The sequence below is a fragment of the Manis pentadactyla genome, chromosome 14 (assembly GCF_030020395.1).
Source record: "Manis pentadactyla isolate mManPen7 chromosome 14, mManPen7.hap1, whole genome shotgun sequence".
NCBI lineage: Eukaryota > Metazoa > Chordata > Mammalia > Pholidota > Manidae > Manis > Manis pentadactyla.
The window spans coordinates 89,150,230-89,359,528 of NC_080032.1; the positions used below are offsets into that span (position 1 = coordinate 89,150,230).

A 209,299-nucleotide genomic window follows, 5' to 3' on the forward strand; every position below is an offset into this window, starting at 1 on the left:
GCTTCAAGACAAGAAGCAAAGTGATGTTATAAAAATTCTACCTAAAGTCAACTTTCAATGCTGGTGTAAGGTCGTCAGAACCCTCCTGCAAGGATATTATTTTATGGGAAACTCCACTTTCACTAAAGGGAGCTGTAAGTAGATTCTCCCCAGGTAAAGAGAGAATGAAGAAGAAAAATTCTGAAAGATTTTGGTGTGTCAGTCCCTGAAACTGTGATTTAATTTTTCTATAATTATGAAAAAAATCAAGCATTAAATGTAAAGAATAACAAATCATCACCCAGGTACCCACCACTCAAATTTATTAAATGTTGGCATTTTGGTCACAATGTTAAAAAATCTTTTTTAAAAGACATGTCAGGTACCTGAGATTGTTGAAGCCCATAGTATATCCACATCCATTTCTCAGTTTATTTTCTTTCCTTCCCAGACATCACCACTGTAAGTCCGGCAGGAGGTATGGGGGGAAATATGTTCCCAGCCTGGGGCAAATAGCCTTTGAAGGTGAAATCAGTTAAAGGGAGCAATAAAGTGAGAGAAACCTGTTTATTGCTTACAAGTAGTCATCCACTTCTGCTCACCGGTGTCTCTCACAACCCAGCTGCAAAAAGACCCCACCCAACCTCTCTGGTCCAGGTGCACGCTAACCCTCCATCCCCTTTGTAATCACCTACTGATACGGGGATGGACTAAGGCCAGGTGAGAGATTCTGGAAATACTGCAGTTTTACCCACATCACTATCTTATATTTATAGCTTATTATATCCATAAATATTTTATACTTTCATCACAAATGATATATTCATTAGCCATATTTTGTATCTTTCATCTGTTTTAAAAATTCTATTCTGTATATATAATTCTTGTATATTTAAAAAATTTATATACAACATATAATTTTGATTTGTATGTTTTTTTAATGTTCCATATTATTTTATATCCATTTTCTCCTGCTGATGAACATTTAGGTTGTTTCCAGGTTTTCCCAATGTTTTCTGACTATTATAGTTAGATCTTGGTGCTTTCAAGTTGAACGTAAACAATTTCACAGAACATCAACATCAAACAAGGCTATTCTGTGACTGAAGGATCAGGACAAAAACCAGTACTACACGATCATGTCTGAATGTAGACAAAGACACCAACAGTGTTCAGAAACAAAAGTGACCGAACGTCCCTCTGGCTAATACAAGTGATGGCTTCTTCCTTACCAATCACAGTTTTAGATTCATTCTAGACTTTTCTCCACCTATGAAGATTTAACAAAATACTCGATCACATAATTGTCCCACATCTGGACAACACCCAGTTCTGAGCAAAGCCACACTTTATAAACTGCCCCCAAACCACCTCTCACAAAACCAAATCCATAGCAAGGTCCTTCCAAGCCCTCTCACCACAATGCCTCACGAAGACGCACAAAGTGAGTCTTCCTCTTGAACAAGTGACAACGTACTTAGGTTTGTTCCTGGTGGCCTGTGGCTGGAGGGCATGGACACTGGCGAGGCTGAACATCTTTGCACATGTGTGTCGGTCAGAATAGCCATCAGAGGAGCGAGTTGATTTTGTCTCCAAGGTAATCCGAGGACAAGGCCCTCATGGCCTCCGTTCAGTTCGTTTTTTTCTGAATTGCCTGTTCATGCCCTTTGACCAGTTTTCTATTGCACTGTCTTCATTTTGTTATATATTTATAGTTCTTCATATTTTCTCAATATAACACCTTTACAGATGGTACTGCAATTTTGTCTTTTTATATAATCATCTTCATTGATTTTTTTTTTATGGTTTGTGATCTTTGTGGCCTAAGAAATTTCTTCCCTATATGAAGGTCATAAATATATCTTTTCTTTTTTTCTATTTCTAATATTGAAGTTTTGACTTTTTTACACTTTGGCCACTTACCTCCTAGAATTTATTTTGTGTTAAGAGGTATCAATATGATTCCACTTTTTTTCTAGTCTGGATATCAAACTATTGTGATGTTATATTGGGCAGTCTTTCCTCGGGATTCTATAATTGTCTTCTCAATTTACTTTTTGTTGTTTTGTTTCCTGAATTGCTTGCTTGTGCCCTTTGACGTTTCTAAAATCCAGTGACTTCCAATGTCTTATATGTTTATAGTTCTTTATATTTTCTAGCTATAAAACCTTTATAGATTGTACTGGAAATTTATATTTTTATATAGTCATCTTTATTGACTTTTTATGGTCTGGGATCTTTGTGATTCTTTCCTCAGAAAGAAGAGTTGCAAGTTTGTTTTTATCGCTCTGTTTTGGTCTCATTCCATCTTACTCCATCAAACAGAAATACTTAAATTTTTATAGAGGTGAAGATTTTCTTGTTTTTTTATTTCATATTCTTCAAAGCTTTCCACCAGTATTTGCAACACCTTCTTCCTTTATTTTATAACAATGACTTTAACAGTAAATGCTGATACAATGGGTACTACAGGCCAGGGTCTGATCCATACACATGTTAAGTATATTAGCTCATCTAATCCTCAAGTATTCTGTGGGGGGTGTGCTCTTACTATAGCTGTTTAAAGATGAGGAGACTAAGGCGCAGAGAGTTTAAGCCCAAAGTCACTCAGCTAGCGGGCGGTTAAAACAGGATATGGGCCCAGGAGAGCCTTGGTTCAGGGTCTGTGCATTTGGGGAAGGAGAGAATTTAGTCTGTGTTTATAGCTTATTATATATAGACATTGCTGACTCTGTATTTTGAAATGTGTCCTAATCTTACTCTTGTAGAGATAATTGATTCATTTCATAAGCAGGGTAATTCAGGGGTAGGTCCCACTTCATTCCTGGAAACTGGCACTGGCCTCTCCAAGCCTGCAGAGTTATGTTTTGAAATCCTCCCTCTTTCAGGATCTGTGTATTAAAAAGGATCTTACGTTACACATGCACAGATACCATCACCTTCTCTTCTCAGAACTACCTGCTTCTTCCAGAGTCAGTGGCCCCGCACTGCCACTGAGCTTCCTTCTGCATTGTACGGACTGGGGCTGGTGGGGAGATCAGGAGAGGAACCGACCACCCCTGACCCCACCAGCCAGTCAGCTTGCCCTCTCCTAGCAGAGCTTTTAATCTCCTTTAGAAGGTGCTTGGTGAGCCTGCCCTGATGGCCTCTGCGTGCCGGAGAGTCAGGGATGGAGCTGGGAGCTTTGGTTTGTACTTAATAATGTCCTGTTTTTAAGCACGCAGTCCCTGAATCCACTGATGGCCTTCTCTTTCTTCACATAACTGCCCCGAACAGCAATTCCAAACTGGCTTGTCTGTATTTTTCCTTTTTTGTTTGTGCAAGTAAGATTTGAAAAATGCATTGGATTTTGAAACTCCTGCTGCGCTAGCCACGATTTCCCATAAAAAGGGGAATATTTATTTGTGTATATGAAGTCCAGGACAGCAGTACTGGGTCAGACGTGAGACAGATGTATGTGTGCACAGCTGTTTGTGTTTAAGGACAGAATACAGACATAAATAAGGTTACATATCCTTGGTTTGATGCTAGAATATTTTCATACACCATATTCAAAGGAATATCTGTCATAACTGAAAACAAGGGGAGATTTATCAGAAACAGAGCACAGCCCTCGTCCCCAGAGCCAGGATAAACAAAACCAATATGGGCCTAGCGAGCTATGGTCTTGTAAAATAAACTTCATTGTGCAAAAGAAAACCACCTTATTTATTCATAAAAACATGGTCAGATATTTCCCCAAAGTACGACACTGTCTTCAATGAACTGAAGAAACAGAAGTAGAATTTCCTGACTTGCCTGTCACTGTCAGAATTGCTATTACGGGTGAATTCGTAACACGAGAGAAGCCTGCCGTCACTCTTTGCCATTAAGCCTCTTTCCCTGGCTAAGACACACTAGTGGCCTTTTTCTTTTCTATGAAAAACAGTCTATATTGAAACGAAACTGCCACTTCTATATTTTAACGTCCAAATGATTTCCAGAAAGACGTCTTTCTCTGCATGATACAAAAAGCACAGAATAAAAAAATGACAGAGCTGAAACCCAAGGTCACAGAAAGTCCTTGTCTTCAAAGTTGTTTTCTGGCTATGATGGCCCAGAAGTTTGAGAAGTGCTTCAGGAAAAAGGCTAACAGGGAATTTTATTAATTCCCTTATTTCCTTATTTTCATTTTAACTCTTTAGTCTAATTCAGTTAAGAAAGATCATTCACATTCTGTGCTGGCTAGATAAAATAATTTACTTGTAAAGCAAGATTCACTCAAGTGAATTTTTCTAATGGATGGTATAAATAATACTCATTTTCACACTGTATCTGCCAAGATTTTCACATCTTAAATTCTCCTTTCCCTCTCCCAGGTATTCCCTGCAAGAAATCCCTTAAAAGGTCAGAGCTGGCCTTCAACATAAATACACACTTTGTTTAGAAAGTACTCTTGTTTTGATGAAAATCCTAAAACCACTCCTTTAAAGGGTTTGTTTAAAAGACTGCAAGACAGAGATATCCATAAGGCTGAAATGCTGCACTTTATTTACATAAGTTGAGACTTTGAAGAAATGTTTTGTTTTGTTTTCTTGTCAACCCAATAAATCATATTGAGAATCATGGGTGACTTATAAGGTTTAAGACCCACAGAAGACAACTTAGTCTGTCCTTTTAACCTCTACTCTGGTAACTCAGCCATTATTAGTTTATCACAGAGTTGTTACTGTATAATCAAAGTATTCCACACTCTGTCTAAAAGCAGATACAGTTTTTTGTTATAAGATGTTATAGGTCTTCAAATAATTGTAAAATCTCTTGGGTACATAATGTAGCACTTTAACATAATTTTTAGGATTATACTTTTATGTCATTTATGTGCAGAGAAATGTAACAGGAACACAATGGAAAGAGAACAAAATTATGGAGCACTGAAAAGTACTTTTTAGACTCATAAAAGAACTAATACATGAAGCCATGTTGGAAAGAAGTTTATACTGTAAAATATTTGTATTGCCATGAATTTGGATTGCCATGAAGCTTCATAATTTGGAGGGGCAATAAGTACACTAAAGAGTTCCAAGCGGAGGCTTTTAAAATTGAATTGTATTTTGTATAAACTTCTTCAGAGTGTCTGTTCATTTTCTGATTCAATTGCTTCATTCTCAATCTATTTTTACTCAGAGGACTGTGTCGAGATTAAAGCCTGGAGGCTGCCAGCAGAGAAAGAAAACTTGCAAATTGACAAGATAAAACCCTGTTGCAAGTTACAGGAAACATGGTGCAATATATGGGGGCACGGAGGTTTTTCCTGACACCTCTGCTTAGTGTCATGCCCACCAGCTTAACACCTTCAGAGGCTGACAATCGCTTGTTCTCTTCTCTGTCCCGACCCCACCGCTTTGGTCTGAGCTCCACGTATCTTGTCACCTTTTCACACTACACACTTGGGCAATGTCATCTGTGCAGAAGAAAGAGCTGGTCCTCCCCCGGGAAAGGCAAGCACTGTGTCTGCTGGTGTCACCAGCCCTGAGGGTTGCTGGTGGGGCCCCTGGAACCAGGCAGTCCCAGCCTCCCCTCGGTGTCGCCGGAGCACCATCACCAGACCCTGCTTCCACAATAGGTGATGCAGGTAGATTCTCTTCTTTGGTCCCCAACCCCCCCTAGGGCCCCACCCTGACACGCAAGCACACACACACATGCCATTCCCTCTAAGATGCCTCAGTCACCATGTGGAGGGTCTGATGAGGGACAGACGTCTCCCACCAGTCCTGAGCAGCCTCTCTGAAGCCCACCCAGTGCAGCACTGGCCTCTGAACTCCTGCCGAGGGCTGACTTCCCTGCCATCGTCCCTCGGGGCTTGTTTATGCACTTTCTGGCCAATGAGATGGGAGTGTGGCTGGAGAGAGGGACCAAGAACTGTGCCTGCCCCATTTTAACGGCCATATTCTAAGCACACAAAACATATAGATAACGATAGAATGAACATCTGTGCGTGATCACCCCCAGCCTTATTAAATCTCAATATTTTGCCATATTTGCTTCAGATCTCTCTTGCTTTTTTAAACATAAAATAGAATAGATATGGTTAAGCTTGTCATGCTGCCTGCAGTGAGCCCATTCTTCCTTCCGCCCGGGGTGTATATAAAGCCCAACACTGACCCACATTTGGTGGGCACTGTTCCCTTGCGTGGCTTTGTTCCTTACTGTGCCTGAGCATGTCCGTGAGCATCGCATGGACGTACTGTACATGAGCCCCTCCGTAAACACTGCCTAGTATGTATGGACTTAATTGTCTTGCACACATATATTGGTATCATATTTTACATTTAATTCTGCAACACTTTTTCTTTCAACATTATATGGCTGTGATTTATAGATGTTGATTTTGAGTTATCTCTATGCTTGTACTCAGAAGTACATCAGTAATCTAGAACCTAAAATGTGATCTTTAAAGTGTTTATGATTCTGAAGGAATGAATTTGCTGCAAATAAATCTTCCCTAAAGTATTGCATAGAACTACAAAAGCACTTCAAAAAAGTAGGTCTTGTGGTAAAACTGCCAAATTAAACTTCGTGTTTGCCCGTTTTGCCAGTAGACAGCAATCACTTTGTAGGGAATTTCCTCAAAAAGAGAACAAATGTTGAAATGTGACACTGCACGGCATATTCATTCCTTAAGTATAAGATACCAAGATTCTGGATAATTGCCAATACTAACTGGAGTAGTTTAGAAAGAAGAGTTTTCTTCAACAAAATGATTTTTTTCAAGCAAACAGGAAAAAAAGTTAAAAACTATGTGTGCACATTTATACAATGAATAAAAGAAAATACATCGGCAATTTTAATTATTGAAATGCTGTCTCACACAGAATAATATAATGAACTTACTTCAATTTGTGTAAAAGATTACATCTAATATTATTGTCTAAAAAATTAAGAGCAAACTGTTCAGATTTCCTCTATCAGTTGTAAAATTTACAACCACAAGAGGGAGCCTTGAGTGGAAAACCTGGGGACCCACATGATTGGTTCCTGAATGAGTGACACGATGATAGCAGAGAACCAGACAAGAAGGAAGTGACGGACAGAAGAGAGAATCCTGAATCAGCTCTGTTACACCTTCTGTTAAAGCACCGTCTAAAGACTTATTATACATTGTCAATTTTCAACCCATGACAATATTTGTTTACTAGGCTTAGAAGCTCCCTTTGACTTGGAATATATTGTTAACAATGTAGTAACAATTAAAAGCTACATCTTATTGAGCTTTTAACACAGGCTGTCCTATACACAGTGTTCAGAGGGACACACAGTGGACTATACATAGAAAAGGTACATTGTAAAATCAAATTTTCTTGATAACCCAGTAAGGTAAGTTTTTCTGGGATTTTTTTGTTTAGTTCCTTTTTTATTTATTTGTTTGTTTTTTGTTGTAACTGCTGTCTTATCTTACAGTTTGGAAAACTGAAATTTAGAGACATGAAGAAAATAGGTCACCAAGCCAGTAAGTGGCAGACCCAAGTCCAGACCTCTCTGCTTCTGAGGAAGGCTGCCAAACTGAACAGACACAGGTGTAGGACAACGAGGTGTGTTGAGTGTCAGGGAAGCAACAAGTAATTCTTTACTACAAGCAGGTCCCATGCAATATTTGGGACAGGCATGTACTACTTGGTGCTTGACATTCCTGTTTAGCCGGGTGTCCTGCACTCGGACGGATGCCCCACCGGAGAGCTGATCTGGTCTGAACTCTGTGATTCTGACTCCCACGAGCTAGAAGGGCTGCTCTGGATGAAGAAGGGGCTCCGTGGTCAGCTGGAACCGCCCCGCCATCCCTCAGCATCACCCAGTTAATTCATTGGTTCTCAGATGTTAGTGGGTGTCAAAAACCTGAGGTGCCTATTGTAAACACACATTCCCCACCAGAGTCTTTGGCTCGGCCTGGACGTGTACATGTTAACAAGCACTCCAGATGTTTCTGATGTAGGCAGTTCTGGGCCTGTTCTCTGAGAAACAGTGAAAGAGCTGGTCTCCTCAAGATGAGTGTAATGAATTGGAATATGTGCTAGAAAAAGTAAAATTTTAGGAGCAATGTGGGCTGCCCTAGGAAGTCTGACTAAAATTATTAGAAATGCAGTCTGGAAAAATATAAGCTGAAGAAAGAGCCCACCGAACCTCATGCGTCATGACGCTCAGAAGCTAATAATCCTTTTCTAAATTGGGTAACCAAGGAAACTCAACGCACATTCCATAGTCTACTTCTGTTCTTCTGGACACTGGCCCTGGGACTCAAGGCTGGTATCCTGAAAACGACACACACATCAAATGTTAATATTCCCTTCCCGCATGGCTGAGTTACTCATTTCCAGGCGAAGCCTATTCTGACCATTCAGGGTGAAATAGTTCAATCATTCTGATCTCCCAGATTTTGAGTTACCTGCTGATCTTTAGAACCTTAATGCAGATTAAGAAATAAAAATGAGCACGAATTTAAGTAAATCCATGCAACTAACTGTTTTCCTAAATGCTCTTAAGGAGCTCAAATTCCAAGAAATCTTAAAACGATATCCTTAAATTACTTTAGGATTTAATCTCTGTACCTTCTTTCGAATGTAGCCCTGGGGGTGTTTTAGTATCCACATTCTTAACTATTACAATCCACTTCCTTACTTTAAATGTACACAGTATTCAAAAAATCTTTTTGTCATTTCAGTAATTTCATAACAATGACGGCCAGAACTGGGAGAGTGGTGCTAAGCATGGGTAAGAGATAACAAACACTAAAGACATTTTGATGGCAGAATTGGTAGAATTTGTAATTTATTAAATATGTATAGTGAATAGTTTTTCTGTACTATTGTCATTATGATCATGTTATTAATAATTCTGCCTTGTTAAGTAGTATGACATGCATGTCCTTGGTATCTATTGGACTGTGAAGAATTCATTTTCTTTTTATTTCATTTAATTAGATGAGGGCTGGTGATGGCTATTGTTTAAAAATGTTCCCTCCTGCCAATAAACCTACTGCTCTGATTTGCTATTTTAACCCTCCTAAGAACTGAATGCTACCAGTAGATCATAGTTAACCAAGACTTTTAAATGAATAATCTTAATTGCAATATGATCCAAATGATGTCCTCAGGTCATATATGCTGAAAGACAATGTCACAGAGGTCAGGGCTTGCAGTAAATCTCAGAGGCATGGCTCAAGTAAATAGTCACAGTGACGCTCCAAGGAGATTATTAGGCATGAATTATTTCCCAACCACATTAGACTCTGAAACCCTTTCTTCCTCAGGATCCTATCATTGACCTGATGTCCCATCAAATACACATGCACACATATATCCAGAACTACTTTGATGTTAACAAGGTCTGGATTACCGGTGGCAGGGTGGTTCCTTACTCCTCTTACGGAACTTACAGCAGGAGCACGGTGTAGCCAACCATTCCTCCACATAGACATTTTGTTATATGTCATCTAAATACCCAAGTCACTGGGAAATGGGATTGTGCCATTCAACCCCTGCTAGGAATTATATATTCCCACCAGTAGATAGCATGCGTAATCCCACCTTCCTAAAGAACTCTGAGTCCTTTGCCTTTACCTGTGAATTTTTTGATGGGCTTATCAATCTCTTCAAATATGCCTGTGAGAATTTTGTATAGAATTGCATTGACTCAACAGATTGGTGTAGGGAAGGTTGCTGGGTCAATGAAATCGAACCTTCCAATTCATGACGATGGACTCGCAGTCTGTGAGGCTGTCCTATTCGTCTAGCTCATCTCTGCTGCATAAAGTATTTTTTTCAGGTCTACCATTTCCATTCAGTTCCTTTTATGGTTTCTGTTTTTGCTGAATTTCCATTTCTTCATTGAGAGTTTCCTCCATGGAAAACAAGTTTGTCTTTCCTGGTTTCTCTCTTCTTTTCTTCTTTGATTTTATTGAAGATAGTTATAATATCACTTTAAAATCCTTGTCTGATGTTTCCAACATGTAGTCCCTCTTCAGTTTAGACTGGATGAAATTTCTCTTGAGAATGTGTTTCTTTTGGTTTTTCATGTTTTAGGTCATTGGATTGTATCCTGGACATCAGGAATTTTAAGTTGTTAAGGTTCTGGATTCTGTTACTGTTCTCTGCTGAGTGATGTTTCTTCCGTTTCAGCAAGCTGTCTTCTCTACTGGGCTCAGACTTCAAACTCCCCTGGGTTCTTCGAGTGGCCTCTCCAGTCTCAGATCAAGCCTTTTGTCTTCGGCTGGACTGCTCTGAGCCTGCTGCATGCATGCACGGTTCAGGGTCAGTGAAGAATGTGAGCAGAGAGAATTCAGGGATCCCCTTTCTGACTCTTAGCCCTGTGAGGTCAACCCGCTGTCTTCAGTGGATCAGGTCTTGCAGGTACAGGCCTCTAACTCACCTGGCCAGAGGTCTGGGCCTGTCCTCATGAACTCCCACCCTTCCTGTGTGTATCTCCCAGGCTGCAATAGTCCAGGATAAGGGTGCAGAGAAGCGAATTTACTTAAAGAGAGCTCCTGATGTTCCCCCTCCCAAGGAAGCACGGACTCCCCACCAGGGCTTCTAGTCACTGCCCAGAACCTTCAGGTAATTGTTTTATGTGTTACTTCCAGGTTTTATAGTTACTTTCTGCAGATTTTTTTTTTCCTGGTAGGATCTTAGTGCATCATTCCAAGAAATAGAACTCTGTTGCCTAAAAAACTGGTCATCCAAACTACAAAGATACTCAATCTATAAAGTCAGCTTGGGTTTGTTTAAACCCCACCCACGCCACTAGCGACAGAACCACTGGTGAGTCCGACAGAACCAGGCACACTCAGCCATTCAGTGTTGGCCATTCTTAAACATCCATAAGCCAAGACTTTTTTGTCCAAGAATAATGCCACATTCTTCCCTTCATCCGTGTGGCCATGAACCTATAACTTTAAATGGTGAAGTTGAAAGTAAGAAACCCCCCGTCATTGCTTTCAAAAACAACAAGTAGGAGAGAAACTGGACAGTTTTGACAGTAGTGAGATTTAGGAAGTTCCACCAGATCTGTTTTCTCAGTTACCTTTGACCCCTGCCCCTGTTTTAGGTACACAGCCTGCTCTTTTAAATTTTCTCTTGAGACTAATTGTAATCTCTCTTTCTATTTGGTGGATTCACCAAATTACTCATTGCAAATTTATTTTCTAAACTTTCACTTTTTCCCAAGTGTGTTCTTTCTCTGCTACATCTATTTCCCAAGCTTACTACTCTTAAGTGCACCACCCGCCACACCTGTAACCTACACCCCTGATGTAACTTTTTGTTATTGAGTGTTTATATCCTCCTTTTATTCTCGAATCTCAACACGTTTATGGCAGAGAGAGCTTTAAAAAGCGCCTAAATTTCTCTCCTTCCTTGACTTCATCCATTTTCTCCCAACAACTGACTTAGAGATGTCCTTGAAGGAGTGTAAATATTTGCTTAGGATTTTATCCTAACACCCCACTCAGTGACACACCAGTGCTGATAAACAGCAGGGACATGTCACAGGGAATTCTCTACATTCTACAACTTAATGACTAAAGGGAAGCTTTATTTAATTAAGCTTTTATATGTATCTTATTTCCGCTCATAAACAACACTGAATTTCTCAGGGCCCTTATTTGCATTTCCATTTGCTTTACATTAATGATGTTTTAAAATCTTGGCTAGACCTTATCAGAAAAGTCATTCTCCCTTGAGTACGAGTAATAAATAATGTCTGCCTCTTAGACATACTCAGATTTCCCAGCAGATTCAGAAAAAGAGGTCACTGCCAGAGCCATCATCCAGGAGTCTCCAAAATCCTCCACCTACCCAGAGAGGTCAGGTGATACAAATAGGCTGTCAATAATCATTCTTGAATGGTTTTTCCTCTAGGCTAATTCACAGTTCTCTGTGGGTACAAATCAGCTCTGCAGTTCTTATCCTGTGCAGACCCCGTCGCCGCGCATCATCAGTGTCAGCCCAGCTGCGGGGGTTCTGTCACTGCCCTCATTCTGCTGAGGCTCGGGCACCGTGCAACGTCACACCCTACGTTCGGCAAAACTGGGGCCTGGGCCCTGCTGTTCGGCTTCCAAGTCTGTGCCAGGCACCGCTTTGCTATCTCAGTATATGTCGCTTACATCCCAATAGAGAGGAGTACTCAAGAAAGACCTCAAATCCAACAATAAACACAACAGAGATGTCAGGACAACATAAGGTACTCAAAAACATCTTAGGATATATAGCCAAATATAAATAAATGGTAATGAAGTGAGTGGGAATGCATAATGTGAAACTGCCATTGTGTATATCAACATGTCTGAATATCAATAATTTCAAATGGTTCAATCAAATATTCTATCAGGATACTTGAAATAGACGATCTAAGGGAAAATTTAACAGTAGGTTGGAATTTGAAACATTAGCTGTGTATCCAGGAATTACTGAGATGTGGCCGAGTGAGACGGCCAAGCAAAATGTTCTTAGATCCAGTCAGTGAGGAGCTTGGGGAGCAAGACGGTGCAGGTCTTTTCCTAGCAGGAGATACACAGCTGGGAGTGAGCCGCTCAGGGTGGTGGGCAGTAGGTCAGTTTCTTAGTTTTGTAATGAGTGGAGAAATAATGTGTTTGATTATAAGCATCAAAAAAGAAAGGGTGTTTCTGGGACACTGACCTTCAAGGCAGGCAGTAGCTAGAGTCTCCAGAACAGGCAGGTCAGGGAGGGTGGCGGTGTTGAGGACCCCCCTTTACAAGCCCCTCTGAGAAAGGCGATGAGGAATGTCTCACACCTGGCCGGGGGCTCGCTCTCTGTGGGTGGTACCGACAGCGGTACATAATCTAAATATGTGAGCGTCTTTCATGAGCTGCCTCTGGTGGAACACAACCTAAAAATAGCGCGACCTAAAGAAATTGCCCTATTTTGAACTCTAGGCAAAGCTGTAAACATTGCTGACATTTCTTTTGTCAATTTGATTGTACTTCCTAGCATTCTTTCTTAATTGGTTTCGACTAGACTGGGTCATACTGATGACTGCAGAATTCTTAACAATTACATCTACAATTGTCCAAAAGTCCTTAAGAAACTAGAGCATGCTACTCAAACTGCTTGAGATAAAAGCTTAAAAATGACTTTAATGCTCACAACATGAATGGTAAGAAGAGAGTTTTAAGTAAAATCTGAAGAGCTGTATCTGCCTCTAATGTCTACTTCCTTTTCCTTACCTGGGGAGAAGGTGCTGAGCTTCCATACCTCCCCCGCCTCTGTATGTGGGGCCCCCTCGTAGAGGATTTCCTTCGTACTTTTCACACAGAATCAGCATTCTTAATGGAAGCCACACACTTAGACTCAACTCTAGGGTTATTGAGACGGAAACGGAGAATTCAAAACTGAGGAAAACACTAATTTGCACACATTGTTTGATAGGTCTGTTTTAGCTTAGTATAATACCAAATTGAGCGGAAAGAGGGGAAATGTATTAATACATTCTTATATTAGAGCAAAAGTAAAAAAGGAAAGTTCCTTGAACTGGAAGTGGCCACGTGACCTGTGACCTTCTGGGAAGAAAGAGGCTAATTTGGATCATCCGTGAGGATGCTTGAACAAGACAAAATATGAAGTATGCAGGACAGCCATGCTCGCTGACGGGAGTGACCAGCCCCATTCCCACCAACACTGCTGGAGGCTCGGAGAAGTCATTCTATTAACAAAGATTCTACACTTCGATAGGTTCTGTTGATAAATTACACCCTCCGCCCTGTACTCTGGCTGTGATGTGAGACCTGTTCAGGAAACAAAGGACCACAGAAGGAAACAAAAGGGAAAAGAAGGTGGAAAGAGAAGAGAAGACAAGGCCTGCAGAGTCAATGCAGATGGAATCTGGGATCAAACTGCAGCCTGAGTCGGCTGAGGGCTCTGGGTTTGGGGAAATTGATTGTTGTTTTACACAGTATCTCAGTAAACATTCTGGAACGTGCTGGAATTGTTTACATCAACCACTCGTTTCTGGTGAAGAGCCCAGCAGATGTGAGGGAGACCACGACCTGCAGTCCCCCTTGAGAACCACAAAAGGAGCTTCTGACGCCCGGGGGTCCTCAGTCCTGGTGCTGGTGCCCGTCGCATCCGTACCTTTGCCATTCGAGATACCGCATCGTCTCCTGTTGGCATCTCTCCGTCACTGACAACGCTGTAACCAACATGATCAGCTTTAACTGCTAGTAGAATGGGGAGCAAAATTAACTTCTGAATCAGCAAGTGAAAAATTTTTTAAGTAGCAACATCAAGTATTTGGCAGTATAAAGAGGGCAGAAATAAAATCAAACATATTATTTGAAAAGCTAAAAGTGATGGAGATTAATTCCCCTACTAAGAGACAGAAAATGGAAGATAAGGTTTTAAAAAATGACTTTTTCTTTTACATGAAATGCACTGAAAACTAATAATAAGGGAATGGGCAAAAAAATTATCTGGCAAATATAAACAAAAGAGGCGGAAATGACAATATTAATAACAGATGAGGTGGAATTTAAGACTAAAGTTATGAAATAGGATAGTGAAATCATGTACTAATGGAAGTTATAACCCATATATACCAAAAAGCAGATAAATATTCAAAGCAATGATATCAGGAATATATGTAGAACTTGATAGAAAGGAACTTAGAGGGCCAGATTTAACACAATGCTTTCAGGATCAGACATATTTAGTGAAAAAAAAAAAAAAGAAAGCAGGAGCATAATTTTTTAAAAACCTACCCATTCAATCAATTTAGTGTGTGTGTGTGTGTGTGTGTGTGTGTGTGTGTGTGTGTGTGTGTGTGTGTGTGTGGAGCCAGCATGGGAGTGAAGGAAAAAGAATGTTAGGCAACTGATAGTTTTAAATGTTACTGGTATCAGCTCACTGCAGGAAGGTTTTGGTGGTACTGATAATCCTTACCTATATAGCTATCTGATGCCTTCAAAAGTGGGAATTTTCCCCCAAAAAAGTGTAGCCTCTATAGTTGGTATAGTGGGAGCCCTGGTTTGCCGCGGCCTCCTAGTCTTGCTCACAGAGGAGGCTGAGGAGGCTGCCGTTAGCTGTTGGTCCTGCCCTTCTCCTTCCCCTTCATCCATTCAGCTGCCAACTCCCATCCGTTGTGCTTCTGCAGGGTAGCTTGGATCTTGTCTGTCCTGTGATTCCCCCGCCCACCTCCGTAGTTTGGCTACTCCAGGAAGATTGAAATGACGCTAGTCTCTCTCCTGCTCGTCCCACCAGATGCCTCTCCAGACTAGCCATTGTTGAGCACGATGTTGATTTCTGGCCAGAATTTTTCCATGGCGTTTCACCACAGCTTAATGTCAATTTTTTGTCCCAAGATAGCTCTTGTTGTCTGGTTCCTATTGCTGATGTGTGCCATTAACATACTACAAGCACCCTCTCCTCAAGGAGTTATAGTTCATCCCTGTCCCCTAAACAGCTGCTTATAAGCAATCATCCCCGGGATTCAGGGCACTGCTGGGATGCTGCCTCCTCCATGCAGTCTTCATTTGTGCTCCAACAAGTCCTCCTGATTTTTCCTGCTCCTCCAAATCTTCCTCTTCCAGAGTTTTAACTTGTCTTCTGATGCTTACTAAACTCTGTCCTACTTTATACTGATTTGTAGATCTCTGCTACTAAAATGCAAAATTTCAAAGTCACGGACTCATTTGTACTACCTGATAAAACATTTATTAACAACATTTTGCACCACTAAGAATAATACACTTTTGTAAGTGAACAAAAGAGTTGCATAAATCATCAAAAATAAGCTGATGTCTGGTTGTATGGAGAGATTACCTAACATGGGAAGCTATTCTCCCCCTTTTCTGCTTTGTCTTTCACCGTATTTCCCATATTGGGGGTGGGAGGCACTCAGATCACCTGTGATGAACGCAGGGCACAGGGCAAACCCATTTCTCCTTTACCTCCATCACCTTCAGGCCACCGTGTAGAGAGAGAGAATTTGGAGCAGGTACAACATATTGCTCTAAACAGGTGATACGTTTGCCCTAATGTACCAGTCAACCTCAAAGTTTAAAAACTCGGTATTTGTCCAAAAAGTGCTTTCAGCACCTCAGAAAAGTAATATAATCCATATACAAAGTATCATTTTGTACCTCCAGCTTTTCAGTTTATGAGGCCGGGCTTGTTACTCACATAGCTGGGAGTTTTACATTTCTACAAATACTTCCCAGAGACAGACATACCCTAAATAAAGCTGGTCAAAGTGAAGATCCTGTTTTAAACTAAAAATATATAAACAATGGAACTGGGTAAATGATCTGTTAAACCCCATTTGGAACAAAAGAACATCAATCAGAAACTTTATAAATGAAGCAGAGAAACATTTATCTGTGCGACTCCTTTCTTTACCGCCTGCAGAGTATCAACTGTCATGTCCTATAAAACACTGTGAGGCACGAATCCCCAACGAGCCCTCACCGCTGCTCAGCCTCGGCCTATGTGGCCATGGGGCTCGAGAAAGTGAGCGCTGGGGCCTCAAGCCTGAAATGACTGATGACATAGGCGAAGGAGATGACGAAAGGAGGGCTCCTTCCTATCCCTGCACGATCTGATGTAAACTCTCTTGGTTGCATCTATGTAAGACAAAATAAAACTGCTTGCTCCAGTAAGCCTGGTTTAAAAATGTACTAATAGATAATAGATGCTGTGCAGCCTATATTTAATGATGTACATCATGTAAGCACAACAATATTCAGTAGTTTGCACAATTTTCAACCAAGAACTCTGTCTCTGAACTCCAGGATGAAAAAGCAGCAGAGGTCAAAGGCATGGGCTCCGAAACCAGACAGTCTAGGTTCAGATCATCAGCTCAACATTTTAGCTATGTAGCCTTAAGCAAGTTAAGGAAAATCAAGGTACCTACATGTCACTTACTGAGCCAGCTGTTGGTCACTGAGTGTACACAGCTGTCAAACCCCATTTAACTGAACACTTAAGGTTTGTGGATTTTATTTTGTATGAATTATATCTCAATAAAAACAAAAACATTGTTTAAAGCTGCTAATTAAATGCTGATTTTTTTAGGTAAAAATCAAAATAGTTATTATATATGTATGTAGTATGGGTTAAACAAAATAATGCATATAAAATGCCCACAAATTATAACTATTAGGATATGAATAAGTGATCAAAATTTTGCAAGGTGAATATTACTTTTTTTGTTTTAAACTAATGATGAAATGGATTCTCAGAGATACGTGCTAACTTGCCAAGATTTGAAGTTGAGCTTTAAATCCTGGTTTGTGGACTGTCAAAGTTTTCTCCACTCTAAGAGAAAATTACAGTGTGGGTTTTTTAAAGGAAGTTTAGCTGGATTGAATGAATAGTTGACTGTCAATCCTGTTCTGTTCTTGTAGTTTAACCACAGGAAAAGAGCTCAAAGGATTCAAATGTTTCTGTTAAAGATATCCCATTCACAGAAAATTCAAATTTGAAAGTTTACAATTGAAAATCTTATAATTGGATACACTGAGGAGGGATAGTAATATTAGGGAAGGTGGTTACTACATTCTGGCTTTCTGTTAGCTGCTAAGGGAACAGTCCATTGTTTCAAATATGTTAGAGCTGGTATTTATCAGACTGACAGCCTAATGGATGATAGAACAAAACAGATAAAGAGACCGTGTACGTCTCCTTCGGGCATGTTAAGAAACATGCATAAACATGGAATTGACTATAAACATATTGGTTATACGGTTTGAAGAAAAGGAAAAGCACCATGAACTCTATGGTTTGTCTACATGAACCTATTTCCAAATGATACTTTGTAGGTTATGAAATATTCACCTAAGGTTATCATTCCTGTATAAAATATTTCTATAAAAAATCAAAGTTGATTTTCGTTTCACATTTTAACTCATCATCTTTTGCTATATGATGAGTATGATCTTGAGAATTACGTGATTTGAAATAATAAATTGTCAGTTGTGATTCTATATATTATAAACTCATTCATATTTTATGATTCGTTCTGATTTTTGAGATTCTAACATTTTCAAGCAAGCATGTAAAAGGTTTGACTATTTTCAATTAGAAATCTCATTTAAAATACATAGCAACATTTTCGTATAAAGAAATGTTTCTTTTATTCATTCATTAAAACAGGACTAGCGTCACATTCAGAAAGAAAGCACCTGCCTAACTGTCACTGGTGTACTCAGGTATTCCCTGCAGAACTTCCAATTTGACAAAGGGAAATAGAATTTATGCTGCAGTGACTTCACAGAAATCAATATCCAGGGCCATCATGTAATCCAAGAGCAATGGGAATGAAGCAAGAGAGATATTTCTGAAAAGGCAACTTATTCTGAACAGAGGAGGCTCAAACTTGAAAATGCCTGTTTGGTATAGTAGGGAGATGGTAGATTTGACAGGCGGCAATTCAGTAGAGGAACTAAAATAAGCAGAGACACAAAACACCAGAGCAAAGACTCAAAAGTAGGAAAATAAGGCAAGAAGGTTAATAACTGGTCTAACCACACAGTTCAGGTAGTCGATAAATGGGAGATAAGTACTGGAGAGGATGGTTGGAAGCAGACCGTGAAGGTCTGAGAATGCTAAAATAGAGGGTTTGCACTTTTATTAGCTTGTGAAATCCTGATTTACCTTTGTTCTAAGCAGTGGTTCTCAAAGTGTGGTCTAGGGAACCCTAGTGGCTTCCTGGAGACTCTCAGACTGCCCGAGGTCTACAGTGTTTGCATGATTAGACCAAGACAGCCATGGCCACTTTCACCATCTCACATGCGTAGACTGGAGTTTTCTGTGATGTGCGACATCACAAAGATTGAATGCAGAAGAAAATACAAGAATCCATGTGTCTACTCTTGAGCCAGATACTAAAGAAATTTATAAAAACATAAAGACTGACAGAACCTAAGAATGCACTAACAGTTACCAAAGGGAAAGGGACTGGGGGTGGTGGGTGGGAAGGGAGGGAGCAGGGGAATAAGGGGCATTACGATTAGCACACATAACGTGGGGTGCGGTGCCTGGGGAAGGCAGTAGAGCACAGAGAGGACAAGTAGTGACTCTATGGCATCGTACTACGCTGATGGACAGTGACTGTAATGGGGTGTGTGGTGGGGACTTGGTAAGGGGGGGAATCTAGTAACCACAATGTTGCTCATGTGATTGTATATTAATGATACCATAATAAAAAAAAAGAAAAAAAGCATAAAGACTGACACTTTTCTCAATAGCCATGTATTTGTTTTGGAGAATATAGTTATTTTCCATAAAAATACATTATTTATATTAACATGTTATGGTTTGTTATATTTATTTGACAATAAGTTAATGTTTTTTAAAGTTCTCAGTTTTTATTTCTAGTACTATATATATGTATAAGTGTGTAAATATATATATTTACATATTATATATAATTTATATGCAATATATATATACACATATAAACACAGACATATATATGTATATACACACACACACGCATATAGATCAGAACATATAACCCGCCTAAACAAAAGCTCTTCGGAGTCTTCACTAATTTTTAAGAGCTGAAAGAAATCCTGAAACCAGGTCCAGAACCATTTGCTCTAATATCCTCCTCGCTATACAGACTCACCCGTGACCTCTAGTGGATACATCCAGCAATTTCATAAACTTAGGAAATCTGACTGAGTTGCCAAAATAAAAGAACACCATTTCAATCCTTCCTGAGACTTGGTTCGAGCCCTTCTATCAGAGGCACCAAACCCGGTCCCAGCGACAATGCCCAGGGCCAGGGTCTCCCAAGATATGCCCAGACTGCTTGCTTCAGAGCCCCCTGTAAGGCAGCTTCTGGGGAGATTCTCGCACCTCCCCGGACCGTCCAGTCACCTCTCGTGGTACATGCCACCTGCGTGCTGTCCAGGCCCACGTCGCTGTTAACCATCTCTACCATTTAGAAACTTGTCTTCCTATATTTATGGTGTGCATAGGCATTTACAAAGAGGCATGGAAAGCAGTGGTTAAAACCCCCACGGGGTCAGACGTCCCCACTCAGCTGGAATTCCAGTTACCACTGACCCAGGTGCTTCTCCACTAGAGGTACCCTGTTGTCCTGCCAAACTTGAGAACCTTGAAGTTTATGGGGCTCGTCCAGGGACAAAGAATTACCTATGGTCCCCACGGAGACCTTAATTCATGAGATAGCGCACTGCCCTCAAGGGACAAGAAAGGGTGGTTCAAACCTGAGCTTCTAAGACTTTAATGTTAAAAGGAATCACAGAGACTGCAGAGCCCAGAATATGTACAAACTGTCAAATTGTGTGAACCATTTCCACCAGGTAGCTCTGCACCCCACTTCCATTTTCCCTTCCTGCCCTTCCTAGAGGGTTAGAGTCCTGGGAAGCATTCTTTGTAAGAACAATTTATAAAAGACACAACAGCATCCTACTGACCATGGCTCAGAGTGCCAGGGGGCACCAACTCACCTTGCATGTGAGCGTGGTTTGGATCGTTAATTCTTTACTGCGCCAATCAGAACTTTTAATCTCATTTTTTGCTGTTTTGGAATGACAATAAAACTTCTGTGTTTAAAGTAATTGTTAAGCAATGAAGCAAAACTGAAGGAACAAAACAGCAGCAGACTCACAGACTCCAAGAAGGGACTAGTGGTTACCAAAGGGGATGGGTGAGGGAGGGTGGGTGGGGAGGGAGAGAGAAGGGAATGGAGGGGCATTATGATTGGCGCACATGGTGTGTGGGGGATCACGGGGAAGGCAGTTGTAGCACAGAGAAGGGAAATAGGGACTCTGTGGCATCTCACTACACTGATGGACAGTGACTGCAAAGGGGTATGGGGGGGACTCGATAATATGGGTGATGTAGTAATCACATTGTTTTTTCATGTGAAACCTTCATAAGCGTGTGTATCAATAATACCTTAATAAAAATAGATAAATAAATAAAGCGTTAAGCCATTTTATTGAGGTGTGACTAAAGTTGTGCATATTCAATGTATACACAACTTGATGAGTTAGGAGACAAGAACATATCCATGAACCCATCACTACAATCTATGCCATAAATAAACCCATCACATCCAAAGGTTTCCTTCTGCCCTATTATTATTTTTAATAAGAAAAGTTAACACAAGATCTGCCCTCTTAGCTAATTAAGTATGCAATACAATAGTGTTAACCATAGGCTCTATGCTGTACAGTAGATCTCTAGGACTTACTCGGCTTGTGTAACTGAAACTTTGTTCCCTCTGAGTACAACCACGCCTGCTTCCCCTCCCTCCAGCCCCTGGCAGTCACCATTCTACTCTCTGCTTCCATGAGTGTGACTATTTTAGATTCCTTATGTCAACAGTGGCATCATGTAATATTTGTCCTTCTGTGTCCAACTTTTTTCACTTAGCATAATGTCTTCCAGATTCATTCATGATGTCACAAATGACACCCTTCTTTTTCAAGACTGAATGATATTCCACCATATGTATATACCACATTTTCTTTACCCAATCATCTGTCCATGCACATTTAGGGTGCTTCCACATCTATGCTCTTATGAATAATACTGCAGTGAACCAGATGGCCTCACTGGTGAATTTTACCAAACACTTAAAATAGACTAAATACCAATCCTTCTTAAACTCTTCCAAAAAATAAGAGGGTACATTTTCAAACTCATTGTATGGGGCCAGTATTAGCCTGACATCAAAGCCAGAGAAAGATACTGCAAGAAAGGAAAAGCACAGGTTAGTATCCCTGGTGAACATGGGTAGGAAAATCCTCATGAAAAAATAAACAAATAAAATTCAATAGCACATGAAAAAAGATCATTACCAAGCAGGGTTTATCCATGGGATGAAAGAATAGTTCAATATATATCGATCATTCACTGTGATATAATGACATTAGCAGAGTTCAGGATAACAATCACTTGATCATCTCAACAAGTGCAGCGAAAGCATTGACAAAATTCAACACTCTTGGGATAAAACCTCTTAACAGATTAAGTATAGAAGGAACTTATGCCAACATAATACACTCTATATATGACAAGCCAACAGCTAACATCATACTTAATGGTAAAACACTGAAAACTTTTCTTCAAAGATTTGGAACAAAGCAAGGATGCCCACTCTTGTCACTTCCTTTCAACATGGTACTAGAAGTGCTGCCCAGAGCAAGTAGGCAAGAAAAAGAAATAGAAGGCATCCAAGTTGGAGAGAGAGAAGAAAAATTATCTCTGTTTGCAGATGATCTTATATGTAGAAAACCCTAAAAAGAACGCTAAGAACTAATAAGTGAATTTTAAGGAAAGTTTAAGAATACAAAATCCAACATACAAAAATCAGTTCCTTTTCTATACACTAACTGTATGAAAAGGAAATTAAATAAACTGCTTTTGAACAATGGAATATTATGACTTTCAGCAGAATAGCATACCAGTCACATGGAAAAGCATACAATTCTTCTCTCCAGATGGCATAGCCTTGCTCCAGAACCTCAGGACTTTGCACTGCAAATCTTCCACTGAGTCTTGTCACAAATTCCACACATTTTTTTTCTGTCATTGATACCTCTAACATCATAGGGTCTGTCAGATCACATGGGCCCTGGGATGCTTGCATCACAGCCCTTTCCTTATCTAGGCCCCATTCAGAGCTCTCAGATGGTCATAGAACCTAATAAGGGCCAAAGTAGTATTCTTCCTCATGGAATATGCCAAAAATGTGAACACAGACTTAAGGGACCTGTGGGACACCATCAGGTGGGCCAACATATGGGCTGTGGAAGTTCCAGAAGACAAAGAGAAAGAAAAGGGGGAAAAGAAATCATTTGAAGAAATAATGGCCAGAAACTTCTCCAGTTTGATGAAAGACATGAACAAAAACATACAAGAAGCTCAACCACCTCCCAGTAAAGTGAACTAAAAAAGACTCACACTGACATACATTCTGATCAAATGGTCAAAACCAAATATAAGGAGAGAATATTGAAAGCAGCAAAGGGAAGCAATTCATCATATACAAGGGATCCTTGATAAAATGATGAGCAAATTTCCCATCAGAAACTTTGGAGGCCAGAAGGCAGTGGTCTGATATACTCAAAGTGCTAAGAGAGAAAAAAACAAACAAACCTGTCAGCCAAAAATCTTATATCTGGAAAAACTATCCTTCTAAAGTGAGGAAGATTAAAACATTCCTAGATAAAAGAAAGCTGAGGGAGCTTGCTGCCACAGACCTGCCCTACTATGAGGAGCCCTGAAAGTTGAAATGAAAGGGCAATAGCTAGTAACTCAAAGCTATAAGAAAAAAAAGTTTCAGTAAAGGTAAATAAATGATATACTACATTACAATAAAGCTAGTATCATTGCTTATAGCTCCATTTTTGTTTTCTACATGATTTAAGAGAAGAATGCATTATAAAAATCAATTATTAGCTTTTGTTTTAGGACACATAATGTATCAGGATGTCCTTTGGTGACATTAAGAACTGAATGGAGTGAGAAGAAACTGTAAAAGAACAAATTGGTGTCTGTTATTGAAGTTAAACTGGTATAAATTCAAATTAGAGTATTATAACTTCAGAATGTTAAATGTAATCCCCATGGTAACCACAAAGAAAATAGTTACAGAATATCACAAAAGGAAATGAAAATGGAATTAAAATATTTCACTACAAAAATATCAACTAAACACAAAAGACAACAGTAATGTAGAAAATGAGGGACAAAAAAGCTATAAGGCATATAGAAAACAAAGAGCAAATAACAGAAGCAAGAACTTATCAGTAATTACTCTCGATGTAAATGTATTAAACTCTCCAATCAAAAGAGATTGGAAGAATAGATAAAAAGTATGATATGTTGAACGCCAACTACATGCTGTCCACAAGAGAGTCATTTTAGCTCCAGAGGCAAAATAGGTTGAAAGTGAAAAGATAGAAAAAGATATTTTATGCAAATAGTAACCAAAGGAGAGAAGGAGAGTCTAACTAATATTAAATAAAATAGACTTTAAAACCAAAAATGGTATAAAAGAAGGATATATGAGTTTCAACAGAGCAAGAAGATACAATAATTAGAAACAGTTATGTACCTAATAATAGATCACCAATATATAGGAAACATAAATTAACAGAATTAAAGGAAGAGATAGAGATCTCTATAATAGTTGGGGATTTTGATACTCTACTCTCAATAATGGATAGAACAACAAACAGAAGATAAGTAAGGAAATAGAAAACTTCAGACAATAAAGCAACCAGATCTAACAGACAGCATAGAACACTCTATCCACAATAGAATACATATTTTTCTCTAGTTCATCTGGGACATTTTCTGGCAAGGACAATGTGTTAGGCAACAAATTAAGTCTTAATAGGTTTTAAAAGACAGTTGTCATATAGAGTATGTTCTCTCACCACAAAAAGATGAAGTTTGATATCAGTAACAGAAGTAAAACTGGAAAATACACAGATTTGTGGAAATTGAACAACACATTCTTAAGCAACCAATAGATCAAAAAAGAAATCACAAGAGAAATTAGAAAATATTTAGAGGTAAATGAAAATGAAACTACAATACACCAAAACTTACAGGACAGTGAAAATATATTTATTGCTATAAGCATTAACATTAAAAAAGAAGAAAGATCTCAAATTAACAACTTAACTTTACAACTTAAAGCACTAGGAAAAAAAAACTAAAACCAAAGCTAGCTAGAAAGGAAATAATAAAGATGAGGGGAGATGAATAAATAGATAATAGAAAAAAGGGAGAAAAATCAATAAAACCAAAGTTGATTCTTTGAAAATACCAACAGAATGGAAAACCTTTATCTAGATTGACTAAGAAAAAGAAAGAGAAGACTCAAATTACTAAAATCCGAATGAAAATGGAGACACCACTACCAATTCTACAGAAATAAGCAGGGTTATAGGAGAGTGCTGTGAACAACTGCATGCCAACAAATTGGATGAAATGGACAAATTCCTAGGAACACAAAACCCATCAAGACTGAGTCACAGTGCAGAATATGTAATTAGACCAAAACTAGTAGGGAGACTGTATCAGTCATCAAAACATCCCGAAAAAGAAAGACCCTGGACCTGACGGCTTCCCTTGTGAACTCCACCATGCATTTAAATAACTAACCCAAATCCTTCCCAAACTTTTCCCAAAAATGAGGAGAGAACACTTCCTGGCTTCTAGCTCCTCATTCTTTGAGGCCAGCGTTGCTTGGATACCAAAGCCAGACAACGACACGACAAGAAAACTACAGATCAATACAGTCTACACCGTGGAGGAAAATATTTGAAATCATATGTCTAATAAGGAGCTAATATCCAGGTTATACAGAGAACTCCTAAAACTCAACAAAAAGTAGTTTAATTTAAAAATGTGCAAAGGACTTGAATAGACATGTATCCAAAGAAGAAATACAAATGGCCTGTATGCACATGCAAAAATGCTCAAAACTGCAAATCATTAGGGAGATGCAAATCAAAACCACAGGGAGTTACCACCTGACAGCCATTAGTATGGCTATTATAAAATAAGTGAAAAATAACAACAAATAACATTTATGTGAAGACCCTGGATCCCTACTGCATGGTGAGTGGGGTTGTAGAATGGTGCTCCCACTATGGAGCCAGTGTAGTGGTTCCTCTGTTCCTCTGGTAGAAAAACTAAACACAAAACTACCATGTGACCTGCAATTCTGCTTCTGAGTACACTCAAAAGAAACGGAAGCAGGGTTCAAAGAGATGTTCGTACTCCCATGTCCATAACTGCATTATTCACAATAGCTAGTGTCCACTGACAGACAGATAAGCAAAACGTGGCATGTACCTAAAATGGAATACTTCTAATCTTAAAAGGGGAAGGATTCTCTGACGTATACCACAACATGTGAACCTTGAATAGGGAGTTACTATTTAATGGGCGCAGTGACTCAGTTTTGCAAGATGGAAAGAATTCTGGAGAATGGACGGTAGTAATGACTGCACAAAATAGAAATACGAATACCACTAAACCACGTATTTAAAAATGGTTAAGGTGGTAAATATTCTGTAAGCAGGGCCCCAGAACATGCCTTCCACTTGCTGCCATACTTTCAAATTTTCTGTAATTAAGATGAGAAAATGTAGCTGATTTGGGGACGCCAAAGACTTCCTACTATCCCAAACATATTCACAAACAATAGCTCATTTCATATCATGATTTTTATGTTAGGAGGGTAAGCAGGGCGACCTTTCTTCTGCCCACTTTACAGTTTACCACATTGAGACTGCAGCTTGGTTGCGAGGCCCCACGGCAAGGAGAGGACGCGAGGCCAGACCCCCAGGTCTCCCTGACACGGACACGGGGTGCGAAACTGGGGGACAGACCCATCCTTGCTTTGTTTCTGTAGAGCAAAAGTGGAAGAACACAGGGGTGATGTGCTCCCTCCCAGAGCGGTGTTTTTACTCATAGTAAATACTAAATAGCTCTATTTATGTAACAAATAGTAACTGCCAATGAATGCGGCAGACACAAATTACACACATAAAGTTTTAGAGCTGAAAAGCACCGTAGAAGTCATTTATTTCAAGTCCCTTATCTCACAGCTGAGGAAACAACCCTAAAGATTAATGTTACACTGTTTGTTAATATCCGAGCCTGATCTAGAAATTGGGGGTGCCCCCACGACTTTGCTCCTATTCCCAGTTGCTCTGTTCATAGCATAAAGATTCTCCAAAAAATAAATGCGTTAAAAACAACATCTTTTCTGTTCCTGAAACTAAGGAGTATCTTATATTGCTGAGAATGTCCTCGGACTGAAGAGGTGACAAGAGCACGTATGTTTTTGCACGACGGAGGCGCAGACATGACTGATACGGGCACAGACACCGGTGTGAACTCAGCGATGGGTTGCCTATTGCTTTGAAAGCCGCGGCTGCTCGACCCCTTCAGAAAATTGCAGAGGGATGTTAGTGTGACATTTTTTCTTTATCTTACTGAGGAATAGTTAAGAGTGGCCAGTAGATGCCACTGTTGTCAGTTATAAATAAATTTCTGTGTTTCAAATAAACGAGATGAGTCATGACAGAAAAAAAAGGGGTAAGTAAAGCATAACAAAATTAATCACGTTATCTTTTAAAAAATAACTGACAGAAATCATGCAAAACTGGGTCTTATTATTTATCTTTAAACAAAACAATCAGACACTTGTCAACTGAAAGACATGAACTAAATTATTAAGAAAAAAATAAACAAGGGAAACAGTCTTCTATGTTTGAAAATAATGGGTATGTTTAAAAATTAGACATTATAAGTAATAAACAACACTGACTGATGCCTATATGTAATAACAAAGATAAACCCTACCCTATGAGAGTGACATGAAGGAAGAGCAAAATAAAAAATCAAGTCTGTCCCTTTTTTGTTATTTTTGTGGCATCATAAAACAATTTTGTACTTATCAAAGCTGTATTCAATTGTGAATGCATGGTTACTGAAATATGTATTATCCTGTTACTACCTTTTATATCCATCAACATTTGTAGGTGTTATTAATTCTTTTAAAAATAATTTAAAACATGTAAACTAAAGCAGCTCTCCATAACTTACTGAGAAAAGATACGCACGGTGGCTACGGGTGACTTCTAGGCTGGCCTCTCCAGTTCCACGGCCTGACTGAGCTCCCCGGGGCACCTGTATCTCTGGACACATTCTCTGGGTGCCTCTTCATCTTTCTGTTTTAAACATCAACCCCACCAGATATCTGCAAATTACAGTCCATATAGATTTTTTCATATATGTTCATGTGAAATTCAATTCCAAAGTACTTTTATTCATAATAAAATACAAAACCTATACTATATAGTCAACATGCTGATAGTTGCTGTGAGGTACTCACAATACAATAAACATAGTTTCTGTCCGTAAGTGAAGAATACGGTAGAATGAAAAAGTCTTGTGTCTAGACAGCTTTGCACCATTGTGCAGAGTTCCTGCCATTCCCCAAGATGATGGGGTGGAATGGTGATGCTTCGTAGGGGTGCTGGTTAGATAAGAATGTTCAGTGTCTCTCGATATCTGGCACAGAACAGGAGCTAAACAAGTGCTAGTTTTTATTCAAAAGTCTTGGAGAGCAGGTAGGATGAGTGGCCAAGACCTTAATCACATACAGTGTAGAAAATAATCAGTGGCATGGGAAAGGGACAGAGTACATGAGAACTTCAAAATAAAATATCCCAGACAGAATGGCCCGGGAGTTATTTACGGAGGTCACATTGAGCTAATATTTGAGAGAAATTCAAGCATTTAAGGTATAGAATACTGAGAGATAATTTTATTTAAGGTAGAGAAAGAGTGCGCTATGCAAGGAGGAGAATGATTTGGGCTTGGCACTCACCCCCATCATCATTCTGATCACCAGCATACCCGAAATAAATTGTGTTTCAAAGCTGTTTAGAAATTAAGTGATGAAATTTCTTCATTCATAACCTTATCATGGTTATGGAAGATAATATCTTTTTTCTTAACAAATACATACTAAATTATAACAGATTAAAAGGTCATAAGATAGTCAACCTACTCAAATAATTACTAAAAATAAATAATATGGGTATATGCTTGCCTCTGTGTGTGTGTGTGTGTGTGTGTGTGTGTGAGTGTGTATGTACATATAAAGAGAAATGATATAGCAATTATGGTAAAATGTTAAAAATTAGTGATTCTGGCTAAAGCTCCCATATGGTAGCTATTTGTACTATTCCTGCAATTTCTTGTAAGTTTTAAATTATGTCAGCATTTTTAGATGAAGTTTAAAAATATGAAGGTGAATTAAGGACATTCAGATAAATGAAAGTGGAGTTTGCACCAGCAGGCTCACACTCTAAGAAACCACAGTATCTCCTCTGGCTTTCAAATCACAGAGAGATGGGTACGCTTTCTGGCTGAAGAGAAGGAACCCCGGACAGAAAAAGGAGAGGGGACGACAATCTGGGGGGATAGTCCTGGAGAATTCAGAGTGGGAGCAAATCGAGGGCAGAGGTTGGGGGAGTAGCAGGGAAATCTTTTCTCCTTGAAAAGTAGGAAAAATAGATAAAATAAATGTAGAGAGCACTTGTCTTCACTGATAAGCATGGAAGATCATGTGCTACATATTAATATTGCAACTACTTTATGATGCAAAGCATGCTTTTCGATAAGTGATTCTCAAATGCATTAAGGCACATTCACATAAAACTGCCTCACTCCCTTTTATGTTTGTCTCTTTTCTGTTTTTTTTTCCAGGAGTTGGGGGGTGGGGTGAGAGAATGAGAAAATAGGGGGAGAGGAAGGGCAACGTGAATAGAAAATGAACAGTAACTCTCAGAAAAAGAAACCTAGTGGCAAAAAATAAATGAAAGCCTCCCCCCAATCGAGTCATCAGATAAACATAGACTCAAATAGTGCAACGCCGTGCTGTACCCCAGCAGAAAAACAAAATCACGTGCTATTCAGGATGTGGATGCACTAATATTTACACATTGCCAGCAGCCACGGACTTGCTCTCACTGGTCTGGAGAGCACGCTGGCAGTCTGGAGGGAAGCTGAGGATGGATGCGTGGAACACGGTTCACAAGGATCTGCTCCCCCGCCCCCCCCGTGGGGGCGATTGGAGGGCTCCCGGGCCCGCGTGTCGGGCCATCCCGCCCTGAAGAGTGTATTTCCCTATCCCACTGATCAGGATTTAGTCATGTGATCTGATTTGGCCAATTGCATATGAGCAGACTTGGGTACCCCTTGCACGAGCAGAAGCTTTTAAAAGCGTTCCAAGTTTTTGCCAACCTCTTGCTTATATTCTCTCTGCCACGCGATGGGTACACACCCGGAGGTGCTGTTTCTATCCCAACTGCAACAACGTCAGAACTGTCTTAGAATTTCTGAAGAGACTTTCGAGTTACAGACTTTTTGAGGGAAGAGTTCTTTTTTTTACATGTAAGGACAAGGAAAACAGATCGCTAATGTATCACACAAATATGTTTATTATTTAATGTTTGTAAAGTATAAGATTCTAATTATGAAAGAAAACATTTCTAGCAACTGCTACACATTTTGGATTAATGTTTGTAATTGACTTAAGGCACATAGTGCAAAATACTTTGTTTCTGATACAGAGATCCCTAAATGCCCCTCTAAACACATTGGCACAAAATTGCTGTAGTCCACTGTATGGTACAATACAACCCTAATAAATGTTTGGGGGGGGGGGGAAACTCTGTGGGTCGAACTAGTACACTATTATTTACTGGCAAAAATCTATTAGTAGGATAAGTTTTTTGGTTTACAGAGTAGGTTACCATAAAAATACACTGTTTTGTCTATGATTCTTTTAAAAATTGTATTATATAACACAAAATTAAATTATTCACCTAAAAAAATCTCTTAATACCTGAGAATTTTCCCATGAATACTTCATTTTTATGTTATCTTTTATGTCTTGGCTTTGAGAAACCTCAGATATAAAATAACGAGCATCTCTAATGAAAATTTTGCATATGTAAACATAATTTTATGTTTACCAAAACAAGATCTTCAGAACATCAGAACTTCTCACTTCTATATTTGATTAATAAAATACAGTACATAACTTTGAGAAAATAGGTTTTTTAAGAATATATATATATATATGAGTTACAAAGACATAATAGAATATAAACATTATAAAAACAATGTATTGCTCTTATAAGTGCATCAAATTAGAGGTAGGTGTTTTAAGTCAAATTCTACTATATCATATCTTCTGTATTATACCCACAGAATTTCAAATTTAGCCCAAGCATATATTTCAATTAAAAATTGTACCACATTTTAGGATGACTTTTTTTTATTTGAAGCACCATAATCCATAATTAAAAATTCAAGGAAATATAAGACAAGGCATCTAAGCCGTATCAGTAGCAAGTATAGTGTCTATGTGCTTTTTTGATGTGATTATCAATTCACTATTTACCTGCCAGACACATTAATGTTTATAGTGGTTTTAAGTAAGCTCATTTTGCTAAGTTTTACTTGCTTCATTTTAAGAAATAGATAAACATTTCATGGTCCAATAGGGCACCGAGTAGAGATCTGCATGTGTTCACAGGTGTAGTATAATTGTGGTCCAGTCCAAGCTGTTAACGGCAACATTATCTTAGTGTAATTCATCAAAGGTCCCTACGTACCCTGTAAAGTCATACATCTGTTAAGTTTATTTCAAAGGCGTTGATAAAAGTGAGTGGTGATTTGACTTCGTGATGAGCACCATGGGAAAAAGTCACAGGCATTTTGCACATGAAAATGTCTGGAAAGGGCCATGAAATGAGCACCAGGTGTTTGAAGGTTGCAGAGAACATCTCCTCTTTGGGACACACTTCCCACCTCTGCATGTTCAAATGACTTGGATTGGAAGGCCAGTAGTCATGTGGGGAACGCACTTCCCACAGAACCCTCCACATCTGCCGTGGACTTTGGTTCCATCCTGAAAACAGGAAAAGGCAGAAATATGGGAGAATCTGATACACGCTGGTAGCTTTGCACAAGGCAGAAAAAGCAAATGCTTTGAATCATGTGGCTGAATCATTAGCCTAGGTTTCCTGTAACAATTACATTTGAGGTCAAAGATCACTCCACTTCAGGATTAGCTGAAATGGGTGGCCACAGGACTTAGATAGCCTGAGGTTCAATTACTACTTGAATGATTATAATCTACACTTTGATTTAGAAAATTCAGCTCAACACAAATACTCATCATCAAGGTATCTATTGGCTTCAGTGAGATTGTTAAAACCTCTCCTGAATTGCTATCCAATATTTACATGATTTTATATAAGGTCTCAGAGATGAAATGAAAGACACACAAACTTGATCTTAACTGTATACAAGTCATATTCTACCCCATGAATCTCAAACATCTCATGGAAGCATTAGAATCAGAGCCTGAAGAAAAGCATAGAAGGTGATAAAATGGGGGAAGGGCGGGGAGGGGGTGGAATGGACCAAAAGCAATAATTAGAAAAGGATGAACAAAGGAGATTCCTTTTGTTAGAAAAGCAGAGCCGTTCACTGAGGAATGGCTGGGCAGAGGCGGTGGAAGGGCGGTCAGGCCCGGACAGAAGCCCTCTCTGGATCGCTTTACATCTTTAGGTTGCCAAGTCCAAAGACTGTGAAGACATTTTGATGGGATGAAGCAAAAATAGTTTGAACTCCTGTAGTTCCTGGAGAAGATAAGGTGTCTTTTTTGTGTGTGGTTGTTTGTTTTGGTTTGGTTTTTAATCTAAGGAGGGGAGCAGAGAGAGAGAGAAACTGGATTCCTGGAACATTGTGGGGTGAAAAATGTTTTGAAATCAGGGACTTTTGAAATTGTCTTCTCTTTCAAAAGCTTTTTTTAACTCTCAAGAATCTGAGTAAACATAGAAAAAGGGAATGGCAGCAGAAATTTCAATTTATATACATTCTTATTCCCAAATAGATTAAGTGAAAAACTTAATCTTGCTTAAATTTACTGGCAAATAAAAGCGTTTGCATTTCCGTAAGTATATTTGGCTTTTACAAGCTAGTTTTACACCAGTTATCAGATTCCAGGATATATTTTCATGTGCAAAATATGGGCTGAGGTAGAAATGCTCGGTTTTATTTTTTTAATCATTACACAAAGAATTATTTTTTAGAATAAAACTTAAGTACAACCAAAAGCAATAACTGTGCTAAATATTCATATCTACTGGTGACTTAGCCAGAGTCCATTCTTTACATTTTACCAAAAGATGTATTTCACTGAGCTCTCTGCATATATACCTGCTCAGATATACTTTCAGTAATTACTGTATTCCCATTCTTCTACCAAAAGGGATTAGACCAAATATGCCAAATAGGTATTTTAAAACGGCTCTTTGTTTTAAAAGTCTACTGCTTCCCTATATTACAGAAATAATAAAAAATTAAATTCTTTTAATTATTAATTAAAATACAGTTTCACAGTCTTCAGAAATAGAATAATTAAAAGCTGATGGGTATCAAAATACTGCATTTCATTTACAAATAATATTCATATAAATAGGAGTGTTACAGAGGTCACTTTCATTGCAAGAAGGAAAAAAGACATGAGAAGAGGCAGCGCCGCTGCTGGCGCCGACACACATGCAGTTAGGCGAGAGCACGTGCACGGGCCCCGGTTCACTGGAGTCACGCTGGGATGGGACTGCCAGTACCAGGGGCCGCCTCATGAAGGGCGTGTGCTGGGCCACGGGAGGCAGCAAGCTTACAAGCCTCTACTTCAGAAATACACATGCTACAGTAAAGCCAAGCGACTATGTCATCTAGACAAAGGTAGACAGGGAAATAGGCAAACAGCCATAAAAAATAGTCCTAATCCTTGAAGAAGCTAGTAAAGGTTTCTGTGAAATGACAATGGCTCTAACACCACCCTCATCACTAAATCAAAGCATGAGGTAAATAAACTGAAAATTTACCCCTCATTTTGAAATATTAAAACCTACAAACCTTTCCTAATGAACATATTGCTGAAAGTACAGCCCCTTTGGGAAGAACCTGCATTTCCAGTCATTAGCCCCAAACCTGGGCAGGTCAAATCTGGCATCGATAGTTCACATTCAGGTATCTCCATGAATTTGCATGAATATAAAACCTACCTATGCACATTAATAAAATGAGTCCAATTGCACAATTTCATAAATTAACATTATACCCCATTATATGTGACACACCTCATTATACGCCCCAACGCACTAGTCATTAACTTCATATAATGTGCATCTCAGGTGGAGGACCCTTGAAGCTAGTTCCCAGCAGAGAACTGTTTCCGCCAGGCTTTGGGCCCAGCAGGACTTACCTGTGATCTGCGTATGACGGCAGAGGCGTGACTCCCCTGCGCCAGCCACTTTGCTCTGCCGGATATCTTCATCCCAGTCCCAGCCAGATTAATGCTGAACTGCCCCTGGGTTGTAAACAAAAGCAAAATAAAAACAGACGCGATTCATAAAATATTTAAGAACGCTCTTGGCTAGAAACACCTGAATTTGAATTATATAAGAAATTGATCCAACTGCTTTTCAAAGGTCTTCCTTTATAAAATGAAAAAATAGTGAACCTTACTCTAAAGAAAATGAACCAGCTAAAGGTTTTACAAATTGATTACAAATAAGTCTTCTAATTAAAAGAGACATCTGAATTAATGTCACGTCATGTTATTTGTGCAAAAGCAATCATCGGACTCTAAGGCATGACAACTGGAGCTGATATTCCTGTAGCGGCAGGCAGTTCCCGATGGGAGCGCTCACTGGGACTAATGCCCGACGACTGTAACATTTCCCATTTCAGTTGTTGACCCCTTGTTGCTAACTTCCTGGATAAGTTACACCTGTGCAATGTATCTTCTAGAATCTTCTGTTACTGTACCCTTCCCTTGTGTAGTAAGAATATTGCTTCATAACCCACCACACACACCCACTGAACACACTATTATTGTTCCAAATATTACATCTTTTTAAAGACCCAGACATCATGTGCGTATATCATGCCCTATGATTTACACACATGGTGTGTGTGCCACTTAGTGGCTTTATGATCTAATTCTTTTTAAGACACAAGAACTGTTTTCATGCCAGAATATTTCAGACTATTTTTGTTAAAAATGAAACTTTAAATATCTGCTAGTTGAGAAAATGTGTGACTGAAATGGGAAAAATTTGTGCCGCATTTATATGATCTTACAGAACATAATAAGCATTTGAAAGGACAAGTACTTATTGCTAATTAAGCTACTGACAATGTTCGATATCTGCATAGACTCAGAGCAATGTTAAGGCATTCTGAGATCACATCACAATAAGCCCTAGGCTAAGACTTGAGCATGAATCTTGAGCAAGCCTGATAAAACTTTAGGGGGTTATAACATGTGAAGGAAAATATTATCTTACCATGAAAGCAGAGGCTAAATAGACTTCAAATATATTTATGATATGAAATTTTATATCAGTTATATATCAACTTAGTTTGTTAGATTTCTTAACAATCGTATATATTTCTTATTTAAAATCAAAATGGAGATTTAAATATATTTATGATTCAATGGTAATATAGGGAGAATTTTCCCCATTCCAGAAATAATTTCCTTTAGATAAATTCCAAAGCAAGTTTCTTATTCTATACCTCATTTGGTTTTGAAATTTGGAATATGGCCTGGATGTTTGCCACATTGCTGTATTCCCAGAGCCAGAGGAGGGCTAGGAACTCAGTATGTCTGGAGGGATGAATTAAGTGTAGCCTTGAACTTTAGCACTTTGAAGGTACGTAAATACACAGCTGAGCCCTTCATGCTCTGTGATAATGAATGACACCAACACGAAACAGTATTTTACATTGGCAAGTACTTGAATGAAAAGAACTAATTCTAAGGATACACTCTACTGTTTAATACTTTGTCAAATCTGCTGCACTAGATATTTGCATCCCACATTAATTCATAATAGGCTTCTCACCAAATACAACTCCTTAAAACTGGAAATGTATTCTCTGATGTCAGTTTCCCAGGGCCAGCCACTTCCTAAGAGGCCCTCCTGAGCCATACAATGTTTTCACAACATAAGATTCTACTCTTCTGTTCTTTACCTCCCTGTTCAAGGTTGCTTGGAAACCATACAAATGTGTATACACTGGAAATGAAAGGAAAAATCTGACTGCTACTCTGTGACTTAGGTGGCCTAACACACTCAGCTGGGTCTAGAAATATCTATTGCTCCATTTCTCCAGACTAATTTTCAGGAGCTTTACTTAGGCCCTTAGTCCTCATTAAAAAGCAGTATAATACAATCTGAAAGAAATAGTGAAACAATTCCTCTGAAATTTGGGGTGATATGATAGAGGTAAAAATACATTTGACTCATTCAAAGTTAACTGAGTAGTAGATGTTGTGTCAAGTGTCTGTGGGAGAACAGAGACGGGTCTCGCTCTGAACCCAGCAAGTGAAGAACAGACTGGTGGCTGTGGGGCGGGGCAGGGGATGGGGCGGGTGAGGGTGGTCAGGAGATGCAGACCTCCAGTTAGAGGTAATTGCGGGATGCGATTTGCCGTTTGTGGACTACAGCTAACAATACTGTGTTGTATATTTGAATGTTGCTAAGAAAGTAGATCTTAGAAGTTCAGATCACAGAAATAAAGGTTCTTGCAACTATGTGAAGTGATGAGTGTTAAAACTGCAGTGACAGTTCTGCAATGCATACGAGTAGCAGACTACCATGGCGTACGCTTAGGAGTATTATGTGGTACACCTAATACAATGTTAAATGACAATTATATTTCAATAAAACTGGGGAAAAATAAATACATCTTGTAAGTGAAATAGCGTATATACATAAATAAATGTAAGGCAGTGTAGACAATTACACGTGCCATGAAAACAGAACTGGCAACTCCTATGGGACTTCAGAAGTAGTGAATTATTGAATAAATAATTACATCAATTTCAATACTTCATCTAAGATTAAAATTTAAGCCTCCTCGAACCTAACCTTTAACTTGAAAAATTGCTTAAACATAGCTGCTGAAAGACGTTTTTTAAAGTAGCGTGAAGTTTACCTCCTCTTCTCCTCTCTTGACATTTTTTATAAAAGGCAACCATAAGCAGTAAAATTGTAACAGCAGAATCACACATAGAAGGTTAGGTGATTCAAAAGACCGGGGAATTCAACTAATTGAAATGGCTGCCCTTGAGCCATTGACTCCATCAAAAAAACAGGTAGTTATGGATAAAAAGTCTTGCTCTATGAAAGACCCTTAAGAGAAAGAAGAAAGTAAAGAAAGAAAAGGTTCAGACCAGGAGAAAATATTTATAAATGTCATCTCCAACAAAGACTTGCAGCCAGAATATATAAAGAAGTCTCAAAACTAAATAATAAGGAAATAAGCAACCCCATTTTTAAAATGTACCAAAGACTTGAACATATATGTCACCAGAGAGAATATACAGATAATATAGAATTGTTAAACAGTTTGGCAGTTTCTTAAAAACTTGAACATACCAGATGGCCCTACAATCCCACTGCTGGGTATTTATCCTAGAGAAATAAAAATATCTGTGCACAGAAAAGCCTGTGCATATCAGTTCTACTCATAATATCCAAACACTGTAAACAACCCCCGTTCTCCCAGTGGATGCATGGCCAAGTGTAGGACAACTGTCCACCCTCTGTACGGTGGCATGATTCTCAGCAGTAAAAAGGAACACACGCCTGCAACCACACAGACGGATCTCAAGGTGAAGGGAGCCAATGTCTAAAGGTTATATATTGTACGATTCTATTTATATGACATTTGTATGACATTCCAGAAAAGGCAGAGCTCTAGCTACAGTAACAAACAGATCGGCATTTTCCAGGAGTTAGAAGGGAGGGAGGCATGGACTCCAGGAGGCAGCGAGAGGGGGGCTGTTCTGCATTCTGGTTGTGGGATGGTAACATGAATCGATACCTCCGTTAAAACTGCTCACCAAAAAAGGCAACTTTACTAGATAACATTAAAAATTAAAGGTGAATGGGCATAAAACCTATTTAAAGAAAAAAATTTTCCAATTGGCTTGCAAACAAAACCCAACTACATGGTATATGTAGGAGACACACTGAAAAAAGAAAGGATTCATAAAGGCTAAAATTAAAAGGATGCACGGAAAATACACCAAGCAAATGAACATAAAGAGCAGGGGTAGCAATGCCGATAAGGGACAAAGTAGAATTCAGGTCTCATCAGGGAAACATGACCAAGAAGTGCCAAAACTTGTAGTCCACAATGAAGACACCCATGAATATTATGCATCAAAGAACAATAAATTTTATGGAGCAAAAACTGCAGGGGTTGTAAGGAGACATAGATATAAATGCCTTAATAATAGGAAATTCTTATTACCAGTTTTAGTAACAAGACAGATCAAGAGGGCAAAAATAAGGAGAGGATCTAAACAATATAATCCAAAGGGTATATTTTAAGATTGTATGTCAAACTCTACACCCTAATAATCAAGAATACATCTTCAAAATATTTAACAACCGGCTCTGAATACTCAAAATGGATGCTGGCCATGATCCACTGGTCCTGGCTGAATGTGGTGATTTCTCTTGTTTTTATGTAATCAATATTAATTACAAACAGTTAAAGAGATACACACTGGGGGGTTTCCCCCCTAATTTTTTTGTGGCTCTGTGAAAAGTACCAAACATTTTACTTTAGTTCACTTTTGATGTATGTCTTCTAAAGCCACATCGCACTCCTTAACTTCAACATACATTGCAACGTGGCAAAGTTTATTTTCCCTAAAGAGTGCCATATGTGTCCATTCTCTTTTTAGCATTCATGTCCCAGGGTGTCCTGTCATATGCAAACACAGAGGATGTGGTTTTGATGAATCCCAAACAGAATAAGCTCTTTCTGCGACATCAAACATCTGGAGAGTGTTTATGCAAATGTTGTGTAACTTAACACAGAATCTGGTTTATATATTTGACAGAACATTTCTAAGAATACTGGGAAGTTTGTATTTTTGGTCATGGTAACTTCAGACAGCTCAAGAAGGACTGATTATAAATGGTAGAGCTCCTTCTGATAGCATATTCCTAGGTCCACTCATATCTAAGTTTGGAAATAGAGCTTTGCATTCCAGAGACGCCTGGAGACCCGTATGAGGGAGGCATCTCACCTTGATGGGCAGATAGGAACATTTGATTACTGCACTGGTTCTGCCTGTGACTGTCAAGGACCTTGGGCAGGCTGTTGACATGGTCTGTCTCTCCAAGTAAACTGGGATTACCCCCACTTACAACTACACAGCTTCCTCAAGACACTGTAGGGAGAACACAGGGTTACATTGAAACTGGAGAAAAGGAGTTAGGAAGTAATGGAAATAGCTGTCTTACCATTTAAAAATCTGACTGTGCTAACAGCTCTTAGTCACATCCCATGTTCATTGAGAAATACTCTATTTATAATAATTTGCTTTCTGTTAAGATATTTCCTACAAGGCAAGTTCACTAATGAGATAAAAGGAGTTTTGATTCTACTTGGCAGTCATATAACTTACATGCACATTAGTCTCCTGTCAATCCTGTTGATGTCTCACTAACCAGACCTTACTCAGCACGTAATGAAAATTCAACATGTAATGACAAGGACCAGATTCCCAGAACTTGGTGACATTTTCAAAGTAATGGCATCTGTGAGACCTTGTAGCTGATTCCTCACATCTCTCTATGGCATTCTCAATTTACTTCTCTTTAATCACATCAAGTATAGGACTAGAAGCAGAGATCACAAGGAGGATGGATTGCTGGACAAAGCTGACCAGCCTTGACATGGGTTAGCCATTGAAGAACGGATAATCTCCATTTAAGAGGGCCAAATGGAAGTGTTATAAAAAAATTCCACATGTGAGGGATTGTTGAGAGTGATGAAAGCTTTAGAGTACACATCCTCGACTTCAGAACAGATGGCTGAGGAGATGAAGTAAGACTTTAGAAGGGGGTGTTCCTCAGGGGAAGAACCGCCCTGGAAAGGGTGCTGCATAGAAAATGTGGGTCCAAAGTCACCATCTGGGAAGCAGACCAACCACTGGGCGATCAATACAAGTGAAAGAGGGAAGGAGAAGGATGGGCGGGAATAGAGAGATGGGCTAAGAGCTAAGTGTGATTTCACTAGAGTTAGAACCAGCTAGAAACTCAACGGAGGGTCAGGGGAAGAAATAATCAGAGAGAGAGCCCAGCTAAAGCCACTGCCATTCCAAAGGGAGCAGGGGGACTGTGTCATGCCCCGGGCGACCCCTCGGAGCAGCAACATCAGACTGCACCCTGCAGGGGAAACAGATGGCACTGGAACAGTCCAGCCAGGAAGCTAAACAAATAAGTAAGCAGGCAAACAACAAGTCCTAGAGGGGAGGGGAGACTTAGGATCCATAGTTGCTAAAATATATTACCTAAAATGCCCAATTTTCAACAAAAAATCATGAGATGTGCAAAGAAACTGAAAAGGATGACTCATATACAAAGGAAAAAGGCAACAGAAACTACCTTTGAGAGGTATTGGATGTCAGACTGAGCAGATAAAGACTTCAAAGCAACTACTGTAAATATGCTTAAAGAACTAAAAAAAAAGGTATATTAAAAAGTAAAGAATGATAATAATGTCTAATCAAAAAGAGAATATGAATAAAGAGGTACAAATTATAGTTTACAGAGAGCCAAAGAATAATTCTGGAGTTGAAAAGCACAATAACCAAAATAAAAAATTCAATAGAGGGTCTCAAACAGTAGCCTGGAGCCGGCAGAAGAAAGAATCAGCAAATGTGAAAAGATACCAGTAGTAATGATGCAATCTGAAGAAAAGAGTAAAAAATGAATAAAAAATGAACAGAGCCTCATAGAAAGAAGGGACACCATTAAATAAACCAATGTTTGCATAATGGGAATACCAGAGAGGAGAAAAAACACAGCCGAGAATATATTTGAATAAATAATGGCTAGAAACTTCCCAAATTTGGTTAAATGCATTAATATATACATCCCAGAAGCTCAATCAACTCCAAGTTGGGTAGACGTGAAGAGATCCAAACATATCATAGCAAAGATGGTGAAAGTTAAAGATGAAGAGAAAATCTGAAAGCACCAGAGAAAATGAGCACATACACAGGAGCCCCGATGAGATGAACAGCCGACTTCTGTTGCTGATCGAGGGGCCAGAAGATGCTGGGATGACATCCTTAAAAGCACTAAAAGCAAAACGGTAAATCAAGGATTTTATAACAAGCAAATCAATCTTTCAAGAATGAGAACAAAATAGACATTCCCAGATAAACAAAATAGAGAGGATTTGTTACTGGTAGACGTGTCTTACAAGACATATTACAGGCAGTTCTTCAGGGTGAAATCAAGGGATACCAGACATTAATATATAACAACACAAAATAACCAAAAATTACTGATAAAAGTAGGTGTGTAGGTATTTTTAAAAGACACTATAATTGCATATATCTTCTCCTTTCTTCTCTTAATTGATTTAAAAAACAATTGTATAAACCAGTAAGTGTATAATTATATTATTGACCATATCATACAGAAATGTAATATATTTGATAATAATGGTACAATTGGAGCAGGCAGAAGCAAAGCTGTTTTGGAGTAAAAAAATGACACCAGCTGATAACTCCAATCCACAGGAAGGAATGGAGAGAACCAGAAATGCTAAAGAAAAATGTTCCTATAAAAAACTCTATGAATATGTAATTTCTCTCATCTTTCACATTCTCTAAAAGACATAAAAGTATATAAAGTAATATTATAAATGTAAGTTCTGATAAATTAAGATGTTGCAAGCCCTAGAGCAATCATTAAGAAAGCAACTCAAAAATATACTGAAAATGTTATTAAGGAAATTAAAATGTTACAACAGAAAACACTCACTGAATAAAGAAAAGCTGTAAAGGAGGATCACAGAAACAACAACAAGTGACATACAGAGAACAAAAAGTAAAATGGCAACTATAAATCCAGACATAATAATAATATTGAACAATCTGATCAAAGAGACAGAAGAGCCACAGATATAATCAGATTCAAAATAAACTGGATGAAAACACATATAGCATGTACTATAAGCAAGCCAAGTGGCCATCCTCATATCACATAAATTAAAGTTCAAAGCAAAAAAAAAGTTACTGTATTAAAGAACTTTTTATGATAATAAAATGGTCAATATACCAGGAAATTATGATAATTATAAACATATAATCATGTACAACCAAACCCCAAAGCAAATGGATCAAATACAAAATAAATGAACTGAAGGGAGAAATACACAATTCAAGATCTTCCTTTACCTTATAATGTGTATCCATTCATCCCCATAGACTGAACGGAAAGATTAAAAGTGATCAAGCATCATGGAAATAGAAGTAGGATGTGAACAACTTAAAATTCTTATTAACATCCTTCAAACAAATCTAAAATTGGCAAGGATTTGCCTTTGAAATAAAGTTCCCTCCAAAGTTTATTCCTTTGAAATAAAGTTCATGTGGAAGTTTGTGTTTTCTATTTACTTATGTTTCTTGCAATACTCCGCTGAAGCAAAAGAAGGGAGAGAAACAGTGTCCGTTGCTGTTTTTCACAGCGAGGGAGAAATGGGCCATCAGAGCCGACGTACCTGCGGGCACCTGGCCGCACTGTAGCAATCCCCAGCTGTGGCGAACGGAACGGCTCTCCCAGATAGCGTCTGGGCAAACAGAAGGTCGGTAGCTAGAAAATGACAAGTGAAAGTCTTTAGCATTGACGCTTTGTATGTTTTCCACTATTCACTGCAAAACAGTCTTCATATTACAGTCTTAAATATCTTTATGTACTTAATTCAAAACCTTTTAGCAGAAAGCCTGCACAATCATAGCGCATAACATAGATCAGGCTCTTGATAGATATTTTTTCTTTAATACAAAATGTTCCTCATAGATTGTCCTAAAAATTGGCAAGGTGCAAAAACTAAATATATGCTTTAGGATATATTATATCATACTGAATATCTAAAATAAAGTGGGGTCAGGAGCAAAATTATGGAAGAAAAAAACATTATTAAAAGGTAAATAAATCACGCCAAAGCAATGCATGAGCTTATAGACAGCACAGACATTATTACTTCACTGAGGAATTCAAACACACCCAGCTACAAGTGTGCTATTTTCTTTGAGTTCTTTTATTTTCACATTATATTATTATTTTACGCTTTCCAATCATACTTGTGCTAATGTTGTTAGCAAAATTCCCTGACTGGCAGTAATGCTGTAGGTTCTATATAAAGTATCACAAGGGAGTCACTGGATCAAAACCAGCTTAGAAAGAGTCCTGAAGGTCAGCTCATCACCCAACTGTGTGTGTGTCTCCTCCCAACTCCATGGACAGTGAATTCTCATTGGTAGCCTAAAGGTGGCCACGGTAGGAATACAGACACCATGGAAACTGGCAAACACTATGAATCAGGCTTTTTTTCCCTGGTTGTTAAATATTTATCCACAAACCACTGCTTACATGTGACACTTATGGGTCAGGCTGGGGCAGAGCAGATACAGTTCAAACTATCCTTTGCTACTGTAGCCCCGTCATCACCAGGACAGCCCACAGATGGCTAACTGAACATGTCCCCCGCTCCATGCGTCAGCTTTTCCTCCAAACTTACTCCCCCTGCTACAGTTTTCATCTCACTGAACTGTATCCTCAATCCACTGGTTACCTTAGAAATCATGCCAAATATTCCACATCCCTAATCCCCACATTCCTTCAGAAAACCCTATGGAACGAACCTCTTTAAAAGCTCTACTCTGAACCGTGCTCCTAATTAAGGTCTTACCACTTTCCGTCTGCATTATCCCATCAGCTTGCCAGTGACCTTCTGGGTGTGACGTGTTCTTCCTCTAGCCCCCAGGCTTCTGCTTTCACCCCAGTGGTTGCCATGATTCATAAAGAAGAATTCAGTTGCACAGTTTAGTGCACACTGGTCATGATCTACCCCCTGGGAGCTGCTCTAACAGGCGGCCGCCCCCGACCCGGCATTCGGTTCATGCTTAGACAACACCGGACTGCTTCTGAGTCCCGGATGGAACCAGGGAGCTTCACCTTCCCATGTTTTCGTTTATGCACTTCCCGCTTCCTAAAACTTCTTTTCCCCAGTTTGGTTAATTCAGATTTGTCTTCAAGATCATGAGGAAAGTTGAAGACTTTTTATTCAATTAATATTTATTTACAACCTATTATGTTCTGGGAACTATTTTAAGTACTGTGAGAATACAACAGTGGATGAAACAGAGACTGGTGGAACCTGGTTATTGCCACACAACTGCGGAGAATGAAAAGATAAACCAGGGAGCTGAAAATATACACATTTACCATTGCATCCTCCCCTCCAATGCCTGGCAAAATGTTAAGTCTGCTAAGGAAGAACAGCTTCATAATCAGCAGGTAAGTTATAGGGTGCCCACTGTGTACTAGCAATGCTAATTACCTGGCATGGCATAATTAAATAATAAACAGTATTTATAGAGTGCTTACTAAATAAAAGGCATTTGCGTAGTATATGCTAAGTATTATGCCTTAATCCTCACCAAAAAAGGGGGAGGGCCGAGAAGGAAAGAAAGAAAAGAAAAAAACTTGAGGGATGAGAGAACTTATGCCTAATGAGTTATGTCCAAGGTCATGTCACTGGTAAGGGATGCGAAGAATTTACGCCCAGTCTTAACTCCAGAGTTTATGACTGTGGCCATTATACTCCCCACTACAGTAATTGTGGGTGTTCAGTGAATGGTGGCCATTATTACTAACAATAACAGTTTACCATCACATGACTGTGACTTAGAGATCATGTATCCATGCATTCATGGACTTAACAATAGTTTTTAGTTTCTTTTTTCTGGTTTATACACTGTGCTAGGCACTGGTAATTCAATGGGATTTAGAGGTTCTGCTTCTGAAATGAGCTTTGCCTTTTCGTGTAGGTGTGTAACTTTCAGGATAGCAGGCTGCATTAGGCTAGTGTATACTAAGTTCCATAAATGTGTTTTGACTTTACTATAAATTACTTCCTAAAAAGGCAGCAGGCCCATAATCTGGGATCTATGGGTGGGACTTTATCTCCCTACAGTGCCACTTAATAACTATGAATTGGAACAAGTCATTTAACTTCAGCAAGTATATCTAATTTCATGTCTGGCAACAATTCAGCCTTAATTAATACAGGGTTGCTAAAAAGATCCAATGGGAAAATATTTGACAAATTGTAATCCGAAACTAAGGTTAATTATTACTTTAAACCCTGCAGAAAGCTTGTACAACATTGAGGATATTCACTTCCTTATCCTTCTATCTTGGAATATATTCTCAGTGTCCTGAACAATACATTTTTGTTAGGGGTTCCCATGGTCAATGTCATTGCAGAGGGAAGTATATAGCTAAAAACTTGTAAAAACAAATTTAAGTAGTTCTTGCACAAAGCTCGTTCCTTTTCTATACCCTGGGTACCACATCTCCAGCATATTATTAGATTTTCCAGAGCAAACAGAGGATTTTCTGCACTTACTTTTAATTTGCATGGAAGTGAGATCAATTCTTATTTTGCTAAAAACAGTGTGTCCGCCAGCCAGGTAGTCATTTTTACACTCACAGTCTTGCCTCCTAGTTCCATTAAAGGGGCATTCATATGGATTGTGTAGTCTGTAACAACACAAGAGTAAGGTTGGTATGAGATACAGTTATTATCCCATCATTGTAGCTAGATGGTGAACTTTGAAAGTGGGAAGGTAAAAGATACACTCTTCAATATTACAGTGTCAGCAAGTTAAATGAGAAAGAAGTGAAAATCACTCAAGGCTAAGACATAAAATTCTCAACAGGAATTTTGACAATGGCTTATGAAAAACGAATTAGTGGTATATCTGCTAGCTTTTGCTACTGGAATTATTTTTATTTCTATGAAAATACGACAGTCTTAAACACCTCACTTTTCTGTTGTCCCACTGCTTACCCACGGTATATCCGTAGCCATTCCCTCCGTGAGCGCATGTTAATACTCAAGTCTGCATTACTGAGTGGGCGTGGACAGCATCTGGCCTAGGTCCTGACGTGCCCTGCTGCTCCTGAGTTACTTATTCCATTTGCAAGCTATTCAAGCATCACTCTGAACTCTGGAGCTCCTACTTCTCCTGAAGGACCATATAAAAGTGACCAGATAAGCCCCAACCCAGCTCATACCTAAAACCATACACTTCAGAGAAGTTGTCCTCTTCACCTTTGACCAGTGATAGGTATTCCTTGGGGTTCTCCAGCTGCATGCCAGCACAGTGGATCTAAAGGGGAAATGCAAACATCTAGACTAGCTTTTACCACAGTCAACGGTCAATGCGACAATCAAATAGGGGCTGTTCCCGCAATACCTTTATTATCCGACCCTTAATGTTAACGTAATAGTCGCCATCCTTGGTGATGTTGTTTTTCACTTGGATTTCTCTGCAGCTGCTGAGTGTTTTACCTTCAAGGTCAAGTGAACACAACTTATCAACAACGGGCAAATTACAGACACAGCATGAATTCAATGACTCAGTCACACAAACACTGTTATACTCTGAAAAACTGGACACTTCATTCTGCAAAGCAGGTGACTGCTACCAATATTTATTTTCAAATTGTAATTAAAACCTCTTAGGGACACTTACGCACTAGGTAGGTTTTTGAAGTTGAATACTTACAATCACTGACATAACATTTTTTTTGAGCATCTGGTTTTAAACGCCTCAAACATAAGTCGCTGGACCAGCCATTTTCAGCCACGCACTCTACTCTTCTTTCCATGACCCCAGTTCCACAAGTCACTGAGCACTGCAGGCAGAGTAAAATTGGAAGGCAAAGTGTACAATGGTGAAGGAGGCCAGTAAATCCAGATCTCCTGCTCTCGGACCCGGTCCCTTTGGAACAAACTGAGGCTCAATAGTGGCAGAACAACTGCAGATAAAAGCATCCTGGTCAGGCACAGGTGGAAGGGATCCGTAGGCATGAGCGTGAACCAATTATTTCTCAGTCACTGGCTTATTTGCATTTTTTTGTATAGTTATAGCAACAGTATATTGTAAATACTTTATGAACATCAATTAATTATGGTTATTAAGACTACTTTTGTCTCATTGTTATATACTAACTGTGCAAAACACTATTTGCTTTCTAGCGATTAAATTGGAAGTGGAATGTAGGGCAAATAACTTTCATTAGTTATGTTAGATTGACTTACTTCTTCACTTAACCAATAAATATTTCTTAAGAATCCACTCAAAATGCAAACCACTGTGCAAAGCTCTCTGAGGAATAGAAATAAGTATTAGTTGTGGTCCCTGCTGACGTGCAGATTATAGCAAGCCTAAAAAAAGAGAGAGGATATTTCTACAAATAACTGATAAAGTGGTTTTTAGACAAGAGGGTTACAGGACAACTCTTGAGATCTAGCTGGACAGCTACCTTGTACCTACAAAGTCTCATTCAAAAGTTCTTAAACTCATAATTAGATACTGACCTTGCTCCATTTCCCAACTTTCCAAGTGGCCATATGCAAACAGCTTCTGAAGTTGCACTTGTAAACCTGAGGAGAAGGCGGCACAGGGCATTCTCGATAGTCTACAGGCCAAAGCTCACGGAGCTTGTATTTCTCAGTCGACTGGATCCCGATGCAGTATGTAATCCTTTGTCGGTAACTGAAACCACAGTTACCCGCGCACTGAAAAACACAGTCACAAGGGGAGGAGAGGTGCTGTTGCGCATCACCAGGACCTGCTATTTGCCAAGTGCCTCGTCTGTAGGGTGCTATGTCACCCTCACAAGAACCCTAGTCATTAGCCTCATTTACAGATGGGTAAACAAAGGTTCAGAGGCACTAGGTAAGTTCCCCAGAGTTGTGCCAATAGGTGGAAAGGATCCACGTTCCGACCAGGTTGTCTGTAGTGCCTCTTCTTTTTTCCTGTTATGCTATGAAGAACAGCCTAACTGAATGAAACTGTATCTTCCAACAGGCACAGCTTTGACAAAATGGAACATAGTAGGGCTTCTTATCTAAAATAAAGGATATTTATGAGCCTTAACTTACCAGTAACTGTATGTAAGGCAGCACACATTTATCTTAATACATATAAGGTGATGTGTAATACCATTTGACTAAAATAGGTAAGCGATTCTGACACACACTAAAGGTCCAGGCCAGAAGTGGGCAAACAGATTTCTGCTTCCAGCAAAAATGGAGCAATGAAGAATAAGTTATCTTCTATCCAGAAGCAATAAAAACACTTGAACATACAGAGGATCAAAGCCTAATTTGGCTACCCAGAAAACGAATTAAGATACGATATGAAGAAGAACTTCCAACATCAACATTCTCTGGAAGAGTCATTCCAGAAGATGATCATCAAAAAACTTCAACAAAGATCCTGGCACTGTTGCAGTTGTAGCTGCATTCATCCCACTGGTTCCTGGACTTGCCATGGGAATGAAGAAGGAGATATCTAAGCTGGCCTGTGCATACAGTAAAACAACAAATTTGACTGAATCTATATTGTCGGAACTCAACCAAGAATTAGGAGAAGCGCAAGTTGCAGTGCTCCAAAATCGTGGGACTATAGATCTATAGTAGAATATAGATATCTACTGTTAAAAGAACATATGGGATGTGAACAGTCCCCAGGAATGGGTTGTTTTAATTTGTCTGATTTCTCTCAAACTATTCAAATTCAGTTAAACAATATCCATCATATTATTGATAAGTTTACACAAATGCCCAGGGCACCTAACTGGTTTTCTTGGTTTCTCTGGATATGGCTGGTAATTGTAGGTCTGCTTTTGTTATGTATTTGTATTCCTATTATGTTAATGTGTGTATGCAATTTAATTAGTAGTTTGTTAAAACCTATACATGCTCATGTTACTCTACAAGAAGATATGTCAAAGAAATAATCAATCTTCCTATGTTTTCTTCCGTCTGCTACTTCTATAGCTTTTCTTCTTCCTTCCTAATTACAACCCTTTAGTAGAATTCATGCCTAATTCATGAAAATTACCGAATATCATAATTCTTCCAAGTGGTAAAGATACCTCAAGACAAATGCTGGGCATAGAAGCTACAGGCCATAAATCTGCAAAGAAGTAAAAAGCTAACCTTTTCAAAGAATATTGCTTCTCTCTCACTTATCAACTTTACATTTCCCTGTATGGCCCCGGAAGATGGCTGGTTAGCCAGAGATGGGTAAGATTCCTCAAGGGAGGAACAACCTAAGACAGGCACAGTCGCAGGGGGGCCATCAGGTGAGAAATTGGGGATCAACAGAGGTGAGGCTTAGAACCTCATTCCCCCTGTTTTGAGAGAAATCTTCTGCATCTGTGGATGTTTTGTTGCCCTTGTCTAGCTTGGATTAATACTTAGTCTATAGGCACACACCTGATCATCTACATTTGCTCTCTTACAGCACTAACTTATGTTTTCTACCTTTATCTTGCATCTACCTACCACTTCAGCATTTTATTTAAAAAAATAAATAAATAAGGGAGAAATGTGGGATTCACATATAAATCAAGTATAAAAATCAAATGAACAATCATATCTGACCTGATTGTTTATAGTTCATGATGCGTGATCAAAACGAAAGTCTCTGTGATGACTGCCCTTGTACTGTTCACCATGTAAGAGCTTATTCACTATGTAAGACCTTGTTCACCATGTAAGAACTTGTTCGTTATGCTTCAGAAGATTGGAGACTGTTGAGAATTAGGCTTGGGGTTGATTAATGATTGTGCATTGAGTCCCCTATACAGAATTTTATTGTTGTTAACAACCATTTGATCAATAAATATGAGAGATGCCCTCTCAAAAAAAAAAACAAACAAAATACATCAAAAAATGGCTTTCAAGACCCTGGACATCAGGCAATAAAAGATAGTGATCCCTGGAAGAGGGTAACAAACAGAGTGGCCCTACAGCGGCTCCAGCCCACTGCCTGGAGGGAGCCGCCAGGTCTTGGAAAGGGGAGGGAACCCCAAGGGGATGGCAGGGTTCCGACCAGCGCTCATACACGGGCGGTGACGCCACCTGTGGCCAAGGAATGAGCCCATCAAAAGACTTAGGAACACTATCTGGTACTCGCATGGGACCCAAGTGCCTGCTGGCTGAAATCCGACTTCTCAAGATGAAGATCACACTGTCTGAGATAAAAAGAAAAAAAAAGAACTGGATGGGGATTAATGGCAGATTTCACAGAAGGAAAGACCAATGGCTTAAAGACATCCATAGGGTGGGGTATTGTGCAACAAAAGCAATAAACTATTGATACATACTGCAACCTGACGCTCAAAACACTTCTGAGACATTAGACAAAAAAATGGTACATGCTCTGATTCCATTTATATAAAAGTCTAGAAAATGAAACTGATACAGTGACGGATCACTAATACCAAAAGCAGATCAGGTCATCAGTGGGTCAGGGGAGAAGGGGAGGGAGGGATAGTGAAGCACCACAAGGGAAGTTTCGGGGCGAAGGAGACACTCCTTACTGTGGCTGCGGTGGTAGGTTTGTGGGCGCGCACACACTGCAGCCCTGCCAGGCTGTGCCCCTCCTGTAGGTGCGGTTTACCGCCTGCCAGCTCTGCCTCGGTGAAGCTGTTTCCAGGAGGCGGGCCGCTGCCCCTGGTGGGGGCGTCAGCGCCGGCACCAGGGGGCCCCTGGGAGCTGCGCTGCGGTGTGACACAGCCCTCTGCTGTTCCTGCCTGCCCCGGCCCTCAGGGCTTCGCTCCTGACACTGGGCGCATGCCAGTCTCTGCCCCTACATTCAAAGTCCCCCCGGGATCAACTGCACCAGATTTCAGACTCAGCTCTTTTTCCCAAGAACAAAAAGTATTAACGTCCTGTCTTAGCCTTACCTGTGACGAGTCCCCTGTGACCACAAGGTACCTGCAGGGGCGGCTCCTGCACGTTTTGACGGAAGGAGGTCTGGTTGAAGGATCGCAGAAGCTGTCATTCACGTGACTGTTTCGTGCATCGATGCACGTGACTTGCCGATGGGTCTCCTTCTTCTTACATGAGGCTGAACACTGGAAGCGCAATGACCAAATGGATGACATGTTCTTGCACGCGGCACGCTTAAGGGGTACTGTTGAGTACTCACCTGCAGCCACTCTCCTGCCACCCACTGGTACTGTGTGCAGTCCTGACGCCAGCACTGCCTCTGGGAATGGGGCCGGGCGGCCCCACCGCACATTTCTTCAGCCACCCGACCCGTGCCTCTCAGTCTACAGTACACGTCCCTGTGCTGAACCCCAGAGCCGCAGGTCACAGGGCACTGCAAAGAAGCCCAGATGACGAGAACTGTTAGCCAGCAAATACAGTTTCTGCAGAAATAGCAAAATAGTGCTGTGACATATTTTCCTATGTTTCTTAAACATAGCCTGATATTATATCATGTGTTAGATACAAAATACTTGCAATGAATATTTTTAAGATTGTCTGATGTGAAGCATCTATACAAATAAACAAGTTTTCTTTATTTTGCAATACCTATTCATGCCTTGTGGAGACTGTTCAAGCCTTACAGATAGGCTGTATGACACGTCCTACCAAACAGGCCATCCCGATTGATAACCTCTCTTCTGACTTAAACTTAGTATCTATAAAACTTACCACACAATGGAACTATTCTATTATGCTGCTTTTAAACATAATTTAAACCCTTGTTTTTAAACATAATTTAAGATATGCATTATGCATAATGTCTCTCAAAGAAATAGTGATTTCCAAGATCGTGTTGTGCTCATTTTTATAACTTCAGTATCTATTGTACTGCTTGGGGACCCAAACATTCGCTAGCTTGTTGCTTCATGATTATGTTTCAATGGACAAGTGTTTGGGGAATCTGGTTGTGTAAACTGTAAACTTAGACAACTTTGTCTGACCCTCTCCAGGTCTCACTCTTCTCATCCGTACAAAGATTTTGCGTTATTTGTAGAATTTCACAGAAGGACAGAAGGCTTCCCATACGCTTGTTCCTGACAGGAGCCCTGGGGAGGAGGCCCCAGGGCTGAGGCCCTGAGCCGCTGACCTGTGGTGACCTCTGTGGTCACAGTTTGCCAAATGAGTCTTTCCATTTAGGTATAATGTAAAACAGTAATACAATGAAATTATTTATAGGTTATATATCATATTATATTAAGGCAATGTTACAGTTTATGCAGTCAGAACTCAGTGGGACCAGTGATATCTTGTAACTACCTCTGAAATTACCCTTCTGATGAACAGATTTTTCTATGCAGTGCAGGAACCATCTGCAATTGTTAACTTCATGTGGGTACTTTTTAGGGAATAAATCAAAATCCAGCAACTTCACAAATGGCCACTTGTTCCTGGCAGAGCTGTGGGGACCAAGTGGGTGTAAGAAGCTAATTTCTATGACAAGGAAAACAAATTCAAACCCGAGAAAGCAGATCATACAAAAGCATCTGGGCCTTTTACAGCCTTTGAATATTCGTGTCTGTGACCCCTGAAGTGCGTTCCCTTAGTGAACCTCAGATAGTCCGGACTGATGGGAGCCACGCCCATCTGTTAGTGCCGATGACTGACTTGCCACCGTGGGGCTGGGGGTCAAGGCTCAGACCCTCCCAAAGGGCGACCACCGTGGCTTCAGCAGCTGCACGCGGGCCACAGGAGTGCTGGTGGCCAAAAACAAAGTCTCTGCCCCCTCCCCTCCCATCCCATCCCGAGGCTCCTGCCCGATACAGAATTAGGAGTTCGCCATATGCTGGGTTCAGCCCCTTAACAGCATTTCACCCTCTCCCTACCATTATTCTGCCACATCTTGGCCCAGATAAAGTAAGCCAAACCCCTGCTTTGGGCAAAACCACAATATGACAAACATATGTTAAAAGATAGCAACTCTTTTTTGCAACTAAATCATAGTATTCAAGAACTACTTACCAGCTACTAAGCTAGGTACTTAGTGAATGAGAGACATCCATGCCACTGAGATTCGGTGGCCTGACATGGATCAGGTCTTTGACCCTCATCCTGAAGACAAGGATAAGTCACGGACATCAAGAGACACAATAATGTCTGAGTTCTTCTTGAGTTCAACACGAATGCAAGTAAATAATGGCCGAAATATTCACGGAGCGGCTCTTTCACACCTAAGAACTGGTGATGAACTAGACAGGGTGGTTGCAGTGAGACTCCAGAGTAACTGTTGCAGGGACGGGAGGGCCCTCGCTGAGCGGCCGCCTACGGGCCCCGGGAGGAGGGGGCAGGGCGGCCCAGGGTCTCTCCATCAAACAGCTCAGGAGGCAGGGGTGGCCGTCATTAAATAAAGCAGTTACCGGGAGGTTTTTTTAATCTGCTAAAGCATGAAAAATAATTTTATTCACTTTACCTAATTTCAGTGTAGAAACAAATGCCCAAGGACGTTTCCTTGCGTTTAAAAACACACATATGTGTTTGTCCCCAGCTTATTTAGCCCGCAGTTCTCAGCACCTTGGCACCTGACAGGGTCTGCCTCTTCTACAGGAGAAGCCGAGATGCTCGCTCAGTTTGGGAGATTTCTACAACGCTGTGCGGACACAGGGTCACTGAGGCTGGTGCGGCGCCCCAAGGAGCTGACCTCACAGAGTGAAGACGAGTGAGGAGCCCAGGGGAAGGGAGTCCCACGTCTGCTCGCTCCTGCCTGAACCCGTTTTCCTGACAGCTCCAACAGCAGACAGACACAAAGATGCTCCACCCGCGTTTTCCCTTTGCCGGCCTAGGCCTCCTAAGGAATGGTGAGGACCTGAGGTCCCGCTGGGAGGCAGCCCCTGCGCCGGAAGCCCAGCCCCCTGCAGTCCGGCCTCAGGCCGCGGCTCCATGGGCGTTTCTGGCTGCACCCATGCTTCCGCCTCTTCGGTTTTTGCTAAGCTGCTCTCTTTGGCAGCTGCATTCAAGCGCATGCCTCTCCCCATGGAGATTTGAGCTCACCTCCCTGATTATGTCAGAACAGGTGTGTATCACGGTTCTTTTATAAACTGAGTTCTCAGCCTCGATCACACCTGCGCATCAGCTTCAATTCTTGCCGAGTCTTCCCAAGTATGTCCACTGTAGCCTTGGACTCAACTGGGCCACCTCGTTCTGATGCCCAGCCTCTAACCAGTCTCCAGTACCTAATCCCCCTGCAGCTCACGAGGCCCACTTCCAAGACGTCAACTTAGCCCAGAGCCAAGGCCTTCGGGTACACAAGGCAGTTACTAAGCACATTGCCATCTACGTCTGACTGCCAGGCTCCCTGGGGCGATGCGTGACCATCAGCAGGCCCCCCAGGATTCAGTAAGAGAACTTCTTGTCAAGTTTACAGCCACAAAAAACCAACTGAGTAATTTATTTAACTACAGATTTAGCAAGTGTGTTAACACTGTACAACATTAATTCAGAGCATAGTGCAAAAAAATATACCATCGAATAAAACATTTTAGTGGAGTAAAAAACTTTCAAGGTTATTGAAAGTATACTGAATTACAGTTTTATTTTCAAATGCAAAAATACATACATACATACATATATATATATATACATATATATATATATATATAATTGTAAAATAAATGACATACCTCCTTCCACCTATTGGCTTTCCATGAAGGGCATCTGGCAGATCTGCAAGCTTTGTGAGTTCGAGGTTTCCGTAGATGACTGCAGTATTTTTCTTCTAATTTCCCTTGGAATTGATCAATGCAAAGCACCTCACGGTATTTTAATCCTTTACCACAAGAAGCTGAGCACTAGAAAATAAATATAAATGCACTTGATTCACTACATTAGACATTTTAAATTTATCTACAAAAAGTATAAAAATGAAGCAATCAAAATATCATTGCTTTGATAATATCATCAAGAAATACTTTAATATTTCTAATCAGAGAGAATTTTAAATTTGCCCATCTGTCCTGGACCATCAACCAGTGCTCACATTATAAGGCACCCATTTATTCTATAAAAAGTATTGATCATCTACAATATACGAAGCTTTCTTCTGGCCCATAAATGCTTTAGATCTTTGAAGGTTAAGGATTCCCTGGAACCAACTGCTATTGTCACACAGAGTCCAATACAACTTGCTTTTTTGTATGATTGCCACCAATTCTATTTTTAACCCCATGTTTTTTCCACACTGTAGCGAATACTTTGGACATTTAAAAAAAATGCAGTGGCCCCTCAGTGCAGGAAACTGTGGTTAAGAAAGCAGAAATTTTACTTTTCAAAGTGCAATTCAGTTAAGGTTTGTTTTTTACATCAATCTGGAAAATATACCTCTCTGCCATCAACCTTCCCATAAATTTGGTGAAAAAACAGAACAATTGAAACCTCTGTAAAGAAGTAGGTAAAACAACGATTTGATGTCATTTTTCAGCTGTTGTCCTGTAATGAGTGAGACCAGTACGAGGTAGTGGAAAGAGTTCTGGCATTGAATACTAGCTCGGCCACTTACCAGCTGGGTGACATTAAGCACATTTCATCACCTGTCCAAACCTCAGTCCCTTCATTTATAAAATGGGGACAATAACACCAGTATTAAAGGTTTATTGCGAAGACTAATATGAGATAAAGAATATGAAATGTCCAATCCAGTCCTATTATACATGCTGCAGCCTCAGCAGATATTACCTTCCTCTTTTATCATTTTCTATTTTTGTCACATGTTTTATCTACCTGGCCTTCTGGAGGTCAGGGATCTTTTAGATCACCCACGTCACCCAAAAGTGGCAGATACAATAAATTCAGTTAGTTTGTTGATGTTGATCCTTGGTATAAGTAATTCTTATTTGTATTTATTAAAATATTTTAAATTCCTTGAAATATATTTATTGGTTAATAAACTCAAAAGTCCTCTAGTAAAGATGGACATGAAGTGAAAAATCAAAGGACTACAAAATAAACTATGCTTTGGTTACACTTTTAAAGAATTCTCTTTCCCGAGATCTGAAGAGGAATATGTACATTTTTTTATCACGTCTAATGAATTGCATGTGGACACTTATATAAAAGAGAACATTTTATGCAAAGAATTACATTTTAGTTGGAATGAGGCGGTCATCGAATAACTAGTGAAATGCTACCTTCCTCTCAAACTGCAATACATACTGAGTTGTAGATGCCACAAAATTGCCCATTAACATGGCAATTCTTTTGTCTGGCACACCAGCAATCTTTTTTTTCTGTTTCATAATGCTGATAACATCCTATTTCCTTGAGGTTTCATTAACATCCTATAATTCATTTCCAGCATTCTTGTCAGAAGAATTTTTCCTAAAAAAACACCTCTATCATCCTTAGTGGTAAATTTTTCCTGAGATTTTTCCATGACTACTATGGAACAGTAGACATAGGGGGCAACCACATTGGAAATGGCAACATTACATACAAGTAACCTGAATTGCCTATCCCCAGAAATTAGGCCAACACAAATGCCTATTTAAGGAGAACAGGGCATTAGAACCAAATGCAGAATCTGTAAACCTGAGAAATGCAGAAGGACCTCCAGTGCTGCACACACTAGGCTCTGTCAGGTCCACGCTGGGGAGTTGGGGTTGATGAGTCGGCTCCAATATGATTGACTTTGGAACAAGTCTGTCTATTCTTGTTTCTAAAGCAAGTATGTATATAATTACAGAATAAAGGTTACTTCTAATATTTGAGATATGGGTGTTGCTTGTGTACATTTAAGGATACTACAAAAGAATGCCTGGACAATTTGCGACACATTTATTTATTAAATTCTAGAAACTTAAATTGCTAAACAAAATAAAATAAAGCAATGAAGCTTATTTAGTTCCAGTTCTAGGAAAAGGAAAACCCTGGGAGGAAGGGTTGTGGGGGTTTTTAAGGCTTTCATAAATGTCACGTGATCTGGCTCTCGGTCCTCTCTGACAGAGGTGGGAAACACACTGACACAGGGACATTAGTATGTCCCCTCCTTAGCAGTAAAATGGCCTGGAAACAACTATCACACTATAGCTTAGTCACACATAAACTGCCTTTTACAGACTTCACAAGCTGGCAACCATAGGTAGTTTCTTTAACCTCACTGAATCTTCATTTTTCTTAGGTAAAATAGTGGTAAAAGAATACCTGTTTCATATAATGTCCAGGTAAAGGTAAGGAGAGGGGAATTTTTTTAAAAGAGAGAAACGGCTAAACTCAGAACTCTCAAGACTCTAATAATGCTCTAACAAATGCAAAAAATATTAAAATCAATGAAGAACAAAAAGAATCCTGCAGAACGTAACAGTGATTATATGAAGGACACACTTGAAAATGTCTCCTGTGATACAAAAGAAAATGGGAAGATGACATAGAAAACGCTGTTTCCTGGAAAACGCTCTGCTCCTCCCCGTCTCAGGACCTTTGAATATGTCATTTCCTCCTACCCCAGCACCTTCCTCCACCTCATCCCTCCGTTTTTCAATGCTGAATTTTAAATCCCATTTCCTCTACGAAACCTCCTTCCCTGATATAGGATATATAATGTCCAACCCAGAGTAGATAACATGTGGCTTTTGCAGACCTTTTATGCACCTCAACATACGTGTAATGTCTGTTTTCCCTGCCAGACTATTAATTCTACTGAGAATAGACATATTGTCATGAAGAACAGAAAGAACCAGAATCAATCATTCCTAATTGGATGTGTTAGGAAACAGTCTATATTTCTTCTGAAAAGAGGAAATCATTTCAATGTACCCTGAAGAACAGGATCTTACATTAGTTTACTGACAAGTGTTCTTCTAAAATTGTAGCTATTCCCCAGGTGGTATATAAGCTGATGTTAGATGGTAAATTTTAAACTTAATGGTTATTTTACATATTAAAGATTACCCTCAATTTTAGCTATAAATAGTCCTAAGCTAGTTATTAGAAAAAAAAAAGTTTTTTGAAATTTGGTTTATAGAATAGCAAGTGAAGTCAGTTAACAGAAAGACTTAATCATCCAGGGTCTACTTTTAGTTTAGTTTGACTAGAAAAGTAACTTTAGTAGACTAGAAATTTGTCTAGAAACATCTATTTCACTTACCACTGAATTGTGTCATTTATGGATGAAGGTATATATTTTTGTTTCTGTGTTCCTCATGTAAACTTCAGCTAAGCTTCTCTAAATATTACAATATTCAAAACTGAGTATTAAAAAATTAATGCTAGAAACAATATTAAAAACAGACTCTAATGTCAATTGTAAGTTCTACATTAAATATTTTAATGAATATCAAGATAAAGAACCAATTAATGAGAAAAGGAATTTTAAAGAAAAGCCTAGCAATTCATATAGATTCTTGGTTTTTAACCTAAAATTTCCTAAATTAATTCTGTAAATAGCTTAAATAATTTCCAGTTCTCTGAGTAGACTTTCAGTCAGTAAATGTGGTGACGATGCCATTGTTTAAAACAAGAAGAGGTAATTAGGTTATTCAAAGTCAATTAATCAGAACTAGAAGCATTATAACATAAAAGTACTGTTCCGTTAATATTCGTCTTCAACAGTGATATGGAAAATATTTAAAATTAAACAAATATTTTAAAGCTTTACAATACTATTATAAATATTTTATTCAACATTATGCTTTTTCACAAACCATTTCAAGGATGGTCCAAACTTATGGCAGTTACTTTTTCAGCTATCCTAAATAGTCTAAATATAAACAAAATAGTCAAAATTTTTCTCCCTCTTCCACTTAATTTTAGATTTCCAATGTTGTTGTTAAACAAAAATGGACTCACAAGAAAAAATATAACTGAATAAAAGTAAGTGAGGTACTATTAAGCAGTTTTATTATGCTTTTGAAAATTTTTGAAATTTTCTGATTTTTTCTTGAAACACAATCCTTAATAGGTCATCAATCAGATGTTTCAATGGCCTTTTTTACAGAAGGGGAGGAAGCAATCCTAAAACTTATATGGAACCACAGAATAGCCACAGAATTCCTGAGAAAGAAGAACAAAGCAGGAGGCACCACACTTCCAGGTTTCAAGCTATACTGCATAGCTACAGTCATCAAAACAGTGTGGTACTGGCATAAAGACAGACCCACAGACCAATGGATCAGAATTGAAAGCCCAGAAATAAAGCCACGCATATATATATGTATGTATGTATATATATTTATTTATTATTATTATATGTGTTGTTATTAGTAGTATATATATACATGGTCCACTAATATTGGACAAGGGAGCCAAGAATACTCAGTGGAGAAAAGTCAGTATCTTCAATAAATAATGGGATAGTATTGGATATTACTCACAAAAATTAACTCAAAATGGATTAAATATTTAAATGTAACAATCACAACCATGAAACTCCTAGAAGAAAATATAGGAACAAAGTTTCTTGACATGAGTCTTGGTAATCACTTTTTGGATATAATACTTAGAGCACAAGCAACAAAATAAAAAATAAGTTGAAACTACAAATTAAAAGCTTCTGCACAGGAAAAGAAACCATCAACTAAGGGAAAAGGCAGCCTACAGAATGGAGAAAATATTTATAAACCATAGATCTAATAAGAGGTTAACATTAAAATATATGAAAAGCTCATACAACTTAATCACAAAATAATAATGATCCAATTTTAAAATGGGTAATAGACCTGAATACACGTTTTTCTAAAGGAGATATTTAAAAGGCCAACAGGTGCATGAAAAGACGCTCAATATCACTAGTCATTAAGGAAATGAAATCAAAACCACAATGAGATGTCACCTCACACCTGTCAGAATGGCCACTATCCAAAAGACACAAAATAACTAGTGTTGGCGAGGATGTGGAGGAAAGGGAACCCCGTGCACTGCTGCTGGGAATGTTAACTGGTTCAGCTACTACCGAAAACAGTGAGGAGGACCCTCAAAAAATTAAAACTAAAACTATCATATCATCTAGCAATTCCAATTCTGGAACTATATCCAAAGGAAATAAACATACTAACTCAAAAAGATATCTGCACCCCCCCCAACACATTCATAGCAGCACCATTTACAATAGCCCAGACATGGCAGAACCTAGTGTCCATGGATGGGTGAATGGATAAAGAAGCTATGTTACCTATACACACAATGGCGTATTATTCAGCCATAAAAAAATAGAAAATCCTATCATTTGTGACAACACGGATGGGCCTTAAAGGCATTATGCTAGGACCTTAAAGGCTATGCAGACAAAGACAAATACAGCATGATCTCATGGACATGCGGAATCCAGAAAAAACAAACAGAAAAGACCCAAACTCATGGAAAAAGAGATCAGATTTGCAGCTACAAAGGTGGGGGGTAGATAGGGATTTGGAGAAAGCTAATAAAAAAGTACCATCCCAGTTGTAAGATAAATCAGTCCTACGGCTGTTATGTACACCACGGCAGCTGCAGGTAACACTGCTGTGTGATATACAAGAAAGTTGTTAAGAGTAAATTAGAATAGATCTCATCAAAAGGAAAATAACTTTTTTTGCCTTCTCTTCTTATTATATCTCTATGAGGTGATGGATGCTAACTAAATTGGTAGTGGTAACCATTTCACAATATATGTAAGTCAAACCATTACGCTGCATGCCTTAAACTTATACAGTGATGTATGTCAATTATATCTCAGGAAAACTGGGGGAAAACCCAATCAGATAGAGAAATGAATTTTTACTTTACTTCTCGATATCATATGATCTCTGTTTCCTAATCAGAGTCCACAGTAATCTGTTGAAAAAGTAAAAGGTCACAACCACACGGCTGAGTGTCAGATCTATCCAACTGCTCACTGTATGGTAGGTATCAGTTACTATCTTGAATCAAGGGAAACCTATTGCCAAATGACAATTGATTCACCCAGTGCTTTTGTTTTAGGAGAGTTAAACTCAGAACTGCGGTCATTACATGTTATAAATCTAACTCAGAACTGCAATCATTACATGTTATAAATCTAAATTCAAACACACCTTCTAATTACAAACCAGAAATCTTTCCATCAAAACAAGTCCAACTGAACAAGAAACATCAATTTACAAGGTACAGAATGGAGTGGTTCTGATTTAAACACAAACATATCATAATAGCCAAAACAACCAGGTATTGGAGCGTCTCTCTGGGAATCATTTGAGAGGATTAGTTGTGTCTTCCTTAGTCTTAAGCGGCAATTCCAAAGGTATCAATGAATTTCTTGGTATAGGAACACACGTATTCTCTGTTTTTGATCTTTTTCAAAATTGAACTGTTTTATGCTTCTGTAGCAAAGTTAAATTAAAATAATTTTAATGGAAAATTTTAATCAGAGATATTTTGCAAGAGAATTTTTTAAAAAGGTTTTTTGGTGATGATGTTAAATGTCTTACAACACTAACATGAAACAAAAGATTTGTCTATGAAATGACATAGGATATAGGGGAATGATAGAGTTTCAGGTCAAAACAGAGCAGAAATGAGATATTCTGTAGAATAAAGCACTAATTTGTATGTGTCCATGTGTATATGAGTTTTGTTTTCTTTTGTAAGAAGCCTTTATTCTCTGAATAAAGAGATTATATCTAAACCCTGGGAACTGCATGGCTTTTGAAATCTTCAGGAAGCCAATCATACCTATATATTTATGAGAAAAGCCCCATTATAGTAAAATCTCAGGTGTGAGCTTAATACAACTACTTTGTAATTAAAGGTATTCCCCACAAATAGTGGGACATTATTTTAAATTGAGCTCTTCGATTGTTAGAGAAGTAAAACATTACAGTAGTCAGAGTAGTTAAATAGCCAGAGTATAGCAGAGAAGGGTACCCCTCTGTTTAAACAAAAACAAAAAAACATAGGAAAATATGCATATTAAGAGTAGAGTGTCAAGTCTGTAAACAGTGCAGCTTCTGTTCCTTTAATTCAATGCATATGTGCTCTATGGAGTAAGACACTAAATCTACCAAGGGACGCCATTCATAGCATTTCCTGAAAGATTATACTTCAGAGTTTTAAAAGATTACTGGAGCTTGAAATTTTCCTTTTTAACCTATTACAGACTCCTTTGACTATTCAGGCTTAATAAACCAAGACAGCATTTAGTTTAAAAACACTTACTACTAAAATATTTCATGCTATCACATCGCATTTGCCTATATTTAAAATTTGCAACTTCAGACATTTAAAAATTTTTGGTCAGATTCATTTGCAAAAGTGTTTAAGTCCTAAATTAAAGGACAAAGAAATAAATGCTCAATAACAAACATTTTGAGTCAACTTTCATTACATTCATATCACTGTAAAAATAACATTTTAATTTCTATTTCATGTTCTAAAATTTTATTTTTGAGTATATATATGTATATGTCCACACGTGTAATGGATTTATAGCTCTAAGCTAATAGATATATTATCTTTAGGAAAATTTACTACAACATGAATTTGGGAAAAGTTTTGTGATTATTTTCACTTTCAGGTATAAAACCTGAAGCAAAGTTACAATAACTCAGGCAAGTACTTTCTATAGAAGCTTTCACTTCTGTACATTACTTTCCTCACATAAAATATTAGAAAATCAAAATGAAAAATCACCGGTTTAAGTGACAACTAAATTACTCATTATTGACTAGTTTTCTTCAATAAAAAGATTTGATGAGTAATCATTACAAACCTGCAAATATTAGTTATTAAACTCAGGTTTATCATGCTTTAAACAACAATAAGTGCAATTCTAATTCCAAATTTACGCATTATGTTGCAAAAATTATTATTATTTTTTTTCAGGAAAAACTGCTGTTAGTTTAAACCTTGTAATCTATTCTTTTAGCTTTCAAACAGCACAGTTTGGGCACACTGCCAAGGGGTGATGAACAGTTCAGATTCCTCTATAAAACCTGCTTATTAGCACATGGGACTCATCTGGAGTTCCTGTTTGGGGTTTTTATTGACTCATTGCATAACACAAACCTTGACAACTGGATAGTAACAGGAAAAAACATTTTTATTATCAATATGAGAATATAAATCTTATTTTAATAATTCTTAGGTGCCCATTATTGTGAATTTACCTTTTCTTGATGTCTTTATACAAATCACAACAACTGGGATGTTGCTTTTTAAGACTATGTGGCACATTTCACGATGAAAACCCCACTCCTGTCTCACCCCTGGGACCCTACATCCAGAATCACAAGCATCTGCCTTCCTGGATGGAACAAAGCAGGAAACTCTTCAGCGTGGGGAGCCCATAAGGAGGTAAAGAGATAAAATAAATAAATAACTAAAACATACTTTTAAAAATGTATATTGAATTTCAAGGCATTACTTACTATGGCAACATTGACAAAATTCTTAAAATCAAGTGCCAACAGAATGATAGGATTTATCATTTCAGGTTCCTACAGACATTTTTGTGCGAGCTGTAGGCGTTGACAGAAACGAAGCCAAGAAGCTTGCTTTCAAGGAGGGTTATAAAGGTCTGAAAAAGAAATATGCATGGAGAACTAAGTAGACAGCGTTTGGGAAAATAAAAAATGGGCTCTACGAACGCTTTGATAAGGGAAAAGTTAGAGTTGAAATTAAAAGAATGCCATTGAACCTATTTAAGTCTGCCGTGGGCAGCAAAAGTTGTGTGGCAAGATTGTTTTAAGGATTCATTTTTCAGCGAATTAAAGCTAATTTAAAAATTATCTTTATCAGATAAAAATCATTTATGTTAAAATTTAAGATAGGGTTTCATAGTTTTGACTACTGGGGAGTAAAGAATAAAAACACATATGATTTGGAATCAGAGACCTACGAGTCTCAGTTGTGGGCAGCTGAGCAGCCCTGGGTGGGATGCCTGCTGGAACCTCTGGTCCTGTTTCCGCACCGTCAGGTGACAGCAGCAACGCCTATGCCTCAGGGCGCTTGTGAGTTTAAAGGACACGATGTGCGAATGAACCTAAAATGGTGCCTGACCCAATATTCTAAATGCATATTAAGCCTCATTCCACTTTCTTGTTCTTCCTTGCCCAAGTCCTAAGGAAATGTAGTGAAAATACAGTCTATGCCATGGGATTCTCTATTACACACCTGGATGAAACATGGAACTGTTCAGGGCTCACAGAATTTATTCAATGGTGAGACATCGAGGGTAACTGTCCCAATGGAATTCTAGTAAGACCCTCTCTTGTTCTCCCTGAGAAAACTCCATTTACCCAGATGCCGAGAAACACATCACACACAATTCAAGTTATTTTCACAGTGGAAGTAAGGAAGAGAAACTGAAATAGGAGGCGAATAGACATCAGGTTTAAAAAATTAAGTTTTTCAGCTAAACATGGTAGAATGACATGTACTGTGACTTCTCATTTGTTTCCAACCCACAATAGATTTTCCATAACTTTGGAAGATGCATGGAGGGGGAAGGAACGGAGAAGAACGCCGTGAGGCAAGACCACGTGCCCTGCAGAACCCGAGAGGCTCTGTGTCTCAGTACAAATGGGGCTGCTGCTCCCCCACCCTTGTTAGCTGGGTGAGGGGCTTATTCTCCAGGGAAATCAGCTGTGGGGGCTCCAGAGTTGGGGGGTTCGGGGGAGGAAGGGAATTCTACCCACTGAACTCTTCACCCTTAATCTCTGCCCATGTTACCCTCATTCACAGGCAGGGTATTACAGGGTCCTTCTCTGAAAAGGGGCTCCCAAGACAAGACCTTACAGAGATTGTAATCAATATTGTCGATTAACATTGACTTGCAGGGAAAATCATCATTTGTTAAACTCTGTCCAAATGCAGAATTTCCAATCAATTCTCTAGTGCCTTACTCCCAAGTAAGAATGAGCTGCAAAGAACCATCAACTTCTGAAGAAAACCTTCAATAGGCAAACCAGAAAACCACTCCCACCCTCACCCTAAAGAAAGGGTCCAAAAAATAGACAATCAAGGGAGTATCCACCTACCAAAAACTATAATTAATTTGAGTAGATGTTGTATGGATAAAACAAAAATGGAATACTATGACCCCAAGACAACCACAATGTAAGAAAAAGGGTCTGATTCAACTAAAAACATAGGAACTAAAATAATTCAAGGAAGGGTTTAGATTTGATAGTTTCCCATTGAATAGAACCAAACAACAGAAATGGAAACTAGAATAAAAACAGGAGTTAATGTCAATCCGAGAATCCCTGCATTCAGCTAGAAAGTGTCTAAGAAATAACAACGAAAATAGTTGCATAGAAATAATCAAAATATAATACAACTGATCTTTTCAGATCTACTTCATGAAAGGGCCTACAGAATGCCCAGCAAACTGGATTTTAAACACATGCACATAAACACACACACACACACATGGTCATTTCACCATGAAATATCAGAATCGCAGAGATAAAGAGAAAATACCCAAAGCTTCGGTGGCCCAAGGCATGGAGACAGGGACACGTACAAATATCAGGAGTCAGAATCGCCAGCCCCTTCAGAGATAGTTCGGAATGCCAGAGGATAAGGCAGTGCCTGAAAAATTCTGAGGAAAATCTTCAAACTCGAATCCTATAACCAGCCAAATTATTAATGAAATACGAGGACTGACTAAAGATATTTTCAGATTTGTACAAATAGAAAGATGTACTTCCATTTTTCTTTTTTTAAGGAAGATACAGGGCAAAGTATTTCAGTCTGAGATAATAAACAAAGAGAAATACATGATGCAAAAAAAGTCATCAAAATATCCCAGATGAGTAAGAAGACCTCACAGGATGGGAGAGTGATACGTCAGGGCTAAGTTCATGTGGTCCAGGTCGGGGATGAGGACGGGAGGGGGCCTCCAGGAGGGGGCTAGGCCAGAGGAACGTCTGAGCATTCAGAAAAAACATTCATTGAGACTCTACATACCTGTTCAAGCACTTGAAAGAAAATAATGTGAGTAAAACATTAAAAAATTTGCAGATTTTAAAACGAAGCAACTATTAACTCCAGGAAAATCAAAAAGTTGTACAAGGGAGGAACAGTGCTTCCCAGAAGAGTACTTGGCCTCATCCTGATGTACGGGAGCACCAGCTACTGACTTAATTGGAATTCCTTGGGAAGATAACATTGGTGAATTACTGGTCTGGATAAGAGAAAAATTCTCAACCTCTATAAAAGGAAGTCAATAGTTTTTTTAATGCTTCAAGAAATAGCAGCATAAGCCTGTTATTTGGAAATATGGACACAAATATCAGAAGACCTAGATAAAAGGCTTTAGAGATTACTTCTGGAGTAGAAGAGACTAAGAAAAGACTATTCTTTTTCTTTATCAGCATTTTAGCACCGTTTGTTTTCTAACTAAGTACATGTGCTACATCGATAAGACTATACTCAAAACTATAACCAACGAGATTTGGGTTCATTAATGGAGATCGGTGCCAAGCTGGAGGGCTATGTCTAGAGGTATGTTCTGGAGCTCTGGACCCACCCTTGTGGAGGACACTATTAATTCCTCTATGAAGACAGGGAGAGCATTCTTCCCAATTTACATGTGACCTAAGTTTTGGAGGATTTATTAAAAATTCAGATATGAGAATTAAAATTATGAATTCAGGCTATTAGGGAAAAAATAAAAGTTCTACACTTTGGCTTAAAAATATTTTCTACTGCTAAGGATAAATATGATTATAACAGTGTCATACACTGTACATACAGGTTTACAATGACATAAGATCAGCATAAGAAAACTGGGTGACTACAAAAACTGAAATTTGATGCAATATTGAATTATACTGAATGCAATGCTCATAAGGCTGCAATACTCTTTACAGCTTTATTCTTCCCTGGATCACATTTTGAAAGGGTGATAACAAAGGACACTGGGATAATTAAAGAGTTGAAAAAAATATATTTAACAAGGAAAACAGAAAACAGCTGTCTTCAATTTGTCCTGTGGAGGAATAATATGACATATTCTTACTTCAGGGTACAGAATAAGAATTACAGGTGAATATTTCACATATACCAGTTTCAGCTCAAAATGAACACCAACCACATAATTTTCCTAAAAAGAAGTGGGCTATATTTTGTGGTGGAATGGTTTCCAACTTTAGAAAGTTTCACTAGATATAGAAACTATGTATAATTCAGTTGAGAAATGTGGAAATATTTATGCTCTGTATAGAAGGAGAAGGAAATTGGAAGTCTCTCCCAACTTTAAAGATACCAAAAAAAGGAGAAAACAGTACTTATAAAATATTTCAAGAATCACAATAATTTAATTCATTAGATATATGTTCGTGGGTTTATAAAAAAAAAGTATTGTTTACTGAAATGAGAAAATGTCAATTTCTGCATACCGAAATTATGGGACATCCTCTGGTAGAGGGAGAATATAATACCCTTTAGTTCTCAAGAATCATCAAATAAACCTCATTGTTTTATATTGCCTCTTTTACAATGACGTTAGGAATCTGAATGAAATTCTGAAGTTGTTTCCAGGTTTTTAGATTTAATTTCCTGATAAAATAGGCTTCTGAAAAAAGAATATGCTTTTTATTATAACCACAAGCTAAAATCTTTCCAACTAATTTCTTTTATAAAGATCTTGTTTTCCTCACCATTAAAAAGTGCTTCATAAAATAGGAATGTATCTCCAAAGCTCTCCTCAATTTAGACCACCTTAAATGGAAATCTATATTAGATATTTATGATATCTAAATAAATGGAATACCTTATTAATGGAAATTTGGATTTGAGGATGTTCTTCATACATAAATTATGTATCAACAAAAAGTTACACTTTCTGCAAAAATACGTCCAACATATTAAAGGTACTGAAATAAAGAATTGGGAGAATCCTAAAAGGGAGAAACCACATCTACAAATGTTTACTAAATAAGCATGTGAATAAATGCTACATGGCAAAAATACAGGAGCAAATACAACAGACCTATTATATACCCAATCTGCTGTGTCTGAATGAGGAGCTGTTGCATAACCTTTAGTTCTACAAAAATAACACAAAGGAAAGCTTTGTGTATATATCTTTCTTCAAGATTTTTGTTCTTGTTCTGATTTGATGGGGAAGCCTGTGAATCTGAAGAGATGAGAAAGGCCTCCTGGTTTCATCTATAACTGAGATCTTGCCAATCTTAGCAGAGAAATGCTGAGACATATAAGCTACTCTTTTTGGGCCTTTTCCCTGACATTGAAGAGCTGTCCGGGAGTGAGGGAGGAGCCACACCTATCTTCCCTCTTCTAGAGGTAAGGATTCCCCTAACGCTCACAAGTAAACAGTAACGAAGTTTCCTGCAAATGGAAGGATGCACACTCTCTCTGGTGGCAGAAGAGGGACTACTTTGCATACTTTAATTCTCATACTACACCTTTAATGACATCCCAAACAGAATGATTACTCACTAATCACACAAAATGCTTTCTGGTTCTACCTATTGCATACTATATTTAGGTTTATGATGGGTAAAATCTGGAAATTTTTCCTAAATATATATTTATAACCTGAACAAAAAACTGCAGGCCAGAAAGAAAATGACTCTATTTGTGGGCAAGCTCTCTTTTGACGATGTTAAGGACTGCACCAAAGTTCTCTTCCCCAGAAATCTCATTGCTACAGTATGTTTTTATGTTGTTATTTATATTTTGGAACTAGTTTGGTTGAGTGTAGTTCTCGCTGTTAATAAATATTCCATTAAAAGAAATGTCTGTGTCAAAAATAAGTCAATAGTCATCTCTTCAAATGTATTTTTGCTTTGCTAGCTACAATATGTAATATCTCTTATCTCCTTATCTATTCACATTTTTTCCTCCACACCTAGTGCTATGTAAATACCACTAACACACAGTAACTGCTATGTAAGTATCTACTGAATGAATAAACTTGATAGCAGTAGGATAGCAGTCCTTCTAAGGACTGTAAATTTAAAATCTGATAATATCAAGAGTTGACAAGGATGAAGAACAATTGAAATTCTCATACCACCTCCTTAAGAAAACTATGATAGTATTTACTAATGCATAGATTCAGCTCTTATCTACATATCCAACAAGTCTGCATACATGTTCACCAAAAACATGTGAGAAGTGCTCGTAACATTATTTGTAAGTCCAAAATGAAAAACATCCCAAATGCCCATCAACTGGAGAATATTCATATAAATCATATTTTCATTCAGACAAGTCATACTATTGTATATTTATATAACTTATCAACTAGATTTCAATGAGAAACTACAATTACATGCAACAGGAATAAATCTCACAAACATTATATTGTGACTCTCACTAAGGATCTAAGATCCATTTATATAAAGTTCAAAGGCAGGTGGACTTACCTATGATATTTGGTGTCAGAATGGGGGTTACCTTTTGGGGGAATAGTAACTCCAAGGGAACACATGGGCGGGTTTCTGGGCTACTGATGATTGTGGCTTAGGTCTAGCTATACAGGTATGTTCACTTTGGAAAATTCATTAAACTGTACCTTTATGACTTGAAATTTTGCTGGGTGTCACATTTCCATAAAAGTTTAAAGAAAAAAAAATTCCTACCCAAACTGATTTCTTTCTTATACAGGAGTACAACTTGCTTCAGTAGATCTTGTTCAGATTGTTCAGTGTGTTATTAGCTTTGTCTACTATATTTGGATTTTTAGCTCTTTTAAGGAGAAACAGCACTTAGCATTGGGTAAGTGATAAGCAAAATGCAAAATATATTGTATATAACAGGCCCCATGCCAACCATTTACCTATCGCTCTACCCTAAAAAAGTGTCCTCTTAGATAGGCACTATTTTTATTCTAAGAAAAAAAAATCTTAGAAATTCTAAGTGACTTCCCAAAGGTCAAATAATAACAGACTTGCTCCGACCTAGGCATTCACGGCAGCTCTTGACCGGGAGACCTATGATGGACTTCACATTTAAGACCTCAGCAGGCGTAGCAATGGTCTCTCTTCAAACTCTTGGTAAAGTTTACATTTCTCTAGATTATATTCTTTTCCACGAGACTAATACAAAACCAGGTTATGCACCATAACCTGGGCCCCTCAATCTCCAGCGCGTGGCCCTAGTGCCCTCAAGTTAACTTCTTGCTCATTGCCCAAATTTTGTTCTCCTCAAACCCAAAATTATCAAAATCATCCATCATGACATTTCTCAACTTTACTCTCTTGACAATAAAGTTCTTGACAAGATGTTTTCTTGTCCTTTTCCCCCTATATCCAAATGCCCTTTCACATTTTGACCTAATAGTCCCAATCTTTCCTGTGCTGGCTTCTGCTCCACAATAACTTGAGGGCTTTAACCTGTAAATATGTGGTAACTGAATTAACGATTCCTAAATCATCACCCTAAACTTTAAGAGCCCCTTAGACTGGAAATGGCAACTCTGTCATGTGCTCAACGTGCTTATATTTTATGAGATTTAGCCATTCATCTTCCTCAAAGATAGTTCTGACCCCAACTCCAAGAAACTCAATGGTTTTTATATACTTACAAAATTTTCAAATTTTTATTTCTTAAGTATGACTCCTATTGGTCTTCCTAGATATGGCCCCAACTCCTATTTCCAACCTTAGGCCCACTTCTCACAAACCAGTGTGTATTAGTCAGACCAAACTACCTTTTTCTGGCCTGTTTTTGCTCAGGAGGGTCTCCTACTGGCACCTCCTTTTCTACTCAAATCCTACCTATCCATGAAAGCTGACGTCTTCTCCTCCATAAATCGTTATGTTTCCCCAATTGGATGCCTGTTTACTGACTTTTCATGGCATTTGTTTCTGTTGGTTTTTTTTTTTAGTTATTTGTGTGTATATTTAGTTTCCCCTGGACCGTGAGCTGAAGACAGTACGTCATTCTTACCTATAGTTTTCTACAATTCTTAGCCCAGTGTCTTACACAGATGGGCTCTTGATAATGTTGAAAAGGTGGGTGGGTGGACTTTTTAGCAACCAGCATCCACCATTCCCTTCATACTTACTTCTAAAGTCTTAAGTTTCCCTGGGTCACAACTGCAAAATATAAAAAGCCAGGAAGATTGAAAATAGTTCCGATCTGTCTTGGAGGATCACTTTAGAGCTCAGTTAACAACTGGTAGAAAAGAATGTATGTAATCTATTGTTTATGTAGTCTAATAAGAATATCACACATTAAAATAGTATAAGATTTAGGTAAATTGAGTTTAAGTATGGTTTTGAGTACAATCAGGAAGCAGATGACGTCTATGAAAACAGATTACATAATTCCAATCCTGACGCTAACTGATGAGGTTTCAGATATGTCACTGAACCTTCATGTCACATAGGAATCTAAGAGTATCTAAGTCACAGTCTCCCAAATATATACCTCAGAGGCAGCAAGGTGATTCAATGAAGTATCAAAAAAGTGTGACTACTATTCATATTTGTTCTTATCTGAAATAAGCTTTACTGTATGGATTTGTGTCACCCTGACATACAACATGAAATACATGAGGTTTTCTGACGGAGGGAGATCATCATGCCCTCCGCACCCGCACCCGCACCCTTAGGAAGGAAGGTGGACCGTGTGCACAGACTCACGACACTCTGAGTGACATGGCACAGCGCCGCTCGCCTGTTAGTTTTAAGCCCACAGCGTCTTGCTGGTATGGTTCAAACCACCGAAAGACAAATTCATAATTTGTCAGTTACAAAAAGAGGCTTATTCAAAATATGCTGACGTTTTTCTACGCCAACAGTGTGATGCCTGCTACTTGGGAACAGACCCACGACTTCCCGCCCCCAGGAGAGGGGGCAGAGTGGACGGGAGGCAGCTGCTTCTGCAAACTCCTCCTAAGGAGACAACATTCCGAGACGTTTGAGGCTCTTTCGGGGGTTACGCCATTTTGTTACCATAAACGATGTGCCAACTGTATAAACTCTTACATTTACATTTGAAGCAAAATTTTATAGTCTATTTAAATGGCTCCCAAATCTTTCAAAGTTTCATTGTTTTAGTGCTACTCGTTGAAATATGAAAATATAACTCTGTTAGTACTTTTCAAGAACTCAGTGACACCATGGAAAATGGAAATTATCAGGCAAATTTCAATAATTTTTTTCAGTAACTGGTATATTGGATTTAAAATCAATTACTAGTATATAACAGGAACATCCAGAGATAAATTCTCCTCTTACGGGGAGGTAATCCTGTGAGGTAATTTTTTCAGCTATGGAAGCTACTGAAATCACAAGTTGGAATAAACCAGATTTCTGAATGGCTATCACAGCGCTGAACCAAGGTTTTCAAACAAACTGATGAAACATACTTTGCCACTTCTTAAAAATTTGATGACTCTAAAAATAGTTCAGTGAGAAAAGCTATTTTTAAGATAAAAATTAGATTTATTAAATATCCTTTCAAATTCATGTTTGTATATATATATGTTGCATAAATCATATTTATATTCTAGTTTGCAATGTATAAAAATGTAATAAAAATACATAAGGGTAAATACTCAAAACATTTTACTAAGAAATGTACATACGGTAAAGAGTTAGAAATCACTTGCCTAGAAAAGTCTCTCTTTAAAATATTGTTTGATTCTGTTGTGATTAAATTGGAACTAAAATTTTCTCAAACTACTGAAAGATGACACAAAATTGTAACAAATCAAAGAGGGTATCTAAATGCACTGATATTAAAAATGCCTTTTAATCTTACACAGCACATAGATATTCGACACTGAGAGTATCTTTTTAATATAAAAATCTGCTTCCAGAGATTTTTTAACATTCTGATGCATTATGCCTGGGAAAAATAAGAGAATTACCATGGGAACAGGGCCATTTTAATACAGATATATAAAGAAAAATATGGCATTTTTCACCATTTCATGTTTTTTGTGTGTTAAACTCGACATCCTAACTTCACTTACTACTGACACACCCACAGATCTCATCCTTAGATTATCTACTTAAATTCTTCCTAGGTCATACACCTCAAGTGAGCAGGACTCCTCTGTAGCTCCAGAACCGCCTCCAGAGCGCCCTGTCTGGGGCAAACATGACCTGATCATGTCCTTCCTTTCGGGGAGGCACTAAACTGACACAAAGAAGAAAGGTGCTGTGATCATGCAAAAACTAAACTATTCCCCCAGTGCAGTGACTCAGGACACCATGCATCTCTCACCAGGTAATAATGGAAAATATCTTACCAGTTCAGGCTTTCTAGAAGGATCTACAAATAGAATTATTGTGTTGTCAAGCACAATCCTCATAACAGTTCTCAGGTAATTATATCCAGTAAGCCCCAGTATTATGAGTCTTCAATATCATAAATCACAGTTATTGAAAAGAGGTAGGAATCCATTCAGCATTCTGACTGTTTAGTACATTTATCACTAAAATGCACACTCCTTGTATACAGGGATTGTATCTGATTTCTAGTGACTAGTACAAAGCCCAACACATACAGGGGATGCTCCTCATTTGTGGGAGGGCCTATGAATGTACTGTAGAAAGATAGAGTAATAAATAAAGGGAAACATTTCAACTAATAAATGTCTCTGTGACATATTTGGAATCAATTTTCAGCTTATTTTTATACTTATTGCTAGCTTTTCCAGATTTAAGAACACAACTAATTACAAGAAGTGGTTTCACCGAACACGCCACTTGACAAGGAAGTAACTGTTTCGTGAAACCCCTCCCCACGCGGTACCGCGTCGCGGCTGTGGTTGGCCTTGGGAGCCACCGAGGCAGAGACGAGTTTCTTCCTGAGCGAGTCACACTTGAGTGGGAGCTACGGGGGAGGGGCAGCCCACCCCTGCTCAGCCCTCGGTGAGTCACACAAGGTGTCCGGCTGACGACCTGCACACCGGCTGGGTGTGCGCTGCTACCACGTGCTCGTTTCTGAACGTGCTTCTGTTCACCGCATTGCACTGGATATTAGAGATTTAATACAGTCCGCATAGATATGATTTTCCCCACAATGCCCCAGAAGGGTGTTCTTCTAAAAAGAAACATTTTGGGGGAAAGTACTAGAATCAAGAGGGTTTAAATGTCAAGCTTTCATTCCAAAAAAGTTTCATTTTTGAAGAAAAAACAGTCCTTAATGGGAAAAATATTCTCTTTACGTCTGTTGGGTCATTAGCCCCAGAACACAATGGAATACACATTATTTTCTTACCAAATACAATTTCATTCTATCTAGGAAATAAAAGCATTCTAGGAAAAGGAATTAACTTAAATGAGATTTACAGGGGAAATACAGGAAAATTAATATAAAATTATTTAAAGAGCATTTGCTAGAAGAGTTTATATTACATGTGACGTGCCCTACTATATGTGAAAGAAGAGAAAAATAAAACCTTCACTCACCTTTTAAAGACTATCCTGGTCTTGAGCACTTCTATTTTTAAGTTACTAAATAAGTTTTCTTACATTGTACATTTTTATTGTTTATAACATATAAAAAATAGAACCATTTCTAATATTTAAAAATAAATAATACAGCTTAGATTTTTAAAAACTAAAGTTAGTTTTTAACAGAATTATCTGAAATATTAGCAGTCGCATATACATATACCTAGTAAAATTATGAAAACATACACTCAACAATTGTTTAATAAGAGAAATTAACAGTTTGCTGTTTAAGAAAAAAATACCAAAAGAAAAGAGGCATTCATTACAATTCAGGATCTGTTCAGTGAGTTAACTTTATGTATTGATACAAGGAGTAAAAATACAACATACATAAGAATTATGCAAAGCCACAACACGGTGTTAACAAAGGTTAAAAACAATCATTCCACAATGACTAGTCACAAAAATACAGTCATTAAATTAACAAACATAGGTTAAGATTTATTTATGCCTGTCTCTTAGTCATGCTTATAAATATTACAACAAAAGATTTCCCACCAGGAGAAAATTTAATGTATATTCCAACTTTCTTCCTAGTTATATTTTAACGACTTAGCATACTTTAATTTTGCTTTAAAGTGTTTGAAATTTCATGTCATTCACATATGTATATGTATACATTTATACACACATTCTTAAATCTCTAACCTAGTGAATAAGATCTGCTGATATTAAAATTACCCATGAGAGATTAACCTGACCTGTTAATAAGAGGTATTATGAAGTTTGGATAATATGCAGCAGCACAAAGAAGTAAAAGGTTGTATCTGGTTTTAACAAAAAAACTTCAGCCCCCTTGAGCTCTTTTAATGTAAAAGGCTAATTTAAGGAATAAAATTCTTCATATAATGAAAGACCCAGACATTCTAACTATATGTATATATATGTATATATACTTTATACCTATAAGAAGTAAATAACATTTGTAAAAATTCTGGTATAAACATTTATTGTGATTTTTTAAAATTTCATCTTTGTCAAAAAATGTTATAATTAGTGCAAAGACTGAACTGATTAACTTCTTTTGAAATAGATATGCGTAAACAATGAAGAATTGTGTACTTGTCTTATTTTGTAATTAATGGTTATTGTTTTCTTAATCATTTGTTTTTCTGAGGTTGAAAAAGTCACTATGCACAGGACTTTGATGAGCACTCAGTTATTTCACTTGTGGCATCATTTATATATAAAAAAAGGGCAGCAAATACGAACTGAAATATAGTATTAGACACTTTCCAGAAACATAATATGTGAGTTTGTGCACTTTAAATTTACACATTATATGCCAATTATATCTCAAAGCACGGGGGGAAAATGTGTGTCATACTGAATATGTATGAAAGGTTGATAAGTCTTAAAATGTTTTAAAATATTAAACAAAGGTTCAAAAACATCCCACTGACCCCAAATGAATATGTAATTCTAATATTCTATAACTTTAAGTACATTTTATGTTAAATTTTTAAAGCATTATAATGTTTACTATCTAGAAGAGGACTTCGCAAACTTTTTCCCAAAAGGGCCAAATATTTCAGGTTTGGGGACCATACAGTCTTTTTTGTAACTAATCAACTCTGCTTTGTGGGGCAAAAGCTGCCACAGATCATACATAACAAGTGTGCATGACTGGGTCCAGTACAACTAATTTACAGAAACAGGCAACGAACCAGATGGATCCATCAGCCATAGGAAACTGACCCCAGAGATAAAAAATCTGACTCAAAAACAATTTAAGGTACTTCAATACCCGCCTAGCACAAAGCAGGAGACACGGTAAATCCTTAACGCTTTGTGAATTAATGAGGTAATGAATGAGAAGGGAAACAAGTATCATCGTGATTCACGATCTCTGACTGCTGGTCGGGAGCCCGCCTTCCCACCTGAGGCAGAATTCCAGGGCTGCAGTCCATGCCTTCTTAAGAACTAGCTTACAGACCAAATCAGTAAAATGAAGGAAAATGTAATATAGTAAAGAGAAAGTGAATTTCCAATCTAAGACGGCTCACAAAAAAATGGTTACCTTGTGGTGAATTCCTACGTATTTCCAATCTCTCCAACTAGACTGTAAACTCTACAGGCCAAGAAATGTCGGGTGTTAGTGTCTAGGATACAGCAGATGGGCAGTGAGCATTTTAAGTAAATGTGAGAATGCTTTCTACGGCAAAGTGTTTTTTATTAGTTCCCACAAAGTGATGGTTCTCTGATACAGCAATTTAACTCTAAGATCCTCCTATATAGCTTATATGTTGTTGTTTTCCGTCAGCCACACTGACTATAAAGATGCATTTCAGCCTGAACTAGAACTTGACCTGCTCTTCAAATGGCCTGAGTTAAAACTTGGGTTTAGATCTCATTGTAAAGCTTTCACTTGAGTAAAGAAAAGCAAGTGTCGGCATCAGGGTTGGTCATAAAATTGAGTTATAATTATTTTACAAGTAAAGAATGGCTTAACTTCATAAATTTAAATATAAATAGATAATAGACTCAAATCAGTTTTCAACTGAAAATACACTTTGTTGTTCACAATTTAAAATATCAAAAGTGACCAAAATGCTGATTTCAATATATTTATATATTAATTATTCTTCAAAGCCTGGATATTTGAAAAATAGTAGAGAAAATAAATCATTCACGAACAATATTTATGAATTTTGTCTATGGCTCCAAAAAAATAAACAAAAAAATTAAAGCATCCCAAATACAGTAACTCCACACAGTGGAAGAAATGAATATTCACATAAATTACTATGTAAATCATATTTTCCAAGATTATGGAACAAAATGTAAACAATTCACTTTAAGTAAATTTCTCTATCTTTTAATATTTTCACATTTCAAACAAAATGCTAAGTCTAACAATGACGAAAGCAAAGTGTGAAGGAATGTAATTTGTTTCTGGATCAGTTATTGGACATTGACAGACAAAAGCCACACACAGTTACACACTCAAAACACAGCCTTGACTTGCCATTGTTACAAGCACATTTTAACATTATATACAAATACAAAAATAGAACATTTATGATTAATTAAAGGGCACACTAAAGATGTACCGGAGAAAAATATTTCCATTAGAAAAGTGATATGGTTCAAAATTCACTTATAAAAAATAAATATATATATAAAGCTATTATATATATATTACAGTACTTGAAATTGAATGGATTCTTATTCCAAACAATTGAATTTAACAAACACAAGCCAAGATGGCCAGTAGTCTGCTTTAAAAAAAAAAAAAATCAGAAAATATAGTGTGTGCATTACAATTTATAAAGAGAAGAAATTAAAGTAAAAGGGACATAGTAACAGAAAGGATAAACAAATAGAATAAAATTATACTATCGTACCGATTTCCACGGTCCCCGATGCCATAACACGTCATCAGGGCAAGCGTGCCCATGACACTGAGCCACACTAGGTGGCTTGTTTAACATTTCACAGTTTTGCTCTTGTGACATCTGGCCATTGGGAAACTGACATATTACGGATCTTGCTTTTAGTCCTCCTCCACATGTTTTTGTACACTAAAAATAAGAAAATCCAAAACTATGTGGCTTTAAAGAGAATATTATATATCCTTCAACGTTTACTATGTAATTAGTAATATTAGAGTTTTCAAGTTTATCCATTTTTTATAATTCTCAACATTTCTTTCTGGGTAAAAAAGTTTTGGTTCCATAATTTTTTTAAAAATAGACAAAATCTTGAAAATACCATATTTCAGTAGGATACCAAGGGTCTGTAAGACAGACAGGTTAAGCCAGGAACAAACTGATTAACTTGAGCAGTAAGTTCTGTTTAGTTGATGTTTGGGTATCCATCAATAATCACTACGTAGCCATGAAAGCTAATGAGGCAGATCTACATGGGCGAGCATGGAAAGATGTTGAGTATACACTACAGGGAGACAGCAGGCGGCAAAGCAGCACATCTGAGAAGGACCTATTTCCGGAGCCCACGTAAAGCCAAAGTCTGGGAGGAAATGCACCAGACGTTATAAGTTCTTATCTCTTAATAATTTTCATTGAATTTTTACAATGAGCATGTCTAAACTCAGGAAAAAAAAATGTTACTTTCATTTTGGAAAACAGTAAAGGTAAATTTTTTTAATTTACTTGGTATTTATTAGCACCTGGCCAGAAGTATATTTTTAAACAATGATTTTCAAATTCCTTGAGGAGAAAATCTGCACTAAAAAATCATTAAGCAAAAATATTTGACTAAATTGTTTCATTCATCCAAAGCCAATATACATCTTTCTTATTCTTTCTCATCCATAACACAGGTAGGATTAGTATTTATTATAACCATTTTAAAAACCATCTTCATATCCCATAACTAGAAGAAATACCAGGATGTGAAGGTGTGCACCTGACAACTGTTTAAAAGACTGGCCAGATGAATGGCTCAGTAACAGGATATAAACATGGCCCACATGAATCACTCTAATTCTCTAAGCAATTAAAACAATAACATACTAATTGTAGAAAAGAATTAGTAGTTTGCAGACATATTGGCTAGCATATTATATTGTCAAAAAATCTGGAGTACAGACTTCCTATCATGAATGAGTGACTTCATAACACGACAATATATATTTTTTAATGGTTTTACTCATTCAAAAAAATTCTTTCTGTATAGCCTGGTGAGGAGAGATTACCCAACAGTTAACAGAATGGGGTGCTGAGCTCTGGGTCTTCAGCGATGTCCGAACCCCACAAACTGAGAAAAGGCTGACTTACTTCTCCCCAGCTCCCGGAGCGCCACCGAGCACAAGGTCCTGCGTCGCAGCGCCTGGACTCCGGGGGCCTGGAGGCGGCGCGGCAGTGCCGGGCGCTCTGCCCGTCCTCGTCCCGGCACCGCACGGCTCTGCGCTGGAGCCCCGCGCCGCAGCTGCGCGAGCACTGCCGGGGAAACGCGGAGACACGCAGGCTGAGCACCGGACACGGCGCGGCCAGACAGACACCGGGACCTGGACTCGAGTTCACGCCCCCCACTTCAGAGCCCCCCTCACTGGAGTCACAATTTGAACTGGGAAAAATCTGCCAAGCGAATGAACCTCTAAGCTTCCTCAGAGCTTCCTGATGAAAAGGTGAGGCTTTAAAGCGCTGCCATAGCGAATTCCCCCCCCTCCTAGGTGTTCAGAAGGAATGAAAGCTTTAAGGTCTCACTAGGGAGGAACGAAGATCAAAAGGTAGTGCTGTTCCTTTCACACTTTTATTTGGGATCATTCAGCTCATGTAAAACATGAGCCGCAGGGGCGCCGTCTGTGTCCGGCGTGATTTCACCTGTTTACTGCATTGCTACCACTCCTGGGTTTGATTTTTTCCATAAACATTTGCAGTCTGACCTCTTCAAAGATTGTTTCTATTATCATGGACTCTGACGGACTGTTTTAAAGTACATTCCTCTGTAATCATGACATCACATTAGGCTATAATTCAATAAAAACTCTGGGGATTTGTAATCTGCATCAAAAACTGCTTAGTCCTTTTCAGATTTAATCTACTGATCTTCAGATAAACTTAGCATTAAAAGCATGTGACGTCATTACATACTTATCTGTTAAAAGGCTCTAGTAACAAAATTATAGAAATAATATAACTCAATAAAGATGGCTTACTGAGCCCCATGGTCCTGTTCTCCACTGGTCTCCTCTGATTGATGGATGGACCTCCTGATTTTGATTATCTTCTGGTTTGTGGGTTAATGGAAAATTCCTGCCTGGAAAATGGCTTGGCTGTTCAGAGGAACTCGGAAAGTGACTGTATGTGGGCGGGCAGGCTGCCAGGTTGCATTCTTGTTCTATCAAAGGGCGAACTTCAGGATCACAGTAATGCTCATTAATTGGATGATGGTATTTGATGCATAAAACCTGTCGTGTTGTTTTTCCGTGGCCACAGGAAGCTGAACACTGATCACAAATTTAGCCAACATTTATAATGTGATAAACTACATTCCCACAGTACATATCAAATATTACATTTAAAATTTTCATTTAGTTTTTTCTTATAAAAATACCTACAGGTGACCAAGTCCCAGTTTGCCACTCTCCACAAGGGCTGAAACAGGCAGCTATTTCAGCAGGTCGGGCTGAATGGGCACAACACGACTCATCTGCTATTTCATCATGAGCATCACGACAGCTTACATAACGGGCTTGAGTTCCTCTTCCACAGGACACAGAGCACTTCAAAAAGAATCATACATACCAGGGGGTATCATAGTAACTCTTTCACTTCAACATAGCTGTTGTTCAAATTTCTAAAACATGAAGATTCTTGAAAAAAATTATAAATGACATCACCTAGCATCACTTCTGAGTCAAAGACAGGGCACAGAACATCCCAATCAGCTTAGATAATAAATTTCACAAATCAGGTATTTGTGATATAATGAGAACACTCAACTTCTTGGAATACTGGTAATTTTCCAAAATTAAATAAATGGAAAACATATAAAAGAACCTTAAGATATCATTTCAAGTTACCTTAAAAGACCAGTAGATATGATCCTATAAAATATTCAGAGAATATAAAGCTTGAACATATACCTTCTGTGTAAGATTAAAGCAAAGTATATGCTCCAAAATATGAAAGATTTCCATTTAGAAAAATATGAAAATGTCGGTAGTTTTAAAAAGGGTAATAAGAAACCTAATAACACTTCTGTTTCTCATAACAATCAGTGACATAAATATTATCATCCCCATTTTGTAGATTAGAAAATAGACCGAAAAACTTAAACTTCTTGCCCAGAGCTCTCTAAAGGCAGAGTAGGATTTAGCTATCACCTAAACCTAAATCCTATGCTCCTTCCGCACCATCAAAATACTGGAGAATAAGTGTGTAACATTAATTTGACAAATCTGTAGCAACCATTTTATTGATGTCTGAAAGCCTCCATAATAGAAACACTGCACCTCTTACAGGAATTCACTTACTGGGGTCCAAGAACCATGTCGCCACTGAGCCATCTCTCCCGTGGGAACAGCTGGTAATGAAGTGGCCTCGATTTCAGGGATAACTGGGCATGGTGTGACTATGCAGTCCTGTTCAAAAGAAAAATGGATCTCATAAAGCATCTGTAATTAATTAATCCACATTAAATCCTATACTTCATTTCTTCTTCTACCTAATTCAAGAGCAGTTGCATAATAAACTACAAATTGATCATGTAAAGATATTTATTTTTCAAAAGTACAAAGTACTATCGATGGCTACAAGTGAATAGTATGAATCTGAACCCCAAAGTTTGGATCATTCTGTCTGATGGTTGAAAATGAAGAAGACACAGTCCTTCAAAAATCCCAAGAACTGACACATTCTGAATGAACACAGTACAGTACGCTTTAGACATTCATAATATTCACAACAGACGTCCTTCTGCCACAGTTCAAAGGATGGAAATATCTAAGTCAAATGAGTGATTTGATGGCAGATAAAGAGTAAAAAAAATTCATTAATAAACCTATTAAGCCAACAACACCAACAATAAATTCAAGCATGCACATATTTTTAAGGCATTTATGTTTAAAAGGAAAAAACACATATGGAAATAGCTTTAACACATCAGTAATCCTCCTTATATCATGAACCTTTTTGCTCACAATCCCATGAAGAAAACCCCTTTACCTGCCCATCAGGTGGGCGATTACTGCTGGGGCACACGCTGTCATCTAGCTCTGTGCTAAGTAGCTCAGTGACACATTTGACAGCACGCGTCTGGTACCCATGTCCACATGTAGCTGAGCACTGAAAAAATACAAGCAGATATCAAATGCATTACTCAAAAATTACATAAACTTAATTTTCTTAATGAATATGGTTAATATACTTTCAGTAGATTTTATTAGTCCTTTACACCAGAATCCACGTAAAATTAGCACATTTAATCTATATGCATATTTATTCACATTTACTGAAGTTAAATGGATTATTATTGTAGCCTTTGAAAGTTATTATGTGAAAACACCGACAGTGGGGTCATATTTTAGAGGCAGAATCAATACAGTTTAGGGAAATTAATACTTTTCCAAATATACCTGGTCTGTGTATGTCATTTAATACTAAGTAAATTTCAGAGATGCAGACAAGCATACAATGAAGTTGAAGGGAAGATGAGAAAAGGTTTCCCATCAAATGTGGCAGCTCCACAGGACGACAGGCTGCTCACCTGCATCCAGACTGACCTCTACTCATCCTATAGATGCCTGGCTGCCTGTTAGGCAAAACTTCTGAGCAATGAGCACTCTAAACACATGGAAGATAATTTAGACACAGAAGATGAAAAAAACTTATTATTTAAACAAACTTGATGAAAGCATACAATTACAGCATTTTGGTTAGCAAAAGTGAATTCAAATGCAAAGCTGAAATATTTACCAGAGCAAAACTAACAGTACTGACAAATATACATTTCAGGGGTATTTTTCCAAGGAACCAACTCAGATTTATCTGCATCCATTACAAGAGTGAATATTCCACAACTTCTGTGCTACTCTCTAACAACGGAGTAAGTCAGAAGAACCCTTATCATATACTCACGGAACCCCACGCTCCTACTTGCCAGGACGCACATGTATGAAGCTCGCATGACTTCAGAGATTCGGGTTTGGTGCTCGGGTTGCAGAAGCCATCGCTCAAGGGGCCTTCGTGCAGCTGACACCACACCTGCCGCTGCGCTGTTCCTTTCCCACAGGTAACGAGACACTGTAAGAATACAACTGATGATTACTTCTAGTATCAGTCACCACAAATTCCTAACAAAATGACACAATGATCAGCTTGCATATTGAAATGCAGTTTGAAAGGCCATTCCAGGACATTTCCCTTCACTCCCAGAGACATTCACTGGGTAAAACCAGTCACCCCAAACTTACTGCCCGACTCCCAGGGCAACACCCATTTGTCCTAGAAACAAAGACACAAACTAACCGTGACATTCGTATGTACCTCAGGCGCCTGTGGACACTGAGGCTTTCTGATGAAAATGTTCATAGATTAAACACAAGTTAAAGTGATTGCTGGCCAGACTATAAACTAAACTGTCAGTAGTTTAAGAATCAACCAGGTATTAATTTTTTTATTGCCTTGGTAATAAAGTTATTTATAAGATGACAAAATAAATTTAAGTATTTTCGATATACAAAAATCTTTAGAGGGCAATGCTTTCCTAAGCATTGCGTAACAGTTCTAAGCCTCACGTGTTTAATGTTACCTCACTCCACTCACTCGTAGCCCAAATGGGACAGGAAAACTCATTGCAAATCTCTCTCATCACCCGGGGGAGTTCTTGGCATTCGCGGTCAGCAAGACGGTGGCCCAAGCCATTTACACAGTAAGATTCTCGAGACCGTTCCCCTCCTCCACAACTCCTGGAACACTGATGAAAAAACAAAAACAGCACATACAGTGGTTACAAATGGGGAAAAAGAATTAAAACTTCAACAAACACATATCTTAGGGTAACATAAATAATTAGGGAAAAAAAAGGGGGGCATCCTTCCGCCACCCTTTTTATTATACCTGGGACCATTCTGAGTAATGCCACCTTGCTGTCACACAGCCACCACGACAGGGTTCCCGGGTGGGAGGTTTGAGCTGGTCGCTGCAGTGGCGGTCACCTACTGGAACTGTCTGTCCCTTGTGAACGGAGTACCTCATGCAGTGGACATCCAAGGACCTGTGTCCTTGGCCACAGCGGGACGAACATTCACTCCTGCTGACGACATGCCACCTAGAGAAAAGGACGCTGCCACGTTAGGAGGTATGCCAATTAGAACAATTTAAAAATGGATCCAGAGAAACTCATGCACATAATTCCATGCTTAAAATTCTGTTAGAGTTGATGGACAAGTCACCTGAGAATATCTGATATGTTACTGAATTAGAAATGAAAAGTTCTTAGACATCATGGGGCCCAAACTTTCACTTTATAGATAATAAAATAAGGACCAAAGATTCAGATTGGTGTGTTCAAATGGTATAAACACTTGAGTTTGGCTAAAAACCTTACTTTTTTTCCAAATGAAATCTAACGTGCTCTCCCAATATATAAAAACAGAGCTGCTCTGATTGATGACTTCACTCTGCTACTCAGTGGACATATGTGCAAAGGAGCCCCAGGTTTCTTCAAAAAAATCCTTGAAAACAGCTGACTTAGATCAAGAGCATGATTACATAGTGGCAGATTTAAGACTATAATAATAAATTTAACTTGCGATCAGGCGGTGTGTCTCCCTGTGCAATACCTGCACAGCATCTTATGATCAGGGAACACCTGGGAATCTGACTACATCAATAGAGACAAAGCCTTTAAAAGTCGGTAAATTAGGGTTTCATAAAGCATATTATATTTTCTCATTAGTTTGCTAATCAATTTTTAACCATGTTTTCACGGGACACATTTTTTCCCACAAAATCTGCTAGTTCTAGCCAGATTATCCCATAGCCTAGCGACCTATGCAGACAGCATGAGGGCGCAGCTCACGCCCATCTCCGGCAGCACCTCAAGGACGTCGCTGCGCTTCGCTCCTGTGCAGTGCCCTCCACGCAGCTCCTACAAGCAGGTCTGCCACCAGCTTTCACTGCGTGGCTCCCAACACCACAAACAGAGACAAATTCTCATCCTTGCCAAAAAGGGGCGCTAGCCATCCCTGAATGTTAACTGTCACCTGCTAGATGGGGTTACTGTTTTTAGCTTTGTCCTAAGATGAATCACAAAAACAACCAATGACAAGAGGTTTAGTAGTACAAGGATCATGTCTCCTAATGCTTAATGCACAGAATACTGACAACATAGAGAAATTAATCTATTGATTCTCTAATCCTCAAACTTTAAGTTTATTGGTTCATGAGTTCAATGGGGATTACAAATGCTACACAATTTGTTTCAGATCTTTAAACTATGGGTTTTCAGATCACAGTTTACTTTTCATTTTACAGACAAATCTGTTTCCATTTCCTACATAAAATATCAAGGGCTGAATACTGCTATTCAGCAAATAATATGAATAAAAGTTCAAACAAACTGCCGAGTCCCACAATTAATCAGTAAACCTAAAATGTTATAATGGCAGGACAAAGCACAGACTTGCCACACTTCCGCTGTGTGCCAGGAGCTACACTTCGACGCCACACACCTTATCACACCTACTGATTTCAGTCCTGCCGCTTTGTACAGAGTTCACATCATACGTTCTTTGTCTCTCACCCTAGTTCACAGTCCGTGTTGCATCTTTCAGTCACAAGCAGTGGGAGTGGTAAGTGGTCACATCTTTGATCGGACACTAGCATATGATCACTCCTACGTACGCAGGTAATTCTCCTTCTATGAAGACCTTAGCCAAAGTTAAATGAAAAAAATGAAAAGTAAAAATACAAGGAGAACTTACGTAAGTAGATGTTCCATAATTCTTTAATTCTGCTAATGGCCTCGAGGACTCAGCCCAAATAGCAAAAAGAACCCCATAGGCTAGCACAGGCCTGTCACCTAGCCAGGAAAGCCTTCCTGCAGGGAGCCAGCTGGACCCTGACGACTGAGGAGCCCATTCAGCAGAGACCCAAGGAAGCGGGGACAGGTGCAGAGGGGAAAAGAACTCCGTATTCACCGGCTGGAGCGGCTGCTGGCACAGAACGGAGTGGCAGGGTGGCACTGATGCTATAAGGTGTGCCATCTCTTTGTTCCCACTGTTCGGTCCCCTTTCAGGAGGACTGCATGGCTCTGGGGCTACCATCTACCATTTCCTGCCTTTCCTGCAGTCTGTTCACTGTGACCCCGTGTGTGAGGAGTGAGCTCCCTGCCAGGACGTGAGGCTTGGGCCAGCCGACTGTAAGGGGGTGTGGCCAACCCCAGTTCTAAGCAGAAGCCCTAAAACCCACCACATGCCTCTGCCAGCAACCTCTCCCCGTTCCCTCTGCCTCTACAACAGCCTTTCCCAGAGGTGGCGGATCTTCCAGCCCAGAATCATGAATGAAAATGGCACAGATGGACATTAAAAAGATCAGTGGTTTCCACAGATCTGAGGGTGGATAAGTGGAGGGCAGTGAAAGTATTCTTTATAATTCTGTAACAGTGGATACATGTCATTATACATTTGTTAAAACCCACAGAATGAACAACACATTAGGGAACCCTAAATTATGGACTTTAGTTAACAATAACAATAATGCATCTGTTGTAACAAGTGTGCAATACAAGGTGTTAATAATAGGGGATCTGGGGTGGGCCAAAAGAAGACTTTGGACATTTTATGTATCTTCTCTTCAATTTTTCCATAAACCTAAGACTGCTCTAAAAATAAAGTCATGAAGTCTTTTAAAAAATGACATGGACACAGATACCAAGCTGAACAGGAGTCATACCCAATTAGCAGCTAAGACATCATGTCAGTAAGAAATAAACCTCTGCTGTTCCAAGCCTTGAGACCTGGTGGCCGAGACATAACCACAGCAAAGCGAACCAAGACGTGGCCCTAATGGGCTGAACAGGCTGATCTCCCCACTTTCTGCAGTGAGGAGACAGCAAAGAGTTTAAGCAGTGCATGATCGGACTTCTATTTTATCAAAGTTCAGCTGTGTACTTCCCGTTAGATAAACATGAACATACACATTTATCTGTGTTCCTCCTTCAATACCATCTGAAGCAACCATAAGGAATTTTGAAATGGCAAAAGCCTGAAAGAATTTGGAAAAGAAGCACATTAGCAAAAAAGGAGATTTTCAATATGCTAAGCAGATGGAAATAACTATTTAACAGAGATGAGGCTGTTAACTATGAAAAACAAAGACCGTAGAAAGAAAAGTAGGAAGAGAAAAAAAGAGGGACCCTTTGCATGTCTGTGCTAATGTGTCTGTGGAAGGCTAAGGGATTCACAGAGCGCCGGACTGAAAAATCCCCCAAATTATACCAGCACACACAAACTTCCACCTGTCACTCGACATCAGTGTACCTTGACACATTTTGGTACAATCTTGCCATGGCCCATAAGGATCCCACGTGAACAGGTCGCTCCCCTCTTCCATAGGGATGTTGAAGGAATAACGCACATCAGGGTTGTATAAATTACCCACACACAGTACCTCAATAAAAATACAGAGGAGCATTCAGTCGGTTAATAAAAGACATCTTCTTAAAAGACCTCATCTTATATTTAAATGCAAAAAACTCAGCCATCAGTTTACAAATATGATTAAAACCCGATCTTACTAACGACACTTACCTGCAAGACAAGTTCTTCCTCCAGCCGATCAGTACTGTTAATTCTTTCAATTGAGTTGTTTGAACCACTGTATTCAAAAATAGCTCCTTGTATGTTGATTTCTTTTTTTGACATACTGACCACAAAATTCCCATTCAAAAGGAAATTCCCTCGAGTGTCAGATAATGCTGTAAAACAATAGGACTCATGAAAGAGGAAAAACAGTCAGCAGTACAGCAAATATATTTTAACTTTTAAAATTGATCCTTTTTTGAAATTAAAGAAGTGTAAATTACTATTAAGGAAATAAACTTTATTTTACTGTAATGTGGTAGCTAACCCATAGGTAAGGAGCTTGAGCCCTTCAGCCAAAGACATTAATATAAACTCAACCTGTACTTTGCTACCTAAGTTGGTCACCTTCCAGAGCACGCAGCTCCAGGAGGAACACACGGGAAGAGGGCGAGGAGGCAGACCAGCTGCATGAACCCCGGCCCTGACAGCAAGGAAGGGGAGACCAGCAGACGGCTGCAACGTCCCATTCACGCTTCTCCTGGACAGAAGTGCAGGGAGCTTCAGACTCTAGGGCCAGTGTCCGAAAGGGCCAAACAAGACTACCCTGTTCTGCACGCAAGTGCCAGTCTGTTCCTCGAGAGGCGCTCTCTCACCGTTAGTGATCATGTGATGAGCTTCTCCCAACACCCTGCTCCCCTCTCCGTTCACACTCCCTCTTGGTCCTCCCTTCCCACTGATGTGCGTTAATAAAAGCCTGCCCAATAGGGGTGTTTTTTTACTTTATATACTATGTATTTACATATACTTAAAATAATACACTATACAATTCTAAGTTGTTACTTTTTTAGATGCAGAAACTGAACAGTGTCCACAAGAATATGATAGTGAAAAGAACCAAATTTACTGTTTTGGCTTCCGGACTGACGATTGTAACTGTCTTTACATATTCTACTGAATTCAGTGAAAAACCAATGGAATTCTACATAAAGTGGAAATTCCTCTAAGTAAGAATCTGGGTGTCATCAAAAGTTGATAGGCCTATTTAAGGGATTATTGGTTACTGAAGGATTATTGGTTACATTAAAACTAAGGGAAATAAATAAAACTTAACTGAAAAAGTCATACACATTTCACTACTTTTTGTTACCAAAGTAAATTTCACAAATATAAGTGTTTACAAATCCCTTCTAATGACTTCACATTTATTTTGTACACTTCAACTTAGATTTTGGTATTTCCATTAGTAAATCTCTTGCAAGTATACTGATATTTTATTAGTGAACACCTCTAATTTTTAAACTGGGGCAGAACCTGTCATCCATTCCTAGGAAAATAACAAATATCTATGTTTGGCACCTATGACATACTAAATTATTTATCTACAATATTATAGCATATATCTCTATATATGCACTTAGATAAGATTCTTGGTAAAAAGAAAAAGAATTGCAGCTAAATGTAAAAGGAAAATAAATCAAAATATCTATTTGATTGTCTTTGGAAAACAAGCGATGTTTTTTGCATTTTTTTAGAGGTGAAACTGGCATACCATACAATCCCTCATTTTAAATGAGTAATTCCATGGCATTTCATACAGTCACAATGTTCTGAAGCCACCACCTCTATCTGGTTCTAAAACTTTTTTGTCACCTCAAAAGGAAAACCTGTACCCATTAAGCAGCTGTTCCTTTGCATTTGCCTTGATGAGACCAAGTGATTCCTGAGACAAGCAGCTCATCACAGACTCAGGTCCCCTTCATAAGCGCTGATTATGGGCCAACCTTTCACACCACATTAGCTTCACTGAAGCAGGTACTTTCTCAGTATCAGCTCTACACAACCACCCATTCCGGCTTGCAGACCTACAGATACACCATTATTAAGGTATTTCTCAGAAGGGAGAGGTTTCTAACGCTTTCTCTTCATCTTTGGGCCTAAGTGAAGTTTGTTAAAGCCAAAAGGTAGTTTTCTAAAAATTAATAGAAAATGAAGCTTATGCTTTAGAAATAACTAATATACCATGACTATATTCATTAACATTGAAAAATATAAAATCATAGTTCTGTCTTGCTTTAACAAAAGTTTTTTTTAAATGAAATAATTACACTATCTAGTAAAATACATGAGAAACATTTTTTATAAGAAACATTTTTTAAGTATTTAACTGCAAAGAGGTCTACAACTAATTTTAGATAAAAAGATAGTAGATTGTATCATAAATACACATAAAACTTTAACTGGATATAGCCTTTAGTTATCCAAAATACTATGGGAATGAAGTCGACACTTCCAGATTGAGTTCAGTATTTTTTTTACCTAGAACACAGTGTGTGGCTCAAGAAGAAAGCATGTACAGGGAGTCAGGCAACTTGAGCTCAGTATGAACTGAAATTGTGTGTTTGTTCAAGGGGCTCTTCTTGCCTTGCAAGAATTTACATCAACCCCAGACCTCCAGAACTTGTGCACAAACCATATACGGGCTGTTGTTCACTAGAAATGTTTACCAAGGTAATTGTCATCTTCTGGTTTTCCAGAATAGCTGTGTTGAACAATATCAACGCTTGTCGCTCCAGTGGGGATCTTTACGACAACATTGTAACCTGCAATACAATGTTATGCACGTTAAGTTTCACAAAAAGCAAAGGGCCCAGAGGCTATCACTGCTGAATGATCAAAAAATTTGAATAGCACAGTCAGACTTAATTTCATTTTACATTTGAGAAATGATATGGTGCTTATTCTTTTTGAATCAAAGCCTTATGCAAATTACTCAGTTTGAGAAAAAATGGTTGTTGTCTAGGAATATACAGTTTGGGTTTCTTGAAGACATTTCTTAATTTTTCTTACTTCTAAAATTCTGCAAATAAAATGAGAATGAAGCTAGTATTTTAGTTCCTGTGGTATTTAATAAGCATACTTATTTTTAAATTTGACTAATACTTGTATGCTTTACATGTACACTTTACACTTTCTAATGGGGAAAAATACAGGATTCTAAATGCTATTCACAAATCCAGATTTCAAAATAGTTGGATATTGCTATATATGTACACAAGAATCTCACCAAAATAATGAAAGTTAACGAGAAACATTTTTCTTAAGTTTTAGTCTCAAGGGTAAACAAAACTCCTTTACAGCTACCCCCAAAATTTCACATTATTTTTTAAAGTCTACCAGCAATCTGTCACGAGAAGAGTAAAACAATTAAGAGAAACAAAAACAATTTCAATTTTATGAGACCAGATTCAGAAACACTGGCTCTTCTCGGAAGATGAGGAAATACTATCTCAAACACACAATAAAAAGAAAAATAGTTTTCCCTACACTAAAAGTACTCATGTTGCACAGTCGTGCAAATCTCCTAGGCTCCCAATCAGTACTTTCTCTAGCAATATTATCCTAAGTCTTTCCTTTTCCTCATTAGGATTTTGTCCTTCTCTTTGATGTATAAGCAAAAGGAGTTATAACTTTTCCTGTATGCTAACTGTGATACATATATAAAGAAATTAAGTTTTCAAAGAAATTAAGTTTACAGACTTGATATGAGACTACCGTGCGTGTTTTCAGAGCAGCCTTACTTATGACTCTTGAAGGCACTGCATTTTAAATATAAGGTGATAAGTGGTCTGATTCTGTTTACACTATATGCATATTGGCTATAAGTAATAAGTCTACAGAATAATTTTAATTCATGTTTTCACTATAAAATATTCCCCTTACCCTCAGTATTTATGTCTGTGCTACTTTTTTTTCCAAGAAAGCATCACAAAAGTGACGAGGTAAAGGTTACCAGGGGGCAGAAATGCAACAAATGTTATTTGGACCATGCAAATGCGTTTAACATCTTTTTCCATTTGTGAACTGATTAATACGATTTGGGCAAAGGTAGATATTTTTTCCTAATTTGGTACATGTGGTTTTATATAGAAAAAAATGTTTCAGGGAATACAGACCAGGCTTCAACGAATGTGTTGGCCGAGAAAGGGAACCAAGTGTGTGTGGTCAGACGATGAACCACAACAACTGAGCTTCATGAGCATCAGCAGAGTATGAATGTACTATACTTTTCATAAGGACAAAAACATAAACTTTGTGGTTTAAATTATAAAGCTTTAATTGAAACAACTCTTACTAAATGATGTTTGAGCCCATGTGAATATACTTTAAAGCTAAACAACAAAACTGTATAAAGCACATTTTTATTTTGCAAGGCAAGTTTTCAATTCAAGGGCAACTTTTATTACCATAAAAAGAAAACAGGTTTCCCAGAAATTTTTAGAATATAAAAAATCTGATATATTCTCATAATTTTGAAGAAAAATGAAGTCATGGTCAAAAGGGATCATATGTATAATCCAGATACTTCCTGGAAAATCAAATATAATGATAATTCCCAAGCAACATTTAAGTTAATGGTTTCATTCTTCACTTTCTACCATTTTCAATATACCATTGTTAAGAAACCTAACAGGTCAGGTCATATTAAAAAAAAATGAGTCAGATGATGAAAAGTAATGGAAAGCAAGTTCCCTGGAAACTTGTAGATATAGACATTTCAGTTTTCAGGAACAGAAGTAAAAATACCTCATTAATTGACAGACTATTGTCAAATAGCATTGGATTTATTCTAATAAATGCAGTTAATTTTTAAGTCAGATTTGTCTTAAGCAAATAAAATCATTAGTTCAAATATACACCTGGAATATGATTTAATTTTTCATATTTAGAAAATTTTTCTTTAACAATCATCACGAACTAAGGGTACAGAGCAGATAAAACAGTAACCATTACTATGATACCTTCATCAGAGCAAATAAAAGGGAAATCTGGAAACAAACACACCTACCATAGCGAGCACTGGTGAAGACCCCTGCCATTGTCCTGCAGGAGGAGCTGTCCCCGCCACACACTCCACACTTGTCTCTCCTGGCCTTGGAGTTCAACACATGATCACAGCCGGCTTGCTTCAGATTAAATCATTACAACAATGTTACACAAGTACTGATTTATAGGCACGGTGCTTTACAAAGTTCTTTTCACAAATACTCTTCCAATTAACAGGAGGCTCAATACAACAGGATTTTTTCAGAATATCTACTGATCTTGTTGTCCATCAGTGTTTTCATACACCTGTTACCACGGTTGCAAAAATAGTGTTTTTCAAAAGGTCACCCACCTAAGTCCTGCAGCAATGGGATGGCATTTAAAATAGCAGAGTCCCAGATTTCCCAAATTAAAACCCTTGGAAGTACAACCTAGGAATATGCATTGTAACAAATACTGACAGATTCCTATTTCCATTATCAGTTGAAAGCCACTCTTTAAAGACATGTAATTCAAAGACACAAAAAGTATGATTATATAACTAATGTTAAAATAATTCCAATAAGATGTTTTTCATTATTTTTTTAAATTTTTCTATTGAAGTAGAGTTGATATACAATATTACATTGGTTTCAAGTATACAACACAGTGGATCAATAGTTACATTCATTATTAAATCCTCACCCCGACTAGAGCAGTTACTGTCCGTCAAGCTAGGAAGATGTTTCAGAACCACTGGCTGTATTCTCCATGCTGCACTTCTAACCCCATGGCCTTTTATTATGATTGAGAATTTTTGTGTCCTTTTATTCCCCCTCACCCACCCATCCCAAACCCACCCCCATGGTAACCACCAGACAGTTTTGAGTCTACTGCTATTTTGTTCATTTTGATTTGTTTTGTTTTTAGATTCCACATGTAAGTGAAATCATATGGTATTTGTCTTTCTCCACCTGTTTTATTTCACTGAGCTTAATATACTCCAGGTCCATCCATGGTGTTGCAAACGTCAGGATTGCTTTCTTTTTTATGTCTAAATAATATTCCATTGTGCATATGTACCACATCTTCTTTATCCACTCATCTACTGATGGACACTTTGGTTGCTTCCACATCTTGGCTATTGTAAATAATGGGGCAATAAACATAAGGGTGCATTATGTCTTTTTGAATGAGAGATTTTGTTTTCCTCGGGTAAATTCGTAGAAGTGGAATTACTGGGTTGTATGGTATTTCCATTGTTAGTTCGACATTAGAATGCTGGGAACAAACTGAGAAAATTTGAAAGAAACAACTTATTTCTTCAAAATTAATAACCAGCATTCTTTGTGTTGTTTATGAAAAGGAATGAATGATTAAATTAAGACTAAAGTGAATGCCTTGTTCAGGGGGCTTTAAAGCACGTGCGCTGCCCGTCTCCAGGAGATGCTGTTCTCTGCACACACCCCGGAAACTCAGGTTTGGGAGCCTCCTTCAGGCGCAGGACAATTTCATCACCCTCAGATTCTTTCATACACAAGGTAAGTATTTAGAAAGTGAAAATTTTTTCAGCCAGACATTTTTCTGAAAGTAATATCCATCTCTGTGTTTAGATAATTATAATATTTTTTGCACTGTATATGACTTTCTGCTTAATTTAGATAAACCAAGCTTTTCAGGCCACTGAATGCCCTCTTTCTACTATTTAAGATATTTCCAACATGTAAATTATTTTAAGTTTCTTTGAACATCTCAGTAGCCCTTTAGTGTCAGGCATTTTATTACCAAGGTAACTGGTAATAGATGTTTGGTTATAGAGAGAATTGGTTCTATTACATTCTACCAAAGGAATGAGTTTACAAGATTACTTTTATATTATTTAGACAGTGTTCACTACTCTAGTTCTCAAACTCACCATTTGTTTTTAAGACCACCATCTGCAATGTGTGCTGGAATTCAAGGTTCACCTGCTCCCCCTAGAATTCTGCTGAATGGCTCACCTAACTCCAGCCTCCTCCTAACCCAATGTATTCTGAAGATTCTAACATGCAAATCAAATCACATCTCTGGCTCAACTCCAAATACTTCCAAGGATCTCCAAGGATTTCAGAAAAAAGTGCACCTTAACAACCATCAGCTAGTCCCTGCCTCTGACGCTGGTCCCTTATTTCCTCATTGCTCTAAAACCTGTTTATCTTCAATAATTAGCTAAAGCCTCATATATTCCATGAGCACTCTCTAAATCTATCTACCTCCCCATAAAACAAGACACCCTTTCTCAGTACCTCCATGCCGCCCTGCAGATGACCCTGTCCTGGTTGTTCACGTGCCCCATCTTCTCCCCGGACCTGTGACCACATCAGAGTCGAGGGCTCCGCCCCGTTGTTCCACCATGAATAGCATCCGACATCCAACAGGTACTTGGTCAATGCTTGTTGACTGTACCCGAGAAGTAAGGGGCGGGGATGAAACGAGGGAGGGGGCATCATCGCTTCTAACATGGAAGGAGAAAACGACCCACAGGAGGTCCCATTTTAACTAGCAAATGGTGAGTTTGAGAACTAGAGTAGTGAACACTGTCTAAAGAATATAAAAGTGATCTTATAAACTCATTCCTTTGGTAGAATGTAATAGAACCAATTCTCTCTATAACCAAACACCTATTACCGGTTACCTTGGTAATGAAATGCCTTGACCCCTGTGCCCTAGAATTTCTATCTTCTCCGGGAAGCCGACCTGATGCGCATCCTGGTTTGGGCACCACAGGCAAAATGAAACCAGCAGGCTCATGTCGGGGCCTCGGGGGCCAGTCGCGGTGGCAGACCTGCCTAGTCACAGGCCCCCCGACCAGTCCTCCCGACGGCGTGGCGTCACCCAGGAGAACACCAAAGGCTGGCGCACCGGAATTCACAAGGACGCATTCTGCAGCAAGGGAAGTGGTATCTGGTCACAGACACAGCAGCAGAACATTATTCTGAAAGCCACTGTTGGGTAAGTTCACGTACCCGGCACAGGCCTTGAACGCAGACGTCGTTAGTCTCAGCCCCACAAGGGGTGCCGTCGGCAACCCTGTCCTTCAGCTGGTAGAAGTCAGCGGTTCCCGCAGCCCGGCAGTACAGCTTACAGCGATCTTTCATGGCAACTGGGAACAAAGTTAAATCGTGCTGTGCAATTATACATCTGCACGTTCCTACGCCTCAAGAAACTCTCACATCAGAAAGATACAGTTACTTACTCCCACTGTACTTGGGAAGCCACCGCACGTTGGGGGAAAGACCATCGATGTTGAAATGTCTGCCATCGAAACCAGAGCACTGCTGCCCCCGGAAGTCCTGCCCGCCTCCTGGGCAGGGACCCGTGTTACACGAGCGGAACTTCACCCTGCGGCCCACGCAGAACCTTCCTCCATTCCGGGGCCTGTCAAAGTCATTGCATTTTAAAGCACTTCAGTACATTATTTCTGCCATTTACTTCTAAAACTCTTCCATTCTTTTCCAGAATCTGGGAAACCACTTAGTCTCACCAATAAATTTTGTTTTTAACAGAAGTATGTAATATGATTTATAAGCAATTTTATGGCTAATAAACTGCAAAAATATCCACCTTAGGGTGGACACTGTGGCCTGGAGGGCAGAAATGATCTTATTCATGACTTAACTAACAAGGAACTATGGATGGGAATTTGGTTTAAAACTTCAAAACAGGTTTTTTTCATACTTTCTGGAGAAAAAGAGAGCCACAGATGATAATAAAGGAAGATAATACCATGTTAAATAAAAAATAAATATATATTTCTATCTTTGTCACAAATATACTAATCACCCATTTCAAAGAGTTTCATGGTATTACCTATATCCATTCATCCCTTTATTTCTACTTATGTTGGAAAATAAAAACTCTGTCAGCATTTTTAAAATATGAGTTTTAGCTAATTTATTCTAAAATACAAATGAACTAGGTCAGATTTTATTCAGATTATGTTACATTTCTCCATTAAAAATTCTTGTTAAGAGACTTTAAGTGAAGAGTGTCATACTGCTTACCACTTTATATATCATATAGCAACAGAAATATTACTTAGAAATCTTTATGGAATCTATAAAGTCTTTAAATAGTTTGATGAGGGGGAGATATGCTTCAGTACTTATTCAAACTAAAGAACTAAAGAAAGTGATGCATCTATAACATGAGAAGCAGAGAAAGAAAATATGACATGTCAAATTAGACAGAACAGTTAAAGAAAACTGGAAATGAAAATACATATTTTATCCAGGAGAGACAAAACAGTTGAAAGGAACCAGGACCTTTCAATGGGAAACACAGTAAATGTAAAACTGCCATGATATTATGTGATTTTTTACAACTATTTCACATTTACACTAAATCAGAAAAAAAGAAAAGAAAAAATGGCTCTGTCTTAATTCAGATTCTAAATTTTAGTTTAAAGATCTGAGTCAGCCAAGATATAAAATAATATGGCTTAAAGTATTCCAGAAGTTTTCTGAATCTCAGAAATTACAGACTGACCTCCAGTTTAGAAGTGAGTGAAACTGGGGTTTACTTTCTGGTGCCTTGAGATAATCTTAATTTACAGGGACATAAAAAAGACATACTCGGGGCGATCACAGAGCCTGGCTGTGTGTTTGATTCCACCTCCACATGTTCGGGAGCAAGAGCTATAAGGCCCCCATGGTCCCCATTCACCATCCACAGGACGTGATTCCATTTCTCTGTTTACACATAGCCCATGGTGGCAATGCTAAAAAAAATAATAACAAACACAAAAAGAAGTGATTCACATATGCCTAGCTAGAACATGACAGTAATTATGAGCATCAAGATCGATAAAAGAAGAAAATATATGCAAGTTAAAGCAAAACACGGTCAATTCAAAAACACAATTACATTTGGCCCACTTTAAGAATATTTTTTGAGTATCTATTGCACAACTGTAAGAAAATCTATGGAGTGCAAAGAGAACAGGAGATAGTCCTTGCCACTGAGGCCCAGAGTTGCACTGGGAGAGAGAAGATCTATAGGTATAAGGAAAACTTAGATGGTAAGATGAGAATATTTCTTACAAAGAAGCAAACAAATACTAGCTTAATTCAATGTATATTCATGCTTCTGTTTTTATGCAAAAAGATCACTTTGCCACTTTTCTGCTTTTTACTCCATCTCATCCAAAGTCGCACAGATCACTTTACTTTCATCAAGAAAATGGACACTTATGGAAGAATCTGCCTCCCACCTCCCACCACACCTCCCACCCCCTAACAGCATCTGTGCCCAGTACTCAGCTTTCCTATTAATACACATGAAGAATCCATGCTCCTGGCCAAAGCCAATCCCTCCGCCTGTGTGCCTAACCTCATCCCTTCTCACTACTCCACATCACTCGGCCGTCCGCCCATCTCTCCTGCACCGTCAGCCGTCCAGCCTCCACTACATGAAAGCTGAGCACATGCGGCACCTGCACGGACGCTCACCTACGAACCGGCTGCTGTCAGTCTGTGAGGGGAAGAGTGCAGACATCGAGGGGCAGCAGACTTGTCTACGATTCTGACAGAGTAATTTTATGTTTATTAAAGTAAATTTTAAAATTGGCTTATGGTTGCCTTTAATTGTGGTAAAATACAACATAAAATGTTCCATCTTAGCCCTTTTCCGGCGCACAGTTCAGTAGCACCGAACCACGTTCACACTGTGTGTGGCCACCACCGCCCTCTCTCCACCCTGAGACCCGCACCCTATGAACAGTAACACCCATCGCCCCTCCCCAGCCCTGCAACCACCATTCTTTCTGTCTCTACATTTCACTGCTCAACATGACTCAGATAATTGAAATTACATTATTTTCCTCTTGTGACTTTTATTTCACTCGGCACAATGTCTTCCAGGCTCATCTATGCTGTAGCATGCATCAGGATTTCCTTCCTTTTAGGGCTGAATAATATCCCACTGTGCGGACACATCACATTTTGCTTTCTCAGTCACCCCCTGATGGACACTTGGGTTACTTCCTCTTCTTGGCTATTGTGAATAATGCTGACACAGAGCCAGGTATCTCTTTAGGACGTTGGTTTCACTTCATTTGGATATATACTCAGAAGTGGTGTTGCTGGGTCATATAATTCTATTTTTAAGTTTGAGGAACTGCCATACTTTCTTCTGTAGAAAAACTTGGCTTATATTTTGAAAACTTTTTTCATTTCATTTTCCTAGTCATTTTTATTCATTTTGTGCAAAAGTATCAGTTTATAAATGACCAGAAATTTTTAAAAATTTAAACACGTTTACTACAGAGAGTTTGAGAATCCCTATCATCAGGGAACTTCCTGTGAGCTCTGCCTTGACCATGTTTTCAATTGCCATTTGCCCTTTTCCCACCTATTGTACTTCTTCATGGCATGTGCCAAACTCATTGCACTATTACATGGATTTTACTATCCTAGTCTTCCCCTAGAATGAAAGTTCCACGAGTGCGAGGATCTTCTTCTGCTCACTGACGCAGCCCAAGGACCCAGTCCAGTGCCTGACATATGGTAAGCCCTTGACTACTCTTTGTTGAATGAATGAATCCTATAACCAGGCTCAGTAGCAGGCAAAGTGCTTTGTGCCCTCCATCAGAACATGAGAAAGACACATTAGAAGTGAACAAAAACTAAATCTCAGACTAGAATGTATGATGTGCATGTAAATTTTGCAGACATCTTCCAGAAACATCTCAAATAATCCTTCATGTTCTCTTTTTCTGAGAGATCAGAGCATGAAACCAATATTATGTCATACTGCTCATCAAGTAGTAGAATTATCTCATTGTCAGATGACTTAGCAGGTCTTCATGCAAATGGATTTACTACCAAAAGCATTTAACAGATAGTCCTACATTTAAGAAAGTCGAAAGATAAAGGTGCTAAGGAGATTGTGAAGGCAAAATTACAGGACATTTGTTTAAAATTTCCCTTGGATGAAAGGCCTATTTAATTCTGAATAGGGCTATTGCAGGGGGGCTCACTGTGTCCAATTAATAAAATATTTATATTTATCATGTTACCTCTGCTTATAATCTACCCAGGCTTTAAAGTAGGTTGTGGTATCTCATCACATTTACCTTGAATTCCAAAACATCCATGCCCTTCATACCAGCTCATTGGAGAAATAACCCAGTGGCGAATAAGCACACAAGACCCATTAATACAAATTAAAACCACAAGGAGTTCACTGCACACCTACTAGAATGTCTAAAATTTTGTTAGAAGATTAACTATCAAACACTGTTAGGAAGGCAAAGCAACCAGAACTTTCACACATTGCCGTGGGGAGCGTGACAAATGGTACACATATTTTAGAAAACTGGCAACTTCATGTTAAACATACACCTACCTATGACCCAGCAATTCTACTCTAGGTATTTACGCAAGAGAAATGCAGACATGCAAGATGACTTGTAAAATGATGCTCATAGCAGCCCAAGCATAAAAACCCCAAACTGAAACTGACCTAAATGTCCATCAACAGGAGAATGGATAAACAAATTACAGTGTATTTGTGCAGCTGAATAACACTGCACCATATTCATAAGGAATGAAATACTGATCGGCACACTACAGATGAGACCCCAAACATTATGCTGAATAAAGGAAACCCGGCCCACTCCCAACCCCTGCAGGAAGAGCGTGCTATAGACTTCTGTTTACATTAAAGTCAAGAACAGAACAATCTAGGGAGATAGAAAAACGGAGTTGTCTCTGCACAGAAGGGAAATTGCCTACAAGGAGGCAAGACCAAACTTCTTGGAGTGACAGCAAAGTTCTACTCTTGACTGGGACATTGGCTATGTGTGAGTCTACATTTGTTAAAGCCTATCGAATGGTACACTTAAGGTCTGTGCATTTTATTAATATATTTCAATTTTTAAAAATCATGTCTTTGCCTGAACTGGATTTAGGCTGCTCGATGAGTCAGTTACAAATAGTGCATCTCTTGACATTTATCATCACATCAGTCATTATCTGAGCCACACGCATTCAAGCCTGAGTCCTCGGCATACGGTAACTTTAAGCCCTAGATCTGAGCCGGGTGAGCACCCCGGGCACCTCCTCTGTCTGACGGGCCAACACCAGCAGCCCGGTGCTCAGACCTCACAGGGGTTTCTTCCTCTGCTGCCCTCAGACAACAGAAGGTACTCCTGCGCCAAAAGCCAATCACTAGAACTGGCCACAAGACTGAGGAAAAGTCTTTTTAAAGAATTCTTATCATCAGAGTAGAAATTTTAGGTAAACTAAAGTTCAGTTTTAGCTTAAATCCAAGAACTGAGCAAGCGCCCGAGACCTCGGGTCCTCCAGCCGCAGAGCCACCTGAGTGCTGAACCACGGGAACCAGTGCTCCGGGTCTGCAAAACATGCTGACGCTCCAAGTGGAACCTGAATGACCAATTCATTTGTGATATACATGAAAACTGAAAACCCATCCCTTTTTATGGAAAAGTGATTCAGAAGAAGGGCAGTAGCTGGTACAAACCTTTCAGTGAAGCAACGGGTGGTAAAGGCCCAAGTTCAGCTACTGAACTGACCTGAATTTAGGTTTTTAGTTTTGTGTGATGTGAAGTTAATGAGAGGAAGCACCAGCCAAGCCGTCGCCAAGGAAGCGTTCCTTCTGTGCTGAGGATGCTCAGAGGCGGCCAACAGACGGAAACGTATCCGTGCAAACCCTTGCCCCAAGGCCTGAAGGGCTCGCTGCCAGCCTGGAGTGCCAAACACAGTCGGCATTCATCCTCACACGCAACGCCTGCGACGCGACCACGGTGAACCCTGTCGCTTGAACGTCGTGTTGGCAGATGCAGGTAAGTTCGTGAATGATGTTAGGATGGTAGAGACGTAGGACGGTAGGCAGTTTATATTTAAGGGGTATGTTTCAATCTAAAACCATTAAAGACCTGAAGGAGCCACTTGAATCTTCCAATTAGACTTAATTGAATTTTATAGGAGAAAATGTATACAGTGGTAACATCCTTGAACTTGGAGGATTTTCAGAAATATTAGGACCTTTATTCTACACTTACTTTTAATAAAAAGACTCTACAGTACTTAGATAACAATATATTCCTGTACTTAATTATATAGCTAGAACTTAAATATCCTTCTGCCAGATGGTCTTGAATAAAAAGGTAAAAATCAAATTCAATTCACTTGACAACGTACTCCATCAAACAAACATAGCAACATGAATTGAACTAACAGGATGAGGGCTGGCAGCCAAATAATGAAGAATGTTGAAATGCAATCACATCCCTGAACGATCTTTTGGTCCAAAACTCACCCTTCGAGAAAACCTACCATCCCAGGACCACAGTTTGTTCCATCTGCCAGGGGCATGTGCTGGGTGCGGCAGCCGTGATGAGCACCTCCTGCCCCCGTGCACCAGAGGCGCCGGCACTGTTTCTGCAGAGAAGCAAAAGGCAGGCTAACACAGCAAGTGCACCCTACCACCCCCGGGGCCAGCGCAGTTAATGTAGTGGCTTTCAGGTGATCTCACACATTTCCTGGTTTCATGGTCAGAGGTGGAAATCAGCAAAAAGTCTTTACTGAGTTCTAGTCATCAATTTTCCTCTTAACACATAAAATGGCAACATTTAGTCTTTAAAAACTTTGAGGTTTTCATCATACATTCAACAATGGGAGAAATGAATTTGAGTGGAAATATTCAAAATCATGTGGGACATTTTCCTAAAGGGCGTTTTGTTGTTAAATGTTATTCTCAGGGCATTTCCAAAGCCCCTTTCTATCTACTGGTGGAATGTATGAATAATGTGCATACAGATACTGTATAATGTATCCTGGCTTCCTAGGTTGTGAATATAATGCATACTTTCAACTTCTGAACAAAGAGCTCTCAACATTTCACAATAAACGAAAATCTACAGAGCCTCACCGGAGATATACCCAAGACAATTCCTTCTTTTTCTGAATTTAAATTCAAAGTTTATTTAGTGTCTAAATCAGGTAGGAAAGAAATGTATCTTACGTAATGAAAAATTAAGGTGAATATTCCCCTCTCCATAGTGGATGTTTAAAGACTTATTAAAATTTGTGATTATAAATTTACAACTTTAGAAACAATATTCACTATGTAGAATATGCTCTGTATTTCCCTGCACTCAGTTAAGAAACTTTCACTCATTCATTCAAAAAACATTTATTTTGTGGCACCTACTACCTGCAGATCCTGAACTGGATATGGAGATAAACCCTTTTTTAAATGAATGAATAAGACTGTGTTTCTGGTTCCAGGAGCCTCACAATCCTGTAGTGTATTTACCCTACAAAAAACCCTCAAAAAAATTGTAAATGATAGTTTAACAAAAACTAAACAACAGGCCCCAAATTTCATTCAATTCAAATCTATGTAAGTTAAAATGTAGTCTATTAGATTACTGGGGCCTTTGATACAATCCATTATCAAAACACATATTTTCTCCCCTGACCCAAAATAACAGTATTTGAATGTTTGTAATATTCAATAAACTATCTATGGCTCTCTTTTCTAAATGGGAATACTTTGTAGGATTTTGTGAGTGTTAATGAAATAATTTTTAAGAACTTAACACAGTTCCTGGTGTATGATAAGTACCCAATAAATTTTAAGTGTCCTTTTCTACAACCCTTTCTGTCAAATACCAAATTTTACAAAACTTAAAAACTTCTAAGATACAGTCAGTTCACTTTCTGTTCAAGGGAATAAATGTGTATTTTGAAATATATTCTAAATACAACCTTACGGTAGTTTTCAAGCAGAAGGACAATATTTTTCTTACCAAATAGGGACACACTTGTGATCCAGGACCAAACGTAAGCTCACACTGCTTGTCCCCGTCGTATGTCAGCCCAGGGAGTTGTGGAGGCAGATCATAGGCTCTCCCACTGGGTCTGTCAAGGAGGCACTCCCCGCGGCCAGTACTGCACCGACAGAGAAAACACTCTGAATGCATATGGATGCAATTTGGTATAACGCCTCTTGATCTCATTTTCTGCTCTTCTGAACTTGCAAAGAGAACATGAGTATTTTTCCCATAATTGAAAAACCGACTCCTATCAAAGTCAGGAAGAAAGCCCTACAGTTTACAAAAGGCTCCTTCTGTGTTTACTCTCATTTATGCCCCACAGGTGCCTTCAAGATACAATTTTTAAAAAGAGCGATGACAAAGAACAAGCTTCACTTGAACACACTTTATGAAACATACATTCCCACAGTGACCAGGTTATACTTTCATCCTACTTTGCCCCCCGGTGGTAATGCTGGATATCTAATGTCCGAATGGTCAAAACATAAAAAGAAGTTTCAAACTGTTTGAGAAAATATAGTTCTAAACAACATCAAAACAAAGTCAATTCAAAAAGTGTTATACTGTCTCCATCTCAAACGTATTTTTTTTAAGAAGGGACTAAAACAGTCAAGAACTAAAACGACTTTGGGGTTCGCGTTCTGGTCCCACCACTTCCCGGGATGCTCAGCTGTGGACGAGGGGTGTAACCTCTCTGACCTGAGTTTCCTAGTCTGTGAGCCTTGCCAGTTGCTATTCAAGTAGGTGATACACTTAAAGGACTTATAAAAGTGGTAAATAGGGAAAGCGTGTATTTGTTACCCCAAGTTTGACCCGCAATCTCTGGTCTGTGGAAAACCCTGATGAGGGTCAGTCATTCCAACTGGGTTAAAAGAAACAATTTGTTCCATTGCAATAATCAGAAGAAATATCTGGAAATTTTTACTGGCTAGAAGAACATTTAATCTTGTCAAAAAAATGGACATGTAACTTTTAAAATTCCCATTGGAGGGATCACATTAATACCCCTTCCAAAAATAAGCAAACCCACCGGTATTCTTAAGCAATACCTCAGCCACTGAACAAAGCTCCACGCAACCACAAACAGACCAGCAACGGCGTGTTGCGCTTTTACGTCAACTTCCCATACAAGGATAATCAGTGATTACCATTATGGAATATGTTTATAAGCAGATATTCCAAAATGTGGCTTCACTTATATTCCCATAGTTCTTGTCAAGAGAGGAAACTAGAAACTGCTTAAATTGGTGATTAGACTATGAGGCAGAAGAAAACAAAAAAGGGCTGTGTTTACAGGAAAGGGATCACCTGGGAAGAGCTTGGCTTTGCCTTTTGGGCAAGTTTCAGGAACTAGTATAGAAACATCGTTTGGGTTAAAGAAGTTGAGGAGAGAAACCTGGTGAGAGATGGAGGGACAAGGCAAAAAAAAGAAAAGCCCGGATCCGCCTCCTTCCAGAGCTGGAAGAGCCGCAGGAGAGCATGTGAGGCTGGAGGCTCCGCAGGCCTGTGGCTCCCAGGCCTGCTGGGGACACTCGTACGGTGACATCAGCTATCCTCTGCCCTTTAAGGGTATCTCAGACATAAGGCAAACTCCTCTCAAATTATTACCTAATAGCTTCTGGGAAAATTCACACACAAACAAGGAAGCTGTGATTTACATTATGTCCCCCACTAAAGAGGAGTTATCATAACAGAGGGCCCAAATTAAAAAAAAAAAGATAGGTAGTCTGCAGTGCTACCCCAAAAAAAATTTTAGGACTGAAATAATATGCATATACAACTCCATCCTTGTTTTTAAAAACACATTGGTGCTGTGAAAGTAAGCTTAAATTTAAACAATGAAAAACTTAAGAGAAATTGAACCACAACATACAAATTTGAATTTCATAATATAATAGATGTCCAATTACATAACTAGAAATAACTTCAGACTTACTCAAGGAATTCAGTGATATATTTCTGACTACATTTTGACCAGGTCCAAGGACTCGTGTGGTAATTTAAAGTTGGAGCCATTACATGATATTGATGTTTAATTCCAGTTTCCTTACATTTAAAACTATCATCATGTGGAACATTAAATCTAAAAAATAAATAAACAAACACTTAAAAATATAAAATTATGTATACAACATTAGTAACATATTTAAAATCTATATAGTAACATATTTATATACTATAATGCAAAATACAGATAAATCTGATTACATCAGAATTTATATTCTTGATCTCTATATAAAGCATCATAAAATGAGGGTTATCTTCATGTTTACAAGCACATGACCTCATAGAATTATAAATCATAACTGATCAGTAGCACAGTCTGTAGGTTTGGTATCTGAGTCTAAACAATCAAAGCATTTGGATTCTGGGGCACCTCATCAAAACGTGGGCACAGCACTCACACAGCAACACCTGCCGGTTTCAACATGCACGCCCTGGAGATGTGGGCAGATTAGGGAAAGGCCGCAATGCCACACTAATTTCTGGACCACTGTCTGTAGCTGCAGTATTGACAGGACTTCTTCATACTTTGTAGTGAAGTACAACTGATGTACAATATTGTATGGGTTTCAGGTGCACAACACAGTGATTCAACAATTAAACAATTTAATTAAATAGCTGGTCCACAACAGAATCTACACATCATCCTCTTGAGGACTCAAGCATAAATTCACGTCTAGAAGAAACACTGAGACCACGTGATTCAGGTCCTTGACTACCAAACACTTGAATGGGTCTTTCAGTTAAACTATTTACCCATATTCTAAAGACACCTATAGAGTCTGGGAGAAAATAAGTGCCCGAGGTAGCCGTCTCTGCAAGAACAGCCTCCCCCCTAGTTACGGCCTTCGAAACCCGTGACTGGTGGTCTCTGCGGGCTGCTGCTCAGCTCCTGTGGCCCTCGGCCATGATCCTGACTCCGCCCCCACTTCAAGGCCTCAAACCCCCACGTATGCACCTTGCCGGTGCTCATGAGACATAACCATGCTAAAGGCAAACCGACGAGCACTCGTTTAATAAAAAAGTATCTCCATTTGAAATTGTCCCAGCTGACTACTCTAATGATGTCAAGGCATGACCAGGAAAAGGAAATACAGTCAGACCAAAGGAGGCAACTCTAGCCCCAACTCCCCCCAGGAGTGCTGGGGGTCCGTCTGGAGTCACTTCTCAGAGGAGGAGCCGCGGGGGCTTCTGACCTCCCGTGGGAGCTCTGAGGGTAGCACGGGAAACTGCGGCCTCCAAACTCGGTGAATTTTTAATAATGCAGGAACAGGTTGGAGAATCCCACATTTTTACAAGGAACTACAGAGCTGGGAGAAAAAGTTATTTTAAACGTATCTTTTAATGACTAAGAAATTCCCATATGCCAAACTCTCTCCTGGGGCTCCGAGCTACAAGATGAAGAACTGAGTTGGCATCACAAACACGGCTGGGAGCCCCCGGAACCAGGAGCCCCTGCAGGCCCTCCCACAGGAGGGTGGAGGTACGTGGCCACGAACAGGATAACAGGGAACAGAGGCCAGAAGTGCTTGTCACATAATCCAACAGAGTAAACGAAATAAAAGAACCCCAAGCCCTGGCTCTGCTTGGCCTGGCGATCTGTGCGGCCTGTCTGACCCAACACGTCACAAAGGGGCCAGAGGGAGCATTTGGGGGATGAAAATCACAATCATGTTTCTAAAGACATCCAGGTGCTAGCTGCTCAGCTGCAGGTGGAATTCAGTCATCTGTGCCGTGATACACAGAAGGCGTGTCCGGAGGGACGGGGAGGTACTCACACGTGCCCGAGCTCGTGGGCGATCGTGAAGGCAGCACTGAGTCCATTTTCTTCACTCACAGAGCAGCTCCGCAGAGGGTCGCACAGGGTACCTAATTCTGCTAAGCCTGAAAAAGTTCACGTTGGCACCTCATCAGAACGGGAAATATGACCAAATCAGAAAGGGCTAGATTTTAAAGCATTTGCAGTGGCATTACTGCCAATGAATACAGTTGGCCCTTAATGTTGCATGAACATTTTCTAAGGTGAAAGAAAAAGAACAGATCTGTCTGCACTTGAAATCTTTTTAGGAGGTTCTTGGATTCTTTTACTGAAGAAATCAATCCAAAAATATGGGGTGAGCAAACAATTTAAAACAGAGAAAGAATATTCGTTACAAGAAGGATGTTACCCGTCATTAGTGGGGATGGCAGGAGAGGTGTGACTGCCTCAACTGTAACAGAATAGTACGAGACACTACATACCTATGACATGTCTTTTAATTTATTAAAGTTTTGAGGCAGCATACTATACAATCACAATTAAATGAGTAAACATATGTTAAGTGCTTAAAATAGTACCTAGCATTTAATACATTAAATAAAACATGATTATACCATAATTGTTACACTCAATTTTGTAACCCTTTCAGCAACAGAAAATGTACCATATATTAAGATCTATTCACTCATATATAGAATAACATGCAGCTCCAACATGCTGCTGATAGATCAAGAGGCTGGCTGGACACCAAAGATGACAAGATCTTGTTCTTTAATTAATCTAAAATATGAAATCCAACATATATGTTCATTACTACAATCCACAGTCCATCAACCAAGTTCACATTTCACTTTACTTTTTTATTTAACATAATCACATGGGTGTTCTATTACTATCCTTCAATACATGCTTGTAAATTTATCTGCCCTATAATTTTCATAAAAAGAGATTTTGTCATCTACAACCAGTTTCTTACTGTAAAGTTTTGCATTTAGAAACTTATTAATATAGAGAATAAGCTTATCTACTGTGTTTTAACTTCATTCTATGTATTGTTTTATTCATAAAAGCTAAAAGCGTGGACATTTTCTTAGCATCTCAATTAAATTTCTCAACAATTAGAATGTTTTTGTGTGCTTTTGAAAGAAATAAAAGTTAAACTGAAGAATCTAAAATGCTGGGAAAATTCAGTCTAAAAGTTCATTCACCAATATTTTTTTTCTTAACAGAAAGATTTGCCCTCTTTTGATCCCATAGCCAGAAGGCCTTGCTTGGACTAAGTTCCCCAAAAGGGTTTTTTCTTAGAATCAAGACCAAAAAAAATTAAATAAAGTAAAGATAAAGAGAGAGAGAGATTCTTTCTTTAACAGTCCTCTGCCCAAAGTGCAATACAATTGATTTCCTTAGGATTATAAAATTCATCCTTCTATGTGCAATTATTTTTGTCAGTCTGGATCAGTTTTACATTTCTCCCTGTATCAGTGTAGTTTAAACTGAACACATTTTTTTCCTGAATATCCTCCTGTTCCCATGTCTTCATTAGTATTTTCAATATGTCAAGTGGCTCAATTCCAATATACTGATTTTCAGGGCAGGACAAATATTTGGAACACAATATTGACTCAATTATCACCCAAACTTTGTTTCATGCTCAAAGATGGAACAGATCTGATAAAATACATATTACACATGATCAGAAACCAACCTAAAGGATGACCATAAACAAGTAAGACCAGCAAAAATCGAAGTAAATGTAGAGCAGTCGGTTGATGGTTTGTGCCTAGATTTACACAAGCTGCTACTGGACTCTCTAAAAGGGGTCAAAGGTAGAATAAAGTAGCATGGGCCCCAATTTGATACAGGTTCCCTATGTTTAGAACTGCAAGAAACTGCATAGAGTTACCCAATCTACTGTCCTGAAGAATGAAAACCATTTTTCAACATCCTTCGCAAAACATACTCAAACAGGGCAACAATATCTACAAAAGGAGATACAGAAGGAAACCTTGTATTTACTACCAACATTTTGTGTTTGCCATTAGTAACTATCCTTAGTAATTTTTCCACATATTTTAGATGAGAAAATAAAATGCTGCTACTTGTATTAATACAAGTTGGGCAGCATTGGAAAAATTATTTATCCTCATCCATAAAATTTAAATAACAGTCATTCTCCATAGATTCGTTGTGAAGATTAAAGGGGTAAATAAAGTAAAACCTTAACGAAGTGTCTAGTATATAGTAAGCACTCAGGTATATCAGCTATCATTACCTTTGATTTAAAGGATAATATGAATGCTTTCATTTCACAGTGTAGGTTTTCAAATGTCACTATGATTTATGTGCACAGAGGTGGCTGAAAACTACAAAAACGATTGGGGACTGGAGACCATTCACTTCTACGTAGTCCAGAATATCTAGCATTGAATCACTTAAAAAACAGTAGGATACGTCAGACATAGTCATGCTTAACTTTTAGTATAAAGATGTGATAATAAGGCATCAACAATGTAAGAAATATAATAAATTCAATGGACTCTTATTAGATGACTGACTCAAGATACACAAACACAGCCATAGAATACTTTGCAGGGAGAAATGAATGGGGTTTGTTGTAAAAATCAGTGTAGTGGGTATCTAGTTCCACAAATGTGTTTCTAAAGGGTCCTCCAAACACAAAGAAACTAAATCATTAATACAAACACTTTCATGAAAACTAAGCTCACATGATTTCTAAGAATGATCAAGTTCCTAGCTCCAAAATCTAACACACACATTTTCTCCCGCCCCTTTCCTGTAGACATGCGTGCACACATAACTACATACATATTTATACTCTAAGCTAAATCCTGAGTGGTAGCAGTGAATAGTAGGGTATTAGAATCTGTTCTGAGGGTAAATAGCAGTGAAAGCAGTACAATCCAGAGAGGAAGAGCTTGTTAGAGAGCACTTCAAAGTAGAGCATCTGATCCTAACTTTTCCCACATTAAACCAAGTCCCACATTAACCCTGGTTAGTAGCCCCCTCTGCATTACTGAGAAACAACTGAAAAATCCTCTCTGGAGGAAAGTAGACACTTTTTAAGCAGTCTACTGCTAATCCCATGGATTAATATTAAGTAAACATGAGCTCACAATCAAAGACCAAACATGGAAGCGAACAAGCCAGCCGGAGACAGGGCACCAAACAATTCATGACTACACTTAGCACAGATTTCCCAACATCAAGAGTCAGAAGACAGTGCAGCAATATATTCAAAATCCTAAGAAAAAATAACTATCAACCTAAAATGGAACCTAAATAGAGAATTTTTCACAAACTTATCTTCACTAAAGGAACTTGTAAAGGATACAATTCAGGGGAAAAAAAGGAAAATTACCTTAGAAAGCAAAGTTTGAGGTGTGAGAATTATGTAAAATTCATAAATATTGGCACAAATGTAAACAAATATTGAATATAAAACATTATCCCTTAATATGCAAGGTTTGCAAACTGATAGAAAATAGCAGACAACAATACCATGCAAGTTAGGGAGAAGTAAAAGTTTAAGTAATCTAAGAGTGTTACTTTAGGAGAGAGGTTTAGATAAAGTCAACTTAAAACTTAAAAAGTTAACTCTGACCACAGTAAGCTCAAAAATAATAAAACAGTATATAAAATTCTCAACCTGCAGTAGGAAAAGTGGAATAAGAAAACTAATTAAAAAACTTAGCCCAGAGAAAGGCCAGAAAAGGCAGAAGGGAGGCACACAGTAAAAAAGGGGATGAACAGAAGGCAAACGCAAAATGGTACATATATAATTACAATAAAGTAAATGGACTAACCTTGTTGGTTAAACATGATTATAGATATTACTTTTAAAATCCAATTATAGTTTCCAAGAAAATCACCTAAGGTATAAAGTCATTGGAAAATTTAAGAAAAAGATATATTCAGCAAATACTAAATGACAAAGTTGAGGTAGCTCTAGCATATATTTAAAATATGATGTCTGACAACGACTATACTAATTTTTTCTCTTTAAGAAGCTTTGCTAAAGATTGTATACAGTCTTTTACTACACAATTGTAAAAGGTTCAATTCAAACTTACAGGCACCTTATAAGTTAGCCTGAAAATAGAAGAAATGAAACTTTTAATACTATATGGAGAGAGTGGCAGATACATACTCATGTTTCAAATTAGTGACCCAATACGCAAAAAATTAATATATAGTTGATTGGAGCAACACGATTAGCAAGTCTGATTTAACACATCTGCTGTGTACCATGGTCAGAGAATATACATTCTCTTTAAACATACATGGAGCACTTTCTTTAATTGACCACATAGGAGACCACAAAGAAAAGTCAAAGAAATCATGATGGAATTTTTTAGAATCTTCAATTGCATAAAATTCTATCAAAACTATGGGACATAACAAAAATGAAATCTTGAAGTAAACTGATAGTCGTAAATAATAAAATCAGGAAAGTCCTGGATATTAATCAGCTAAGCAGTCAATTTACATTACAAACAGAAGACAGGAGTAAATTGAAAAAGAGAGCAGGAATTAATGAAATAAAAATGAGAAATAAAAAGCCAATAGCTGATCCTATAGACCACAGATAATATGCCAGTGAAATTGAGCCGTTAAATTTAATTTAAACTTAAAAAAGAGAAATAAAATGGATCACAACTATAGCTATAGACAGAAGACCTTAAAAAGATAAAATGCTCAGAAAACAATGTAAGCTAATAAATTTTGCTACTAAAGGAAATGACCAAATATCTAGAAAAAAATACTTTTAAAATATATTCAAGAATACAAAATAGTTCAGTTACCATTTGACAAATTAAATAGTTAAAACTCTTTCCACAAGAAAACATGAAACCCTGATAGCTCTCCAGGTGATATTTCTCAAGCTTTCAAACTACAGATCAAGCCGATATTAGAGCCTCCAGGGAACGGAAAACGATAAACACTCCCACTTTATAAAGTGAATAAAACCTTGGTATCAACATTAGAGAAATATGATATGATAAAAAGAAAGTCATTTCACTCCTGAAAATATATGCATAGAATGGAATCTGTGTTAAAAAGGGGGGGTGGCGCAGGGACTAGATCAAGGTTGGTTTATCATTAGAACATCTATAAAAGGAATTCACTGGATTAAAATAATTATATGATCATTTCAATATCTGCAAAAAAATTTTTAAGAAAGTAAAGCATACTGTGGGGGGGCACGGGGAGGGCTGCACAACACAGAGAAGACAAGTAGTGATTCTACAGCATCTTACTACGCGGATGGACAGTGACTGTAATGGGGTGTGGGGGGGGGACTTGATGATGGGGGGAGTCTAGTAACCACGATGTTGCTCATGTAATTGTACATTAATGATACCAAAAAAAAAAAAAGATCCATAAACAGAAAAATAAAGAAAGTAAAGCATACATTAATTTTTTAAAACACTAAAAGAATTAGGGTAAGATTATCTGCCAAGGACCTATAATGAATATTATTCTTAATGGTGATACTTTTACAAGTATTCCCTTTAAACTTCAGGGAAAAAGGCTACTATCACTTCTATTCAACATTCTACAGGAGGCCTTTGTCTCGCTATAAGATGAAAAACAAGAAAATTGTAAAGACTTAACAAGAAGAAGGATAATTTGCCATAATTCACAAATGGTATGACTGTCCAAACAGAAAGCCAAAAGAGTCTTCAGATAAATTATGAGGAATAATTAATAACTTAGGTGGTTGGATTTAAAAACAAACCAAATACTCTATTGCATTTCTATCAATCAGCATCATATGCTGTTTATACTAATACAAGTTAAATGTGTGGTCTGAGGAAAATGCTATCTACATAGAAAAGGAACTGACAAAACTCTGGTACCATATAAAAAATTGTCCCAAATGGTTTAGAGATGTACATGTAAAAGGACGAATGTTTAAATATTTGTAAGAGAAAGAATATGTTTAGACTTTTAAATACAAAAGGGTTTCTTAAATAAGATATGAAATTACTAAACCTAAAATTATAAATTCAGCTACATTATATATTTTGAAACAAACAAATGAAAACTAAGCAACAAATTATAAAGATATTTGCACTCTATCTAAACCAAAAAGGGTTTGGTATTGAGAAGTTATAAAGAGCACCTAAAAAGCAGTAAGAAAAATGACAAATACCATAGCGGAATAATAGGCAACATTTCTTTCATTCCTCCCACAAAAGCAAATACAAATGTCCAATAAACACATGACAAGAGGGTCAAGCTCACTAGTAATCAGGGATTGAAAGCTATTACTGTAATGAAATACATTACATTTAGGTAGGCAAAAGTGAGAAATCTGAGGATACCTTGCGTTTGTTGATAAGGATATAATCAAAATGAATGCTTACTGATAAAGGTGTAAATTGGTACAACCACTTTAGAAAGTAATTTGGCATGTCTTATAAAGTTGAACATTAGCACATGTGATGACACAGACATTATCATCAGACTATATGTTAGCTTTTACAATCAAGTTCATAATAGGAAAGAGCTGAACTCAGCCCAAGTAGCCACTGCTAAGGTATGATGTGCAATCTGTGGTGGAAATATTACACAGCAGTAAAAATTAACGACTTATAATACAGAGCTCAAAAAGAAGGAAAACGGCTTCCTTTAGGAGGATGCACAGACATCATTTTTTAAAAGACTCAAAAAATTAGGATAAGGTTATCTGCCAAGAACCTATAACAAACATTATTCTTAGTGGTAAAACTTAAAAGGTATCCCCTTTAAAATCCAGGGGAAAAGCCTACTATCATCATTTCTAGTCAACAAAAATAACAAAACTATTTTTCAAAAGATAGAAGGGACTGAAACATATGAAACTCACAGCAGTGGCCACGTCTTGGGGTAATCCAAAGGGAGAGATCAAGGATTTAGCACAGGCCATACAGTAATATTGATTAAGTTCCAGTGGTCAAATGTGATGGTGTATGCATGGCTATTCATTTTATTATTTTGCTTTAAGTTTGCAGATGTTATTATGTCTTATTTCATATGCAAACAGTATATAATAAAACCGTTTTAATACTTCAAGCTTTGCATAGCACTTCATATTTGGTAATCGGCACATAAGTATCTGTTCTTTTTTTTAATTTATGGAAGCAGAGTCAAATAATAATGACAATTATTCATCAAAACAATCAAAATGATTAAAATATAAAAATAGAAGGAAAGTAATCTAAACATTTTAAACAATTATATAAACTATATTTAATTTATAACTTACCTAATGTATCACATTTCTCTGTAGCTCCACAAATGTCTTCCCTTAAAAGAAAAGATTTATTTTGAAGCAATTTCAGAAAATATTTTGAAACAAGCCAAAACAGACATAAAGCTTTAACTATGTCATGACTATTACCACAAACTGACTTCCAAAATCCATCTTATTAAAGCTCTCAGTAAGTTTAAACCCAGAGTAATAGGCCATTTATGCACATCTATAAGCAACAGGTGCTTTATAACAGTGATTGCTCTAAATACATGAAGCTTTACCCAAGTTCAATGAAAAGCTTTCTAAATGTACTTTTCACCTGTCTGCTTTTCTTAGGTAGTAGATATAACATATGCACTCTCTTCTCAGGGTTTCAATGTCATCATGAACTTCAACTATTCTCAGCTGCAAAGAGTGAAGTTCTCAGACACTACCAAGTTACTTAAATTTTTAGCTTCTGCCTTCTTAGTCCCTAACCATTCAACTTGACAGTTCTCGTGTCTCTTTTCTTATGTCTCTGCATGTAGCCCTTTCCTCCTTCCCACCTTCAGTCTGTTCTCTCCAATCTTTGCTGCTTGGCTTCTGACTACCATCCAGGACAGAACCACAGACTGATGATAGAGCCTGTGTGTAAAATTACATCGATGCTCCTTTAGTTTTGAAAAGAGACAAAGCACATGGAGCACATGTCAGCTATTTTACATGGATTAAATGTTTTCATTTCAGGATTCTAGAAAGCTGAGATTTCTGAGTCTGACCTGTAAGTGAAAGAATTATTTCCTTTGGACAAACAGCCAAGCAGCCAAGCAGCCAGCCAGCCAGCCAGCCAAGCATGTAAGTATTACGGCAGCGTCAGTGCTGCTGAGACACAGGCATGAATTAAGGCAGAATGGTGCTTGCAAAATTGATGATCATTTTATAATGACAAAAGCTGGTTTTCAGTTAAGTCAAGTAGGCTTGAGCAAAGCCTAGAGAAAGCAGCCTGGCAACTAAGACAGGCACTGGGCATCAAAACAAGGCACAGGTTAAAACTTTTTAAGTACAGGGAGTCCAAAGGTAGACAACCAAATTACATTCAAACTCTTCTTTACAAGGGACTGAAAGACCAAGTGGGGAATGAACAAAACCTAACTACATTAATTTCCAATATGTTTCCCAATTCTCTCCTTCTGTCAATAATAAAATAAGGAAATTATTTTGTTCTGGTCAGGCCATTACTTAGCAACCTAACATTGCTAATTTTCTAAGGAATCAACTAGTATTTTGGTACAAAAAAAAAAACAGAAGAAAAGGCTTTCATTTGAGAGTATCTTTTGTGATACAAGTTCTCCTCGAACACTTCCATGTATCACTGACAAACAATTCGGGTAACGGAGGTTGGGGTGAGCATGCAGGGGAGCAGGGCGGCCACTAGAGAAGGGCCGCTCCTGCAGCCGCACCTGGTGATGAGAACGGCCGTGTCGTGGTGCGCGGGGTGCGCGTCGTCAAGCACGTTCTGCGTTTGCTGCCATAAACAAAAGTTGTGTAATGTTGTAGCTGCATTGAAACTGATGACTGGTCCTTCCTGCACAAAAAGCAAGCGATTCACTGTCACATCAAAACAAGCAGAGCCTCTGTTCCTTACATGCCAGCACTGACGCGATTTGTCACATAGCATTTTACAAGCAAACGAAGTGGCACATAATTAGACCAACAGAACTTAGCAATAATGAAAAAAACATCATCATCAAAATGGGATCTAATTAGGGCATTGCCAAGAAGACTGCCAATATTTAGGATCAAAAACTCCTAGAAATTACCATATTTTATGTCCTTCAACAATTACAAAAGTGGGTAATACCAGGAGGCTTTTCACTTTCAGTTTTTAAATAGTTTACCTTTGGTACTTCCTCTGCTGTCATGCCATTTTATTAACACCAAGACAGAAAAAGCTAAGCTCACTCCTTCTCAAATCAAGTCTTTTAATGTAAACTTTAAGAATAGCTTGTTTCTGGTAAATTTCATGACCTCTCTATATTCCCATTAGGTGCCTACTACAACTAAGGTTACTACTTTTAAGCCTGTTTCTTACCTGTTCATTGTGAATCACAACTAATTTTACAATCACTATGTTGATAAGATTTCCAATACTTGAGTCCTTGTAGATTGCTGCGACCTGCAAGGGAAAAACATGTAGCGTTAGGTGCCTAAAATGAGCATTTCTCCTCACACGGAGACTGAAATCGGGCTGGAGGATCCATTCTCCACCTCGGCTGCACACGGGCATCTCCTAGGGGCTTTTCACGAACCCCAGTGACCAGGCCACGCCCTTCACCAACCAAACCGGTCTCTGGGTAGAGGCGCCGAATGTCGGGGCTCACCTCACTAGAGGGTCCGAATCTGCATTTTAACAATATCCTCAAGTGACTGAGCATGCATCACAGCTTGAAAAATATTATTCTAGATGGATTCAGAAGAATTAACTTCATTCTGTGTCATAATCCATAGCTTAGGGGACCCTAACACTCCCCAGAAGTATGCACGGTTTTCCTGATCTTTTCTGCCTTGGTTGTATGTTGCCAAGTGTGCCCATGACTTTCGATGCTCAGCAATCCTGGAACCCATGGAGACAGAGCCCCGGAATCAGGTGAAAAGCTATGGAAAAGGGGTCGCAGATCACAAACCGGTCAGTCTCTGACCCCCTTCGAGGGTGCAGCTTGTGATTCACGGCTGCGGCGCTAGTTCAGTGGTTCACCTCTCTTCCTGGGCTGCCCAGGTCACCACCGCGGGACACCGTGCTCTGCCCTGCGCTCCTCCGCAGGCACCAGCCGCTCGGGACCCCGCCCGCCCCGCCCCCGGGCTTCGGGGCGAGCACTGCCCTCCCCGGGGAGGGTCCGGCGTCCGCTCCTGCCTTGCCGGCCGGAGGCCAGAGGGAGGGGGGAGGACACGGCCCGCAGCCGCTGGGGCAGCAGAGGAGCCCTAACGCCCGGGCCGACGCCGCCTCGGTACGGCGGTGCCCCTGCGGCCTCTCAGGCCCCGGGGGGTTGGGCGGACACGGCCCAAGGGCGTCGCTGGAAACGCAGGCCCCGCAGGGTCACCACGGGCTTCGGACACACGTGCCAGTTCTGCTCCGGCCGCTGCCGCTCCGTGGCAGCAAATGCAGGCCTGTCGTCTCCGCCTTCTGGCAAGGGTGGCAGGGCCCCCTGGGAGGGTGCCAGGGAGTTCCAGGGACAGGGACAGGCAGGCGCCCCGCGACACCGAGCGGGTCCACTAGCACCGCAGTGCCGCTCACTTTAACGGGAGCTGAACGGAGGAACATTTTCCACGCAACTTTAAACACGACATCTATTACAAAAACAGAGTATACCCACAGTAACTTCAGAGTTTTCCTCTGATCCTGTGAGTTTAAAAGTCGATGCTTTTCTAAACCAAATTACAAGGCGAACAATGAACCTCCCAGGAAGGCATCTCACACGAAGGCACCACCCAGGTAGGCACCCCCAGGCAGGCACCCCCTAGTCAGGCACCAACCAGGTAGGCACCAAGCAAGGCTCTCTTCCCCTACAAAAGGAAAACAACAACGAAGACGTCACGTCACAGACCATGAGTTCCCAGAATCCACAAAGAGCCTAAGTGCACCAAGGCATCTAAACAACCGATTTCTCTACTCACTGCCCCAAATACATTGACTACAAATGACAGTCTGGATGCCATAACTAGATATAAAACACAGAACCACACAAGTATTTTCAGTTTCAAAAGGAAACAGATGCTTCACCTTTATTAAAAAGTCACCAACCTACCAGCTGGAATTTGGAAACATATTCCCAGTATCCTGACAGATTTTTAAGCATATTACTACAGGAAGATTTCCTTAAACTATGTTATGGAAAATATAATTCAAGTTTTTTATGCAACATGGGTAATGTTATAAAGTGCAGTCCCAGGTTCATATTCTCACTGCCATCTGTGATAACACAACCTCCCTATCAGGCTGCCATAAGGACTGAGATAGTGTACAAAATGTATTTAGATCAGGGCTTGAGTTGTAGGGTTCAATGGTAGCCATTGTTATCACTACTACTTCTAAAACGTCCAAAAGGAAAGACACGTGTTGTGTCAATGCAGGTTTCAAAGTAGCCATCGCAGTACGTCCAAACTGGGAGCAGAGGATCCGAGAACATCACTGTTTCATTATTTCTTTCAGTGATTACTATCTACTGACCAAACATGTGTTTCCCCCTAGATGCCGAGATGAATAAGGCATGACCTTTAAAACCCCTCAGACTGACATTTGCTTCTATAGTAAAATGGTTGATTAAATAAGGTCATCTTGCTCACTTACTTGTATGCATCTACTGTTTTATGTAATCTGCATGCTCATACTCACTGTGTGTACCATTTACCATATTTGGATGTTTAAAGGTGCTATTATTGAACTATTCAATTAGGCAGAACTGTGAAGCAGGCAGATGAATGGCCATATGGCCCCTTGTTACCCAGAGGCTTTTCTGATTTGCATTAATGCCTCTCTCATCCCCCAAACCACCACCCCATCTCAGACTGCCAGGACGGAAGGGCGCCATGCTTCTGCTTCATAAATACGTAAACCTGTTGAGTGTCTGTGTGACAGATGTGTTCCGAGTTTAAATTAAGTCATTTAATTATCACAACATATCCTATGAGATAGGAACTACTGTGTCCGTTTTTCAGATAAGAAAACTAACGTACAGAGAAGTATCACCCTGAAGATCAGGTGACTGGTTGGCATCAAAACCCAGCTTCCATTTTAGGCAGCCTGGCTTCAGCTCTACTCTCTCCCATCGTCTGGAATTTCAGCATCCTGCCCAAAGCCTGTCCTCATCAGCCCTTGGTACAAACGTTAATGGAACCCTGACGTGGTTCACGCTCTAGCCTGATGCTGTCTTGCTGTGGCACCTTTACGATGACCTCAGAATCAGTCCGGTGCAGTCAGGAGCCTGAGCTTTCCTTCTAGCTCTGTTATCAGTTACAAGCAGGTGGTTGGGCTCCGGCAGCGGGTCTATCTACTTCTTGTCCCCGTATCTGCGACCACGTGGTGGCACTGAGCACCTCTGGTCACAGGGCCCAGAGTATTCAGTATCTACCAGCTGCCGTTGGGAGAGCAGTGTGGAGGGCACTTGCTTTGAAGAGCAAAAGCATTCCACAGTTTGAGAAATACTGAGTAAAAAAGTTAAAGGTGTCTTTAAAGAGTCTTGAATAGGCTAACATGTACATGTACATCTCTGGGGGAAGATTGTGCAGCAGTTCACACAACTGCTCAGCCACAGCCCTTTGCCCTCCCCAGAGAGGCGTGTTGCATGACTAGTATCTCATCCCGTAGGAAATGCTAAGATTCCTAAAGAATGCCCCTGCTCTAAAAAACCCTGTGTTATTGTTACATATTACTGTAATCACTACATTTTAGAGTGCTATGCCTTAGAATTTTCATTGACCTAATTAAAATGCTTTTCATCTTTTAGTCTTTAAGTGGTTGTTTCCCTGTCATACAGAGACCGTATTTCTCCCAGGTCTCATAAGCAGTCAATATTACTTCATGAGTATTTAGCACAAAGTAAAGAAATGATATGAGTTGCTTAAATATTTTCTTTAGGAAAACTCTAGGAAAAATATACTCCATTAACTGGCCAATTATTTTGAAATAATTTATATATACAGTTTCATCAACTGTTCATATATAGCACATTGAGAAGCTATCTTCATTTCTTATCATTTTAGCCATTTTTAATTATGATAACTGAGTTTTAGGTATAAAGATGATTTGATCATGCACAACAATTACCACAATAAGTTTAGTTAACATCCATCACCACACAGTTACAAATTTTTTCTTATTATGAAAAAGTTTTCAGATCTACTCTCTGAAGCAGCTCTCAAACATACAACATTGTTAACTGCAGTCTCCATGCTATACATGTCATCTCCAGGACCTACCAGGAACAGGAAGTTCATACCTTTTGACAACCTTCACCTTCAAAGTCATCTATGAAACACTGATTTTAACAAACTGAAGAGATTTTGTTTACAAACATCACTACTCTCACCAGAAAGATCTTTTATGTCAGAAAAAGCTGACATTCCATTTATTTACAAAGTAAATATGTGTGGAGAATTAAGAAGCAGAGCACAGAGTTGAAGGAAAAGGTAATATAAATGGTTAAACCTAAACTATCAAAGTACATCATTACTTTCCATTTTAGTGTGGCTGAAAATTTTCCCTATCCAAGGAAAGGTTTTTAGTTATTATTAGAAGCATTTATCAACCATGGTTTAATATATAAGGCTTATTCCTGATGATCACATGGTAGTCCTTAAATTTACATTATTAATCCTGTAACAAGGTGAATTTTATGAACTCAAACATTTGTAGACACAATGGAGTGTAGACATTTCTGACATACAGTAAATATGTTTAAGGTTTATTAAGTAGTAAGTCATTAAGTATCAAATCTGTCGAAGTAATGTTTTAGTTTACGCATACTTTGGTGGCTTAATAATGCAATGTAAGTACCATTTTAGCCTGATACTGTCGCCCAAATTTTCTAATGATAAAAGCTTTTGAATAGCAAATAATTGAACAACTGTTCATTTAAACTTACTTCACTAGAGGTGCTATACACGCTGTGTCCTTCCTAATGTCAGTTTTGATCCCAGGAACCTTCTGAATGCAGATCACTAAGCCACTTCAGACAGCATGAGCACAACACTCCAGAAAGTGAATCAAGTCACACATCATTTCTCCGTCACTACACTTAGAAATTTTGTTAAATTGTTGAAAGCAAAGAAAAAGTGTAGGACAGCAACACTGCTCACTTCGGGAGGGATGGTAAGGGGAGATAATCCTCTCTAAATCGCGCATATAATGCACCTACTCAGCGCCGACGGCGTTCAGCCACTTCCCCCCTTGTACCTGAAGCCAACAGACAAAAACAGCCTCACATCACTTTAAACTTTTCCTTAAATGGCTCACAATCATATTCCAAGTCTGTCACACTTTTTCTTTTTCCTAAATTACCACAACCAAGAACATTACCAATATCGTGAGTGGGTGTTTAAATAAATGTGGTTAGTGCCTCCTTGAAATTAGGACAAAATATGCAAAGCCTGAATGGGCTCCTTCCTCAACTGGAAATGTCTGGAGACACAAGTGCAAACAGTAATTCCTCTTACTGCTTCAGAGCAACTCTGGTCTTGGACTTCACAGATAAAGAAATTTAACAAGTGGACTAGTTTTGACAATCTCTATGAACTGTGACCAACTGTCCCAGTTTGCCCAGGATGGAGGTGTTTCAAGAGACATGAGATATTTAACACTAAAACAAGGAAAGTCCCAGGCAAAATAGGGACAGTCTGTTCCCCTTCCTCCAAGGTTGCTTTCACATTGTTTACATCCACAAATACAGTTGTGATCACTGTTTATCACTAATAATATAGATAGATACAGAACCACAAAGTCTGCTGACTTTCTTATAAAGGTATCTGAACATTCTTTTGAATGAAAATGAAGAAAGCACTAAACACAGGTACTTCAGAGGTCATCTGAAATGTGACCTGAGGAAAGATAAGATATATTAGAATACCCAGGATCTGTATAAATAGGAGACTATATAAATCATCTACTGAACTGGTATACTCGTGGGCATGAAAGGGGGTGCTTCTAGTAATTACTCCAGAACAGCAGGTCTAAATCCAGGACCATCCAGACAGACAGACAGTCTGTGTGTGTCTGCAGGACACAGAGCGCTACCACTCTGCAGGGCGTACAGCTGGTGCTCTGTCCTGTGCAAACCGGCGCCACCCTAGCACAACAGAGATGGGTATCAGATCAAGGACTCACAGCTACAGTGATCTCACGCTCCAAATTCGCTAAAGCAACTCCCTTAGTAATAGCCTACCTTTTTATCTTCAAAAATATGTTATTAACTTAAAATATCATTTGCTCAATTTATGATTTGGCAATATAGCCATAGTAAAAATGGTATCCTCTCCCCTCTGTAGAAATAGGGTGAGATTTTAAAGTTCAGATTCATGGCCAAAGAGCAGTGTTGTCCCACTAGACTGTCCGTGTCACTAGGGGGCAGAAGCCATTCATGTGATGAAATGAATAATTCAAGTGTTTTCTGTTAAGTGATTTCAGAGGTTTTGAAATGTTTTTAGAGTTATATAATAAATACCCCACTGAGTTACTTAGCTACCTACTTAAACTAAATTTCAATGCAATTTAATTGTTGGCTTAGACTTAGACATAATTTGCTTACATCCTGAGTTTGGAAAACATTTTTAAATTAAATATGAAAAAATATTAACCATCTTAGGAAATTTAAAGGACAAGTTTACTTACAATTGACATTAGAGTTAGTACATAGTGCTGCAAATTCTGTCCATGATGATGAACCATTTTAGCATCAGCTGAAACCATAACTTCCACGTATCTTGGATATGATAAAAAACGTTTCTTCCTGGAATGTAATTGACTTCTTTCATGTTCCAAAGACATACTGCTTGAAGGGTCTCCTAAAATTATTTCCTTCTTTATATTAAGATCTTCATGCATGTTGCTACGGTTGTGAAAGGGTAAAGTGGTTTTCTTTATCTGAATATCTGGGGAGAAAAAGAATATAATGTATTACCATTAAATTGAATGAGACTAAAAATATTGCATAAAATAGAATAGCCAAAAATCTAATACTTACGCATCTGCTCCCCATGTGAAACAATAAAAGCACAAAAATAAATTATTTAAAAGTGTTGTACATTATTATGCGTACTACCATGTTGTACGTTATTTATCACTACCATAGTGATAAATGTCCACATGTTCACAGACTGCATGAACAAAACTGCATTTAAGTTTTATTTTAACAGTAGGACTATCCAAGAACATTAGTAACCATTCGGTAGGAAATAAAAAATCAAGGACTCTCTCTGATTTTTCCCAGTGAGTAAACTGGGTCCTCAAGCCTCCAAAGGCATTTAATCTCATTACAGAATAATCACATTTTGTATAAAACAGAACAAACTCTTGTCATGACATGAAGAGCAGAAAACCAAACTATGTAAAAACATGTGTTTTTTGAACTCAGAAAATCAAATGTTGATATAAATTTTATAATGATTATATAAAGTACTTGATTACTTTTATCTGTACTTTCATATAAATACAACATTCAAATGATTGAACACTGGAGATTATTAGAGCAATCACTTTTAAGTCCTATGGATTTATATAAGCACTTCTAAATTCTTGATTATTTGTACTAATAGGAAAGAATCCATGGGCAGAATGAATGCTTGTCCTATTTCCTTTTCCTTCAATTTGTACCCGCTACTCTCCTTATTTTTCTCCACTAATTTTTCTGACAATTGTTTGGTGGAAGTATTTTTAATAGAGAAGTAGGCCAAAAGAATCAGGTTAGAAGAACTAAAAAATCTCAGTTCATAAACCAAATAACCAATATCAAAACAATTACAACTTAGTCGTACTATAAAGATCAGATATAAATACAGAACTATTTTCTCATTATAAAAATAATTCATTTCATTTTAAATAAGCAGCAATCCTATGGTTATAAGAAAAAAACAAAGTCTAAACACTGTGTCCACCAACGAATTTTCTTATTCCTGAAACCATCCTGTCCTTTAAAATAACTATGCTCTTAGGCTTTAAAATTTACCTGAATGGGAAATTCTGAAAATTTGGCAAAGTGAGTGTACAGTCTCAAAACTTTGTCCCACCATCTTCCTCCTGGGGAGATTCAATGACTAAAATACTCATGGCCAGGAACCTGGAGAAGATCCCAGATATATCTCAGAAAAATAAATCCCAGTCATCAGGAAGAAGGTAAATATTCATGTTTTGATTTGTTCATCCATTTGTTTCAAAACAATATTTATTGAGTATGTGATATCAGGAAACATTTAGAAATTAAGCACCAAATAGCATCTCATAAAGTTTATGCTCTAGTGGGAAGAGAAAAATAAATGAACACATAGCTTCCTGAAGTTTATTCTTAAAAAAGTGCTTCAGTAATTAAACCAAGAGACAAAAACATACAAAAATCTGTTGCATTTTTATATACTAATAATGCATAACAGAAAGGAAAATTAAGGAAACAATCCTACCTACAACTGCATTAAAAAGAATAAAATACTTTGGAATAAATTTAACCAAGGAGGTAAAAGACTTGTAGTCTGAAAACTACAAGACACTGATGAAAGAACTGGAAGAGGAAATAAAAAAATGGAAAGATTCTCCACGCTCATGGATTGGAAGAACATTACTGAAATGTCCATACTGCCCAAAGGACTCCGCAGATTAAATGCAATCCTTACCAAAATACCAGTCATACCGTGCACAGAACCAGAATAAATAATTCCAAAATTTGTATGGAAACACAAAATACCCCCAAATGGCCAAACCTGAGAAAGAACAAAGCTGGAGGCACCACGGTCCTGATTTCAGACTGTGCTTCAAACCTACAGTGATCACGGCAGCACGGCACCGGCGCCGAACACCGACACAGATCTGTGGGACGAAACAGGGACTCCAGAAACAAACCCGCACTTACATGGTCGATTAATCTACAGCAAAAGAGGCAGGAATATACAATGGGGAAGACAGTCTCTTCAATGTATATGGTGCTGGGAAAACTGGACAGCCCTACATGGTAAGCATGGAACTGGACCACTTACACCACACACAAAAATAAACTTGAAATGGATTAAAGATCTAAATGTAAGGTCTGAAACCATAACACTCCCAGAAGAAAAACACTGTCAGTCATTTAACTCTTAGACATTAACCTTAGCAATATTTTTTTTGGATTTGTCTCCTCAGGCAAGGGAAACAAAAGCATAAATAAACAAGTGGGATGACATAAAACCAAAAGGCTTTTGCACAGTGAAATAAACCATCAACAAAGAAAAAGGAAACCTACTGAATGGGAGAAGATATTTGCGAATAATATATCTGAGAAGAGACTAATATCCAAAATATATAAAGACTCATACAACTCAACACTCAACACCAAAAACAAATAATCTGATTAAAAACTGGGCAGAGGACCTGAATACACATTTCTCTAAGAAGACGACATACTTGCAACCAGCAGACACATGAAAAGACAATGCCAGGAAAATGCAAACCAAAACCCCAATGAGATACAACCTTACACCAGTCAGAATAACTAATATCAACAAAACAAGAAACAACAAGTATTGGTGAGGATGTGGAGAAAAGGGAAACCTGGTACACTGTTGGTGGGAATGTAAATTGGTGCAGCCACTATGGAAACAGTATGGAGGTTCCTCAAAAAATTAAAAACAGAAATACCATCTGACCTAGTAATTCCATCTCTGGGTATTTAATTGAGGAAAAAAGAAAACACTAATTTAAAAAGATATAAGCACACCTATGTTTATTGCAGCATTATTTACAATAGCCAAAAGTGTAATAATTATTTTAAGGATACAGTACATAATACATACAGCATATACAACTGTTAAAAATTACCAAAGAAAAAGAAAGATAACCCCAAATTCCCAATTTTGTAGGGGTGGAGGAGTAGGGGGAGACAAATTATTTTTTAAAAAGAAATCAGCCCAAGTAAGGAAATGGGAATAAATAAACATCAGGGCATCAATATAAAATACAAACAGCATCTAACACACACTGCGTCCATAAATGCACTCGCATTAATTCACTTAACAATACCACATGAGATAGGTACCACCATATAATCCCATTCCACAGATGAGCAATCGATAACATACAGAGACACTACAGAGCTCATAAACACAGTTGATCATTGATAGAGAGGAAATGCAAACCAATGAACAAAACTAAATAGTCATTTATTGTAATGAAGATGAAGGGTTTAAATTTACTTATTAAAACAAAAGTTTTATAAAATTGTGTTAAATAAATAACATTTAGGATTTGGCTCCTGGAAATTTGACTCCAGAGGCTGTGATTTGAATCTCTAAAAGATACTGTTTGACAATGAAGGTTAAAAGAAAAATATGAAGAGGACCATAGTTTAAGAACAATATTATTAATACAGATCTCAAGTGTTTAATCACTGCAGCCAATAAAAGAATGTTCTATAGAACTCCGTCAAAATAACTGAATTTAGAAGAAAACTCATTTTATACTTCAACACATAACAGCATGAATAAATCTTGTCAATAAAGTTAAAAGAAATGAAGCATTTTTACATAGTTTATAAACTGAGATAAAAATATATACCTTTTACCAATACATGTGGATGCATAACTACCTATAAAGCAAAGAGATGACAAACATGTGATTTAGAATAATGGTTGCCTCAGGTGAGGGGAAGCAGGTGGACAAAATAGAAGTGAGGGGAGGACATAATTATGTGGTTGTCATCCAAGTCCTACATTTTGTATTGGTTCAGATATTCATGGTGTCTATTATAATATTAAGATATTATATATCTTAGCAAATAGTAATGCATAAATCTAGTTGCTCTCAAAGCTGTAAGGCGGCTCTGTTGCTCAGTACTGCCGGCTATGGCAGTAAAACAATGAAATCTACTGTACGAATATCAGGAAGAAAAATTTTTCATTGTTTTGATTTGATTTTGCAGAGGACTGGTTTTTATAACTAAAAACACAGAAGACACAATTTAAAACTTTTTAAACTAGCAATCTCCAACACAGGAATAATTGAATAATAGAATGTTTCTCAGCTGTTAAAAAAAAAAAAAAAAGAATTAGGTCTATGTTTGATATGGAAGACTGATATGTTTTGAAGTTAAAAATGAGGGGCAGAGTAGTACATATAGTATGACCCTACTTTGTAAAAATGTTTACGAAGCACACAAATACATATTCATAAAAATTTATGTAATCGACCAAAAAGATACAGACATATGTAACTCAAACTTTTAACATTAGCTGTATTGGATAGGGGTGAGTGAAAGGGGGACAGTAAAACTAAAATTCTTTAACATCTGAAGTGCTTCAAATCTTTACAATGAACTTGTTTTATTATTGTAATGTTTTTAAATTACATTTTTAAAAAGATCATCTGTAATTTTTATAGGCTAAACATTTAATCTCATTGCCTTTTTTATATTTATATTTAAGCAGTGTAACAAATGATAAAGTGACCTTTCTAAATACTCTAAATAAATGGCCATTATTCAAAGTTGAGTTGCTGATTCAATTACATATTTGTGCAATGCCTTTAATTTATGTTCCATTGAGTCAAATGCTAAAGTGATGTTTAGTGCCTTATTAATAACAAGTGTATTATGACCCAAAATTAATTTAGAGCAAACCAAACCATCAAATCACAAACATCATGAAATGATAATCTTCCCACTAGGCATAAAATACTTAAAAGTACAGTGACTATAACCTTTATAATATCATAGTGTATTCCAGAATACAACATCTTTTTTATTAAGGTATCATTGATATACAATCTTATGAAGGTTTCACATGAGCAACACTGTGGTTACTACACTGACCCATATTATCAGGTCCCCCCCACACCCCATATTGCAGTCACTGTCCATTAGCATAGTGAGATGCTATAGAGTCACTACTTGTCTTCTCTGGGCTATACTGCCTTCCCTGTGACCCTCCTAGATTTTTAGCAAGAAGATTTTTAAAAGTAATCCAAAACAATGTAAACTACCGAAAAGTTTACTGTTAAACAATAATGCAATTAGAAACCATAATTCTACTTGAATGTCCTACTGGTACCTCATATTCAAAATTAAAAAATTAAATTCATCATTTTCTTCTACTCACAGTTTCCCTATTTCCATTAATTTGAGAAATAACCTCCTAATGTCCTTAAAACTCACACTAAATGTTAAACCACCACGGGGCCCCTCCCACCTTCCTTGACCCTTTCTATCTGGTCACCATGTTTTGCCATTTCTCCTTCAAAACGTTCCTGGTATTTCTCCTGTTAGGAATGATGTCCTTGCCTCTGAACCTACTCAGACCCTCCCCACCTTAGAACATGAGAATCACAATCGCAGAATTAGACACAGCCTCCCAAGTGGTCCCACCATATTCAGCCTCTTTTTCTGTATGTTCAAAAGGATTCGTTTACAGGAACATCCCTTTAATCTCTTCCTTACTGAAGATATTACCATGACTGCACATTGCCCATAAGAGAAAGTCCCAGCCGCTCGCCACCAGCCTACGGCTAAGTCACCACCTGCAGGGTCGCTGATCAGCCAGGACTCTGCGGAGGCGGAGAACACGTGGGGCAACCTGCTCACCTTCCCAAGTGCTCAGGGAATGTTCACGGAAAGGGAAAAGGGTTAGGAGGAAGAAAAGAGGGATAGAAAGCTGGGAGGAATATGGAAGAAAGGAGTATGGTGAGGAACGAGACAGAATAAGGTTCTTCAGGGCAGGGCAGTGCTAGCTGTGATGGACAACAGCCGCAGTCTGAACCTGGGGAAGTTGCCTTTGACTTCCCAGTTACCAAGCTCAACATTCACTCTGCTCTCGGTACACAGGTTAGAACTGAGAATAATGCTCTGTATCTGACCAGATGAAGAAACAAATTTTGTACTTCTGTAATAGCATATAACCTTCTTTCTCTAAAATGGGGACATAAAATTATATGAAGTTTATTTTAGATTGTATCAGCATTTCAAAGCATTTGTTAGATGCCTAACAGGACTCCCGGCTCAAAGAATCAGGTGTGCCGTAAAATACTGATCACATCAGCTGTGTGGAACCCAACAATTTTTCTCATGATTTAAATGTTTGTGGAGCTATTATATGTCCTATGTTGCCATGCTACTGAATTGTATTACTATTACTATTAACAATGACAACACTGTATCAAATACTGGTATACTTCACATCAGTTATTTCCCTTATTACGAAAAACTCAAAGATAGGTACTATTAGCATCTTTATTTTATATGTGAAGAAAATGAGGAAGAGGGAGGCTAGGTAAACTGCCCATAGTAACATAGCTAAATAACATAATTCTGAACATGTTTTTAAAACCAGTAGTATTCCACAACAAAAACTTAATGAGAATCTACCATCCTCTATGATTTGTCGATATTATTAGAGATCTCAACCACCCTTACAGAATTAAGGCACATAGTTTATAACACTTTATATAGTGCTCTATTTCAAAGAGATTCAGAAGCTAACTAGGACCCCACCTGCTGGTAACGAATGTGCAGATGAAGGACAGCTGAAGCCTGAAACACACCCATTACATCCTGGGTGCCTGCTGCTTCCCTGAATCAGTCACTGTTACAGTGCACATTTTAAAACAGACATGTGACACCAGTTACATGAAATTTCAACAGCCACCAACTGAAACAGCAGCATAACAAAGAAATGAATTCAGAGTCCCTCAATGTCAATGACGACATCTGAATTACACAGCACGCGGCTCTTCCAAAGGTCATATGTGGTGATACATGTAGAATGTTAAGAATTTAGTTACCAGGGTCATAATGGAAAATGCTGCCTCCCACAAAACTAAAAGGGGAACTAGCTAGTCATGATTATGAATACAGGGGGTCTAGTCCTCCCTGCATTACAGAGTCAGAGCTGAGCCAAGATTTGGATATAAAGGCATTTAGCTCTACTCTGCACAGTCTTCACACACATCCAGTACTGCCCTTTCACCCTAGTGGCCCTGAAAGAAAGAGAGGGAATGGACACCCCCAATTACTCCTATTAATCCTACACCCAGTAAGAAATTCTCCTTCCTTTCCTATGTGTGCTGATAGGGACGAAGAGCACACAGGCCAAGTGTTTGTGTAAATACCCTTCTTCTACTTCACAAGAGGCCAACCCCTGGGGCTTGCTCTGAAGACGCATCAGACAGATTTCCCTAACAAGCTGAATCAAGGATTCATGCACAGTTCAGGAGTTGAAAACAGGCACACCTTCATAACTCTAAACCTTTTAGATGTTTTTAGTGGAAAGGACCATGCCCTGGCTGTCTCTGTCCATCTTTGGCATCCCAAGTTCACACATGAAGGGCACAGAAGAACTGGAGCCCTCTGCATTTCACAAAGTGCTTTTCCACCTCCTCAAATTCCACCCACTATCAGAAATTCTAAACAAAGTGAGACGAAGCCAAGCCAAGTGTCCCAAACATCAGTAGACTAAGACTAGACAACTCTACATGCTTAATGTGATATTCCAACCTCCCTCCTTCTTGAAAAGTTACTTTATACCCTAGCCCCTCAACATGCAAATGAAATGTTACATTTCATTCTTTAGAAAGAATTATTCAGGAGCCATGTGGAACACTGGTATCCTGTAAGCTTATCCCACATGTGTTTGGCTGAAGCTGGAATACAGAGCAGGCATTAAAACTGACAGCAAGACAGAATTCTACTATATCATCTTATATTCCTATTTTCAGACGGGCTGTTGTGACAATCCATTTCCAAACCGTATCCACTTACTGTAAGATGATAACATAACTCTCTTTTTCAAACTTTTACATGAGTTTCTCTTGAGCTAGAAGATTTCCCACATTATCTGACAATCAGCCTCACGTATGTGGAACTATTTCAGAGATGCCTTGAGGTAATTTTAAGTAGTAAGTGTTCTAAAATGCCTCCCCAAATGAAAAGCGAGTTCATGTATTATAACCTGTTTGTTTTTATACCAATACAAGTAAGTATAATACTATTTACCTGTACTTACTTAACAAAACATTAGTATGAGCATTTTCCATTATGTTATTAGCTGAAGTTTATCTTGAATATTTTTGGAAAATAAAATTATAACTCAAAAAATACAAAATGTAATCAAAGCTTATATTTTAATGATTCTTTGATGCTACTTTATTATGATTTATTCTTCATGGTTCTAATTCTTGTGACAGCTTTTTACTGAAAACAATCGAATTTTCCTATGAAATGTTCCTCTCACCTTTAATATTTCCCACTGCTGAGTTATCCCAAGCCCAGACGCCCCTACCAGCCGGCCAGCCCCTATTACTGCCTACCTGACCTGCGTCCGTTGGATGTCTAGCTGACATGTCAAACTCAAAATGCCTAAAGCTTAACTCCTGATTCTCCCTCCTAAATCTGTGGTTCTCACAGACTTCCCCATCTCAGTAAATGACAACTCCATTCTTCAACTTGCTCAGGCAAAAAAAAAAAACAACACTTTGAATCATCTGTGTCAACTCTGACTCCAAGCCTCAACCCCACCACCCGCACCTGTCACTCGACCACCAGAACGTACACGGTCTCTGTCCACTGCTCACTGGCTTCATCGTTACCACCCTAACTCAAGGCCGCCTCATTTCTCATTATGGGTATTTCAGCATCCTCCTAACTTTCCTTGCTTCTGCCCTTGATTTGCTAGTCTTCGCTCCATATAACAATCTGAATGATCCCTTAAAAACATAAGCTGATCACGTCATTCCTTTGCCCAAAAATCCTACAGCGGCTTCCAGTGTTAGAGTTGTAGAGCATCCTACGTGTTGAGGTGGACTCCCCTGAGCCTGGAGCAGCTTAAACGTCCAGTCTCCCCTTGTGAAGTCCTCTTCCAAGGCCTCGGAAGGAATCCTGGATATCCTGCACTCATAATCTTTGCATTAGTTTTCTTAACGCCCTCCCCCGAAGTTGTTCGACCTTCAGGCCCTACCGCCCGCACCCGCCCCTAACCACGGGAACCAGCCCCCCAGCACTCTGACTTCACCCCTGCCTCTCCCCTCCCTGCGTTCCCACCATGCAGGCTGGTCGTGGGGCACGTTAACCAGGCCCCGGAGCCTGGGAGCTTCCGTGAGGGAGGCACTAGGCTCGTCATACATGACTAAGCAAGGCCACACTGGGGCAAGGGTCACGCCCCGCCCTCCAAAGACATCAACGTGTCCCCAGAGTCCCTCCCAGTTTTCTTCATTTACGCAGACGCCCAGCCCCGGCCCAGAGCACGGAGCAGGTGAGAGCCCAGCACGCCATGCCCACCACCACAATCTCCTGCTTTCCCTCTCTTCTCCTGGCCCAGCAGGAGGCGGGAAACAGAAAGGGAAGGTTTTTTATTTATCCTACACCACAAATTTTCTCTCTCCAGCTAAATGCTATGAGCAGTCCTCAGGGCTAGTGGATACACTAAAGCAAGATAAAATCAGACATTTCTTTCATTTTCTTGCTGCATGATCAGATTTTGTTTTAGCTTGGCTTTTCTAGGTGCACTCCTCCTTGCCCCCCCCAAAAAAAAATGGGGGATGGTCACCAGATAATCCCAATCTTCTGGAATATATGCAAAATCATTGAATACCAACCACAGCAGAAAAGAACTCAGTTAATGTAACAGAGTTTTCAGTTAAAATTATCACTGGTTTTCTTTCATCATAGCCTGTATCTTAATTACTAAAATCTCAGGCCTCTATCCATTCCATGTCTTTCAGCACAAATAAAGTTTAGCTGTGAATCTATTAATGCCTGTCATAGTCCCTGGCACTCCCCGCTTCTCGCCAGGTGTCAGCAGCTCCTTCTGCGGTGCTCAGGGGTGCCTGGAACATTTCTCCAGCACGATCACGAGCGCCCGGCCTTCACGCACACCCTCGTCTTGCCCACCCATTGTCACTCATCTAGCTGCTTGCAGTCCCAGTTTCTCCCCAGGCAGACCCCCACCAGCGTGTAATCTACAGCCCCAGTCACACTGGCCAGACTCCGTGAGCAGCATGCGCCCGGCCAGTTAGAGCTCTGCCTCCAGGAACGACGACTGGTTCAGGCCAAACAAAATGACTGGATCCTATACCAGGACCTTAGTTTGAATTCCTGGGGGAGAGGACTCCCAGTGCCCACTGCTGAGTTACAGCCCAGTCCCCTGGATGAGTCTTACACAGGGTCCGTGAACCACCCTGCGGACCTCTGCACCAGCACACCACACGGTGCCCCACACTCCTTAACCAGGCTCGGCTCCCCGTGTGGGTCAGGCTCCGTCTCATTTCCAGGGGTTTGCACATGCTGTGCTTCCATCTGGACCATTTCTCTCCCTCTCCCTTTCCCCGCTAATCCCCACTCGCCTTGAGTCTCAGATAATGAGTTACCTTCTCAAGCCAGCCTCCTGTGTCTTGCCCATCTGAGCAAGGCCCTCCAATGGGGCCCCAAGAACCTCTGGTAGGAGCTTCGCCATACAAGGCTGCCCGGCACAGAGGAGTTACTACTCACAGTTCCTCACTGTTTACATGGCAGTTATTATAGCCATAACACCAGATTAGCTGCTGTGAAGAATGTGAAAAATGAAATAAAATGTAACCTTTTACTTTAAGGAACATAAACACAATCTTAAAACTAACAGGTAGGATAGCAGAGTCATATGACAAAAGTTAAGTACAATGCAAGATAGCATTAATGACCTGCAGAATAAATAGCATGGGCCCTAAGCTATGAAATATTCTATCATCAGAGAATCCAAAACCCACATTATTCGTCTTGTAAAATTATGAGCAGGTATATAATAACCACAGAAGGATAATGCTAATTATAAAATAAATGAATAGCAATTTTTAGCAAAGCAAAAGTAAGAAAGCACAATTAGTAAAAGAGCTAAAAACTACATTCCATTCACATTTTTCTCCATAAATGAAGAGTGCCTTAAGCATTTCCATCACCTTATATTTAAAGCAAAGGATTTTTTTTTAATTTAATGAGACATCACTGTGGAAGGAAAAGATTAAGGAAAAATTTGTTAAAGGATAAGTGACTAAGGACATGAAATGAGCCGCAGGGAACACAAGCCGTAGATCACTGAGGAATGAGCGCTATTATAAGGGAAAATGGAGGTGCATTCAATTCTAGCAGTGGAGGCTTACATTGCTGCCAAGTAAAAATGCCTCGGAACTTTACCAAGACATAAAGTGACTAAAAATCCTATAGAGGAATTTCAAATGGCAAGCAGACCTCTGAAACCAAAGAGAGAAAGTTCTCAATGGAGTAAGACAGAGGGACACACACATGGTGTATCTCAAATTGAGGTTAACAGTCTCAGTCCCTCAACAGACCTGATGAACTCCTTAACATGAATCAGTTCACATATGCAGAAAAAAGACATTAGAATTCCTCGCAACAAATGAGAAGATCTAATTTTTATGAATAGTCGGAGTCAGTCAAATCATAACAGAATCATGAAAATTAGTTTGGCACCATTACATTCAAGAGCCTGGCATAGCTTACTCTTCAGTTAGGGGTTGTAACTATGATAGCTTCTCATAACTTAATATTCTTAATTCTCTCCTATTCATTTCCAAGGTAGCACAGAGAAAACATCAAGGGAAAAAAACCTTGGCTTCAAACTGGAAAAGAATGAATTATTTCTACCCACAAAACATGCTGCAGTCTAGCAATGTAGTATGAAACACAGAGTCCTTGTGTAAAGGAAGGTTTAGATGGACCTCGTTCTTAGCAGTAGACAGGTCATCTTTCCACAAGGACTGTTGTGGCCACACCTAAAGTGTAAGGGACTGAAGTCACCTTCGTGTTATGTTTTCAAAATGCACCTGATTGGATGAACAGACCCTCTGGTTCCCAGCACATGATGTCCTTTCTCATTTGCCCATTTCACCTCTTCACAGTGATGGGGAATCAACCTCATGGAAATAAAACTAGAGGATATAAGACCTCACAGACATCAAAACAGGACATCAAAACTGTGTGTCATTGCCACAGGCGGGATGACACGAACCCAGCAGCAGAAGGCAGACCGACTCTTCTCCTTGGGATGAACGATGAAACTCACGTGTGCGTCCTGTCACGGGAAGCAGCACACCAACCAAAGTGGGCCACCTAGTGAGGAGCCTGTGTGGGGGACTAACAACAGCCAGGTTTGAGCCCCTCACAGAACACGTCGTAAGCTGAGGGTGACGGCAGCTCAGAGTCACTCTGAGCATCAGCGAGACGGGACTGTGGGTGTGGATTTGACTTTGAAAATTACAGAGCTCATGACGTGAGGTGGTTCTGCTCCACAGGATTCACAGAAGCTGCACCCATTTGTTTTCTTTGAAGCCATAAAAATGAAACCCTTTATGCTCATATTAAAAGCATAGGAAAGGCATCTATTGTGTCAATAGATTTAAAACACGGCTTTAGACACAGTGAGAACCACTCCAGAATAGCCCTCTTAGAAGAGGAAAGGCTAAGAAGTGCATTTCCAGGGAAAACCTTCCAAGGCCTGCACATCCTAATGCCCCAGAGCAGGTGGCATAGCACTGTGTGAAACTACAGGTCATGGACACCTACCATCACACAAATCCCTCCCAATCCCACTCTCCTTGGATTTTGGACTTTGGTGACTGACGGTGCCTTTTCGCCTCCTTCACAGAATGACATACAATGATACAGTGAACATCCATGTACATATGTGGACTCGACTCTTAATACAATTTATAGGCAACATGCAAGGATTTTACAAGCAATCGATTTGTACTTTATAGAAAACAATGATTCCTAGATTCTAATCTATTCTAAATCTTTAGTCTGAATTTTATAGGAAAAAATGGAAGCGTACCTCTCATATTGTTAGAAATGTAAACTGATAAAAAAAACAATGTGGAATTCTCTAGAACCTATGTGTATACACTATACAAACTCAAACACAGAAGATGGGGACAAGAACACTCACAGAAGCATTGTTTATAATAGCATAAAAACTACAAATAGCCCAGGAGCTCATCAACAGAAAAATGGATATATGAACTATGACATTCTCCAGTCCAGCAACAAAAATGAACTGTCACTACGTGCATCATCGTAGACGAACTTCAAACAGTGCTGAGCAAAAAAGTCAAAACTATATGTTTCCTTTATATAAAGTTAAAAGCAATGCAAAATCAAGCAATGTATTATTGTTACCTTAGTTCAGTTTTTTCAATTACCTAAAATTCTGCTGAGAATAAAAATCATACTAGTGTGTCTAACAGGTTGAAGCAAAAATTTTCTGTGATTATTTGCTACAAAACTCATACTAAATATTTGTCTTGATTTCCACCTATAAAATTGCCTACAGATAGTAGATGGTTTCTAATGGACTCTTACAGGTCAAGAAAATTCATTTAAAATATATTTAAGGAAAATATATAAAGTCTAACCTAGGAAAAGATTAAATAGTATCACATTCCACCAGAGTTTTTAGTTCATATTTTACCTGAAACCTCACAAGGCTTGTGAGATTGCAGAAAACAGCTCCTCTTTAATTCCCGTCTGTATATAAGATGTGGCTTGCTGGAATCATCTTCATGCTCACTCCCGTCCACCTTCATCAGGGGCTCTAGGAAATAGTCACCATCATGGGCTTTAAATGTTCCCATCTGAAAATAAAATAAAAGTTAACTTTTTCCATCACGGAGAAGAGAAAGCATACTGTGCCACAGGTTAAAATGGACACGTAAAAGACAGGAGTCCGTTCACTAGCCATCACCAGCTGAACTTGATGTTTCCTTTCCGTGGCTCACTTCTCTCTCTACTCTTCCTCATAAAGTCAGATCAGATAATATTCCAACAGGCAGATCAAGATCACAGGCATTCCAGGCACTGGCAACAGCATCAAAATGGCAAAAAAATATAGCACATTCTAGAAAATAAGAAAGCCTGTCAGCCTTGGTGTACGTAAGGTAGTAGTAGTAAGACATGAGAGTTGAAAGGTAGGGTGGGGCCAAATAAGACATCTTGAAATGTGATGCTAGCAATTTAGAATTTGTAAGCAATGGGGAGCCTTTGAAGAATTTTCACATAGACCTGCCTTGTAAATTCCAGAATCTAATATCCAAGTTGCTTTTTGACATTTCCATTTAGGTAACTAGTCACATTCCCAACTTTAACATGTCCAAAGCCAAACTCTTGATTTTTGGTCCAAATCTGCTGTTTCTTTGATGCTCCTTGTTTCAGTAAACAGTGACATTATTCAGATTGCCCAGGCCAAAAAACCTTAGAAATCAAGAATAGATATATCGTATCCCACATTCAAGTGACATGCAAATCTTGATTGTTCAACCTTCGAGGTGTAACCAAAATCCAACCACTTTTCCCAAATTCTACTACATCCAAGATCTAACATTCTCTCCATCATAAAGTAAGTCAATAGTCTGCTATAGTCTAGTCTCTACAGAGGAGGTGTAATAATTTATCTGAAGTCTAGATCATGTTGTTCTCAAAAGAATAAAATAAAATAAAAACTACTACAACTTCTCACATCACTCTGTAAAATCAAAGTCCTTACAATGGTCCACGGGATGCACCCCTTTCCCGCCACACCCAACTCCATGCGCACGAGGACCAGCACAGTTCCCTTCACCTTCCCCCCACCTAGCTCGGCTCAGGCGAGCGCCCACGTGCCCGGTGTCCTGGCGGCTCCTCAGACACGGCGGGCACCATCCCGGCCTCAGGGCCTTTGCATTCACTAGGACTCCCGCCCCAAGCCCGTCTCCCTGCTGGCTGCCCCCACTTCTTTCAGGTCTCTGCTCAACATTTATCAGCCCATATAAACTGGCACCCGGCGTCTTAGCTCTATCCCCTTTATCCAGTTTCATTTTTCCTCACTGCACCTCACTGCCTGATACAGTTTTATTCATATTCGTCACTTGTCTGATACCGTCCACTATCATGCAAGCTCTGTGAGCAGAGCCTGGCCCCACATGCTGCGCAAGCCTGCCGCGTAGTGATGTTGGATAACATACAAAATAAATGAGAGTATAAGGTATGACACTGACTCCAGGAACGTCGTGTGTAGCAAAAATGGAAGGAAGTGTGTAGCAAAAATGGGAGGGAGGGAGGGAGGGAGGGAGGGAATACATACATCCGTGCATACTAGTAGTTACTAGAGGCTCTAACTCCGACGAGAGGTAACAAGGCCTGACACACAGTGATGGGGGTAGGATGGTGGATGAAAAAGATCACAAGATGCCAATGCCTGAGAAAAGCACAGAAACAGATGTGGGAATGATTTTTTTATGAGAGATACAATTTTCTGGGAAAATAGAGTATGTGGGAGAGATGGCTTATGATAGATATAATTTTCTGAGAAAATATAGTAATTTACCAAAATGACTCCAGAAATGTTAAAAATTCAAACAGAACCCTTTTCTACTTAACAACTGAAAAAGATGGTAATTACATCACAAAATCTCCTGGCCTTGCTTTCAGAGGAACTGCACCAAACCTTGAAAGAGAAGATAATTTCACTGTTTTTGAACTGTTTCAAAATATTTTTTAGAACATCAAACAATGATTGAAGTAGAACTCTGACAGAATCAAACAAACGTTTGAGCTGCTGTCCTTTTCTTGCCACTTGTTCCTGTCGTCGCCTTGCTTGGTTAATGGTCACGGGCTCACTCAGTCAGTCAGTCCTGAGAGCCCCTTGGATCCAGAATTCAGCTGGGTCTCCTGCAAGGTCGTTCAGCGTCAGCACTGTTGACGTTCTGATAATTCTTTGCTGGTGAGGTCATTCTGGGTGTTGCAGGGTGTTCAGTTCCATCTGGGGCCTCTATCCACCAGATGCCATGAGCTTCCCCCAAGCCCCCAAAATGTCTCCAGACATTGCCCAAAGCCCCCAGGGTGGGGTCCACAGTGGATCAGACACCTGTTCTCCTTCATGCAGTAACCGTGATATTGTGATATTTCTAGCAGCTCTTATTTCCATGGAAAAAGTGGGCCTGCTAAAAAAGCTAAAGACGGGAAATGTGATAGTATCGTGGTAAGAGATACAAATAGACACGAGGTAGCTTGTGACGTATCTAAATGCACTTGTAGCACCACTTTCAATAATGTCACTTTTCCCAAGTAATACTGAAAATACACCTTGGAAAGTTTTTTGTACTCCTTTTGGATCAAAACCTGATATGAGGTACTTGCACTACGATGTTCCATGGGTCCCACCTGTACTTCCATGTGGGTGAACACAGCTGAGCCCATCAGTACCTCCTTTCAGGTGTGCTGGAACTCTCTAGCCTGCTAAGAATATGGCCTTGACAACTCAAAGGAATTTTTTTCAACACAATCTTATGCTTCAAAATACTAAGCTCAAGAAAAAAAGAGTTTGTCCTGAAAGTGATTTCCCTGGGTTCATCAATGAAGGACTTAGAAATATTTTACTTCCATCAACTTTTCTATAATCCACCCCACTGCAGAGGACTTTCTGTCCAAATAACAAAAAATAGTAGATCTTTGCCTAAAGCCTCCTATAAAGAAGCAATCTTTTTTTTTTTTTAACTTAGGAAGAACCCTGGTAAGGAACTGGAGAGCTTAACAGGTGGTTCATAGAATTATATTTAGGTCATGCCATATATTTAGCAACGTGCTTATCTGCAGAGGGGCACTGCAATTTGATTCATGAGAAATGCCAATCAAATTCCAAACACCTTCTTCTGATGACTACGAAAAGCGGGAAAACTAGTCTTCACTTGGGCAAGGGCTTCCCAGTTACTTGGAGCGATGATCTATTTGTCAAGCTGTTTTGATTCAACGGGTTCTAATTTATTCTCAGAGGCCAACATTTTTACATGTTTAGAGGACTTTCATATAATTATTTTTTCAAAATGTTATTTCAGCATTGTGGCATTCGGACATATCTTTTTCTCCATATTCATGGCAAACATAGGTACTGCAGCTATAACCAATAATGTACTCAGATTTCACTAGAGGGTAAAAACAAGATACAAACCATTTTGACTTTCCCCAAGGCACTCACAGTTGTCACACTAGCACTGACCACCAGGGGACCTTCGAGAATGAGGCGGCTCGAACCTGTGTTGAGGGTCTGTGTACAAACAAATGGCTCCCAACTAGTCATAGAATCGAATTTTCATTTCAGGGCTGGATCACTGGTAATTACTACCATGAAGTCTTCAATCTTTAAGCGTAAGTCCCTCGATGAGAATCAGCTGATGCTCTCTGCGATTGGCGCCAGCAAAGGAGCCCTAGGTTTCCTGTCATGGAAACGCGGGCAAGTCGCTTCCTATTTCAGACTCAGCTCCATGACTTATTTAAAAAAAAAAGAAAGAAATCTTATTTCCTGAGAAAGGCAGTGTGCCTTAGTGATGTCAAGAACTATTTTCAAATAGAATATATTTTAAAGTAGGATGAAAAATTCTCCCAATCAAAGCACAAACGTTACAGCCACTCTTTTTACTCCAGGCAAAGTAGAGGTCATGTAATAAGAGATCACAAATATTAACTGAGATTCATTTTTATTTGGGGCTATTCTGTTCAATGCAAAAGGTTCTTTTCCCCAACAGATCCTCATTATAAGACCACTGATTGTGCCTGGAAAACAGCGTATTCTACACAAGCACACACTGAATGAGTCAATGACATGAAGAAAACAGAAGCCTGAAGTAGAAGTCACTGTAGGACCTCTGAAGATGACTCCTTCTCTCTAGCAGCATTTGGCACTCTCGATTCCACAGGACAACTCCAGATTCCGAGTGAGAAGTGAGGAGACAAGACAGAACAAACCCACTGCTGACACCTCACAGAGAGAGAGAGACTGCTCTCTCACCAAGTTCTTGCCCATGCGCATCAAAAACTAATAATAAATAAGACAAAAACTCTGAAGACTTTTTAGCCAAGATTTATGTACCCAGATGACTTGGGTTCAAATAGTGCCAAGCAACGTCACAAGGAGTAGATTCTGTATTTCTCTTTCTTGCAGGCACTGGGGTGTTTTTGAAATTACAGGAACTCACTAGAAGTGGACAGAACTGCCAAAGAGGTGGGTTCTGGGCAGTGGTCTCAGGGCAGCCCCCTCCAACCTCTTAACTAAAATATCTGAAGGCATAAAGCCTTAAGTCATTATACAAATAGAAGTTTAAAACAGCAAGAAACCATTCAGAACTATTTTTTAGATAAATAATGGAAATAGTCATATCATATTATCAAAATATTATCAGTATTGCTTAAAAATATCTGGAGGGACACATGCTATACACCTGCCAGACCATCTGTCATTCATAGAATGTTATAGTTTCTAAAGTTTACTGACAATGATTTTGACATATGGTACTTATTATATAGGCAAATATATCTATTTTTCCATGTTACATCTCCTCATATCTTTCCCTATTTAAAGGTTACAATATATTATAATTTCTTTTTAATAGGGCTGACATTTGGTTTATCAGTAAGGTGAGATTCCAATATTTTTTTTTCCTTGTAAGAGATTTCTTGGCATTCACAAATCTAACATAAATGCCTTTTAGGCTTTGGCCACTGACATAAGAAACTAACTTGAAGCAATTATCAAAACTTGATTCACCATCAGAGGTCAACTAAGGTCTTGATGTTGTCAAAGAAGTCAAGAGCCAGGACTAGAGGGACTTGACTGCTTTTGTTGTGAAATGACCTCTAGGCCCCCAGAATTACCCCAGCATTCCCAAGCATCCCCATCCCCAGAAATTTTCCCCAGAATCGATTTTAGGCGTGGCCAAGGGAGTAGGGCAAGGCCCTCCCCAAGGGCACAGGGGCCATGGTGACCGACATGGGTCTGGTGACTTTCCAGAAAGGTGAATGAAGGCAGATAATCAAGGGACTCGCCTGCTGGGATGGTGGGTCTCTACAACCCCTCCCCTGGAGTCCAGAACTGCTGTAAAGAAGTCAACAGGTCCCCTTCTTCCTGTTGGACTTTAAGGTTATGGTTACTCTCGTGCTGAACATTGAGTTGGAGGACACACGGATAATTTGTCTTTCCATTAGCTGCTAAGCCACAAAGCCACTTCTGGACTTTATGGAGAAGATTGTGTGTTATCCAGAGATCCTGGACTGTGAGCCAGAGACAGTGCATCTGCGGGGTTCTCTCCGTGTAGACACGTTTGATGTGTAGGAAGAGAAGAACAGGGATATCTGGTGACCAGAGGGACAGGTGTGGCAAAAACTGTTTGCTGGTGATCATCAGCTTTCTTCTTCCGGGGCATATCCCTGGCCCGCGTTTTCCGGCCTTTGCAAGTAGGTAGAGCCAGGCAACTGGTTTTTATCAACAGAATGTACCCAGAGGCGGTACCACATTTGGATGGAGGCAGTCAAGAGCCAGGGTGCCTTCTCCAGGCTGTCACTCTGGTAACAAAGCAATGAATAGCTCACAACTATTTTTAATGAATTTTAATACAGTTGTAATAAGGACATTACACCAATATCTAACAGGCTGGTACAGAAGTAACTGATAAGTATTTGAAAAAGAATGACCTACTTATTCCTCTGAGGGTAAGTACAAATCAGCTTAAATATACGACATGGAAAGTAGTAAAGGCAAAACAGGAACAGACCCACAATAAGGGTGCTGTGCAAACCCACATGAATGAAGAAATAAATGGACACAGCCGAGGTATCTGAAAGATTTAGTCTATATAAAGCTTAAAATGTCTAAGTACTTCAACTACAATTGCTAGAGTAAATTTCCTGCATTACGTAACTGAGTAAAGAGGAGCCTGAATACCTGGCACATGAAAAGCTGCCTTCACTCATTTCCATCACGCATGTGTTGGGCATCCATGTACTGTCCCGGGTGCTAGACGAATGCAACTGACATCGCTACCCTTAATCTACAAATGGGACAGAAATGGGGACAAGTAACTACAGCCAATATATAATTCAATTATGTCACAGAGACTCCAGAGGTGGAACAAAAGAGGGCCTGGTCGACTCTGTTTAGAGATCAGGGGATCAGGGTAAAGAAAGGCTCAAGACATATCTGGAAAGATGGCAGGAGTCTATGAGGAAGGACATTCCAGAGAAAGTGGAGAGTAAATTAAATGTGAACAATGATGATGATTGAAGTAAAACTATGACAGAATCAAACAAATGTTTGAGCTGCTGTCTCTTTCTTGCCACGTGTTCCTGTCGTCGCCTTGCTTGGTTAATGGTCACGGGCTCACTCATTCAGTCAGACATGAGAGCCCCTTGGATCCAGAATTCAGCTGGGTCTCCTGCAAGGTCGTTCAGCGTCAGCACTGTTGACGTTCTGATAATTCTTTGCTGGTGAGGTCATTCTGGGTGTTGTGGGGTGTTCAGTCACATCCCTGGCCTCTATCCACCAGATGCCATGAGCTTCCCCCAAGCCCCCAAAATGTCTCCAGACATTGCCCAAAGCCCCCAGGGTGGGGTCCACAGTGGACCAGACCCCTGTTCTCCTTCATGCGGTAACCGTGTTATTTCCGGTGACTCTTCTTCCTTCCCCGTAACAGGTGACACCAGTGGTCCTTTCGGGGGCACTGCCCGACGCCCCTCCCCACCCCCTGCACAGGGCTGCATAAGGGGAGACGCCTCCTAACACTCCAAACCAACCCACCGTCTGCACACAGCTCAGGCCCCCACTCCTGCACACTGCATTCCAGGCTTTAATCTGATTTCCACCTCACCCTTCACCCTTGCCTCTCCATCCACCCTACTTTTCAGCTGCACAGACTCACAAGAAGCCCTTGAATTTTCATATACACATGTTTATTCATCCTTCGATTTCCAGTTGAGAAGCCTTCTCCAGCACAGGCCTCACTGTTCTTAATCATCCATTCTTTAAAGTACACACAGCACTATCTGTGTTCCTTAAACGCATCTAACACACCACTGTCATTGTCTGTGTGCCTGGGGTCACTCCATGGCAGCCCTGAGGATGCTGAGCGTAACTGTCCAACGGCCGCAGCTGCTGGGCTCTGAACACCATCGGAGTGTCTGTGCCTCAAGCGCCAGTCCCAGTCAGTCCCCGAGTGCGGCAAGGATGCTAGGGGTACACTCGTTCTCGGGGCTCACGGGACTCTGCCTCCCAAACTTGGCTTGAGGCGGCTTGTGCTGAACCTCCCTGGACTGCCCGGCAGGTGACGGAGCTGCCAACATTCTCCCCCTCTCTGCTCGCTCCCTCCTTATGTCCTCTAACATACCCACTTCTCCAGAATAAAATCCTTGCACACTTAATCCCATCTTGCCATCTGTTCCTCAGAGTACCTCGACTAACACTAGAATGTTAAAAGTAGAAGAGGAAGAAATTTTCCGTGTTGACTGAGTACTTGACTGAGTACATGACAGTTAATAAAGGTCCTTGTCAATTTTTCCAACAAACAGAAATGACTATAGAATGGCCTATGTAAAGATCTGAGACTGTATTAGTTGGGGCATATAGGAAGTTTAGAAAATAAAAGTTTCTGCAGAATAGACAAAAACCAGTAAAGACCCTTATAGGAAATAACTGTATGGAAACTGTCTCAACAAGTTATCAGAGTAGCTCAGGAATCAGAGCATTAGGGCCTGGCATGTGGTAGAACGGTTCATACAAGAAACTTAAAAAAAGAAAAATACCCAGAGTCACTGCAGGCTGCTCCATGAGGATACTGCACAAGCCAGATGCAATATCTGGCTTCATGACATCTGAAAAGTGTTTCTTTCGACCAAAAAGACTGCATTGCTTCAAATCCCACCAAGAAATAGTGAAGTTAACAGTCTCGGTGGTCAGGTTAGTCCCTGAGGGCCTTTGGCAACAGTGAACCCACCAGGTAATAAGAGAAGAGGGCCAGGAGAGGCCCAGGGATGTTGGGAAGAGCCTCTGTATAATTCCCACACACCATCCTGACTAGTACATGCCAAAATTCCAACTTATTAAATACTGACCCCTCGTTAGACAAGAGTATCACCATGAGGTGATATGATCATGGGAACAAAGTTTAGGATCAGCTATAGGGATGATGAGGATAAATTCTGTGAGAGTCTGGCAATGGACTAAGAACAGGGTGACAAACCGCTCTATTACTTACCAGTAATTTTACAGTTCAGCTCCATTTTCATACCTACTATAGATTTTATGAGAAGAAAATTATAGAGAAGCAAAGGTCCCAAAATCCAAAGTAATATACATGAAACAAGAAAATTTCTGGCAGAGTTAGCATCTTCTGGGTCCTGGGCCCAAAGCATGTAAGAAAGCTAAACACTACCAGTCATGCTTCAGTGACTGAGTGAAGGGAAAGCATGTAAATGCCAAGACTCCTAGAAGTGGGAGCAAAATTAACCATATAGAAATTAAAAGAAAACAGTTCACATGTTGGGAGTTAATGCAACAAATACGCTGGGGTGTCAGTTTTTTAAACATGGTTGTATGTACAGGGATATTTTGAAAGTGTATTTCAATCCCTTCCTCTGAAAGTCCCAGCAGCCGGCAGAGAAAGGAAGGGTGGAGGCTACCCGAGGCGGGACGGTGGGAGGAAAGAAGCCGACTAAGTGGGATGCGAAAGGGCAGGCAGCGGGTTCCAGCAGGAAAGGATGGAGGCGCGCAAGCCGGGTAGGTCACGCGTGCTGCCCGTCACCGGGAGCTAAGGCCCTCGGGGCACAGGCCCGCTGCAGAGTTTGAGGGGACGGCGGGGGGAGTGCTTCGGCATGCCGTGAGAGCCAGGGAAGGAGGCCCACCAGGGTTTCTCACACATACAGACCCCAAAGTAGAGGTGTGGTGGAGTCTGACAAAGCAGGGAACCAAGCCTCCTCGATTTTCAAAAGTCATGGAGGGTTTCAGACCCTTAGAGGGGTCTGGGAAAGTGCTGAGAGCATCACCGCGCCCCCTCACACGGGGGGTACGGCAGCAGGCACTGTGACCCTGTGTCTGAGGGCCGCACAACGCTCCCGCCGGATGAGAAGTGCGATTGGTGTTGCAGCACCAGCGAGAGCCCAGGAGGGGATGGGTCAGTGAGCCCCAAGTGGGCAAAGAGAGGTCACATGTTCTCAGTCCCAAATGCAGCTGCTGGTGCCAGAAAGAGGCCAAGAGCCGAAGGCACAAAGGCCATCAGAGACTAGAGGACCTAGAGGACAGCACCACATCCCACCTTCCTCCCAAGCCATGCAAGGACCTCAGAACACCCCACAGCCTCCCACACGGTCCCTCTTCATCAATGGTCAACGTGGGTTTGAATCCAGCAACATACAAAGGAACGTGCATCAGCAGAAAAAGTGAGGAAGTCACATGCTTATTTCAAAGATTCAGAAAAAGCATTTGATTAAGCAAAACATCCAATAACAACAAAAAGCAAGACTAAAAGGGCAACTAGGAAAAAAAAGAGAATTTCCCTAAGTTCTAAAGACTTGCTCCAAAAGCCTCGAGTAAACCTCAGCCTTAGTGCTTGATGGACTGACTGGTCAAAGCCAGAGCTCCCTGCCATACATGCAGATAAAGATAAACTGGGCAGCAAGCACAGGCAGGGCCAGCAGGTTGGGGCTGACTCCCCAAAGGGTTGTGTTAAGGGTGACCTGCAAACAGCTCAGCTGGCCCAGGTCGTGGGCACAGTAATTTTATCCAGATCGAAAGTCTAATCTGAGGCGACAAAGAATCTATGACAAAGGGACACCAAAACCTACCAGAAGCTTTGCCATTTGATGAAACTGTTATTCTAAAGTTAGTGATAGAGTCAGGGTAGAAATAAAATACACAGTCATAAATATATAGATAACATTTTAGTGTTAACTCAACAGTAAGAACAGATGTCACTAATACCATGAGTAATTCAGACTTAATCGGTACTGATCACACTTAAAGATTTTTAGGTTCTGGTCGTCTTTTGTATTACTAGAAATTTTCTACCTCTACAGTGACTGATATCAACACAGCTTCACAGATAAAAAGAGAAGATAAAACTGAGTTACCTCTGTGTGAAAGTAAATTTTGAAATGTAAAACTAGTCTATCAAAAGCAAAGTGCATATGTAAGTCAGATTAATAATAGCTTAGGCGACTTACAAGTTCAATAGTGATAGGAGAGGAACTGTTGACACAAACATTTACAACTCTCTTCTGATTTCAAAAAAGAGCTATTTAATAATTTGAATCACACCAACATTATGAATCCACATGAGCAGAAAAATCACCGCAAAGCATGCTTCTCATGCAGAATGCTTTTCCATGCCATAAAACATTAAGTCAAAGAAACACTGACCATGACAAATTTGTGGCAGTAAATCTAGAATTTTCTAAACATTATTTTGAAACCTTCTAGAAAAGAGAGTATTTCTTTCCTTTGATGTACATGTGGCTGTGTAAACATTAGTGTTTCTGCACTCTGATGTTGCATTTTACATTTATCCACAGCAGAAAGGAAGGAAATTCTCCAAGGCATTCCATGTAAATATAGCTCCAGATAATAGCATGAAAAAGAGCAAGACGACTTTCCAAATTTACTTAGTAATCACACCCAGAAAGACATCTTACATCAATTAACCTGAGAGGAAGTAGTCCATTTGGCCTGTTATCAATGTTTTAATCTAATCAAAGAACAAACAGCACGGATGTGCTGAAATTTTGTACTCAAAACCTTCAATATTTGGGAAGAATGCTAGAATCCCATGAGCAAATTGCTAGTTGTTACTTCTTTCACACGAATTTATCAGAAGAGTTAGTGAAACAAGCTCTTACCTGTCTTAAGAAAAGAGCCTTAACCTGGGGTTCTATGAACTTGGACAGGAAAGTGTAACCTCTTTATTTTCACTGACCTTGGATACTTAACATTTCCTTCAGTTACAACTAGTCACGGACAAGGCGACTTTGTTACCCAATAAAATGAATCCTTCTCGCATTAGAGTTGCTGTACCACCTGGATTGTTCATACTCGTTATCACTACAACAGTACAAGTAGACGACCCCGCCATAGACTGTTCTCAATGAATCAATCAGGCGCAAGCTGTAATACTCCGAATATTTGGTCACTCCTAGTATTTTGAGGGAAACAAGTAATGTGTATGCTTTTTATCCATCTTACCTTTGGGGTTTCCACCCATTCATGGTTTTCCATCGGTTACTCTGTATTCAAGGGACCCCACCTGGTAGGCGCCGGACAGCGGCAGGAGCGGCCGCGGCTGGGGAAGGGCCTGCCCGCCGCCCCCGCAGCAGGGGCCCCGCAGCGCCTCCCGGGGCCGCCAGCCTCCCCCCGAGGGTCCGCCCGGCAGGCGGGCTCCTGGAGCCTGGGCCCCCGCCCCCGCCCCCACCCCCGCCGGGCCCCGGGGCGCGCGGAGCTCACCAGGCCCCCGCAGAGGCTGAAAACGGCCGTGCGCGCCCGCTGCGCGTTCACCCGGCCGCGGTAGAAGCAATGGCGCAGGTCCGCGGGCGCCGCCCGGTGCCCCTCCGGCCCGGGCGCGGGGCCGCCCAGGTGCACCTCCGCGTAGCCGGCGCCCAGGAAGGCGGCGTCGGCGCGCAGGTCGAGCTGGAAGAGCTGCCCGTAGGCGCGGAGGCGGTAGTGGGTCCTGCGCGGCGGCGGCTCCGGCGCCTCGGGGCTGCGCCTCCTGCGGCTGAAGTGGCGGCCCTGCGGGAACACTTCGCCCAGCTCGGTGACCCGCACGGGGGTCACCACCTCGTAGGACGCCAGGGTCCGCACCAGCGCTTCTGCAAAGAACCGCACGGCCCTGAGCCCTCGCGCCGCCGCCGCCTCCCCCGCCAGGTCCCGCAGGTCCCGGGGCGCGGCGGACCCCGGAGCCGGCGAGCGCGCACGCCCCGCTCCCCACCGCCCGGCCGGCCCCGCCTCCGGGGCAGACCCGGTGCCGCGGCCACTCGGGGGCCTCACCTTGCCGCGGGTGGAGGCGGGTTTCCCAGGACCGGGTGACGACGAGTGCGAGCTGGCAGAGCAGCCCCGGGAGCCACTCGGCCGCCCGCATGGCTCCCCGCGGGGCCCGCCTCTCCGCGCCCGCCCGCCGCCTCAGCAGCACGGGGAGCCGCGGCCCAGGGCCGGCCCGTCGCGCCGCGCCGCCGGCCTGCACTCGCCCGGCCGCCGCCTCATCGCACGAGCTCGCAGGCCCCGCTCCGCACGAGCAAACGCCCGGTCCGGCCGGACGAGGCTGGCGAGCCGCCCGGGTCCCGGGGAGCCCCGCCCCCCGGCGCCGGCCAATCGGCAGCAGGCGCGGCCCGTCCCGGCTCCGGCTCGCGGTGCGGTCCCCGCGCTCGGGCGGCGCGGCCACGTGGTGCGGCCCGCGGCCCCTGCCCGGCAGCCGCCAGCCTCCGAGGGAAAGTTCGTGCGCGTTTGCGCCCCGGGCGTTCGGGGGCAGCTCGGGCGAGAGGAGTCAGGCGCGGCGGCAGAGGAGGCCGCCCACGGGGCTGAAGGGCGCGGCCTCGCTGCGAGGCCCGGGCGTCCCGGGCGCTGGGTGCAGTGTGGGTGCGGAGAGGAAGCTGAGGCTCAGGCAACTGTCTAAAAGAAATCCTGGACGGCAGGGAGCTCAGAGTTCCAGTGACCCACTGTGAGAGTCATTCAGGGCCCCCTAAAGTTACAGAAACGTCAACGCCACCAAAGCTGGATCTGCCCCTGCCTGCGGGCCAGTATTTTCATGGCACTTCTCTGCTAGTTTCAGAGTATTCGTGTCCTTCGTTGGTAATACCCAAGGACCCGGTATCCACAATTACCTTCAACAGTTACTGCAGCGCGCGGATTCCGCGTGTGTCACCTGGTGTCTGTTGAACGGATAAACCTCAGCAGCCACAGGAGGCAGTCAGCATTTAGAAGAATGCTTCTCCATTCTTAATTAGAAATGACCAATTGCTTAGTAGACACTCTTTATATATTGTAGCAGGTTCGAGGTATCCATCATTGTAATTAAAACAGTACAAGCTGTGATCATTGTATCAAAATTTTAAAAGCATTGTTATTTCCAGGGATGCAGAAAAGAAATTCCTCTGCCTGAGCACTTACTACACTGAATTGTGATTTTCTATTACTTGCCTGCATTCAACACCAGATTGTGACATGTGAGCAGGGACTATGGACAGGCTGTTTGAGGCAGTATCCCCAGATCCAAATGCTATGTCCCCGTGGAATAGAAATAAATATTTAGTACCTTAATATAAGTACTAATACTGAAATTTATATAACCTAGGAGAATTAGGCAAATTACCAGCCAATCTTATATCTGTCTTTTAATTAGGATAGTTATACAATTTACATTTAATATAATAATTAATGTTTATATTCAAGTCTATCATCTTGCTATGTTCTTTCTATTTGTCCTGTTCTGTTTGTTTCTTTTTTCTTTTTCTGCCTTCTTATGGATTAGCTTATCTGAATGTGTTTTATCATTCCATTTAATCCCTTTTGTTAATATAATTCTCTTCTGTTACTTAGGTGGTTACCCTGTGATTTATACTATACATCCTTAACTCACCTTTGCCTCCCCTCAAGTGACAGTGTGCCAATGCAATTTCTTCCCTTCCAACTTTGGGCTACTGTTGTCTTCATACATTCAACTTTTGCATGTAAGTCCCATTTTGCTTTGCTGTTATTTTTATTTAAACAATTATTTCCATCTGATATCATTTTCCTTCTGCCTGAAAGGCTTCCTTTAACATTTCTTGTAGTGCAGGTCCACTGGTTATGATCTTTCAACTTTTGTATGTTTTTAAAAGCCTTTACTTGACCTTTATTTTTGAAACCTATATTTTTCCCAGGTATAGAATTCTAGGATGAAAGGATTTTCTCTTCTTTTAATACTTGAAAGATGTTGATCTACTCTCTTCTTGCTTTAATTTTTTCTATCAACAAATCTGTCTTTACCTTCTGTACATAGGGTATCTTCTAGTTGTGGCTGCTTTGAAGATTTTCTCTCCATCACCAGTTTTGTGCAATTTATTTATGATGTACCTTGATGTGGTTTTTTCATATTTCTTGTGCTTGGAGTTCATTGACTTTTGGGGGACTGTGAGTTTATTACTTTCATCAAATTTGCAAAATGCGAGGCCCTTATTTTTCAAATACAGCTTTTGTGACCTTCTTGCTCTTCTCCTTCAAGAACTTGAGTTGTACGTGCATGACACCATATCACGTTCCCCCAGAGCTCTCTGAAGATCTGTTAATTTTTTTCCAATTCTTCCTGTTTCACTGTGTATAATTTTAATTGCTATCTGAAAATTCACTAACGTTTTCTTTTGTAGTGTCTACTTTGCCATTAACTTATTCAATGTATCTTTTATCTCTCATACTGTAGTTTTTATCTTTAGAACTTGAGTTTGGCGTTTTTTTAATCTTACATGGCTCTCCTTAACTTTTTGAACATATGGAATGCAGTTACAATAATTCTTTTGATGTCCATTCTAACATACGAGTAGGTTCTTGGCCAGTTTTGATTAATTGAATTTTTTACCCTCAATATTGGTCATACTTTCTTGCTTCTTTGCCAGATAATTTTTGATTGGATGTCACACATGTGAATTTTGCCTGTTGGGGTGCTGGATATATTTGTTTTCCTATAAATCACCTTGAGCTTTGTTCTGGGTGGGATACAATTAGGTTGCTTGAAAACAGATCCTTTCTGATCTTGTGTTTAAAATTTATTAAGCCAGAATGAAGCATTGCTCAGTCCAGGGATAACCATGTCCCACTACTAAGGCAGACCCTTTGTGCACTTTCCCAATGTTCATGATCAGTTTTCCAGCCTGGTTAGTGGAAACAGACAGTATTCCTATAAGAGCCAGGGACACTGTTACTTCTAATCCTCTGGGTTGGTTATTTCCTATTTTGTGGAATTTCTTCACTTGTATGAACACTATTTATAAAGACCAACATATTTCATAGTGTTTGAGTATGGTGAGAAATCAACTTAAAAGTGAATATTGCTGCATATGTCAAGTCCCGGGAAACTGCTTTTGTAAAAGAGGGGTAACTCTCCAGCCAGACTGTCTTTCAAGTACAGACTACAGACAGTTTTGAATATGCAGTAACTCAGAGAATATTTTCTGTAGGCCAAAATGCAGTGAGTAAAGCGGTACATGAGTGAAGGCGAGCTTAGAATGACTTTAACTTAAAGTTAAGACCAAAACAAATGTTGAGTTAAGTAACAGAATGCAAATTTTATAGCCTAAAATGAGAAGCTATAAATGTATGGCAGTCATAAATATACGTAACTATATAGCATAGCAACCACCTCCATGTAGCAGAAATTGTATTAGAAGGAGATATGAGAAGAATAGTTTAGTGCAGGAGTTTTTAATTCATATCTATCAGCTTATGACAGAGTAAAAGGCCAAAAACATTAGCGAAAATATAGAAGACCTAAATAACATATTTAATATAATAGTTGTATCTTGAAAATATAACTGTGTGTTTGTGTAACACTCATAAATTCCAAAATGTAGTTTAGATGGCATTCTGTGATCACAGTCTAATAAAACTAAAATATAACGAAAGTAGAAAAACTAAAGGTTCTTTCAGAGGAAATTTTAAAACAATTCTGGAGTCAAATAGAAATGTAAACATATATTGGAAAATTGTTTTAGAAAATCAGTAATAAAAAGATACATATCTGAACATGAGGTAGAAATACAACAGGGCTCAGAAGAATGTTTATAACCTTGAATTTTAGATCACTTTAAAAAAAGAACAAAAAATTAATTCAACAAATAATTCAAATATTGGTTTAAAAAATTTTAAGCAAAAGAAAGAATAAAGATACAAGCAGATGATGGAAAGTGACTGTAATGGGGTATGTGGTGGGGACTTGATAACAGGGGGAATCTAGTAACCACAATGTTGCTCATGTGATTATGTATTAATAGTACCAAAATAAAATTTAAAAAAGATATAAGCAGAAATGAAAGAGTGAACTCTAGTCCTTCTAATGACACTAAAGATTAAGTGTTTGACTGACTTCAGTGAGAAATTTGCCGCAGGAGAAGGAAAACTCATAAGTCTACTTAGTAAGTTAACCTATAATATGTGAAACTTAAAATAAGAAGGTATTCACATTATCCCAGCGACAACTTGTTTTAAATTTGTTTTGTTATATGTCATGGGTGATGAGGGTGAGTCTCTAAGAAAAAGAAATAGACATCTTATTCTCAATTTATATAATTGAGAAGAATAAAAAAACATTTATAACAGTACCACTAAGTAATAAAATTAACAAATAATAACAAATGCATTATATATAAAGATACAAACCACAATGTCTGTGATGGTAATTTTGAATGGTAGATCATAAGTAATATCTATTCTCCATTTTTCTCTACAATAAACTTGTATTCCTTAAGTAGTAATGAGTAAAATGTGATTCCCTACCTCACAACATACCCCAAAATTAATTACAGATGAAGATCTAAATGTGAAGGATAAAGCAATGGAGCTTTTAAAGGAAACATAGGATAATGTATTTTTGACCCTGAAGTAGACAAAACCTTCTTTAAAAGAATTCAAGTGTCAACCAAAAATTATAAACTGGATTGTAGTAAAATTAAGAACTTCTGTTCATCAAAAGACACCATTAAAAAAGTAAAGAATATGGAAGAAATTATTTGCAATTCACATATATATGACAAAGGACTAGTTTCTAAATAGGTACAGGTAAGAATGAGACTTGGAATTCTGGTAAAATTAAGAACTTCTGGTCAAGACCATATTAAGAGGGTAGAAGATGTGGGGGAAAGTACTTGTAACACATTTATCTGACAAAAATTGGTATCCTGAATATATTAGAAAAACCTCTGTCAGATCAGAAAAAGAGAGACAACCAAATAAAAAAATAGCCATAAGACTTAAAAATACATTTGATAAAAGAGAATATCAAAATAGCCAACATAAGAAAATATGCTGAACATCATTAGTCATCAAGGAAATGCAAATAAAAGAACTCAGCGAGAAACTACCACACACCCACAAAATGGAAAAACTTAAAGACAGAAAATACCAAGTGGCGCCAAGGACTTGGTGCAGCTGAAGCTCTCGGACACACTGCTGGTCGAGGTACAAACTGCTTGAATTGCTCTGCAAACTGCTGGACATATGCATCATGTACATACATATCTTCACAAGAAATGTAGCCATACGTTTGGGAAGAGACAAGTATAATAATGTTCACAGAAGCACTATTTTTGTAATAGCCAAAAACTAGAAACTACGCCACAGCCAGTGAACAGAAAAGCAGCTCAACAGGTTGCAGTTGATGCCCACAGTGGAATTCCACACAGGACGAGAATGTGTAAGCCACACTACATGCAACAACACAAACGAACCTCACAGAAATACTATTTAGAGAAAGACCCAGACCCTCACACACAAAAGAGTACATGCTGCATGATTCAATCTACATGTGATAGACAAAATCAGGCAAAATTACTCAATGCCATTGAAAGTAAAGCTAGTGCCTGACCCTGGGGGTGGAGAGAACAGAGACTGGAGCAATGGTTAATGGGCCTCTAAGATTAACGGTAAGATTCTGTTTCTTGATCTGGGCTCCAGTTGTACAGGTGGGTTTGGTTGTGAAAGTTCATACATCTGCATGCTTATGATATGTAATTTCATACATTGATATGTATTGTTTTTCTGTGTATGTGTACATCTAATACTACAATAAACATTTTTTAACTAAAATGTGTTACTATGAAAACAACCCACTATTTACTATATGGAAAAAGTTTAAAAGAACTCAGGTAATTAACTATTAAAATAATTGGGGTAAATATTTATTTTCAGACATAATTTAATCTAATAACCAGAGCCCTTAACTAGAATCTCATGAATGAAAAATATCAGGAAAATTCTGACAAAAATATCTTCCATGGCTATTTGTCAGTTACTTAACCACATATTCAATCTTTCTGTTCAAATAAAGAGGAGAGGTGTATTTTTCCTCCAGAAGACATATTTGTATTTGCTAAATTAATATACATCACTAACAACATGATTCTTAACTCACGCACTAGAAAAGGGCGAGAAGGCAGGAGGGAAAAAGAGGAAACCTAGCAACTTTCTCTTGATTTTGAAGGATTCATGAGTAATTCACTGGTGGTCTTTAAGTTACTTAATGCTAAGTTTACCAAAGAAGATGTGAAATCCTGCTCTCCCAATCATCATTGTATATCCTGCCTTTTTTATCTTTTATATTGCATATTAAGGTCCATAGCCTGTTGTACAAATATTATAGGATTGCTTGATACAAGAATTTTTCTGACACCGTGGATTCATGCTAAGTACATCAATTGACTTCTTACACAGAATAATGTCAATATTCCATGAAATAAAATATAACTGGAAGAGTCAAATGCTTTAAAAGGGAATAAGTTTTCCTAAACAATTACATAATTCCTTCTGTTTAAAAGTCTTTATATTGAAATTCTGCGAAGAATAATGAACTGATTTGTCTTGCTCCTAAAAATTGGTCTTCCAGTCAAATATACTTGAAAACAAGTTCTTTTTGTTTTGGTTTGGTGTTTATAGAAATCTAGTTGGTATAAGACACTACACTGGTTCAGGTGTGCAGCATAACCAACAACGGTCTGTCCCCACTACCAAAGGCTCACAATGAACGTAGTTACCACCTGTTACCTCACAAAGATATTGCGATAATATTGACTGTATTCCCTTTGCTGTGATTTCATCCCCATGACTAATTTATTTTATAATTGGAATTTTATACCTCTTTATCCCCTTCACCTATTACAAGTTCTTGATGATTTATGGTCTAAGATCCATGTAGATAAAATGCTTCATTCTAGACAAAGTATTTAATAAGTAACATATCCTATACTTCATTTTGCTAATGAGTCAAAATTCTAGAAATCTATTAGAGACAGAAGAGGTCAAAAAAGAATTATGACCACTAAGACTTTTTTAAAACTCTATACAAAGACAAAGATATGCTATGTTTAGGAAAAACAAAAATTTCTTTTAAGGAGGTATTAACTGAAAATGAACACTGTGGCATTTAACCAGTAGAGGGTCTTTTTTGCCAGGAAAAAAAAAAATGGCAGCAGACCAGAGAACACAAAAGCCAGTGTTGAAGTTTATGCCAGCGACGTGACTGAATGCCAAATACGGTGGCATACCACCAGGACGAGGTGAACTAAGGCAAAGAGCCTGCAGCAAGCTGATGAAGGAAAGGGCCGCTCCACTCCAAGGACAGAAGAAAGGCGTTCTCTCCCCCGTCCAGCCTGAATCACAAACGCTGGAGCAGTGGGAGGAGCTAATAGTACAGCCCTTCCAGCTGGGAGGTGCCTGAAAATCCACCAGATGAACACGCTGATGGGTGAACAGTTTGAATGCAGGACTCCAGTGGTGCGTTTGCAAAGAGCAGGAGAGCAGCCAATGGCTTCACTCGGGGGAATCTGACACCAAGCAAAGTTCATCCAGGCCTTTTCATTCCAATACACATTACCACATTTTTCAAAAATTGGAGCCATTTATTTTATAAAAATGTGGACTGGTTTTAGTGATACTAAAGGACATTGTTACACCTAAGAAAAATAAGTCAAATCTCATAGTCTTTTGAGGTTTCAGTCTGTTTTATTACCTATGAAATGCGAAGATTAGACTGGTTACCTTCTGTGACTATTTACAAGCCTGATAATTTATTTCTCTCTAATTTTATGATTTGAAATAAAGTATAAAATACACAAGACACACGAAGGAATGGAAGAGGTAGTGGGCTGAAGGTCAATATGAATATTGGGTCTTCATTACAGAGGGAAGGTAGCAAAAATGGATGTTGCACTTTGTGATATGTTATAGGGCCCTGAAGGAATTCCTTATTCTTGAATGAAGCAAAATGGTGGAAATCAAAAGCTGAAATCAGTATTTTGGCATCCAAAGGAAGTCCATGAAGCCCAAATGAATTACATGTAGGCAACCAAGATTCACAAACAAGCTAGAGAGAAAAGTATGCACATTGCATGACTTATTTTGAGATGTTCTGTAGAAATAAAATTTGTGCACACTGACTTGCTTAGTTCCATCCTTTTACACTGTGCACAGATACAGAAAATGATTCTATTAACTATTCAGGTGATAAAAACTGAAGTGAACTCTTAACAGATATGCAGGGTATCTACTACTTCCTATCACATTCTCACAAACAGACCAAAAATATATTCCTCATAAAGGTGCATCCTCTTAAGAGAAAACTAAAATAAGAAAGACACTTTATGAAGTAAGTGTAATTCTATAGTATTTTCCAATTGTTTGCTTCCTCCTAATTTTGTTTTACAAGTGCAGAAAAATGGCACAAGTGTATGTTTCAGAGCCCGAGTATGAGCCATGTAAATAAATCACTTTACCTATTTAATTGCCACATTGTTAACCCATTGCCCAACCTGCATACTCATACACCAGACCTGCTCCCAGTTGAGTGGTGAATGTGCTCTGAACTCAAACACACCTCAAGGCCTCCACTGAAGACTTTAGATATTTTGCTAGTGACTTTAAGAGAAATGCTAAAAGAAAAATCTTAATCTGTTTAAGAAGAAGTTATGGTCCTGTGGATAAAGTGAAGGTTCCAATGGCCGGGATCCTCACCTGAACCTAAACTACTTGATGATGTAACTGGCCTGCTGCTAGGCTACTGCTTCCAGACCCTTAGGCAATGAGCTGTTACTGACTGAGTCACTATATAAAGTACTCTGCCCAGTGCTCTGAGGGGAAGCAGAGACGAAGGAGGATTGCAGACCTGCAGACTGCTGGGTGTAGACATAATTCCATTGCTTGACCTATCGCCCGGAGAACAAGCTGGGTAATAAAGTCTTTCACCCCAAGAATGTTCTATTGTCATTCCTCGGTCTCACTGAATCCATAATGAACTTGCCCGGGGCAGAAACCCACTGGCAAGACAGGTCCCTGTCCCATTGTACAGTAAAAATGCAATCTACTGTTCTGTTGAATTACTGTTACCTATGAAAACATTCTTACTTTTGGCACTATGAGCTTACCTATCTGTATCATAATCTGCTTGACCAGAAGTATTCAATGTATATAATTAAAAGGTAGAACCATCTTCTCCTGACACGGATAATTAAGTGAACTCTATTGAATTACTTCGAAAATGAATGCATCTGCCACAGGAATGCCTAGTACAGTCTCTTCACTCATGTGGCTTTGGAGAAACACAGGAAGTGCTATTAGCACTTTCCCTTCCCTTTGGGCAATGCTGAGACTATGCACAAAGGCCGTGCTACCCAAGTAGAAATGTTCCTGAGATGCGGACAATAAATTATCCCATAACATCATTTTTTCTTCATTCTTCCAGAAGAAAACAAAGACTCTAACATGTATAGAGCTTGTGCCATATGGACTTGGAAATTTTGAAAGTACCTAGACCCCATTTCCTTGAATAAATATGATATATAAATGGTGGGCTAAATTATCCATTGAGACAATAGTTTTCCAGGATCTGGATCAGAACATAGAGCATTTCAATGTTTGTTAGCTTTTCTTCCCCGTGCTCTCATTTAATGCAGCTATGGTGACGGTAGGAGGGGCAGGTGGAGAGCTTGAGCTAGGTGCCAAATCCCCATGGAAACCACATCTGCGACCAATCAATGAGCACTGGTGGGCACGTCTGCAATTGTGACTACACAGCCCCATGTGGGGGCTTGTTTGAATCCCCATATCTCTTACTGTGTCTCTATTTTGATTTAATGCAATAGAGGGCTTTCCAGAGTACTCCCTAGGTGCTATGTAACCACAGATCCCCACCAGCCTCTTCTCTCACGACCTGGACCCCGAATATCTCAAAGCATACTAGGGACATCTATCATCTGTTTCTCTCTCCTTTCTCTGCCCCTCTCCATATCCTTTCCTCTCTTTCGAATATAGGAACAAGAACAGAGACATGGCCACCTCGGCGAGACTGGTTCATCCCAGCTGGGATTGGAACAAGCTGTTAGGAAGGTTGTGGGTAAAGTGAAGGTTTCCGTGGCCAGAAACCACCTGGCTCTGGTCAGCTAGCTTGCTGCACACGTGTGGGGAATACGTTGCTATTGACTCTACATAAAGAGCTCCCCCAGTGCTCGGGGGGACACGGTGGCACGGCTGCAAGGCTGCAAGACTGCAGGAGAGCAGAGCAGAGGCGGGAGTAGTGGCAGCGCCGAGGACAGAGACTGAAACGGCTGCGGGTAGAGGCCTGGAGGCAGAGACCGGCTTGCTGCACGCAGACCTGCCCTGAATGGATGGGATTCTAGTGATTGATATGCCACTAGGAATAAAGTTGGGCATAAACACATTTACCCAAGAACATTCCATTGTCATTTTTCGGTCTCATTGAATCCATAGTGAACTTGTCCAGAGCTGAAACCCAATGGTAAGACAGTGGTTCATGGTAGGATGCTGTTAAGGACAGATGTTGAAATATATGTCAAAATTAGATTATTTAAGAGCCAAAGTATTTCCAGAAGGACAGAAGTAGTCAACTAACAAGGGGACAGATGTCAAATAAAATGAGGAGTGACAAATATTTATTGGATTTGAAAGGAATCACTGATGACCTTGGGGAGCCCTTGGTGTGAAACCGGGAGTAATGAGGGTGGACCACGGGGGAGGGGTGCAGTGAGCACGAGCGGATGGCCGGCGGGTGCTGAGAGGCCTCGGAAGGTCGGGGGTGTCGGTAGTGGCATGCAAGGCTTGGCCAGGCCATTTTCTGCAGCAGGACCTGGCCGCTGAATGGGAAGACAGGGACTTCTGTTCCATTCCCTCCGGACACAGGGGAGCCGGGGACTGCGGCCCTCTCGGTCCGCAGTCCATCCTCAGCCGAACACCTTGTCCTCCATGTGGCCACTCTTTACCTCACGTTTGCACTGCTGCCAGTAATAGTTTTCTAAAAATAGTACCTCCTTGCTCAGGCCCTTTCATGCTACCTGCTCCCTCACAATTAAGACTGGACTCTCAAATACTAATGGATAGAATTCAATAATCCTTTCTATGTATTCATTGCCCAACATGTAAGTTTTGACTAATATTTGGACCAATTACGATGGGAAAGAAAATCAATAGATGTCTGAGAATACATTTTGGTCTCCCAAAGTTCTGTGCCTGTGTATTTTTATTTCCCTTAACTTACTAAAGATGACACAGCTCTTTCTTATGCCAGTCTCTCAATGTGAAATGATTCCATACCCTTAATCAAATGCAACCCACTCTTCAAAGCTCAGCTCAAAGACCATCTCTTCTTAAAAGTGTTACCTGATCACCCCAGTTGGAATCAGTTAGTCCTTTGATTTCCCCAGACCTTTTCGGTATTCTTTTGGTTTTGATCGTATTTCATTCTGTTTCATATTATAGTTAGTCCTACAGCAAGCGTGTAAGACAAAAGCCCCAAATGAATAGCCACCGTAAATTTCCAGCATATCAGGGAATAAAAGAAAAGGACTTAGAAGGTTCTAGTTGCATGCAAGACCAAAGGCTGGAAAGCAGGGATGAGACCCTTGAACAAGTCCAGGAACAAGCGAACCCCTGACCTGAGAGGAATGAGGTCTTGAGATGAACCTGTGTGATCAGCGTGGGGGCAGCAGGACTCAGTCCTCGGGCACTAGAGACGGTCCCCAGGACGGAACTTGAGGGGTCAGCAAGTCCTACCAGCTTCCAGCAAGGGCCTAGACACCTCAGCTGAAGATCAAAGGGAAGGAGGAACAGAAAATACAGGCGCAGGATCCGAGGGCAGATGACAAACCCCAAGGCAGCCCGTGTGAGAGAGGGGAGAGCCGGGGGTCAGGGTGCACAAGGGCGCGGGGTCGGGGTGCCAGATGCCGTTATCCTGTGACGCTGTGAGGTGTCACAGCAGGGGTCTCGGCTGAGTCACAGAATTAAGGAGGAGCTACAGAAACCACGTCCTGTGGCTGCGGGGGACGCCGCGCAAGTGCACAGGAAGCGTGTGTAAGCGCTCCAAGCGGGCTGGGATTTGAGTTTCAGCCACTCCCCACTCCTCTAGCCCAGCACCGGAGAAACTGTATGTCTAGGGCGGCAGTTGCAGACACTTCATAAATGCCTACTTAATAAATAATAAGCACATAGTCATCTTCTGTAGACGATCTCATTGCCAGTTCTTGCAAAACAGCGTGTGGGGCAATTACCCCTATATGCTCGTTTTTCATGTGCGTCAGTAACTTCCTCGGCTGAGGTGTGTCTCACGCTCCTCTAGTAAATGCAGCCTCTTCCTCCGGGGAGGCTTCTCCCCGGCTCCAGGAGGGCTGTGGTCACGCCCCATGAACTCAGGACCCCACCCATCCCAAGGGTCCTAGTGTTCCAGCTGCGGGGATCGGCGTGAGACGCACACTTGCCTGTCGGCGTGATTCCACGGAGGCGCTGCGTTCCGAGCAGGGAGAGAGAAGCCCCCGTGTCCACAGCCTGCCGGGTCTCCCGTTACACGGGGAAGGCCAGGTCGGGGGAGGGGACCACGGTGGCAGCCAAGACAGGCCTGGGCGGTGTGAGAGAGACAGACTGACAGACAAACGGGCAGAGAAACGGAAAAGGGAGAGGGGACAGGGAAAGAAAATAAAAGTTTTAGAGGGAAGAAATATTTTTCAGTTTGAATTTTCTTCATTAACATTTTCATGCTGTTTATAAAGAAAAATTATTTTCATGGATCAGAAGAATCAGAATCACAAACATATGTAATAAAACACATGTGAAAGTCTATCGTCTGTTAGCTGATCCCACCCCCCGCCGGCCTATGTCAGCCTGTTTATTTCCGCTCTACCACTGCGGCGGCACTGATGAGGACCCCGGCCGCACAGCGCACCTGCTGGCGGCGGCACCGTCTTCGCCAGCGCTCGGGAGCCCCGCTCTAAATACTTGAAGCATGTCAGGCTTGTTGTCTACAAAGGAGATTCGGGGAAGAAGTGAGCTCCAAAGCTCTCCGAGAACATTAAAGTGGCGTAAGAGAGTCATTATAAAATCATAAAGCTTTGTAAAATTCAGGCAGACTTCTCCTTGTTTTAGAAGTTATTTTTTATTTTTCTCATATATCTTTCTTTGTATATGCTGCTTCTGACTAGATAGTCTTGCTTCATATTTCTAAAGGTCACCACACTGATTCTTAAGATCAAACAACTTAAGGCAGAGGGGGAAAAATCAGATGAAAAGAATAAAATGTTCAAGAAAAGTAAATCCAAATTGTCATGAACCACCAACAGATTTGAAAGTTGAATTATTCAAGGTGGCAAATTTTCTGGATTCCAGCTCTATGCTGCAAGAACTGGAAACAGATACCAGAGGCACCATCATGCATTTCTCGCTGCCAGCCTCTTGCTGCCGCCACGCAGCGCCCGGCTCTGTCCCTACTGCCAACCGGGAAGAGCTCTGCATGGAAAATAATGGGCAGAGTCGCTGGTGTTGCTCTTCGGGGATAAAGACACACTGCTAGGTCTCCACGAAGAAGTCACTCCCTCGCAAGTTTTACTTAATCAATTTGTCTGTAATGTATCAGGGAAGACTTGCTTTCTAGTTTTTTCCACAGTAAGGCACAAATGCAAATATAAAAACTGGATATTAAGGCAGATAGTTTTGGAAAATGCATAGAATTCCCATTTCTCTCTGACCTGTGATCTTTCATTTGACATTGCCCACTTTATAGTAATATCACATAAATGACAGACTCTCTGCAGCTTTATTGTGAAGTTTGATGCCTCCTAACTCCATACATTTTTAAAATAATTGACACTTCAACAAACACTGAGGTAACTCTTCTTTTCAAAGAAATTCCATTTTTTGCATTTTGAAATCTACTCCTCACTGCAACAGGACTACCTATGGGTTTTATTTCTCACATGAAGGCAGGTCTAGTGTCCGTGGATCTGAGAAGCCCTCTGTCTGATTTCTTTCCTCAGACTACTTTGTCGTAAGTCCCACAGTCCAGAAAGTCCCAGGCATGGGGGCAGGAGAGGAAGAGGAGAGAGGCTGGGGTGAGCCAGCCACTGCCCAGGAAAGGCAGACCCCGAGAGGGCAGAGCACGGCTTCACCCAGAGGAGGCACCGAAGAGGGGTAGTGTCGAAGGAGGGTGCGCTTTTCTTCAGATGGAAGGGATGAAGCCTCCGAGAGGCTGTGAAGCAGAGGCAAGATCACTGCGGGCCACTAACACCCCCAAACACACAAATGCCCACGTTCCCAACAATAGACCAGATGCAGCAGACCTGTTCTGGATGGTGCTTGTCCAGCGAAATAAGTTCGGAAGGACTAAGGGTTCCCACTACATCTCTCAGCTAAAATTACATGCAGATGCTGCTCAGTGCCTGTATTAACTTGTAACTGTGAACAAATTATAAGGTTTTAAGATCACAGAAAACTTTTTGAAGTTGAAAATAACCACAATTACAGACAAAATAACCTATCACTTCTTCTAGAGTCCACGGAAATAAAATGTTGGTAAGAAAATAAAACTTTCTGGCTCCATGCCAGAACATAACATTACCCTCCTTTGTGCGCTTCTGAAGTGCTTATCTTAAATGTCAGCAAGTGGCTGTTTGTTTAAACCTTCTCCCTTAAAATTATTTAAGGTCTTTTTGATTGACAGTATGGAGTGTCTGTTATATTTAAGATTGTATGCTACCTTTATTCTAAAAGAATAGCACCCAAACCTTTAGTTCATCCAAATCAAACTTATATTAATTGCCAATCTCATCTACAAATCAAGGAAAGAAAAATTTTGGATCTATTTAATGAAAGAGATGGCAACTATTTTCATTTTAATTCTGCAATGTGATCACTATTTTCCTAGTTTTCATTATTTAAAACAAATAATACACAGAGTTTAGACTTTGTATGATGACTCTAAATTTCTGTCCATAGATGCGATACCTTCTACTAATAAAGGTTTTAAGAAATGTGAAAGTTTCAGAAAATGAGGCCAATTATAATTTTATTCTGTAGTTTTGAGAGTAATAGCTTAATCAAAGAGGATAAATAACTGATACGAAGTTGACAGGAAAAGTTGCTTTCACAATGTGCCAGTTAATCAGGAAACATGCAGTTATTAGCTCTCGTAGGGGACAACCCTGCGAGTTCCCGTCTGCAGCTGTGTTCTGCAGAGGCCTAAAAATCATTGAAATGAACTGCCACAAGGCTCAACCCAAGCTTTTCCTTTGAAGGGCATGTGGAGGGTAAATGTTTGAGCCCAATTATTACGCCTTTTCAAAGACACTTTGTCAGCTGGGTGGGTGGGACAGAGCCACCAGCACCCAGGCCCAGCACGGCCGGCGTGCACCGTCCTGACCCGGCCTGCACCTCCTCCTGCATGCCAAGCTATTCTGGCTTTTGTTTCCCAGCTTGCCTCCTCTCCAAGAGGGAAAAGTAACCAGAGAGAAACTGACTACCAAGTGCTCAGGCCTATTTGACAAGCAGAAACTATCATTTGTGGACTCTAAACTCTGCATATTGTTTGCTTCAGCTAATGACAGGGAAATGGTTTCTTACTTTCAGTAGCAATATAAGGCCCAATATGCCAAAATGCCAGGAAGTTCAGTCCGAGAGAACCTTCTGAAGCATGGATTGATACATCACAGCATTTAGCATAAGCAGTATGATTTACTTCTGCCTTCGTGTTATGCATCTGATGCTTTGGGCTATTTGGGAGATTGTATTGGTCGGTCCAACGGTAGCAGATCTAGGTTCTCCTCTGCCCTTAGAATCCTGTGCAACCTTGAGCAGTTCATGTGCATGACTTATTGTCCCCTCATCTGTAAGGTAAGGAAGCTGGACCGAATCAGTGCCTGACCCCTGGGTCCAAAGCCCATGCAGGGCCGTGGAGTTACAAAAGGGGTCCAACGTGCAGGTGAATCAAATGTACAGCTGAATAAGTACTAGTTCACACATACATGTAATACTAACGTCTTCAAGCATGTTCAGGTACTTACTGCTGCTGGTAAAACACAAGTTCATTTAAAAGGCTTACTGGCTTCAGAGAAGCGTTTTGTTACTTTGCATTTTTATTATTCATCCAATAATAAAATTACATCTGATGTTACATGAGAGGTCCTACTGAAGTGTTTGCTGAAATCTGAGATTACTGCCAGTTCTAAAAATTCTAAAAAATCCTTGGAAAATAAATTCTACGTAAAATGCTTAGGCTGCTCTTTAGAAGGGCTCTAGAAATATTAAAATAAAGCCAATGGGCATATTTTTGTCCTGTGACCTGTTTTCTGCTTCACTAGCCAAGCGTGACCATTACTGTGTATAAGAATCTAGATTCTACACAATGTAACGTGGTCCCAGGGACAGGAGTGCAGCAGGGAGAATACAGCCAATGATTCTGTAACATCTTCCTGTGCTGACAGACAGTGACCACACTAGAGGGGGTGAGGATTTAATAATGAGGGTAACTGGTGAGCCACTGTGTTGTGTATTTGAAACCAATATAAGAGTTATATATCAATGATACTTCAATACTTAAAAAAAAAGAAGAGTACGGATTCTAACCAGAATGCCTTTAAACCCCAACTTAAACTAGGAACCCCAAGGCCTTGAAGCATGTCCGTTTCTCTTACAAATTAGTGTCAGGGAAATAATATCCGTCTACAGAGTTAGTGCCAGAGAGAAAGGAGAAAGTATGTGCTGCATCCAGTCTACTGTGATTCTTTGGGCATGATAAGTTTTCTTTTCTTTTCTTTTTTTCTTTCATTAGTCTTATATTAAAATATATGAGTCCAAAACTGAAGGAGAGCTAAAACCCTTCTTGGGGATGCCTGCTGATCGGGTATCAAGGGTCAGACCCCATCTGTTGTTCCCTTTGGTTGACTCACCTACTGTCTTCATCTCTATTGTCTACCTACCCTCACAATCATTTCAGAGGAACTTTCCCTGTTTTCCGAGCCTTTCAAATCTCAGAGCTCTGGGTCCCTCTCAGCAGCACGCAGAACGCCGACGCCCACCTTCTCCCTGCCCTCTGGCTTCTTCCACAAAGAGCTCATGCTTCATGTAGTGAGGTCACCCACTCTCCACCCCTGACGGATTCCAGGTCACCCCCTGCTCAGGCCCATCTTACTCGGCCATCAGAACTGTTTTTCTAAAATAGACTTAACTGAGATTAACCACTGCACCCAAGTCGTTAAGGAGTCTTAAATCATGCCCCATGACCTTCAAGAGAAGGTCCCCCACACTTGAGCTAGCCGACAGAGTCTCACAGCCTGGATGTGGGCCTGCCCTTTTAGCACCATCCCCACCCAGCTGAATCTGACTATTACTGGAACACACCATGATTTTTTGGTAACTCATTGCCTTTGTTTCTGCTACTTACTGTGTCTAGATTATCCTCTCTCTAAGCCTCCCTACTTGGTGGGAGGGAGGAGAGGTCCTCTGCCTCCAGTGTAGAATGGTCCTACTAAAAATCACCGAATATTTATCACTAAATAGAAGCTCTAACATCTCATCTGAAGGATTTACTTTCAAAGTCATGGCTGCTTCATGGTTTTCCCCAAGAACATCAGGTCAGTATTTCCTCACACTCGTGAAATGTCAGCGCCTGATCCCCACAGCCTCTACCACCAAACCAGCCTTCCCCTGGCGGACTGACAGTTCCACCTCTTGATGGAGAAAAACATGAGCAACTTTTAAGGATTCCTCCCTAGTTAAAGAAATATAACAGTTCAACCAGACATTGCATGGCCCACACAGTGCGCCTCCAAAGAGGTGAGTTAGCATCTCGGAGCCTCAGCTTGTGAACTGAGGATAATACTTCCTTAAAGGGGTCTTATAAGAAATAGATGAGATTTAGTATAATATTTTCTTGACATGAACTTAGAACATATTAAATGCTCAATAAATAGAAGCTACTGTTGTTGCACATTATTCATAATATTCAATTCACATGTAGCTGTGTGTGCATAAATATATATGTGTGTGAATGTATATCCTTACAGATCACCTGTTACATACTTTGGGGAAAATAATTACTGCTCCCATACTGAGTACATATGTGAAAGAGAAAGAAATTCATTTACACAAGGACTGGGAATTGGAATGAAAGAGAGAGGCGTTGAGCGAGGAGAAGTTGAATGAAGTAAAACAGAGGCTCTCTATAAATTAACTATACCAAAATCTCATTCATATTCCAATTCTGGATCCACCAACAGGTATGTCCAAACAGTGCATCAGGTCACCTGAGACAAACTCCACCCCTTGGCCCTTACTCTTAGTAGAAAAACAATACTAAAAGTTTTGAGGTAAGTGAGTTCTAACAATTTTCCAAGGTTTCTCCCAAGAACAGATGGCTGTGTACTAATTTTTCACCTTATTTTAAGATGCTAAATCATGACATTTATACTATGTGGAAATTACATTACATGGGTGGGAATACATCAGTCCCCCAATTCTTGATCTTTAGCCCCTGGAGAAAGTGAGATTTCTACCTACTCTAAATAGATAAACTGGCTCCCAGGCCTGCAAGAGGTGAGGGTAACCTGATTAAATGTATTTATTGGTATTCAAAGCGTGGTCTGTGGACTGGCTATACGGACATAACTGGGAGCTGGTTAGGGATGTGGAGTCTAGGACTCCATCCCAGACACTACATTACGATCTGTATTCTAACAAGCCTTATGCATTTTGAAGCTTGAGAAACACTATGTTAAATTATATTAAGTAATGATTTATCAAACTGAAGGGGAGATTAATTCATCATGATGTATTTTTAAAAGTACAGTATTGGGAGGGGGGAGGGGGGAGCCAAGATGGCGGCATGAGTAGAGCAGCGGAAATCTCCTCCCAAAACCACATATATCTATGAAAACATAATAAAGACAACTCTTCCTAGAATAAAGACCAGAGGACACAGGACGACATCCAGACCACATCCGCACCTGAGAGAACCCAGCGCCTCGCGAAGGGGGTAAGATACAAGCCCCGGCCCCGCGGGAGCCGAGCGCCCCTCCCCCCAGCTCCCGGCGGGAGAAGAGCAGGCAGAGCGGGAGGGAGACGGAGCCCAGGGCTGCCGAGCACCCAGCCCCCGCCATCCGGGCCAGAGTGCAGGGCCCTCGATACTGGGAAAACAGGGCAGCAAGAACAGTGAGCGGGCACTGGAGGCCGGAGAACAAAGAAACGTGAGAGGCCACTTTTTTTTTTTTCCTCTTTTTTTTTTGGCGAGTGCTTTTTGGAGTCTTAAGGGGGAAGGGTGGGACACTTAGTCCAGAGGTAGGGAATCCGGGATCTCTGGGCACCCTAACCCCTGGGCTGCAGGGAGCAGGGAGGCCCCTTACGGAGATAAATAGCCTCCCAGCAGCTCCCGCTCCAACGCGACTCCACCATTTTGGAGTAGCTGCCCGAGCCAGGCCACGCCCACAGCAACAGCGGAGATTAACTCCATAGCAGCCGGGCAGGAAGCAGAAGCCTTGTCTGCGCGCAGCTGCCCAGCACAAGCCACTAGAGGCCGCTGTTCTCCCAGGAGAGGAGGGCCACAAACCAAGAAGAAGGGAAGTCCTTCCAGCCGTCACTCGTCCCAGTTCTGCAGACTATTCCTATCACCATGAAAAGGCAAAGCTACAGGCAGACAAAGATCACAGAGACAACACCAGAGAAGGAGACAGACCTAACCAGTCTCCCTGACAAAGAATTCAAAATAAGAATCATAAACATGCTGACAGAGATGCAGAGAAATACGCAAGAAAAATGGGATGAAGTCCGGAAAGAGATCACAGATGCCAGAAAGGAGATCGCAGAAATGAAACAAACTCTGGAAGGGTTTATAAGCAGAATGGATAGAATGCAAGAGGCCATTGATGGAATTGAAATCAGAGAACAGGAACACATAGAAGCTGACATAGAGAGAGACAAAAGGATCTCCAGGAACAAAACAATATTAAGAGAACTGTGTAACCAATCCAAAAGGAACAATATCCGTATTATAGGGGTCCCAGAAGAAGAAGAGAGAGGAAAAGAGATGGAAAGTATCTTAGAAGAAATAATTGCTGAAACCTTCCCCAAACTGGGGGAGGAAATAATCGAACAGACCACGGAAATACACAGATCTCCCAACAGAAAGGACCCAAGGAGGACAACACCAAGACACATAATAATTAAAATGGCAAAGATCAAGGACAAGGAAAGAGTTTTAAAGGCAGCTAGAGAGAAAAAGGTCACCTATAAAGGAAAAACCATCAGGCTAACGTCAGACTTCTCAACAGAAACCCTACAGGCCAGAAGAGAATGGCATGATATATTTAATGCAATGAAACAGAAGGGCCTTGAACCAAGGACACTGTATCCAGCACGATTATCATTTAAATACGATGGTGGGATTAAACAATTCCCAGACAAACAAAAGTTGAGGGCATTTGCCTCCCACAAACCACCTCTACAGGGCATCTTACAGGGACTGCTCTAGATGGGAGCACTCCTAGAAAGAGCACAGAACAAAACACCCAACATATGAATAATGGAGGAGGAATAAGAAGGGAGAGAAGAAAAGAATCTCCAGACAGTGTATATAACAGCTCAATAAGCAAGCTAAGTTAGGCAGTAAGACACTAAAAAGGCTAACCTTGAACCTTTGGTAACCACAAATCTAAAGCCTGCAATGGCAATAAGTACATATCTTTCAATAGTCACCCTAAAGGTTAATGGACTGAATGCACCAATCAAAAGACACAGAGTAATAGAATGGATAAAAAAGCAAGACCCATCTATATGCTGCTTACAAGAAACTCACCTCAAACCCAAAGACATGCACAGACTAAAAGTCAAGGGATGGAAGAACATATTTCAGGCAAACAAAAGAGAAAAGAAAGCAGGGGTTTCAGTACTAATATCAGACAAAATAGACTTCAAAACAAAGAAAGTAACAAGAGATAATGAAGGACATTACATAATGATAAAGGGTTCAGTCCAACAAGAGGATATAACCATTTGAAATATATATGCACCCAACACAGGAGCACCAGCATATGTGAAACAAATACTAACAGAACTAAAGGGGGAAATAGACTGCAATGCAGTCATTTTAGGAGACTTCAACACGCCACTCACCCCACAGGATAGATCCACCGGGCAGACAATAAGTAAGGACATGGAAGCACTGAACAACACAGTAGAACAGATGGACCTAATAGACATCTATAGAACTCTACACCCAAAAGCAACAGGATATACATTCTTCTCAAGTGCACATGGAACATTCTCCAGAATTGACCACATACTAGCCCACAAAAAGAGCCTCAGTAAATTCCAAAATACTGAAATTCTACCAACCAACTTTTCAGACCACAAAGGTATAAAACTAGAAATAAATTCTACAAAAAAAACCAAAAAGGCTCACAAACACATGGAGGCTTAACAACATGCTCCTAAATAATCAATGGATCAATGAACAAATTAAAATAGAGATCAAGGAATATATGGAAACAAATGACAACAGCAACACAAAGCCCCAACTTCTGTGGGACGCAGTGAAAGCAGTCTTAAGAGGAAAGTATATAGCAATCCAGGCACACTTGAAGAAGGAAGAACAATCCCAAATGAATAGTCTAACATCACAATTATTGAAACTGGAAAAAGAAGAACAAATGAGGCCTAAAGTCAGCAGAAGGAGGGACATAATAAAGATCAGAGAAGAAATAAATAAAATTGAGAAGAATAAAACAATAGAAAAAAATCAATGAAACAAAGAGCTGGTTCTTTGAGAAAATAAACAAAATAGATAAGCCTCTAGCCAAACTTATTAAGAGAAAAAGAGAATCAACACACATCAACAGAATTTGAAACGAGAAAGGAAAAATCATGACAGACACCACAGAAATACAAAGAATTATTGGAGAATACTATGAAAACCTATATGCTAACAAGCTGGGAAACTGAGGAGAAATGGACAACTTCTTACAAAAATACAACCTTCCAAGACTGACCCAGAAAGAAACAGAAAATCGAAACAGACCAATTACCAGCAATGAAATTGAATCGGTAATCAAAAAACTACCCAAGAACAAAACCCCTGGGACAGATGAATTTACCTTGGAATTTTAACAAACATACAGAGAAGACATAACACCCATTCTCCTTAAAGTTTTCCAAAAAATAGAAGAGGACGGAATACTCCCAAACTCATTCTATGAAGCTAACATCACCCTGATACCAAAACCAGGCAAAGACCCCACCAAAAAAGAAAACTACAGACCAATATCCCTGATGAACGTAGATGCAAAAATACTCAACAAAATATTAGCAAACCGAATTCAAAAATACATCAAGAGGATCATACACCATGACCAAGTGGGATTCATCCCAGGGATGCAAGGATGGTACAACATTCGAAAATCCATCAACATCATCCACCACATCAACAAAAAGAAAGACAAAAACCACATGATCATCTCCATAGATGCTGAAAAAGCATTTGACAAAGTTCAACATCCATTCATGATAAAAACTCTCAGAAAAATGGGAATAGAGGGCAAGTACCTCAACATAATAAAGGCCATCTATGATAAACCCACAGCCAACATTATATTGAACAGCGAGAAGCTGAAAGCATTTCCGCTGAGATCGGGAACTAGACAGGGATGCCCACTCTCTCCACTGTTATTTAACATAGTACTGGAGGTCCTAGCCACGGCAATCAGACAAAACAAAGAAATACAAGGAATCCAGATTGGCAAAGAAGAAGTTAAACTGTCACTATTTGCAGATGACATGATACTGTACATAAAAAACCTTAAAGACTCCACCCCAAAACTACTAGAACTGATATCGGAATACAGCAAAGTTGCAGGATACAAAATCAACACACAGAAATCTGTGGCTTTCCTGTATACCAACAATGAACCAATAGAAAGAGAAATCAGGAAAACAATTCCATTCACAATTGCATCAAAAAGAATAAAATACCTAGGAATAAACCTAACCAAACAAGTGAAAGACCTATACCCTGAAAACTACAAGTCACTCTTAAGATAAATTAAAGGGGACACTAACAAATGGAAATTCATCCCATGCTCGTGGCTAGGAAGAATTAATATCATCAAAATGGCCATCCTGCCCAAAGCAATATACAGATTTGATGCAATCCCTATCAAATTACCAGCAACATTCTTCAACCAACTGGAACAAATAATTCAAAAAATTCATATGGAAACACCAAAGACCCCGAATAGCCAAAGCAATCCTGAGAAAGAAGAATAAAGTAGGGGGGATCTCACTCCCCAACTTCAAGCTCTACTACAAAGCCATAGTAATCAAGACAATTTGGTACTGGCACAAGAACAAAGCCACAGACCAGTGGAACAGATTAGAGACTCCAGACATTAACCCAAACATATACAGTCAATTAATATTTGATAAAGGAGCCATGGACATACAATGGTGAAGTGACAGTCTCTTCAACAGATGGTGCTGGCAAAAGTTGACAGCTACCTGTAGGAGAATGAAACTGGACCATTGTCTAACCCCAAACACAAAAGTAAATTCAAAATGGATCAAAGACCTGAATGTAAGTCATGAAACCATAAAACTCTTAGAAAAAAACATAGGCAAAAACCTCTTAGACATAAACATGAGTGACCTCTTCTTGAACATAGCTCCCCGGGCAAGGAAAACAACAGCAAAACTGAACAAATGGGACTATTTTAAGCTGAAAAGACACCATCAATAGAACAAAAAGGTACCCTACAGTATGGGAGAATATATTTGTAAATGACAGATCTGATAAAGGCTTGACGTCCAAAATATATAAAGAGCTCACCCACCTCAACAAACAAAAAACAAATAATCCAATTAAAAAATGGGCAGAGGAACTGAACAGACAGTTCTCCAAAAAAGAAATACAAATGGCCAACAGACACATGAAAAGATGCTCCACATCGCTAATTATCAGAGAAATGCAAATTAAAACCACAATGAGGTATCACCTCACACCAGTAAGGATGGCTACCATCCAAAAGACAAACAACAACAAATGTTGGCGAGGTTGTGGAGAAAGGGGAATCCTCCTACACTGCTGGTGGGAATGTAAATTAGTTCAACCATTGTGGAAAGCAGTATGGAGGTTCCTCAAAATGCTCAAAATAGACTTACCATTTGACCCAGGAATTCCACTCCTAGGAATTTACCCTAAAAACGCAGCACTAAAGTTTGAAAAAGACATATGCACCCCTATGTTTATCGCAGCACTATTTACAATAGCCAAGAATTGGAAGCAACCTAAGTGTCCATCAGTAGATGAATGGATAAAGAAGATGTGGTAAATATACACAATGGAATATTACTCAGCCATAAGAAGAAAACAAATCCTACCATTTGCAACAACATGGATGGAGCTAGAGGGTATTATGCTCAGTGAAATAAGCCAAGCGGATAAAGAGAAATACCAAATGATTTCACTCATCTGTGGAGTATAAGAACAAAGGAAAAACTGAAGGAACAAAACAGCAGCAGAATCACAGAACCCAACAATGGACTAACAGGTACCAAAGGGAAAGGGACTGGGGAGGATGGGTGGGTAGGGAGGGATAAGGGGGGGAAGAAGAAGGGGGGTATTATGATTAACATGCATAATGGGGGGGTGGGAGAAAGGGGAGGGCTGTACAACACAGAGAAGACAAGTAGTGATTCTACAGCATTTTGCTATGCTGATGGACAGTGACTGTAAAGGGGTTTGTAGGGGGGACCTGGTATAGGGGACAGCCTAGTAAACATAATTTTCTTCATGTAATTGTAGATTAATGATAAAAAAAATTAAAAAGAAAGAAAGAAAAGGGGGATTACTCCCTGATAGGATAAAACTAACTGTAAATCAACGATTAATGCATGCTTTAAATATCCTTAATTTTGATCATTTGAAGCGTGTCAGATGATCACCTATGGAAATACATTTTTCTGATAATATTCCTCTCTCTTAAAAAAAACAAAAAGCAGTTCCTGTGTGGTGATCTCCAATAAGTTCTTCACAATGGTATAAAGGGCATATCAAAGTGTGGGCAAAGGGTCTGTTTGTATTTATACAGAGGATCAAAGCCTAATTTGGCTACCCAGAAAACGAATTAAGATATGATATGAAGAAGAACTTCCAACATCAACATTCTCTGGGAGAGTCATTCCAGAAGATGATCATCAAAAAACTTCAACAAAGATCCTGGCACTGTTGCAGTTGTAGCTGCATTCATTCCACCGGTTCCTGGACTTGCCATTGGAATGAGGAAGGAGATATCTAAGCTGGCCTGTGCATACAGTAAAACAACAAATTTGACTGGATCTATACTGTCGGAACTCAACCAAGAATTAGGAGAAGTGCAAGTTGCAGTGCTCCAAAATCTTGCGACCACAGACTATCTACTGTTAAAAGAATATATGGGATGTGAACAGTTCCCAGGAGTGTGTTGTTTTAATTTGTCTGATTTTTGTCAAACTACTCAAATTCAGTTAGACAATATCCATCATATCATTGATGGGTTTTCACAAATGCTTAGGGTGCCTAACTGGTTTCCTTGGTTTCACTGGAGATGGATGGTAATTGTAGGTCTGCTTTGGTTATGTAGCTGTATTCCTATTATGTTAATGTGTGTGCACAATTTAATTAGTAGTTTAAAACCTATACATGCTTAAGTTACTCTACAAGAAGATATGTCAAAGAAATAATCAATCTTCCCATGTTTTCTTCAGTCTGCTACTCCTATAGCTTTTCTTCTTCCTTCCTAATTACAACCCTTAAGTAGAATTCGTGCCTCATATCGAATTTAGCGAGTATCATAATTCTTCCAAGTGGTAAAGATACCTCAAGAAAAATGCTGGGCATAAAAGCCACAGGGCATAAATCTGCAAAGAAATAAAAAGCTAACCTTTTCAAAGAATATTTCTTCTCTCTCACTTACCAATTTTACATTTCCCTGTATGGCCCCGGAAGATGACTGGTTAGCCAGAGACGGGTAAGATTCCTCAAGGGAGGAACAACCTAAGACAGGCACAGTCACAGGGGGGCCATCAGGTGAGAAACTGGGGATCAACAGAGGTGAGGCTCAGAACCTCACCCCCCCTGTTTTGAGAGAAATCTTCTGCATCCGTGGGTGTTTTGTTGCCCTTGTCTAGCTTGGATTAATACTTAGTCTATAGGCACACACCTGATCATCTACATTTGACCTCTTACAGCACTAAACTATGTTTTCTACCTTTATCTTGCATCTACCTACCACTTCAGCATTTGATTAAAAATAATAATAACAATAATAATAAGGGAGAAATGTGGGATTCACATATAAATCAAGTATAAAAATCAAACGAATATTCATATTTGACCTGATTGTTTATAGTTCATAATGCGTGATCAAAACCAAAAGTTTCTATGATATGACTGCCCTTGTACTGTTCACCATGTAAGAACTTATTCACTATGTAAGAATTTGTTCACCATGTAAGAACTTGTTCATTATGCTTCAGAAGATTGGAGACTGATGAGAATTAGGCTTGGGGTGGATTAATGATTGTGCATTGAGTCCCCTATACAGGATTTTATTGTTGTTATCAACCATTTGATCAATAAATATGAGAGATGCCCTTTCAAAAAAAAAAAAAGTACAGTCTCGGAAGAAAATGAGCAGTCTATTTCAGTGTAATTTAGGAGAAAGTTAATCTTAAAGTATTTGCGTTGACAAAGCCACCTACTGGAGCTCATCCTACATAAGCATTTCTCTAAAAGGAATCTCTGCCTGCCATTCTACCCGTCCTGAAGAGGTGCAGCAATGGGAATCACAGACCCACTTATGACCAAAAGGCACTCATGGGCTAGATGAAGGCCCCTTCTAGCATTGGCTAAGGCTCATTAGTTCTCTATTCACGCTGTATGGTTATTCACACTTAGGAAAACCCTGTTCCAGTCCCTTTATTTTTATGGACTCAGGAGCATCTCATTTGATAATCTACTGAAAGTATTTTCCAATTCTGAGCTCTCATCAGCTTGGATGAATCTTATATGCTCGATTGCCCATATAGCTTGTCATCTTGGCTATATCTAGGCTAGAAAAATCTCAAGCCAATAACAATTTACGGTATTTAGACTTTCAGTGACTTGGTTTCTCCCTCTTTCTTCTTTCTTATCAGCTTTTTAAAATCCTTCTTATCTTTTCTTCTGCCTCCCTTCCTTCCTTCCAATTACTTCTAAACCATTAATACAAAATATCTCTTTGTTGAACCATTGAGCAGGCTGCATGCTTAGGAATTACAGCATAAGAAATCCCCTTGTGCGTTCTTCAGGATTAGCAACCAGTATCCTAAGAAACTGTGACTGTGGTTTTCCTTGTATCTGATGAGATGAGTTGGGATTAAGGAATGCCAGAGGGTTAGGATAAAGGGACGGAATACCCACTTGCCAGAATCATTGTAGGAATTTTAAATAGGGCGTATCTTTGTGTCGGACCCACTGTCCATTCATGAGTAACAGCAGACCTTCTCTTCCGATGATCTAACGGTGGAAATCCCCTGGCATCCTGGCCGGCAGTGAAGAAGTACTGCTCCAAGCCGACTGGAGCCTTTCAGCCGTCCTTCATGGATGCTTTCCGATTATATCATGTAAAACTGCCTACGTAAAGAAGCAGCCCAAATAACAATAGCAGAAAGAGAGGTCGTGTGTCTTGAGAGAAGCAGGTGTGACGGAGCCTTCAACTGTTGGCTGGGGACCCAGGGAGCTAGTCCTGGGCTCTGCCACCATCCGGCAATAGCAGGCGCGTTAGCTGGTGTCTCAGCCCCTCATTTCTTCAGCTATGAAATGAGAACATTGGATTGGATGATCTTAATAAGTCCCTTCCAACTTTAACATCCTTTGTTCTATAATTCATCATGAAAATGGCTTCAAAGGAAAACATAAGGGGAGTTTGAAAGAACAGGAGAAGGAGGCACAGGAGGGAGGGCGCACCCGAGAGCGGCGGGGTAGTTGCCGACGGTGCGATGGCGCGGGTGGGCTCTTAGTGCACAAATGAGATCCACATAACTGACGAATCCCTGCCACGGTTTGTGAGTGTCCTGAGAGGCAGCATTTTCCCGCTGGCAGAGCCGAACCTGCTCTGGTGACCAGGCTGGACGTCAGCCGTGAGCCAGGGACTCCGCAGACCAGAAAGGGTATGTTTTTGGGAGATGACGAGGACACCCAGGAGCCCTGGCCAGACGGGCAAGAACTCCCTTCTGTTTCTGGGAAGCCGCTTGGCAGCAAATCCAAAGCGGGGAGCGTGTCCCTTTGCTTTGCCCAGACTCTCTGGTGGGCGGGAGGGCTGAGAATCCGTGAGAGCTCCGTTAATAATGCCAAACTAGATGCTGCCCGTTTGATAGAAAAATTGTTCTTAATTTTATGATCTCATTTTTTGAGATTTGAATGGAAACGAGAATGGAATGGAAAAAGTGTGCCCTCCCTTTCTTTTTCTTTCAGCATCATGATTTCAGTGAAATTATTTTGCAATGCTGATTTTCAAACTTTCTCATGTAACTGCTCTTTCATTTCTGCAGAGGCTGAGTAACTCCCAAAGTTCAAAGATCACAGTTCTTTTCAAGGCAGCTCAGTAGAACATGACTGTGTTCACACAGAGCAACGCACTGCACCACTTCATGCCCTTTCAGAGTGGTGACCACCGGCAGGGCGAAATGACTGGTGATCCTTTCCTCAGCTGCAGAATAGCCTCTGCGTAGCGTTTCGCTAGATCTAATGTCAATCAACATGCACAATACCTTAACAAATTACTTTTAATTGAAGTACGAGACTCCAAAATTCAAGACGATGGAAGTTTCAGAGGCTAACATCAAGCCATCTTATTTATAGATTTATTTGCTTGCAACCTGACGTGAAATATGCATTTAATTTAACTGATTTCACTGACGGTGGTTTATTTGGCTCAGATGCACAGTACCATGCATGTGCCAGGAAGACTGCTGGTTAATAAGCAGGGAAAAATTGAGCTCATAAATGTTTGTGAAGGACTGGAATGTTCTACAGTAAAACTACATTTCAGTGCTGTGCTCCTGAAGACTCCTAACAGCACTGTGGAACTGGAAGCCCCTGCTGTACTGTGCGCCATGAGGCTGCGCACAGATGCCCTCTCTATGGAGACAAGCCCAGCAGCTGCAGCCTCCCCACTGCCACCAGGGCAGCTAAAAACCAGCAAAGAGGGACATTTTCTCTGAAGAGCACATTTGAAGGAAATCATTCTGCTCAGGGTTCCTCCAGCAGTCTGGACTGGAGACCATCAGCCAACAGAAAACAGCAAAAAATGCAGGGGGACTTTCAAGTCCTAAGAGACCCTCACCGGGAACTCAAACTTAGCGGACATGACGCAGGCTGGGTTTCAGAAAGCAGCATAAGGCAGGTGCTCCTGGCACAGGGCAGGAAACAGCATCTCTAGGCCTGTCCCATTACTTAAATGCATGAAAGTACTGACTGCACGGCTGATTCTTTTCAAAGCTTTTACCCTTCAGTTGGTCTGCATAAAGTACTTGTTCTAAAGCTAATTGTAGGTTGCTTTTAAATACACTGTGAAGGGTCTTCAATTTGTGATTCTCCTTTTTGTTTATTGCAAAGATAAAAGTGGTGTGTGTGTGTGTGTGTGTGTATGTGTGTGTGTGTGTGTGCACATGCACACATGTGTGCACTCACATTTCCATTGAAAGGCTTTTATGAGATCATGTCCTGAGAGTATATTTATAGTCTTCTCAGCAGAGATGTATTTGTGTTTCACTGATGTTTTGGGGTAGTTCTCCATCTTTTCATCATCTTAACATGTGTTTGATGCATTTTTCATTCTTTTAAACAATCTTTAGCAGGGTTTAAACAGAAAAAGTGGGATACTCTGCCACAAATTTTTACAGTCTAATAAAAGAGGTTTATATAAAAAGGCCTTAAGAGCACATTACTGTCACTGTACATGGCAGTGGAAGATAAAGATACAAATGTTACAGTCCTTACCTCCTAGGAGGCACAGTTTATCCATTCACCTGAAGGACATCTCGGCTGCTTCCAAGTTTTGCTGATTATGAATAAAGCTGCTATAAACATCCATGTCCAGATTTTGTGTGGACATGAGCTTCATTCAAATCCTTTGGGTCAATACCATAGAACACAATTGCTGGATTGTTTGATAAGAGCATGTTGAGGTTTGTAAGAAGCTGCCAAGATGTCTTCCAAAGTGATTCTGCCGTTCTGCGTTCCCAGCAGCAGTGAGCGAGAAGCTCCGGCCACTCCACATCCCGTCCAGCCTTCGGTGGTTTGGTGTTCTGCGTATCAGCCATTCTAGCAGGTGTATAGTGGTATCTCATTCTTGTTTCCTTTGCAATTTCCAAATGACACACGATGTTAAAGATTCTTCACATGCTCTTGCAATCGGGGCATCTCCTTTGCGACTAAGTAGATACTTCTCAGTGTCTGTTCAGCTCTCTTGTCCACTTTTACTTGGGCTGTTTTCTTACTGTTGAGTTCTAACAGTTCTTTGTATCTAGTGAATAACAGTCCTTTCTTTATCAGGTGTGTCTGTACAAATATTTTCTCCCAGTCTGTGACTTGTCTTCTAATTCTCTTGATCTTATCTATTGCAGAGCAGAAGTATTTTGTTTTAATGAAGTTCAGCTAATCAATCATTTATTTCATGAATCAAATCTTGTTGTTGTACCTGAAAAGGTACCACCACACTCAAGGTCATCTAGAGTTTCTCCCAGGGTATCTTCTAGAAGTTTTATAGTTTTGCCTTTTACAGTTTGGTCTATGATCCATTTTGAGTTAATTCTTGATGAAGGGTGTAAGGTCTGTCTAGATTCATTTTTGCCTGTGGATGCCCAGTGGTTCCAGCATCGTTTGTTCAAAGACCGTCTTTGCTCCATTTTATTTCCTTTGTTCCTTTGTCAAAGTCAGTTGACTATATTTATGAGGGTCTATTTCCAGGCTTTCTCTTCTGTTTCTTTGAAAACAACTATACGTAATTCTTACCTTCACTCTTCTGTAGGTTAGGTGGTTTTTACCTCTAGCTTCTTTCAAGAATTTTTCTTTATCTTTGATTTTTCTGGAATTTGAATATTATATGCCTAGATGTAGTGGGTTTTTTTGTTTTGTTTTGTTTTTTCTTTTTGTAGTTTTTTGGTATTTATCCTACTTGGTGTTTTCTCAGCTTCCTGGGTGTGTGGCTTGGTGTCTTAAATTGGGGAAATTTTCAGTCATCATTGTTTCAAATATTACTGTTGTTCCTGTCACTCTCACTTCTCGTGGTATCCCCATCACACATACATTATGCCTTTTGTCACTGTACCCCAGTTATTAGATACTTTGTTCTGCCTACTTCAGTCGTTTTTATTTTCAGTTTTGGAAGTTTCTATCATCATATCCTAAAGTGCAGAGATTCTTTCCTTAACTGTGTCCAGTGGACCAGTGAAGCCGTGAAAGGCATTTTTCATTTCTGTTTCAGTATTTTTAATCTCAAGTGTTTCTTTAATACTCTTTCTTAGAATTCCTATCTCTCTGCTTGCATTTTATCCATCTGTTCTTGCATGTTGTCTACACCATTGCTGCCATATCCGACTCTGGTTCTGATGAGCATCCAGTCACTTCAAATGTGCTTTTTGTCTTTCAAAATGCCTTGGGATTTTTTTGTTGAAAGGTGGACATGTCCTGGATGAACGGAATCCTGCTAAATACACAGTTAGTGATATGAGGGGAAGCTGTGGGGGGGGGGGAGCTTTCCCCAGTTTTTCACTTAGGCCTTCATGCTTTTGTGAGTCTGTGCCCCGGGGGGGTCTGCGAACGTCACTGATGCTTCTCCATGTCTGCCCCTCTTAGATGGGACTGCACGGCTAGAGAAGCGGGGCTTGGGCTTCCCTTCCCCCACGCTGAAAGCTAGAGTGAGCCGCAAACAGGCTGCTTCCCCTCGGCACGTGACGCTAGAGCCGAGGGACTCGAGTGTTTCCCCGCCCCAGGCAGGTCCGGCTCTGGTGGGATGTTTCCTCCCAGAACACGCCTCCTTAAGAAGGACAGACACTCGGACGTACTGGGGGCAGTTCCTTTCCCTCCCCCTCCCCCGAGCAGGGGCACCAGGGGCGTTTCTCCATTATTTACCGTGCAGACTTGGTAAGGCTGCTGGAAATAAAACTCACAGAAGAGTAGGGGCCCCCCTGTGCCTGGGTCCTCATGGACTCGTTCACACCGAGCCTCCAGCCGTTCATCACTTAACGGTTAGATTTTCTTACCCGGGCACTGTTTCCCACGGAGGGTTCCGCTCCAGTAAACTGGTGGATCTAAAATTTGTTGGTTTTCAATGTGTTCAGTTTTTTACTTGTAAGGAGAGCGGCACTTCTCGGCTCCTTACATGCCAAGTCAGAAACTGGGATCTCCGGTTTTGCCAGAACTCCTGAAGGATGCTGTCCCTGGATGGACACACGGACAGCTCGTTCAGCTCTTCGGAGACGCTGTTCCGCTGTCTTCCGACCTCACGGTTCTTCGGTGTGAAAACCGCCATCACTCCGATGGTTGTGCTCTGTATGAAATGCGTCGCTTTTGTCTAGCTACTTGTAAGATAGTTTTTAAAATATTGGTTTCCTGAAGTTTGAGTATGACTTATTTAAATTTGGTTTTCTTTGACATTATCTTCTCTAGGGGTTTGTTGAGATTCTTAAATATGTATATTTTGTATCTTCTCCCAAATTTGGAAAACCTCCAGCCATTATTTCTTCAAGTATTTTTTCCTGTCCCATTCTCATTTTCCTCTCCTTCTGAAACTCCAATCACAGGTATGTTTGACTTCTTGTCGCACTTGTTTCTCTTTTTCTCTCTTTTCTTCAGATTGGACAATATTTACTTATCTGTGTGAAGTTCCTCTGTCATCCACATTTTGCTACGCAGCCTATTCAATGAATTTTTTTATTTTAGAAACTTTGTTACACAGTTTTAGTTCTTTTTTTATAGTTTCTGTTTCTCTGCTGGCAAACTCTGTATTTTGATTCATTTCAAGTATGTTTTCCTTTCTTCATAAAACATGGTTATGATAGCTGCTTTAAAGCCTTTGTGTAATAATTCCAATATCTTAGCATCTGTTGGTTTTTTTCCCTTGATAACTGCCCACATTTCCTGTAGGCTGAAGAATCTTGGATTGTATACTGGATGCTGTGAATGCTGTGTACACTCTGCTCCTGTCGTTATTCTCTGGAGCTGCTTTCTAATCAGCAGGCGATCGACGTGGTTAGGCTGAGACCACAGATTCTGCCTCACTTTCGGGGGGAGTTGCTTCAAGTCTCAGTTCAGCTCTAAAGGCACTCCCTTCGCTCGGGCCTGTCCAGAGTAGGGAGCGAGCCTGAGGCGGCTGCAGGCTCACACCCAGAGGGCGGCGTCCTCCTTCCTGGCGCCCTCTGTCCCGGGCCTCTCTCCCCGCTCTCCAGCCCCGGGGCTCCTCTGCTCGTCTCTCTGGTGTTGAAGGTGGGCTCTCTGTTGAAGTCTAGCCCTGCTCACACCCACTGCTGATATTCTGCCTGTGAGGGGCCCCCCTTTGGAGGAAAGCGAACAAGAAAAAAGTGGAAAATAAACCCCACCATGCGCATCCACTTTTGGCTCCTTTCCTCCAGCTTTTGTTTATTTTCAGAATCTTCAGGCAGTTCTTTTTTCCAGCTATTTTAGTTGTAATTAGTGGGAAACATGGGTTATAGTCAGCTTTTACCACCATTACTATTTAAATTAACATTTCTCAAACTGTGGGTTGTGACCACTTGTAGGTCATATAATCAATTTACCGGATTGTTGCCGCATATTTTAGAAATCAAGCGTGTTAGGGACTGGACTAGGTTACATCAGATGGCATCACATGTGATAAAAGTACCTTATTTTACAAAATTTTTACTTGTTTTTTTTTCAACAAATATTTATTGAACACCTACTATGTACCAAGAATTTGTAGATTATGGGAAATAGAATAGTGCACATACTGTACAAACATGCATGCTTTTTAAAAAATGGGTTGGAGGAGAAAACTATTTTTTAAGTCTGTACAACATACAGCATGTTAGACAAGGAAAAGGAAAAGTTGAGCCTTGTGGGGGGGATTCTGTGGGTCACCCTGGCAAAGCGCGACCTCCCCAGACTCGCCACAGCCCTGGCGTCCGTGCGGTCACAGTGACACTGTATCAGCAGAAACAAGCCCAGGCATCCAGGCAGGGATCCGCAGGGGCAGGGGCATCAAAGGGGGAGCGGTCAGAGCTGAGGGCAAATCGAAGAGCAGCTGTGCGGTGATTCGTTCCAGAGCTTTTACATGAGCAAATGCTCTTCTCCATGAACTGTGCTGGCGGCTTTATGCTGACAGTTTCTGAAGACGAAGATGAAGAGTTTAGAATGGAAAGCTAGGACCACGGCTGCTGACAACACGTCACAACCCCGCAACCAGGAATTCTTTACCAGCCATGTTCATCTTCGAGCTGCAGGCCCCTGACACGGCGCCTGGCCTCCTTCTGTGGCCCCTCCCCTCCCTTCCCATCATCACATTCTTATCTATTTCTTATACATGACAGTGTCAATTTTCCTTTCTCCAACTTCCTGTTTTCAGCTTCTTGCTCCAGAGTTGATAGCACAGAAGAACTGAGACCCATTCTATGCTGCCCACCACTCTGCCTTCCGTTAGCTAGAAAGGCTGTTTTCCCTTTGCATTTGGGGACAGGGCCAGTTAGGCCTCTTAGCGCGCTGTTGGAAGTCCTCTTCTGACCTCTGCACTGGGGCAAGGAGTAGGGCATGGCCCTGTCGTCCTCAGGTCCAAGTGGCCCTTGGTGGTGGAGGTTGGATGCATGAGGTTAAGTGTTTCTCACTTCAGAATATAAGCAGATCAGAGAACATATGGTCATATGTGCTTTGCTCCTATTCTAAATTTTGTTTGTTCTAGACATGCTTGTTTTTATTAGAAACGCTACCTTTCTATCTCTTTTCACCACCTATATGGCATTAATACTGGGATGGGGGCTCCACAGCACAGCTTCCCTTTCCACGCATATCACAGACACCATGACTGAAAAGCTCCCGGTGACCCACTGATTTTCTCCCACAGCCCTAAGGCAGCCCCTGCCAGCCAGTCAATATTGAAACAGGAGATGAACTGTATTCGCCCTCTCCACTTTTGGTCATGACAAAAACTTGCCCAGAAAGTTGTGTTTCTGCTAGTTTTTCCAAATAAATTTGCATTCCTATAAAATAATTGCTGACTGAGAAAGCAATGTCCATTTTCAATCTTTCAAGTTTCTCTAGGCACCATTTTCACCCATAGAGAGAATAAGCTGAACATATGTAGCTACGGAAAATGTACATTTAGTCAAGCACAAAGAAAGATTCTTTTTAAAGAACAAATATTTCTTTCTAGTCTGCTTCTTTTTAAAAAAGTGCAGATCTGGAAGCAATTTAGTAAATCTACTGCATGTAAATTATAATTAACTTTAGGCAGAAATCATTTGTTTTCTTGAAAAGAGGTAGATAAACTCAAGGACAAGGAGATCAGGTTCAAATCTTAATCCCGGAGTTAACTGAGGCAGAAAGAGTCCCAGGACGTAATGCCAACTATAAATACAGGCTAGACGCCTGGAATTGCTGGTACTGTCCACAGTGCCACATTACTATTCTGCAGTAACAAAGTCTTACACATTTGTGGCTTTGACTACACATGGATTTTTATGAATATGATCATTTTAGTTCAATCCGCTCAGCATATACAATTGAGATGAATTAGAATTTGTACACCACAAGCACCATGCCTGAAAATGCAGCATCAAATTCAATCAAAGTTTATCAATATGAATATTAGTGAAATTCTCAAATAAAAATAACACTGTTCATGGGGTATAATGGATGAATGGAAGCAGGAATTTAAATTCTGCTTTTTAAGAAATGGTGCTTTGGAAAGCCCTTTCTACTCAGCCTCCCTCCCACTGCTCATGGCTGCTGCTGAGTGAACAAGGCACCGACGTCCCACCTCCCCATCCTGCAGGTGAGCACACAGGGGCCAACAATCAGCTCAGGGGACTCCTCTGAAGCCCCCAGAAGGGCACAGCATGGCTTGGTATTAAAGACTCTACAGAGAAAACGTACAGCCAAGCCAATCAGATTTTACCTTGGAAGGCTAAGGATGATAGACATGGAAGAAAACACCAGTTGGTGATGAGCTGTGATGCTGGGAAGCCTGGAGGACTCAAGGGTCAGAACAGCCAGGCTGGACCATGGGCAGGATAAGGAAGCAAAGGTAAATGCTGAGAAAGGGCGGGAGGTGGGGGGGGGGAGGCAGAGAGAGAGACGGGGAAAGGGACAGAACAGAGTGTAACATGCAGAGAGAGGGGCAGATGGCTGATCAGGATCCAAAAGAGAAAACCCAGTTGCATCCTTCTGCCCATCAAGGAGTCGGATCACGAACTTTCTCCTTGAGGACATCCCTCCAGGATGGGGTTCTGAAAATGATGTCTGTGCAAAAGCAGATCTGTGCTGAGCAGCAGATCAGGTTCAAGATATTTGTGCTCACTGGGGTCTACAATGGCCGTACCACTGTGGGGGTTCAGTGCTCCAAGGAGACAGCACAGCCATCCACGGGCCATCATCCTACCCTGGGCTCCAATCCCCTCACGTCCTCTTAGCCGTGCTCTCCTGAGACGTGCACCTCCCCGCTCCCTCTTGTTCCTCAGCCCACTGTGTCATGCAGTCTCTCCTGTGGTCACTCACAGCACTGCATCTTCCCGTAGCAGAGGCTTATTTTCCCTTCCCTCCTCAGTCAAGCGTCCGGCGAGTCTGTGGCTGCATCTGCGGCTCGCCCTCCCCTTGGGCCTCAGCCCACTCGGGGCCAGCTTCTGCCGTCCACGGCGCTCACCTCACAGTGCCCTCCTTGGTCACCGCATTGCCATGTATAGTAGTTTCTTTTATTACAAAATAAAGTAATATAAATATTAAAAAGTAAAGCAGAATATTCTCCATTTACCTTACCGGATCCACTCTTCACTCTTTTACATTCTGCTGTTGCTCAGAGAAGCTGACCAGTATGAACTATATCAACAGCTCTCTTTTCTTCTAGTAACCAGGTGACTTTGGTGAACAGGAGGCACCCAGGGAGGCCCAAATATCCGCGCATGGGGAGCCTGGGTCAGGATGCCCTCCCCTACAGCCAAACCTCTCAACCTCTCTGCCCCTTCCTGTCTCCGTCTCTGTCTCATTGTCTCTCTCTCTCTCTCTCTCTCTCTCTCTCTCTCTCTCTCTCTCTCTCTCTCTCTCTCACACACACACACACACACACTCTTAATTGCTCAATTTGAAGAGACCAGCGATTTTCTGAAAGGACTCTGACTGACTCAAGTACTTATCTTACAGTGGAATTCCATGGACACCTCCACCTTCTTGATACTGTCTAGTTTCTTGGGTTTTTAGCTTTTTGGCTGCCCGTTCTCAGTCTGCTTTATCAGATCCTCTTTCTCTGTTACCCTCTTGATATTGGTGGTTCCTAGAGCCCGCGCCATACTGTTTTCATGTTCTCACTGGGGTATCTCAGTCCATCCACTGAGTGTGGCCCTAATACGCACCATAAGCAGTGTTTGGTGTCCAGTGGGCACTCAATACATGTTTGCTGATGGCTGCCAAGTTTTAATCTCTACTCCATCTCACCCCCCTGGTCCACTTAACACATATTTCTTACTCTCTGCTGAACTTCTCCATGTAGATGCCTCACAAGCTTCTCAAACTCAACACGTTCAAAACTGGATCAGTTAGCTTCTCCTTCCAATCCTGGTTCTTGCATCTCCTATTTTCCATACCAACTCATCCAGCTGTCAGTCAATCCAGAAATCTAGGGGCCACCCTCAACATCCAGCCACCCACCTTCGCTCACCGGATCTCGCCAGCTCTGCTGTGTCAGCCTCTCTCTCTCCCCCGCACTGTGCCCTCCCCCCGCTGCCCTCCTCCCAAGGCCCTCGCGGCCCCCGTCTGACTCGGGTGACGTTTCTAACCTGGAGCTCCTTGGCCGCTGCTTTCTTTCTCTTCAAGCTGTCCTTGAAAAAGCCCCCAGGACTGATCCCTGTGTCACATCTCAATTCAGCTGAGACTCGGCCGCTCTCGTTGGCATGGCCTGTTGACAGTCTCCCTAACTCCAAAGCTTTTCATCTTCCACTTCCAACATGCACTTCACAATGAACAACTTCACATCACTCAAAACAACGCTTATGTTCCCTCTGCTGGGATTTGCTTTCCAAGTCTACCTTCCTCGCTTCTTCACAGAGTCTCAGACTTCCCCCAACGTGATCTCCTCACTGATGCCGCCCCTCTTTCTCTCACCTGCTTTTCCTTTCTTATCTTAGCTGGTCATTTGTGAGTTGTAATGATGACTGTAACTCTGAGCACATCGTGTTGTAATTAGTGACTTATTTATCTGTCTCACCCAAGAGGCTATAAGACTCTTGAAGACACAGCTTTACCTAATTTCATGTCTGGTACATAAGTGGACTTCAATAAATGTTAAATGAACTGATCTTTCAATTCACGCTCTTCTTATCCAGGGTTATCGCTGATACTGTGCTATAGGCTGACGCACGTCTCCCTAAAATTCATATAAGTCCTGAACCCCAGGACCTCAGAATGTGACCTTTTTGGAGACAGTCTTTACAAAGGCAATTAAGTTAAAACGATGAACCCTGATTCAGTTAAGGCCTGTGTCCTCATAAGAAGGGGACCTCAGACACCAAGACACAGATAGTGGGAAGGCGAAGGGACGAGCTGCAGGGAGAAGAGGGCCGTCCGCGAGTCAGGGGGAGACGACTGGGTCGGCCAGCCTTGGCGACACCTACACTCAGGACTTCGGTTTCCAGAACTGACACACAGATTTCTGTTTTCAAGCCAGTTCGTCTGTGGTGCTTCCTTACGGCAGCCCTAGCTGACTAATACACATTGCTGTTCGGCAATCATTTTCTACACACGTTTGTTTGTTTTTAATTTGCCATTCCCATTAAATCTTTACTTAAACCGCTTACCCAGACCTTGGGCAACCTTTGCTGGGCCTGGAGTTGAAATATTTTCATCATTAAATCCCTTTTTTTCAAAGATATTGGAATATCTTTCCAATTTAATAAGTCAAAACACAACTACCAGTGTACTCTTGTTACACTTCTCCTATAAAGTTTCCAGCAGATCTTAAAAATATCTCATTAAATTTAAATTCACAATTATGTTATCCAAGGCTTATTTTTCATTTGCTCTGGCTCGATTAATGTTTTTTCACCATACATTACTTTCCTCTTAGGAATTTCCTCTCTGGCTAAGTTAATCAGTCAGTATACCCCTAGATAACCTCTTCTCTCTGAACTTAAAAACCTTGTAACTCATCCATTTCTCAGACATTGATTGAGAACCTATAGGGCTCAACAAATTGCCGCGAGTGCTGACGGCAGTAAACAAATAGGGCCGTGAAATACAGCGCTTGACTGCAAGCATGTCGTCTGGCATGAGGGACAAAAAAGTACAGATCTTGAAATTATGACACGTGTGTCCCAAGATGTTTGCGGTCCCCAAACACGGGTATAGTTTCACTGGCGGCACCATAGCTAACGTGGACAGTAATACAAGCGTCTCAGGGTTGTTTTGAGAATTAAAGGAAATAGTGTATCACTGGCAGCCACACCGTTGCCCTGAGGCCAGTAGGTTCTGCGTGTTTGTCTGGACTCCTATCCGCTCTGGATTCACACCCACACACGAGCTTTCAAGCACTCACGATTCAAAATGACATCTCAGCAAAACATTGCCTGCCTCAACTTTCAAGACTCCTTCAAAATGCTCAGGTGCCCAGAGCTTACCTTATACAAAGGGACAGACACTGTTTAAACAGGAGAGAGGGAGATTCCTAGGTAGGAGAAATCGTATCCACTTTAGTTAGAAGATGCTGGGTTAAACAAAATTAAATAGTTTAATTATACATAAATCTCAGCACTTTTTAATATGTGAATGTAACTTGTGAATATGAAATACTCTGTATTACAGCATTGCCCCAGTTTATATGATCACAAAGGCCTTTCTTCACAGATGATGACTGATGGACACCATTGCTTATAGAACACAGCCTGAGAATTCTGGCTTGCAAAGCAAATTCTCAACTCCTGAGCACAGAAACCTGCCTGATATTGCTCAATTCCATCTTTCTATTATTCTTTTATCTCCTTGCCTGTTAATCATCATCCTAGGCTGTAATCTGCCTGACATTCCCACACTCATGTTCTTCTTCTTGGTGTTCACCTGACTGGCATGGGCTCCTCCCCACGACCCCCCAGCCCCTCCCAGCAGGCAACAAGCTCTATCTCATCACTCAAGACCTGAAAATATCATATTCCTTTTCTCTTTGAAGATTTCCTCTAATCTTTGGCCAGAGTTATATCTTGTTCCTTCCTCTGTACCATAACTGAATGTTGAAACTTTCTACATTACAGCACATTTCCATAGGTGGAAAATTATTTGATTGTGGCTGTTTTCCTTACTAGACTGTGACCTTCTCAAAGACAGGAACTGAATCTAATTCTTTTTCAAGAGCTAAGCATTCATGCCAGTTGCGGGCCCACTTACTATCCTCTCAATCCACACTATGTGAATGAAAGAATAGCATAACTGAAGTTAAACAGCACAAATATATAGAATTGGTCAGGTTTTAACTATCAATGATTAACATCTGAAGAGTGGAAACTAAAAAGAGAAAAAGTTAAGATCTGACAATTTGGTGGGCAAAGGATTATAGAGAAGTTGTCAGCATCTCACTGAAATAGCTGGTCATAGGAAGCAGCCTGAAAGGAGAAAGAAACAATCAAGTAGATGATGAGTTGAGATATTAAGGGAAGTCAAGAATTCATGGATTAATGAGTATCCAGAGCAGATTCAGTAGGTCTTAAAATTAGCAAGACAAGGCATGTGAAGCCAGAAACATTTTCAGTTTAAGAATTAGAAGTGGAGGTAGGAATGCAATAGACTTTTAAATATTTGGAGAAGCCAAAGGAATTAGGACTAATTGGTGAGAATTAAAGGAGGAGAAAGTCCAGCTCAGGCCAAACAGCAATGATTCAGGCTGGATGCAGATGGATGAGGAAAATGGGCACTTAAGTAACTGGAGTTGGTGATATTCCAATGTAACCGAAGAGTTATTATTATACATTTATATATGTGTGTGTGTACATGTATATATATATGTAGATTTGTAGAAGTACGTTGTGATCTAAATGCTTAAATCACTATGGAAGGAAAGAGAAGATCCTAAAAATCAGTAGATGGTGTTGCCCACTGTAGGAAGACTAGGGTATAAACCCTCAAAAAAGGAGAAGTTATTTATTGATGGTGGAAAGGAGAATGAATTAGATGGAAGGGGAAAATAATTCAATTCGAGGACTTCCTTAGTCAAGGGGACAAGAAGCTTAATCAGTGCAGCTTTGCTGAGGGGGTCAGAGGGAGGCAGTTCTTTCATATGCAAAGACACAGTGGAATATTTCCATGAGTGGCAGTGGCAGATTTATTTAGATGAAGTTAAGAATACTTTATTGTTCTGTATCAGAATGAGGAACTCATAGGTGAGTATTTTTTGCCTATTAAAGTATGGTACAGAATATCAAAAAAGTATTCACTGGTTAACAATTTTTGTTTATAATCATTTTAATCTTTACATTGTTTTAAAGCTAAAGTACTTTGATCCCTTGAAATATATGAGCTTATCCAAAAAAAAAGTTATAAAAAGCATTTATCATAAATATGACTACAGTTGAAAGGACCCAGGCATCTGTGTAACATGAAAAATGGTTTTGAAGCATGTTTGCTTCATGAAGAAGAGCAAAGTCTTAAGAGGGGACATGATACATATCTGCACATGGTGAAAAGCCTTCTCTGAGGGATTAGGACTCTGCAGACGCCCAGGAGGGAGAACAAGACTTGATCTGTGGTAGCCTGCTCCTTGTGGGCAGACTGTGGTTGGGTAGAAAAAGTTTTGACAAGCAGCAGTGAATAACAAGTTGTCTGTCTTGTAAGGTAGCTGGCTTCCTGAGGGGAGTGTTTTCTAACAAAAATGCCAACATGTGAGGATTATATAATTACATATAACTCTTGTATTAGAAGACACTAGATTAGATGGCTGCTCAAGTCCTTTCAAACTCAAGTTCTAGGTTCAACAGTAGCATATGCCTATAAATGTTTTACATATTAAACTGAACTAAAATTAAATCAAGGACTTGAAGGAGGGAAGTACATCCTTTATAAGCTCCGTTTTATTTTAATGAAATGTTTAAGCAGGTTGAAATATAAGGTAGTTTTTTAAAAAGATACCTGGTCTTTAAAAGAATTTTTTAAACCATTCCTGATTCTTAAAATAATTAAAAATATTAGTGACTGAGGTTTGTTAAATGGATTTGGAAGAAATCAACTCGTGATTCATTTAAATGAATTTGGAGGGGGCTGACTCATGTTCTCATACTTTCTGTCTAGACTGGAAGCTTAAGAAGCACACCTGGGATCCCCAAGCCTCTGTGCCAGTCGTGTCTGGAGAGACAGCTTTGCATGAAGAATAAAACTCACCACCCACGATATCCACAGCAATGCACCCAGAGCAGGGAGACGCTGAGGTCATCAGTGTGTCAGGAGCCCAGCGCTATGCACAGACACCCCCAGCACATCTTGCCGAATGCTTTAGCCTTTGGGCCAGTACAGGATGTGTATTCCAGAAGGAGCTCTGGAGGGACAACTGTGGGAAGGGGAGAAAAGTGTGAACCATCTGTTGGTTTCCACTCCATGAAACCTCACTCCCTTCTTCATAAATCAATGGCAGGGCCCTGATTCTCCTGCCCCTGCCCCCACTCCCAGCCTCTGAGCTCTGTCCCTCTCCCCACTTAACATTTGAGAAAGACTGGTTTTCAGGCAGCGATACTGAGTGTAGTCAATGTCTTTTAAGCTAAAACACAACGGGGTTCTTTTAACTTATATCACTGGGTACTTACTGATTTAGTCATTTACTGGAAAACCTTTCATTGCAAGCACAACACGATATAGGGATTAATAAAATGATCCCTTCGGTAATCAAAAATGTCGGTAGTGATCTTTAAACTAGGTTTGGCAGTTTAACAGTTATATCAAGCAAATTGCATTGGTTCTCCCCAGTATATACCACAAAAGCTGGGCACTCTGGTTAAAAGAGCAATAAGAGGCCTGACCTCCACCTGCCCGGCGCCAAGCCCTGCGTTTGAATCGCCCATCAGTTCCAGAGGCAGCTCTGTGGCTCAACAGACAAGGCAGATGTGTAAATGACGCAATACCAGGCAGAGACTGGGGATACAGACACAGGAAAGATGGAAATCTATCAGGGCTATTTAAACAGACGTCACAGAAGAAGTGGCATTTGCTTTGTACATTGAAAAACAAGCAGGATTTTGGCAGAAAATATGAAAGGAAAAGGTGGGGAAGAATGTAAGTGGAGGACAAGTTAGAGAAAGATTGGCAGAAGCTTAGGGAGGGCAGTGTGTTTAAGGGACACGCCACAAAAGGGAGACGCTTGGTCGTTGGTCCCCTACAAGGTCTTTATTTCTCTGTCACTGCAGAATGATCACTTTGCTGGGAATGATGGAGCACTGCACACAGTAGGTTCACAGGCTTTTCCTCTGCTCTAAGCTTGCCATCCAATGAGACACCGTTAACATAAAGGTACGAGCACTTATTACCGAACTGCAGGAGTTATTCAGATGTGAAAAACAAACAGATTTGGTTCCCCAGTTTGCTTTTCCCATTCTCCTCTATCATTCCTAATCTCATAGGCAGCCCAAATTTTCCCAAATTGATAAATCTAAGAGAATAAAACATATTACCAGATCTCAAAGTACCCTGGGGCTTTATGCCCTTCATATAAAATGGGGTGGTTGGATCTGACGGTCACAGGCGCTCCCCCAAGCTAACAGTGCTTGACTCTTGATGTGTGGGTGTGGTCGCCCGTGGTCTCTGCCGTCCACTCTCCTCGCCTCCTATCTGTTGCAGCAGAGATTTCCCGGAGAAAGTGGGTCTGACAGGTCAGCTCTCCCAGCAGCCTCCTTAAGGCCCCCCAGAACTCTCCCTGCTCCAGGGCTCCAGCTCACGGTGGTAGGTCAAGCCCAGGACCTTCATTCTACAGGACGTTGACCAGACACCCCCTCAGTCCTCACGGGGCTCTCCCCTCCCTTGAAGAAGTTCGTTATGGTGGCCTGAGTCCAGAGTCCGTGGGCCCCGTGGGGCTTCAGGATTGGGTTCAGGGCATTCGGGACCCTTGAGGACTAGTACTGACCCAGGCCCCTGGCAGACCACTGCCACTTAGAACTCTGCCAGTCCAAACACTCGCTCTCAAAGTAGACTGGACCCCAAGCACTCACAAACATTTCCTGCCTGCTGCTCCTCAATGCTGAAAGTGTGGAAGGAAGGTGAGAGTGGACAATACAAAGTCACAGACATGCTGATCTACCTGACTCAGCGAACTGTGCAGGAGAAGGTGCTGGAAGCTTGGCAAAGTACAGGGAATATTCAGGAAAACAATCCAGGTTAACTGAATCTAAAATAATTTTAGATGCATGCCATACACATAAGGGAATGTATCTTCTCTCAAACATGTCAATGTTATTAAGTCATTAAAGCTACTTGGGTAATATCATAATGGGAATAATAAATAAATAACTTGGACTCAATCAATTGCAGGTGACTAGACTGTTGTACAATGAGACCAAAAAGACACAGGGCAGTCTGTTTACAAAAAATTTCATAAACTTCAGAAAAGCCTTATCTAGTAATGTCTGTAGCACGGCACAAAGAAGAGACAGTATGGAAATCTTCATTTGGTAAATCTCAGTAGCCAAAATTCTTGCATATATCTTAAATTTTCTGACTTGGGGTTTTAACAGACTTTGCCTTACATTCTGACATCTTGTACCTTGGTAACAATGTATATTCCGGGGAGAGATTTAAGCTGCACTAGAGCAAAACAAATAAAGCCTTTGTAACCAGACAAACCACACCATAACCATACTCTTGAAATTAAACTAAGCAAATGTTACAGAATTCTTGGATTTAACTCGCCTTTAATTATACTAGAACTATTAGTTCTGCGATGATTAAGTTACGGGGTTTCCAGCATTTCCTTTTAACTCCTTACACTTAGTTAGCAATTAATAACTTGATCAGAAAAGTCTACTTTCAGCCAAGGCTGGATATGGAATGGCAGCAAGTTAACGACGGAAGCTGGAGCCGCCACTTCAACTAGGACACAGCAAGCCAAACGGAATTCCCTAGGAACGCGGCTTTTACACCTTTCTCCTTCCTACCCATTTCGGATTTGCACTGGCTAATTTTAGTGTGTTAGTACTTCACACAGGTTGTGCCTAGGTGTCATTCCTATAAAATCAGGTGTAAAAGAACTTCACAAATAAGATTTTTGTGTTGCTATGAACATTTTGTCCATAGAAATGGCAAGTTAGTCAAAGAGTGAAAATGTATTACATGTACAGTGATTGCGAAATAGATTATCAATTTATGTCAAAGTCATAACTGATACACTGTTTCTGTGATAAGAAATTAGCTTCGAAGCTTTTGTTTAAAAAAAAATCATTTTTAGAAGTCAATACATGGAACAGATTGCTATAATTCTTTAAAAAAGACATAATTTTAAACTTAAAACAACAATATTCTTTAATGACTGTGGCTTTCTAAGAAATTTTTTTTTTTATTGCTTGTGAATGTATAAATAAATTACATATTCTCCCAGGGAACAATTAGAGTGAAATATTAACTACATGTTTTAAACCGGCTTTAATAAGGATTAGATTAAAGATGGACTAACCAAAGAATAGAACTATGTCCAAAGGCAAGGGAAATTATTTTTCAACTTTCTCTCCTTCGATGCCACCATAACAGAGAATGCTTTAGAGTTCAGTCCTGCCTTGCAGAAATATTAACCATGTCATCTTCGTATTCATACTATCCTACAGTAACATTAAGATAGGGACTTAAATATCTAAAACTTATAAATTTTGTGTTTAAATTTTAAATATGGAAATATGGCTGACCTAAGTTCTGAAACTATATAGTTAATTTAGACCATGAGTAAATGGTCCCCAATCATTCATTGCATGTCCTCCATCTATGGAAATGACAGAGAGAGTTTGCACTCTCTTGCCAAAATTTGCCTCAATGTTTCTCGATCATGTCACTCAATTACTTAGCAATTTGGGGGATTAATTAAAGATGATAAAGAGAGAACCCCAGGAAAATACTGTAAAATACCCATGCTAAAAAGCCCATGTGGTTTAGGCTGGGCAAATGTGAAGTGACATCTGCCCCACCTTTTTGTAGAAATAGGTAAGGGAACTGACTTGCCAAGGGAAAAGAAGAATCCTTACCAGGAACCAGTGAGAGGAGCACATCACCTCAAAGAGGTGGAGTTGAGCAGATGATCCCCACATCTCGCTCTTGGGAGATGAAAGAGGGTGATTTTTATTTCATTTTATGTGGACTATAGATAAGGAATCTTCTATATCAAAGCTTAACAACATAATGGAAACTAGTTGAATACAACTCGATTTAAAAACATCTGTCAGGAATTTAACGTACAAAAATGACATCCTTGGGCCGCACTGGAGCATCTGTAGACACTCCCAGCTCTGTTGTTGGGTAGCACTGCATCATGAAACAAGACCTAAGAGGGCCTGTCTCCCTTCGTGTTGGTGCTTCTAAGAGGGAAGAAAAAAAAGTGTGTCCTGCCTGGCCATGAAAAACCGGGCTACAGCAAATGGCTGGAGTATGAGTACTTTCTAAATTTTATGAGAATCGCCAATGCTATATACACCATGTTCAGGCAGGACTCCATAACTTTTAAGGTTTAAAAGTGATAATTATTGGAGAAAATGTTGGCTATTTTAGTGTTAATTAGGTCATTGAGCCTATGAAGGTTGTTGACTTCAGTTTGACTAGCAGGCTCACCTCTCTGCAATGTTTTCCTCTCTGGCTTGCCCATCTTTTCGCACATGTCGCCAGGACTCCTGTTGCTGGTGTCACCCACCAGGGAATACACAGTGACCTTGTTTTGTGAATATCCATTTGAGGGGCCTCCTGTAGGGGCCGTGGGCTGCATTATTCTAGTCAAGGGATAAATAACCTTAGAGAATAGGTCTCTATTCTGTGAAGAATTGCTTTCATTTCCTCCCACGGGTACATAAATGTTCACCTGGAAGAGCTCATCCTGTCAGAAGCATATAAAGAAATCCTTTTTGGTTTTGAGGGATTTTTTGAAAGGGTGCCCTAGGCAAGGGTGGGACCGATTAGTTACCTGGGAAGGGCCTAGGAAGAGGCCCCCAGGATACTTTCAGAACTAGAGGACCCTGAGAGCATCCCAGGGAGGGCCTGGAGCCCTGGGGAGGGAGAGAACTTCGGCTTCAAAGGGCTTAAATGCTGCAGCCGGCGGGCAGGCTGAAGAATGGTGTTTATCGTGCATGAGGGGCTGAGTAGGTGTTACAAGCTCAGAAGCCGATAGGCTACACAGGCGCGTTATCTGAGTCATGGGCACTAGAGAGCCTGCCTTACCTAAAAGGGGCAGCTGCTTATTGTTGCCCTGAGGTGTTTTCACCTAGAATTGCCAGACTGATCTTTTCAGAAAGCTCAGTTTTCATGTGATCAACTGTATAAACTGATGTTTTATATTCTCATCTTTATTTTTCTGTTATCTCAATGGCAGTGTCAGCCCAATCATGATGATAGATGTGTGTTACTGGAGAAAAGTTGCACAAAATCCATCATTGCCAGTGAAGAGCTCCAGTTCAAAGCTGCCCTGGGTTATCTTCACTCTTAATGAACATCAAGGGGGAAAAAGGGTCTACGTGAGTCAAGTCAGAATAAATACATACAAAGCTGTGGGGTTGTGGCCCCAAAACAGCCTTCTCACAACATACTGATGAAATTCATCAATGTGATATACATAAAGCATTTAGCACGTATAAAATCCCTGGCACAAATCTAGGACTTAAAAAATGTTAAGTGTCATTAACATTTGCAGTCGAAACACCTAGATTCCTGTTTCTATCATTAGTTATGAATCCTGGGGATGTCGTCAAAGTCCTATCACATTTTACTCATAAATAATATGGGGCATTGATGATACCTGAATGGTCTTACGCACAGGATTGTTCTGAGGATTAAATGAGATGGTACGTGTGAAAGTGAAAAGTTCATCATAATCCTGATTTTTCAGAGGAAACTGAAGACTAATGGCTGGAAGCAAACTGTCCAGGGTCACATCATGCTCAGGAGCCCGATTCGAAAGCAAACCTCCAGTTCCTGAACCCGGGACTTGGTTCCTTTTATTGCACAGCTGCTTCTCATCAAGTTCAGAAATTTCTTTGCAAGGCCAGGATTAGGTCCAGAGCCTGGGACAGCATTAAGCCCAAAGAAGAAGTGTAAGCACCTCAGCTGCCAGGGTGAAAGGGCAAATATGCCCACCATTCTGTTTCTAATAATGATTCTCCCAGTCCACTGAGTTCAATGCTCTGAAACCAATCTCTGACTTTTCCTTCATTTTACTTGCAATGCAATAAATTCCTTATCAGTCTCAGAGCTGCAGCACAAGGAGGCTGATCCTAACGCAGACCGGGGAGTCTGAATCCTCGCTCGCTCCGCGGCTGAGGTGTGTGGCCTTGGCCACGTTTCTCAACCTCTCCATGCCTAAATTTCCTCATGCATGAACTGTGACTATTAACAATAGTATCTGCCCCCAGGAGGTGCTAGAAGGCTCAAGATGAGTTGACATCTGGAATGTTTACACAACGTCTGGTGTGAGGTCAGTGCTAGATTAGTGTCTACCAAGTACTGAGGGGCTGAGAGATACCTTTCTTTAAAAATTCTGCCTGGTTTATCATTCTTACCAATATCTCTTCCATTTAGGGGACTTTAGTTCATGTTGTTTGGGCTCGTTTGGGGATAGGATGAAGGAATAACAGGAGGGGAAATAATCCATCTTATGTCATTGCTTTTCTTCACCAGGAATAGAATGAAAATTTCCTTGGGAAGCAGGGTCTCTGGCCTATAAAACGCGCTGGCGGTACTTCACGGAAACAGCCACTCACAAATATTTTATAAACTCTCAACAAACAGATGAGGAAATTAAAGCCAGATTTAAAGTCTAGGTGGGAAAAGGCTTGAATTACAATCTAAACCCAAACTGCCTCTGAATTTGCAACTGAACTGGATGATTTAAGACCAAAACTGGACACTTCAGGCGTGCAGAGAACAACTCCCATGATTGTCTTCTGCAGTCCAGGCAGACGGAGGGAAGGAATCAACCTTCTAATATGCAGTGGCTCTAGCTACCTGCTCAGATAGGTGCAAATATTTTTAGAAATTTGCCTAAAGTCTAATAGGAAAAAGCACTTATAAAAGAAAAACTTCTATATTTGTTGCATTGTCCTTATACTATTTCATAGAAAAAGTATGAACTACAATACACAATAATTACATATTAACCTCAGAAGTAATTAGAGCAGCTGACCTTTAAATGTTTTGAATTGTTGAGGTAGTCATATCCACATTGTTCCATAATCATCTACTTCAAAGTAACACAGAAACTATTTTAACTTCATTTTTTACCTTTTTACTCTACTGATTTGATTCACCATTTTGATTTGTCTGTATAAAGGAAACCGGATCTTAATGACTCATTGGCAACAATCAATTTACTCATAATCTTTTCTCACCTTCAAGATAAATCAAAGGTTAAATCTGCGCATTTTACAGCTGTCACGGCTCCTTACTTGTTTTGAAATGATCCTTTTGAAACATGATCCAAAGAGTAACCTTCACTGATCTCACCTGAAGACACTAGAAAATATTGTGGTAACTGTCCAAGGTATCTTCTCAGAAACTCTGAGCAAAACAGCTTTATTTTCACAATATCTATTTAAAAATACAAGGACAAGAAAGCGATCCCATGAAGGTCACCAGACATAGAGTTCAACCTCTCATCCTTTTGCTTTGCACATTAAGATTTAAAAAATGGAACAATAAAAATTACTTGATTAATTCTAGGGAAAGAAAGAAAGGAAGGGGAAAATAAATAAATGATAGATTTAAGCTGAATATACCATTATCTTAATGTGAAAGAACTAAATACCTCAACTAAAACTCAAAGATTATTAGAATGAATGAAATAACAACTATATGCACATAAGAGGCTCATTAAGACATAAAGGTCCAACAGGTATTTTTGACTAAGGATATATACCATGCAAACACTAACTATAGGAAAACAATAAACTTACCTAACTATATACTTCTAAAGCTATGTCAGACCGAGTAAAGTTTAAGGCAGGAGCATTACTAGAGGCAGAGACACGTCATCACTGTGGCAGAAGCACCAACCCAGCAGAGGTGAAAGACTCAGATTTGTATGTACATAGGAACATAGCCTCAGAGCACATAAAGCAGAAGCTGATAAAAACCAGAAGGGGAAACACACAGATATGTAGTAAGAATGGAAGATTTTAACACATTTCTCTCACCAAGTGACAGAACAAGGACACACACACACACACACACACACACATACACACAAAGGATATTAACCATGTGAGTAACACAATTATCAAAAAGGAACTAATTAGCATATGTACAACATTGTACCCGAAACTCCAGAATACATATTTTAAGAATTTGACAATATCCTAAAGTAACAAAGCAAATCTCAACAAATTTAAGAATATTGACTTCATAGAGAGTTCTATTACTACTGCTAGAAATCAATACCAAAAATATCATTTAAAAAAATCCCAAGTATTTTGAAACTTAGGAATACACTTCTAAATAACCCACAGGTTAAAAAAGAAATTTAAATTTTGAAATATTTTGAGCTGAATCATAATGAAAATAAGCTATTTCAAAACTTGCAGGATACAAGTAATACTGTTCTTAAAGGAAAATATATGTATTTAAATGCTTATATTATAAAATAAAAGCTGAAAACAGATTATCTAAGTATCCATCTTAGGAAGTTAGGAAAAGAATAACAAATTAAATCCAAAGAAAGTAGAAAAAAGGAAATAATGACAAGTGCAAAAATCAATGAAATACAAAATAAACCTATAATCAAGAAAAATCAACAAAGCCAGAAACTGATTCTTTGAAAAGACTAGTAAAATCTATAAATCTCTGAAAAGACTGACCAAGAAAAAAGAAAAAAATACAAATTACTAATATCAGGAATGATTTATAATTCCTACAAGTATTTGAATATAATAAAAACTATTGAAAAATTTTATGCCAATTAATTTGAAATTTTAAATAAAACAGACACATTTCTAGAAAAATACAATTTACAATACTGACGGAGAAGAAATAGAAACTTTGAATAGTTCTGTTTATTAAACATATACTTCTATGTCTATTAAATGAATTGACAAATAATAAAAAGCCTCCCACAAAGAAAAGACTAGTCACAAGTGCCTATTGGTGAATTTTACCAAACACTTAAGAAATAATATCAATCTTATCTAACTCTTGCCCAGAATCAGAAATGGGAAATATTTCCCAACGGGATGAAATTTGATAAGGAAAAATAATGATGAAAGTAGATTTTTAAAATAATTTGAGGGAACATGCATCATCAATAAACACTGGACACAACTATACTTTTGTAACTTAGAATCGTTTTTACCTTGTCCTGATTTTGGACTTTAAACAGGGTCCAAAGAAGCTGCTTCTCGGTGTAACTCCATCAGCACCAACGGGACAGCGATGCAGGTATTCAAGAAGTATTTACGGAGCGCTCCCCTCCCCCTTCTTACCTCCTTTCCTGACCATCTTTTCCCCGCTACACACAAACTCGCTCTGTCGCCTTCCTTCCCCAACACTCCCCTTAGCCCTTAAGCTCCTCTGCCACCCTCCTGCTTCACTAACCACCCAGACCTGAAAAACCACCCTCATCTTCTGTCTCTGATTTTTTACTTTCCATTTTGCTTTTCAGCCTCAGCAAACTGATTTCCAACTATACCATTGTGTTCAAACTGCTTTCAAAAGGTCACCAATGAACTTCAAGTTGCCAAATGCAATGTAATCTTCTTAGTCTTTATTTTCTGCTGCATTAACACTATTAACATGCACTGAGGCTTGAAACTGCTGCCTGGAAAACCTTGATGATACCAGTCTCTCTGGCTTCCTAATCACTATTTTTCTGCCTCTGTGGACACTTCCTCCTCCAATTATTTCACATCTTTCCTCCATGGACCAAGGGGTGCCCAGATGGGAGTATAGTTTCAGTACAGCCTTTGAGAAACATGTAAAGGAATGCAAATTTACTGCTTGTGTACATGATGTAGATCTGCTTGAATATATTACTAAATAGACACTCTCTTCAACTTAACATCTGAAATATTTTTATTTAGCAAAGTAATTTGCATATAAGTAATTGCTGTGTAAAGCTTTAAAGAAATGTTTTATTTTTAAGTTAGTGGAATATCACCTACCATTTTACTGTAAGTGTGTTTATCACCAAAAATAGTCTGAAAATAAAATTTAATATGTACTACTATGTCATCAGAAATTCTGATTTGATTAATTTATTTGAATTTGATTCATTAGAATTGCATCTAACTCTACCTTCCATTGAATTGAGACATTTTAAATGGATTTCAATGGATCATAATGAGTTCTATTACTGTTCTTAAAATAAGTAACAATATTCAAAAGAGAAAATATCTATAAGTTTAACATCTGTTTTGCTCATTTTTTGAAAAATTTTTATCATTTTTTTGCTTCCAAGATAGATCATAATTTTCAGAATGTAGAAGATGAGTGACAAGGTTAATAAGATATGTATTATGCTCTTTCAAACCCTTCAAAATTAAACAAGCCCATCACCCAGGCTTCAGCTTCAGACACAACACAGAGGCTGGGCTGGGCGCTTCTCAGGGGCACTTTCTCAACTGGGCCTTTCTACAAGCAAAGGAAGAACGCAGCTGTGATCACCTAATAGCCCAGAGCCATTCCCTGGCATCACATTAACTTGAAGAAAACTATACATGCATATACAAGTCAAGAATTAAGGGTAGAGTACAGCATATGGGCCGTAAGAATCCTGACTGAGATACTAGAAAAAGTCTGACTTTTCTAAGTAGTAGGAAAGCATTTAAATTAACTTACCCTTTAGGGGAAAAAAACATTGAGAAATCATTTTGCGTTTGTCAAATGCTTGTCTTGGATGAGGAGAGCAGGTGTTCTTTGCCTCACTCTAAATTGCTAGAATAGTTTAAAGTCCAAATGTGTCCTCAGATTAAGAACCAAATGTTATATGCAAATAACCATCTATAAACTTAGCATATAGGATTCTGGTAAATTCCTTGAAAGCAATATTTACAATCAGGCTAGGAAAATTTACAAAATGGTAAAATACATGTTGGATTTACCCAAACAGATCATTTCATCTTATTGTCTACAGATTACAATCCCACATACACAGTCATTGACTCACCTCATAATTTATGGCCTACTCATTAATAATTTAGTCCCCCACAAAATTGGAAAAAATCAAACACCAAAATTTAGGATAATTATTTCAAATGTCCAAAGCTTTCTAAAAATATTTTAAAGTCATTGTCTAATAAAAAATTATATTCTTTATTCTTTAGTTTGATTTATCTTTAGTTATTGTATAATCCTGTTATCAAGTAAATATAAATTACAAAGGAATTTAAATTTTCTAAGTAGTAAAGAACTCAGTGAATGAGGAAGAACTTGTGTGGAAGGTAGAGCTCAGGCTTTTAAATAAATGTTCATGTTCTAAAGGGCATGAGGTTATTAAATTGAAATAGAATATCTAACTCCTTCATTGTACTTCAGTTTAGGTAAAATTTCTTCCCCAAACATGAAGCCATTCTTATAAAGAATTGTCTCTTACTATATAAAATGCCCAGCTGCCCTTTGGGTCACTGTGAAGAACAGGTTTGTGAAAGCAGATATGAACACTGGCATGTAATCCAATCCTAAGGAGCTCAGTAATTTCAGTTCCAGTAAGTCTTCGTAGACTGAAACATACTGTAAAAATGCTGGTGCCTTCTTTGAAAGGGTCCGAATACTCATAGTATAAAGACAGAATACAGGATACCGCAGGAGTGCCTACAGTGTCTGATGGAGGTGAATCTGAGTGTTGACAAGAGGTGTTTGGAGTGTCTGTTTCCCATTAACGACAGAACAAAGCACAAGAGGCACCTACTGCCTCTCCCTCCCCACCCCCTCAGATGACCCCTGTCAATCTTAACAGCAACAGATTGCTCTCTTAACAGACACGAACAGGAGTTCTCAACAATGAAACCCTATCTTTTGACAACTATTTTCTGAAAATCTAGCAGAACCAGGATAAAATGAATGAGGCAGGAAAGAAAATTGAATCCGAGTGTCATTTTGCTAAGCCTAGTCTTGCCTTACTTCCACCCAGGTTTCTTGTCTGGCACATAGAGCAGAAGAACATGGGCTGAATTTGTCTAGGACCCCGTCCCTTCTCACACCCTTTCAACCCCCCCAGTCTTCTCTCTCCCAGCCTTCCCGGTCACAGCTCCATAACCCCCTTCAAGGCAAATCCCTGTTTCCTATTAAAACTGACTTTCTCAGTTCCTAACTGCTAACAACCCCTAGTTCTTCCAAACTGGCTAAACTGAAGTAACAACTGTAATAAATTAATCCATTCTAATGGAGATGGACAGAGAGCCTGAAACCACATCCTATCCCCCCAAATAATACATTTCAGCAATAATTTAGGCAACAAAGAGATATTTTCTGGCAAAATAAAAAAGGACAAAATTTAGAGATTCAGTGGAACCTAAATGTCATCTTTTTCTCTTTTTTCCTCTTGTACTACACTGTACGTCTCCTCTGCCAACTCCTGAGGCAGGCCTGCTGTCACAGAGAGAGTCAACGGCCAGAGTCTGAGACCCTGTCTGCAGTTCACGAGGTGCCTTTCTTAGGGCAAGGCCTCACCCTCCTAGCCTGCCGCTGCCGGGCAGCTGCGTCCGGGGAGGTCTCTCCCTGAGCCCTCGGGGGAACCTCAGCCTGGATGCGGAGGGTTCTTGACTCCGAACAGAAACAATTCTTGAACAAGTCGAACAAGTGTAGGTAAGGAAGGAATTACAGCAGGAGGAGCGGCGAATGGCAGCAGACAGCACGGAAGGGCAGAGGCAGGAGAGGGAAGCTCGCTGAACTCCTGCTCGGCACAGGGCAGGTCCCCCGCCAACTCCCGAAGCCAGGGTCACCTGGCGTCCAGCATCCGCTTGAATCTGCACGGCGTGGGGTCTAAGCCCCAACCACCCCAGGACTTGGGGGAGCCGCAGAGCCCTGGATGGGGTGACATTACACTCTGAGAACTTCCCAAAGCAAAGAAAGGAGACTTTGGGGCAAACCACTGAAGAGCATGGTCACACAGCTGCCATCCCACCCAGGGCACCCAGGAGAAGGGAAGCTGCAGCCCGGATCAGAGCTCTGCAGCCTCTCCCTACTTGTCTGAAGGGGGACAGAGAGAGAGACTTGTGCTTAAGTCTAGAAAAGTGAATGAAATAGCAAAGTAACTAAGCCACTTACCACTGGGAAAATGTGTCTCCTATTAACCTTCCAAGAAGCTCGGAAGAGTATGGAGACAAAATGCAGTAAATTGAGCAGCAGGAAGTCTTTATTCAAGGCCAAGGACACACTTTAAGAAAGGGGAGGACAGTGTAGGTGAAGGTAAACTCAGAGAGGAGGTGTGCGTAGGGACTGAGGATCTGTCTTCTAAGGCTTTCAAAAGCAAAGGGCCAGGTGAACGTGGGCTGAGGTGTGATCTCATGATGTCGGTCTCCGGTTCCGTGTCACCATCCATAGTCCTCTAGATATTCCATAAGATAAATTTAACACAAGAAATTGCTTGATCCTGTACTTCTCCAAGACAGTGGTGACCCTCAAGCAGTGGAATCATGCCATTTAGGACTGATTGCCCTGCCTTAAGATGGGGTCAGTTATTATCTGATTAGTATAAAATATGTTATGAACCTTACTTCCTAACTTCCTGGTTTTTAAAATGGAATCTTAGCCTTAAGGTGCAGTCCCTCCTGTTCTTACTATACTGTTTATATCTCAGCATTTTCCATCACAGGCAGGAAAAGTGAACCCTGATGCTCGTCCCATGTCCCTGCTCAACCTCACTACACCTATCAATTGTGAATGGAGTTTATAAAAGTATCTAACTCACAAAGTTGTTGTGAGGATCAGAAACGGCTTATTCGTAAATCTGAAAAGCATTATAAAATGAAAACTTTGCTTTTTTATTTCAAAGTCCTATCACAAACCCCACCAGTTCCAATATGTGGCTCTAATTTATCAATCATGATGAAACTTTTTTCTAGTTGCAATCAACAAGCAATCAGATTCTTCACTGCCACATTTTTAAATTACAGCTTTAGTTCTTTACAATTGATAACATTTTCCTAATAAACTACATGTGATACATTCCTTATAACAAATAACCAGGCAAGAATGATGAAAAGCAAGTGTTGGCATGTGGCCAAGGGGTCATCACTGAAGCTGGGTTTGGGTTGGATGAAGAGGAATGGGTGAATTTCCAGACAGCCCAAGAGCAGAAATACATCACCCATATGCCAGGCAGGCAACAAAGATATTAAAGCTTAGCAGTATAATTGCAACCTTTGACATAGCTGTGGGAAACAAGGACGAAGTGGAACGGATCCACCAGTTTCCAGGAAAGCTATTATAACATTTTTAAAAGGGCTGGAAAGTCGTGAAGCCGTAAGGTAAAATCACAAATGGTGACCAGTCTGTGGTCATTATAGGGACCCATGGACAATCTTGACAAGATGATGGTCACAAGCTGACCCATAGAAGGCTACACTCACTGAAAAAGTCTCACCACACATTATTATTTTAAAGCCTCCAAGAATCTGTTTCTCACTGATTATTAATCTGAATAATTTCTTGACAATAAGAAAATACAATGGTGGGCTAGCTCAAGGTCACACAGTCCTAGGAAAACCAAAGAAACAGATTTCTTACAACTATTTATGGGATTCTTAAAGAGATAAAGGTAACTTATCTCTTTCAAACATCTCCCTTCTTTGGAACACATGCTTCACATTAATTTAAACATCTGTAATCAAGCTACACTTTGGCTTCTGTCTTAAATATCTACTATCAGAAAAAAATGCTATTCCATTTAAATGTCAAAATAGATGAAAATTTATTTTGAAATAGGATCTCCTTCGCTATTCCCTATTTCTATGATAAAATCACTTTTCATAAAGGGTCATGAACTCTTTTTACAAGGAAATAGTTCATGAGGATTCATGTCATCATCTGTGACCCATTATCTTCCTCAAAACATGCTGTAAAATGGAACAATACATTGACAACCCTGCTTTGCGTATGGGGGAATCAATTGAACTATTTTGAAAGGATATAAAGTATAGGGTTGGGTTAATGAAGTGTGTGTGCATGTCTGTGTGTGTGCATATGTGCACAAGTGCATGCACATGTATGTGTGTGATTGAGTTTCTTATAGTCTTTTTATAAAAATGAGTCCATTGCTTAAATAATACAAATTCTATATGTATATCTTTTATCCAACAACTTCATTGTTAAAAATTATAGGTTTGATCAAAGCAAAACAGAATAAAAACAGCAGTAGACTGACAGACACTGAGAAGTGACAGGTGGTTACCATGGGGCACAGGTTGGGGTGGGGGGGAAGTGCAAGGGGGATAAAAGGGCACAAAAATTCTCCATCATAATGTAAGCTGGTCACAGTGATGGTAGTAGAGCGTGGAGAATATAGCCAATGATTCTGCAACATTTTTCTTGTTGACAGATAGTAACTGCACTAGTTGGGGTGAGGATTTAAAAAATAATATGGGTAACAGTTGGACCACTGTATTGTGCATTTGAAACCAATATAAAATTATATATCAATGACACTTCAATAAAAATTAAAAAAACAAAAAAATCATTGGTTGACTCTCGTTTTATTTCAGACTGCAAGGAGAACTTTCCTTAAACAAAGCTCATGGTCTGTCCTGTGTGTCCTGCCCTTTAAGTCACGACCCCATCATACTTACCACGGGTAACGGTCCTGCTCTGTAGCTGCAGAATTTAGATGAATGGTCCAATTACTTTAACAAACTAATGATTTACTAGAGATAGGGATTTTTCCCCCATTAATTAAGAAATACCTCTGTTGAAATCTTGAAAATACTTAATGAACTTGCAGATGTTACAGGAAGAGAATGGAGCTGACCCAGGGGATGAAAATGCAGAACATTTGTGAAATATTGGAAATGATGACAGAGCCTAAAAATAGGCTTTTTAAAAAATCAAAAATGATACCAAATAGAGTGAATATGTGTTATTCAAGAAATCCCAGGATACTAGCATGATGCAAATGTGTCCAGATTAAAAAGTCTGTTAAGAGGTAGCAACCTTTTGTCTCCTTATGAGATACAGAATAAAAATACATCTAAGGCCAAAAAGAAAAAAAATCACAAATCACAGCTATGCTACATGTTATTAAAGAGAATCTAGCATATCTGAGGGAAGCCTTCACTCTTGTGGTGCTGATAAAGAAAACTGGCGGGAACAGGTAAATGGATCAGACGCAGAAATTTCTCAAGACATTTCAACTTTATATCTCCTCAGGAAATACCCCGGCATGCATAACCGTCCAAGGGTACATAAACTGATGAGGGGAAATGGCCCTATTTCCATGTCATTAAGAGATATACTACCAATAGAAATTTGTTTTTATATTTAACATTCATTTATCATTTGTGTATTCATAATAATCATAACGACAGTTTAACTCAAAACCTTTTTATACTTAAAGCTTTATGATCACAGGAAATAAAAAAACTAAATCCCAATTTATATACATATTTTTTTTTTAAATAATTATTTTTTATTGAAGGGTAGTTGATGCACAGTATTACATTACATTAGTTTCAAGTGTACAACACAGTGGTAGAACATTTATATACATAATTCTAGGTTCCAGCTATCACCCTACCAAGCTGTTACAATATCTTGACTATATTCCTTATGCTATACATTACATCCCGGTTACTTATTTATTTTACCATTGGAAGTCTGTCCTTTTCTTTTTTTTTTTTTTTGTGAGGGCATCTCTCATATTTATTGATCAAATGGTTGTTAACGACAATAAAATTCTGTATAGGGGAGTCAATGCTCAATGCACAATCATTAATCCACCCCAAGCCTAATTTTCGTCAGTCTCCAAACTTCTGAGGCATAACAAACAAGTTCTTACATGTAGAACAAATTCTTACATAATGAATAAGTTACATAGTGAACAGTACAAGGGGAGTCATCACAGAAACTTTCGGTTTTGCTCATGTATTATGAACTCTAAACAGTCAGTTCAAATATGAATACTCATTTGGTTTTTATACATGATTTATATGTGGATACCACATTTCTCTCTTTATTATTATTATTTTTAATAAAATGCTTAAGTGGTAGGTAGATACAAGATAAAGGCAGAAATCATAGTTTAGTGTTGTAAGAGAGCAAATGTAGATGATCAGGTGTGTGCCTGTAGACTATGTGTTAATCCAAGCTAGACAAGGGCAATAAAACATCCACATATGCAGAAGATTTCTCTCAGAACAGGGAGGGTGAGGTTCTAAGCCTCACCTCTGTTGATCCCCAATTTCTCACCTGATGACCCCCCTGCGACTGTGCCTGTCTTAGGTTGTTCCTCCCTTGAGGAATCTTACCCGTCTCTGGCTAACCAGTCATCTTCCGGGGCCATACAGGGAAATGTTAAGTTGGTAAGTGAGAGGGAAGCCTTATTGTTTGAAAAGGTTAGCTTTTTACTTCTTTGCATATTTATGCCCTGTGGCTTCTATGCAAAGCATTTGTCTTGAGGTATCTTTACCACTTGGAAGAATTATGATACTCGGTAAATTTGATATGAGGCACGAATTCTATTTAAGGGTTGTAATTAGGAAGGAAGAAGAAAAGCTATAGAAGTAGCAGACGGAAGAAAACATGGGAAGATTGATTATTTCTTTGACATATCTTCTTGTAGAGTAACTTCAGCATGTATAGGTTTTAAGCTACTACTTAAATTGCGCACACACATTAACATAACAGGAGTATAGTTACATAACCAAAGCATATCTGTAATTACCAGCCATCTGCAGTGAAACCAAGAAAACCAGTTAGGCACCTTAGGCATTTGGGAGAACTTAACTATGATATGGTGGATATTGTCCAACTGAACTTGAACAGTCTGAGAGAAATCAGACAAATTAAAACAACCCATTCCTGGGGACAGTTCACATGCCATATGTTCTTTTAACAGTAAATAGTCTGTAGTTGTAAGACTTTGGAGCGCTACAATTTGCACTTCTCCAAATTCTTGGTTGAGTTCCAACAGTATAGATCCAGTCAAATTTGTTGTTTTACTGTATGCACAGGCCAGCTTAGATATCTCCTTCTTCATTCCCATGGCAAGTCCAGGAACTGGTGGGATGAGTGCATCTACAGCTGTAGCAGTGCGTGGATCTTTGTTGGGGTTTTTTGATGATCATCTTCTGGCATGAGTCTTCCAGAGAGTGCAGATGTTGGAAGTTCTTTTTCATATCGTATCTTAGTTCATTTTCGGGGTAGCCCAATTAGGCTTTGATCCTCTGTATAAACACAAACAGACCCTTTGCCTACACTTTTATATGCCCTTTATACCCTTGTGTAGAACTCGTTGGAGGTTACCACACAGGAACTGCCCTTTTTTTTTTTTTGCTTTGTTTTTGGTATCACTAATCTACACTTACATGATGAATATTATGTTTACTAGGCTCTCCCCTATACCAGGTCTCCCCTATAAACCCCTTTACAGTCACTGTCCATCAGCATAGCAAAATGTTGTAGAATCACTACTTGCCTTCTCTGTGTTGTACAGCCC

The 209,299-nt window shown here is 39.9% G+C and overlaps 1 protein-coding gene across 3 annotated transcripts; it reads right to left on the reverse strand.

Annotated features, from left to right (window-relative positions):
- Positions 1-29,957: 29,957 nt before the first annotated feature.
- ADAMTS20 (ADAM metallopeptidase with thrombospondin type 1 motif 20) lies at positions 29,958-148,487 on the reverse strand. Of its 3 annotated transcripts, XM_036889513.2 has the most exons (39): positions 148,260-148,487; positions 147,720-148,081; positions 135,903-136,065; positions 122,110-122,369; positions 115,822-115,905; positions 115,190-115,314; positions 113,763-113,803; positions 106,509-106,614; positions 104,663-104,809; positions 102,700-102,841; positions 101,222-101,326; positions 96,497-96,642; positions 95,119-95,300; positions 94,889-95,025; positions 91,927-92,044; positions 89,585-89,680; positions 87,087-87,253; positions 86,817-86,946; positions 85,079-85,205; positions 83,392-83,602; positions 83,084-83,248; positions 82,411-82,575; positions 81,499-81,618; positions 80,808-80,915; positions 79,890-80,054; positions 79,488-79,778; positions 78,607-78,768; positions 77,212-77,388; positions 54,152-54,319; positions 50,695-50,868; positions 50,450-50,620; positions 47,067-47,267; positions 46,252-46,381; positions 45,940-46,034; positions 45,758-45,852; positions 45,087-45,220; positions 42,174-42,265; positions 33,829-33,933; positions 29,958-31,458 (listed from the first exon to the last, which is right to left on the reverse strand). In XM_036889513.2, the coding sequence occupies exons 1-39, from the start codon at positions 148,348-148,350 to the stop codon at positions 31,369-31,371; spliced, it is 5,748 nt and encodes a 1,915-aa protein (XP_036745408.2). In that variant the 5' UTR covers positions 148,351-148,487; the 3' UTR covers positions 29,958-31,368. The 3 variants fall into 3 exon arrangements, with proteins under 3 accessions (XP_036745408.2, XP_036745404.2, XP_057347391.1); XM_036889509.2 differs by lacking the exon at positions 77,212-77,388; XM_057491408.1 differs by lacking the exons at positions 77,212-77,388; positions 78,607-78,768; positions 79,488-79,778; positions 79,890-80,054.
- Between the last annotated feature and the right edge of the window lie 60,812 nt (positions 148,488-209,299).

Bases quoted from the DNA above. Each gene is read 5' to 3' on its own strand.
- ADAMTS20 (XM_036889513.2), bottom strand. From the start codon at position 148,350: ATGCGGGCGGCCGAGTGGCTCCCGGGGCTGCTCTGCCAGCTCGCACTC. The intron at 115,906-122,109 runs GTAAGTAAACTT...TTTCCCTTGCAG, and splicing joins TACTAACTCTAATGTCAATT to GTCGCAGCAATCTACAAGGA. The intron at 113,804-115,189 runs GTGCGGCTGCAG...TTTTCTTTTAAG, and splicing joins ACGGCCGTTCTCATCACCAG to GGAAGACATTTGTGGAGCTA.